The sequence below is a fragment of the Lithobates pipiens genome, unplaced genomic scaffold, assembly GCF_037356315.1.
Source record: "Lithobates pipiens isolate NorthernLeopardFrog02 unplaced genomic scaffold, aLitPip1_a1.2 Scaffold_16, whole genome shotgun sequence".
Classification (NCBI taxonomy): domain Eukaryota; kingdom Metazoa; phylum Chordata; class Amphibia; order Anura; family Ranidae; genus Lithobates; species Lithobates pipiens.
The window spans coordinates 417,625,740-417,914,097 of record NW_027507748.1 but is presented as its reverse complement, the minus strand read 5'-3'; the positions used below and the strand labels follow the sequence as shown (position 1 = coordinate 417,914,097).

General features: G+C 41.4%; 1 protein-coding gene across 1 annotated transcript; it reads left to right on the top strand.

The window, feature by feature from the left end:
- The first annotated feature begins 64,495 nt into the window (after positions 1–64,495).
- LOC143984399 (zona pellucida-like domain-containing protein 1) lies at positions 64,496–262,879 on the top strand. The gene is made up of 11 exons (XM_077484603.1): positions 64,496–64,585; positions 119,734–119,847; positions 156,973–157,193; positions 164,000–164,181; positions 168,742–168,814; positions 176,825–176,922; positions 189,270–189,350; positions 192,852–193,023; positions 200,522–200,630; positions 259,393–259,422; positions 261,954–262,879. Exons 2-11 carry the CDS (start codon positions 119,742–119,744, stop codon positions 262,127–262,129), a joined length of 1,248 nt encoding a protein of 415 aa, XP_077340729.1. The 5' UTR covers positions 64,496–64,585; positions 119,734–119,741; the 3' UTR covers positions 262,130–262,879.
- Positions 262,880–288,358: the final 25,479 nt, after the last annotated feature.

Below are 288,358 nucleotides of genomic sequence, written 5' to 3'. Positions count from 1 at the left end.
TAAAATGTACTCCTGCTCATTCACAAAAAAAAAAAAAATGAAACAGTAAACAATGACAACACACGTTTTATAAAAAAAAGAACACAAATGCCTCACAATGTGCATGCCTTGTCAATCACTTCATTCAGCAATTCGCTCTCACCACTCACTTGCCACAGAATGACAGCTCCTGATCCCCACCAATAAAAGTAAACAAAGGAGCGGGGTTTCCTGAGTGATGTCATTGACCAACTATAGCCATACTTGGTCAGTTATGTCAATGATATTCCTCCCCACTTTTGTTTACAATTTCAGGGATTCCCAGGCCAGTAAATTAATAGGGTCAGGTAACATTACTGGTTGTTCTGGTTGCCACAGACACGGTGGTTGCCAGCACCTGCTGCTTCCTTAACAACCATTGAGAGAGGAAATTGTCAGATATAATAGCAGTAGAAATACGGTTGCTACACATAAGCAAAAAAGTGTCAATGACAGGTCTGAACCTATCACTTGACTACCACTTGAATTTCGTCTCTGCCACAACAATATAAGCAAAGAGGGTTTTTGAGTTACATTATTGACCACATATAGACATGACCATATCTGGTTAATGACTTCATGGGAATCCCAGTGATTTTTTTCTTAGGATCAAATGTTAGGGAATATTTTACACCCAGTGTATTGAAACAAGGAAACTATTACACACATGTTACAAACATTATGCATATTATTCTTTACGGTTACACAAATGTGGAGACATTCTCAAAGCTATTTTTATTTTTTTTCATAAATAGACTCATTAGGCTCTGTGAGGAACACTTTGCAAACTTTGCCCAGTTTGCTTTTATAATGAGCATCTAAAAGTGAGACTTGAATAGAAAAAGTTTTCTGTTTTATTATATGCTTTACATTCTGTAGGAAAACAACTTGCCATATTTTCCAAAATGAGTAAGGGATTACAATTGCATTATTGTCTGTCCGCAGCTTGAATACTTAACTGTAATGATTGTGACTGTTGGTACTTCTGCTAAATGGAGGATCAGTCTTATTCTTATAAGTTTCTGAAAGGAGATTGAATCAATTATCTAGCACAGCAGTGACTGTCCTTTCAGAATCTTGAACACACAAATGTTTTTATGGCAGGAAACAGTGTTTTGGACCATATTTCAGCTTATGTAAAGGATTGTTGACTGGAAATTGCAAGAGGAGAAGGAATAATACACTGCCAGTGGAGTTGATGCTAACTACTGTAGATTTACAGCATGAGCCTCTGTGTTTGACTTGTCTTTTTCTATCACCTATTCCACACACTTTTTTTTACAGCTGTTAAATACTTCTTAAAAAAAAAGATTGAAATGTTGAGTGTAAACCTCCATAGGATCCCCATGAGGCTGCAGAGCTCTGTAGGCATGTGTCTAGCTGAAGCAGAACTCTTGATAGAAGTAACAAGTTCCCTATGGTTTGATAAAAGGAAGCTCATGTCTGCCCTGAAATATGTAGCAACACCCCCTCCACTTCCTGCCATCATCACCCAGCCGAGAGAGGTGCTGTTGCTACTTCTGGAAGCTGCTGTTGCCTCTGTTACAGCTTGAAGCCTGACTCACAGTGGCACCCTTCAGAACATCATCCCAGTAAAAAAAAGAACCTAACTGATAATGGGGAAAGCATAGTCTGGAATTAGTTGTACTAATGTTTTTCTAAATAAATGTGTACTATTAGTTCATGTGTTGTTCTCTCCTTTCACTTCCCTCTGTTCTGTCTCAAGGACATATAGCTAACCTTCTTGCCCCAATAACTTCAGATACCATATTTCCTTGATCTCAGTTTTATTAGAATAAGCCAGACGAAACTCCAAATAACAGAAATAAACTTCAATAAGTACAATATTGCATACAATACAGCATACATTGCAGAAACAATGATATACAATATAGGATCAGATAGTAAAAACACTTTTTTAAGTTCTCTAAGAGGAGATGGCGATGGATTAAGAAAGACTTTTTTCCTACCTGCAATGTCTTGTAGAAATGGTGACATGGTCACTTCCTGTGAAAATTCTACCCAGAATTCCCTGCTTATTAACAACCTCCTTAACTACACATAGTAACTCTAAATAAACAGAACAACTGCAGCAATATCTAAAAGGAACACTAGATGGAGCCTGCACACCACTTATGATTGTCTTAAGTAAATGACACCCTTTACATGTAAATTTAACAACACAGGTTCAAATAATCAACATAACATCTGATGGACAGAACACCCTCTCCCCCATCAACACTGTCCTGCAGCAGCTGCCTCTCATCCTGAGCTTCCCTGCTGTGTGAGGTTTGGAGCAGCTCTGATGGCTGACCTAAACCAAACAGAGGCAGGGAGAGCACTTCCTATGGAGGCACTAAGGATCATGGGAAATGTAGTCTTAACCACTTCAGCCCTGGAGAATTTGGCTTCTCAACGACCAGAGCACTTTTTACAATTTGCAATGCGCTGATTTAACTGGTAATTGCGCGGTCGTGCAATTTTTATTTTTTGCAACATAAATGGAAAAAATAAATGATAAACTCAAATTTAGTCATACATTTACACCAAAATGTATTCATCCACATGTCTTTGGTAAAAAAAAATGTCAATAAGCATATATTTATTGGTTTGCACAAAAGTTATAGCGCCTACAAACTAGGGTACATTTTCTGGAATTTACGAATCTTTTAGTTTATGACTACCTATCTCATTTCTTGAGGTGCTAAAATGGCAGGGCAGCACCCCCCCCCCCCCCAAATGACCTCATTTTGGAAAGTAGACACCCAGAGGAAATTGCTGAGAGGCATGTTGAGTCCATTGAATTTTTTTTTGTTTTGTCACAAGTGATTGCAAAATGAAAAAAAAAAAAAGAATTACACAAAGTTGTCACTAAATGATATATTTCTCACACATGCCATGGTTATATGTGAAATTACAGCCCAAAATACATTCTGTTGCTTCTCCTGAGTATTGGGATACCACATGTGTAAGCCCCTGTACACACGGTCTGAGATTTCCACAACCAAATCCGTCGGATTTTGCCCGTCGGATTTTGTCCGAAACTGTTGCATACACACGGTCGGATAAAGTTGGCGAAAAAATCTGATCTTTCAGAACGTGATGACGTAATTTTGTTACGATGGGACTACATTCAGGCTAGTAGCCAATAGCTTTGATGTAGGAATTTGATCTGAGCATGCGTGGAACTTGGTCCAATCAAAATTCTCTACACATGATGTATGAGTATGTCCGATCGGCCCAGTTGGTCGGGAAATATTTCCAACATGTTGGAAAATTGGGTCCGACGGATATTCGGATGGAATCAGTCCGATGCATACCACACACAGTCAGATTATCCGACGACACGGTCCAATAGGACACATTCCAACGGATTCTCCGACCGTGTGTACAAGGGCTAAGACTTTTTGGGAGCCTAGCCACATACAGGACCCAAAAACTAAGCACCGTCTTCAGGCTTTCTAAGGGCGTCATTTTTGATTTCACTCCTCACTACCTATCACAGTTTCAAAGGTCATAAAATGCCAAGATAGCACAACCCCCCCCCCCCCCCCCCCCAAATGACCCCATTTTGGAAAGTAGACAACCCAAGCTATTTGCTGATAGGCATGTTGAGTCCATGGAATATTTTACAAGTTGTGGGGAAAAAAAAACACTAAATGATATATTGCTCAAACATGCCACGGGCATATGTGGAATGACATCCCAAAATACATTATGCTCCTGATAGGCATGTTGAGTCCATGGAATATTTTATATTTTGTCATAAGTTTCGTGAAATTTACAATTTTTTTTAACACAACATTGTCACTAAATGATAAAACATGGCATGGTTATATGTGGAATTACACCCCAAAATACATTCTGCTGCTTCTCCTGAGTATGGCGATACCACATGTGTGGAATTTTTTGGCAGTCTAACTGTGTACATGACCCCGAAAACCAATCCCCACCTTCAAGCTTTCTAAGGGCGTACATTTTTGATTTCACTCCTCAGTGCCCATCACAGTTTCGGAGGCCATGAAATGCCCAGATAGCACACCCCCCCCCCCAAATGACCCCATTTTTAAAAATGTTTACATTTTGGAATGTAAATATCCCCTATGATAGCATTAGGTAGTGACAGGTACACTTTTTTGAAAAAATGGGGTCTATTAGTCCCTAGATCTCTCCTCTGCCCTCAAAGCATCTGACCACACCAAGAACGGTGTGATAAAATTCTTTGTCAATTTCTCAATGACACTGTATATATCTGTATAAGTCATGAAATGCTTGTAGCTTCCGGTTTCTTAGGCCATAGAGATGATTGGAGCCATTCTGATCTCTGATCAGCTCTATGGTCTGCTGGCGGAACCACCACCGGCTGCATTCTTGGGTTGTCTGTTGGGACAGGAGGGCACGAGAAAACCATGGAAGACGGTGGGGAGGGGGGTGTTCCCTCCCACTGCTTATAAAAGCAGTCTAGAGGCTAATTAGCTGATAGGATTGCTTTCACGTGAAATCTTACCGCTGACAGAAAAGAATGATACTAAGATGATACCTAAACCAGCAGGCACCATTCACTCAAAGTCCAGTAACATACCAGTATGTTGCTGGTCCTTGTTGGGCATACATTGTAATGTTCTTTTTTTCATACAGCCTGTGGGCTGAACAAAAAAAGAGATTGAGATTGACCCACTTCTAATGATGGGCATACACAAATCACCTCCAATAGCACTGGAGTCATGGTGTTACGTATCGTGGGAGCAAACACTGTTGCTGTCAAGATAAATAAACCTGTGTTGCCGCTGAATGGCGTACCTGCTAAGCAAATCATGGTTAACAATAAAACAAAGTAACATTACAGTATAACAGTAAGACTTAGCATACCTGCAGAGCAAATACAATACAATAAAACAGTAAAAATAAAACATTGCAATCTGTGCCTAAAAAAACATATGCGGAAACATGAGGGCATTCCACCCCTAATGTTAGGAGCAAATCGCTCCTCCACCCCTGCCCCCATGTTTCAGCATATATGCTCTTTTTTTTAACCGTGGTGGTGAATCACCTCCGACAGTGCTGGAGTCACGGCTTTATGTATTGTATATATATATATATATATATATATATATATATATATATATATATATATATATATATATATATAATGGCGTACCTGCTAAGCAAATGATGGTTAACAATAAAACAAACATTACTTTCTACAGACACAACATTTTCTTTGGGGGTTTCTTTGGGTAGGTGTACCACAGAGGACATGTGAAAAATGCCTCTCATGCAGCCGGCTTATTGCATTTGGATTTGGAAGTTGGGCCAAAGCACCGTCTGGAAACAGAAGGGCTCTGATGATCTCTTCCTGGAATTTAAGGAAGGATCCAGTTTGTCCTGAAGCTTTGTATAGCACAAAAGCATTCAGAAAAGTCAATTGAAATAAATAAACAGACACTTTTTCGTACCAGCGTCTGGCCTTACGGCAATTAGGTACGGCGCCAACAACCGGTCATTGAGGTCCACCCCTCCCATGTTAAGGTTATATTCGTGGTCGTAGGAATTTGGACCATCGTGTCTACGTGTAGGGAGGACAGAATGAAAACATTCTTATTATTCCTCTATTTCACAGCAAGCAAATTATTACATCTCAAGAAGACTCTCTCCCCTAGCCTAAGATGGAATCTACAAGCTGCTGGGGAAAGCCCTGGTGATTAGATTGTACGGTGCCATGTGCGCCAATTTTATGATCAAACAAGTGACTAAAAAATGGCACGCTAGTGTAATAATTGTACTCCTTTCCGAATAAGGGTGACACCAAGTCCCACACGATCTTACCAACAGCACTCCCTATGTAGTCAGGGCAGTTTTCCGGCTCTATGTAGCTATCTCTTCCCTCGTAAACCATAAAACTATATGTATAGCCTGTCACAGAACGTATACATCTTGACCCCATATCTGGCACGCTTGCTGAGAAGATACTGTTTGAATGACAAGCCGCCAGAAAACTTAATCAGAGACTCATCAATGCAGACAACTTCATGGGGAGTAAACAAGGCTGCAAAATGTGGGTTGAAGTGATTTATGAGGGGCCACATTTTGTAGAGCCGATCAAATCCAGGGTCATTATCATTGAAATGCATGAACCACAAGATCTGTAGGTCAGGCGTGACACTGTGAACGCTGCAGTTATGTGTGTTGTGTTTTTTAAGTAACAGTGATCGATTGGGTGGGCTGGGCTGGGCGGTGGGGCTAAACGCAGGTGCTAGCAGGTATTTGGGCTGATCCCGCTAACACTGCATTTTTAGGAACCCTAAACTGCTGGGGACACTAGTATAGATCTGATCAAATATTGATCTGTTCAGACACTATATATTTTTTTTTTTAAACTGATACTTCTTTATTAAAAATTTTTCCAATACAAAATAACAATAATTTTCACAATTCGCAAAAATCTTCATTTCATACATAGATAATACAATGGCGAAGCTGCGCCCAACCCACACGTTGCCACAGGCTCGCCATACACTTTTTCCCCCCAGCCTCCCAACCAACCCACCCTCCCCTCTTCGAGCACACACTGTTAGTACCAGCCACACCAATCATGGTCGGCTGGTTGGGTGGTGATGGACGCCAATCGATGCAGAGGGAAAGAAAAGAAAAAACGAGGGGCGGGTAAAGAGGCCCCCCCATCCCCCCCCCGAGGACACCCCATAAGGAGGTCCACCTGGGGGGGGAGAGAAACCCCTCACCACTAGCCGACCAGGCAGATGCTAGGACCCCCCCTCAGTAGCCTCACCCAGGGGGTAGCCCATATCGATCAGCCACGGGTTCCATAATACCCCAATTTTTTTTAAGTTGTTTTGTTTTATAAACATTGCTCTCTTACACCAAATTGTAGAGTTGATTGCATTAACCCATTGTTCGAGTACAAGGGGATTTTTGGCTTGCCAATTTATTGCTATCAGCCGTCTAGCCTGGTACAAACACCTCAGAACAGACAACTTAGTTGGAGGAGAAATTCTGTCCTCCTCCAAGATAACCAATAAGCAAATCCTGGCCTCTGGTTTCAGGGTGGTCTTAAATTTTTTTATTTATTAGATTGCAGCGTCCCGCCACGGAGAGAGGGAGGCCACACCAACTATTGAGTTTCTGCTTCAATTTCGTCAATAATGGTGCTAGATTCTCATTAACATACTGATTTACTTCCCCAGAGAGCCAGATGCCCAAGTAATTCAACCTGGGCACCACCTCTAGGCCTGTAATCATTGGCAGCATCAATTGATCCCCAGGTCTAGTCAGTGGCAGGAGAGCTGATTTACTCCAGTTAATTACCAGACCAGATTGTTGACCAAACTCCCCCATCATCTGCACAACCCTGTTCAAAGTAGAATTCATGTCCCCAATAAAAAACAGGACATCATCCGTGAATAGGGCAATTTTATCTTCCCCTACTCTGCGTCGGAATCCCTGGATGTCCGGGCATGATCTTTCCAGGACAGCCAGGGGCTCCATAGCTAATACAAACAAGAGGGGAGACAACGGGCACCCCTGCCTTGTTCCCCTCTCCAGCTGGAATGCTTCAGATAATTCAGTTCCCATCTTGATTTTTGCCCTGGGCTTATTATAAAGTAATTTTATCCATTGGGTAAATAGAGGGCCGAAGCCAAACCTCTCCAACACACCCCACAAGTAGCCCCATTCCAGGCTATCAAAAGCCTTAGTAGCGTCTAGGGCTAGAATAGCTCCCGGCCCATCATTATCCCTGGGTGTTTGAATATTAAGAAAAACTCTTCTGATATTGGTACTGGTTGCCCTACCCGGGATAAAGCCCGACTGGTCTGGGTGTATTAGTTTATGGATATATTTATTTAAACGGGTTGCTAGGGCCTTGGCTAGTATTTTAATGTCAGAACACAGCAAGGATATTGGCTGATATGATGAGACTTCCTGTTGATCCTTCCCCTCCTTGAGTGTTAAGATGATGTTGGCCTCCAGCATCGAGGCGGGAAGTTCACCCACCTTCAGTGCATGGTTCAATGTCTCCAAGAGTTCCGGCAGTAGCACTTCACCATAGCGCTTGTAGATTTCTGATGGCAACCCGTCTGGACCTGGGGATTTATAGTTGGGCATTTCAGCCACTGCATTTTTTAGCTCCTCCAGCGTAAGTGGTAGATCGAGGCTCAATTTGTCCTGTTCTAGTAGTGTTGGGATTGCTGATTGATGTAAAAAGTCAGTAGCAAGGCTACCCTGACCCCGCGTAGCTGATTTATATAAGTTGTTATAGTAATCATGGAGTACCCTCATGATCGCGGGGGGACTAGAAACAAGATCGCCATTTGGCGTCTTAATCACCTGAATTACTATAGGAGAACTATTCGTTTGGATCAAAAGGAAGAGGGCTCGACCCACCCTCTCCCCTTCGCCAAAATAGTGCTGATGTTGAAATATACGCCTGTTCTCTGCCTTTTTTTAAAGTGCCATTTTGTAGACTTGTTGGGTATCCAGCCATGCCTTCTGCCTTTCGGGCGATGGAGCTTCTATATATGCGCTCTCCGCCAGAGTAACATCATTTCTTGTTGCCAGCTCCTGTTCTTTGGCTTTCCTCTTAATTATTGCGATTTCCTGTATTAATGTGCCTCTAATATAGGCTTTTAGGGAGTCCCAGACTATTCCGGGTGGAGCTGTGCCCTTATTAATTTGGAGAAATTCCCTAATCTTATCCAGAGAAGGGCTTGGGCTGCCCATTAGCTCCAGCCAGCCAGGGTTTATCCTCCACTCCCCTGGGCCAGTTCTAGCTCCCGTAGTCACTATAATGGACAAGGGGGAATGATCTGAGATCCCCCTTGCCCCGTATTCTCTATCCTGTACCACCTCTGCTGCCTCTTTATTCCCGAAAACCATATCAATTCTTAAAAAAGTATAGTAGGTACTAGAGAAACAAGAATACTGCCTCTCCTGAGGATGTCGCATTCGCCATAGATCGCTCAGTCCTATTTCAGATAAAAATCCCTGCAGTCGCCCTGTTCTAACCCCATCAGGTTTAGGAAATCTATCCAGGCTCCTATCTAATGTTTCGTTAAAATCGCCTAATACTATCCACGGGACTCCTGGTTTGTCCAAGCAGAACGCCAGCAGTTTATACATAACCTCCAACTTAAAGGGAGGGGGTATATATATATATATGTTGGCAAAGATATAGTGTTGCCCGCCAATCAGACCATATAGGAAAACAAATCTCCCCTCCTCGTCGATAGAGGACTCCTTACATAGGAAATCTGTACCCCTTCTAACTAAAACACTCACTCCCCTTGAGTATGATGTGTGGAAGGAGTGATAGTATGCCTGGAATTTCCGGTTATTTAGCTGTGGAGCTGTGCTAGGGGTTAAGTGCGTCTCTTGCAGAAAGAGTAAGCCGGGGCCTCCCCTCTCTGTTTCCAACATAACCGCAGCTCTCTTCTTTAGGTCCCCCAAACCCCTCACATTCCACGAGATAATACTCACTCTACTCATTGGTAATTGCTAAATCGGCTGGGGATAGGGGGAGGGGGGGAAGGAGACCCGTCCTCCCTCGATGGGCCCCCCACCCCACCTCCCCCGCACTCCCCCACGACCACCATTCCTCCCATACCCACAGTGTGTGCTCGAAGTTCCCCCCATCCCCCCTGCCCACCCGCCCACCCCTGCCCTTTTGAGCATCCCCTAGGGGTCTCTATTGTGGCCCACATACTCCAAAACTCATCCAAGAGATGCCCAAGCTCTCTACTCCCCCACCCCCCATTAACCCAACCTCCCAAGGTCTAGGAGCAGTATCTAAGTGTCATGACCTATTGTGACTTCAATTAATCCCCCCTCAATCGCAAGGAGGGGAGAGTAAAAAACAAGAAAAAAGTAATTTAAAAAAAAAGGGGGGGAGGGGGGGGGGGGGGGGGAGACAAAAAGAGGAAAGGGAGAAAAAAAAAAAAAAAAGAGGGCCGAAGGCCAAGAGATGAGGGACCCCTATCAATCTGGATCCCTCAATCCTACCCTTGACAGTCATATCTTTAAGTCATGCAGTATAATCTCTTGTTACACCTATCTATCCTAGCTGTTTGACCGCCACCTACCTAACCTATCTATTTAACCCCCTCCTTGCTCATATATTGGGACCTAAACGAAAAGAAAGAAAACATTTTTTTTTTAATAAAACATATATTCCATTATTGTGCCCTACTATAATCCCCATCTCCCCCTATCCAGTAGTAAGTACTCGTAGATAGCGTAACATACATTATCAATTGATTTGCGACTATTTATAAATTCAAAAAATAAAAATAAAATAATATATGTCATTATTGTGCCATGCTATAATCCCCATCTCCCCCTCACCCTATCTCGTGGTACCGTATATACTTGAGTATAGGTCGATCCGAATATAAGCCGAGGCCCCTAATTTACCACAAAAAAACTGGGAAAACGTATTGACTCGTGTATAAGCCGAGGGTGAGACATGCAGCAGCTACTGTTACAGCTTAAAAGAGTGGAAAAGAGGGTCAACAATGCCCATCTGCAGCTGCATACCTCCCTGTGTCCATCCCTGTGTCCATCCCTGTGTCCATCCCTGTGTCCATCCCTGTGTACCTCCCTGTGTACCTCCCTGTGTCCATCCCTGTGTCCATCCCTGTGTCCATCCCTGTGTCCATTGCAGCCTACCTGTGCCAATCTGCAGCCTCTTTTTCCTTCTGCAGCCTCTGTGTGCCATTTTGCACCGATCTGCATGTATAAAAAACATACGGCGGCCATGCCAGGTTTCAAAAGCCGCACCTCTCCTCCTCGTCTGTGACAGACGGCGGCCATTCCACTGTTCAAAAGCCGCGCCTCTCTGTCTGTGATAGGCGGAACACTCAATTTCCCAGCAATCAGTGTTCCGCCTATCACGGACATCTTCTCATCCTCGTCCGTAGTATGAGGATGAGCGGATGTCCGTGATAGGCGGAACACTGACTGCTGGGAAATTGAGTGTTCCACCTATCACAGACAGGGAGGCGCGGCTTTTGAATAGTGGAATGGCCGCCGTCTGTCTGCACGACACGCAGATCAGGTAGGCAGATGGCGGTAACTCGAGTATAAGCCGAGGGGGGCACTTTCAGCCTAAAAAAAGGGGCTGAAAATCTCGGCTTATACTCGAGTATATACGGTAAGTGCTCGTATGTAACATAGTATACATTATCGGTCTAGTTGCAATTGTTTGTGAATTCAAATATACTGAAAAGTATATGAAAAAAAAAAATGAAAAAAAGGGAAGGGGTAAGGGCCAGGAGGTGAGGGACCCCTATCAATCAGAATCACTCAATCCCACCCTTAACAGTCATATGTTTAAGTCATGCAATAAAATCTCTTGTTACACCTACCTAACCTAGCTGTTTAACCATCTCCTACCTAACCTATCTATTTAACCCCCTCCTCACTCATATATTGCAACCTAAGAAAAGGTAGAAAAGAAAAAATAAAGCATATATGCCATTATTGTGCCCTACTATAATCCCCATCTCCCCCTGTCCCGTAGTAAGTACTCGTGAATAGCGTAACATACATTATCAATTAGCTTACGACTATTTATAAATTCAAAAAGGAGGTATATATGTCATTATTGTGCCATGCTATAATCCCCATCTCCCCCTCTCCCTATCTCATGGTAAATGCACGTATATAACATAGTGTACATTATCAATCAAGTTACAATTATTTGTGAATTCAAATTTGCTAAAAAATGTAAAAAAAAAAAGAAAAAAAAGAAGAACAACCCCCCCCACAGCCCCCCCCCCCCCCCAAGCGCCAACTCTAGGGAAAAAACACTGTTAAATAGTTTCACAAAGTCCCTTTCTGCTCCTCCAACCAATTTGCGGCCTCCATTGGAGAATTAAAAAACAGGGTTGAGCCCTGGGCAGACACTCGCAGTCGAGCGGGATACAGCAGAGCATAAGTTATCTTATATTTTTGCAAAGAACGTTTAATAGGGGTAAACTCGGCTCTCTGTTTCTGCAGGTTCAAAGAAAAATCCGGGTAGAATGATACTCTAGTCCCTTTATAGAAAATGTCTCCTAGTTTGCGGATTCTTCGCATCAAAATCATTCGATCATTATAGTTAACAAATTTCAATATTAGTGGCCTGCAGCGATCTTCTACTAGCCGGGATCTGGAGGGAACTCTATGGGCCCTTTCAATAGAGAAAAGTGGTGAAAAAGGAGTATCTTCCAATAACTCCTTAAACCAGTTCTCCAGGAAGATGATAGGGTTGGGGCCCTCACTACCCTCTGGCAGGCCAATTAAATGCACGTTATTCCTGCGATTTCTGTTGTCCATATTGTCTAATTTCGATGCCTGTATAATAATCTGTTTCTCAAGTCCTATTATTTTTTGTTGTAAAGGAAAGAGCTCGTCCTCCACTGTGCTTAGTCTTTCTTCGAGTACAGTCGTTCTACAGACAGTATTGCTCAGCAGTTGACTCATGGAGTGTAATTCGTTTTTAATATTGCTGAGTTGGTTGTCAAGACCTAAAATGGAGTTCTTGCATTCGTTAACTGCCTGCAGTATCTCTCGCAACGTGGGTTCGCCGGACCCCATCACAGGGAGTATCGGCGGATCCACAACACTATGGGGGATCTTGCTCTCAGCAGGAGGTAAGTTGTTCGTACTGCTTCCTGAGGCTGGAGTGGCAGGATTTGAAACCAAGTGGCTAATACTTCTCCTATCGCCGGTCGATCCCTGCGATTTTGTTTGCCCTGCTGGATGGTGGTGGCCTTTCCTGCCGGGGGAGGTCGCATGGGCAAATCGCTCAAGTTTTGCTGCTGCAGAGGCTTGATTTAATTTTTCCTTGGCTGCTCTAGTTTTGTGGTTCCCCTCCCCATGTGGTACGTCCTCTATAGCTCTTTTGCTAAGCATAGTAATGTCAGTGTAATATCGACAGAATCGCCGGTTCAAAAGGCTAATAGTATATGATATATAGCAATAGACCAGAGCATGCAGCAGCAATAACTACTTCAGTATATTCAAAGCGGCAACCTGGACGATATAGTAAAACAGCTTTAACTTAAAACTCCTATAGACCGGCCCCTGGGGGGGGGGGTAGAAAAGAAGAGGGCATTCACCAAAACAGGGGGTACAGAGTCATTGTCCTATACTTAATCTTTAGCAATGTTCTTAGTCCCCCACCTCCACCTCCTCCCCCTGGGTTACCGTACGCCTGGGCTGATGCTTCAGGTTATGCTATTGTCCCGGTGTTTCACTGGTCCCGTCCAGGGCTGTCATGGGTTTGAGCTAGGTTCACCTCTCGCGCCGTATCATACTGCAGGGGCTTGCATAGACATTGTCACTTGCCTGGCATTAGCAGCGACAGCCCCGCACGTCGGAAGATCCTCGTCAGCTCGGGCTGGCGTCCAGCCCTCCTCCGATCCATTCTCGGGCTGCCTTCGGATACCCGATTGAAGTCTCGCGATGATCCGAGACGACAGCGGGAACTCACTCGAGTACTCTCGGCTGTCTTCGGAAGCACAGGCTGTGTATGCCGCGACCTCCCCAGGGTCTATGGAACTCGACAAGGAGCCAAGGCGGCAGCGTCAGGCAGCAGGAAGGCTGGCCGCTCAAGTGGTATGCATTACTCAATCAAGGGAGGCGGAGGGAGGCACGGGGAGAGAGCTCAAACATCCTCATCCCGCTCTCACTCACATTCGCACACCATCATTCCAGCCACACCCCCAGAGCACAGCCAACTTAATTAAGAGATGCTGATTAGGTACATCATCTGTGAGAATCCGTTCAGACACTATATTACTAGGGGAGGCGTACCCTAATGCTGATTTTTGTCACTAATGACATTAGTAAAGCGATCAAAAAAAAAAAATCTGATTGCTGTACAGTTGGTGAAAGGGTTAACTGGGGGGGTGAATTATGTGCCTACATGACCTGGTGTCAGTGTAGTTTTGTGCAACTCACTTTTAGATGTTATCTCTCCTCGGTCTGGAACGGAAAAGACAGACACAAGGAGAAATGACATCGCTTCCCCTGTCAGCGTTTACAGTTACAAAATAAGGGAAGGATCTCATTCACCAGGACCGATCACCAGGTCTAGGCCAGATTTCATTGGCCTGGGCCTGGAGATTGATCAGTTCTGGATCGAATCTGATTATTGCGGCCGCCGAGGGGATACGCGCACGCGTCCCCTCGTCGGTCGGATGCCCGACATAGCATAACGGCGATTCACCTGTCCGTGCCATTCTCCATGTACAACTGCAGTGGCTGGTCAGGAACAGGTTAAAGGGGCACCATACAATACAAGAAAATGGAGGCTAATGACTATAGGACTGTAATGCCCAAAATACCATGCATTCAGAGGAGGAGTGTCAGGTCACCTTGAGGTGAGGTGACAGGTGCACACCGTAGGGATCCGGAGTGCACCGCAAGGTTGTGGACCCTACGGCTGACTGCTGCAGACGGGGGGCAGATCCCACTGGGGATAGAGCGTGAGATTCCCTGGGGCGCGGAGTCTAAGAGCCAGCAGGTGTTCACCAGAGCCTCCAGTGGTGAGGATGGACTTGGCTGCAACTGCCTCCAGGTCGCGACCCCCAGGGTCCCCCAGCTCACACCCACAGTAGGCAACAGGAGGATAGGGATGAGGGACAAAGCCAAGGTCGGGGCCACAAGCAGACAAGAATAGTCGGGTACACGCCAAAAGGTCAGGATCACAGGCAAACAAGGATAGTCAAGACACGCCAAGGTCGGTAACGGAAAACAGTAGCAGAGCACACGGCAGGAAAGCGGAAGCTAACACACAAAGATTACACAATGGTTGATCAGCACTGAGGCCTGCGGTGCACAGGTTAATATAGGGTTCCCTGATAGGGCCTGGGGTGGAGCAATGCTTAGAGGAGAGGTTATAAAAACCAACAGGTGGAAGTAGCTGGCTTCTTAGTCTGAAGACATGGGGGAAGGTAAGCAAACACAGGAAGATCACTGCATAACCATGACAGTACCCTCCCTCTTACGAGGCCTCCCCCACCCCCGCCTGGGTCCAGGCTTAAAGGGAAACTCCAGATGGAACCTCCTAAACAGACAGGGAGCAAAGACCTCAGATGCAGTGATCCAAGACCTCTCCTCAGGACCCAACGCTTTCCAAAGTACGAGGTATTGAAGAATGCCTTTACAGAGTCGGGAATCCAAAACTTGACTAACCTCGTATTTTAGATTATCCTCAGAAACCAAAGCAGAGGTAGGGAGAGGACGAGAGGACTTGAGGACTAAAGGCTTTTTAGGAATGGGTAAGGGCATGAGAAGATCAGGAGTCTGAGCAGGGACCCCCACACCCTTAAAGTTGAGTTGGGTATCCATAACAGGACCACCAGACTGGGCAGAGGTCAGTGGATCCCTGAGGTCAGGTTGGTTAGAGGGTGACATGTCGCAAGAGTCAAGCTGGATAGCTGAAACACAAACAGAACCCTGAGAAAAAGATCGAAAACCCCTCCTGGCCGAATGAGGTATTCTATCCAAAGGATGGATTGAGCCTCTTAAATGGGTTTGAACGGACATAGTAGTAGTAGGGTGAGGCTGGGTCACAGAAGGTCCTGAACAAGAAGCAGGAAGCTCATTGGGCATGGGCTGGACTGGCATAAGTGGTGTGAAGGCCGACTGAATAGTATTTTCAGATGTAGCGACCATCTCAATCGCATCACAAGGCATAGCGACTCTGGAACTTGCAGACAAGTTAGCCTGGCTGTGCGTCCAAGGGAGATTAGGGACAGGCAGAGGTAAATGGTTATGCGAACTGGAGCTAATGATCGACTCAGGTTCATAGGTGGGCTCCTCATCCAGAGCACCACATGACCCAGAGAGTGCACCAGTCCGACTATTGCAGGACGCGTCCCAGAGATCGCCATATACAGTAGGAAAAGCAAAAGATACTGGGATGGTGGTAACGGGAAGTCCCTCCTTTGGGGTACCCTTGAGTAGGCAGGAAGAGGAACAGGAGGAACCCCAAGCCAGGATCTGTCCAGCAGACCAGTCAACGTGTGGAGAATGGAGCCGTAACCAAGGAAGACCTAATATGATAGGAGATGAAGCCTTAGGTAAGACAAGGAAGGATATCCACTCCTGGTGGAGTGTCCCTACTGACATCTTAACAGGAATAGTCTGGAAGCGGATAGGACCCCCTGGGAGAACCGTGCCATCAATCGCCAAGACCACCAATGGTGTTGTAAGGGGCAAAAGGGTAAGTCTCATGGAGGATGCAGTTTCCCAATCCATGAAATTGGCAGCGGCTCCGGAATCCAGATGTGCTGAGACCGAACGAGAGGAAGCACCAACATGAAGCAACACAGAAAGGAGAAGACGAGAAGGTGAAGGTGATATTTCAGGGTCTAATACTCCACCTTCCAGATGTATTAGCCCTGAGCGTTTTTCCGGACGAAGAGAACAAGTGTCACGGAAATGACCTTTGGCCCCACAATAGAGGCATAGGCCCAGAGTTCTGCACCTAGCGCGTTCTTCGGGAGATAACTTAGTCCAGCCCAACTGCATAGGTTCCTCGGTAGGCAGGGGGTGCTCCTCGGATCGAGGAGAAGGGACTAAGGACTCAGGCTGCCTAAAGAACGGTGAGAGCTGGAGTCTTTTTTCCAGAGCCCTCTCCTGAAAGCGAATATCGATCTGGTTAGACAAGGTGATGACACTGTCCAGATCAGCAGGAAGGGATCTTCCTGCTAATTCATCCTTCACTCTATCAGAGAGGCCATGTAAAAAGGTTGCAACTAGGGCCTCATTATTCCAGTTCAATTCAGCTGAGAGGATACGGAACTGAAGAGCATACTGTCCCACAGAAGCGGACTCTTGACGGAGACGTAAAAGAGCGCTAGCTGCTGGGGAGACACGACCCGGTTCCTCGAAGATATTCCGAAAAAGTTTCAAGAAATCAGACAGGCTAGAAACCACTGGATCATTCAGTTCCCACAGAGGGGCGGCCCAAGCTAACGCCTCGCCGGACAGGAGGGATATGATATATGCGACTTTTGCCCGATCTGACAGGAAGTTTTGGGGCTGAAGTTCAAAATGAATAGTGCACTGGCTAAGGAACCCCCTGCAAGCCTTGGAGTCCCCAGAGAAACGGACCGGAGCTGGTAATAGTAATGAATGTGTGGCTGCGACTGATGCGATAGGTGCAGTAGCAGATAGCGGTTGAGGTTGTTGAACCGGGGGTCCTAATGAGGCCTGAACCTGCTCAAAACGGGACGCCAAATCCTGAAGGAATTGCATCACCTGGGTCTGATGCGATTCTTGGGTCTCATGTCGCCGAACTAAGCTCTGCAATGAATCATCTGCAGGAAGCGGCACGTCAGCCGGGTCCATGGCTGATCAAACTGTCAGGTCACCTTGAGGCGAGGTGACAGGTGCACACCGTAGGGATCCGGAGTGCACCGCAAGGTTGTGGACCCTACGGCTGACTGCTGCAGACGGGGGGCAGATCCCACTGGGGATAGAGCGTGAGATTCCCTGGGGCGCGGAGTCTAAGAGCCAGCAGGTGTTCACCAGAGCCTCCAGTGGTGAGGATGGACTTGGCTGCAACTGCCTCCAGGTCGCGACCCCCAGGGTCCCCCAGCTCACACCCACAGTAGGCAACAGGAGGATAGGGATGAGGGACAAAGCCAAGGTCGGGGCCACAAGCAGACAAGAATAGTCGGGTACACGCCAAAAGGTCAGGATCACAGGCAAACAAGGATAGTCAAGACATGCCAAGGTCGGTAATGGAAAACAGTAGCAGAGCACACGGCAGGAAAGCGGAAGCTAACACACAAAGTTTACACAATGGTTGATCAGCACTGAGGCCTGCAGTGCACAGGTTAATATAGGGTTCCCTGATAGGGCCTGGGGTGGAGCCATGCTTAGAGGAGAGGTTATAAAAACCAACAGGTGGAAGTAGCTGGCTTCTTAGTCTGAAGACATGGGGGAAGGTAAGCAAACACAGGAAGATCACTGCATAACCATGACAAGGAGATTTTCAGCTTTTCCCACGCAAATTGAGAGAGATCGAGTAAATCCAGAGCCAGGAGAGAGAGAGAGAGGATCTGCTGTGTGTCTGGTGTTTATACACACTCATACCAGAGTGCTAAGAGGCTGAGCCACCATGATTTTCTTCTGTTCAGGGATTTGTATAAGTGCAGACCCATTGCTGGGGTGTCTGTGCCACACTAGGGACCAAAGGACTAAGGCGCTGAGAGTCCTCCTACTGTGCCAGAACCCAAGGCTGCATTGTAAGTACCTACAACAGAGCTGAGAGACTGAGTTACAGGGACATTACTTCAGAGGATTGCAGACCACCAAGTGATCTGGATCAAATTTCTTTGTACCAGGAAGGGTGAGCTGATCATTTGTGTTATCGCAACATTGACATAGTTAAGGCAATAGAGACTGCTTGTTGTTTAAGAGCCCACTAGCCATCTACAGCATACTCTTAGAGGGACAGCTATATATGCACCACCTACAGAAGGGCACCAATGACAGCCAGTCAACTCTGACAATTAGGTAGTTTATAGCCACCTCAAGGGGTACTCCTTTGTCAGGAATGCACACTCCCACCCACTATTGGGGCTGTTTATGTGGTGTGAACATGAGGACTAGAGATTGGCCAAACACCCCCCAGTTCAGTTTGCACTAGAACTCTTGAGCATCACAACAGCTCCGACCGGAACAGAGAACCGCATTGAAGTCTATGGGACCCAAACTTAAAAAATCCCCCTTTTGAAGATTTAGATGAAAGTTATTGGCCATAAAAAATGTACGGGGACCTGCCTAGGGGGACATGTAATAATGCAAATATAGTCTCTTAGTCTGCCTGTAAAGTGGCTCATCTGTACTGTGTATAGAATCTGCTGCAGGAAAACTAACATGTATAAAGAAAAAAAATTACATTTAAACTGATTTTTGTGAACAATGACTTGGGGAGCCAGTCTGTATGATAAGGCCAAAATTTAGTGCACTCAGAAAAAGATTAGAGATTTTTGTGGATAAATTCTTTGGCAGAATTTTGATGGAAATAACAAATTTGAAAAATAATTGAAATTTTGCCACTGTCAAACAATTGCGGAAAAATAGTTTCTTGGGTGTTGGTGGTTCCTTTCTCCCACCCTAACCTTCAAAGCAAGAATTTGCCTTGCTGTAAAAAAATGTAATTTGATGCACCTGTCAAACAGGCATGGAAAAATTGTTCCTTGGGTGTTAATTGTACCCATAAAACCTATACCAAAAAATGACTTAAAGATAAAATCAACACCCACAAGGCTAGGCAGTCTAGACAGTCTTGCAGGGATTTGAGATCCCAATAACACTTAATCAGCAACAGCAGCATCAGGGGCTTGATAGATAATGCTAATCCAGGACCGATTCATTTTGACAAATGTCAGCCAGTCAATGGAGTCTGTGGACAGACACGCCATTTCATCTGTCCCAAAACCTCTGGCAGCACTGAATGCCCATTCGGAAATTACACTGGATGCAGGGCAGCCCAGCAGCTCAATTGCATACTGAGCAAATTATGGCCAGTGGTCTATTCTTGTGGCCCAGAAACCCAGTGGATCATCTACTGGAAAGCTCTCTGTCTGTTTTCGCTCCTAGACAATCTTATATATGCAGATGCGGCCAATGGGATGTTGAAGCTGACAGACCTGGGCGCTGAGGACTAAAATAATTTTGAAATGCATCACTGAGGTGGCCCCCCACCGCTCCTCCTTTCACCAACAGAAGCATCAAAACTAGCTTTTAGATGAGACTGTAATCTACCATAGTATGGAAAAATGTTGTGTTGTTGTGGACGTTACTGAGAAGTCATGAGATATAACGGGAGTAGACATGAAATGTGAGGAGGAGAATAATTTTGTACCTTGTGTGTAACTTTCAGGTGCTTGTGCCAATGGGCTGAGTGGTGGGAGGTTAAATGTCTTGTCAAGTATTGGGTACCCAAATAGCTGGTGTTTTCGCTATGCTTTGCCTGATCTGCTTAAGGCAGAGATAACAAATTGCAACAGTGCGATGAGCTGCACATGTGCTAAAAAAGGCCCACACAGCTGAGCTGTGGAAAGTAGGCCAGGAGATAACAGATCCACAATCTAATGGAATAGGATTTCTGCTCTCTACCCTTCTTCTCTACCCTTTTCGTTTGGATTGTGCCTCCCTCTCACTTTCCTCCTCTGCTCTATCCAGCACCCAAGTCGCATCAGTGACCTCATCATCATCATCCCCTCCATCCTCATCATCACTGGAGCCCACTTGGCAATACATTGTGGCTGGGGGAACATGACTGCTAATTTGTTATTTATCAGTGTTCTCCCCTTTCTGTTGGTTCATGTTACTCCCTTCCTTAACCTCAGAACCAACATCAGAATCAAGTAATGTCTGTGTATCCTCAAGATGTAAGTGGCTCACACTGTGTTTAAATAATTCAGCTGACTCCTCCATAGATGATGCTGGAGCTATGGCAGGAGTAGCTGTGGATAAGGAGGCTGAATAAGCCACTCTGGTGGCTGTGGTGGACTGCACACTAGTGTCAGCTCGGGTCATAGAGGATGAGGAGGATGAAGACGGTTTAGTAAGCCAGTTCACCACCTCCTCTGCTTGCTGTTGCTGGATAGCACGGGGAACATCACTAAACAGAGACAAATGTGCCCTGCCTGAGGACAGACCACGTCCACCTTTGTCTGTGGATGCAGATGTGCTGGCCCCCTCATAGTGGCATGGGAACATCTGCCTGTCCTTGTTGGCCTCCCAGACATGATGGGGGGTTTCATTATTCAAATTTATTAGAAACTGGGAAATGTGTGATTGCATGCACTTTTGTGAATGAAAAGTGGTATTGGATGCGCTTTAAATTGAGGGCTGATGCTGACAGAAATGTAAAAACTATAAAAAAAAGGGGGAACACCAGGATCACAGTCATAAAAACTGCGGATGCCAACTTAAAAAAGGGGAGCAGGCAAGGGACAAAAAACAACCCAAAAAAAAGTGGTATACATCACTGTATACCAAATGTTATGTAATGCCATGTTAAACACTGCACTACACTAACACACTACACTTACACAACTCTATACTCACACACTATACTAACACTACACTTATGCCGCGTACACACGGTCGGATTTTCCGACAGAATATGTTTGATGTTTGAGCATTTTGTCAGAAATTCCGACCGTGTGTAGGCTCCATTGGACATTTTCCATCGGAATTTCCGACACACAAAATTTGAGATGTGGACTTCCCATTTTCCGACCAAAAAATCTGTTGTTGGAAATTTCGATTGTGTGTATACAATTCAGATGCACAAAGTTCCATGCATGCTCGGAATCAAGCAGAAGAGCCGCACTGGTTATTGAACTTCAATTTACTCGGCTTGTCGTACGTCACTGGGTTCTTGACGTTCGGAATTTCCGACAACATTGTGTGACCATGTGTATGTAAGACAAGTTTGAGCCAATCCCATGGATTTTGTTGTCAGAATGCATGTCCCCCTTGGATCTACAGCGACTTTACATCCAAGTGCACTTTCAGTGCAAAGTGGATTTTCCTTTAGTAAATAACCCCCATTGCCTTTTATTCTTCTTTCCCTCTACTGAGATATTGATGTTGGACTATGTAACTATGTAACTATGTAACTATGTTATGCTGTATCATTCTCCTCTGGCCAGCAGGAGGAGAGATAAAGCCAAGCAAGCTCATTAAGTTATATGCAGAATTCTGAGCATCCTGGGAGTTGTAGTTTGAGACAGCAGCCATACAGATCCAAATAGACACTGTGGAGAGTTGATTTTTATTAAACTCTCTAGGAACATTCTTCCTCTTGGCACTGAGGGAGTTCCAGAGGGAGCACCTCTGTCTGGATATTCCTCTGCTAGCGAGAGGCCATGCCAGAAGAGATCCATGCTTGAAAAAGGCTATTTTCCCATTGCTGATACTGCTAGCAGGCACCGAGCCACTGATAGAAGGACACCAATTGTACCTAAATCATACTGCACCCATACTGCGTTCTATACCAACACTATTCCAAACCTAGACTGCACCTATACCACCCCATACCACATTAAACTGAACCTTTACTACATTTGAACCACATCTACCTGTGACAGGGCTATACTGTACCTATACTGCATGCAGGTTAACTGGGGCCATCGTTAAGTGTACCAATGCGCTTAAAGGGCTCCAACGATAGTTGGCAATAGAACATCTCAATAAACTGCTCCTCCTGTAATAATTATTCTGCAAGCCCTCTTTGTTCTCCTGCTCCCTCTGCTACCATCCTCTATTTCTTTTGGATGGCACTTACCCAGTCAGTCTAGGGCTAGAATCGCCATCCATGAATGTGCTTTGGCAGTATAGTTCCAACACTCGGTAGAGTGCTTATTGATGTATTCAAGGTTGCTTTACTAGTCTTTATGCTAATCTGGATGCCAAATGTCATTGTATGCCTATTCCCTACGGTTAATCACTTTATATCCTAAATTGTGTTATTACCATTGTTAATTCATTTTATGATTGCCTGGTTACCAATCATATTCAGTGACAATGCCTTTACTACATGGTTTGTTGCCTGTTTTCTTTGATATGGGACTTCTACTGGGTACCAAGTATTACTTTCAGTCAATTCCTGTGATATTGTATGTTTGTACACTGAACCTGGTGTGTCAGAGGGGCTGAAATTCTTGAGAAAAAACAGAGGACCCATCCTATCCAGCAGCTCCTACAAGGGTAGTGCAACACCAGCATCTGATAATTTAGGCATCCAGCAGACACATCTGGTAGGGCGAAGTCCAACGGCATGTCAGATTATAAACTACTAGAGTGGGGCTAAAGTACAGAGTAGATAGGCTGTCTCTGAGTTCCAGATCCATACCATGGTTTTTGCTGGTTCAAAGCTGCAATCCAGGCTGGTTGGACCATGGTTAGAGAATCTTCCCATCGCTGCTGATCTTGTCTTCAGGTCTCTGCAAAAAAGATTGATGCCGCATCATGATCACCCTCATCAGTACTCCTGTTGGACCGTTTGCTGATAATACCTGTTTGTATTTTGGATGTAGGTACTATAAATCTTTTCTTATATAAAGCACCTCTTTGGTGCTCTTGGTCCCTCTCTAATGTTGAGTATCCCCACAGCAAACAGCTTGCTATGGGGGCACCCGAGCCGAGCCACAGCTCCCTGTGTTCATTCAGACACGGAGCCGCGGCCCGGCCCCGCTCCCTTTCTAAGTAACTTCTGAGACTAGATACATGCTACACTCAATAAATGGTCTTTTCCCTGAGCAGTATACCCATACAAGTCTATTTTCTCTGTCATGGAAAAGACATTTCTGTGGCTTAGATTTATCACTACATCCACCTGGTGCCTTTTCCACTTAAAAAAAGCCACATTTTACCCATTTCCTACTATGAGTGTTAAACAATGTTTCTCTTTAGAAGTTCAACAGATCTATTCAGCTATAACCCCATGTTGTTCTTTCTTCACTGCTGCGTCCCAGAACACAAATCTCTCTGCACTCTCCCCCCTCCCTTTTGAATCTGTTAATCCCGTCTACAATTGCTGGGATTACCTTTTACATGTCCCTTTATAGTGCAATTGAAGTTACAGGAGTTCACACAATTGTTTTTTGTTGAAATATATACATTATTTTTATTAGGAAGTCTGTTTAACACAATAAACCTAACATTTCCTAACCTCAAATATTGCACAAGCATATTGGTCAGTACCACTGATTGAAAGCACTCTCTTAGGTCACTTACTCCCCAGGGAGAACTAAAAACCCTCTTTGTTCATTTCCGCCCCATCATAGAGGAACACTCAAAAAACTCTAATGCCGCGTACACACGAGCGGACTTTTCAACATCAAAAGTCCGACAGACTGATTCCGTCAGACTATTCGATCGTGTGTGGGCTGCAAAGGACTTTTGATTCGCAAAAGTCTGACGGACTTTAGAAATGGAACATGCTTCAAATTTTTCTGACGGAACTCCGCCGGACCCAGTCCCTTCGAAAAATTTGCTCGTGTGTATGCTATTCCGACGGACTAAAACCGACGCTAGGGCAGCTATTGGCTACTGGCTATGAACTTCCTTATTCGAGTCCAGTCGTACGTCATCACGTTCGAATCCGTCGGAGTTTGGTGTGATTGTGTGTGGCCAAGTCCGCTCAGTCGAAAAGTCCATCAGAACTCTGTCGGAACTCCGGCAGAACTCCGGCAGGACTCCTTCGGAAGTCTGTCGGACATAAGTCCTCTCGTGTGTACGGGGCTTTAGTTATCTCATTATTTCAGAAATGTATTGTTCATGTTTTCGTCATAAAGTTTAGACCAAAATTCTTAAACTGTAATACATTTCACTATGACTTTTACATATATTTATAATATACTTATATATACTGTACAGTATCAAAAGTTTAAAGGTCAAAAGTATAAAGTGCTTAAGATATAGTTTCTTTACAGAGTTTTGTCCACCAATATTTTTTGTTTGAAATGTAGCATTCAGTGAATCTCTAGCACACAAAATTACAGCAAATAATTTGATCTTTTTTAAACTCTTTTTTTGCAAACAAAATGCTAATTGCTGACTTTTCATTTGTAAGTAAAATTGTAAAGTTTTGTGCAGGTCAGTACAGCTGCTTTTTAGTTTCTTTTGAACTGTTAGAACACTGTGCACAGCAGATGTATTGTTAAGTGCATATAATTGCCTGTAGCCATTGTGTATTTAAAATGTACAATGTTCAATATTTATCATTTGAAAGCTTGAGCATGTCCTTAAGAGGAAAAGTAACTCTATGATTTCTTTAGCTGACAGATACTTTTTTTGATGCACTCTAATTGCAGGATTTTAAAATAATTTTAAATATCCTATATCTGAATATAATGAAAGCTTTAAATGTAATATTTAAAAAGTAAACCTGTCAGAATTTCTTGAAATTGCTGAAGACTGATTAATTAATTATGGACATTTGACTGCCAGAAGATGCTGGCACAACATCATGTGTGATGCAGTAATATCCTCGGCCCTGGAACTTTGATTATGTACTAAAATCAGGGATCCTCTTTGAGTATGTACTAAATGGGAGCCTCTAGAGTTATATGGGATCCTAGACTGTATTTGTAAGCAGCCATCCAGACAAGATCCCTACACACAATACTGTATTGCTATTGTTAAGAAAATACCAATCTACTCCAGGTACAGTGGTGTGAAAAAGTGTTTGCCCCTTCCTCATTTCCTGTTCCTTTGCATGTTTGTCACACCTAAGTGTTTCGGAACATCAAACCAATTTAAACAATAGTCAAGGACAACAAAAGTAAACACAATATGCAATTTGTAAATGAAGGTGTTTATTATTAAAGGTGAAAAAAAATCCAAACCATTATGGCCCTGTGTGAAAAAGTGATTGCCCCCTAAACCTAATAACTGGTTGGGCCACCCTTAGCAGCAACAACTGCAACCAAGCGTTTGCGATAACGTGCAATGAGGCTTTTACAGCGTCCTGGAGGAATTTTGGCCCACTCATCTTTGCAGAATTGTTCTAATTCAGTTACATTAGAGGGTTTTCGAGCATGAACGGCCTTTTTAAGGTCATACCACAACATCTCAATAGGATTCAGGTCAGGACTTTGGCTAGGCCACTCCAAAGTCTTCATTTTGTTTTTCTTCAGCCATTCGGTGGTGGACTTGCTGGTGTGTTTAGGATCATTGTCCTGCTGCAGAACCCAAGTTCGTTTCAGCTTGAGTACACGAACAGATGGTCGGACATTCTCCTTCAGGATCTCTTGGTAGACAGCAGAATTCATAGTTCCTTTTATCACGGCAAGTCTTCCAGGTCCTGAAGCAGCAAAACAGCCCCAGACCATCACACTACCACCACCATATTTTACTGTTGGTATAATGTTCTTTTTATGAAATGCAGTGTTCCTTCTACGCCAGATATACTTGGACACACACCTTCCAAAGAGTTCCACTTTTGTCTCATCGGTCCACAGAATGTTGTCCCAAAAGTCTTGGGGATCATCAAGATGTGTTGTGGAGAAATTGAGATGAGCTTTGATGTTCTTTTTGCTCAGCAGTGGTTTTCTCCTTGGAACTCTGCCATGCAGGCCATTTTTGCCCAGTCTTTTCCTGATGGTGGAGGCATGAACGCTGACCTTAACTGAGGCAAGTGAGGCCTGCAGTTCCTTGGACGTTGTTGTGGGGTCTTTTGTGACCTCTTGGATGAGTCGTCGCTGCACTCTTGGGGTAATTTTGGGCGGCCGGCCACTCCTGGGAAGGTTCACCACTGTTCCATGTCTTCGCCATTTGTGGATAATGGCTCTCACTGTGGTTCGCTGGATTCCCAAAGCTTTGGAAATGGCTTTATAACCCTTTCCAGACTGATAGATCTCAATTACTTTCTTTCTCAATTGTTCCTGAATTTCTTTGGGTCTCGGCATGATGTGTAGCTTTTAAGGATCTTCTGGTGGACCTTACTGTGTCAAGCAGCTCCTATTTAAGTGATGCCTTGATTGTGAACAGGTGTGGCAATAATCAGGCCTGGGTGTGGCTAGAGAAATTGAACTCAGGTGTGGACAACCACAGTTATAGTATGTTTTAACAAGGGGGGCAATCACTTTTTCACACAGGGCCCTGATGGTTTGGATTTTTTTTCACCTTTAATAATAAACACCTTCATTTACAAATTGCATTTTGTGTTTACTTGTGTTGTCCTTGACTATTGTTTAAATTGGTTTGATGTTCCGAAACACTTAAGTGTGACAAACATGCAAAGAAACAGGAAATGAGGAAGGGGGCAAACACTTTTTCACACCACTGTATATACTTTTCAAGGATTTTAGCAAACTTTTTTTTTTTTTGCAAATCAGTACCCTTTTCTGATCTGAAGTTATAGATCTCACCCTTGCCAGAACTTTGATCAAACTGACTTGGGAGTCTTTGTCTATATTACAACCACCAAATCGGTCTCAATCAGTTGCATTTCCCAACCCTTTTCTTTATTTTTACATTTAAAAAATATCCTGCTCATTGGACCAGATCCAGATAACACGTGCAACTGTGTAGCAACATATTACTTCTCTTATTCGAATAGTGATCTACTGTTTGCAATCAGCAAGCAGTAGATCGCCATAGCAGAAATCTATTGCTGCAGGAAGACGTGGGACAGAGCTGAAACTGGTCTGTCCTGATCATGCTTCTCGATGTAAACAAAATTCAGAAAAATAGTAGTCACAGATAACTGCTGCAAGGGCTCATATGAAGTACTTTGTGACAAGGCTGGAAGCCCAGGAGCTGAGGGTTTCAGCTCCTGGGCTTAACACTTTGTCTCAACTTTCTATGACACCTAGGGGTTTCAGTGAAAATGCCACTGGGACTTGCAAAAATCACTGAGACCAGCTGCCATTTTAAAACTGTAATGGGTGTCCCTGAAATGAATAACTGCTATCCTTGCACTGATTTAAAATGGCACTAGGGACTCAAGTTGGTAATGTAATAAAAGCAATTTTTTTGTAAAAAAATATATATAAATACACCCATATTGAAAAAAAAGAAATATGTGCATTCATTGAATTTTGCATTGGAGCTTGTAAAGCGTTCCAACTGCAGGCAGTGCACTATGGGTGCAATGCACATGTTCCTGCATATTTTTCCTCCAGTCCCAGGGCTGTATGGAGGTAAAATTAGGAAGCTGAAGGAAGTAATCAAAGGACTAGAAGTTTAGGGATGAGCCTTTGATATCTAGGAGTCTTTCTGCGGCTGACATTCTGAAGTTTATTAAATTCATTATTACAGCCCACAGTAGTCTTACTTTGCCCATAAATAACGCATACACCTATACGTGTTGTATATGAGGGGAAATATTATACTGAGAAAATGTTAATAAATATCCTCTTCTTAAAAGACAGCAGCTGACATTTTATGTGACTGCTAGCACTCAATCACATGATCATTATATCAGCTCTGAGATTAAAAAACTGAGGCTTCATTGGTTAAAAAAATAAATATTTGAGCCTTTAGAAGAAAACTGTCATCTTCAGACTACTGTATATATCTGCTGTGCTGTATACTTTATTTAATAGTGTATCTATAAGATACAATTACATTAAAAATAATGGTTATTTCATGTACAAAACATAAAACTTTTTTGCATTTTATTTTAATCTGTCGGTATATAGGTAAAAAAAGAGGGTATTTAAAAAAAACAAAAAAAACAGTGCACCAGATTAAACCCCAAATACACACAGGTTACATATACCGTGAATGTTATGGCGAAAGCAATAATTCTAGTACTAGATCTCCTCTGTAATGCTAAACATCTAACCTGTAAACATTTTTAAAGCGTCATCTATAGATATTTTTAAGTACCGAAGCTTGGGGCCATTCCACAAGTGAGCGCAATTTTACAGTGTGGCATGTTAGGTATCTATTTACTTGGCGTAACATCATCTTTCACATTGTACAAATAAATCTCACTAACTTTAGTTTTTTTTTTTTATTCATGAATAAGGTTTCTTTTTTTTTTAAACACGTTTGAAAAATTGTTGTGCAAATACTGTCATAATGTGACATAAAAAGTTTAAGTTTTAATGACCGCCATTTTATTCCCTAGGGCACCTGCTAAAACAATATTTATAATGTTTGGGGGTTCTGAGCATTTTTCTAGCAAAAAAAAATATGATTTTTACATGTAGGAGAGAAGTGTCAGAATTGGCCTGGGTGGCAAGGGGTAATTATCATAAGTAAATAATACACAAATAATTATTATATATTATTTTAAGGTAATTTAATTTAATTTAACTCAATGGACAAATTACTGAAGTTTGAAGTTATACTATATGTGCCAGCTGGCCAGCTTGCTTTTTGGGGGGGCGCAAACAAACTGAAAAATTCTGAAAAAAAAAAACCCATCAATTGCAGCCTCACTGTGCCCATCAAATACAGTCACTGTGCCCATCAAACGCAGCCACTGTGACATCAAACTCAGCTACTGTACCCATCAAATGCAGCCACTGTGCCATCAAACGCAGCTACTGTGCCATTAAAAGCAGCCACTGTGTTATCAAAAGCAGCCACTGTGCCCTCACATGGTGCTCCTGTGCCCATCCATTGCAGCCACTGTGCTCATCAAATGCTGCCACTGTGCCATCAAATGCCACCACTGTGCCCTATAAAATGCTGCTACTTTGCCCCCTAAAATGCAGCCACTATGCCCCATCAAATGCTGCCACTGTGCCCATCAAATTCTGTCAGATAATCAGGTGATGGGTAACAGACCCGCGCTTACTGATTGGCAGAGAGGCGGTTCAGTGTTAGAAAAGTGAATATTTATTCGCTTTTCTAACATACCTGGTTGGACTCCAAGGTGCAATGTTTTGCGCTCCGAGTTCATCTTTGTTGAAGCCTATTAGAGCCTATGGCTCTGATCAGGTGCTTCAAAAATACACCCCGCCGGCATCTGAAAAGGGGCCGGGAGCCTAAATAGGGGGTTTGCGGTAGCGGCCATGGATAGATTCATGCAATGGAGAGAAGGGGTGGTGCCAGTGCACCCTTAATCGCCCCCCCCACCACTGCCAGCTTGTATTTAAGCTGGCTGCTCTGTATGTAGCTTCTGACAGGCTGTGCAAGGAGCCCCATATTTCTGGAACCATAGATAATAGGAGCCCCAAATTGTGAGCAGTGTGGGGTAGGACTTCAGCTACATACTCCCACAATCAAAGTTCAGTCTTTTTTTTCTTGTTATTTATTTTTTTATGATCATGGCATGGCTCTGCCTCACCTGTCTCCCCTGACTACACGTCCCTGCCTGATGCACTGCATGTGCAGCTCAATTTACATTCCAAGGATTGCTGTGAGCTGGCAGGTAGGTGTAGTTTATCCTGTTTGCTCAAAACTTTAGTTCTGCTTTAAGTTAAAGTGTTTTTTTACCCTAAAAAAAATGGATCCTGTTTCCTTATGTAGCGGATGACATTTTGGACAAAGTGTAATTTATGTGTAAATTTTGTTTTTGCCTCAGAACAGTAGTGGGGTTCTGAGGGTTAATTGTGTAGGTTAACTTTGACATCAGTTTGGCTGGGCTGTGTTAGAAGTTCTGCATAGTCACGTGTAAAGCGAAGTGCACATGACAAGCCAGAACCAGGCCTGGTTGGACGTTTTGGGTATCAGCTTCCTCGGAACTAATCAGTGGGTGTGCCGGGCCCCGCTGAGGAGTCTTGGGAGGGGTACTTAAGATGTTGAAGTCATGTGTTCAGTAGGAGTTTGTGAGGCCCGAGTGGTCTGTTCTTGTTTCCTGAACCGGGGTAGCCTCGCGAGGGGTCCCAGTCATGGGGTGTTCGACATCCCACAATATGATTCTGTTGGTTACCCCCAAAAGACCCGTCTGGTCTGGGGTAGGGATCCATCTGTTCTGTTACCCCCAAAAGAACCAGCTGGTCCGAGGCGCAGTAACTGAGGGAGGATTCAAGGTGTCCAGGTGTGCTCTCGGCTTGGAGGGGCACCACAGCTCGTGAAAGTGACCGGGGGAGGACTCCTCGGAGGAGGGCCAACAAACTGGCATCCTGAGAAGGGCCTGGTTACTGAGTTGGGAAGGACATTGACAAATCCACACATTTTCCAGTACTATCAAGAAGACAGAGAATATTCCAGGTACTGAGGAAAAAGGTTCCTGTTCACTTTCTGTTACAACTTGTTCCAGGTCAGAGATTTTACAAGTTCTGAATCAAAGTGCTGACTGCCATAATCTCTGCCTAGAGATTTGTTTAGCCTTGAAGCGCCCAGCTGAGAGTGGCTACTCTCTGGGTGGTGTTAGAGACTTTATTATGTCTGCAGTTCAAGGTGCCATGAGTTCTTCACCCTTACCCTCTGTTCCCATACGAGAATGTGTTGTTGGATGTTACTCCTGCAAAATAAAACCTTTCAAAAGGACTTTATTGGTGTCAGCGTCCAAGTTGTTGGGTATCAACCCTGGGAACCCCTAGACGTGCAAAAGAACCAGCCAAGCGGAGGTAACCGGTAAGCCCAATAAATTAAGGCCACCCTACAAAAGGGTTATGGCCTCTACACTTAAAGAATCTTATACAGCACAATGCTTGTGCTGTGTAATTTGGCCCCCTGTATAAACTAAAATACCTGGCTGATCCTGCCTGGTTCTGCTCTCCCCCCTGTAAACTGACCACAGTTTATCATGGCTGCTGACCTTGGTCAGTATAGGTGCCTGTGTCATTTGCAGCTCTCCTCTGTTCTCTCTCCCCCGTCCTCTCCCCTCTCCACCTGTCGGCTCCATCCACTCCTCAGCTCTCCCCTCCTGATGCAATCATAACTCTATTATCATCATGCCATCCCATCTGTAAAATAAAAGTATGTATCCCAGTGTCTTTGCTATATAAAAAAATATTCTGAGTTCTACCTTATATGAGAGCATCTCCCGACACTCACATGACCACTCGGCTGTCTCTCCTCTTTCCTCCTCTCCTCCCGGGCTGATGTCAGTGGGATTTCTCTACCCCTCCCACTATAACTGTCAGCCGGTGAGAGGAGAGAGCAGAGGAGTCACGTCAGCGCTAGGAGATGTTCTGATATAAGGGAGAAGTCAGCATCTTTTTTATATAGCAAAGACTCTGGGATACATAATGTTATTTAACAGAGGGGATGGCATGATCATAATACTGTATAGTGGCTTAGCAACCGCTTTAACTGACACACGCCACTAAATGTGTCCTGCGAATCTAGGCATCTATGACCTTAGTTTATGAAAGTGTTAAGAAATTATTCAAGTTATTTTAGCATCATGTTTTCAATGACTCTCATTTTAACACTTTTAATATTTGTTTAAAAATTGAACAAAAAAATAGCTTTTGGCAACAGGAAAGAAATATCCATTGGATCAAGTTCCTCCATATCTGTTAAAAATGTCAAAGATTGTATATGCATGAAAAGCAAAATAATCAATTCTCTCTGTAGGTCACAAAATACATCTGATTATTATTTCATTATAGTAAAATGAGTCTCTCTGTTGCCAGTCTGAGTATTCATTCATTATATTCAAGATGCAAATATCTATACCGGTACCTCTTGAAAGTGCATTGCCTTGGAAAACTAGCTATAATATAATGAATGTTTGCCTTTATTTATATATGTGCATCACATCATTTATTTTCTCTTTATAAAGTCTATATGTTTTAACCTTATATTTTATTGGCATGGAAGTCTATACTATAAAGCAAACCTATGTTTTGCCCACACAGGGTAAGCAAAAGGTATGCCTTAAACCCTCCTCCCCAACAGCTCATAGTCTTTTCTTTGCTCCCTGGCTTCTCCATTTAGCCATCAGAAGGGGGTTGGAAGCCCTGGGTCAGCTACTATTTGCTTTATCTGTAACTTTCACCAGGACTGTTTCTTTTGACAATATGGCAGTATGAAGAAAAAGACACAGGTCAGATGCTCCTCTATATTCAGAGGTACCATTTTCTTCTATTCAGATGGCTGAGTGGAGCATCTACTGGTGGATTTGGCAGCAAAGAATATTTGGTGCTTTATCCTATAAGGGAAAAGTGTTCTTTCTTGATCATACATCACGGGACACAGGAGCTTCATTACATAGTGGGTTATATAGGCACCTCTGGTGATTGGACACTGGTTGACCCCAATTAAGGAGAATTCCTCCCCTATATAACCCCTCCCATCTGGGAGGCACCTCAGTTTTTTTGCCAGTGTCTATGGTGATGGTCACGTAAAAACGTTAGCTCTATGCAGGTCCCTGCGAGGGCCAAAGGGCTACAACAAACCGGATCCATACCTCGGGCCGATATTTGACTCCCAAGATGGTATGGTACCCGGGCCTCGTCAGCCGAAGAAGCGAGGTTTTGCCTGTAAGTCCTCTCCATTGGAAGACTGGGCTCTGGGAGAACCAGACTTGGTGTACTGTTTATACAGAGCGCACAAAAGTTTCTGGCAGAGCTTTCTACATGGCCCAGGTGGGAGGTTCTTCCGAGAAGGAGCCCCAAATAAACCTGAAGGTTGGCTAACAATACCCGCCGTGATGGGTGAAGGCTGGAATTTGTCTGGTTCAGCAATTCCTGCGGCGAGGACAGGTAAAGGAAGTCATCCTGTATATTTAAATATATGAATAGATTTCTTCATTGTGAGTAGTTGTATGTCTTACCTGGTTTCCACCACTAGAGGGAGTAAGAGCAGCCTGATGCATACTTACATGCCTTTCAATACACACGCTCAGTGAAGCCTGGTTCTCCAGCTGACTCACGTCTCCATTACAGTCCCTGCCACATCAAGGTAAACAGAGGTCCCACGTAGTTTGGGGGTCCCACGCAGCCCTGTTTGGGGTTCTCCTTCCCCCCCTGGATCCCGCAGTCCTCGTGCACGTGCGCGGGCGTGTGCACGTGCACCGGGCGCTTTCCCGGCCTAATGGAGGAGGGGGGAGTGTGGTTGTGAGCCATGCACGTTAGTGTGCACAGCGCTGTAATGCACATTCGCCAGGCGGCAGTTTGTAAAAAGTCCAGAGCGTCAGGGGGCTGTAAGTGGAGACACAGGAGCTGTGGGCAGTAAGCATCCATGGAATTGGATCCAGGCAAACCTAGACACCTACTCAGCATCAGGTTGTGCAGTTTAAGCATATATATTATTGTGAGACTTTAAGCACAACAGTGATTGCACTTGTACTAGTACCTCTGCTTTATAGCTTAGGACTATGTCTCCTCGTATGAGGGTTTCAGGGGGAGGTAGCAAAGGCACTGGTAAATCACCGCCTAGGTCCAGGGGTTCTAAAAGAGTGCCTGTAAGTTACCATCCCCCCCTGCAAGACTGGAGCCAGCCTCTCAAGACGAGTCAGTGCACCTGTCAGGTTTGCAGCCTCTCCTAATGTGTCAGCCCCAGTTTATGTCACTGAGATACTCCCTTAGGGCTACATTGGAGGGTTTTGAAGAGAAAATAATGAGTTTTTATTTCTGCTTCCCTGAAATATAGCAAGAAAAGGGGTAGATCCCCTCCCTCTGCTGAAATTCCTCTCTCAGATGATTTTTCTGAAAATGAGGAGAGATCCCTATCTTAGGATGGGGATCATGAGCAGTCGGATGAATCAGAGGAAGAGGCGATAGTCCCCTCCTCCCAGGCACTCAGAAAACAGGTGCAGTATTATACTGAATTGGTGCGTACCACATTCAGAATGCCTGCTGCTGAAGTCGCTACATCCTCTGTTTCTTCCCTGGGAGTCAGGAAAGCCCCACAGACTGCCTATTCCTTTCCAATCCATCCCTTAATGGATGAATTGTTGTATAAGGATTGGGGACATCCCAATAAACTGTTTGCTCCTCCTAAAAAGGTTTTCTTTGCATTATCCTCTGGAGGAAAGTTTCACCAAGAAGTGGGGGGTCCCATCTGTTGATGCGGCTGTTTCTTGCGTGAATGAAACCTGACTTGTCCTTTGGATATTGTGCAGGTATTTAAAGGATCCAACTGATAAGAAGCTGGAAACCTTATTAAAAAGCCTCCTTTTCCATGACTGGCGCTGTGGTGCAACCTACAGTCGCAGCCGTGGGGTTGTGTCAGTTCCTCAAGGAACAGGTTAAGCAGATGCTTGGGATCCTTCCCAGTGAGGAAGTAGAAAATTATGCAGAACTGCCTCATATTCTGTGCTTTATGTTTGATGCGATTTTGGATTCTGTCCAACAAGCATCACGTTTGTCCCTCATGTTGGTACACATGCGAAGGGCCCTATGGCTAAAGAATTAGGCAGCTGAATTGTCATGCAAGAAGCATTTGATTGGGTTCCCGTTTAAAGGGGAAGGTTTGTTTGGAGAAAAATTGGATAAATTCGTCCAAAATATTTCAGGGGGTAAAATCTACTCTCCTTCCAATCAAAAAGAGCCAACGTCCGTCATTCAGGCATGCTCTCTCTCCCGAAGCATCAAGGTCTAAGCAGTGGCGACGGCCTTCTCAGCCCTCCTCTACTAGAAAGGCCCAAGGCAGAGCCCAGGGGCAGGAAAAGACTTGGGGGCGAAAGCCTGCCAAGCAAAGCCCAAGATCTTCCTTGTGAAGGGGTGCCCCCGCTCGGCAGAGTGGGGGGAAGGCTCCTGCAGTTTGCAGGAGCCTGACGGAAAGAGATCCAGGACAAGTGGGTAATCCCTTCGATATCTCTGGGCTACAGGCTAGAGTTTCAGGAGATTCCACCTTCTCGTTTCCTAAGGTCAAGGATCCCCAGGGGTCCAGTAAAGCAAAAACCGCTATTTCTGGCCTTAGATCAGTTACTATCCCAGGGTGTGATAGTAGAAGTGAACCCAAAAGATCAGGGTTCGGGGTTTTACTCAAATCTCTTCACCGTTCCAAAACCAAATGGAAGTGTCAGACCTATCCTGGATCTGAAGGATCTGAACCGGTTTTTACACATCCGGTCCTTCCGAATGCAGTCAATCCGCACTGTGGTCTCCTCCCTGCAAGGGGGAGAATTCATGGCATCAATAGATATCAAGGATGCATATCTCCATGTGCCAATTTTTCCCGCACACCAAAAATTTCTAAGGTTCGCGGTAGAGCGGCGCCATTTTCAATTTGTGGCCTTGCCGTTCGGGCTTGCTACAGCCCCTCGAGTCTTCACGAAGATTCTGGACCCTCTCTTAGCAATCTTAAGAGCTCAGGGCATAGCCGTCATGGCTTATCTAGACGACTTGCTTCTCATGGAGAAAACTGCAGCGTTCCTAAGTCACAGCGTCACCAAAACGCTAGAACACCTAGAACGCCTAGGTTGGATCATAAACCTAGAAAAGTCGTCCCTACAACCGACTACAAGGTTGGAATACCTAGGTATGATCATCGACACCGCTCAGGGCAGGGTGTTTCTTCCAAGGCTAAAGCCTTGGCCATTGGGGATCTGGTGCGCCTGATTCTGGGCAGAAGATCTTCCTCCATTCGGTTGTGCATGAGACTGTTAGGGAAGATGGTCGCCTCTTTCGAGGCCGTCCCATTCGCCCAGTTCCACTCAAGGCCTCTGCAAGGATGCATCCTTGCGGCTTGGAACAGGAAGCCCCAATCTCTGGATCTTCCTATGCTTCTATCCCCAGGGACACGCAAGAGTCTTGTCTGGTGGTTACAAACCAAGAATTTGCTGAAGGGCAAAACTTTTCTTCCTCTCCCATGGAAGATTATCTCAACAGATGCCAGCCTGACAGGCTGGGGAGCTGTATTGGAGGAGACATGCTCACAGGGGAAATGGTCTGCGACCGAGAGTCTACTGCCCATAAATATCTTGGAGATCCGGGCAGTTTACATGGCACTCATAGAGTGGTCTTACAGACTGCGAGGTTTCCCAGTTCGGGTTCAGTCCGACAATGCCACCACAGTGGCTTATATCAATCACCAGGGCGGTACCAGAAGTCTGGTGGCCCAAAAAGAGGTGAATCGCATACTTGTCTGGGCAGAAAAGCGTGTTCCGTGTCTTTCTGCAGTCTTCATCCCAGGAGTGGAGAATTGGCAGGCGGATTTTCTCAGCTGCCAGCAGTTGTGCCCAGAAGAATGGGCTCTGCACCCCGACGTGTTTCAGAACATATGTCACAAGTGGGGTACTCCAGATGTAGATCTGTTTGCATCCAGGTTCAACAGGAAGCTGGACAAGTTTGTATCAAGGACAAGAGATGCACTTGCTCAGGGGTCAGATGCTCTGACAGTTCCCTGGGATCAGTACAACCTGATCTATGCCTTCCCCCCGAGCCCGCTTCTGTCGCGGTTCCTGGGAAGAGTCAAGAGGGAGACGAAGTCTGTCCTTTTGGTGGCCTCGGCTTGGCCCAGGCGACCATGGTACGCAGAAATCATGAAGTTGGCAGTAGGCAGGCCATGGACCCTCCCTCTCCGGCCAGATCTGCTCTCACAGGGTCCAATCTACCATCCTGCTTTACGCAGTCTGAATTTGACGGTTTGGCTGCTGAGACCCACATTCTGAGAGACCGTGGCCTTTCGAGGGCCAGTCCTTTCTACTCTGGTCAATGCCAGAAAGCCGGCCTCCAGGCTTATTTATTACAAGATCTGGAGGACATATGTTTCCTGGTGTGAGCTCAGGAAATGGCATCCTAGAAAGTATGTCATTAACAGAATCTTGGCCTTTCTCCAGTCAGGCCTAGAAATGAATTTGGCCATAAGCACTATCAAAGTGCATATTTCGGCCCTGTCAGTATTTTTTCAAAAGCCGCTTGCATCACATTCCCTAGTACGGGCTTTTATCCAGGGGGCTATGCGGACAAAACCGCCAGTTAAACCTCCGGTATGCCCATGGGATCTGAATTTGGTTCTCTCGGCCTTACAGGGGCAACCATTTGAACCTTTGCATCTGGCTTCTTTAGTTCTCCTGACTAAAAAGCTGGTCTTCTTAGTAGCCATATCTACGGCTAGAAGAGTATCAGAGTTGGCAGCTCTTTCCAGTAAGGAGCCGTATTTAATTATCCATAAGGACCGGGTGGTCATACGTCCCAACAGGTCCTTTCTACCTAAGGTGGTTTCGGGTTTCCATTTGAATCAGGATGTAATCCTACCATCCTTTTTTCCGGACCCTCAGTCCACAGAAGAAGAATCTTTACACACTTTGGATGTGGTTAGAGCAATCAGTATTTATCTTCAAGCAACTTCTCAGATAAGGAAAACTAATTGTTTATTTATTCTGCCGGAAGGCCCTAGAAAGGGCCAGGCGGCGTCAAAATCCACTCTCTCAAGGTGGATCAGACAAGTTATTTCTCAGGCCTATGGTTTAAAGGGGAAGATTCCTCCTTTTCGGGTGAAAGCGCACTCTACTAGGGCTGTTAGTGCTTCTTGGGCAGTGCATCACCAGGCCTCCCTGGCTCAGATCTGTAAGGCTGCGACTTGGTCATCAGTCCACACATTCACCAGATTCTATCAGGTGGATGTCAGAGGGCAAGAGGATATCGCCTTCGGGCGCAGTGTACTGCAGGCTGCAGTTTAGGTCCTCCGGTCCCTGGCGGTCTATATTTATGATCTGTGTCTCCCTCCCCTCAATCTGAGCATTGCTATGGGACATCCCACTATGTAATGAAGCTCCTGTGTCCCGTGATGTATGATCAAGAAAATGGGATTTTTATATACAGCTTACCTGTAAAATCCTTTTCTTGAGAGTACATCACGGGACACAGGGCTCCCGCCCCTCTTGGGTTTTTACGTGGTTTCTTATTGCTTTGCTACAAAACTGAGGTGCCTCCCAGATGGGAGGGGTTATATAGGGGAGGAATTCTCCTTAATTGGGGTCAACCAGTGTCCAATCACCAGAGGTGCCTATATAACCCACTATGTAATGAAGCTCCTGTGTCCCGTGATGTACTCTCAAGAAAAGGATTTTACAGGTAAGCTGTATATAAAAATCCAATTTTTGGTGTTATAAAGACCTGGACAAGGAAAAACCAATCCAGTTCAACATCCTCTAAATGGAGAATTTTATGTTGTATTTAACATTCGCTAAGTATCTATGTGCAAAATAAAGTAGCTGTTGTATGAGGGTGTGCTATATGAAGCAGTTCTTGGTACCAACCAACAAAAACCCTTAGTTCATTTTCAAAGCTGCATGGTGGCAATGGAAGCTAAATGGTGCTACTGATATCAAAACAAGTGTTCCTATGCCACACTTTTCATATATTTCAGCCATTTAATGTGCTACTAGTTCTTTCAGGGTACTGGAGTAGAAGGGGTGAACGGGAGTTTAAACTGTTGAGATTCCTTATAAATGACCCAAGATATCCACATATTTTGGAGTTTTACTGGGACATGTAACCTTAATACTTTCCATGTGCATGATTTCATTCAGGAAGTCTACCCAATTTGCTATTGAGGGGTTTATGTTAAATTCCAGTGTCTGGATATTGTGTGTCTGGTTGTGAAAATAAAGAACTTAAGAACTATATTTTTAGACTCAAAAGTGGTTCTAGAAATATGTAATTTTGGGGTGTTGATTATATTGTATAGATAGGCAGAGTTGTAGACGTTGATAATTGTGTTCTGGAAGATATTAAGTCTGCATTCCCACCAGATATATGAATGTGATCCTGTGGATTGGTAACACTGCCAACACAGATTAGAATGTTTTATGAAAGATACAATTTATAGTAAAGGGGTAAAGTACAATCTAAAGTGTTTAACCACTTCATCCCCAGAAGATTTTACACCCTTCCTGACCAGAGCACTTTTTGCGATTCTACACTGTGTCGCTTTAACTGAGAATTGCTCGGTCATGTGACGTTGTACCCAACCAAAAATTACATTTTTTTCCCCACAAATAGAGCTTTCTTTTGGTGGTATTTGATTGCCTCTGCGGGTTTTATTTTTATAAACAAAAAAGAGACAATTTTGAAAAAAAATTCAATATTTTTTACTTTTTGCTATAATAAATATCACCCAAAATATATAAAAAAAACAACTTTTTTCCTCAGTTTAGGCTGATATGTATTCTTCTACATTTTCTGGTAAAAAAAAAAAAAAATGAGCAATAACCGTATATTGATTGGTTTGTGCAAAAGTTATAGTGTCTACAAAATATGGGATAGTTTTTGCCATTTTTATTTATTTATTTATTTATTTTTTATTAGTAATAGCGGCAATCTGCAATTTTTTTCTGGACTGCGACATTATGGCCAACCCATCGGACATTTTGACACTATTTTGTGGCCATTGTCATTTATACAGCGATCGATGCTATAAAAATGCATTGATTACTGTGTCACTGGCAGTGAAGGGGTTAACCACTATGAGGCAGTGACGGGGTTAACCACTAGGGCGCAGTAAAGGCGTTAAGTGTGTCCTAGGGAGTGATTCTAACTGTTAGGGGGCTGGGCTTTAACACACAGGACAGTGATCACTGCTCTCGATGACAGAGAGCTGTGATCGCTGTCCTGTCACTAGGTAGAACAGGGAAATGCTTTGTTTACAAAAGCATCTCCCCGTTCTTCCTCTCCTTAACATGATCATGGGCACCCAGCAGACATCAAGTCCATGAGACCCGCAGTCATGGAGACTACGGTGGGTACGGGCCCAAGCTGCTGGCCGCGTGCCCACGGCAATGCTTCTTAAAGGGGACGTACCTGTATGCCCTTTTGCCTACCAGTGCCATTCTGCCGACGTACATCGGCGTGCGCTGGTCGGCAAGTGGTTAAAAAATACATTCTTGAATTTAAATTTCTCAGGGGTAACAGTGTCATGCAAGTCCGCTTCCATATTTGTGTGTATGTTAGTAAGTAGGTAGTCAAGCAGAGTGAGTGCAATGAGGAGATGTTGGGATATATGCATAAGACAGAAGACCGGGCCACCGCCTGTAAAAGAGCTATAAGAAGGCGCGGTGGCCCGGCAGAAGAACCGAAGAGGGGGACAAGACCCCCGAAGTCGGAAGAAGAGGCCACGGCGAGGAAGAAAGCCGGGCTCCTCCGCTAGCAAAAGAGCTAGAAGAAGATAGCGGAGGAGTCCAGCGAGAAGACCCCCGAAGACGGAAGACCCCCGGAGCTGTGCAATAAACTATTTTATCTTGTGTGTTGTGTTTTTTTTTGTACTTTATTTTACAGGTGAATGGGTAGGGGTACATTGTACCCCATACTCATTCACATAGGGTGGGGGGCCGGTATCTGGGGGCCCCCTTATTAAAGGGGGATCCAGGATTCCGAAAACCCCCCGCCCGCAGACCCCGACAACCAACGGCCAGGGTTGTCGGGAAGAGGCCCTTGTCCTCATCAACATGGGGACAAGGTGCTATGGGGTGGGGGGGCCGCGCAGCCCCCCCTTCCCCAAGGCACCCCCCATGTTGAGGGCACGTGGCCTGGTACGGCTCAGGAGGGGGGGGCGCTTGCTCGTCCCCCCCTTTCCTGGCCGGCCGGGTAGCGTGCTCGGACAAGGGTCTGTTGGGAACTTGGGGGGACCCCCACGCCGATTTTTTTCGGCGTTGGGGTTCCCCTTTAACTCCATACCAGGTGGCGGGGCCAGCGACGTCTCCTTCGCGGGCCCCGCCTACCTGGAGACGCGCTCGAAATGAACAGACTTTCCTCCACGTGTGTGGGCAAGTCCGTTCATTTCAAAAGTAGGGCGGATAGTAGTGATGGCCGAACAGTTCGCCCGGCGGTCGTTTCACAGCGAATTTCGGCTGTTCGCGGTCCGCCCGTTCGGCGGACTATTGGCGCCGTTCGCCCGGCGGACTTCCGCGTTTACTGTGTAAAAGAACTTTGACCTATGATGACACATCCATCATGGGGTACAGGACAGCCAATTGAGACATTACAGCACATGGACACTTGGACATTCCCCCTAACTTATAAATACACCCGATCCGGCGGCCATTTTACATTCTTTCTTCTGTCACTATAGGGAGAGGTTGCTGTGTGGAGCAGGGAGAGATTACAGTGACCCAAATCGCTAGCTATTTGGTACACAAAAGTTCTTTTCAGGACTGGTATAGGTGTTAGGTGTAGTTCAGGATAGGCAGTGCTGTGCTAGTGATTGTTGCAGCAGCCTGAGTTTCTTTTGTCAGTTTAGAGAAAGGGACAGGACGGTGTGTGCTGCAGGGACAGCCAGTTTAGTCATTAGCTGTTACTATCAGGTCCACAAAAGTGCTGTTTCAATTATTGTTCCAGTAGCCTCTGTTTTGTCAGTTTATATAGGGAGAGGCAGGAAGCAGTGTGTGAGGCAGTGAGGGTCAGTTTAATCAGTAGCTGTTACTATTAGTTCCACAAAGGTTCTTTTCAGGACTGGTATCAGTGGTATGGTGATAGGCTTGTACACGTATAATATTCTTTCTTCCAAATATAGAAAGAATATTATACTTGACTGCTGCCCTTCTGCTGCAGTCTGCTAATCATTCACAACCCACTTGTTCCACAAAGCTCCTTATAAGGACTGGTAACTTGGTCTGTCTAGGGTGCTACAGTACATAGGGTTGAGTGAGGTACAGTCTGCCATTCTATAAGGACTGGTATCGGTATAGGGACCGACGTACAGTCTGCTTATCACACACACACAACCTACTTGGTCCAGAAAGGTCCTTATAAGGACTGGTAAGGTATAGGGTACTACAGTACATAGGGTTGAGTGAGGTACAGTCTGCCATTCTATAAGGGCTGGTATCGGTCCACAATACATAGGGTTGAGGTGCACTACTGCTGACCGCTGCCCTATACTGCAGCAGTCCTTCATCGGTATAGGGACTGACGTACAGTCTGCTAATCACTCACACACAACATACTTGGTCCACAAAGGTCCTTATAAGGACTGGTAAGGTATAGGGTACTACAGTACATAGGGTTGAGCGAGGTACAGTCTGCCATTCTATAAGGTCTGGTATCGGTCCACAATACATAGGGTTGATGTGCACTACTGCTGACTGCTGCCCTATACTGCAGCAGTCCTTCATCAGTATAAGGACTGAGAGTTTTGTCACAGGGTCATTTAAAAAATGACAGGCAGAGTAAGAGGCAGGCCCTTCCGCAGGGGTGGTAGGGGTAGGGCAAGAGCAACAGGCTTGAGCCAAAGTGGGAAGTTGCAGAAGGTGTATTCAATTACTTTAAAGGATGCACCAGACTTGGTTGAGTGGCTCGCTCAGCCTTACTCTTCTGCACCCTCCTCATCCTCTCGATCTGCACCCTCTTCTTCACTCTCTGCTATGTGCACCCCCAAAGACACTACCACCAAAAACACCACCCCCACCACCACATACCTTCCGCTTGAGTCACAGGAATTATTTTCCGATCCATATCAAGACATTTCTGATGCGCAGCCACTCTTGGTATTGGATCAGGAAGAGGAGGCAGCAACAACCGCTACTCAGCAGTCTGACGACAGGACCCAGATCGGCCCAAGGAGGAGGTTGGTCCCCGGTGTTGCTGCCTACTCCGAGATCTCTACTTATAACGGTGGGGAAGGTGACGTTGATGATGACGTGTCTAGTGATGTCATGTGGGTGCCCACAAGAGAGGAAGAGGAGGGGAGTTCAGAGGGAGATATGGACCAGCAGATAGGGAGGAGAAGCAGGAATAACTTACATTGCACAGGAGGGACAAAGCAGACTGCAAATGTATCAGGAGCGAGTCATCGACCATGTACGGTCACATCTGGCGCTCCCAGGACACCGGCACATGGCTCCGCAGTGTGGGCTTTTTTTAACGTGTCCGCTGCTGACAATAGCATTGCCATCTGCAATCTTTGCAGTCAACACATTAGTCGCGGTAAGCCCAACACGCACCTAGGGACAACCACCTTAAGAAGGCACATGAGCAGCCATCACCGAGCCGAGTGGGAGCAACGGAACACACAAAGCCACACTGCAGGCTCTCACCGTCCCGCCTCGTCTTCTACTTCTCCTTCTCCTCTCTCCTCACAATTGTCCTCCACTCCACCTTCCATCACGCCAAGCTCACGTTTTTCTGCAAAAAGGCAGGCTTCCGTGGGCCTAATGTTCGAGCGTAAAAAAATGATGACGCCGGATAACCCTCTTGCCCAACGATTGACGGCTGGCTTGTCAGAACTCATAGCCCACCAACTACTGCCATATAAACTAGTGAACTCGGAGGCCTTTCGCAAATTTGTGGCCATTGGAACACCACAATGGAAGGTCCCAGGAAGGAAGTATTTCTCAGAGAAGGGCATCCCAGAGCTATATGGCCATGTTCAGCGGCAAGTGAATGTATCTCTGGCACACAGTGTCGGTGCCAAGATACATCTGACCACAGACACGTGGTCTAGCAAACACGGGCAGGGAAGGTATATCACTTTTACTGCCCACTGGGTGAACCTTCTGATGGCCGTCAAGCATGTAACACGTGGCACCCATGTAGATTTGGTTTTACCGCCACGGATTGCATGCAGGGCTGACTCTTCTTCTCCTCCTCCTCCTACTCCATCCTCCTCCCTCTCCTCCTCGGCTGACTCCTCCTTTTCCGCTGCTAGCGTCTCTTTCGCTGCGCCGCCCAAGCTCCCCAGAACCTATTCGACATGCCAGGTGAGACGTTGCCATGCCGTGCTGCGTCTGTTGTGCCTGGAAGCCAAGAGCCACACTGACCTGGCACTCCTTTCAGCTTTGCGTTCACAGGCAGATCAGTGGCTAACACCCCTCAATTTGACAGTTGGTAAAGTGGTGTGTGACAACGGTGCCAATCTGCATTGAAACAGGGCAAAATCACGCACGTGCCATGCATGGCACACGTCTTAAACTTGGTCGTGCAGCGATTCCTTGTCAAATACCCTGGGGTCCAGGACATCTTGCGGCAGGCAAGGAAAATCTCGGCCCATTTCAGAAGATCTTACACGGCCATGGCTCGCCTTGCTGACATTCAGCGGCGACACAATCTGCCGGTCAGACGTCTTATTTGCGATTGCCCGACGCGATGGAACTCAAGCTTCTATATGCTTGATAGGCTGCAGAAACGTGCAGTTAACGTCTACCTGTATTTCTACTGGGGCTGCTTATTATGAGGGGCTCCCTCCATCCCTGTGCTGTGCTGACAGCCTCCTGGGGCTGTACCTCTGCTGTGCATATTATAAGGGGCTCCCACCATCCCTGTGCTGTACTGACTTCCTCCTGGGGCTGTACCTCTGCTGTGCATATTTTGAGGTGCTCCCACCATCCCTGTGCTATGCTCATTATGAGGGGCTCCCACCATCCCTGTGCTGTGCTGACTTACTCCTATGGCTGCTTATTATGAGGGGCTCCCACCATCCCTGTGCTATGCTGACATCCTCCTGAGGCTGCTTATTATGAGGGGCTCCCACCATCCCTGTGCTATGCTGACATCCTCCTGGGGCTGCTTATTATGAGGGGCTCCCACCATCCCTGTGCTATGCTCATTATGAGGGGCTCCCACCATCCCTGTGCTATGCTCATTATGGGGGGCTCCCACCATCCCTGTGCTATGCTGACTTCCTCCTGGGGCTGCTTATGGTGCTGGTGTCAGTGCTTTATGTCACGCTGCTGATGTCAGTGCTCTCTATCACGGTGCTGCTGTCAGTGCTGTATATCACGGTGCTGGTGTGAGTGCTTTATGTCACGCTGCTGATGTCAGTGCTCTCTATCACGGTGATGTTGTCAGATCGCTCTATCAGGGTGCAGGTGTCATTGCTGTATGTCACGCTGCTGATGTCAGTGTTCTCTATCACGGTGCTGCTGTCAGATGACTCTATCACGGTGCAGGTGTCATTGCTGTATGTCACGCTGCTGGTGATCATCTCCTGCACCCTCTTCTTTGCCTGCCCTGGTCCCTGACCTTCCCTCTCCTCCATTGCCTTCATGCGCTCCACAGTCCTGAATTGTCATAACAATTTCCCATATAAAAAAAGAATGCTTGTAGTTGTCGATCCCAGATTCACCTCATACATGTCATTGGACATGTGGTGGGACTATGTTTGCACAGCTATTAATTATTTTGTGGCTGCAAATTTGACCTGTAGGTTTGCGAAGTTCGCCTCCCATTGAAGTCAATGGGGCCTTCCGCGAACGTTCCGGTTTGCGAACTATCGCCCGCGTTCCCGGTCCGCGTTCGCGAAACGTCCCGTCTGAAGTTTGTCCATCACTAGCGGATAGTACGGCGGACTTAGTACGCCGTATTAGTCCGCTGAAAAAGTGCCGTGTGTGGGCAAGTAGCCCGTTCGGAAAGTCCGACGGACAGTCTGGCGGGAAGTCCGCCAGATTAAGTCTGTCGGATAGTCGGCTACGTGTGTACGCGGCATATCAGTGTTTTGTACCAATAAATATCTTCTTACATGTAAACCTAATTACTCAGTTGCTGCTATGTGTTTCATTTGAGGTCCCATCCTCTCTGCCCTTTTTTTTTGTACCATATTGACAGGGATGGTAGCATGTGGCCTTACCAGGCCACGGCTTCAGGTAAAGTCCCAAATTCCCCTTCCTCCTTTCCCTTCTAATATATAAAACAGACATATACTGTAAATTTCAGCAGGATATCCATTTAATTACATTAGTTCTAAAAAAAAAAAACATAGTGTTTGAGTCATCCATGGTGTTAGATCCATTTGGCTTTGGGATAACAGAGGAAGGTAATTTAACTAATTAAAAATCAAACATGTAGCGCTGTCAAAAACATAACTTTTATGAGTAAAGTGCAAAAATCCATCTATTATATTGCAATAAAGATGAAATATGAAAATGAAAAAAAGGGAAGGAAAGAACTTAATAGTCCATATGTCCCCATTCAACATCCATGAATTGAACTTGAAAAGTGTGCTGATCCAGTATTCAGACTGTGAAGACACCCGGTGCTCCCCACAAAATAGATAGGGTAAATATATCTGCTTGCCAGATGTTAAGACCCGCCAGGGTCTATATGCGCATTAGTGAGCTTTTCACCCCTCACTATGGGTTCAACCGCATCAGCTACCCAGCCTGCTTAATTGGATTCCACAGGTGTTTACCCCAAAGTTATCACCAGTCACGGAAACTTCAGAGTTTGGCCACACATTGATCATATGGAGGAAGATAAACTCATTGCGTAACATTCTTTAAAAGCACACGGGAGTTTATTAAAAGTTGTACTTACAGCAAAAATTATAAAATTAGGCTCAAAATGGAAACATTTATTGGTCCAGCACCCTCCATGAGTGCTCAGACATCACCACTGTTCCGTGCCTAGCCTGACATACATTTTGTCCAATTGAACTTCTTCTGTGAGCTTACTGCCTCACAGAAGAAGTCCCATTAGATGAAAAATACGTCAGGCTAGGCACAGAGCAGCCGTGATGTCTGAGCAGAAACTTCCCCTCTCACAGAACGGTAATCTGCCTTTTTTAACATAGGCAGACTGCTGTTCTGCCTCTCTCGGGAGTGCGGCAAAAACATCTCGTCCTCTGGACCCACCATTTGGCTCCTGCTGTGATTGGACATGCACGCCCCAGACCCAGAAATGAAAATTAAGTACAGGTACGTGATTTCGTGCTGAAGAGCCACGCTGCTGCAGTACATGTACGTGGGGCAGTCCGGAAGCTGCATTATTGTATAATCAGAGGAGAGGTTGGCAGGTGTAGCTGTCAAAATGGCAATCTGACAGTGTTTATAAACAACTGTGCTCCAGACCCCATTATAGAAAGATACAAAGTTACATATTTTTGCTTTAGTATCTTTCTGTTCATTCATCTGCAGATCAAAGGGAAGAATTTTCAGATCTGCAAATGATGTCAGTTACAGCAACCTGATAAGTAAAAAATATGTTTTTTTGTGATAAAATATTCCCATGTTTAACCCCTGTAACACTGTGAGGCTCTGTGTCTATGGAATTAGATTATAAATGGACACAGAGTCTTCATATCGGCGGACTTGCATAGATTTGAAATGGAGAAAACTGCTCTGGCAGCTTTCTCCGGATTTTGCTATTTCCAGATTGGGCTCTGTAGTTTGTATATTCCTAAAAGTCTATGGTGGGAAGGTATCTCCAACCCTGTGTCTGGGTCTTGTGGACAGCCAATATAATGATGGGCTGGTGAGAGCAGTAGGTGGATGAAGGTGGAGTGTGAGTAGCTTGCTGCTGCTGCCTCTGTCAGGAAGACTGCCTTGTGGGATACTGAAGCCCATGTAAGAGGGATTCTGTGCTCAGGAACTGGGAAAGGCTGGCCAGCTTTGAGAGTTGGGGAGACTAAGGAAGCCAGTGAGTCCAGGGGGCTGGAAGGAATCAAGTCTGTTGGGAGCAAGCAGAGGAGCTGCTGACAAAAGAGTCAGGTGGCTCGATATGTTTCTGTTATTTATGATTGCTAAATTAAGTTTAAACCCCTGCGTGGGATTCCTGGCTGTAATTTTGCTTTTCTATTTAATAAATGTTTGCTACCAGGCCCTTAACTAAAACGCCTGTCTGACGTGGACTCACTGCACAAAACTCATCTATCACTAGACCTAAACACCCCCAATATTGCACCCCTTATTAACCCGTAGTTTACTTTAATCAGCCATAACTAAGTTCTAATGAACGGAATTTCTGACAGAAAAAGTCAGACGGGAGCTTTTCAACGTATATTCCGACCATGTGTATGCCCCATCGGACTTTTTACATCGAAAATTCTGACGGACCTAGAAAGAGAACATGTTCTATATTTTTTCGACGCAACCAATTCCTATCGGGAAAACCACTAATCTGTATGCTGTTCCAACATACCAAAAATAACACATGCTCTGAAGCAAGTATGAGACGGAAGCGCTTGGTGTGGTAAAACTAGCGTTCGTAATGGAGATAGCACATTCCTCACGCAGCAAATTCTGTGATCTTTTAATGCAGCAGTTCTTTTGTTCTTTATAATGCTAGAATAATGAAGTTGTTTTGCTGCTGATATTTACACAGAGTTCTCACAAACTTATTTCTTGATTATTTCTCGTGATCTCATGAATAATCTTTAAATTTTTAAAATCTCAATCTTTATAATAATGCTAAGAATTATTTTGTATAGTCTTTTTTTTTTTATTTCATCAAGATCTCCTTTTTTTTTGGATTATTGAAAAAATATTTTCTTATGATCTACATATATAATTTTATTTTTTGTGTGTCAAGTTACCACAATAACATTATAATCTTGTATTTTTTATTAACCTCAAGGAGGTTGATGTCCCTTGTTAATTTTACATTGTCTTTTTGAAATGTACCTGCCTACTCACAAACAAACTGTCCTTTTTGTAGAAAAACACATAGGCAAGTATTAATCACTGTTGTGCTCACAATATACATATATGCTTAAACTGCACAACCGGATGCTGAGTATTGCCTGGATCCGATCCCTTAGGATGCTTACTGCCCAGAGCTCTGTGTCCATCTGCATTACAGAGCTCTGGCACTCTGGGCTTTAAATTCACCGATTGGCGCCTGCGTAGTGGAGCGCCATACATACCGCACGTGCACGGCCCCGCAACCACACCCCCCCTCTGTTTTGCTTAAAATTGTGCAACAAGCTGTTGAGGGTGACGAATGAGGGTAAGGAAGAGGACCACTTTATGAGCTCCACGGGACCCCCAGACTACATAGGAACCCTTATATTAGCCATTTGTGGCAGAGCCTGCAGCGGAGAATGTGAGCCATCCGGGGACTGCCTTCACTGAGCGTTTATCCTGGAAAGGCATGTAAGTATACACCAGGTTGCTCTTTACTCCCTCTAGTGGTGGAAACCAGGTAATACATGCAACTACTCTTATGAAGAAATCCAAATCCAAGAAATCCAAAATATATAATTTACATAGGATTAACTTCTCTTACCTTTCCCCGCCGCACGAACAGCTGAAAACAGACAGTTTCAAATCTTCGCACATCACGGTGTGTAGTGTTGTGCCAACCTTCAGGATTTTTTGGGTTCCTTCTCAGAGGAACCTCTTACCTGGACCTGTAAAAGACTCTGCCAGAACTTTCGTGCCACTATTTTTCTCCCGCCAGGAGAAAAGTCCGCTCATTTTGAGCACGGCTTCAGGTAGCCAGGACCAGCGAAGGAGGCGTCGCTGGCCCCGTCACCTGGTATGGATTTAAAGGGGAATCCCTACACCGAAAAAACGGTGTGGGGGTCCCCCTCCAGGTCCATATCAGACCCTTATCCGAGCATACTACCCGGCCGGCCAGGCCCCCCTCCTGAGCCTTACCAGGCCGTGTGCCCTCAACATGAGGGGGTGCTTTGGGGAAGGAGGGCCGCGCGACCCCCACCCCAAAGCACCTTGTCCCCATGTTGATGAGGACAAGGGCCTCTTCCCGACAACCCTGGCCGTTGGTTGTTGGGGTCTGCGGGCGGGGGGGGGCTTATCGGAATCTGTGAGCCCCCTTTAATAAGGGGGCCCCGGATCCCGGCCCCCCACCTTATGTGAATGAGTATGGGGCACAATGTACCCCTACCCATTCACCTGTGAATTAAAAAAAAAAAAACACAACACACAAGGGTTAAAATAGTTTATTGCACAGCTCCAGGGGTCTTCTTCCGTCTTTGGGGTATTCTCGCCGGACTCTTGCGCTATCTTCTGCTAGCTATTTTACTAGCGGAGGAACCCGGCTTTCTTCTTTTCCGCCGCCCTCTTCTTCCGACTTCGGCGGTCTTGTCCCCCTCTTCAGTTCTTCTTGCCGGGCCACTGCACCTTCTTCTAGCTCTTTTACAAGCGGGGGCCCGGTCTTCTGTCGCCGCTGTCTTCTGGCCTTCTGTTCTTCTTTTCTTCTGTTCTTCTGTTCTCTTCTTCTCTTCTTCTCTTCTTGAGCTGTTGCCTTGTCGCTGTCTCTGGCCACAATGACAGGCACGCAGCGTGCGGCGACTTATATAGGGACATCGCCGGATGATGTCCCCGCCCATTATGATGTCACAGTCCCAGCATCCTCTAATACAGCACATGGAGAACAGAGGGTGTGCTATCAACAGAAACAAAGTCCGAGGGCCTGCCACAGAGGTAAAATTCCTGGAAATTATGTGGACTGGGCCACAGAGGAAAATTCCATAAACAGTTGTGTAAACTATCCACTACCAGTTGTGTAAACTATCACTATCACCCCCTACAACCAAAAAGGAGGCAGCATCATGGATTGGGACCCATGAGACAAGGAGTACAATTCCAGCTGGATGCGGTGGAGCAGGATGGTACAATATCTTGGAGTCTGAGGCAGCCAAATGAAAAGAAAGGACAGAGAGCAACACCCATTGGATTTGGTCCAAGCAACTGATAGGGGCACAGAAGAAATATACGCCCCTAGGGAAATACTTCTTTCGGGCCTACACAGCATAGAATAACTGTGATCTTTTATTGGGAAGATTAAGGCCCTTATAATTTTTTAAGAAAAATTTAGACATTATGGATGAATAAAAATAAATGACCATAGCTGGTCAAGGTTTATGACATGGCTGGTGGGGTGGAAAGGTGGATGGAGGGGAAATGGATGATGAAGATCTACAGGGGGAGGGGGATAGGTGAAAAGTATAAAAAAAGGAAGCGTAGGTGAGAGAAATAAATAGATTTGTCAGGACAGGATAAAAGTAGTCCTTTTATGGTCACTGATTGGGATCTATTAGTAATATAAAAAGTCTGCTGCGCTAATAAAATCTTAAATACATGAATACAAAAGAGTAGTCCTCCAAGCAGCTAACACAAAAATTGATGAACAACAAAACAAAAAAAATGGAAGAAAAGGTGTAGCGCTTAAAGATTTTGTCCTTAAGGTGATGATTCCTCAAAGAGAGCTCAAGATATGTCACACATGGGAAAAAAACACTTGATCAGGAAGAGGGAGAGCCAACACCCGAACACACTTCCTCTTACCCTCCTCTGTGGACCATTATTACAGGGCTTAAATCAGCTAGGGATATAATGGTATCTTTGATCGCTTGTTTGAACCACCAACAAGATGGCCGCCTTGTCCCGGCATACATGAGCTCCACGTCTGGTCACAAACTCCTCCCTACACATTTAGTCATGAACTGATGACGTGGTGTGCTGTAATCAAAGATAATGATAATTATCTAAGATAATGTGGTTGCTTAAGTGTGCACACCCTCTTATAATTGGGAATGTAGCCGTATCCAGAATTAAGCAATCACATTCAAACATATTCATGACTACTGCCACCACTGAGGAAAAAGTGTAAGGACCCATGACATCAGTGAACTTCCCAGATGTACGATCTGAGGTATTTATACAGTTTACAGTGGTTATACAAAGTCTACACAACCCTGTTAAAAATGTCAGGTTTCTGTGATGTAAAAAAATGAGACAGAGATAAATCGTTTGAGAACTTTTTCCACCTTTAATGTGACCTATAAACTGTGAAACTTAATTGGACAACAAACTGAAATCTTTTAGGGGCGGGGGAGAAAAATTTAAAACTAAGATAATGTGGTTGCTTAAGTGTGCACATCCTCTTATAACTGGGAATGTAGCCGTATCCAGAAAGCAATCACATTCAAACGCATGTTAAATAGTAGTCAATACACACCTGCCATCATTTAAAGTGCCTCTGATTAACCCCAAATAAAGTTCAGCTGTTTTAGTAGGTCTTTCCTGACATTTTCTTAGTCACATTCTACAGCAAAAGCCATGGTCTTCAGAGAGCTTCCAAAGCATCAGGGATCCCATTGTTAAAAAGTATCAGTCAGGAGAATACAAAAGAGTTAGATATACCATGGAACACAGTGAAGACAATGATCATCAAGTGGAGAAAATATGGCACAAAGTGACATTACTAAGAACTGGACATACCTCCAAAATTGATGAATATACGAGAAGAAAACTGGCCAGGGAGGCTGCCAAGAAGCCTACAGCAACATTAAAGGAGCTGCAGGAATATCTGCCAAGTACTGGCTGTGTGGTACATGTGACAACAATCTCCCGTATTCTTCATATGTCTGGCTATGAGGTAGAGTGGCAAGACGGAAGCCTTTTCTTCTGAAGAAAAACATCCAAGCCTGGTTAAATTTTGCAAAAACACATCTGAAGTCTCCCAAAAGCATGTGTTATGGTCTGATTAAACCAAGGTTGTAGTTTTTGGCCATAATTTCAAAAGATGTGTTTAGCGTAAAAACACTGCACATCACCAAAAGAACACCATACCCACCGTGAAGCATGGTGGTGGTAGCATCATGCTTTGGGGCTGTTTTTCTTTAGCTGGAACAGGGGCCTTAGTCAAGGTAGAGGGAATTATGAACAGTTCCAAATACCATTCAATATTGGCACAAAGCATTGAGGCTTCTGCTAGAAAGCTGAACATGAAGAGGAACTCCATCTTTCAGAATGACAATGACCCAAAGCATACATCCAAATCAACAAAGGCATGGCTTCACCAGAAGAAGATTAAAATTTTGGAATGGCTCAGCCAGAGCCCAGACTTAAATCCGATTGCAAATCTGTGGGATAATCTGAAGAGGGCTTTGCATAGGAGATGCCCTTACAATCTGACAGATTTGGAATGTTTTTGCAAAGAAGAATGGGCAAATGTTGAAAGTCAAGATGTGCCATGCTGATAGACTCATACCCAAAAAGAGTGCTGTAATAAAATCAAAAGGTTCTTCAACAAATTATTAGTGTAGCACCCTGCTCCTGATGAGCAGACGCTATTGTTTTTTTTCAAATTGAATTATCTGAAGCTGTAGTTTGGCTCAGAATAATTTCTCTAAAAGTTCTGGTTTCTGTACCAGTCCAGTTGGGTTGCACTGATTCCCACCTAATCGTAGGTGTCACTGTCACCGTCAGTGAGTGTGGAACAGCAGCAGGCTGGATGCATTGAATATCGCCTCTTGCTCGGAAATGGTTCAGTGGGTGTGGTTTCTCTGCTGTGCATTCTGGGAGAGGGTATTTAAGGTACCGACGCCAATTTTCTGGGTTCATTTTTCCGGGGTCTGTGATCCCAACCCCAGGGCCCTCCTGGCCTGGGGTCTGTGTCGCATGGTCTTGTGACTCGGGGCCTGCTGGCCCGAGGCTACACAGCTGAGAGTGTAGGCCCAGGAATGTCTTGGGGCCTGCTGATCCAGGGGTGGTCCTGTGCTGTCTCGCCTGAGGGGAGAAGCCAAGGAAAGCTGAAGGATCCAGGGGAGGACTTTTTCAGGGGAGGACCGAGCACAATGCTGGTGTCTCTGGAGGAGTCTGGCAACTCAATTTGAGGACGCATCCCGGATCAATATCCTTACAGTATCACTGGGTCGGCTGAAAGAACCTGGTACTGTATGGTAGTTCTTCCTAAAAACTCTCAAGAATCTCTAAGTTCGTTTAACAAGTCTGTGGCAGAGACTTTGTTGCACATCTACTTTCAAGAACCACTAAGTTTAATTACCAAGTCTGTGGCAGAAACTTTGTTTGGCATATCATCGGCTGCTAGGTCAAGTGAGAGGGACCTATCCGGTGACTACTGGATCCAGTCTGTGGAGCTGTTTGTCCTTTGGATCTGACTGATACCCCTAACCCGCAATTACTAGGTGCCTGAACTCCCCTTATCCTCTAACCCTCTATTGAAGGACTGTGTCTTCTGTCTTTCTTTGGTATTACCCCTAAATAAATCTTCAAAAAGGACAATGTGTGTGATATATCTTCATTTGGCCTACTTTCCACGGGACCCCCCTAGGATGAAGAGGCGAGCAGAAGAAGTAACGGTAAGCCCAAATAAAACCAGCAGCTCCTTCGGGGGTTAATGCTACATTAGTTTAGCCCATAGCCAACCAGCGCACAATGATGTACATCGGCACAATGGCACAGCTGGGCAAATGGGTGTACAGGTACGTCCCCTTTAAATCGCGGCATAGTGGGCATGCGCCGTCATGTACTCCGTGAGCGTGCCTGTGTGTCCCGTGGACTGGATGTCCGCCGGGGGCCCGTGATCATGTCACAGAGCGGCAGAACAATGCATTTTCCTGTTCTGCCTTGCAACATGACAGAGATCTACTGCTTCCTGTCATTGGGAGCAGTGATCTTTGTCATGTTCTAGTGAGACAATCCCCCCTACAGTTAGAATCACTCCCTAGGACACACTTAATCCCTTGATCGCCCCCTAGTGTTTAACACCTTCCCTGCCAGTGTCATTTACACAGTAATCAGTGCATTTTTATAGCACTGATTGCTGTATAAATGACATAGTCCCAAATGTGGCAGTCCTGATAAAAATCGCAGATCGCTGCCATTACTAATAAAAACATAATAATAAAATGCCACAAATCTATCCCCTATTTTGTAGACTCTATAACTTTTGTGCAAACTAATTAATATATGCTTATTGCGATTATTTTTTACCAAAAATACGTAGAAGAATACATATCGGCATAAACCGAGAAATACATTTTGGGGGGGGGGGTATATATTATAGCAAAAAGAAAAAAATATTTATTTTCTTTCAAAATATTCGCTCTTTTTTGTTTATAGCACAAAAAATAAAAACTGCAGAGGTGATAAAATACCACCAAAAGAAAGCTCTTTTTATGGGGAAAAAATGGACATCAATTTTGTTTAGGTGCCGCTTCGTGTGACCGTGCAATTGTCAGTTAAAGCGACGCAGTCCCCAATAGTGATTCCATTAAAGACCTTTAGGATAGTAAACTCAATATTCCGAGAGCTAATATGGAAAGGCCGACCCCCTAGGATTAAATTAGAACATCTCCAATGCCGAAGGTGGAAGGTGGCCTAGTGCTGCCGAACCCCTGGCTATACTATTTGGCATCTCAATTGCAACATTTGACAGGCACCATGGTCCAGAGGAAGACCACACTAATAGAATCCCCAGTGCTTCTGAGGTCATTATGCTGCGCACGGTGGGTGGGAGATCTATTCCAATTGCCCTTGAGGCTCTAGCCTTCAGTAAACCCCACCAAAAAAGTTTCCCCAGATATAATTATCTACAGAAAATATGCAACAAAGCCAAATATTTGCAGGGAGCAACGGGAATTAGTGAATATAGCTCTATATGGGCTAATGAGTCTTATCCTGAATTAGCTAAGCTACAGCACAAGGAGAGATGGCACAGGAGGGGCGTGTTTTATCTCACACAGATAATCAGTAATGGTAAACTATTACCCTTTGATACCCTGAGAGCAAGATATCAACTGCCGGCACATATGTACTTTTACTATATGCAACTTAGGCATGCCTTTTTAGCCCAATCAAAGGTTTCTGAGTGGCAGGTAGAGGGACTGCCTCTTGTCTCCCAGCTTAAAGCAGCCGAAAATTCTAAAGGATTCATCTCCCAGAGCTACACCACACTTCTAATCAGATTCTTGTTGAAACACCCCCTGACTGTCAAAAGGAAATGGGAATTAGATGTAGGGCCCCTGGAGGACGAGCAGTGGGAAGAAGTGTTGCAGTCAGTGGCCGTATGCTCGCTGAATGTGACGCAAAGACATACACAACTGTACAACATACTGAGAATTTACTATACACCCCACAGGCTACACTCTATGGGACTTACACAGACACCCGTGTGTACCAGATGCGAAAGGGACCATGGAGACTTAATACACATGATGTGGCATTGTCCCAAACTCCATGTTTACTAGAGAGGGGGGACTGGCACCCTGAGCACAGTATTTCGAGTGTCAGTCCCTTGGGACCCTCAATGCTGCATTTTGAACTTGCTGGATGAACTGGAGTGGGAATCCCATACTAGAGAGGCCCTGACTAGGGAGCTCTTTGCAGCCCGCAAGTTGATAATGCTCCACTAGAAATCAGACTCACCTCCAATGGTCCGGGAGTGGACCACCACTATAGGAAATACGCTGAGAATGGAAAAAATGATATATCAGCATATAGGTTGTCCTGATAAATTTGAAAAATTATGGGGGCCGTGGCTGGACACTCCGGGTCTTGCCCCGGATGATCTAGTCATGGACCGACTGCTCGGATCTGGGGTGGGATGAATACTAGTGACCCAAAAAAGAACCGTGCTGTCCTAAGAATTAATCTTAGGGTGTGTGCCTCCCATATGGGAAACTATACATGTGAGAAAAAAATTAAAAAATGAAAATAGTGCAGTGTCACCCAGTAAAATAACTCAAAAAGCAAAAATTGCAGCTATACCTAATAAATATGGGAAAAAAAATCTATGTGCTGGAATTATATTAATGCATATGCATCAACAGCAGTATCACATAATAAATATGTTATAGATAGCGCAAAATGCAACAATTACAACCATATCATGATACGTGTATAGAAAGTAATCTCTGTGCTGAAATAATGTAAATGCATATACATCAACAGAAACTGTGATAAAAGGTACAATCTAAAATACCCTCAATCTAAATAAGTCCATTATTAAATAATTGGAGTAAGTCCATGAAAACTATAAAAACACCACGTGTCAAATGTAATATTAGAAAACTTGACTCTCTGTGTCCTGTTCACAGTCACAAAGTATATTGCAGTGCACCACCACCAGAAGTGAGGATTGGCTCCTTACCAGACGTCCTTAAATTGCACGCTTCAAGAGATCAAGCCAGACTATGTACATTCCTCACTCTTCCATAGGCTCCGCCCACATCCAAGATCACAATTCAGACAGGCGCCAATATGTTTATATTAAATGGTCCACCATAAGAAGAGAGAGAAAGCGCTCCAAATAGTGTAAAAACGTTTATTAAAAATCAAAGATAAAATAGGAAATACACTTACAAAGGTACTGTAAGGTTAGGCATGTCACAGTGGGAAGCGTCGGCCGAACGCGGTTCTCCACGAAAATGTCCTTTCTCCAGCTGGTATATTCAGAGGCAATAGATAGCGTGTCACACCGCCCGACGCATTTCGTGAAATGTCACGTCGTCTCGGGGCACGGGTGACACGCCATTATGCCTCGTTTATATAGTACACTATGGCCTAAGCCTCCTCCTCCATGGAGAGCCCAGGCCTCACTTCCGATCCCGCGGCGGAAGTGACGCACGTGCGTCACGACTCGCCGGCTAATCACTACACCTGCAAGTCCTATTGGCCTATGGTCGCTGGTTCACCGCCCCTCGGAAGCGGTAACCAAGCCTAGCTTCTGATAACACATCGGAAGCGATGTCCCCACGATCATAAGGGCGGAAGTGACGCACATAGGTATCCTCGCCCACACAGCCAATCAAGCTACGTCAGAGCGGCCAACCAATCCGCAGTGGCGCAATGATATCAATAGAGTAGGAACCAAGCCTCACATTCGATTCCCACTAACTATAGGGAAGACAGAGAACAAAAAAGGGCCAGGCCTCACTCTCGGAACTAGCCCGGTCCACCCACTGTCCTCACATCGATCCCACGGGTACCTCCCCTAATTGTCTATTCCTCCCAGTGGACACAACTCCGGTCTAAAAAGAGGAAGAAACGACATCCCATCCAAAAAAACAAAGACTCGGTGTATGTCAGTGAGCACAGCATAACACCACTAGGGAGGAGGCTTATACCAACAACCTATCCAAAAAAAACATTGCTCATGATATTTTAGAACAAGTTATAAGACACACATTTGTGACCTTGCAATAACTATAACATATTTGTATACACAAACTATTTTTACAGAAGTTTTTTTGAAGCAACGTCACTAAAAATAATAAATAAAATGGAATATTAAAAATCAAATGGATACAAAAATCGATTAAACTAAGATTACAGGTATATATATGGTTATGGATAAAGATCCCTAGAATGCAAAATACCTAGTTCAGTTGTTAGTTGTAGCCTTATTCGGAATCAGTCACTTCCGCCCTTATGATCGTGGGGACATCGCTATTTTCATTTTTTAATTTTTTTCTCACATGTATAGTTTCCCATATGGGAGGCACACACCCTAAGATTAATTCTTAGGACAGCACGGTTCTTTTTTGGGTCACGTTTATATGCATATAACTTTTGGTATATAGCAGAACTACAGCAGTATTGGATGTGTAAATTTCTATAATTCAATTTGTAGCGCGATTTTTTTCTTTTATTTACTATTGGGATGAATACTACACTACAACTATATTTCTATCTGCACGGTTGTGGTCTAATGTTTTGGTTTGTGTACGGATTAACAACGATATCAGGTTGTAGATGGGAGTGGTTGGGGGGATTCAAACGCTCTTAAGCACTTTATGTCCTCGGGCCACTTTGCACTGTATTACATTGTTATGTATTTGTTTTTGGATATTTGGACTATATGCGTGAACTATTCAATAAAGTGCTTTCTGGATAAAAAAAAATAAAGCGACACAGTGCCGTACCACAAAAAGTGCTCTGGTCAGGAAGGGGGTAAATCCTTCCGGGGCTGAAGTGATTAAAGGTGTGCTCTTATGCAACCATATTATTTTAGTTTTTTATTTTTACTTCCCTCCACCTAAAATATTTCAGTTTGTTGTTCAACTCAGTTGTACAGTTTATAGGTCACATTAAACGTGGAAAAAGTTCTGAACAGATTTATCTTTGTCTCATTTTTTTACAACACATAAACCTGACATTTTAACAGAGGTGTGTAGACTTTTTACATCCATTGTATGTATGGACCCATTATTATTAAATATGAGCAAGGAGGTTTCAAGAAGCAGAAGGTTGGTGGCTACGCTAAAGGTGGAGTTGGGCTTTAAACTGTTTCTGCTTGGCAGAAGCTGAAAAAGAACCCTAATGAAATTACTAAAACAAAGTCACATATCAGGCGTGTGTGGCAATTTAAACCCAAATATCTTTTAATGAGACCTATCTTCCAGACTATGTATTTCAAAAACTATTTTCCCATAAGAATATGCTCATTTAAGGTATTTTAAGTCTGTTATTTACTTTAAGTCTTCCTTGTGTAGAAATCAAAAACTCTTTAGACTGCTGTTAGGTGCTGCAATCTTGGATGTTATGTCAGTGGCCCCAGCAGACTCAAAGATGTTACTTATTTCTCTTTGCTCCTTCCCTGGCAGGTATATAAAAAATTATGTATGGTGGTGAGGGGAATGAAAAGGGAGCTGCACAGCCAGTAATTAGACACTACCAGAAGAGGAGAGGACTATGACAAGTGACTTTCCTGGAGTAATCACATTTTCTAGCAAGTTCAAGACACATTGCAGGCTATATATTGAGGCTGTACTACATCATGAAAGCCCATCTGTATAGTGCAGTTCTAACTTTATTTTATCATATCCTCCATATTAGACCATATATAGCAATTAATACATTGAGGACATTGCTGGTTGTGGCATATTGGACATCCTTAGCTATCATTGTGCTGATTTGGGTTTCTGGTGTGTCCTTGTGTCTTTAACCTCCCTGGCGGTATGATTATTTCAGATTTTAGGTGTTGAGCAGTACCATTATTTTGCATGGAAATTTGGCATTTTATATTGTAGGCCTGTAATTCTTAGAAATAACGCACCTAAATGTGTCCAAACAAGAGTCTAGTAGACATCCCGGGTATGATAAAGTTTGAAACACAAAATCATAAATTATAATATAATAAATAACTATAAATAATAACAAATAATAATATAATAAAAATTATTTAATAATGTAATCAAATCAAAAACACTGAAATTTGCTCAGTTGCAGAATTGTCACTGTCATTACTTTTAGTGTTTGATGATGAATTTCCCAGTGAATCACTATCGCTCAATTCTGCAAGTGATTCTAATTTATTATCACTGTTTTCTAGCTGGTCTAAAACCACTTTTGACGTAAACGCACATTTTTTGGTTGCTATGGACAATCTCCAATATCCTGGCAGAAAGAATAGTATAATATAAAACTGCATGCAGGACACTGGACAAACAACTAGGAACAAAACAAATGTGTAATTATTTGATACAGTACTGTAATCTGTAAAAGTAAAGTATACTGTATCTATACTGTGTTTTTTACTTTTTGAATTTGGCACCGAACTCCGTCCCCATGTGTTGCAAAACTCACAGGGAACGGAGCTCGGCACTGTGACAGATTGAGCAAGACATGGCGGCTCACAGATCACAGCGGGGAGACATTGCAGGATCCAGAGGACAAGGTAAGTAACCTCTACATGGATCCTGCAATGTGATCCCTGGCTTGGGGGTTACCACTTTTGGTACTGAAATCACACCCAGAGCCAGACTCGGGTATACTGCCAGGGAGGTTAAGGAGGAATAAACTGTCTCAAGGCATGCATGCAATCAATTTATCTATTGTTTTATATGCTTGAACATGGAGGTTCTCATAAACAAAAAAATAGGACTACACTTTACAGAGGGGCCTTGATGAGGCAGTGTGGCTTCCATTCATATTCGCAAATGTTGTGCAAAAAAACTCAGTTTTCAATGCAAAATGTTATATTTTTTTGCTGGCTAGCTGGTAAGTGTGCTGGGAAAAATGTTGTTGTTTGTCCTTACACTGTCCTGTACACCTTACTCTTAAATATAGTTATAAAAAAAAATTCTGAAAATAGGCAGTTAAAATACTTGATTTTTCTGTGATTTTTCTTCCAATTTTTTTTTTACGTTTGTGGCATTGTCTGTTTATGTGAATTTTTATGTGAATTTTTTTGTGTGTTTCAGACCAGTATGTGCTGCTGGTGAGGAGGAAAGTTAAGTGAACATATTTCTTTGTCATGCATGTGAAATACATTTACATTAGCCTCTAAGAGTGCTTAAACAATTTTCAAATATATTTGTTAAAAGTATTTAGCCTTTTGGGTAATTTAACATGCAACTGATGGATTCTGTTCCTTGAATGCAGTTCTTTTATGTACCAGTTATACATTTCCAGTATATACTAAGAGATACTCATAATGTAGAGTAAACATTTTGCTTTCTTTGATATATTTTCATTTATTTCCATTACCTGTTTGTATAATTTACAATGTGGCTGGATGGAATTTGGCAGATAGAGTTTAGTGGAGCCATAAAAAATGGTTTCAGTAATTGTAGCTACAAAACAATAAGCAAATTGTCTTCATCAGCTGCTCACTTTACTTACTGTACATTTGACAGCAATTAATGTTTTCATCCGAATAATTACTGTTTCACTCAGCCTGTCCTCTATGGCCGATGAACAGAAGATTACACAAATGGTACAATCTTTCTGCGCCATAACACAAACCTTCACAAAACACAAGTGGAAAATTAGTATGGAAACTTTTTCTTCAGAGGCACGAGAGACAGTTTATCATAAGTTTTTAAAATGGAATCTTTCGACCAGCAAAAGACTTACATACTTGTACTTGATAATATTTTTCTAAAAGAAAAGTGCTTACTCTTTGTTCTTTGGTATTATATTACCTGCCATATACTAATTCTGTCTTCTGCTAGTGCTAGCATATTAAAGGGAATGTCAAACTTAGTGGTGCAAAAAAAAATCTTGCACTTAATTGGCAGGCATTACACCCTAAATTACAGGTCTGTTATGCAGATTGTTTTCAATAGCCTGATTAAAAATAATGCAATGGAAACGCATTCATGAATGCACTATTATTGATAGCCATTTTGGAGTTGATTGCAGCCTTCTAAGGTAGCCAATTGTACAGTACTGATAAAATGTTGAATGGTAAGTTCAAGATTGCTCTCTGAAGAATGGATTTTAAAATAACAAACTAAATGTTATTGAAAAGCAGGACATTGTCTTCTTTATTTTTAAATGCCCCCTTTCCACAAAAAATATCCTTGATTTGATCATGTCAGGCACTAAAGGATCAGTTTGCTGTGTCATGCATACAATATTTTCATTACAACGTGTCATTTTCCCATCTCATCATTTACTAACTTCACCTAATGGTTATCACACATGGATTATTTGAATTTACCACATGCACATCTTACTATTGATTTTGCGTGTGATAATTGGTATGTAAAATTATGTGACAAAATTGATAGTTCATTTAAATACAGCTAGCTTCTTGCTGGCATTAAATATGTGTTTCAATGAGGTGTTTTTTAAGAAGCGCAGAGATTGGTGGTATATTTGGTGGAGTAGAAATAGTATTTTGAGATAAGAATTTCACTCGAGACAGGATTAGCTATCTAGGGCACAGTCACGCATCAAGCTCATACTGCTTGCACTCTGTGGCTCCATGACTTTATGGCTAATCCTGTTTAGTCCTCCCACACTATGGATGGGGGGCTTATGACTTATTGGAATCTGGAAGTCCCGTTTAAAATAAGGGGCACCCAGCTATCCAGCCCATAACCTATGTGAATAAATAAGGGGTACATAGGACCCCTACTCATTCACAGAAAATTGTAAACCATAAATAAACACACACATTTTGACAAGTGAGTGAATAGCATAGTGTGGGCATCCCTGGGCAGTTTGTAAACCCAGATGAAGGAGAGAATCCTTGTTTGGAGAAGGTGAAGGTAATAGGGGAACTTGGATGAGCAGCATGCAAAAATAGCATAGGGCCCTATGCAAGACTGTCATCTTAACAGCCGAGATTTGGCCTATCCAAGAGAGAGAAGGGAACTTCCATGACTTCATAAGGGAAGTAAAATTGTGTAGTAGGGGGTAGTAGTTGATGGCAAATATTAAATTGTAGGTGGGGGTGAGCTGAATCCCAAGGTATTCTAGAGTCCAGTTCAACCAGCGAAAGGGGAAGTTAACTTGAATTTGGGAGACTGTCTCATAGGAAGTTAAACATGCAATGCTGTAGACGTAGTCTGGTTAATACAAAGGCCTGGAAAGTGTGGCATATTACAAGAGGGTCCATTTAAGATTGGGGAGTTTAATGATGGGGATGGGGATGGTGAGGAATAGGAGGGTGTTGTCTGCCAATAAGTTGATTTTATAATGCAGCCTAGCAATTGCAATTCTGGAAATGTCAGGGCTGTGCCTGATGGCACTAGCTAAGGGCTGAATGGCTAGAAAAAAAGAGGATGGGCAACAGAACACAGCTCTGCCTGGTTCCTTGACTTATGTGAAGTCCAAAGCAGATATTTTTTATGCCAACATTCTGAACTGATTTTAGAGTGTTTAAGTGGTTAGCATCAACCTAGATTCTTTCTGTGGCTGTGTTTGTTTCCTTTGAGTCCTCCTTCCACAATTGAAAAACATTCTGGAAGGTTAGCTGGGTTTCATTCAAATTGCCAGATTTTTCCTACTGTGTATGCATGTATACAGTATGAATGTGTGCACTATAAAGGGACATAAGATTACATGTTAAGTTAAATTTAAAAAATATACAGTAAGCTTTCACGTCATATTTATTGTTTCACTGTCTGCTGCATTATGCTAATATTTATATATTTATTTAGTGATTTGCAGAATGTTTGGTTCTATATAAATAAGGAGTAATAACAACACAATAAGTACAAAACATAATATTTATTATTTTAAAAATCCAACCAAACTTACCAATTTAATATTGCTCGCAATAATAATTAAGGAAAATAGCAACTTGACTCATAATTGATTATTTAGATGGTTTGCAGTAAGTGCAGTCTAAACCTACTCTGCATGGCGCCACACATCTTCAAGTTTCTTGTCTGTGCTAATGAATGTAATAATGTTCAAACAGCAGTGAAAAAGAAAAAAACACAAGACACTCAAACATAAGGGCAGATTCAGTGAAGTAGCTCCCATTACCATTTGATCTTTACAATTTTGCTCATCTGCTGTTTTTATTCCTGGTAATAATTATCATTCCGATGACACAAATCTTTATGATGACAATCCATATCAAGGTTTCATCTCTGCTCACATTGTCACTGCTTTCAATTTTTTCTCTCTACAGGCCTAGCCCAGCAAAGAAAAGGCTAGACATTTCTCACAATAAACAATGGAATACTGAAAACTTTTCAGGTTAGCATGCACTGCTTGTCTCACAGATAGCATGTAATACAAAACAAAGTTTACCCTCAAAAAGCTGATGACAGAATAATTTCAGTAGACTGATCTTTGCACACTGAATCTCTGCAGACACTTTCAAAGCTGAAAAGCTCCCACAACTCTTCATAATAAAAGACATGAGAAAGACCACTCAAATTTCAGGATAGTATAGACATTTTTTTAAGGCAATGTGAGATCAGTTCAATTTTCCCATCTAAAAGTGCATATATTTCAATAAGTGGTCTTTCGTAATAAATGAACGTCTCTTTTCACTCTTAGAGGGCTGGAATATGCTCTGAAAAAAATGGTAAGTAAAGTAGTAAAGGGAAGGCACTTGGTCACATGCAGCAGTGCAGAACACATGGAGGACAGTTGACTGGTCGACAAAGGGGAATTTGGGTGAGTTCCCATTTCCTTATCTAGATATCAGTGATAGGGCATTTATTATTTTAAAATCAATATTAGCTGGAAATTACAGTATTGTTCTCATTATACAATAGAATAACTTATTTTGAGCTGTATTTTAAAATGTCATTTTTAATTCCTCAATAAAAAAAGAGTTAGTTATGTTTTAGACTAATGAATACACTGCCATATTATTTATTCAACCTGGCATTTTACCCAAGATGCAGTGTTCTACTCCAATTTTTCCAGGTTATTTGTTAAAGACTGAATTTCATAATACGGAAAAATGCAGGGTGGATTTTCTAAAGCAAGATATTGTTTTTAAACTTAGTTCAGTGAACTTGTATTTACATTACATGTGCAATCATATGAAGAAAAAACATACTTCATGTGATTGCATGTTTGAGCAAGCACGGGTTCAATAGGTTAAGGGAAAAAAACAATCAATTACTAAATAATGATTTTTCTGTAGTTACGAGGCATAACACTGGCAATAATAATTATATATATATATTTTTAGAGTCTTTTAAAACGTAAAAAGAAAAACTCACTGAGAACATCCCTCTTCGAAATAATTTCAGATAAAGTACAGTCTATGTGGCAGATTTGATATATATATATATAGATAGATAGATAGATAGAGAGAGAGAGAGAGAGAGAGAGAGAGAGAGAGAGAGAGAGAAGGTTTTTCTTTAAAGATATAAGGCTTTATTTGGCCTATGCTTAGTTGATTGACCAGACTAATTGATTTATCATGTTGCCTGTAGTCAATAACAACATATAAATAGTTTTATAATTATTAAGTTTCATATGCATTATTTAAGTTTCTTTCATACATCACCATAAATGTTCATTGTTTAAAAGAGAAGAGAATGTCAACTTGGCAAAGTGAAGATTTGGTCATTTACTCATGTGCAAAGCAACTTAAAAAAATGTTGCTTTTGGAATTTTGCTTTGACGTGATTGGATGAATGACATTTACACAGATTTACCTTATTCATTAAGCTACACAAGTATTTATTTTTAAATTAAAAAATCTCTACTCCTTTGGTAAATCAAACTTATGTTTAGATCAGTGGTCTTAGAGGGAGCAGTTCTGCATATATGGTTTGGTGGGCCAGACTAAATCAATAAAGATATCTCAAACGTAAGGAAGTGATTGGATCATTCAAAAAGAAAAGAAAAAATGTTTAATGACATTTTCAAAAACATGTAACATATTTAAAAAAATTATAATTGTCAGCGTATGTAGCTGACCTGGTGGGAGCACGTTTGCAGCACAGTTCACATCCTGTACTCTAATCACAGTGAAGAACGCTGCAACTTCTTGTCAACCCCAACTGAATTTAAATGACTTCTATTTTATATATGAAACTATTCTATGAAATTTGAAGTTAGATGATTGACACAGTGCAAAAATTCTTTAAACTTTTTATATTAATGCTGCTATTACTGAATAATCGACCAAGGAAACATATTTCTATTTGCATATAAAAGTGCTATACTTATCAACGTCCTTTGAGGATACGGCAAACTCTTTAGCAGTATCTCATTATAAGGCCTCTTGCACACTACAGCTTGAAAAAGCTCAGTACAGCATTTTTTTTACTGAGCTAAGATACAGGCCTTTCATTTTAATGTGCCTATGCACACAGGTGCATAAACAAGCACTGTGCATTCTTCAGTAAAAAAAAAAAATAGAAAAATCTGCATTATTGGTCAGTAATTTATGCCTCATGTGCACAAATACGCACCCATTTACATACTGTGCAGAACAGGAATGCGAGAATAAATTGCGCAAATGCATACGAGTGAAAATGCATGAAAATACACGCAAAAACATACAAAAAAAAAATCGGAAAAAGTGGATGCTCAAACAGGAGTATCGTGTGCAAGAGGCCTAACACTTACAAATGTGCATTTAATGTTCCAAAATCTTAACACAATTGATGTATTTTAGATATTATTAAGCTACTGAACCCTTAAATTGTGCAAGGCTCACTACACCAGTTGGTACTTATTCTGCCATGAACTTTATGCATTAAAAGTGTAGCAATCTGAACATTTTTTGTTGGCCATGGCAACCAATCAGTACCCAAACAGTAATTTCTGAAGTACAGAGTTGAAATGAAACAATTTTTCTAACTTGCTGCTTTGGTCACACTTTTCCTGTATAAACCTTTTTGGTTTTACTAGAAAGAAGTCTATTGTGAATAAAAAGATATTGCACCATAAATGACTCCTTTTACCTTCAATTTGAATAAAGTTTTAAATATGAAAATATTATTAAAAAAAGAACCTATAAGTCAAACAGCTGTTTATTGTTACAGAATCTCTGTCTGTGGCTGGGTTACACTATGTGTGGCATGGAGCACAACAGGTGGTCCGGTGCATCCCCGTTCACCATTACAGGTCCAAATTAGGTCCAATTTTTTTGCTTAGAAAGATGCACAGGAACCCTGTGCAATGCTCTCCATGGCCGCCCTGGAGATGGGAAAACCTGCATCCAATTCGTATAAGTGTGAACCCAGCCTTAAGTCTCGCACACACTATAAGAAAATCTGGCAAATATTTTTGTCACAAGAATTTTCGTGTGATTTTCGTATAGTGTGTACACACATGTGGGAATGTTCATTTTTTTCATTTAATCAGTGGGTTGAATGGAAAAAATAATTCATGTGTGGCCAGCCTAACAATACCCTGTAGTAAAGTTCTCTACAAACCATATGATTCTGCCTCCTAGTGTTTCTTCCAAAAAAAGATAAGCCTGGCACCTCTTTATATTATCCAAGTAGGAAGCAACTACAAAGCAAAGAGAGACCGCACGCCAGATGTTCACATATCATTGGACAAGTACTGATAACCTGGGCTTGATTGACCCTGAACACAGGGATGATCAGCCTCAGGTAATCACTTTATGTCTGATTATATACAAATGGCTGGTTGCAAATGGATGTTGGCTTTTTATTGCTGTGTATGAGGTTTTCCACATGCAGTTGTGTGCAGAAACCCCTCTGTATCTCATGCAGAAATTCGGCCTCCGAGCGCATATGTGAATGAGGCCTAACATGCATGCTTAGGCAAACAGATGTTTGATGCCCAGATAATGCACATCCTGCTTCTAATATTTGGGAGTAGCTCTAGAATTGTTGCAAGTGGAAAGACTGTTTGACATTCTAAAAGTTTAAATTCTATAGTAAGAAAAGAGTATGGGGGTCATTTACTAAAGGCAAATCCACTTTACACTACAAGTAAAAACTGCAAGTGCAAAGTGCACTTGAAATTGCACTGAAAGTGCAATTGGAAGTGCAGTCACTGTAGATCCGAGGGGGACATGCAAGGAAAAGAAAAAACAGCATTTTAGCTTGCACATGATTTGATAATAAAATCAGCAGAGCTTCCTCTCATTTCAGATCTACAGTACCTCTTGGATTTACAGCGACTGCACTTCCAAGTGCACTGTGCACTTGTAGTTTGCACTTGTAGCGCAAAGTGGATTTGCCTTTCGTAAATAGCCCCCTATGTGTTTAGAAAATTTGTACAAATGTAACTTATTTAAATTTGTGAGACCATAAAAGATACCAGGGTTGATTTACTAAAAATGTTTAGGATGTCTACCTAGCAAAGTTGATTCTCACTTTATAAGGGAATTTTAATGAACCTAAGTGAGTCTGGGAAAGCTCCATTGACTTTAACCGCTTCAGCCCCGGAAGATTTTACCCCCTTCCTGACCAGAGCAATTTTTGCGATTCGCCACTGTGTCGCTTTAACTGACAATTGCGCAACCGTTCGATGTTATACCAAAATAAAATTGACATCCTTTTTTCCCACAAATAGAGATTTCTTTTGGTGGTATTTGATCATCTCTGTGTTTTTTATTTTTTGCGCTATAAAAAAAGAGCGACAATTTAAATTTTGCTACAAGAAATATCACCAAAAAATATATAAAAAACAATTTTTTTCCTCAGTTTAGGCCGATAATTATTCTTCTACATATTTTTGGTAAAAAATAATCACATGAAGCGTATATTAATTGGTTTGCACAAAAGTTATAGAGTCTACAATATAGGGGATAGATTTGTGGCATTTTTATTATTATGTTTTTATTAGTAATGGCAGCGATCTGTGATTTTTATCAGGACTGCGACATTATGGCAGACACATCGGACACTTTTGACACCGTTTTGGGAGCACTGTCATTTATACAGCGATCAGTGCTATAAAAATGCACGGATTACTGTGTAAATGACACTGGCAGTGAAGGGGTTAAACTCTGGGGGGTGATCAAGGGGTTAAGTGTGTCCTAGGGGGTTATTCTAACTGTAGGGGGGGCTACCACTGACATGACAGCGATCACTGCTCTCGTTTATATCTCCTCGTTCTGCCTCTCCGTGACTCGATCGCAGGACACCGTCAGGCATCGAGTCCACGGGACCTGCGGGCACGGTCCCACTGTACACGGTGGGCGTTCAGGTGCCCACTAGTCCTGCCATTTAAAGGGGACGTACAGGTATGCCCATTTGCCCACAGCTGCCATTGTGCTGACGTATACCAGCATGCAGCGGTCGGCAAGTGGTTAATAATACAAACAATTTTCAGCCAAAAATACTTTTTTTTCCCTTGCATTTGAGTGGGTATTCTTTGCAATGTAAACTTTAACTTTATTAACTAAAGTAAAACATCCCTTCTAAGTGAAAATCCTTTTTGCAAGGTGAACATGCTGTACTGCTTTATTAAATCAACCCCATCTTGTAAAAATGATGGGCAAAGTTTCCTTGTTTTAAATGTTATCACTGATCTTATCGGCTTTTGTTCCTTAGTGATTTATTTAGTGTTGACTTTCCCAGAAGGGAGATACAACATTCATTTAACAGACCAATAATGTTTACGAATCATGTCACTGTATTTAGCAATCGTTTACCTTCACTGTCAACTTGGTAAGGCAGATACATTCAACACCTTTTTGTTGCTGTCTTCTTTTAATTACCTGCAAAGAAAAGTCAAATGATGTTGGGCAGTGGCTGATTCTATTAGATGGCTAGAAGGGATTAATTACATTTTTATTAGTTTTAGGTAGATGAAAAGCACATTACACCTAGTAAATTAGAACAATTCCCTTTAATTAAATGTTCTTTTTAATTAGCATATGGATGGACCACACATGCCTTGAAATTAGTTGGGAGGAGGTCATTCAGTCTGTAGTCCAGTCTGTCTGTTTTCATAATTACCTTTTTAACAAAGGAAAATTGACAGACTGGGATGAATAAATTAGAATTTGGCATGTCTGCAATTTCTTTTCTATGGAACTATTCTAATACCCTGCTGAAAGGAAAAAAAATAAATTGACTTTGTTTTGTTTTCTATTTAATTGCAATTGCATTGTGGAACACAGAAAATATTTGGCAGTAGATTCGAACCCTGTGTAAGGACATCAATGTAAACTTTTCACAGCTTTTGTTTAAAAATGAACTTTATCCTTGTTATTATGAAGATACTTTTCAAATTGCTCTAACCACACTTTGGCTGTTGCTCCAGCTCAATGATAATAGTAAATAATACATTTGCATTTATATAGCACCTTTTATCCAAATGGATTCCCATGATTTCTTGTAATGATATACTTCAGAACAATATTTTATGTGCAGTCAGTGTGTTCAGCAGAAAGCTCCGTAAACTGATTAACATAGGGTGCATGGTAAGATGTAAAGGAGCAGAACAGCAAAAATTACTTTTCCTTAAATGACGACAGGTGAAGTAGCATGTTGTAACAATCAGTGGCATATCAATATTTCAAACAATCAAGGTTTTACATTTGCATTCAGGAGGGCTGTGCAGTAGATCAAACTCTCTGTTTCAATATAACTTTTCTCTGAGAAAAAAATGTCATTACGGTGATTGAGATGTCCAGGCTGCTGCCCCATAAATGGAGACTTGAATGCAAAATAGAACAATTCATCAGGCGAAATGTACTTTAACAGAAGGTTCTTAAGGTCTCCCTGTATAATATGAACGTTTTCACAAGTATTTCAGGCATATATTAGTCATAGTGAATATGTTCCACAGACATCTCCCTTGTACAGTAAATTTCCTTCCAGACTACTTTGAGACAATGACTTTGACACGGCGCCATAAAAGCCACCTGGTGTATTACTATAACTTATAAAGAAAGATGTCATACTCTATGGCCCAGAGCCCCAAAGAGAATGTTATCTTGACTGAAAGGCAGTCCGGTGAGTCTCTGCTACAAATGATGAAGCTGAAGGCAAATCAGAATGGAGCTCAGCTGACTACTAAGTCTAGCACAGCCGTATACAAGAATATTATTACTTTTGCTTTTCAGTTTCCCACAGATATTTGGATTCAGGCTGTATAGGAGATAAAGAAGATAATTATTAGCAAACAAAAATTATTACAGAATACATTGGATATTTTACATCAAATGCATCAATAAAGGATCTATTAAATGTTTCATATTTTTAAGAAAATGAGCATGTAATGCATTATCGGGGATGAATGAATCTGCTTGTGTTTGATTCATCCGGGGTTCATGGAATCATACTTGAAATCCATGTAACCCGAACCTAACAGTCAATTTCAATGAGGAATCATGAATAAGTTCTGCTCCTTTTCAAGGCTAATAGGTCAGATATTGTCAAAAGGGGCATGGATAGCTGGGCACTGTCAACAGGGGTATTTAAGATAGCAAAAAAAAAAAACTTACAGAAAAAAACTATACATGAGGGTCCTTTAAGTGAGACTTCCAGGGTGACCTGGAAAAAAAAAACAGCAACCATGTCACATGCTGCAATCCTAACTCTATAATTTTGAGAGTCCCCTGAGTTGGAACACATATATAATAATAATAGATAGATTAAGGGCAGGTAGGCCTGGAGAAAGCCTACCCCTTCTCAAAGGTATAGGGGGCGCTGTACACTCAGCAATGGCACAATGGCAGCAAAGGTATCCAGTGCATCCCCTCACCAATTGCCAACAATACAAACAAATAGCAATCTCCCCAACCTATACTGTAACTGGCCTTTGCAGCAAGGAGCACATGGAAGGGTGATGCATGTCAAAAACCAACAAACAAACATTCCCAACCTCAGCCAGCCTGCAGCAAACATTATAACCAAGGGGTTTAGGTTGCACACATTTGATAATATATATCCGTAAGCTTCAGCAGCCATGTCACGGCAGCCCAAAAAATGAACCTATAGCTTTCAAATTCTACAAACTGGCTAAAAACAATTTAATAGTATAATTTAAGAGCTTCTCTTTCACAGTACCATGATGCATTGTAATGTAAAGCCTTAGTTTAGTCAAACATAAAAAAAAAAAATACAAAGGGACAGTACTTGTATCGCTGAGATGTTTCCCTTATGTTGCTGGCTGCTGTTTGAGTTGAAATCTGAAGTCCTCCAATCCCCCATAACCACATAGTAATCTTCCAGGGAGGGAGTAAATAGAATTGAGAGACCTGTCACAGGCACTCATCAAGGGTGCCAACTATGCCCTTCCTTTTTTCCCTTTTCTATTCATAGAATCTGTACTATAGCTTCCATGAATGAAAAGTGTCAGACCTTTCATTCATCCACCCATTTCATATTAACATAAACACACACGCAGGTTGAACTGGATAGACTTGTGTTCTTTTTGAACCTCACCAACTATGTATCTATAAGACACAGGTATACTGTGGCAGGTCAGCCCTCCTGCACAAAATCACATGCCTGTACGTGATTTCATGCACGGAGTCTGAGGCGGCACACTGCCAGCAACCCGCTCCAGCTGTGATTGGACACAGTGGGAGACAATGAGCTGGTCCAATGGTCACGACATCTGCTGAGACCTGCTGATCATTCTGAGGAGAAGCAGAACAGCTGTCTGCCTATGTAAACAAGGTAGATCGCCATTCTGCCAGAGGGGTAAATGGAGATCTTGTGTTTCTGCTAAGCAGAAACACAGATCTCTGTTTTCTCCCAGTCAAAGCACTCCCCCACATTTAGAAAGCACTCCCCAGGGACACACCACCATTACTAGTAAAAAAATATAAATAAATAAAAATTCCACAAAAATATCCCTTAGTTTGTAGATGATACAACTTTTGCAACCAATCAATATACGCTTATTGGGATTTTTTTTACATAAATATTTAGAAGAATTCATATTGACCTAAATTGATTAAGAAGTTAGATTTTTTTTTTAATTTTTTATTGGGTATGTTTTATATCAGGAAGTAAAAAATATTGTTTTTTTTTCAAAAAATTTTCAACATTTTTTGTCTATAGCGCAAAAAATAAAAAACACATATAGCGCAATATATGGCGCAAAAAATAAAAACCACAGAGGTGATAAAATGCCACCAAAGGAAGACTCTATTTATGGTAGAAAAAAGGACATCAGTGTTATTTGGGTACAGCGTCGCACAACCAAGCAATTGTCAGTTAAAATAATGCAGTGCTGTATCGCAAAAAACGGCCTGGTCATTAAGGAGATAAAATCTTTCCAGAGCTGAAGTGGTTAAAGGGATTTTTGGGTGTACAGATCTGTGCACACAGGCAGGGAACATAAAAAAAAAATTGGAAATATTATGGAGTGACAGCATACCGCTTGTTTTTCACAAGCTCCTACATATAAATAACCTGGTCCCATGCTCTCCCAAATTAAACTGTAAGATTCAGTGCACCTTGGCCAGGCATGTTTAATTGTTGCAAGTCTTTTAAGTGGACCTTCCATGAAAATGGAATGTGTGCTTCATTAATATTAATATATTGTTTAAAGTCTCCCACATACCAAAGTCAAATTGCTTGAAAATATACTGTAGTTTAGACATAAAACCGCTTATGATCTCACTGTGCTTCACCGCTGCCTCCTAAGATAGCTGGGAACTCCAAATCCCACAAGAACAACCTCCTCTGCAACATGATAGCATTAATTCCCGCACATTTTAAAAACGCAACCATCTACGGAGGAAACAATGAGACATAATTATATTGCCCACGCTTCCTGGAAGCATCAGATGCCAGGGAAAATATATTTTTTTCTTTTAGCAACAGCTTTATTTTTAAAACACCTTTGCAGTCATTTTTACTTAAATAAGGGCTTTTATTAGAAAGGAACATACATTTTTTGGAAAGGTCAACTTAAAAAAAACCTTAAAAAAGGGTCGCTGCCTGTTATAATTGTAGTGCACATGAGAAAGAATGTAAAGAATTGTAGCACAATTAAGATGTATCAAAAAATATTAAAGGTAAAAACCCTTCCCACTCCTCACCCCCAAATTCTCCAAGACACATAGCATTTGGCTACCTACATGCCACTCAGGTAGGGTTACCATCCACTTTAAAGACTTACCACTGCCTACAAGCTCTACACTCTCTATGCACTTTATCAAAAACACTCCCTAAGTTCTTCTATGACAGCTATATCACATTGTCATTATGGCTGCTGTTATTATTATTCATTTTTTTTTTGCATGTATCCTATTGTTCTCTTTTGTCTATTAAAGAACTATAATAGTTGTTTGTTTACACCTATCTGCTTTGTCGATACTACAATTGCCTTTACTAATGTACATTTATAGTGTAATGTACCGTGTATATATATATATATATATGTATATATATATATAAATTTCTAAAATCATGATGTTTATTGTAAATAGTACATCTTATAATCTATTGAATAGAGTCTACTGTATATTATTCACAATATTTTGATATGTCAATTTACAAAAGCTATTTATGCTTAAAAAGAAATATACAAAAGAAATATGCACACACTGTGTATAAAAAGCAAAATGAATATGACATGGAACACTATAATCTTGATATGAAAATCCGTGTTTACTAGTATAGCTAGGTTGAAGGAGGTCAAAGGGTTTTAAGATCATAAGTATAAGTGTAAAATGGCTAATTCTGTAGTTTCTCTTTTTCCTTTTATTTTATTTTCTCTTTTTTTTTTTGCAAAACAAATATTGAACAAAATTAGTACTACTATATTTAATATAATCAGCAACTTTAATTAATTATTTGGGGTAATGACATTCAAATTCCAAGGTGTTTACAAGTGTTTTTAATATACTTAACGAGAAGTTTTAAGAACACTCTACGATCATTAGTTTAACCTAGCATGTCATCTGCAACTAATTCGTTACTGCACTAATTGTTATTCTGTTTACAGAACTGAAAAGTTACTTTTTTATTCACTCAGCCTAATTTAACTGCTTTTAATTAAAATAGATATATTTAATTTTGCAATTAATTAGATGGAATGAACATGGAGCAACAGACTTTAAACTTTTTTTTTATGAGCGTTTATCCCCCCCTGATATTTTAGTGGGTGCTCAGGTTTAATGAAATTATCACAATTTATATAGATATTTTGTGCTATCTTGAATCACTACCATCTACTGTACATGCATAGTACTCACAATGCCACATTCAGTTTATTTGTCAAAGTGTTACTAATATGTTTTGCTTAAAGTAATTGGTCCAGCTAAGCAAAATGTAAGTATGCATATATCAACGTTTATGGTCACTAGGGCAATAGGAATTTGCAGTAATCATCCAGGTCCTGTTGGGGTTTTGTGTTAGCAGCTTGCTCTCTACACAGAGAATGCATACAGAACATAGGGGTTTTTTTTCTCTGACATCACTGCCATTCCTAGAATGCTTTGTAGTTTTTTTTTTTTTACTTAAAGAGGAAGTAAAGGTAATTTTTTTTTTTTTTTAAAAGCACACCCTGTAAGGCAAAGAGGAAGAGGAAGTAAAGGTAATTTTTTTTTTTTAAAAGCACACCCTGTAAGGCAAAGGCATAATGAGCTAGTATGCATAGCATACTAACTCATTATGAATAACTTACCTGAGAACGAAGCCCCCGAAGTGGTCCTCCATCTTCCTCTTTGCCACTGCCATGGATCCCGGAGCCACTTCTGGATCTCGCAGCTCTGGCGCTGTGATTCGCCGGAGCCGCGATGACGTCACTCCCTCGTCACTCCCTCGCATGCGCACAGGAGCCGACACCCTGCGGCACCACGATCTGCGGCCTGCCCCAGTGCACCTGCTCGCCGCTGTCTACGGCGCATGCCCCGTAGACAGCGGTGGCTGTCTTCGGGTAAATATCTCCTAAACCACATATGTTTAGGAGATATTTCTTGGACCCACAGGTAAGCCTTAATCTAGGCTTACCTGTAGGTCAAAGTTGGTTGTAAGGGTTTACAACCACTTTAATGAAAGGTGTTCTCTGATTAAATGAGGTGGATAGTAGGGGCAGTGATGCCACATTCTCCACCTCATCCAATTAGATAATGTCTTGTATCATTTGAAAAAATACAAGGCATTTTATGAATTGTGACAGTGCATAGCAAGTAACCCTTTGTGGTCCATGTGCAGACAGGAAAGCTGTTTGTACACAACCACAGCAGGACCCTCAGGGTCAAGGTTATCACCGAAGTATCGCCAACTACTACATTGATTTTCAGCTTCCCCAGCAGTCTATAAGATAGGTATACTTACAGTGTGCCAAGCTGTGTCAAAGCAAGTATGCAATACAATTCCTGGAGTTCAGTTTTAAACTTTTTTGGGTTGTTTCACACGTAGTTCAGTAACTGGCTATTTTTCTGCACTGGAAGAATGCCAGTCACTGTTGGGGCACAAAGTTTTTTGCACATAGTTGCTTAATCACAGAGTGGTATTTTGACATTCACTACTTTCACTACTTGAAGCTATAATGCTCCTCCTATCATCCTGCAAGCAATTTAGGCTTAGTAAGTCAATTTTTTGGTTGTAAATTTAGATATGAAATATGAACAAACCATATCCTTCTATAATGTACACTTGTCTCAATTAAAAGCACCAAGTGTCATTTTTTGTCTGCTGCCTTGTTCCTCTGCTATCAGTATGAGTCACTTCTGGCAAGATTTTCTAACACCAAGAAAAGAAAGGTGACAGGGGAGGGAGCGCCAGCTGATTGACAACCTCAGCTCTGTCCCTGTGTGCTGTATGAAGGGAGGTGTGTCTCTTCCCTCCAATCAGCTCTCAGACCTCTCCTCACTGAGCTCTGCAGAGTGTCATTTCAGCACGCGGCCCCCATTTTATCAGACAGTTCAGATAAGCTTTTAGTTTGAAAGCACATAGAGAAGAGAAAACAGCAGACAAACAGGTACAACTTACTGTGTGTATCAGGATTTGTTTCATCTCTGTGTATCAACTAAAGACAGTGACTTTTCTGGGTATATTTAACCACTTTAGCTCTGGAAGAATTTACCCCCTTCCTGACCAAAGCACTTTTTGCGATTCGGCACTGCGTCGCTTTAACTGACAATTGCGCAACCGTTCGATGTTATACCAAAATAAAATTGACATCCTTTTTTCCCACAAATAGAGATTTCTTTTGGTGGTATTTGATCATCTCTGCGTTTTTTATTTTTTGCGCTATAAAAAAAAAGAGCGACAATTTAAATTTTGCTATAAGAAATATCACCAAAAAATATATAAAAAAACTATTTTTTTCCTCAGTTTAGGCTGATAATTATTCTTCTACATATTTTTGGTAAAAAGTAATCACAAGAAGCGTATATTAATTGGTTTGCACAAAAGTTATAGAGTCTGGCTCTCAAACAAAATTGATGTCCTTTTTTTCTCACAAATAGAGCTTTCTTTTGGTGGTATTTGATCACCCCTGCGGTTTTTATTTTTTGCACTATAAATAAAAAAATAGCAACAATTTTGAAGAAAAACAAATTTTTTACTTTTTGCTATCATAAATAGCCCCCAAAAATATATATAAAAAAACATTTTTTTCCTCAGTTTAGGCCAATACGTATTTTTGGTAAAAAAAAAAAAATCACTTATTGATTGGTTTGCACAAAAGTTAAAGTGTTTACAGAATAGGGGATAGTTTTATGGCATTTTTATTATATATTTTTTTTTATGAAGGCGATCAGCGATTTTTATCATCACTGCTACATTATGGCGGACACATCGGACATTTTTGACACATTTTTGTGACCATTGTCATTTATATATAATCAGTGCTATACAAATGCACTGATTCCTGTGTAAATGACACTGGCAGTGGAGGGGTTAACCACTAGGTGGCAGTGTAGGGGTTAAGTGTGTCCTAGGGGCATGTTGCTAACTGTGGGGGGGGGGGCATGGCTGTGTTTTACACATCACTGATCTCTGCTGCAATCACAGGGATCAGAGATCAGTGACACTGTTGCTAGGCAGGATGGGGAGATGCTTGTTTACTTTAGCATCTAGGTATCTCTAAACTGTTGAGCTGTAAGGGCTTTTAAAGCATTGTCCATTTTGGGTACCAAAGTTTGTCACCATTTCACACAATAAGATCTTTTTTAATGAATCCTGTAATGTGAAGTTATAGTGAATAAAAAAGAAACGACATGAATTATCCTATGTTATATGTGTGGTAACCATGGCACCATAGTCAAAAAAAATGTGTAAACGTGAAGGGACAGGAAGTGAGCTATTTACCCAAAGACGATTAAAATAAAGGGAAAAAAAAAAACCTAAAAAAAAACTATGCAGTCACTAAATAAAAGGACTAGTAAGCTGTAAGATTTTATTAGGTTTAGGTTTAGATACACTTTAAGTTAACCCAACACATACCTACAACTATAAACATAAGTGGACATCACCAGAACCCCCCTCTGACTAATCTCAGCTTCAGGGGAAACAGTGTTTAGCCAATGTGGATATTTACAGATGATCAGAATTGTATTTTCCTAAAATAAGCTGTCATCAGAGATGGATGATTAATTATGCTCCCTTTGAAGGCCTCCAGAGGTGGGTGGAGCTTATCAATGTTATCATGCCTATGACGTCATTATGGATTTCTATTATTTGGTAACATTCAGTGATTGAGACCAGTCTAATGCATTGTAAGTGAGATATTATTTATTTCCAATAAATGCATGACAGTTTTACTATGAAGTTTCTTTTGTGTTTATATATATCACTTTAAGTATCCGGAGGAAGATATCTATTTGAAAGGTTTTATTGCCCCTCGAGTCCTTGGAGGAAGATCTCCTTGGGAAGTGTTTATATGTGGAACAGACTTCTTAATCACTAGCTGACCAGCTGCCACCATTCTAGTGAGGCAGGTTGGCTCTTCTGTGCAAATCACCGTAGCTGTACATTGACCCTTTAAACACCTTTAGCAGGCACATGTGCCCCGCCAGGGGCCCGATGCGCATGGCCGGTGCACACGATGTCTGGCGGCCACGTGTGAGAGCCACACACACATCCCCATTCTGTCAGGAGAGGAGAGACAGATCGTCTGTTCCTACTAGTTAGGGACAGCGATCTGGCTCCTCCTCTAGTCAGCCACATCCCCCACAGTTAGAAACATGAAGGAACACATTTAACCCCTTGATCGCCCCCTAGTGTTAACCCCTTCTCTGCCAGTGACATTTACAAGATAATCAGTGCATTTTTATAACACTGTATAAGTGTCAATGGTCCCAAAAATTTGTCAAAAGTGTCCGATCTGTCTACCGCAATGTCGCAGTCCCGCAAAAAATCACAGATCGCAACCATTACTAGTAAAAAAAAAAATGTATTAAAAAAAAGAGAAAAAAAAATAATATATATATATATATATATATATATATATATATATATATATAATATATATAATTTTTGTGCAAAGAAATCTATATAGGCTTATTTTGCGATTTTTTTTTTTTTACCAAAAATATGTAGAAGAATATATATATATATACCCTCATGTTGTAAAGTGCTGCTCAAACTGTTGGCGCTATATAAATCCTGAATAATAATAATAATAATAATATCAGCTTAAACTGAGGAAGAAATTTGTTTTTTTATATTTTTTGGGGATATATTTATTATAGCAAAAAGTAAAAAATATTGCTTTTTTTCAAAATTTTAGCTTTTTTATTTATGGCGCAAAAAACAAACAAACGCAGAGGTGATCAAGTACAACCAAAAGAAAGGTTTATTTTTGGGAAAATTTTGTGTGGGTACATCGTGGCACAACCGTGCTATTGTCAGTAAAAGCGACACAGTGCTGTATCACAAAAAATTCCCTGATCAATAAGGGGGCAAATCCTTCTGGGGCTGAAGTGGTTAACGTGATATTAGACCTCCTATCACAGTGGTGAGGTCCATGATAGAGGGTGAGGGCACATCCATCAGTGCACTGTGGTGTTATATGTGGAATCTCTGGAAGGAATTTTGTTTGGTGTATGGTAAAGATTGTGTGATACATCTAATGCCCCGTACACACGAGAGGACTTATGTCCGACAGACCTCCAAAGGAGTTCCGCCGGAGTTCCGACGGAGTTCTGGCGGAGTTCTGGCGGACTTTTCGACCGAACGGACTTGGACACACACCATCACACCAAACTCCGACGGAGTCGAACGTGATGACGTACGACTGGATTCGAATAAGGAAGTTCATAGCCAGTAGCCAATAGCTGCCCTAGCGTCGGTTTTAGTCCGTCGGAGTAGCATACACACGAGCGGATTTTTCGAAGGGGACCGGGTCCGGCGGAGTTCCGTCGGGAAAATTTGAAGCATGCTTCATTTCTAAAGTCCGTCAGACTTTGGCGAATCAAAAGTCCGTTGCAGCCCACACACGATCGAATAGTCTGACGGACTCAGTCCGTCGGAGTTTGGATGTTGAAAAGTCCGCTCGTGTGTACGGGGCATTAGTTTGATTTCACATGGACTGTCTTTGTAAACTTGTTCACATTTTGTTTTTGAGATTGATACAAATGCACTGATGCACTTCACGTGATCTGTTTTTGTAATTTTGGTATCACACAGTTTTTTAGTAATCTATCTATCTATACATACAGTATATATATATATATATATATATATATATATATATATATATATATATATATATATATATATACATATATATAGTAAACTTTGGGGATAATAGCTCCGTGGGACCAAGTGCATAAACCGTTCAAAGGTGAAACCAAAAGACTTTTATTTATAATTAAATAAAAAATAAGGCTTTCTTCAGCACACAGATCAAAACGGAAATTAAAGTCCGCTTATCTTCAGCACAAAAAAACAAGAATTAAAGAAAACACCTACAGTTCTGTAGCCGGGTCTTCGCCCCAAAGTTTTCAGAGTCCTTATAGAAATCTTTTGTAGCCTCCAAAACAGCAAGACGACAGCAACACAGCTCATCAGACAGGTGTTAATCTCCTACTCCTCTTCACCACCACCTCTTCACTACTTCCTGTCTTATGAGCTGCTTTCTTGGAGGCCTTTAACCCCCTGTGTGCAGAATCCCTGTGGTCAGGGAGGGAGGCTCTTTCCCACCCAAATGTTACTTCAGAGCCCCCCAAATTCCAGGTATATATATATATAAAATACACTGCCTGCACGCCACTGCTACCCTGCCTGCCTAATCTAGCTCAATCGATTCTGGTCCACACATTATACACGGTGGCTATGTAAGCAGCCTTATATAGTGTGGGGCATGGACTTAGTCCCCCTGAGCCATGATTGGCCAAAGGCACCCTACCTGTGCCCAATTATAGCTCTCTCAGCAGAGAGCACTGTGATTGGCCAAAGCATGCAGGTCAGTTGCATGCTTTGGCCAATCATCATACAGCAATGCACTGCGATCTGGCAGTGCGTTATGAGCTGCCAAGAGAAAGTTAAAGGGGCCTCTGACTGCACCAGAGCATGACGAGTAAGTGGGCACTCCACCACAGTTGTAGCTATAACACAATTTTAAAAAACAGGACCGCTTCAGCTGAACATAACCTCAGTATCTTGATTTGTGAGAATGTTAGTCCATTTTGACAGGCAAAGTTTTGTCACATTCTGGTTGATTTTTCTGTTCCTGTCCTATGCATTCCATTTGGCTATTGAGGCAGTATCCGGACGTGTAGGAGCTTTGCCTATTGGAATGACCAAAGCAGGAGGTTCTGAATATTGGGCAGAGGTAAGTAACCTCTGGGTCCCTAATGGATAGTCCATGCTTTAGGAAAGGGCAGGATCCAATGACGAATTTCCAGTGTGACAGCACTACTACCGGTACAAAGAAACACATTATTAGATTGACCCCAATAAAGAAGTGTACTACTTCTTTTTTGAGACACTTACATCACAGCAGGTGGTATTCTTAGCTCATAAGCCCTAAGAATGATCCTCAATGGATCCTGCTGGTGGTCACCAAAGGTATAAGGAACTTATGCTGTCTTTTAGCGCAGGCTTCCTTTATGGAGGAGTCCACTGTATGTTCTGCTGTTAGTGAACTGGTAAGCAGTACATTTTTGTCAGCTAACAATATGGCAAATTAAATATTAAGAATAATTGATCCACTCTGTCAAATTACAGGGCAGAGCAGATTTCCATTATTCACTTATTTTTAATGACAAATACCAGAGTGACTTTGGTATAATGGTCATGATGACTAGTGAGAACTTTTTTACACAGAAAAACGTTTTCACAATAGTATCCATTGAGAGAATAGTACATAGTTATATTGTTCAATTAGTCTGCAAACTACATCATAAAGGCCCAGATGCATTTGTTACAATTATCTAGTTACCCAGCAAACTGTCTATGAAAAAACACATTTGTTCATTATTCCTATTCAGTGTTTTTATTTTCCCTTCACAGCTGTGACTGGGAGGCATAGAAGCATAGAAGCATAGAAATTCTGTTTTCATTTCCTTTATTGATTGCATTCATCCATACAGGTTAACATGTTCATTATTACAACACTCAAAAATATTTTGAAAGACAGCTTAAAACATATTAGGCTATTTTTTGTTGTTGTATTATTTAGAATATGCATTATAGTTATTAAGCATTGTTCAATATAACATTTATCATAGAATTCAAATAACTACAAATCTTGCACATGAGTGCTGTAATGGACTGTATTTGTTTACTATAATCATTTTTTCCATGTTTAGCATTGGAAATAGTTATCTGTACTTGTCTATATGCAGATCATTAAAATTAAGTTACAATATAACAAAATAATATGAAAAAGGCATGTGCCATTACATGGAAAAGTATATATGTTACACTGCACATATGTTCTAACTTAATTTACCACTTCAGCTCTGACAATTGTGTATTGTTTATGGACCAGAACAATGTTTACACTTCTGCTATGAACTTATTTATTGGGCAATAACCTTGCTATTACTTAACATAATAAAGTAACATCTTCCTAAAAGGTATTCACATTTCTCATTCTATAACATATCCCAAAAATACCATAACCTGGGTTCCAAGGACTACTCCATAGAATCTACTGTATGGTTTCCATAATGTATACTGCATTGATGATGGCTAAAAGGTATGGACCAGCTATATACAGTTTGAAATAAATGTCTCTATAATATTATAATTATTTGCATGGCTTCCATCTACTGTCTTGGCATTAGACATACTATAATTTTTGGAATATGTGATGGAATGAGACAGGTGAATACCTTCTGTTCAAAGAAGGCTTTACTGTGCTGCATACTGATTAGAATGAGGGTTTGTTAATTGCATTCGTTACTTTTTCACTTCCTTTCATGATCTGTATGGCTACACTGTCTCATTAAGATAAGAAAGTATTATTTAGTGCAAACAAGGTTTTTTTTTGTGATTCTCTTCTCTTGAGAATGTTATCTTATTTTCTGTGTAGTCTATGGACAAAAATTGTAAAACAAATCTAAAAAAACTTTTTTGTCCCTAATATGATTGATTTGAGTGTTGGTCAAAAAATTGTGCTACTGTAGAAAAAGTATACATTTTATTTTATAATGTGTCCCATTTACAATGACACTAAAATTACAGTTCTGGTACAAGTATGACAAAGTTGCTGACAAATGAATTAAATGTTTTGGGTTTTTTTTTTGCAAAAAAATATAAACAAAAGGAATAAAAATAAAACAAGATATTAACAATTTAAAAAAAGTAGAAATAATAAATAACTGTAAAATATTAGCTAAGGGGAGAGAGGAGGAAAGAATTGAGAAGGATTACCTAAAGGTTAAAAAGAGACTAAATAGAAACCATTTTTCCAAATACTTTTTTTTTCACTTTTCAGGTTGCTTTAACTGATATTATATGCAGATCATAGGTCCCTCCTTTGCTCTTCATAAAAATGTATAAAAACGAATTAAAAGTAATGCAACTTTGTATTTCTAAATTATGATTCTGAACAGAGTATCCAAACACTTTTTAAAACCATTGCAAGGCAGGCAAACCATTACAATGCAAAATAAATGGATTACAGCATGCATAGTACATATCAATGGCCATATACTAAAGTAAGCTGATATTGGCTAAAAGGATTAATTCATTAATTTTGGCTTCTTTGCTGGGAATATTTTTTTAGCTGAAAGTTAAATACCAGGTGAGATCAAAAAATATACCCTTACCCCCTGCACTGTAAGGAATAAATGCTCATTATGTCCAGGATAAGGAAAAAAACTTACCCTAGTCTGTTCTCCGGCAGGGTTCATCTAGCCATGCAACTTTTTCAGCCCAGCCTCCTCTCTAAGACACTCACAGCCATGGTTGCACACTTTCCTTCTCCACATGCAATACAGGGTTAATAGCCCTGCATTATATGTGACCTCATTGAAGGACTGCCCTTTAGGGTGAAGAAGAGGACAGTGCTGGAGCTCACTGAAATGGAGAATAGAGTAGGTAATATAGTATCTTCCTCTTCCTCCTGAAAATAGCAAGCATTCAACCCTAGCAGTGCAGGGAAATCCCACTACAAGGGTATTTTTTTATTTTTTTAGCCTGGTCGTTCAGCTTTGTAAACAATGTTATTATACTTCTCCTTAGTTTAAAAATGCAATAAAAGTACAGTCAGATAAAAGTGAAATAATGTTTTTCCAGAAATTATATAAATTAACCAAAGCTTGCCCATGCTTGGTCACAGGAATATCTATGGTTACCAGAATGCAATATTTGCTTGACAACGTCTCAGGAAAGTCACAGCTCTTGCATTTGCTTATTCTGCTCTGGGTGTAGCAGTAGCACTAAAATGTTTAGAGCACTTATACTACTTACATTTTTAGTAATATTCAACCAATAAATAACTCATAATTCATAATCAGTGAATAAAAACTTTCCTCTTAGACCTAAATATTGTTCTTTGAGGACAGATAGTTCTTTCTGCCGATACCAAACTTTAAAAGAGAAACTTTTTTATCTTTTCTAAAGAAGAAAATAGTGACATTTATGAAAAAGCTATTTTCTGTTGATTTAAACTGAAAAAATGTAAAACATAAGGCACAGTTTGTTTGGAGTTAATCCACCCAGGACTTTTGTTCGCTCTTTTAAATGTATTTTCCAATGGGATGCACTGGCTAATACCCTTATATTTAATATGCACTTAAAGCAAATCCATCTCTCCTCCGTGTTTTTAGTTCCTAAGATTTTATCCCAATTAATATCTTCTAGCAACGTTTGTAGTTTAGGGAAGTTGGCTCTTTTGAAATTCAATGTCTTTTTGGGTTAACTCGAGAAGGGTGCTACCAATCTCAGAAGGGGGTCTGACAGGCAGACAACAAATAGAGCCAGTCACAACCAATTTGAGTAGCTATCATTAGAAAAGAATACTATGTTTTACACAAACTGACAAAATGAGCCCATAAATAAAATGCATAATAGGAGGAAAAAAAAAGACTGGGACTGGATTCAGTGGGAGTTACACCACTACAATATGGATGGGGCAAGGTACACATTGCAACTAAATTGAAGTTGAATATGCAGGAGCTGTGATACGATGTTGCTTCCAATGCAGAGAGATTAGAGTACATATACACTTGCCACTTAGAGATGAGGTGTGTTTTATTATTATCGTGGAACCACTCAATGTCCAGATTTTCCTTATATAGAAGAATGTTCAACTCCCTCTTAATGTCCGGTATATTTGGGATAGCAGGAGATGTTCATTTCTTCAATAAGGCTCTGCATGCCACCATCAAACAGATTCGGATCAACTATAGATAATGAGCTCCCCCCCTCTTGATTACTGAAGAGAGAGGTGTTGGGATTTCATATCAAAATAGCAAAATCAAGGGTTCTTTGAGGATACAAGATCGTGTTGTCCCCTGAATAAACTTGGTCCCAAAAAACTGAGACTGGTGGACATAGCCATAAATGATGTGTGAGGGTAGGATTAGATAGGCCACATATAGGGAAGGAGTAACTTGCAGGTTGAGTTTACCAGTGAGAAATGGGATGTAGGCCCTATGGTAAGTCTGGGTTGGATCTCTTGCCATATGTCATTATTGATTAAACAGAAGACCCTGTTGTATCTGCACAGCAAGATGGGAGATTTATAACAAATTTATATCTGTAGTTGAGAAATTTCAACAAGATTAGGTGTGCTAAGGAGTGATTACTTATGTGTATGTGCCGATGTGCCCATACCACAGTGCACATTGTTGATATCCCTAGGGCCTCCAGAATAGAGAGGTGCAAAGGTAGATAAGGTAGGTACCTTTGTAGGACTCAGGGAGACCAATGACCTGTAAATTATTATGCACAATCTATTTTCTATGTCCTTCAATTCCTGCATGAGACGTTGTTTTTTTTCATGGTTGTGCACAATGGTCTGTAACTGGTATAATTCATGCTCCAATGTTGAGAACCCCATCTCATTCGCCTTGTGGATTGTTCCCCCAGCTCTTTCCTTAGCTGATCAATGCTCTATTGTACTACACTCTCCACTACTGCAGTGATAATAGGAGAGAGGAGAAAAGCCACTGCCTGTGTTATCCTCTCATAGTCCTACAGGCAGGCTGAAGGCAATGGAGGCGGATGAGCAGTGCCTTGGCTCAGCTCTGTGTCAGCGATGCCTGTCATATTGGGAGCTGCGGCTGCCTCAGAGACATCTGGCTGCTGAGAAATATGCTGAGAGAGGGATCCGTTTTTTTCCAGAAACCGCTCAATGACAGTGTTGCTGTCATACATCTTGGGAGCTGCTGGCACATTTTAAATGCCGGTTTCTATGTTTTCATCGGGGAGCCACGAGGAAGAGCAGCTACTCATACACTGCCGCAACTGGAAACAATTTATTTTTTTGCTTTTTACACACATGTTTAAAAATAATTTAGGCCTGAAGATTGCGTATATTCCCTAAAAATTTTATGTTTTCTGAAACTGTTTTCTGACACTCTAAAGAATAAAATAATGGAAGTACCAATTTCTTATGTTACATGATATTAGCACAATGTCACAGATCAGCTGCAGAGCTGATCTGTGTCTCACCTTTACTGCAGTGGGTCGGCTGGCATCTGTTGTCCACTGTCAGGTGTTCAGCTCTGTGCACTCTGCAGCTATGGGTGTCGCCGCCCTTCACCTGTTGCCTAATATATGTTTCCTTCCTGCTACTTCCTGTCCAGCCCCTCATGTGCTTCTCTATTTAAATCCCTTCCTAACTAGCTACCATTGTTTGGGCAATGTTTGTTTCTGTAGCTCCCCTGTGTAACCTGTTTTACCTGACTTCTCGTGAACTGATCTTTTGTGTACCGACCCGGCTTGTTCTGATTACGTTGTCTGCAACCCGCCCTGACCTTGGCTCACTATCTGGCTTTCCTTGCTTCATCCATCAATCCTTATCTACAGTGTCTTCTGGTACTTCCCTAACAAGCAGGGTGAACCTGGGGGTCGTGATCTGGGTTCAGCACGCAGCTAAGTCCAAACCCTCGTGAGGGTCCCTGGCGGAACACCGGCTGGCTCTTAGATTCCACGCCCTGGGGGATCCCGTGTCACCTGCTCGCCTGTGAGTTTGCTGTAAGTAGTACCGTGACAGTTTGCTCAAGCCATGAGCGTCTCTGAGAATCCACCATTGACCGAGGATCAAATGCAACATCTAGTTCAGAGACTTAACTCCCAGCAAGCTAATCAAGAGCAAATAATGCTGATTCTCCAGGATCTTGTCTCTCGTCTGGATCGTCTGCAACTCGCTGCAACTTCAGCTCCTCCCGTTCCAGCTCCTGCTTCAGTTAATCCGGTCTTACCTGCTGCACCTGGCAATCCCTGTCTGCATCTGCCGTCGCCACCTCGGTTCTCCGGTGATCCTAAGGCTTGTCGGGGCTTCATTAATCAGTCTTCCATCCACTTCGAACTTTCCAGCCACCATTTTCCAACTGATTGCACCAAAGTCGCATATATCATCTCTCTCCTCTCCGATGATGCTTTAGCTTGGGCCTCTCCACTATGGGAATCACACGCTCCTATCACCTCTGACCTCCAGCTCTTTTTGGATGCATTTCGGAAAACATTTGACACCTGCCTTTACACAAACATGAACTTTAATGGCATCCCAGTCTTAGTCCGTAGGGTTCAATATTGCGTTGGCCCACCTAGCTTCAACTCTTCTGGAAAGTCTGTCCACAAGGTTTAGGAGTCTGTCTATGGGAATGTTTGACCATTCTTCCAGAAGCGCATTTGCGAGGTCAGGCACTGATGTTGAACGAGAAGGCCTGGCTTGCAGTCTCCACTCTGATTCATCCCAAAGGTGTTCTATCGTGTTGAGGTCAGGACTTTGTACAAACCAGTCATGTTCCTCCACTTCAAACTCACTCATCCATGTCTTTATGGACCCTGCGCAGTCATGTTGGAAGAGGAAGGGGCCATCCCCAAACTGTTCCCACAAAGTTGGGAACATAAAATTGTATAAAATGTCTTGGTATGCTGATGCCTTAAGAGCTCCCTTCACTGGAACTAAGGGCCAAGCCCAACCCCTGAAAAACAGACCCACACCATACTCTCCCCTCCACCAAATGATTTGGGCCAGTGCACAAAGCAAGGTCCATAAAGACATGGATGAGTGGGTTTGAGGTGGAGGAACTTGTCTGGCCTGCACCTCAACCTGACCTTTGGGAGGAATTAGAGCAGAGTCTGTGAGCCAGGCCTTCTCGTCCACGTCAGTGCTTGACCTCGCAAATGCGCTTCTGGAAGAATGGTCAACCATTGCCATAGACACACTCCTAAACTTTGTGGACAGCCTTCCCAGAAGAGTTGAAGCTGTTATAGCTCCAAAGGGTGGGCCAGGAGATCTCTCGTACACCAGGAACTGACAGGCAGGGAGGGAGGAGAGACTCTTACACAGCAGGAAGACTAAGCTTGTAAACAAACTAACCATAGTATCATGGATCAGCAGCCATAATTGCCGTGGTCAGTTCACATAGGGGACACAGGAACGGGCAGGATCAAGCAGGTATTTTACAGCATAGATAATGACAAATTAGGATTTTTCTTTTTTTTTTTAGGGTTTCAACCTCTTTAAGGTCCTTTATTTAAAAAACAAAACAGAAGAAAAAAACAAAAAGTCCTACAATGTACATCAATCGCCAACAGTTATTGTTGATACACGACACCTGCCAAAAGAAAAAAACCAACAGACTGGCGGACATGACATCTCTCAGGGCCCCTCTGCTAAAAGTCAACAAAGAGGCATGGTCTCCAGGGTGATGTACAGCAATTGATCAAGTATGCCCCAGCCATCCATCCTTTGTTTACATGGCTTTGGATTACAGGAGAGAGGGGTTTGGACTGAACTTTAAATTAGTAGAAATGTATTATTCCTTATACCCTTTGCTGCTTCTCACTTTACTCTTAAGGATGAGCTCGAAGTTCAGGTCAAACGTACGTTCGACCAGAACATCAAGTTTTCACCCATTCGCGGAATATTATGGGGCGTTCGTGGGGAACTTCAGCTGTAAATAGCACAAGCAAAAAAAAACATTAGAAACAAACTCCCTACTGACTGGCAACTCCAACAACAGTTCCATTCAGTTTTATAAATGTAACAATTAACACAGCCTTCTTCTCGAAGTTACTACAGGGGGAATTGGGAGAAGTAGTTCTCCTCTTCTGTTGCTTCAAAGAAGGGGGAAACCAAGGGGAGTGGGTGTGAAGGAAACTCAAGGTTGTACATGAGGTAGCTCCATTAACATAGGACAGGTATTATATATATTCATTCAGACTATGAAGAAGATCTGTGTACCTGGTGAATCCAAGAGGGAAAGCACCGCAAAGGTGAACTCAAGAAATTGGGAGCATCAACTCAGGAGAAGGGAAGCCCAGAAACATTGAGGAAAATAGCTCCAGATCACTACAACCCCCATAATTAACTGGACCATGCCAACAGTAGGTCTCTCTGAAACTGAACTGTTCTGTGTACATGTTGCGATTGAACACAAAAGATACATTGTACAAAACCAATCAAAGTGACTCTATACCACATGATTGCTGTAATCTATCACTGTGCACTAAAGTAATGTAAGCACTCTATGCCAACCAGCTCTCTGTTTCCTCTCAAACACCGATCAGCACTCAGTGTAGAATGGGAGACTTGATGACCATAGCCATTGTTGGGAGCATGTGACACAGTGTCAGATCACATCTTTACCAGCCTATGAATAATGTGTGATCGCAGTACATATCAGCCTTCTATCAGTGCCTATTTGTTTACAGGCATTATAAATCATGATCTGCCAGTGCCTGATACAGCCAGCATCAGCTGACAAAGAAATAAATCTTTAAAACACTCACCTAGGGGAGCCTGCTTTCCAAAATGTTATCATTGTGTGGGTGTTTCTACGGTCCTGTCACTTCAGAAGTCAGGAAATCATATGCGTAATTTGCTGAAAACTGAAATGACCTAGTAATGAAAAGGGCTAAATATACAAGTGCTGAGATGGTTAAATAATAATTTATGATAAAAAACAACTGTAGCTATTGTTTACACTATACTTATAGTTTTAATAATTTCAACCTTTCATTTTATTATAGACAGCTTTTGCAGTTAATTATATCATCATCAATTGGTTCAATTACAAAGAAAACAAATAATTATGTGCTTTTTTATTCATATGTATTAAAAAAAAAAAAGCATTTGAATGACTAATGCTTTGCCGCAGTACTGAAGTGTAAAGGAATTTAGAAAACAATGTCTGTGACAGAGGATGAAGCGTGTCTGTAAAAAACATGGAGATGATCTCTTGGAAAGTTTAAAGTTTGCGTTGCTGTCATGTCAAATTAAAAATTGCAAGGAAATGTTTGGGTACTTGGCTGTGGCCCCATGTATGGTATTTGTTCCAAAACATCATCTTCCTTATCACAAATTGATGGATGGATACATTTTAATTAACTATAAAGCTAACATTTAGCTAAAAACAAAATAATATTAACAATGTGTACAGCTTTGTTATCACTCCAACACAAAAGCACTTTGTAACGATGCTGAGAAACACTTAATACATTTCCTGGAAGTATTTTCTATATTAGGGTTTTTGATACTGCAGATGTATTTTCCCTTCAATAAATTCCCTATTGTGATTTCTTAACCCATTCCCTCCTGAGTAGGGATGAGCCAAACACCCCACGGTTCGGTTCGCACCAGAACTTTCGAACGGACCCCAAATTCGTACGAACGTTAGAACCCCATTGAAGTCTATGGGACTCGAACGTTCGAAATGAAAAGTGCTAATTTTAACGGCTAATATGCAAGATACTGTCCTAAAAAGGGTTTGGGGACCTGGCTCCTGCCCCAGGGGACATGGGTCAATGCCTAAAATGTTTTTAAAAATGTCAGTTTTGGCGGGAGCACTTATTTTAATGACGATTAAAGTGAAAAAAAAGTGAAATATTCCTTTAAATATGGTGCCTGGGGGGTGTCTGTAGTATGCCTGTGAAGTGCCACGTGTTTCCCGTGTTTAGAACAGTCCCTGCACAAAATGACATTAAACGGAAATAACACCATTTAAAACTGCTTGCGGTTTTAATGTTATGTCTGGTTCCTGCAATATGGTTGAAAATCATTGAGAAAAATGGCATGGGTAGCCCTCCCTGCCCATTACCAGCCCCTTTAGGTCTTGTGCACATATTAAGGGGAACCCCGTACCCATATTAAAAAAAGGAAATGCGTGTGGCCCCCAGGCCCTATATACTCAGAACAGCAGTATACAGGCGGTGCAAACAAGACAGGGACTGTGTAGGTTTGTTGTGTTAAGTTGAATCTGTTTGTAATTTTCAACTGGTACATTTTTAAAGTGTAGCTCCAGTCAAAAAAACTATTTTTAAGCTTTTTGGAAAACATAGGGAAGGGTTATCACCCCTGTATAATTAGTTTTGTCGTCCATCTTTTTTCATCTCACTTGCTGTTGTCTCCTTCCGTTTGCAAGTAGGAGATGTTTGTAAATTGGATGTTTGAAAGTAGGGGCCTGCCCTATATGCTCTGCAGAAATGGCGGAACAAGGTGTTGGTTTTGCCACAACATTGTAAGCCCTGAAAGTGACTCTTGGTGGGCGCTGGAGCGCCCTGCTGTGAACGATTATATCAAGAATTGTAATTACATGCCATTGTTGAACAGTGGTAGAAAAATTGACCTTTGGTGGTTGTGGTACTGGTGCCACAACACTATAAGTCCTCACCGTTACTCTGGGTGGGCACAGGAAGGGGCCCTCCTATGAAATATTATATCAAGAATTGTAATTACATGTCCCTGTTAAACAGGGGCAGAAAAATTTGGCCTTAGGCACTGCTGCTGGTGCCACCACACTGCAACCTCTTCCATATACTCTAGTTTTATTGCAGGAATTAGCCCTGCTGCAAAGCATTGCATCAAAAATTGTACTTAAACGCCCCTGTTAAACAGGGGCAGAAAAATTGGGCCTTAGGCACTGGTGCTGGTGCCACCACACTGCAACCTCTTCCATATACTCTAGTTTTATTGCAGGAATTAGCCCTGCTGCAAAGCATTGCATCAAAAATTGTATTTAAACGCCCCTGTTAAACAGGGGCAGAAAAATTGGGCCTTAGGCACTGGTGCTGGTGCCACCACACTGCAACCTCTGCCATATACTCTAGTTTTATTGCAGGAATTAGCCCTGCTGCAAAGCATTGCATCAAAAATTGTAATTAAACGCCCCTGTTAAACAGGGGCAGAAAAATTGGGCCTTAGGCACTGGTGCTGGTGCCACCACACTGCAACCTCTGCCATATACTCTAGTTTTATTGCAGGAATTAGCCCTGCTGCAAAGCATTGCATCAAAAATTGTAATTAAACGCCCCTGTTAAACAGGGGCAGAAAAATTGGGCCTTAAGCACTGGTGCTGGTGCCACCACACTGCAACCTCTGCCATATACTCTAGTTTTATTGCAGGAATTAGCCCTGCTGCAAAGCATTGCATCAAAAATTGTAATTAAACGCCCCTGTTAAACAGGGGCAGAAAAATTGGGCCTTAGGCACTGGTGCTGGTGCCACCACACTGCAACCTCTGCCATATACTCTAGTTTTATTGCAGGAATTAGCCCTGCTGCAAAGCATTGCATCAAAAATTGTACTTAAATGCCCCTGTTAAACAGGGGCAGAAAAATTGGGCCTTAGGCACTGGTGCTGGTGCCACCACACTGCAACCTCTGCCATATACTCTAGTTTTATTGCAGGAATTAGCCCTGCTGCAAAGCATTGCATCAAAAATTGTAATTAAACGCCCCTGTTAAACAGGGGCAGAAAAATTGGGCCTTAGGCACTGGTGCTGGTGCCACCACACTGCAACCTCTGCCATATACTCTAGTTTTATTGCAGGAATTAGCCCTGCTGCAAAGCATTGCATCAAAAATTGTACTTAAACGCCCCTGTTAAACAGGGGCAGAAAAATTGGGCTGATGGCATCAACCAGAACCAGAAATGTTCTTCCAACATATCAGCGGAGGAGGAAGAGGATAGACAATCAACATAACAGGACAGTCACTCAGCATCAGCATAGGCAGTCTTGAAGGGATGTGATATTTCAAAAAAAATTATTCTGTTACATCAGCTTCAGGTGCTTGGTAGCTGTGGGTGATCCAAGACTGATTCATCTTGATGAAAGTCAGTCGATCAACTGATTTGGTGGACAGGCGCACCCTGTGATCGGTAACAAAGCCACCAGCAGCACTGAAGGTGCGTTCCGAAAGAACGCTGGATGCAGGACAGGCCAGTAGCTCAATTGCATACTGTGCAAGCTCTGGCCAGTGATCCATCCTCAAGACCCAGTAAGCCAGAGGATTTTCGGTGGGAAAGGTGTCCAAGTCTGACCTTGCCCCTAGGTATTCCTGCACCATGTAAATCAGACGCTGGCGATGAGTGCTGGAACCGATCATACCTTGGGGCTGCGGACTAAAAAATTGTCTGAAAGCATCAGTCAGATGGCCACCTTCTCCACCGCTCCTTCTGACCGATGCCTCAGCAACACGTTGTCCAGGACCAGGAGTTTGTAACCTCCCAGTCTCTGGGAACGCGTTGCACAGACCTTTCTGCAAGGCCTCCCAGAGATGTCTCATCCTCTGCTCCCTCTGTGATGGCAAGATAAGGTCGGCAACCTTACCCTTGTACCGTGGATCAAGGAGAGTGGCCAGCCAGTAATGGTCCCTCTCCTTGATCCGAAGAATACGAGGATCCTTCCGCAGGCTTTGCAGGATCAGGGAGGCCATGCAGCGTAGGTTAGCTGAGGCATTCGGTCCGGAGTCCTCTGGGTCACTAAGTACAACATGATCCGCAGCTACCTCCTACCAGCCACGTACAAGTCCACGTGTTTCTTGGGACTGTAAATCATCCCTACAAGACTGCTGCTGCTGATGCTGATACTGAGTGCCAGCCTCCACCTCCATGCTGACACAATCATCCTCCTCCTCCTCTTCCTCCTCCTCATCCTCTTCCTGTGTGATGGGTGGCACAGCAGGAACACTGTCTGGATAAAGGGGGCCTTGAGAGGCAAGGAAGTGCTCCTCTTCCTGGCTCTGTTCTGCCTCAAGTGCCCTGTCCATTATTCCACGCAGCGTATGCTCCAAGAGGTGGACAAGAGGTACAGTGTCACTGATGCATGCACTGTCACTGCTCACCATCCTTGTGGCCTCCTCAAACGGTGACAGGACAGTGCATGCATCCCTGATCATGCCCCACTGGCGTGGTGAGAAAAAACCAAGCTCCCCTGACCCTATCCTGGTGCCGTAGTCGCACATGTACTCATTGATGGCCCTCTGCTGCGTGTGCATCCGCTGCAGCATGGCCAATGTTGAGTTCCATCTGGTGGGCATGTCACATATAAGGTGGTTTTTGGGCAGGTTCAACTCCTTTTGGAGCTCAGCCAGCCGAGCACAGGCATTAAATGATCGGCGGAAATGCACACAGACTTTCCTGGCCTGCTTCAGGACTACCTGTAAGCCGGGGTACCTGCCCAAGAACCGCTGCACCACCAGGTTAAGGACGTGAGCTACACAGGGCACATGGGTCAGTTGTCCCTGTCGGAGGGCGGAGAGGAGGTTGGTGCCATTGTCACAAACCACCATTCCTGGCTTAAGCTGGCGTGGCGTCAACCACCTCTCGGCCTGCCCCTGCAGAGCTGACAAAACATCCGCCCCAGTGTGGCTCCTGTCCCCCAAACAAACCAGCGCAAGCACGGCATGGCATCGTTTTGCCTGCGTGAAAGACAGGTAACGTCCCTGTCCATGCCTGCTGGACCATGAGTCAGCGGTAATATGCACCTTACCGCTGACCGCCCTGTCCAGCGAGGCAAGGACATTGCCTTCCACATGCCGGTAGAGAGCCGGAATCGCCTTCTGTGAGAAAAAGTGGCGTTTGATGACCTGCCACTGAGGAACCGCACATTGTACAAACTCACGGAAGGGGGCCGAGTCTACCAACTGAAAAGGCAGCAGTTGAAGTGCTAGCAATTTAGCCAAGCTAGCATTCAACCGCTGGGCATGTGGATGGCTAGGAGTGAACTTCTTCCGCCGGTCCTGCAGCTGGGGCAGGGACATTTGCCTGCTATAATCGGACGTGGGTGTACCGCTAGCAGAGTTCCCGGAAGCACTTGGCTGCGACACACCTAATTCTACACCTTCATTCCTCTCAGAGCAGGTTTCAGAGAGAACTGAAGGTCTAGTGGGGTTGGAGATGCCAGCTGATGAGGAGCAAGGAGAGGTCCGCTTTGTTCTTTGGTGTGGGTCTTTGAGGTACGCTTGCCAACGAGCTGCATGGCAGGTCAACATATGTCTGGTCAAGCATGTGGTGCCCAAGCGGCTGATGTTTTGGCCACGTGAGATACGCTTGAGACATATGTTTCAAATAGCAGCGGTGCGATCTGATGCACTCGTCTCAAAAAAGGCCCACACCAAAGAACTTTTAGAATAACGCGCAGAGGCAGCGCTCTGCACAGGCGGAGCTCTGCGGTGTGATTCAGTCGGTGTGCTGCCCCTAAGCTGGCCCCCGGAGGGCATCCTGCCTCGTTGGACATGTGCCTCCTCCTCCTCCTCCTCCCTCCTTCCAGGCACCCACGTGGAGTCAGTGCCCTCATCATCCCCTCCCTCTTCATCGCTGTAGCAAACCTGGCAGTATGCTGCAGCTTGTGGAACATGACTGCCAGATTGCTGTCCTTCTTGAGCATCCCCTCTCTCTGCGCTCACGCTACTGCCTTCCTCTAGCTGAGTGTCATCATCAGAGCCCACAAAACACTGGGCATCCTCCTGGAACATGTACCCAACACTGTGCTCAAAGAGTTCAGAAGACTCCTCAGGAGGACATGGTGGGTCTAGGGAAGGAGTCACTGATGATGACATTGAGAGGAGGGAAGACGATGCGTTGGCAGCTGCTTTGCTAGTACCCTGAGACTGGGTGAGAGAGGATGAGGAGGATGAAGAGGGCTTGGTCATCCACTCTACCAAGTCATTGGCATGTTGCGGTTCAACATGTCCAGCTGCCGAAAAGAAGGACAAGCGTGTCCCATGGCCACGTGCTGATGACAATGCACCGCGTCCACGACCAGCACTGTTGTCTCTAGACACAGAGCCTGCTTGCCCTCTTTTATCGGCTCGCGCCTGTCTGCCTCTCCTTGCTGGCCTTCCAGACATGGTAATGGCCTGAAGGGAGTTGGGTAAAAAAGCAGTTGGGTAGTGTATATTGTGCTAGAGGCACACAACACCCACTAACTCCTGCAGATGCCTTTATTATAGAACACCAGAGATAAAGGGGTATATACAGATGTATACTGTGCTGTGCTGGAGGCACACACAACTTCCAATAACTCCTGCAGATGGCAAGTGGGCTCAAATAGAGAACAGCTATGTAGGTGGATATAGCGGTATGTACTGGGTACAGAGCACGCAGACAGCACGCACTATCTCCTAACACTACTGGGTACAGAGCACGCAGACAGCACGCACTATCTCCTAACACTACTGACTGCAAGCTCTATTATAAAAGATAGATCACTAGCTATATAGGTGAGGTGAATATAGCGGTGTATACTGCGGTCAGGGCACGCAGACAATAACCAGAGAACACCAGAGATAAAGGGGTATATACAGATGTATACTGTGCTGTGCTGGAGGCACACACAACTTCCAATAACTCCTGCAGATGGCAAGTGGGCTCAAATAGAGAACAGCTATGTAGGTGGATATAGCGGTATAAAACAAATGTATGAAAGTGGTGTTGCGCTCCTTAAATAAATATAGCAGTAAATATGTGAAGTACACAATGTACAAAATTAAAAGTGAATATTCCTACAAACTATACACGCATGATTTAGCATGAAAAGGGTGCATTCAATAAAGTGCATACAAGTGCTCGGGTAGGTACATAATATATAAAACTTCACATATTTACTGCTATATTTATTTAAGGAGCGCAACACCACTTTCATACATTTGTTTTTTACTCACTCAGGGGAGGGTTTGAACCCCTGTCGGTGCTTTGCTGCAACCATAATCTTTTTTGTTTGTGTATTTTCCTTTTTTTCTATAATTACTGTGGCGCGAGGGTAACCTTTCTTTGGATATAGCGGTATGTACTGGGTACAGAGCACGCAGACAGCACGCACATCTCCTAACACTACTGACTGCAAGCTTTATTATAAAAGATAGATCACTAGCTATATAGGTGAGGTGAATATAGCGGTGTATACTGCGGTCAGGGCACGCAGACAATAACCACTGCACAACAGCAACATCGAAAAACGTCCGAAAACGATCGGTGTGTACTGTGTTGAAGGTACACAGAACACCCACTGCTTCAGACGCCAACACACTACACAAGGCCGCCGCACTGGCGGCCTTATATAGTGTGGGGCGTGCACTACACAGCCTGAGCTATGATTGGCCACAGGCATCCTGCCTGTGGCCAATCATGGCTCTCCTCGCTGCTGGCGCTGCGATTGGCCAAGCATGCGTGGTCACAGTGCATGCTTGGCCAATCATGAGCCAGCAATGCACTGCGCCATCGCAGTGCATTGTGGGCCGTGAGCGCCACACGAATTTGGCGCGAACGGACCAAAATGTTCGGACTTCGCCGAACGGACGAACAACCAATGTTCGAGTCGAACGTACGTTCGACTCGAACACGAAGCTCATCCCTACTCCTGAGTATACTCACTTACACGGAACTGGGTCTTAATCCTCTGGAGCTACATATAAATACCTGTATTTCTGTTGGAAGTACGCTGCACAGTATGCTCACAGCACAGAGACTGTGCTCACAATGATCTCATACTAACAATTGGGAACTAGGGGGCTTGGATTGGCTATAACAGTGATCAGCCCATCCCTGTGTTCTTTCTCCTCTTGATTGGAGAAAAAGATACCGTATTGATCGGGGTATAACACTCACCGGCGTATAACATGCACCCCAAGTTTAGGAGGGCATTTTAAGGAAAAAAGTTTTAGGAGGGAAGTTTAAGGGAAAAAAAACTTACATTTAAATGCCCGTCAATGCAGCCTTATCAGTGTGCATCTGCAGCCTTGTCCATCATTGCAGAATGATCAGTGCCATTTGCAGCTTGCCCACCGCTGTTTGCAGCCTTGCAAAGTGTCATTTGCAGCTTGCCCTTGTCATTTCCAGCTCGCTCAGTGCCGTTTGCAGCCTTGCCCATGTTTAAATATCCCGCCGCCGAGACAGACCGAGCGTGCGCCGGCGAAAAAGACAGAGCGGCGCGGAAAAAGACAGAGCCGTCTGCTCAGCTCCGCTCGTAGTCCCACCTCCCTGCTGTTTCTGGAGCGAGCGCTGCCGAAAAAGACCGAGCCGACTCTACTGTGTATTCGGCTTGGCTCGGCTCGCAGTCCCGCCCAGTATGGGGATCCGCGTATAACACGCACCCATGACTTTCCCCCGATTTTAAGGGGGAAAAAGTGCGTGTTATACGTCGATAAATACGGTATATTGTATAATTTTCTTCGTGATATTGTTTGTAAAAAAGAATAGAAAATGTAGCTAGATCAGGGTTTGATCTAGGGCACAGTTGGGGTTTGGGTCAAAGTACATGGTCAGAGTAAAAAAATCAGGTTTAAAGGTTGGGGTCAAAGGTCAGGATCAGTGTATTTTATGTGGGATTAAAAAAAAAAAAACATTTTTACATTCAGTATCAGTGCCAGTTTGTGTCATTATGTTTTAGGTAAGATAAAAAAGCAAAATGCACATTATTGATTCTTGGCCCTACTATAGGTACAAACAACAAAACAATATGCATATTTGGTATTACTGCAATCATCAGGAGCAGGGACATGATTTTTGGGTTATTCTTTAGTGGTAGGTTATGGTAATAGTGAGACATATACAGCTAATTTAGTTTTTTATTATATTTTGACAGTTTTGTGCCAGTTTTTGGTTGATAATTTATAATAATATATATATATATATATATATATATATATATTTACCACCAAAAAAATTAATAAAAGCCCAATTTTTCCTGAAAAAAACAAGGTATAACTCACCTGGATATACTAATTAGTTATGATAATTTGTACAGTTTTACTAGTGCATGTCAAAGTTGCAAAACTGTGTTCAGGCAATAACATTTGTTTTACCCTTTATCATGAAGGGGTTAAAATTGACCTACCATTAAAATGAACAGAATTACATAAGTTGATAGGACACACATCGGCGGCATTACCAAATCCTATTATTATTGGGAATAAAAAAAAAAAAGCCATGAATAAACATCATTGCTCCTAAGCAGCCTACAGAAGGCTGGACATAACAAGATCTTTGGGGGCATACATAAAGAAGATATATGGTCTAAGCAGTATATCCCTGTTTTGGGACTCCAAGTCAGTTAAAATGAATGGCGTTTGAATAAAAAAAAAAAGAAGAAAACACCAGGATATAACCTGTCAAAGTCATGTAATGGCTCCAATCACATTCTGCTTTAAGCGGAGAAAACTCCAAAGGATATTGTAGCCTAAAAGTAATATTAACCACTTGCTTACTGGGCACTTAAACCCCCCTCAGTCCCAGACCAATTTTCAGCTTTCAGCGCTGATGCACTTTGAATGACAATTGCGCGGGCATACAACACTGTACCCAAATGAAATTTTTATCATTTTTTTCCCACAAATAGAGCTTTATTTTGGTGGTATTTAATTACAGCTCGGAGTTTTATTTTTTGCTAAGCAAACAAAAAAAGATGCAAAAAAAAAATCATGTTTAATAGTTTGTTATAAAATTTTGCAAAACGGGTCATTTTTCTCCTTCATTGAAGTGCGCTGATGAGGCGGCACTGATAGGCTGCACTGGTGGGCATTGATGGGCTGCATTGGTGGGCACTGATAGGCTGCATTGGTGGGCACTGATAGGCTGCACTGGTGGGCACTGATAGGCATAGTTAAGGCGGCACTAATAGGCACAGATAAGGCGGCACCGATGGGCACAGATAAGGCGGCACTGATGGGCACAGATAAGGTGGCACGGATGGGTGGCACAGATGGGTGGCACGGATGGGTGGCACGGGTGGGCACTGATAGGTACCACTGATAGATGGGACTGATGGGCACTGATAGGTGGCACTGATAGGTGGCTCTGATAGGTGGCACTGCTGGGCACTGATGGGCGGCACTGCTGGGCACTGGTAGATGACACTGATGGGCACGGATATGTGGCACTGGGGTGCAGCACCTTTGTTGAGGCAGATTGTGGGCACTGCTGGGTGGCACTGTGGGCACTGCTGGGTTTCACTGCTGGGTGGCACTGTGGGCACTGCTGGGTGGAACTGTGGGCACTGCTGGGTGGCACTATGGGCACTGCTGGGTGGCACTGACGGGGGGCACTTCCTTTTTTTTAATGTGGCACTGGCAGGGGGCAGGTGGGCACTGGCAGGGGGCAGGTGGGCACTAGCAGGGCTGGCCATGATCGGGACTGATGTCCCGATCACGGCCGCCGGTGATCGGCTTTTTTTTCTCCTGGCGCTGACAGCGCGAGGAGGAATAATAGCCGATTACCGGCTCCGTTATATCACATGATCAGCTGTCATTGGCTGACAGCTGATCACGTGATAAGGGGTCGGGATCGACCCCTTGCACGGATCGGTGATCAGGCGAGTCTCATAGACCCGCCGATCACAGAGCGCGCCGCGCGCGCCCCTCAGGGGCGCAGGCCGCTCGTGCACGGGACGACGTCAATAGACGTAGTCCCAGAAAAGGAGATCCGCGCTGTAGCCGTCATTTGACTATAGCACGGATCTCAAGTGGTTAAAGGTTCGGCTTTAAAAAGAAAACAAAAAACAAACATACTTACCTTTGAGGCTTAAGAACCACTTTAACTTAAGTAGAGCACTTGAATTACCAATCTTTAATACATTATCTAAAAATACAAATATTAAAGCTACTGAATAAAGAATGAGGATAGAAAAAAGCAAGCTTATTTAAAATAAAACCATGACTGTTCTCAGACAATAATATATTCACAGGTGCTCAATTTTATGTAGAATATATACAATGTACACTATATATACAGTGTGTGCTACTTTTGATATGCTCGACGTTTGTAGCCCCAAGTGGTGCCTGCTTGGCATTTTCAGGGATTTAGCTATCCCCACAGTGGCCAAAGGAAACAATAGCTTTGCAGTCACTTCACAGTGTACCTCTACATATTGGTATGTGGAAGAGATTAATCAACCAAAATGTACCATTATATAAACTAACATATGTATTATGTATTATGTGATATTTTCTTAAATATAGGCTATGAATGTGCAATGTTTTAAATAATAAAGTGGTACGTCTTTGGTTGAAGTACTTTGTTCCAGTTCAGGTGAACACAGCGACACTGCATATTTAGCTTAAAGGCGGTTATACAGGTTTGTTCTGTTTAGTTCTGGGATAATGGCACAATCCTTTTTTAAATTCACTTGTGCAAGGCATGTCTTTTGTTTCCTTACTTTATATGGTTGGATCTATACCGTGTTATCTCTTGCTCCTGAATTGTCTCCAAGACAGCAACACTATATTGTGAATGTATGTCAAATTTTGTGCACATTTTCAATAAAACAAGTTCAAAAAGATTTTTTGAAAGGATTTAAAAGAAAATGTATTACCACAAAATCACCACAAAAAAAAGTTACCACTTAGAAAGCAGATGTGGCTCAGAATGGAAAAGAGAGCATATTAGTGTGATGGCATTCTTTTCTTAGTCTTACTGAAAGAGGTTTAAGGGGAATTAAACTGGTTGAAAAGTGGTTGTAAAGCCTTAAGGTTTATTACATGTATTATCATGTATTACTTGCTGATGTCACAGGTGGCGATGGACTATGATTAAGGAATTCTAGGGTCACATTTAATAAACCATAGGGTTTTCTGGCTCCATATTCATTTGTATTGTTTGGGATTTAATTCTCTGCACTGACCCCTTGTTGCTGTTGAGCTTACTACATCTTGCTCCTGATAGAGATATCTATACAGTGGCGGTTACAATGCTGTGGAGCTGCTACATTTAACTCATGTCATGGTTTTGGGCCATCATTGTCCATTGCCCCCTTTAGGAACTTTTAGAATATTTTAGAACCCCTCTTGGCTGTGGTACTTTTTTATTTTATTTTTTCCAAAATATTTTTATTGAGTTTATCAATTTACAAGTTACAACACTGAAACAACGGTAACAGAAGGAAAAAAACTAAATAATAAGTAGGAGTATGCAGACTCCATTCTCCTTAAATCTCCTGTGATATTGTTATTGTACGCATACTTTAACAATAAGGATATCAAGGGTATACACTTTCTGAGCTTTGCCAAAAATAATTCAGTCTTAATTTGTTAGTTAGTGGGACTTATGTATTTTATAGAATTGTTCCCATAGTGACCATCTCTTTGTGAATACTGTTAGGGAGTTTTCTTGATAAGCAATAGATTTCTCGTATGAGTATGAGTCATCAATCAGATTAAGTACTTCCCTTATAGTGGGAGAGACGTTTGATTTCCACTTATGTGCAATGGCAAGTCGGGCTGAAAAGATGATGTACATTACCAGCGTGCGGCATGAGGGAGGATATAGATCCATATTTAAACTTAAAAGCACTTGTTCAGGTTTGAGTGGGTTTAAAATACCTGTTGCCTTCGCTATTAGCCTTGCTATGGCCCCCCAAAAACTGCATAGGGATATGCAATACCAGAGCATATGTGCTAAGTTACCCACCTGCCCACACTCTCTCCAACACATGTTTGAATTGTTACCCCTATATTTTGCCAATGTGTAAGGTGTTCTGTACCATCTCAAAGTGATGGCGGAGAGAATGTGGCCCATAAATCCAAATTTCGAAAGGACCCCTGAAAGATAACCCCAGTGTATCCTATCAAAGGCTTTCTCGGCATCCAATGACAGGAGAATACCCTCCTTGTAGCGTCTGTGGCCTGCCTACCCATGACAAACCCCACTTGATCAGGCTGAACCAATGACGGGAGCAATCATGCTATCCTACATGCCAAAAGTTTGGCGTAAACCTTCATATACACATTTAAAAGTGAAATGGGTCTGAAGTTTTGTGCTTTGTCCAGCTCTTTCCTTGGTTTGGGCAATGTGATTATGGTAGCTTGTAACTTTTCGGATGGAAATGAGGCAGAGGAGGCAACAGCGTGGAATACTCTTTGCATTATTGGGGAAAGGATGTCTGTAAAGCTCCGATAGTACTCTGAGGAGTACCCATCAGGTCCGGGCGCTTTGTTAGCAGGCAGGCCAGCTATTATTTTTTGAACTTCTAAGATTGAAAATGGGGCATTCAGCATATCTAAGTCTGCTTGTTGCAATGTGGGTAGCTTAAGCTCGTGAAGGAACTTCTCTATCAATTCAGGTGTCGGTTGGGGAATAGTTTGGTCTACATACAGGTTATAGAGGTTACTATAGTATGTACTCAAAGCATCAGCTATCTCTTTAGGGTTAGTAAGTTTGATTCCTGTTTCTGGGTGAAGTATGTGTTGGATTCTTTGTTTAAATGTTCTATCTTTAATTTGGTTGGCTAAGAGCTTCCCTGCCTTATTGCCATGTGTGTAAAAATTTGCTTTAAGTTTATGGATGTTGCGTGAATGTTGGGCTAGCAGCAAGGCGTGAAGCTCATTTCGCGCCTTCACCAGTTTGTTGCTTGTAAATACTGAGGGCGATATTTTGTTCTGAGTTTCTAGCTCCGCAATCTCTTTTAAGATGTTGTCCATGCACTGACTCCTCATCCTCCTCAACCCCACACTTTTCTTAATTAATAGGCCTCTAATAAATGCCTTATGGGCATTCCAAAATGTAAACGGGTTAACATCTTTAGTGTCATTTTTTCAAAGAACTCTTTCAAAGAATTGGTAATGTCCTTTACTATAGGCGGGTCGTTGAATAACTGTGGGTCATTTTTCCACCTATTTGCACAAGTAGAGCATGCCTGGTCCCCCACGGTGATAGATACAGGGGCATGGTCCGTCCATGTTATACATCCAATCTCTGACTTAGAGATTCGTTGTAATAAGAATTTGTCCACCAAGAACACATCTATCCTTGAATATGATAAATGCACTTGAGAAAAATATGAGAAGTCTCTTTCTGTGGAATGTTGACATCTCCACACATCGTAAAGGCCAGCTGTTTGTGTAAAGTGGGATACATTTGGTCTGCAAGGTGCTCTGGACATGGTGTTGGAGATATCCATTTGAAGGTCAGAGACTGCATTTAGATCGCCACACAGGATCATATGACCCATTTTTAATTTCTGCACCTTTTTCCTAAGTTTATTTAGAAAACGCACTTGTTTAGTGTTAGGGAAATAAATGTTAACTACGATGCATACTACGTTGTTGATCTCACATAGTAGAATTATATATCTTCCATCTCTATCACAATGATGCGCTATGTGCTTAAATGAGACAGTGTGTTTAATAAGGATAGCCACTCCCCATTTTTTTGTCGATGCATTGGAAAAAAAAGTATTGGGGAATTGGCTGTGGGTTAGGTTAGGGTGGTTGCCTTCCTTAAAATCTTGTAAACAGAGGACATCGCATTTCTAGGATTGTGCTTCTTTCCACAGCATATGCCTCTTTTGGGGGCTGTTTAGGCTGTTAACATTCAAAGATGAGACATTAAAAGACATATTTTAGAGTCAAACTTTTTTTTGTGTGAGTATAGGTGGGGTGTGTCTCCTGAGAGAACTGGAGTTATCTTACCCTTATGAAGCCCTGTGGACACTGAAAGGCTGTTGTTGGTGTTCTGAGAGTTCCGATTCCTGAAGTAATGAAGCTTGGAGTACTGTTGCTCGGAAGTAGGTCTCATAGGTTATTACGTACAAGTATTCAATCTTTGGTACTACTAAGGAGAGAAAGAAGTTAACAAGTTGCAGACTTACAACCAAAGAGTAACGTGAACAATACGCTTTCAGTGCGCTTTTATATTATAAAAACTTTGCGATTCTTTCAGAATCTGAGCATGTAATTAACAGCTGAGTTTGGGGGATGTAAAGACAGTTGGACGCCGGGTGGATCATCCAGATCTTAATAAATTGAACAATAATAGTTTGGCACGGTATGTTTAATCAACTTGTCATCGGGTACTTGGTGAAGCGGGAGATCCCTGCTGTCTCCTGGGTTCTGCTGGGTCTTGTATGATAATTCTAAATTTTTCCAGTAGACGTAAGCCATCCTCTAGGGTATTTATGAGAAATTCTTGATCCTCTTTAGTGATCACTAAGGTGGCAGGGTGGTTCCACCGGTAAGGGATGTTGTGGTTCCTGAGGGGTTTTGTTATTGTCATTAGGTTACGTCTTCTCCGCATAGTGTGGGCAGAGAGGTCAGCGTAAAATGTCAGCCCTTGCATGCAATCTGGGAGATTATCCGCTCATCTAGTAGCATACATCAGTTTTTCCTTAACCCTATCGTAATGGATCCTAGCTATAGTGTCTCTAGGAAGTTTAGCCGGATTGTGTTGCGGCTTTGGGAGCCTGTGCATACGGTCTATGACCAGCACCTCCAGGGGTAAGTCTGGTAGGGTTTCTTTCAGGATGTTAGTGAAATAAGCCATCAAGTCATGGGGTTTGGCCGTTTCTGGGATACATCTTATTTCGATGTTGTTCCTTCTGGAACGGTCCTCTAGGTCAGCGACCTTTGCCTTAAGCCATGTTATGTTGTCGTCATGGTCATTATGTGAGTCAAACATGCTGTTGACGGTATCAGTAAATACCCCCATTTTACTCTCAATATATGTGACTCTGTCGCTGACCTCACTCAACTCTGATTTACACTGTTTCATTAGTTGCAGCATGTCTGTGTGGATAGCACTCCTAAGGGACACCAGCATGTCTTTTAGGGTGGAGTCCATAACAGGCTGATTGTTTTTTGGGAATGCAGCTATGGTGTCCTGAAACTCCAATGTGTCATCTAGTGTTGTGCCTGATTCCCGTTCACCATTATCTATAGATTCTTGTGTCAGCCTTAGTTTAGTTTTGACTGGGCTATTTGTGATGGAGGAGGACTGGGATGCAGTGTGCAGCGGTTTGAGCTTACTCTTATGCCTGTTGTCTGTGTCCCAATCCTCTGCTGCGCTGTCTGCCAGTGTTCCGGCGCCATCTTGACCCTGAAAGCAGACCGAGTGGGGATAGAAGTTGATCATCTTACCGGGTTGCTTCCCTTTCCTCCTCCTTCGTGGCATGATCGGATGTTGTTCAGGTGTTTAGGCAGTGTTTTTCGCCATCCGTTAGTGCCCTGTGTCGCTGTGCGAGCGTCTGGATGGTCCGTGTGGCAAGGAGCTGGGATCTCACACGGCCATACTCCTCGTGCACTGGTCTCACCCCCCCGGATGTGGTACTTTTTTTAAACGAATCCCCTGTGTATATACCGGCCAGGGAGGCTTTGTTTCCTGTACTCCTCAGTGTGCTGGCTCCCTCCTGGGTTTTGGATACCCTGCTCTCTTAAATACTCCTGAAGAAGTGGAGAGAACCACAGAACAGGTTGAGAAGAACCAGTTAAACTCTATGTTCTAGATTGTATTGCCTAGTCTATCATACTAATCAGTATTGACCCAGTTATGAGACAGCTTTTAGTGCTTTTCTTTTTGGCACAATATCATTTGATGTGTTTTATTGGATTGATGTATTAATGTAATCTTTTTTTAAAATCATAGTGTATGTTGTAGTTGTAGTGTCTATGGCAGTACCATAAAAGTCTGCATGGCCAGAATTTTAACTAGTTAATGGCAAGAACTCGTATACCTTGTCGGTATAATTTACTTAGAAGTAGGACATATAAAAATAGATATCAACTTTTTGTCTTTTTTTTAACATGTGCAACAACATTTTGTAGTCTATTTATTAAAAACTCTCTTGCCGATAGCTCAGCATTAATGCAATAGCCACAAATAATAAAGAAAACAGTCTTATGTTAGTTTATTTTAACCTATAGTGTTAGACTCTCTCCATTGGTAGAATGCTCTTTAACCACTTCGGTCCCTGAAGGATTTGCCCCCTTAATGACCAGGACATTTTTTGCAATACCGCACTGCGTCGCTTTAACTGACAATTGTGTGGCCGTGCAATGCTGTACCCAAACAAAATTGATGTCCTTTTTTACAACACAAATAGAGCTTTCTTTTGGCGGTATTTGATCATTTCTGCAGTTTTTATTTTTTTCACTATAAACGACAATTTTGGAAAGAAAAAATTTTTTTTTACTTTCTGCTATAATACATATCCAAAAAATAAATAAATAAAAAACTAATTTATTCATTAGTTTAGGTCAATATATATTCTTCTACATATTTTTGGTAAACAAAATTGAAATAAGTGTACAGTATATTGATTAGTTTGCGCAAAAGTTATCATGTCTACAAACTATGGGATAGAATTAGGGACTGGTAATGGCAGCAATCTGTGATTTTTAGCTGGACTGCAAGATTGCAGCAGACAAATCTGACCCCAAATTGCACTTTTTGGGGACCAATGACATTATTATATTGATCAGTGCTATAAACATGCACTGATCAATGTAAAATTGACACTGGCAGGGAAGGGGTTCACACTGGGGGGCGATCAAGGGGTTAAGTGTGTTCCCTCAGCGTGTTCTAACTGTAGAGGCCATGGGCTACCAGGAACATTACAGAGGTCACTGCTCCCGATCACTGGGAACAGAAGATCTCTGTCATGTCACTAGGCAGAATGGGGAAATGCCTTGTTTGCATACATAGTTCCCCGTTCTGCCTGTGTACAAGGCGATCACGATCTGCCAGTGCCCACTATCCTTGTACGGACTGTCATGCAAGTAATTCAGTTCACGCAGGAGAGCCAACCTACCGCAGTATATCTGCGTGAGCAGGTCGGTAAGTGGATAAAAAGGATCTTTATCTTGTTTGATAAAAATTAAGAGTCAGCTGCTACAAATACTGTAGCTGCTGAATTAATAAAAGGACACTTACCTGTCCAGGGTTTCAGTGCTGTCCTCACCTAGGCTGGTTCTTTGCCAGTCTTCTGGTCCCCATCACTGGCATGTTAACTGTGGGAAACCAGCTGTGACTCCTAGCAGCTTCACAGCCGACTCCCCATTGTGCATGCGTGAGCTGTGGTGTGCTTTGTAAATGATCTTGCTGCCTTCTGGGACATATGATGTGTCCCAGAAGGTTGTGGGCAGGGTGAGGGGAAGGGAATTTCTGGTGGAATTGCCTAGGTGATCCCACTGGAAGTAGGAGCACATACTTGTCAACACCATACTTGTCACCACCCCCTCCAAAAAAAAACACATTCCAAATGAAGAAGAGGAGGGGCATAGAACAAAACTTGCCCTTTAGAGTAAAGTGCCTGTCAGGAAAGGTTCCACCCGCGGATGATACTGTCTGAGATTTCACGTGCAGTACTGTGGTCCTCCAGCAGGTGTCTCCTGGCAGTCTGGAACTGCCTGGGGAGCCTTCCCCTGTTAAGAGTATTATATGATCCTTGGGCCGCAGTACTGGCGTCCACCAGCGGGTGGTTGCTGACAGTGTGGGGCCAACATTATATCATTCAATTAGGCATCACCTGAGTAATTGCAGGAGGTGTGTATAAGTACCCAGCAGACACACTGATGCCTTGCCTTGGTATCTTCCTTGCGCCCTGAACCTGAACTTGTTCCTGTCTGTTTCCTAAACCCTAGACCCTGGGCCTTGTTCCTGATCCGTCCCTCATGTGACCCAACCATCCTCTCCTTGTCCTGTTTGTCTTCCTTCCCCAGCTGCTGACCCCCGTTGTTGACCCTGGCCTAGCCCTGTTAATGATTCTGGTATTCCCCTTCACTTGTATATATTTGTCTGTTACTATTTGTGGGTTTCTGTTGGTGGTTGTTTGGTTGCACATTATAGTAAATTGGAGGCGGTTGTATTTATTCACTTATCTTAATAAATTATACATTTTGACCTTATCTGCATTTTTTCCTCTGTTGCTGTCCACACAGCTCTGGTCACACCAGATATGTGACAGTTCCACTTTAGCTCCTTTGTTCGAATGTTTATGTTTTTTTTACACACGATCGGAATTCCCATCGGAAAAAGCTCTGATGGTTTTCCAGATGGAATTCCGCTCAAGCTGTCTTGCCTACACACGGTCCCACCAAATTCCGATTGTTTAGAACTCAGTGATGTACAACGCGTACGACGGGACTAGAAAAAGTAAGTTCAATAGCCAGTAGCCAATGGCTTCCATCTCGTAGTTGAATCTGAGCATGCGTGATTTTTGGTGTGTCAGAATTGCATACACATGATTGGAATTTCCGAAAGTTTTTCCGTCAGGAAAACTGAGAACATGTTATCAATTTTTGGCTGGGCGAAATTCGGACAGCTAAATTCCGATGGAGCCTACACACGGTCATATTTTCCGTTGAAAAGCTCTCATCTGTCTTTTCCTGGCCGGAATTCCGATTGTGTGTACGCGGCATTAGGATTGAATTCAGTACTCAGTGCTCACTACTTCAGTACTCATTATGTGAAAGGCAACAAATAGAAACTGAAATTTCGCACATATCACAACCATTACAGGTATTTGTAACTTTTGATTTGTCTCTAGACATTGGCAAAGCAATTTTTTTTCTATAAATGGACTTTTTTTTTGAGTTTGGATACACTCTAACTTTATAAATAGCATGGCATCTTGCAATACAAAATATAACATTTATAGCTGTTATATTGATATTTGTCACAGGCTTCACCATCTTTTACATGTGGCTATATCACCAGAAACATGTAATGCTTGGCTATTCACTAGAAGGCTACCTTCTGGTCTTTGGCTGGTTTTGATGACAATTCAGATCAATACATCTGTAACTGTATGTGTAACAGTCTCTTTACGGTGTCTGGGAATCTTACATTACATGTTCCACAGAGACAGTTTCCACTAATGAAACCAAGTCCTGGAACAACATTCTAATAGGATGATATTGATTTGGAATCACACATGCTGGGAATTTCAATAGAATATAGCTATCTTGTTTACTTTTGTAATGTTTGTGATGAAAATGTAAGTGAAGACTTAATTTACTCAGACAAGGTGAAGAATTATACTGTAGCATACGCATGCAATCCAAAGTCTTATTCAGCACATCCAAAGATCTAGTTGTTCTTAAAGATGAAGATATACTTTCATTTTAATTTTCCTTCTTTTCTAATTTCATTTAGTCTCCATTTTTCTTCGTCCAGTAACATATTTAATTGGAAAATGTTCCAGCCGTCAATGCTGAATAATCTTTTCAAGACTCCTGAAAGAAAATCACTTTTAAATTCTCTCAGTGCTATTTCATTCATTTATTTTCATTGGTGAATCATTGATATTGTTCTACTATAGTTTGCCCATTTTGAGATTTGTACATAGAAAATATGACATATTAAGACTTTCCATCTTAAGTACTGCTGACTGAACGTGGAAGTAGTGTGCATGAGAATTGAATCAAGTGTTATTGTCATTAGGTTACGTCTTCTCCGCATAGTGTGGGCAGAGAGGTCAGCGTAAAATGTCAGCCCTTGCATGCAATCTGGGAGATTATCCGCTCATCTAGTAGCATACATCAGTTTTTCCTTAACCCTATCGTAATGGATCCTAGCTATAGTGTCTCTAGAAAGTTTAGCCGGATTGTGTTGCGGCTTTGGGAGCCTGTGCATACGGTCTATGACCAGCACCTCCAGGGGTAAGTCTGGTAGGGTTTCTTTCAGGATGTTAGTGAAATAAGCCATCAAGTCATGGGGTTTGGCCGTTTCTGGGATACATCTTATTTCGATGTTGTTCCTTCTGGAACGGTCCTCTAGGTCAGCGACCTTTGCCTTAAGCCATGTTATGTTGTCGTCATGGTCATTATGTGAGTCAAACATGCTGTTGACGGTATCAGTAAATACCCCCATTTTACTCTCAATATATGTGACTCTGTCGCTGACCTCACTCAACTCTGATTTACACTGTTTCATTAGTTGCAGCATGTCTGTGTGGATAGCACTCCTAAGGGACACCAGCATGTCTTTTAGGGTGGAGTCCATAACAGGCTGATTGTTTTTTGGGAATGCAGCTATGGTGTCCTGAAACTCCAATGTGTCATCTAGTGTTGTGCCTGATTCCCGTTCACCATTATCTATAGATTCTTGTGTCAGCCTTAGTTTAGTTTTGACTGGGCTATTTGTGATGGAGGAGGACTGGGATGCAGTGTGCAGCGGTTTGAGCTTACTCTTATGCCTGTTGTCTGTGTCCCAATCCTCTGCTGCGCTGTCTGCCAGTGTTCCGGCGCCATCTTGACCCTGAAAGCAGACCGAGTGGGGATAGAAGTTGATCATCTTACCGGGTTGCTTCCCTTTCCTCCTCCTTCGTGGCATGATCGGATGTTGTTCAGGTGTTTAGGCAGTGTTTTTCGCCATCCGTTAGTGCCCTGTGTCGCTGTGCGAGCGTCTGGATGGTCCGTGTGGCAAGGAGCTGGGATCTCACACGGCCATACTCCTCGTGCACTGGTCTCACCCCCCCGGATGTGGTACTTTTTTTAAACGAATCCCCTGTGTATATACCGGCCAGGGAGGCTTTGTTTCCTGTACTCCTCAGTGTGCTGGCTCCCTCCTGGGTTTTGGATACCCTGCTCTCTTAAATACTCCTGAAGAAGTGGAGAGAACCACAGAACAGGTTGAGAAGAACCAGTTAAACTCTATGTTCTAGATTGTATTGCCTAGTCTATCATACTAATCAGTATTGACCCAGTTATGAGACAGCTTTTAGTGCTTTTCTTTTTGGCACAATATCATTTGATGTGTTTTATTGGATTGATGTATTAATGTAATCTTTTTTTTAAATCATAGTGTATGTTGTAGTTGTAGTGTCTATGGCAGTACCATAAAAGTCTGCATGGCCAGAATTTTAACTAGTTAATGGCAAGAACTCGTATACCTTGTCGGTATAATTTACTTAGAAGTAGGACATATAAAAATAGATATCAACTTTTTGTCTTTTTTTTAACATGTGCAACAACATTTTGTAGTCTATTTATTAAAAACTCTCTTGCCGATAGCTCAGCATTAATGCAATAGCCACAAATAATAAAGAAAACAGTCTTATGTTAGTTTATTTTAACCTATAGTGTTAGACTCTCTCCATTGGTAGAATGCTCTTTAACCACTTTGGTCCCTGAAGGATTTGCCCCCTTAATGACCAGGACATTTTTTGCAATACCGCACTGCGTCGCTTTAACTGACAATTGTGTGGCCGTGCAATGCTGTACCCAAACAAAATTGATGTCCTTTTTTACAACACAAATAGAGCTTTCTTTTGGCGGTATTTGATCATTTCTGCAGTTTTTATTTTTTTCACTATAAACGACAATTTTGGAAAGAAAAATTTTTTTTTTACTTTCTGCTATAATACATATCCAAAAAATAAATAAATAAAAAACTAATTTATTCATTAGTTTAGGTCAATATATATTCTTCTACATATTTTTGGTAAACAAAATTGAAATAAGTGTACAGTATATTGATTAGTTTGCGCAAAAGTTATCATGTCTACAAACTATGGGATAGAATTAGGGACTGGTAATGGCAGCAATCTGTGATTTTTAGCTGGACTGCAAGATTGCAGCAGACAAATCTGACCCCAAATTGCACTTTTTGGGGACCAATGACATTATTATATTGATCAGTGCTATAAACATGCACTGATCAATGTAAAATTGACACTGGCAGGGAAGGGGTTCACACTGGGGGGCGATCAAGGGGTTAAGTGTGTTCCCTCAGCGTGTTCTAACTGTAGAGGCCATGGGCTACCAGGAACATTACAGAGGTCACTGCTCCCGATCACTGGGAACAGAAGATCTCTGTCATGTCACTAGGCAGAATGGGGAAATGCCTTGTTTGCATACATAGTTCCCCGTTCTGCCTGTGTACAAGGCGATCACGATCTGCCAGTGCCCACTATCCTTGTACGGACTGTCATGCAAGTAATTCAGTTCACGCAGGAGAGCCAACCTACCGCAGTATATCTGCGTGAGCAGGTCGGTAAGTGGATAAAAAGGATCTTTATCTTGTTTGATAAAAATTAAGAGTCAGCTGCTACAAATACTGTAGCTGCTGAATTAATAAAAGGACACTTACCTGTCCAGGGTTTCAGTGCTGTCCTCACCTAGGCTGGTTCTTTGCCAGTCTTCTGGTCCCCATCACTGGCATGTTAACTGTGGGAAACCAGCTGTGACTCCTAGCAGCTTCACAGCCGACTCCCCATTGTGCATGCGTGAGCTGTGGTGTGCTTTGTAAATGATCTTGCTGCCTTCTGGGACATATGATGTGTCCCAGAAGGTTGTGGGCAGGGTGAGGGGAAGGGAATTTCTGGTGGAATTGCCTAGGTGATCCCACTGGAAGTAGGAGCACATACTTGTCAACACCATACTTGTCACCACCCCCTCCAAAAAAAAACACATTCCAAATGAAGAAGAGGAGGGGCATAGAACAAAACTTGCCCTTTAGAGTAAAGTGCCTGTCAGGAAAGGTTCCACCCGCGGATGATACTGTCTGAGATTTCACGTGCAGTACTGTGGTCCTCCAGAAGGTGTCTCCTGGCAGTCTGGAACTGCCTGGGGAGCCTTCCCCTGTTAAGAGTATTATATGATCCTTGGGCCGCAGTACTGGCGTCCACCAGCGGGTGGTTGCTGACAGTGTGGGGCCAACATTATATCATTCAATTAGGCATCACCTGAGTAATTGCAGGAGGTGTGTATAAGTACCCAGCAGACACACTGATGCCTTGCCTTGGTATCTTCCTTGCGCCCTGAACCTGAACTTGTTCCTGTCTGTTTCCTAAACCCTAGACCCTGGGCCTTGTTCCTGATCCGTCCCTCATGTGACCCAACCATCCTCTCCTTGTCCTGTTTGTCTTCCTTCCCCAGCTGCTGACCCCCGTTGTTGACCCTGGCCTAGCCCTGTTAATGATTCTGGTATTCCCCTTCACTTGTATATATTTGTCTGTTACTATTTGTGGGTTTCTGTTGGTGGTTGTTTGGTTGCACATTATAGTAAATTGGAGGCGGTTGTATTTATTCACTTATCTTAATAAATTATACATTTTGACCTTATCTGCATTTTTTCCTCTGTTGCTGTCCACACAGCTCTGGTCACACCAGATATGTGACAGTTCCACTTTAGCTCCTTTGTTCGAATGTTTATGTTTTTTTTACACACGATCGGAATTCCCATCGGAAAAAGCTCTGATGGTTTTCCAGATGGAATTCCGCTCAAGCTGTCTTGCCTACACACGGTCCCACCAAATTCCGATTGTTTAGAACTCAGTGATGTACAACGCGTACGACGGGACTAGAAAAAGTAAGTTCAATAGCCAGTAGCCAATGGCTTCCATCTCGTAGTTGAATCTGAGCATGCGTGATTTTTGGTGTGTCAGAATTGCATACACATGATTGGAATTTCCGAAAGTTTTTCCGTCAGGAAAACTGAGAACATGTTATCAATTTTTGGCTGGGCGAAATTCGGACAGCTAAATTCCGATGGAGCCTACACACGGTCATATTTTCCGTTGAAAAGCTCTCATCTGTCTTTTCCTGGCCGGAATTCCGATTGTGTGTACGCGGCATTAGGATTGAATTCAGTACTCAGTGCTCACTACTTCAGTACTCATTATGTGAAAGGCAACAAATAGAAACTGAAATTTCGCACATATCACAACCATTACAGGTATTTGTAACTTTTGATTTGTCTCTAGACATTGGCAAAGCAATTTTTTTTCTATAAATGGACTTTTTTTTTGAGTTTGGATACACTCTAACTTTATAAATAGCATGGCATCTTGCAATACAAAATATAACATTTATAGCTGTTATATTGATATTTGTCACAGGCTTCACCATCTTTTACATGTGGCTATATCACCAGAAACATGTAATGCTTGGCTATTCACTAGAAGGCTACCTTCTGGTCTTTGGCTGGTTTTGATGACAATTCAGATCAATACATCTGTAACTGTATGTGTAACAGTCTCTTTACGGTGTCTGGGAATCTTACATTACATGTTCCACAGAGACAGTTTCCACTAATGAAACCAAGTCCTGGAACAACATTCTAATAGGATGATATTGATTTGGAATCACACATGCTGGGAATTTCAATAGAATATAGCTATCTTGTTTACTTTTGTAATGTTTGTGATGAAAATGTAAGTGAAGACTTCATTTACTCAGACAAGGTGAAGAATTATACTGTAGCATACGCATGCAATCCAAAGTCTTATTCAGCACATCCAAAGATCTAGTTGTTCTTAAAGATGAAGATATACTTTCATTTTAATTTTCCTTCTTTTCTAATTTCATTTAGTCTCCATTTTTCTTCGTCCAGTAACATATTTAATTGGAAAATGTTCCAGCCGTCAATGCTGAATAATCTTTTCAAGACTCCTGAAAGAAAATCACTTTTAAATTCTCTCAGTGCTATTTCATTCATTTATTTTCATTGGTGAATCATTGATATTGTTCTACTATAGTTTGCCCATTTTGAGATTTGTACATAGAAAATATGACATATTAAGACTTTCCATCTTAAGTACTGCTGACTGAACGTGGAAGTAGTGTGCATGAGAATTGAATCAAGTGTGATATGGGTAATTTGAGGTTCATTTATAAGAATGCGTTTATGATGTGTTCTATCCATTGGTGCTTCTTTATTCTGTATGGATATCATTTACTGTATGTTGGTGTGTGGTTTAGCAAATGCCTTTTCCCACACATATGACACACTCATAGTAATGCATATGTTTTTACAAATGTAGTTAAATATCTTGAGTGTTTACGTATGCCAGGTTAGCTAGTTCATAGGTAATATATGACGGTTTTTTATATATTTTCTTTTTAACACATTATGTTTTAGGATTGAAACAAAAACATATATTTTTACTTCTTTCAGCAAATAAAGAAATAAGTAAATAAAGTTGGATGGAAAATCTGGCAATACCAGCACTTCAGAATAATGTTTATCCCTTTCATGACTAAACCTATTTTTGACATTTGGTGTTTACAAGTTAAAATCCCTATTTTTTGCTAGAAAATTACTTAGAACCCCCAAACATTATATATAGATATACATATATACATATATATATATATATATATATATATATATATATATATATATATATATATATTTATTTATTTATTTATTTTGGAGAGAATCTAGAGAATAAAATGGCGATTGTTGCAATATTTTGTGTCACACGGTATTGGTGCAGTGGCAATTTTTTTGAAAAGGGACACTTTCATGAATTAAAAAAAAAAAAAACAGTATAGTTATCCCAATTTTTTTGTATAATGAGAAAGATGATGTTATGCAGAGTAAATAGATGCCAAACATGTCACACTTTGTATATGAACAACGTTTACATATGTGGGAGCTCGCGGTGATGGGGCGGTTTGAATTTTTTTATTATTATTTATTTTATTTGTTTTTATATTATTAAACGGTGTTTTTAAACAAAAAAAATTGATCACTTTTCTTGCTGTCACAAGGAATGTAAACATCCCTTGCGACAGTAATAGGTGGTGACAGGTACTTTTTATGGAGGGATCGGGGATCTAAAAGACCCCAAATCTCTCCTTTACACTTCAAAGTATTCAGATCACCAAAAACGGTGTATCTGAATACTGTATATTTTTTTAAAATCCGGCACCATTGGCAGCCAAGTAAACAGGAAGGATCAAGGAGACTGGAACAAAGTCCTTTCCGGCTTCATTCCAGTCTGTCACTAGCCATCCGGAAGAGTCGGATCATCGATCAGCCCTCTCATTCCACCGGGAGACCCGGGAAGAGTGACGGGAAGGGGGGACGTCCCCCCCGCTCCTCCGGGATAACAACCAAACGGCATCAGTTGTTATCCTTGGAAAGCCAATCACCAGCTCTAAACAATGGTACCAGGATGATTCTTGCAGCTGCGGGCATCATCCCGGTATAACCCCCGAAAGCCGAGTACACATATCTGCATATGCTTGGTGGGAATGGGTTTTACAATGTAATACTGACATATAATCACACACATAGGTTGGACTTGATGGACTTTTTCAACCTCACCTACTATGTACAGTATGTCTAATTGTGGTTTCTTCAGTTTTTGAAATAGCACCTGAAGATTATATTATCATAATTACCTTACTCGTTTTGTGGTTCATCTATAAATACAATGTAAGGGACTGTCCATAGTGGAAATGCAAATCAGGAGACCTGCCAGGTTTGTACATCTGCCCAGTTAAAGATTAAGGTCAAGGGGGCCCAGGCAGAGGGGATTTTTTGGCTCTGCTGCATTAGTTACTCATACCTCCCTAATGTTTTCAGGTGTACATACAATAATGACTTTGCTCCTTCACTTTGATCCAAAATCTTCCACCTCTGTTTATATTAAGTTGCATAGCTTTCAGCACATTCAATCATTTTGGCAAAGTAGAAATCAGTCAGGAGCTTAAATGAATCAAATGAAGGGTCTTCGTTTTATGATATCTATTTATTTGGATTACTTTGGTCACATTGAATAATTTATTGAATGGTCCAACCTATCAATAAGCTAGGGGCTCCTAACAGTCGCATATAGTCTGTAATATCCATAGTAAGAGCACCCTGAATGCGTAGAATAACCTGTTATCCCCTTCAGCATCTGGGGTCTAAAAAAGGATTACCTTTTCAGAATAACAGCCATTGCTGTCAGGTTCTTTTGCACCACTGGTGCCCGGGAGGTGATATGAATTGTTTATGACATTTTATGACATTTGTCATAAACATAAAAATGTTAAACTTAACTAGATGCTGACCGCCGGCTGTCAAATGACGGCCAGGCGGCACACCTATTGTGTCGGGAGGCCGTCATATGACGGCCTCCCATTTAAACAGGGAATGCGCGTGATCGTGTGCGCGCATCCCTGTTTCTTCGGTGGCGGAGTGGCACGGCATTGGTTATGGCTGTTTACCACGTGATCGGCCGTGATGAAGTCACGGCCGATCACAGATGGTCACACCACGACTGTGGTGTTGAAAATGCGTTTTAATTTTTTTCCACATATTCCAAACACTTCTGGAAAAAAATTAACCACTCAAAAGACTCATTATGCCTCACAGATTATACGTTGGGGTGTTTGCTTTCCAAAATGGGGTCATTTTATGGGAAATTCCATTGTCCTGGTACTCCAGGGCCTTCAAAAGTGTAATAGGTGGTTGAGAAATGAGATGTGTCATTTTTGCTCGTAGAACGTCTGAAGGTACTACATCAATGTTGATGCTCTGTATGTGGCCAGGCTGTGTAAAAGTCTCACACATGTGGTATCGCCGTACTCGGGAAGAGTAGCAGAATGTATTTTGGGGTGTAATTTGTTGTATGCATATGCTGTGTGTGAGAAATAACCTGATAATATGATAATTTTGTAAAAAAATAAATAATAATAAAAAAAATCTTCATATTGCAAAGAAATGTGGGAAGAAATGACAACTTAAAAAAACTCACCATGCTACTAACTTAATACCTTGGAATGTCTACTTTGTAAAACGGGGTCATTTGGGGGGTATTTGTACTTTCCTGACTTGTTAGTGTCTCAAGAAATGAGATACACCTGATGTACTGAAGGCCTGATCAGAAGTGATCAATTTTCAGTGATTGGCACCATAGTTTGTAGACTCTATAACTTTCACAAAGACCAAATAATATATACTAATGTGGGTTATTTTTACCAAAGATATGTAGCAGTATAAATTTTGGCCAAAATTTATGAAGAAAAATTACAAATTAGCAAAAATTTATGACAGAAACAAAGAAAAAGGATATTTTTTCACAAAATGTATGTTTTATTTTATTTATAGCACAAAAAATAAAAAACCCACTAGTGATTAAATACCACCAAGAGAAAGCTCTATTTGTGTGAAAAAAGGACACAAGTTTCATATGGATACAGTGTTGGATGACTGAGTAATTGTCATTCAAACTGTGAGAGCGCTGAAAGCTGAAATTTGGTCTGGTCAGGAAGGGGGTGTAACTGCACTGTATTGAGGTGGTTAAAAGACTATCAAACATATATACAAGAGAATTAACATACAGTTGCAATACATGTAGTGACAATGCTACTGAATGTTTAATGCATCTTTTTATTTGTAGACCAGTTTTCATCTTCAAATATATTATTAAATGCATTATTAAAATATATTTTCTTTTTTTAAATATAGCGATGTTTAGAAACAAAATGAATTTTACCATGTGCACAGTGTTTAACACAGCTCTTGGTAATCTATTTTATTGGTAATTGCATTAGAAAGTAGTAGTGTTGTAAACACAGATCAATAGAGAAACAGCTTATTGTTACTGTAATAAATTAAAGTAACCAACCATTAAATAATGATGTAGTCTGATCATTTTTGTGCTGATTATATTTTGATAGGCTTGGCCATGGAATCAATATGGTTGTTACTGCTGTTGTCAGCTTACATGATGTCAGTGGATGCACAGTTTAATGGATACAACTGCGATGCCACTCAACATAGCAGATTTCCAGGTAAGAGATGTTTGGAGGATTTGAACTCAGGAAATGTTAGTTTAAAACCAGACAACTTGTAAAGCTAAATTCATTAACTCTATTTCCCTTGCCAAAAAATAACCCACAACATTCTACAGTCCAAAGATTTTGAATTACATTCCTATTGTTATAAATAAAAGGGAAAAATATCAAATAATTATTTAGTACATTTAAAAAAAGATCTGAATAAATTGTCCCCATGCTCCCCAAATAATTACCAATTCAAAAGAACTATAATACTGATCACTGTATTTTTTACATTAAATACTTTATTTTGCACTTACTTTGAAAAGGAATAGTCTCTACTCTTTCGGTAAATCAATTCCATTTTTTTAAACTAAAGTTTTGCCAGATAACAAAAACATTGGCTAGTTGGCTAATATTTTATTTCATTTTGCTATTTTTTTTAAAACGTTCAGTTAATTTTACATAGATTGTCATTGATTTTTTACAAAAAATGCATTGTTTTTTTAAAACTGGAACAATAGTGAATGTTCAATTGCATAATATTATGACACTTACTTGCATAATGTACACCGAAATACCTTCATTATAAGCATCAATGCAGAAACCATATTAGTAATAAACTCCAGCTGTGAAACATTACTGATCTAGACTGCAGATAAGAAAAAAAACAAAAAAACTTTAGTATCCCTTCACAGTTTTAAAACCTTTTTTTTTTTCATTTGGATAGGGAGGGTTATAATCCCTGTCAGATTTATTTTAACCCCCTGTCTCCCATTGCAAAGATTTCCCCTCACTTCCTGTCCCATAGCCAAACAGGAAGCGAGAGGAAATTCCTGAAAATTAAGAAAATGCCTTGGGGACCCCCAGGTCTTTGGAACTAGTGTCCCCAATGGAAGATTCCCCCTCAATTACTTTTCTGGGGACAACCCTATATTTGTGATTTTCATTCAATAATAATAGTAAACAGGACAAATAGAGACAGTGAATCTCCTTACCAGGGGGCACAGACAGTAATAAAAACTAGAAAGTATTCTAATCCCTCTTCCCTCTATCCAAAACTAAACAAAATATTTTGCCTTTGGTTGTACTTTAAGGTTTTTTTTGTTGGAAATGTCAAGCTGAAACAGATTCTCATCTAAACATGTGGTGTTATTGTTAAAAACAATATACTTATTCATGAAAAGTGAATCTTTGTATAACAATATTACTATGGAATGTAATATAAAGTTTTCATCTGAAACTGTTTTACTGAATTTGGAATTCAACACATAGCTAAAGTTCAAAAAGTGTACATGCTTAACCTTTCCTGTGTTCTTTAGATTCCAAGGGATTAAAATCATGATAAATCGCCCTCATTGAGTAAAGAATTGCAGTGGTTGATAACCTGCTATTTGGAAATGAAACAAAGGGAATTGGAGAATTGTATAAAGTTATTTTAAACTTGGCTAGACTGGTAAAATACTGATATAGACTATAATTCTGTGTCCTCTAATCTATATGATAACCCATTTCAGTTTCCATTCTGAATGCTAGTATAAAATCTTCAGCTCCCTGACATTAGTAGGACACAGTAACTCATATTTATTATAATATTTAAAGATTGTAGGTATGAATTCATTTTATTTTTGCTATTTTATAAATTGTATATATAATATTGACTTCATATTGCACTCTGTTTAAAATTATTAAAAAAAAAAACAGAAAAAAAACACAATGTATATAAAAGCAGAGTACAAGTAGAATGGAATAAATCTTTGTGAGGAATAATGAAAAAGTGGCGGCCTGAACAAGGAAATATAGGAGTAAAAAGTGTGTGGGAGATGAATGAATGTAGCAAAGTAGGAAAAAAAGGTCAATGGAAAGAAAGTAACCAATCCCCAACCTGTATGTGTGGCCACCACCAGGCTAGTGGTGGAAGGTCAATGTTGTTAACTTGGAAGTCACGTCTTTTGGATGTAAACAAGCAAGCCAAAATTTCAATAACTTTAGAAATGTGTCCAAAAGCATTCCCTTGGGCTTTTTGTTTATATTCCATTGATTTTAAACTTTTAGGAAGCATAGGGTTTCCAAGCAATCCCTTAATAATATCTGTAATAAAAGCCAGTTTTGTTTGCAGAGGTCCAAGACCTGTCCATTTATAAGGGATCTTCATGGGTCCCTTTAAAGACTGTGAATTGATAATAATTAAATTGACATACTCTTCCTAATAGTTGTTGTTCCCTGGGGTAAGTGCAAAACACCTTATTTCTTACACTCCCAATGCGAACTGGAGGATTTAAGACAAATTCAGTAAGATAGTGACAAAATAAGGTTTCAATTATTGGAGGGGGCACATTTAGCTATCCTTGCATTATTAATACCAACCACCTTGTAGACGTTCTCTAGGACAAGCACAAAATAAGACCTTTTGGCTGTGTAGGTTGAAATGTTAGTCCAATCCGCTACTAAATGTTGGTTCAGTCCTCCTCTATTAATGTATTTTTTAGGTATTCCCATTTCATCTTGCATTGATTATAATTTATGAATGAAAAAAAAATGAAGAAATAGGATATAAACCCTGTATAATGGCCATCATTATTGCACCTTTACTCAATATCTCTCACAGTTAGGAAGATGAATCTGGCCTTAATAAGCAACAAAATGTTTTAGCTGTAGATAGCAAACAAATTCAGAGCTTGGTGCTTGGTTAGATTCCTGAAATGATTCAACTGAGATTCAGTAGGGTATTAATATTTTGGGTGAATGACCATTATCTGGTCTAATTTTGCTTTCAGTGTTTCCTTTTTAGGTGTTTTGTAGTTGCCGTACTTCTCAGTATACAAAATTGCAGAAGACAGATTAAATAATTTGAATAACATTTGAATTAAAGTGGACACTACATTTTTCATCTGCTCCCCATTTACTACAACATGAAAGATGAAAAGTGTTATGCCTTGTACACACGGTTGGAAATTCAGACGGAAAAGGTTCGACCGGATTATATTGTCAGGAAATCCGATTGTGTATGGGCTCTATTGGACTTTTTCTGTCGGAAATTCCGATGGAAAAAATATTGAGAGCAGGATCTAAAATTTTCCGACAAAAAATTCAATCAGACTTTTTCTGATCGTTTGTTTAGAATTCCGATGGACAAAGTGCCCCGCATGCTCGGATCAAATTACGAGACCAAAGTTATTGGCAACACCAGTTTCGGACAAAATCGGTTGGAAAAAAAACGTATTTTGTGGTCGGAATTTCTGACCATGTGTACAGGGCATAAGAATGAAAAATGCAACGTGTTGCACTTTTAAAAGGAAAAATGTAACTCTAAGATATGCATGAAAAGATTAATTATAGAATTCTACAGTTATATTGCAGTTCCAGTACATGAAAAAACACCCATTCCTTCAATTACATGCTGAAGAGATGCTTTTAATCTGTATGTGGTGTTACGAAACAGTATGATTCTCACTGACAGCATCAGCAGCCCTGTATTCTGGCATCACATATTTACATATTTTATATGTATAATTGATTTATATAGCCATCCATATAGTACAGTGGCTGAAAAGCAAATATTGTAGGAGATAGAGGTGAAACAGTTTTAGGGTGTGTTGTTTGCGAAAGAGCATTCGAAAATATTGTATAGTCGCTGTAAATTATGTAAGCAGTTTTTCTAGGTTGCAATTGAAGAGGGAGAGAGGCAGACTTTATCCTGAAATACAATTTAGAGTGACTCCATAGACAGCATTGAAGAAGTTGGAGTAGACCATACTTTAAAAATGACACACAGCATGCAGTTTTCATTTAAAAAGCACATTAAAGTGTATACATTTCACAGAAGAAAAGAAGGAATATTGTGCAAACTCCATACACAGTTTTGCAGCAGTTGAATTAAGCTGCATTTTAAAAATGACACACAGCTTGAAGGTTTTCATCCCAAAAATTTACATTAAACCATTTATATTTCACAAAATAAAAAAAATAATTTTGTACAGAATCAATTGACACAGGCCACATTTTGAAGATGATATACAGCATGCAGTTTATCAGTTCGAAATTCCACATTAAAGTGTATATATTTCACAGAAAAAATAAAGGAACATTGTACAGACTCCATAAATAGCAGCTAAACACTTTGTGGTAGGCCACATTATCGGGACACACCACTAAATTTTAAACACCACAGATTTTCCAGAGGGCTTCTATGTATTCAAATACTATTGTATTATACGGGTCATCTGTGATAACTGCTGTACTGGTCAACTTTCTGGTCTTAGATGGAAAAAAATCAGCTCACCCCTATCCAACCTAACTGACTTCTCTGGAGTTCAGAGTCTGCAAATCAAGATGCTGATTTCCTAGCTAGAATGCAATGCATTAAGCATATTCTGTGTGGAGGAAAACTAAAGATAAACTTTACCAAACTCCACCAATGCCAAACACAGAATAAGGAAGGCAGAACTGTCATTTAATTGCAATTTAAATGCAATTAGGTTACATACAGCATACAGATGAACCCAGTTAAAGTTTCCCTGATCACCGCCACACCACTCACAGTGTTTCCATAAGGACTTGTTCACTAGTATGATGCCATCTGAAGAGCTATCCATGTTCAGATCATTCTTCAAAGACTTTTTATCACCTCCTCATCACCTGCTTTAACTCCTTTGACCCCACACAAGCAACCACATTTACTTGAATGGGTCATGATTGGAGAGATTAGAGGGGATATAATTCCTGCCACTGCAAAGCATTGCATTCACGACCTCTAGCAACTAGCACTGGGAACAGTGCTTAAGGGGTGGTAAACTGTGAGGTATTACAGCCCCCAACTTGACATGTGAATGAGCCCTAATAGCCGGTCACAATTCTCCAATCACCACCACAACAGCCACAGTGCCACCAGATACATGTAGCTAGAATCAGTGACCCTGATTAACACCACAATAGACCAATACTGCAAGCAACAGGTTTTCTGATGACTGCCTTACCAGTCCCAGTGTCACCAGACCTGTGTGTTCCTTATAACCACCACACCAATAGAGTGTTGCTTTGGCTTACCGCCTGCATTAACACTGGGCTCTTTATTGACCACATTTCTGCCTGTTGCCTGGACCGATCCTTTGCCTGTTTGCTAACCATGTCTCTGCCTGCACCTGAACTGCCCCATCTGCACATCCTGCTGACAATGTTCCTGTGAGCCTCTAGTCCCAGCCATCCCCTATGGATACATTCTCTCCTGGAACCACAGGAACTTTGTTTTTTCTTTTTTTAGGCTCCGATGCTTCCTGCCGAGCGTTAATAACATTTCTGGGAGCATCCACATACAAGTAGGCTAGGCTTGCTTAGCTCATAGAAGCAGGGACTTCTATAGGTGATGCTACACTAGGTGTATTCCCTATCCACTCATATAGAGGTGATCAGTACATTGGTTTTGATACAATTGGTTAATTTGTATGATACACAAGACACAAATGTCCAATACATAGTTAGTCTAAACATTGAAAACGTCTCACACATGTGGTATCGCCATACTCAGAAGGAGTAGCAGAACGTGTTTTGGGTTATAATTCTAAGTATGCATATGCTGTGTGTGGGTAATATCTTATTAAATTGACAACTTTGTGTAAAAAAAATAATTTTCATTCCATGTTTTCCAAAAACTTGTGGAAAAATACTTTGGGGTGTTTGCTTTCCAAAATGTGGTCATTCTGTGGGTGTTTCCACTGTTCTGGTACCCCAGGGCCTTAAGAAATGTGATAGGGTCAAGAAATTACAATAGATGCGTAATTTATGCCCCTAGAAAGCCCGAGGGCACTCCTTGGATTTTGGCCCCCTCTTTGTGGCTAGGCATGATAAAGTCTCATACTTGTGGTATCCCTATACTCAGGAGGAGTAGAAGAATGTGTTTGGGGTGTAATTCTAAGTATGCTTATACTGTGTATTAGAAATATCTTATTAACTGACAACTTTGTGTTTTATTTCCTGTATTTTCCAAAAACTTGTGGCAAAAAAAATGTCATTTTCAAAAGACACATTGTGTCTCTTAGGAAATACCTTGGAGCATTTGCTTTCCAAAATAGGGTGATATTGTGGGTATTTTCACTGTCCTGGTGCTTCAGAGCCTCCAAAAATATGATAGGTAGTCAGGAAATTATGCATAATTTATGTGTAATTTAATCCTTGAAAGCCCAAAGGTGCTCCTTGGATTTTGGACTCCTCTATGCATGTAGGTTGTGAAAAGGTCTCATACACTTGGTATACCTAAACTCAGGAGGCCATAGCAGAATGTGTTTTTCAGTGTAATTATAAATATGCCTACCATGTGTGTGAGATATAATTTGTTAAAATGAAAACTTTGTGAAAGAAATTTATTTAATTTTTTTTCCAAAGATTTTGACAAAAGTGACAACTTCAAAAAAGTACTGTAGTACTGCAGTCAGTACATCAGGACTGATCAATTTTCAAATATATATATATATATATATATATATATACATATATATATATATATATATATATATATATATAGTTTGTAGGCTCTGTAACTTCCACATAGACTAAATAATATACACTGGGTTATTCAGAAATGTAGCAGAATACATTTAGGCCTATATTTATGAAAAAAGATAATTTATTTCCATAGTGTTATTGCAGAGACTAAAACAAGTGTGATGTGTTTTGTTTTTTTAAATTGTCGGTACTTTTTCATTTATATAGCAAAAATAAAAAATCCAGTGGTGATTAAATAACTCCAAAGGAAAACTCTATCTGTCTCAAAAAATGTTAAGCATTTAATTTGGGTACAGTGTTGAATGAGTAATTGCCATTCAAAGTGTGAGAACACTGAAAGCTGAAAATTGCCCTGGGCAAGAAGGGGGTAAGAGTCTGATATTGAGGTGGTTAAAGACTTTGTTGTAGGTTGCTTTGCAGGAGGGACACCAGTCAGCTTTTAATCCAAAAATCAACATTAGAGCATATTTATTACTACATAAACACTATTGAAGCACTTTTTTAGGCTGCACAGGAAAGACATCAGTCACTAAACCCACATCATAAAAAAATATCAATAAATGTTGTATTAGGTGCTGTTCATACTCATGTAGTCACTATGAGATCTGTTTTCTGTATTCTGCAAAAAACCTGGTTGATCCTGCTGCTCTCTATCTCCACCTTCTGTTCATGTCCTCAATTCAGCTAGGGATTTTGCAGCTGTGGTGGCAGCTGTGCACATGCTCAGTTTTCAGGGAGTTTATATGCTTAGCTTTTCCTCCCTATTGCATCTGAACAGCCTATGTGACTATAGATTCACACTCCCTTCCTTCACCTCCATGCCCACTAACCAGCTAAACACAATAAGGTGAGATATTACATGTTGATCAATGGGGGCTTTGCCTCCCTCTTATTCTAAGACACAGGCTGAAGGGTTGTGTCTGCCATAAATCCACCCACACAACGTTATTGCCAAAAAATAATAAATATTAGACTTAAGATATATATTTATATGACAATTTAAAATAGTTTATTGATATTAATTATTTATTTTTCTCTGTATTCCAAAGGCTGTTTTTTTATTTTGAACATGTGACCAGCAGCGGAGGACTAGAAGTTCCCCCTGCTTATGTTTCCCAGAAAAACAGGCTGCATGTAAAATAGGGACCTTAGACTGTAAGCTCCTTAGGCCTCATACAAACACTGGACGTTATAAAAAATGGCAGTAGCTTTGCAGTGAGTTTTTCAATGTTTTCAGCATTTTTCTTAGCATTTTTTAGCATTGTTTAGCTTTTTCTAGCGTTAACGTTGTTAAGCGTTTTTTTTTCAATGGTGTCAAAAACTTAAAAAAATGCTGGTGAGCTGCATTTTTGAGCATTTATCTGTTTTGTTTTTTTCTGCAGTTTTCTGCATTTTTTGACATTAGAACGTTTTTACAGCTGAAACTCTCCAGCCAAAAACAGTTAATAACAGCCTATGTGTGCATGGACACAAAGGAAAACATGCTGGGGAGTTTATTGACTGTAGAAAAATGTCTGAAGCCAAAAACAGCTGCTGTAAAATGTCCAAAAATGTCCAGTGTGCATGAGGCCTTAAGGTCAACATGTGAAGTTCTGCATAAATTGTCTGCACTGTACAAATACTCTAAATAAATAGTGAGTTTGTGCACAGTCATTTAGAGTTTATACTAGCTTGCATTTTGAGGCAAAAGTCAACATTATAGTGTATTTATGGTGTATTTCACTTTAAAGCCACCAAAATATTATAGTGGCAGTGAGAAAAGGAAGAAACAAGAAACACCAGTCAGCCTTTATTCCAAAAATCAACAATAGAGTGTTTTTGTTTCACAGAGAAAAGCAAGCAAACTATTGTACTGACTCCATGCACAGTATGCAAGCATTATTGTTAGTCAACAGCAAGAGACGAGGTGGATTTTAATCAAGTAATCAACATTTTAATATAAAGAAAATGAGCCTATTCCCTCATCCATTCAGTATGGATGGGGGTAATCCTTCTCACTGAGCTATTGCATTATAACAGCAGGGAAACTTCCCCACCATCAGAACACAATGATCAGTGTTCCTGGCTATATAGTAGCTAACAGCACTGATCATTTGGTAAAAACCTAGTAGGGTAGTTGTGCACAAGTCAAATGATTAACAAATAAATGAGCTATTATTTGACCCTGACTGCCAATTTTGGGGCATATGAAGTAACTATGAGAAAAGTGGGAAAACACTGGGTGGAGATGAATGCAACTCCTCTAGAACTAGGTCTTGACATCCTAATGCACATTTACAGAACCAACACAAGAAGTCACCACAATCTAAGTGTAGAGATTTATTAAACTGGTTAAAAAGAATAGAAAATGCACTCACAAATAAAAGGAAGATTGAGGCATGTCATGGAAACACCCATAAAGACCTTCAAGCTATCATCATGGGACTGAATAGCTCGGCAGGCAAGTGGCTGGCTATGGCAGAGTTCGGCAGAGAAGTTGCTGGTGGAATGTCAGCTGTCAGGCTTTGAGCTAGAACATAGGCAGCGGCGGATTCCGGATGCAGAAAGATGGCTGCAGCTCCAATCAATCCGTGGTAGGCTGGGTGATGATGTCTGGATGTAGATGGCTACACATTTCAGAGCAAAGGGGCTGCCCCTTTGTCAAAACATGGGGAAAGGTTTTTATGGGAAGTAAGTCTATATATACTATATTGAATGGTGTGTGTGTGTGTGTGTGTGTGTGTGGGGGGGGGAGCTAGGAGGCTGGTGCTGGTAACTATTAATTTACCAGGATGGGATGCATGAGGCTGGTATTATTAACTCTTAGGGGACCCAAAAAACTGCTGCCAACCAGCATATAAAAATAAAAGGAAGAACAAAGGATCAGAAAACAATAGATAAAAAACATTTTTATATAACTATACATACATGTATTAATTACCAGTGTATAAAAAAGTAACCTTTATGCTTGTACAAATAGTTTTCTGTTAGTCCAGGAAAAATCAATTTTCTAGCTTTGCTTGAATAGGCTCCAGATTTTCTCTCCTTGTCCACATACATTCACATGTCATGCTTGTGTTTATGATTGTGATAAAAATGCTATAAAAGTTACCTTTTGTGGTTACCAATGATATTTCTCTTTTTGGCTTTTTACATCCTCTCTGGAACTGCTGTACAGTAATTCCATATTTGACATTTGTAAGATATGTAAGGTGCACTTGTAAATGTATAGTCTTGTCACAACTCAAGGTTGCAACCGGAAAATTTCCATTTTCACGTACTATGGCAGAAGATTGTTTATACATATACTTTTTTTTTTCACATGCACCCTTTTTCTCAGTTTCCATGGAAAGATAAGAGCAGATACAAATTTAATTCAGGCAGCAGACCTTTCTCACATATTTGAGGTATATGAAAGTTCCAAAATCCTAAAATTGAGATATATGCATTTTAGGAAAAAAAATATTGTTCCAACGTAAAGCCAAAACATTGTTTTTGTATTTTAAAATAAAGTATGGAAGTGTTAAAGCCCTAGACAAGCCTTTAATGTTGACACATATCTTTGCATTTATGTGACTTATTTCACATATATGCTTTTATGTATGGGATTTATTGCTTATTTATAATTTACAGTATGTTATGGTGCCCCACGTGTTTGTTTGTTTATGTATGGTATATTTGTATCAAGATATTGTATAGGCAGCTTCCCAGTAGAAACAAACTTTTTGACCCAAAAAATGCTTATTCAAAAATAACACAAAATAAATATACAGATATATAGATCGGCATCAAAATATTCTAAGAATTATATATGGTGCTATAGTTTTAGAACTAATGACTGGTTTAGTTGATATTCTAAGTTAATAGACTGTTTCTGTTTCAGATTTTAACCATTTTGTAAGATACTGCCATTGTGCATTTTAAAACCATTCTCAGTCCAATTAATGTTGATGCCCTTTTGCCTATCATGTGATGGGGCTTATATTTGCACCATTATTACTTTACCCTGAACTTTCTTTTTTTGCTATATGAAGTACATAGCAATACAGGTACCTGCCTGTTTTGTTGAATTACAGGTAGGTGAGGGCAACACGCTCAGAAACAAACCACTTATCTTTAAAAAGTAGGAGTTTTAAATTAAGTGTGTTCTAACACTCCACGAAGGCCTTCGTGATAATTGTCCACAAGATACAAACTCTTTTAAATGTTTTTAAAAATTAGATTCATATAGTAAACACTTTTTGAATTGTATATTGATAAATTCCCAATTATTCAGTATACCTTAGTGGGTTTTGGTTTATCTTAATCAATCTTCACATCCCTGGTAGAAATTAAAGAAAAAGTTTGCAAAATATTAACAGAGGAAAAGGTATTTTGATAGTAGCTGAAAATCATAAAGTGGTTGTAAAGCTTATATTTGTTTTCTAAAATAATAAACTTTGTATACTTACCTGCTCTAGAGCGGCCCCAAACTTCCTTTTCTGGGATTCCCCGCTACCGCGGTCTGCTCCTCCTCTTCTCTGTGTGCACCTATAGGAATCTGGTTCATGTGCTTCATCTGCTTCACTCTTGAGCCAGGCTGGGTGCTTCCCTAGGCACACACAGCATGGCTTGGCCCTGCTCCCTCCTCACAGGATTTGACTGACAACAGCAAGAGCTAATGGCTCCTGCTGCTTTAGGAGATAGGACTCATGTAGGTAAGTATAAGGGGGAGTGAGGGGGCTATAGAACAACTGGAACATTTCTTACAATTATCTCCAGTTGTTTTGTCACTATTTTTGGGGAAAAAATAAAGAAACTAAATAAAATATGTTTTAAATATTTTTAAAATTTAATTTTTAAACATTTTTTTATGTGTTTTTTCTTTTTAAAACATTCTTCATTTCTTTATTTTTTCACTATTGTTTTTAAAGTACTTTCATCAAAGTAGTTCAATGTCACCATCATTTCTAACCTGTAGCACTTTGAGATCTATTGATGAAAAGGCATTATAAATAAAATGTATTATTATTTGTACAACTCTGGGAAAATCACGGGGTTGGCGATCAGGGTTTATTTTTCCTTTTACACTTTGATTGCTGTTACAGTGATGAACACTGGCTGTTCCTAGCTCTCTGCTCAACCCCCCGAGCTCACTGGAGTGCTGGGCTGTAGAGGGGGTGAGATCGGTCAGCTCAGGATCTTTGAGGAAATGGTGTAACATCCATATTGGTATGCTGCTTAGTAAATTTGTGATGCATGAAGATATTTAGGGGATGAGCTGGAGAGCAGATACATCTGAGTGTAGTCAGTGTAGCAATGTATTCCAAGCCGTGGGAGGTTCTCAGCTTGCCCAGGGAAGAGGTGTATAGAGAGAATAGGAGAGGCCCAAGGAGAGCGTAGTTGTAACCCCAACCAAAAGGTAAAGGGTAGCAGAGGAGATAGAGGTAGGTGACACTGAAGGTGCTCTGAGATAGGTAGAATGAGAACCAAGAAACAGAGTCATGGTGGCTAAGTGAGTGGAGTTTATTAAGGAGGAGTAGGTGGTAAAAAGTGTCAAAGATAGCAGAAAGGTCAAAGAATATGAGTATGGGTCAACAGCCTTAGGTTTTAGCAGTTACTAGGTCATTAGAGACAGGTTTGATTTTTTTTAGTAGAGCAGTTTCATTGTAATGTTTCGGATAGAAGCCGGACTGTAGAGCAGGGGTGCCCAACCTTTTGAAGAGCGAGAGCCACTTAAGCAAATTGGTAACTGGTCATGGGCCACAATGAGCGGAGTGGGAGGATGACAGGTTTGTGTCCCCGGACACAGCCCACTCTACTCTATGGGCCCTCTGATCCAAACCAATTCGCCCAGATGGAAGAGGCAGATCCCTTTCTATTTTTTTAGGTAGGCGAGTGTAAACAGACACAAGTCCGTTTACATATGCTGCTCCATAGAGGCGAATAGTAAGTCCAATTGGGTCAGACCAATCATGTGAAAGGGGCCTAAGGCTGCTTTCACACTGATGCGCTGCGATTTGCCCAAACCGCGGGTGCAGCGCAGTGAACCTGTGAATTTTCTGCAGGTTAGCTGCACTATGCCGTAAACTTCTATTATATCCTGCAGGTGTGGCACACTTTCTGAAGGCACAACAAACCCGCAGGTAATAACAGGAGGCTATGGCTCAATGCAGGTAACCCGCAGCTGCACTGCACCTATGGATCTGTTTGAAAGCAGCCCAGTAACCACTGAAAAACAAATATATCCATATATACTGTGAATTTAGTAGTAAACTTACCTTTAATAACTGCCTTCCATTCTGGTATCACTGGCTGTTGCTGTCCTAGGAAGAATGCATTTGGTATCACTCCTCCTGTGCCAGGAGCGGGCATTATACAGGGAGCATTGGCTTATGTGACTCTGCTCCGCAGCCACTTGCTTCCGCTACCAGCGGCTTCATTCACAAAACTGCTGCTCTGGGATGGCGGGTTGGCAACCCGTGATCTGGGCTTGCCAACCTACCATTTTAGAACAGGAGGTTGGGGGCCACATCAGAGGGTTCCGCGGGCCACATGTGGCCCCCGGACCACTGGTTGGGCACCCCTGCTGTAGAGGGTCGAGAAGTTGTTACTGGTGAGGTAGCAGATCATCTGGTTGTGGGCAAGGCTTTCAAGAAGCTTGGAGGCAAACAGGAGCAGAGAGATGGTTTTAAGTTCAGTTGGGTGGGGTCCAGTGAGTGTTTTTTTAACAAGGGAGTAACCAGTGCATGTTTTAAAGGGGGCAGGGTGGCACTTTCTTTTTTTTGTTCAGGTCGTTATTTTATTTTTATAAAAACTGCAGTTGTGTTTTTATTAACCCTTTGAGCACTTTTTGGTGAATTAAAAGGGGTACTATGTCACATAGGAGGGCTGGGATCTTTAGGCACCCTTGTTAAAAGGGGCTTCCAGATTCCAATAAGCCCCCACCCGCAGACACCCACAACCACTGGGCCAGGGTTGTGGGGAAGAGGCCCTTGTCCCCATAAACATGAGTGAGTCATCAGTTGTGAAGGATGCAGCGGTCGGCTTCTTGGCCCACTCCCAGCTATCCTTCACACAGAATTTGAATCGGTCGATCATTTTTGACCGATCCGAATTTGAATCATTCTGAATATTTGGAATTTGTTAAAAAAATTAATAAAAAAAATCAGAAAGAAATGTCTTACTATTGTAATTTGAAGATTTTGATACATCTGAATAACCAAAAATCTGTCTGAATTTAGATTCGGACTGAAAGGAATTGCACATGTCTAGTCTAAGGGTATTTCTCGTGTACCCCAAGGTTCAATGTTGGAACCCCATACTTTTTAATCTATCTATAAAGGATATAGAGTTTGGGATTAAAAATAACATTTAAGTGTTTGCAGATGCCACTAAGCTATGCAGTGAAGTTATAGCTAACATAAAGTTCCGTCTTAAAGGATGATACCATCCAGAAAAGGGTACCTATATACATACCTGGTGGCATTGCCCAATTGTACAATCATTTGGAAAAAGATCTTTCTGATAATTACAACATTTTTTGATCGTCCAATTTTTCCAGACCCAATTATAGCTCTCCTTAATTTAAAACCAGCCTCTCTGAATCAGAAACAATTCAAATTAGTTCTTACACTCCTGATAGCCGCAAAGCAGACTATAGCCAATGCGTGGAAAACAGATGTGGTGAATATTGCAGAAACCAAACGTAGAATGAATCAATCTTTCATCCATGCTAAAATGGACGCTATAGATAAAAACCAGATGACAAAGTTTGATGATATATGGAAACCCTGGATTAAATATTATACGTCAGATAATATTGACAACCGAGTTTTATTGTTATGGTGATTAAGATTTTTTATAGAATTACAACATTAGCTGATATATAAAACCTCCTCCGGAGAATTATTCCCTCCCCTTCCCCTCCTATATACCTTTTATGTTCTTCCCTTACTATATAATACTTACTATAAACATACTTTAGAAGTTATGGTCAAAACTTTAAAATCATATATTTTCTTTTAGACATATTTATATTTTCTTGGGATTAAAATGTTTAAAACTCAGCTATAAGAATGTTTTCAAATTCTAAAATATATTAGGCCATTTATTGTTATTCCCACGAGAATATCTTGAAATTCTTCTTTGCTTTGCTTTGCTTTGTATCATCCGTACTTCAATATGTCTACTTTTTATTTCTGGTATTGCATAATTTGTCTTATATGTAATTTATTTTAACATAAAATAAAAAATTTTGAACGAGAAAAGATGATACCAATTGTTCTTGCTTAATAGTAGACCACAAGGCCTTTGCTTAATTGTAGCAGGGACAAGATGTCTCCAACTTTCAAGTCAAAATCAATGTAACCGACCAGCCACCATAATACTGCGGCAGGTTGGCACGGCTGCACGAATTTCCGTAGGTGTACATGGGCTGCTTTAAGAGCCCATCTGGAGAGTTGGGAATCTGAATTAAATCAAACCATATCAGAGCAAATTAAAAGTAAGTTATTGATAATATACATGCCACTTCAATAGATACAAGGATAAAAGAAATTAACTAAAAACTGTTAACTAAATGGTATTATGTCCCAGCAAAACTTCATAAGATCAATCCAGAGGTATCATTGTTGTGTTGGAGGGAGTGTGGGCTCAAGGGAACACATGGCCATATATGGTAGCACTGCTCCTTGATCTAACCATTTTGGAAAGAAATATTGAAAGTAATTAAGAAGATTAGTAATGCTGAAATCAGGCAAGATCCCTGGCAGTGTTTGTTCAATGCTACAGGTGAGACTAGAAAAAAATATAGAGTAGCTATGGTCCCGTTTTTGTTGAATGTAGCAAAAGTCCTAATTCTGTAATTTTGTTTGATGCTTATCTCTGGTGCCCAGGTGGGAATGACAGCAAAAGGGTTGCCTGTGTTCTGTAAAAAAAACTGCCCAATTGTACCTATATGAGTGTGGCTCCAGGCAATCAGCTGATTCCTCTCCTCTCTTCTCTCTCGGCTTACAGCTGCAGTGGGCGGGGCCAAGCCCTCCTGCTGATGTCAGCGGGGGAGGAGGGGGAGAAAGGAGAGAGACAGTGCGATAATCAGCTGAGCGCTGGGAGCTGCACTCATTTAGGTACAATCAGGCATTTTTTTTACAGAACACAGGCATGATTATTATAATGGTACAGAGAGGATGGGAGTATTTAATAGCTGATATAAGAGCAGCAGGAACGGAAAGGGGGTGGGCATTGGTAGGAGCAGAGATAGGCACAGAGAGGAGGGGGGAGAAGGATGCGGAAGACAGATAGCAGGCTTCGGCTGATGGAATCACACAAACGGACCACAGTGTCAGGGCTCAGCAGCCATGATTATCGTCGTGGTCAGTTTACAGAGGGAAGGGTATAGCCAGGCAGGATTAGCCACTAGTCAGGTATTTCAAGTGATACAGGAGTCCAAATGACACAGCACAAGCACTTTGCTGTATAACATGCTTTAAGGGAACAGGATCTTTATTTTATTTTTTGGGGTTAACAAACTCTTTACCTTATCTTTCCTTTCCAGATTCCTGCATTGTGCCTTGATGGTTCTTCTGAGGTTGCTTTAGAAAAAAAAGAGGAGGGTTAGCCTCTAACATCACTTTTAAACCCCCTGATTGAAATGTGAGGGAGATCCGAGCACCAGGATGGTTTAGCTTGCCATTGTTTTGTGTTTTATTCTTTCACATAATGCTTGATAATGATTGATGAGTATTATCACACATAAAGGCATCAAAAAAGCAAAAAGATACATACCCCCAAAAGGAAATCTGATTTTTTTAAGCAGTGCTGTAATAAAAAATCAGGGGGCAGTTTTGTCAAAATTCTGGTGACTTATTAAATGCGCAATTTTATAGAAAAATCAAGTTTGCTAAAATGTACTTGTCTTTCCTAGGCCTGATTTCTTTCTCCTTTACAATAGTACAAATAGATCAGAAGATATTTACATTTAGCCATATACATATATTATACAGTATACAGTATCTCACAAAAGTGAGTACACCCCTCACATTTTTTAACATATTTTAGTATACCTTTTCATTTGACAACACTGAAGAAATTACACATTGATTGCTACAATGTAAAGTAGTGCGTGTACAGCTTGTAAAACAGTGTAAATTCACAGTCCCCTCAAAATATCTCAACATACAGCCATTAATGTCTAAACTGCTGCTAACAAAAATGAGTACACCCCTAAGTGAAAATGTCCAAATTGGACCCAAAGTGTCAATATTTTGTGTGGCCACCATTATTTTCCAGCACTGCCTTAACCCCCTTGTTCATGGAGTCCACAGGAGCTTCACAGGTTGCCACTGGAGTCCTCTTCCACTCCTCCATGATGACATTATGGAGCTGGTAGATGTTAGAGACCTTGCACTCCTCCACCTTCCATTTGAGGTTGTCCCACAGATGCTCAATAGGGTTTAGGTCTGGAGACATGCTTGGTAAGTCCATCACCTTTACCCTCAGCTTCTTTAGTAAGGCAGTGATCGTCTTGGATATGTGTTTGGGGTCATTATCATGTTGGGATACTGCTCTGTGGCCCAGTCTCTGAAGAGGGGAGATCATGCTCTGCTTCAGTATGTCACAGTACATGTTGTTATTCATGGTTTTCTTAACCTCCCTGGCGGTATGATTAGTTATGATTTTAGGTGCTGAAAGCGGTACAATTATTTTGCATGGAAATTTGGCGTTTTATATTGTAGACGTGCAATTCTTAGGAATAACGCTCTTAAATCTGTTCAAACCAGAGTCTAGCATCCCGGGTATGATAAAAATGTATAATATAATAAATAATAATAATAAATAATAATAAAAATTATTCAATAATATAATCAAATCCAAAAACACTGAAATTTGCTCATTTGCAGAATTGTCGCTGTCATTAGATTTAGTGTTTGATGACGGATCTCCCCACAAATCGCTATCGCTCAATTCTGCAAGTGATTCTAATTTATTATCACTGTTTTCTAGTTGTAAAATCACTTTTGACATAAAGGGACAGTTTTTGGTTGCTATGGACAATCTCCAAATTCCAGGCAGAAAAAAAACTGTATTTATAATATAAAACTACATGCAGGTCACTGGACAGACCACTAGGGACAAAGGGGGTGTGTATTTTTTTATACAGTACTGTAATCTGTAAGATTACAGTTCTGTATGTGTATTGTGTGTTTTTACTTTTTTGAATTTGGTGCCGATCTCCGCTCCCAAGCGTCATAACGTTGCAGGGAACGGAGCTCGGCGGCACTCGGGCACTGTGTGAATCGAGCGGAGGACGGCTCTCACACACAGCGGGGGGACATCGCTGGATCCAGGGGACAAGGTAAGTAAGTCTCCCTGTATCCTCCCTGTATCCAGCGATGTGATCCCGAGTCTGGCTCGGGATTACAGCTCGTGGTACTGAAATCCCAGCCCGAGCCAGACTCGGGATCACCGCTAGGGAGGTTAATGAACTGAACCTCCCCAATGCCAGCAGCACTCATGCAGGCCCAGGCCATAACACTCCCAACCCACAAAGCTTGACTGTAGACAAGACACACTTGTCTTTGTACTCCTCACCTGGTTGACACTATCTAAACCACATAAGTTTATCTTGGTCTCATCAGACCACAGGACATGGTTCCAGTAATCCATGTCCGTAGTTTGCTTGTCTTCAGCAAACGGTTTGCAGGCTTTCTTGTTCATCATCTTTAGAAGAGGCTTCCTTCTGGGACGACAGACATGCAGACCAATTTGATGCAGTGTGCTGCATATGGTCTGAGCACTGACAGACTTAACCCCCACCCCTTCAACCTCTATAGCAGGGGTGCCCAACCTTTTGAAGAGCAAGGGCCACTTGAGCAACTTGGTAACCAGTTGCGGGCCACAATGAGCAGAGCAGGCGGATGACAGGTCCATGCAGAGTGGACACGGACACAGCCCACTCTACTCTACGGGTCCTCCAATCTGCCCTAACGGAAGGGGATTGATTCCCTCTGTTTTTTTGTTTTTGTTTAGCGAATCAGATTGGTGGTAGGCAGGTGTAAAAGGACACAAATCTGTTTATATCTGCCATTTCATAGAGGTGAATGGAGGGTTCGATTGAGTTGGACCGATTGTGTGAAAGGGGCCTTTTACACGAATGCAGCGCAGTGCACCTGTGTCTTTCCTGCGGGTTAGCTACACTTTGCCATAGACTTCTATTATATCCTGCAGGTGTGGTACACTTTCTGAAAGGTAATAACAGAAGTCTATGGCTCAGTGCAGGTAACCTGAAGGTGCACTGCATCTGCGGATCAGTTTGAAAGCAGCCCAATAACCACTGCGCAGATATGCCCATATATACACTGCAAACTGACCTTTATTAAAGATCTTGCATTCAGGTATTGCCTGCTGTTGCAATCCCCGGCAGAGTGCATTTGGTATCACTCCGCCTGTGGCAAAAGTCAGTGCTATATAGGAAGTATCAGCTTATACAGCTCTGCTCCACAGCTGCTTGCTTCATTAACAACACGGATGCTCTTGGATGGCGGGTCTGCAACCCATGATCTGGGCTTGCCAATCTGCCATCCCACAGAAGGAGGTTGTGGGCCACATCAGAGGGCTCAGCGGGCCACATGTGGCCCCTGGGCCACTGGTTGGGCACCCCTGCTCTATAGCAATGCTGGAAGCACTCATATGTCTATTTCCCAAAGAAAACCTCTGGATATGATGCTGAGCATGTGCACTCAACCTCTTGGTCAATCATGGCGTGACCTGTTCTGAGTGGAACCTGTCCTTTTAAATGGCTGTATGGTCTTGACCACCATTCTGCAGCTCAATTTCAGAGTCTTGGCAATCTCCTTATAGCCCAGGCCATCTTTATGTAGAGCAACAATTCTTTTTTTCAGATCCTTAGAGAGTTATTTGCCATGAGGTGTCATGTTGAACTTCCAGTGACCAGTATGAGAGAGTGAGAGCGATAACACCATCTACTCCCCGTTCACACCTGAGACCTTGTAAGACTAACGAGTCACATGACACCGGGGGAGGGAAAATGGCTAATTGGACCCAATTTTGACATTTTCACTTAGGAGTGTACTCACTTTTGTTGCCAGTGGTTTAGACATTAATGGCTATGTGTTAAGTTATTGTGAGGGGACAGCAAATTTAAACTATTACACAAGCTGTACACTCACTACTTTACATTGTAGCAAAGTGTAATTTTTTCAGTGTTGTCACACAATAAAATATTTACAAAAATATGAGGGGTATGCTCACTTTTGTGAGATACTGTACATACTGTATATTAGACAGTGAGGATTATACTTTAGCATGGTGCTTGCACTTATGGTTAGTGGTAACAAGGTGACTTAACTGGGATTCTAAGTATAAATCAGGATATGTCTGAAATCTTCCCTGTTGTAGTACTTCTCTCTAAAAGATAAATCACTTTTTAAAACCCAGTGGGGGATACATTTAATTAGAGACCTTCCCATGTGAAGCTGGCATGCACTCAGAAATAATATTTCTTTTGAGACATGGCATGGACTTAGATGATTCGACCTATTCGACCTATTCATACACAAGGGCAATTGAAGTCTTTGCTTAGAATTACAAATAAAATATCTTTATTCCAAGCGATAAAAATTGAATTTGATTTCAAATAGCTATGTACACAGTAGTTGCTAACTTTGCATTTAGATGCCTTTGCACAACCATCCGAATTGCAACAATCCCTCTACATACTTAAATAGGATAGACATAAAAGGTTAGTGTGCAATTTCATTTTGTTTCAATTATTTATATTTTTAAAGTAGGAGGTATTATTAGGACATTCCGATTTAGCAAGTCTCCACATCAGCTAAATTTGTTAATAATATATAATATTATATATATAATATGATATTATAATATTTTATAGTGATTTTACATGGGTTAATGGCAGACAGACACAACTAAATAAAAGTTTTTGTGATATAATCTTTAATGATAGCATTAAAGTGAAGCTTAAATGGTTTAGAAGTTTTTTTTATTTTTTAAACATTTAGCTTGTAAACATTTATGAATTGTTATTTTAACCACTTGCTTACTGGGCACTTAAACACCCTTCCTGCCCAGACCAATTTTCAGCTTTCGGTGCTCTCACACTTTGAATGACAATTACTCAGTCATGCAACACTGTACCCAAATTAATTTTTTGTCCTTTTTTCCCCACAAATAGAGCTTTCTTTTGGTGGTATTTGATCACCTCTGGGGTTTTTATTTTTTGCGCTATAAATGAAAAAAGACCGAAAGTTTTGAAAAAAAACGCATATTTCTTTGTTTCTGTGACAGAATTATGCAAATTATAAATTTTTCTTCATACATTTTGGCCACAATTTATACTGCTACATATCTTTGGTAAAAATAACCCAAATTAGTGGATATTATTTGGTCTTTGTGAAAGTTAGAGAGTCTACAAGCTGTGGTGCGAATCGCACAAAATTGATCACATCTGATGTACTGGTGGCCTATCTCGCTTCTTGTGACCCGAACAAGTCAGGAAAGTACAAATACCCCCCAAATGACCCCTTTTTGGAAAGTAGACATTCCAAGGTATTTAGTAAGAGGCATGGTGAGCTTTTTGATGTTGTCATTTTTTTCCCACAATTCTTTGCAAAATTAAGATTTTTCATTTTTTTTATTTTTTTCCACAAAATTGTCATTGTAATAGGTTATTTCTCTCACATGGCATGTGTATACCACAAATGACACCCCCAAAAAAATTCTGCTTCTTCTCCTGAGTATTACAATACCACATGTGTGGGACTTTTTCACAGCCTGGCCACATAGAGAGGCCCAACATGCAGGGAGCACCATCACGTGTTCTGGAGCATAAATTACACATCTAACTTGTTGACTACTTATTACACTTTTGAAGGCTCTGGAGTACCAGGACAATGACACGTGACACTGATGACAGATGGCACTGATATGTGGCAATGATGACACTTATACGTGGCACTGATGACACGTGGCACTGATGACAGATGGCACTAATATGTGGCACGGATGACAGATGGCACTTATACGTGGCACTGATGACATGTGGCACTTATACGTGGCACTGATGACACGTGGCACTAATACATGGCACTGAAGACACGTGGCACTAATACGTGGCACTAATACGTGCCACCGATGACAGATGGCACTAATACGTGGCAACGATGACGCATGGCACTGATGACAGATGGCACTGATAAGTGGCATTGATGACATGTGACACTGACAACAGATGGCACGTGACACTGACAGGTGGCACTGATGACAAATGGCACTGATACGTGGCACTGATGATAAATGGCACTGATACGTGGCACTCATGACAGATGGCACTAATATGTGGCACTGATGACAGATGGCACTATGTGGCACTGATGACACGTGGCACTGATGACAGATGGCACTTATACGTGGCACTGATAACAGATGGCACTGGGGACAAATGGCACTGACAACAGGTGGCACTGGGGACAGATAGCACTAACGGGTGGCACTGGGGGCAGGTTGCACTGGGGTGGATGGCACTGGGGTGGACGGTACTGGGGTGGATGGCACTGGGGCGGATGGCACTGGGGCAGGATGGCACTGGGGTGAATGGCACTGGGGCAGGATAGCACTGGGGCAGGATAGCACTGGGGGAGGATGGCACTGGGGGAGGATGGCACTGGGGAGGATGGCACTTTTTTTAACTTTTTTTTTTTTTTTTACACTTACAGCCGCTGCAGCCGTTCATCTCTCCCCTCTCACACTCTGTCTGTGTGAGGAGGGAGAGCAGCGCTGAGAGACGATCTCATATGTTTATATATGAGATCATCTCCCATTGGACACGCCGATCGCGCTGTAAACGGTCGCTGTGATTGGCCGTTTACAGCGATCTGTGTTTGCCTGTCTCTGGGGGACACGGCAAGCACAGAACTTCCCCGATGCACGCCCGCAGCGACGCACATTGCAGAAGTAAACATTAGGATGTCCAGGGACGGCCTCCCGGACGAAAGCGCCTGCTCTACAGCCGTCATTCGGCTATAGGGCGGGCACGAAGAGGTTAAACACTCTTTTCTATTGCTATACATATTTTAATTTGTTTTTCGTAGTTTTACAAATCAATATGTAATACAATTATCAGAACAAAATGGGTTAATTAAATAAAAATCACAGCTACTTCTTTTAAGGCTGTGGTTTAGCTGACTGGAATTTAGGATTGAGCTATCTAATAAGGGATCCGTCAAAGTGATGAATTATTGATGAATTAAGTGATGAATTATTGCTTTGACTAATTCACTTGTGTGTGTGCAAATTTGGGTTTAAATTACTAGAGTTGATTCTAAAAAAAGTAGAGGGAATTCTCACTTTGTATAGTGTAGTTTTACTATGTAAAACTTAGTAAATATGATGTAACAGTAGACAGAAAATATGATATGAAACAGTTTTGACTTTGAATGCCTAAGAGAAAAAAGAAAACAGGACTTTGTGTGTATATGATTGGTTTATTGAAGTGAACACAGTGAAATCACCACACTGAGTTACGGTATGTATACAGCAAGCTTTATCTTAAAAAAGCACACAGGCAGCCTTGCTCAAAATGAGAATACAAAATATTAATCTGCATTATTTCATGTATATACACTGAGCAAAATTATAAAGCCAACACTTTTGTGTTTGCCCCTATTAATCATGAGCTAAACTCAAAGATCTATGATTTTTTCCATGTACACAAAAGACCTTTGTTGTTGTAACCAACTTGAGTGAGAAAATTGCTCAGATTCAATGGTGTATAGCACTTTGCAGAGGTGTTCTCTTCATGGATGAATCCGGTTTTCAGTATACAGGGCAGGTGGCAGACAGCGTGTATGGCGTTGTGTGGGTGAGTGGTTTGGTGATGTCATCATTGTGGATCGAGTGGCTCATGGTGGCGATAGGGTTATGCTATGGACAATGAACACAGGTGCATTTTATTGATGCCATTTTGAATACACAGAGATTCCGTGATGAGATCCTGAGGCACATTGTTGTGCCATTCATCCACCACCATCGCCTCATGTTGCAGCATGGTAATGCACGGCCCCATGTTGCAAGGATCTGTCCACAATTCCTGGAAGATGAAAACATCCCAGTTCTTGCATGGCCAGCATGCACATGTCACCCATTGAGCATGTTTGGGATGCTCTGGATCGGCATATGTGACATCGTGTTCCCGTTCCTGCCAATATCCAGAAACTTTGTACAGCCATTTAAGAGAAACGGACCAACATTCCACAGGCCACAATAAACAAGCTAATCAACTCTATGCAGAGGAGATGTGCTGTACTGTGTGAGGCAAATGGGGATCACACCACAACTGACTTTTCGGACCCCCTGACCCCCCCAATACAGTAAAACTGTAAACAGTAAAATCGTGGCCAGTCTAAGGCACCAGGGCTGTCTTTAAGGCAGGGCAAAAGGGGTGGCTGCCCTGGGCCCTATCATTGTTGTGGGGCCCAAAGCAGCTGCCTCATAGTTGCCAACTATCCCAGTTTAAATTATCTTGTCCTTTGAAGTTTTAGTCATGTGCTGTGTCCCAATATCTCAGTGTGAAGTGCTGGTACTAATGCTGCCCAGGTCTGCCTTATTGTTGTGTACAGATGACTCACCTGCAGACCCTGTGTTTACATGTAAATAACCAGCATTCATATGTAAATATCGGTGGCATTCATAAGTAAATAGCTGAAGCCGGTGGTATTGATATGTAAATAAAGGCAGCATTCATCTAGATCATGCCCCCCTGCAGTGAGGAGATGATGTGCTGTAACCTCTAGCAACCAATCAGTGAGCAGTAATACTGTACAGTAATCTCTAGCAATTAACAAGCAGAAATCATTTTATGTAACCTCTAGCAGTTAATCAGTGAGCTGTAATGTGTGCTGTAACCTCTAGCAACCAGTCAGTAAGCTGTAATGATATGCTGTAACCGCTGGCAACCAATCGCAATTGCTGCCTGATCTGATATAGCAAACTGGTTTTAAGTCTAGCTGCTATTTATTGTATGTCTCAGAGCTCAGAGCAGATGGAGAGTGAAATTGCATGGGGGGGGGGGGGGGGGGCAAAATATTTTTTGACCAGGGTCCAATCAATATTAAAGACGGCCCTGTAAGGCACACCTATACAATAATCATGCTGTCTAATCAGCATCTTGATGTGCCACACCTGTAAAGGAGAAGTGCTCACTAACACAGATTTAGACTGAATTGTGAACAATATTTGAGAGAAATAGGCCTTTTGTGTACTGAGAAAAAGTTATAGATCTTTGGTGTTCAGCTCATGATAAATAAGGGCAAACACAAAAGTGTTGCGTTTGTAATTTTGCTCAGTGTACTTGTTAAAATGCTTGATTTAGGATTTTAACATTCTGATGAACCATTTTATTAACAGCATGAAGCTTGATATCTTAAAGGAAGTTGATAAGCAATACTAAAACTGTTAATGATAAAATATCCTAAACATGTGTATATGTATGATTATTGAAGAAATCGGATAATAAATCAAATATGAACCTAAAAAAAAAAGTACGCAAACATTGCTGAAATAGGTGCTTGCCTTGTGACAGAAAAGAATATGACAGATCCTTGCACTGCAGATACATACTGCTGAGTGTGGTTCACAGGAATAAAAATACTCATGTAGAAACCTTATCACCAGGGTAACTCAATTTTCTTTATCAGGAATGAGACATTTTAGAAGTAAAGGTTGTGCAGGAAGCATATGCTTTCTGTTGATATATAGATATTACCTAATTAACTGAAGGCCACAAATAAAAATAAATCACACAGAAAAAAATATATTATTTATAAAAGCAACTTTTTAAGGTTATGATTTAAAAAAAAAAAAAAATAAGAAAGTGATACTCTATACCAGTGATGCCGAACCTTTTTGAGCCCGAGTGCCCAAACTGCAACACAAAACCAACGTATTCATTTCAAAGTGCCAACATATACAGAATTTGATGAGCGTGTGCTGCTGTGATGTCTGGGGATGAACATGGGACACATCAGAAACCGTTGTGCATTCACTATGTAGTCATAGTGTTTTGTACAAGAAGATCTAAGACTAGAACACATTTTGACAAAAGTTAAATTTTTTGGAAGTTGTGCTAGCAGTGTGCAATCAAATTCCAGGATCACTATTCTACTAACTATATATTAATATTCAATACAGTCAAGTTGCATGGCAGGTGCACTTTAACCACTTCCCGACCAGCGCACGACGATGTACGTCGACAGAATGGCACGGGCAGGCATATTGGCGTACAGGTACGTCCAATATTCAATGCCGCCCTGCCATCGGGAGCGCGCCGCCGGCGGCGCGCTCCCGTGCTGGTCGGGACCCCCGTGAGTCCGGTCGCGGGACCCGCGGACTCGATCGCCGCGGGCATCCCCGCGGACTCGATTGCCGCGGGCATCCCCGCGATCGTCTCACGGAGCGGCCGAATGGAGAAAATGCTGTGTAAACAGCATTTTTCCATTCTGCCTAGCAACTAGTGACGCTGATCTCTGCTCCATGTGATTGGAGCAGAGATCAGTGTTCACTAAATGAAAGCCCAACCCCCCCACAGTTAGTAACACACCCCTAGGAACACTTAACCCCTACACTGCCACCCACTGGTTAACCCCTTCACTGCCAGTGTCATTTACACAGGAATCACTGCATTTATATAGCAGTGATTACTGTATAAATGACAATGGTCCCAAAAATGTGTCAAAAATGTCTGATGGGTCCCCCACAATGTTGCAGTCACAATAAAAATCGCTGATCGCCGCCATTACTAGTAAAAAAATAAATAATAAAAAATTATTAATAAAAATGCTATAAAACTATCCCTATTTTGTAAACGCTATAACTTTTGCGCAAACCAATCAATAATCGCTTATTGCGATTTTTTTACCAAAAATATGTAGAAGAATACGTATCGGCCTAACCTGAGGGAAAATTTTTTTTTTTTAAATATTTTTGGGGGATATTTATTATAACAAAAAGTAAAAAATAATGCGTTTTTTTTTCAAAATTGTCGCTCTATTTTTGTTTATAGCGCAAAAAATAAAAACCGCAGGGGTGATCAAATACCACCAAAAGAAAGCTCTATTTGTGGGAAAAAAAGGACGTCAATTTTGTTTGGGAGCCACGTCGCACGACCGCGCAATTGTCAGTTAAAGCGACGCAGTGCCGAATCGTAAAAAGTGGTCTGGTCTTTGACCAGCAAAATGGTCCGGTCTGCAAGTGGTTAAATGACTAGTTGTTCAGTAGAAGCACCGACTGGATGATAAAGAAATCCTGTTACAGGGGTGACATGCAACCAGCAACTCTCCAGCTGCAGCAGAACTTCCAGTCCCCCCATGCCCTGCTGGCACACATTATGCACTGTTTAGTTGCCAAGGTATGTTGAGATCTGTAGTTCTACTCCAGCTGAAGACGTACTGGTTGCTCTGCATTGCTGTAGCAGAAGACTACTTCAAAAATCTCTCATTCCTGACTATGTTCACAGTCCTATATGTCCAGGAAACATCCTTCAGAATGGAAACACTCAAGGACAACTGTAGCAATAATGCTTTACCAATGCAGTTCACTCCACAATGCTGTGCAGTTCATTGCATGTCAAATGCAAACTCCCAGCAGCTCTACACTTCTTCCCTGTCATGTGACTTGTGTTATGAAATACAGGGGAATGGCAGGGACAAAAACGATATGTATTTACATCTCACTGTACTGCAGTGGTCTTTGCTAAATCTAGCAGGCTTTCCCAGCCAGATAAACCTGAATAGCCAACACAAAGTATCATCAAAGCTCATATCCTACAGAAAATGCTTCCAACAGCTTTGATAGAGAGTAACACAGACAGCATGTACACAACATTATTCTGATCATACCCTTCCTTATTTTGTGGCAATCTTGGGAACAAGAAAAAAAAAAAGAAAGGTCCCCAAGAAATAGATTCTATTTGAAGAGGCACAGAAACAATGTACACAGCTAAAGACATTTATTCCCCACTCAGCATGTGCACTTACTTTTAACAACGATTGCCACAGCACTCCAATAATAAACCCATCAGCCAACTCAGTACCCGGGCTCAAGAACGGCCTGTGATTGGGCATCTTCCCCACCATATGTTCTGCCTGCCATCCAACCCAGAGCGACTCTTCATCCAGTCCATGCCCATCCTAGACACAGCCCCCCATTGGCTCAATCCCCACCACATGTTCCACCTGCCATCCAACCCAGAGCAACCCTTCATCTCATCCACGCCCATCCTAGACACATCACCCCTGCCCCAGAGACTTGTGGGAAATTTAGTTCTATGGGGAGGGGAGCTGTGCATGAAATACACCTCCGTACAGGATTTTCTCACGTGCCCACAGAGAGGGCTTGGCGTGCCGGCTGTGGCACGCGTGCCATAGGTTCGCCATCACTGCTCTATACAAATGTGAGAAAGCTGCACTCAAAAAATATGTAGACTCATATGGTAACCATCCTTAGTGTGAATCAATAAATGAGTATCTTCTACAAAAGCAGTAGATGAAAAGAAATAAAGTAAAACAGATTATTTTAATGTCAATCATAAAAAAATAGAAAATAAAAAATTTGTGCTATCTAATGAAGAATGTCAGTGAAAATCAGTTTTCAATAACAAAATAACATGTTACAAATTTTCACAAAACATGTGCTCTATAAGCAAGAAATGTCACACATAGTGCATCATTAGTGAACTTCCAAAACTGTGACTAAACAAATTAAGGGGGTTGTATGGGTTAGTTTTATGTTTTTTTAAATAACAAATATGTTATACTTACCTCTACTGTGCAGTTCATTTTGCACAGAGTGGCCACGATCCTCCTGTTCTGGGGTCCCTTGACAGCTGTCTCAGCTCCTCCAGCAATAGCTAACCCCCCTCTGGGAAGCTCTATCCCAAGGGGGTTAGCTTGCGGGCTAGCTCCTTGTCATACACGCTGCGTCCATAGACACAGAGTGTATGACTCGATCCCGCCCCCCCCCCCCCCGGAAGCTTCGTCATTGGATGTGGTTGACAACAGCATGAGCCAATGGCTGCTCTGCTATCAATCTATCCTATCTAACCAATCAACAGCCAGACTCCGTGGAGAAGAGGCACAGAGGGATGTACATAGCAGGTAAACCGGCTCAGGTAAGTAAACAGGGGGCCGTCATTGCCAGGTGTTTTTTCACCTTAATGCATAGGATGCATTAAGGTGAAAAAACATGAACCTTTACAACCCCTTTAAGCCCACACTTTGAGTGAAAAGACCCTAATCATATTGCAAACAACAATCTGGGGTGTATTTACTTAAACTAGAGAGTGCAAAATCTGGTGCAGCTGTGCTTGGTAGCCAATCAGTTTCTAACTTCAGCTTGTTCAATTAAGCTTTAACAAAAAAAAAACCTGGAAGCTGATTGTTTTCCATGCAGAGCTGCACCAGATTTTGCACTCTCCAGTTTTAGTAAATCAACTGTCCCATTCAGTGCGCCACTGCCCTAATCACCTTTCCAGATGAATAGGACCTCCAATAGTTGAGGTCCTCAGTGTTTGTGGTAATAATAATTCCACTGGATGCAGCTTCCTGCTTAGGTGGTTGTCTAATGGGAACCCACAGCAGTCTTTGCAAACAAGTACTAACGAGTAAAAGCCTGTAAACAATTGTCCGTCTTACCCAGTGGGAGTGATGATGCATTTTGTCATAGGGCACATCTTCAGCATTCAATAACTGTTGCTCTAATAAAGTGGCAGTTTTAAATGGTATCACACCAGGTCTGCTTCCTCTTTATGTCTGTGGCCATTCTTGTTTGCTGAAACTGCTTTGGGTTTCCATGAGACAACCAACCAAGCAGGGAGCCGCATTCAGTGGAATTATCATTAGCACAAATTGCTGGAACACTAGGATTGTTGTTCGCAGTGTTATCACAAACTTTTCTTTAAAAATACAGACTTATTTTTATTCACAGTTTTGGAAGTTCACTCTAATGATGCACAATGGGTGACATTTCTTGCTTATAGAGCATATGTTAATGAATCATGGTACGCATTTTTTTTGTTATTGAAAACTGTTTTTCATTGACACTTTCCTTTGGATAGCACAAAAGTTTTCTTTAGAGTTTTCTATAATTGAAAATAAAATTATCTGTTTCAATTTACTTCTTTGCAGCTACTGCTTTTGTAGAAGTTACGTATTTATTGATTTACTGTAAGGACAGCCACAATACAAGCTAAGGATTAGAAGATCCTAACAAATGTTTGTTGGAAATGTATAAATTATCTAAAAAAAGTGGGGGCTTAAAAAATAGGTTTGGAGTTTACAGTAATATATATATATATATATATATATATATTACAGTATCTGAAAATTGTGCGTATACCCCTCACATTTTTGTAAATACTTTACTTTATCTTTTCATGTGACAACACTGAAGAAATTACACTTTGCTACAATATAAAGTAGTGAGTGTACAGCTTGTATAACAATGTAAATTTGCTGCCGACCTCAAAATAACTCAACACACAGCCATTAATGTCTAAACTGCTGGCAACAAAAGTGAGTACACCCCTTAGTGAAAAAGTCCAAATTGGGCCCAAAGTGTCAATATTTTGTGTGGCCACCATTATTTTCCAGCACTGCCTTAACCCTTTTGGGCATGAAGTTCACCAGAGCTTCACAGGTTGCCACTGGAGTCCTCTTCCACTCCTCCATGATGACATCATGGAGCTGGTGGATGTTAGAGATCTTGCAATCATCCACCTTCCATTTAATGATGCCCCACAGATGCTCAATAGGGTTTAAGTCTGGAGACATCCTTGGCCAGTCCGTCACCTTTACCCTCAGCTTCTTTAGCAAGGCAGTGGTTGTCTAGCAGGTGTGTTTAGGGTCATTATCAAGTTGGAATACTGCCCTGTGGCCCAGTCTCCAAAGGAAGGGGATCATGCTCTGTGCTCTTCACCTGGTTGCTGCCACACCCGCTTGACACCATCTGAACCAAATAAAGTTTATCTTGGTCTCATCAGACCACATGCCATGGTTCCAGTAATCAATGTCCTTAGTCTGCTTGTCTTCAGCAAACTGTTTGCAAGCTTTCTTGTGCATAGCCTTTAGAAGAAGCTTCCTTCTGGGTCCACAGCCATGCAGACCAATTTGATACAGTCTGTAGCGTATGGTCTAAGCACTGACAGGCTGACCCCCCCCCCCCCCCCTATGTAGTAATGCTGGCAGCACTCATACATCTATTTCCCAAAGACAACCTCTGGATATGACACTGAGCACTGAGCATGTGCACTCAACTTCTTTGGTTAACCATGGAAGGCCTGTTCTGAGTGGAACCTGTCCTGATAAACTGCTATATGGTCTAGGCCACCATGCTGCAGCTCAGTTTCAGGGTCTTGGCAATCTTTTTATAGCCTATGCCATTTTTATGTAGAGCAACAAATATTTTTTTTAGATCCTCAGAGAGTTCTTTGCCATGAGATGCCATATTGAACTTCCAGTGACCAGTATGATAGAGTGAGAGCAATAACACCCAATTTAACACACATGCTCCCCATTCACACTTAAGACCTTGTAACACTAACAAGTCACATGACACCGGGGAGGGAAAATGGCTAATTTACCCCAATTTGGACATTTTTCACCTAGGGGTGTACTCACTTTTGTTGTTAGCGGTTTAGACATTAATGGCTGTGAGTTATTTTGAGGGGACAGCAAATTCATACTGTTATACAAGCTGTACACTCACTAATTTACATTGTAGAAAAGTGTAATTTCTTCAGTGTTATCACATGAAAAGGTAATTAACCGCTTCCCGCCCGCCCTATAGCCGAATGACGGCCTTAGGGCGGGCGGCTTCCCTCGCCTGGCCGTCCCTGGACGGCCTGGTGTTTACTTCCGCAATGCGCGCCACCGCGGGCGCGCATCGCGGAAGTTCTGTGTTTGCCGTGTCCCCCGGGGACAGGCAAACACAGATCGCTGTAAACGGCCAATCACAGCGGCCGTTTACAGCGTGATCGGCGTGTCCAATGGGAGATGATCTCATATGTAAACATATGAGATCATCTCTCAGCGCCGCTCTCCCTCCTCACACAGACAGCGTGTGAGAGGGGAGAGAAGAACGGCTGCAGCGGCCGTCAGTGTACAAAAGAAAAAAAAAAAAAAAAGTAAAAAAAAAAGTTTAAAAAAAAGTGCCATCCTCCCCCAGAGCCATCCTCCCCCAGTGCCACCCCCCCCCAGTACCATGCCCCCCCCAGTGCCATCCTGCCCCAGTGCCATCATGCCCCAGTGCCATCCGCCCCAGTGCCATCTCCCCCAGTGCCATCCTGCCCCAGTGCCATCCTGCCCCAGTGCCATCCGCCCCAGTGCCATCCACCCCAGTGCCATCCACCCCAGTGCAATCCACCCCACCCCAGTGCCACCTGCCCGCAGTGCTATCTGTCCCCAGTGCCACCTGTTGTCAGTGCCATTTGTCCCCAGTGGCATCTGTCATCAGTGCCACGTATAAGTGGCATCTGTCATCAGTGCCACGTGTTATTAGTGCCACATAGTGCCATCTGTCATCAGTGCCACGTATTAGTGCCATCTGTCATCAGTGCCACGTATCAGTGCCATTTGTCATCAGTGCCACCTGTCAGTGTCACGTGCCATCTGTTGTCAGTGTCACGTGTCATCAATGCCACTTATCAGTGCCATCTGTCATCAGTGTCACGCGTCATTGGTGCCACGTATTAGTGCCATCTGTCACCGGTGGCACGTATTAGTGCCACGTATTAGTGCCACATGTCATCAGTGCCACGTATTAGTGCCACGTGTCATCAGTGCCACATATTAGTGCCACGTGTCATCAGTGCCACGTATTAGTGCCACGTGTCATCAGTGCCACGTATTAGTGCCACGTGTCATCAGTGCCACATATTAGTGTCATCTGTCATCAGTGCCACGTGTCATCAGTGCCACGTATAAGTGTCATCATTGCCACGTATCAGTGCCATCTGTCATCAGTGTCACGTGTCATTGTCCTGGTGCTTCAAAAGTGTAATAAATAGTCAACAAGTTAGATGTGTAATTTATGCTTCTAGAACACGTGATGGCGCTCCCTGCATGTTGGGCCTCTCTATGTGGCCAGGCTGTGAAAAAGTCCCACACATGTGGTATTGTAATACTCAGGAGGAGTAGCAGAATTTTTTGGGGGTGTCATTTGTGGTATACACATGCCACGTGAGAGAAATAACCTATTACAATGACAATTTTGTGGAGAAAAATAAAGAAAATGAAAAATCTTCATTTTGCAAAGAATTGTGGGAAAAAAATGACAACATCAAAAAGCTCATCATGCCTCTTACTAAATACCTTGGAATGTCTAATTTCCAAAAAGGGGTCATTTGGGGGGTATTTGTACTTTCCTGACTTGTTCGGGTCACAAGAAGCGAGATAGGCCACCAGTACATCAGATGTGATCAATTTTGTGCGATTCGCACCACAGCTTGTAGACTCTCTAACTTTCACAAAGACCAAATAATATCCACTAATTTGGGTTATTTTTACCAAAGATATGTAGCAGTATAAATTGTGGCCACAATTTATGAAGAAAAATTTATAATTTGCATAATTCTGTCACAGAAACAAAGAAATATGCGTTTTTTTTCAAAATTTTCGGTCTTTTTTCATTTATAGCGCAAAAAATAAAAACCCCAGAGGTGATCAAATACCACCAAAAGAAAGCTCTATTTGTGGGAAAAAAGGACACAAAATTCATTTGGGTACAGTGTTGCATGACTGAGTAATTGTCATTCAAAGTGTGAGAGCACCGAAAGCTGAAAATTGGTCTGGGCAGGAAGGGTGTTTAAGTGCCCAGTAAGCAAGTGGTTAATAATAAAATATTCACAAAAATGTGAGGCATGTACTCACTTTTGTGAGATATTGTATATATATATATATATATATATATATATATATATATATATTCTTTTCACAGCTCCATGCCAAGCCTGGCACACTATGCCCTCATATAGTCATGCCTTACATCACTACATTATGGAGTCATGATATATGTGTGAAATTGATTGGCAAAAGCAGACTTGCCAACCACTCCCTAACAAATCCTTAGTTTGTTACAGAGCCTATTTTTATACCACTGATCACTGTATTGATGTTACTAGTTTCCAAAAAAATGTCAAAAGCGTTAGCTAGGTGTCCAATTTGTCTGCCGCAATATCGCAGTCCCTCTATAAGTGGCTGATTGCTGCCATTACTAGTAAAAAAAAATATTCCATAACTATATTCCATAGTTTGTAGATGTTATAACTTTTGCTCAAACCAATCAATATATGCTTATTGGAATTTTTTCTACCAAAGATACAAAGGTGATCAAATACCACCAAAACAAAGCTCTATTTGTGGGGGAAAAAGGACATCAATTTTATTTGGGTGCAGTGTTGCACGACCGTGCAATTGTCAGTTAAAGCAACGCAGTGCCATATTGCAAAAAAGGCCTGGTCATGAAGGGGGGTAAATCATCTAGAGCTGAAGTGGTTAAAGAATCTGTGATGGCAGTAGCTAAATCTTGCCAGGCTAATATTTTCAATGGAAACTGCTTTTCTTTTTTTTGTGTTTAAAAAAGTTATAATATAAATATAACATTTTGGGAGTATTACTGCACATCAGCATGCATTAATTTAGATAACAAATAAAAGGAGCAAGCAATAGATTGTCAATTTTACCTATTTGCTTATCTATACTATTGAGTATGGAGCAATAATAGTAGAAATTCTGAATGAACCCTCTTCACACTGCTATATAGCCTTTTTGGCAAACTATGCAATTAAAAAAATTGGATTTTTAGTTCACACATATTGTAAATACGGGTAAATAGCAATAGTGTGAAGAGGGTTCATTCAGAATTGCTAGTGTTAACATGTGGTCATGCCCCTTTAGCACCTGATGAATTATACTGAAGGGCCTTAAGTGCCCTTTCACACGGACGGAAGACCGGGCCACCGCCAGTAAAAGAGCTGGAAGAAGGAGCGGAGACCGGGCAAGAAGAACCGGAGAGGGGGACAAGACCCCCGAATTCGGAAGAAGAGGCGGCGACAGAAGACCGCTAGTAAAAGAGCTAAAGGAAGAAAGCAGAGGCCCGGCAAGAAGAACTGAAGAGGGGGACAAGACCCCAGAAGAGGGGGACAAGACCCCCGAAGTCGGAAAAAGACCTCCGGGCGGCAACGAAGAAGAAAGCCGGGCTCCTCCGCTAGTAAAAAAGCTAGCAAAAGAGCAGAAGATAGCAGAGGAGTCCGGCGAGAAGACCCCCAAGACGGAAGAAGACCACCGGAGCTGTACAATTAATGATTTCAAAAACGTGTTTTTTTTACACTTTTTTTCACAGGTGAATGGGTAGGGGTACATGGTACCCCAATACTCATTCACATAGGGTGGGGGGAGGTATCTGGGGGCCCCCTTATTAAAGGGGGCTCCCGGATTCCAATAAGCCCCCCGCCCGCAGACCCCGACAGCAAACTTTCCTCTGTGTGTGGGCAAGTTCGTTCATTTTCAAAAGTACAGCGGACTCCCGTCATAGTCCGGCGGACCTAGTCCACCAGTAAAGTACAGTTGTGTGTAGGCAGGTCCACTCGTTCAGAAAGTCTGGCGGACCTCCGCTTCAAAGTCCGGCGGTTTGTCCACTGGGCTAAGTCCGCCAGACAGTCTGATCGTGTGTACGCGGCATAAGTGTTACTCGCCACCTGTTGCCCCACCCAACCCCTACCCTGCCCTGCCCCTAACTCTGCCCCTAAACACGCCCTCATAAATGATCTCATGAAATGGCACTGTTAAATGTTTTATGTAGAATTAAGTTGCAAAAATAAATATTAACAGCAACAACTTTAACAATATTACCATAAAGCATATCATTACCCATTAGTGCAACCTCATCAGTGCCCATCAGTGCAGCCTCATTAGTGTCCATCAGTACAGCCTAATTAGTGCCCATCAGTGCAGCCTTTCAGTGCCCAACAGTGCAGTCCTATCAGTGCCCATCACTGCAGTCTCATCAGTGTAGCATATCAGTGTTGCCTTATCAATGCAGCCTCATCAGTGCCCATTAGTGCAGCTTATCAGTGTCTATCAGGGCCGCCTCATCAGTGGCCATCAGTGTGGCCTCATAAATGCAGCCTCATCAGTGGCTATCAGTGCAGACTCATCAGGGGCCACCAGTGCAGCCAATCAGTGCCCATCAATGCATCCTATCAGTGCCCACCAGTGCAGCATATTAGTGCCCATTAGTGCAGCATATCAGTGCTGCTTTAGCAGTGCAGCCCCATCAGTAGTATAGAGGGGGTGATTTATTAAAACTGGAGAGTGCAAAATCTTCTAGGTTTTTGTCAAAGCTTAACTGAACAAGCTGAAGTTAGAAGCTGATTGGCTACCGTGCCCAACTGGACCAGATTTTGCCCTCTCTAGTTTCAGTAAATCAACCCCTCTATGCTACGGACTGGAAGAAAGAGTAAACAGTCACGTTTGTGCTCCCTGACAAGCCAGTAAATCAATGTAGACCATGATAGTAGAAGTATGCTTCAACCATAAGAACTGATTGAAGTGCCTCATTTAATGAGAAGTAACAATAAAGGTGTTACTAAATAGAGAGTGAGTATAATATCAGAGTAAGTAGATGGTTTAAGATTCATTGTATGTGTAAATGCTTGTGTTTGGCTAGATTCACTAGCGAGCATTTTAGGCTATTCAGCTTTCCTTTACACCCTTTTATATTGTTGATTTAGTCAAAATATCCCTTTTTACACCTTACTTTGTGTAAACCCCTATACTTCTTTGAAGTAAGCAGTGCAACCAAAGGCAAATATGTAATGAAAGCAAAATAACATACACAAGTACTGACACAAAACTACCAGAATCACTTCAAGATGTAACATAATATATATGCATATTAATGCAGAGTTTCACCCATTTAAAAGTCAGCAGCTACAAAAAGTGTAGCTGCTGACTTTTAATAAACAGACACTTACCTGTCCCACGGTCCAGCAATGCTGGCGCACAAAGCCATGCTGTGAATGGTCAGGCAACCTTCTGGGACCTGTGAGGTGTCACAGAAGGTTGCAGGGAGGGAGGGAGGGAGCAGAGGTGATCTTTATTCCAGTGCCCCCGCGCCAGGGGAGGAAGTGGGAGCTGGGTGCCTCTAAAAATAGGGCACCGGTTCCCCCGAAAAAAATGGCATGCCAAATGTGACATGTCAGGGGGTCGCCATCACTTAAAGTGGAAGTTTCATTTTTGGGTGGAGCTCTACTTTAAAGCTAAACTCCAGGATTTGTTTAAAAGATTTGTATGGGTGAGGGGAGAAGAGTGGCTATACAACACAATCCCCACACTGTATGAGAGCAGTTTTAACATATATTTTCATAAATTCCCTTTTACCAAGTTCGTGTAGATCTGAACAATTGTTCTTTTCAGTCTGTTTAATCTTAAGGCAGCCATGCTTGATATGTACATTTACAAGTACAGTATATTTCTTTAAAATTCAGTTATATAAGTTATTAGTTATAGCTTAATTTCATATTACTGCAACAAATTTCAGTTTACAATGTTAGAGAATTCCACAACAACCAGTTTATGTTTTTTTCATTTTCAGCTGAAAGAGATATCAGTGTCTACTGTGGAGTGCAGACAATTACAATGAAGATAAACTTTTGCACGGTTCTCTTTTCTGGTTATTCAGAAAGTGACTTATCACTTAATGGAAAGCATGGAGATGCTCACTGCAGAGGATTTATAAACAATAACACATTTCCTGCAGTGGTGATTTTTACCATTACCCTGAGCACTTTGGAATCCTGTGCAAATAACCTAGTGGTAAGTAAAACTATACCCAGTATGAAAATGTTATTCTGTATTGGCTGCACTATAATGTTGCCTCAAATATAACTCCACTGTGATAGCATTTTACTTTAAGTATTTTTTTTAAATAATAACAAACGTCTTATACTTACCTGCTTTGAGCAATGGTTTTGCAGAGAGTGGCCCTGAACCTTCTCTTCTGGGGTCCTCTGCCGGTGCTCTCGGCTCTTCCTATTCTCCAAGGGGAGGCAAGCAACTTGTTATGGGGGCACTCATGCAGGCTTGATACTAAGTCCATATACACACTATGGGCAGCTTATACCACCCCCCCCCCCCCCCCATTTTGTCTTTATAGGCTTTGACTGACAGAATATGTTAACATTTTAATGTGAATAGCCTTTGTAAAAGGTTACACTTGTAAAGCTGTGTCAATCTCACAACTGAATGAATACAAAATGCAAATTCATTGGCAGGTAATGCAACTCCCATATCAGTATTTCATGTGTGTTTTTAGATATTAGCCTGGAGTTTAGTATTAATTCCCAATTAATTATATACAGAATTGTAATCAGTCCTCAAACCTTTCATTCTTTGAGCCTGTTAAAATACTTCTACTCAAAACCTCAACGCCTAACAGTCACAATGTTGCTACATATTTTTAACTATATAAAGAAGGTAAGAATAACTACCTGCATCAAAGATAACTTTGCTGACTAAGGATATGGTCAGATGAAATGTTTAGAAGTGGCTTACTTATGGTATCTGACCCTAATTGGAAAGCTCCTTAGCCACTTGAAATTGTTGTTGCTAAGTTACTAGAACTATATATATGATTATGTCCCAACTCATATGGATGATGCAGAACAATAAATATTTAAGCAACGAATGCATTTCCATACCTTAGAGTTTGCTTTTCCTGTATTGAGCATATAAAAAAATGAAGTGCTACTGAAATGCCTACCTGAACATTGTAAATGCTACCTATAGTCATTTATGCTGGTAAAATTTAAATGAACACAAAATAAAACTGCTAACAGTAGCAACCAATAATGTTTCACTTCTTTTTTCATTAAGCATTACATTTTTGAATTTTACGCAGACTCCTAATTATTCGACTAGCCTTAAGAAAAAGTAGGGTTGTCTATGACAGCCATATAATTGTGTATGAGATAATCAGGATCAAGAACAAACCAGTATAATATCCCAATATTTAAAATTAGGATAATAATAATCCCAAGAGGATGGTCAAAGACCATAGGAGTTGGAGAAAACTCTAATTGAACAATCTTAAAGCAAGGACACTGACAAACAAAAGGGATAATGTTAGCGCTCAGTTCCCTCAGCCTAAAACATTGCTGCTGTAAGATGGTAATGAAAGGAATATTTACAATCACACTCAATAGTACCAGCTGTGAGGTAGATTTCAGTGCTTCTTCATTACTCACTACAAGAATCTTCAGAGAATCTTCAGAGACTGGGCCACATCAAAGGTTGAGCCATGGCTCCCGACCTAGAGAACCCTCTGTGCCTAACTTATGCCATATACAGAGGTCAGAAAAAGCACCAAAATTCAGAGCCCAGGCTAACCCCACAATTTTCCAGTCCAGCAGCGTCAAGGTACAAACTCCTATTGCTAAAGATAGGAAGAGCTGGACAACTGCTGCGCAAAGTTTAGCTCATGAAGAATTTTTTTAAGTCTTGATGTAAGTCACCAATATAAAATGATTTATAGTGTACTGAGTATCTTGAATGAAGAAAAAAAATAAGAATAACAAAACTCACAAATATATAGTTGGAGGTTTTCACAGTGGAGCTGCAGAAAAAAAAGGCATGACACTTGTAAGAAGAGGGGACCAGTTTAAAAGGTTTTTCTTTGCCAATGTCTCAACTTCCTGAAGGGAACAGTATACTCCATATGTCTAAGAATTTACTACATTGCTGTGTTCCCCAATTGTTGATAAAGAATTAGTTATGACAGTTGTCACTTTTTTCCTATTATCTTTTCTCTGGTCAATGAGCCACTTTAGACACTAAGATTTGTTTGTTAGCAAATTATTTAGCCAATAAAAACATTTTTTTCTAAATGGAGACAATAATTGCAGTGAGTTCAAAAGAACTCCACACAAAGAAAATGTAATTATTTATAATGTTTTTTTCAAGTAAACATGGTAGAAAAAGAAAAAAATAGGTAATGTCCTGTTTCTCAGTGTCACCGTCTGCCTGATAAAACATTTATTGTTGTTTCTACTTATGACTAACAATAAAGTTAGATTTGGTGTGCTAATGATACATAATCTATTGTTCAAAACTGATAGTGACGTCTCTCCAATTACTACAGCAACCCCATTGCTTCAACTAGGCCACTAGTAATGTTTGCTGTGCAGCTGAGACTTCTATTTTTCCTATTTTTCTGTCAGGAACAACAAATTAGCCATTATACAATGCTGCTTGATCCAAACTACTTTGTTGGTCAATGTTATAATGGTAACAAGGGTGCTTTAACAGCCCCACCAAGAAGAAATACATAAAAATGTGTATAAAACTGAAATATGTTTATTGGCTTTTTTTTTTTTTTACTTGAGTTCTCCTACATTTCTGTAATTAGTAGTGGGAAATGATAAATATCAAAATCAACATGAAAGGATCTTACTGTGTTTTTACTGTGTTTTTATTTGCATGCTCATTCCCTTCATCATTTCTGTTCTTTCAGCCCTTTTATTAATATTTTCAAAATTATTAAAATTTACAAATATTTGTAAGTCCATGTGATTTTATTTCTTGATCCAACATCTCCAGTTCTTTCTTTGAAATTATTAAAAGTTTATCAATTTAGTTAAAATCAATCACACATTTTCTGTTTAAGGTTTGATATTATGTTTTTTGGAGAAAAAAAATAACACATTTAGAATATTCAGTATTGATGGAGTCTTAATAGTGTAATTTGCTTAAAAAAAGTTACTTAGCTGCTGAAACAAATGTATAACATAAAAGTAAAGCAGCAGTGTTATTAAGTAATAGCAGACTTCTGCAGCATTTATTTACTATGTGTTATGAACACTTTTTAAGTCCCGTACTACAAAGAGTAAAACACATAAGAAATTCCATAACTGCTAAAGCTGCACCATTATATAATAAACTGTTACTAAGTTGCACTGTGCTTCCAATACAAAATAGTCAGGTCTATATGATACTTATTTATTGTCTTGAACTGCTTTAAAGACACAGAAAAAGGATGTGGATTAAAGAAACTATTGGGCTTATTCAACAAGGCAGAGCAACAATGATGTGTAAACTGCAGTGACCCATTTATTCAGATTTGTTTATTATAGTCAAATCAATTAAGACTTCATTTCTGTTTTTGATGGGCTACTGAAATTTGCACATACATTTTTATCTTTGCAATGCCTTACTGAATAAACCTGTTTGTGTTGTGATCAAGAAAAAATAAACATGTGGATTTAAAAATATTTGTTTTATTTTTTAGGGTTTCTTTTTGTTTTGCGTGGCTCTTTTTTATTAAAAAGAGGCTGTGGACTGAAAAGAAGGGAAAGGGTAAGTAAATATGTATTACAGTTTGCTATTCTGGGTACCCTGACCCTTCTTTGTTAAACAATAGCAATGAAGTAGAGAAGTCATTTTTCTTCTAAAAAGTTTTCTATAGACAGGAGATAATAGTTATTCTGTCCGGCTGATCTCATGGAGAAAGCCAGATACATGCAGCCAAACACTTTTGGCGAGAAGCATGTCAACATGTTAGATAATCTGTCAAACTGTTTGTTTGTCCAAAAAGACAAGCTGTGGTAGCATGCACTCTCCTTTCCCCCATTCTCTCCATTTCAATATACAGTGGTGTGAAAAAGTGTTTGCCCCCTTCCTCATTTCCTGTTCCTTTGCATGTTTGTCACACTTAAGTGTTTCGGAACATCAAACCAATTTAAACAATAGTCAAGGACAACACAAGTAAACACAAAATGCAATTTGTAAATGAAGGTGTTTATTATTAAAGGTGAAAAAAAATCCAAACCATCATGGCCCTGTGTGAAAAAGTGATTGCCCCCAAACCTAATAACTGGTTGGGCCACCCTTAGCAGCAACAACTGCAACCAAGCGTTTGCGATAACGTGCAATGAGGAATTTTGGCCCACTCATCTTTGCAGAATTGTCCTAATTCAGTTACATTAGAGGGTTTTCGAGCATGAACGGCCTTTTTAAGGTCATACCACAACATCTAAATAGGATTCAGGTCAGGACTTTGGCTAGGCCACTCCAAAGTCTTAATTTTGTTTTTCTTCAGCCATTCGGTGGTGGACTTGCTGGTGTGTTTAGGATCATTGTCCTGCTGCAGAACCCAAGTTCGTTTCAGCTTGAGTACACGAACAGATGGTCGGACATTCTCCTTCAGGATCTCTTGGTAGACAGCAGAATTCATAGTTCCTTTTATCACGGCAAGTCTTCCAGGTCCTGAAGCAGCAAAACAGCCCCAGACCATCACACTACCACCACCATATTTTACTATTGGTATAATGTTCTTTTTATGAAATGCAGTGTTCCTTCTACGCCAGATATACTTGGACACACACCTTCCAAAGAGTTCCACTTTTGTCTCATCGGTCCACAGAATGTTGTCCCAAAAGTCTTGGGGATCATCAAGATGTGTTGTGGAGAAATTGAGACGAACTTTGATGTTCTTTTTGCTCAGCAGTGGTTTTCTCCTTGGAACTCTGCCATGCAGGCCATTTTTGCCCAGTCTTTTCCTGATGGTGGAGGCATGAACGCTGACCTTAACTGAGGCAAGTGAGGCCTGCAGTTCCTTGGACGTTGTTGTGGGGTCTTTTGTGACCTCTTGGATGAGTCGTCGCTGCGCTCTTGGGGTAATTTTGGGCGGCCGGCCACTCCTGGGAAGGTTCACCACTGTTCCATGTCTTCGCCATTTGTGGATAATGGCTCTCACTGTGGTTCGCTGGATTCCCAAAGCTTTGGAAATGGCTTTATAACCCTTTCCAGACTGATAGATCTCAATTACTTTCTTTCTCAATTGTTCCTGAATTTCTTTGGGTCTCGGCATGATGTGTAGCTTTTAAGGATCTTCTGGTGGACCTTACTGTGTCAAGCAGCTCCTATTTAAGTGATGCCTTGATTGTGAACAGGTGTGGCAATAATCAGGCCTGGGTGTGGCTAGAGAAATTGAACTCAGGTGTGGACAACCACAGTTATAGTATGTTTTAACAAGGGGGGCAATCACTTTTTCACACAGTGCCATGATGGTTTGGATTTTTTTTCACCTTTAATAATAAACACCTTCATTTACAAATTGCATTTTGTGTTTACTTGTGTTGTCCTTGACTATTGTTTAAATTGGTTTGATGTTCCGAAACACTTAAGTGTGACAAACATGCAAAGGAACAGGAAATGAGGAAGGGGGCAAACACTTTTTCACACCACTGTATATGAATGCTCATCCTAACCCAGCTTTTTTGAGCCAGTTAATGAAGATGTTTGAGGTTGGTTATGCCTACACATCGCTCCAGTCTCTGAATTATCCACATGCTTTCACTATTTGAATCCATTCATTATTTAACCTCCCTGGCGGTATGATTATTTCTGATTTTAGGTGCTGAAAGCGGTACAATTATTTTGCATGGACATTTGCCGTTTTATATTGTAGACCTGCAATTCTTAGGAATAACTTATCCCGGGTATGACAGTAGTTTGAAACACAAAATCATAAATTATAATATAATAAATAACTATAAATAATTATAACAAATAATAATAATAAAAAATATTCAATAATGTAATCAAATCAAAAACACTGAAATTTGCTCAGATGCAGAATTGTCACTGTCATTAGATTTAGTGTTTGATGACGAATTTCCCCAGAAATCGCTATCGCTCAATTCTGCAAGTGATTCTAATTTATTATCGCTGTTTTCTAGCTGGTCTATAACCACTTTTGACATAAAGGGACACTTTTTGGTTGCTATGGACAATCTCCAAATTCCAGGCAGAAAAACTGTATTTATAATATAAAACTACATGCAGGGCACTGAACAGACCACTAGGGACAAAGGGGGGGGGTGTAATTTTTTTGTACAGTACTGTAATCTGTAAGATTACAGTGTACTGTATGTGTATTGTGTGTTTTTACTTTTTTGAATTTCTCCGCCCCCCCGCGTCACAACGTCGCAGGGAACGGAGCTCAGCAGCACTGTGTGAATTGAGCAGAGGATGGCTCACACACACAGCGGGGAGGACATTGCAGGATCCAGGGGACAAGGTAAGTAACTCTCCCTGTATCCTGCAATGCGATCCCGAGTTTGACTCGGGGTTACCGCTTATGGTACTGAAATTCCACCTCAAGCCAGACTCGGGAATACCGCCAGGGGGGTTAAAGTGATCCTATACACCATTTTCCAAATTCATTAAATACTTAAATTAAATATTTATTAGTGCTACTTTTGATTACCAACTTCCAAATGCTGTGGCCTACTCTAGACCAGTTCTTCTGTGAGCTACCTGGTCAGCTGGGCTGCTTTTGTTTCTCAACAAGCTTTTGTATCACAAACAAGCTTTTGTTTCTCAACAAGCTGTTAAATGGTGGAGGCCCATTTTGAGGTAGGCTTCATAGGCTTTGGATTGGACTGGCAAGATGTCTGCCATGTGTTTCATTATCGTATTTATTATTTAATTCATTATATTTCTTTGTTATATAATCCCAAATAAATAAAACAAGGAATTATAATTTCACTATAGTCTATTATATACTTGGGTCTCCTATACAGATTGCATTCTTTATTTATTTTGTGGTGAATGTTTAACAGGTGTCAACTCTACCTGGAGTCAATGCATACGGGGATGCTTCAATGGTACAAATAGGAAATATTTCTGGATATATAGATACCCCAGACCCTCCTACCATTATAAGTTATCTGCCTGGACTTTTATACAAATTTAGCTGCAGTTATCCCCTGGAGTATCTGGTAAACAACACTCAGCTGGCTTCGTAAGTATACACTACAATTATTTTTAAACATATAAAGTGGAAAGGGAACAATCAGCAGGAACACCATATAGATATATTTCCAAATAATTTCTCCTTTAGAACCATGAGTCAAACTCTATTGAGCCACCCTTCTAATCATCTGTTCTGTGGATCACAAACAAACATGCTTATTTAATAATCAAATGTGCTAACTGTAGTAATCTATAGCAGTCAATCAGAATTCATCCCTGACTGGTCTGGGTACAGTAGACAGATAAGTAAATCCGAATGGTGATATGAGACACTGTGCTTCGGACATCATATTTGTTCATATGCACCATTTTAAATAAACCCCTCAAAATGTAAGCATGTATAAAAATATGAAATGAGAAAAAAAGTTATCAAGTACATTTGCATAAATATTTTATACTTACATTCCCTTTCAAATACATACTTACTTTTGCCAACTGTAAGCATTTCGGGTTTTGCTGACTTACAAAGTAACTTAAAACTTTGTATGACACAAAGGAAATCATATTAGCATGTGTGGTAATGTAACTAATTAGAAAGTGTTTATTCTCATGATTACAATAATAATATAAACAAACTTTACAAGTTGTTATTTTCTATCCTATTCGTGTTTAAGATCTCATTGTTTATCCAGCTTGTGCTGCATGTCATGATCTTTTTTCTATTTGAATAATGCAAAGTTTTTTGTTTTGTTTTTGCTGATTGTCTAGTTGTAAAGTCACCCAGTTCTCTACTCCTATTGCAACCAGCATTCCCATTCATTCTAAACATCTATAATTGGTAGTTGGCATAGATTTATCAATTTTGGATATTCAGGCATTATCAAATTTGCCCGAACTCTCCAAAGTTCATTGTAACTCACTTTGCATTTTCCCCCGTGTTTATTAAGACTGCAGACAGTTCTTACCAATGACAACTGCAACGATAGAGCAGTGTGAAAATAGCAGGTTTGCTAAAATTGCTGCAAAATGTAATACTCAATTTCAGCAACAAATCCATGTTTATTTTTAGCATGTGCTGCTTATTGAGTTAAAAGGGTAATGCTACAAGCAAGAGCAATAAAGAAAGCAGCTTTGTCTTCAATACATAATTTTGTTGCCTGTTACTAAGATAAATATTAATTCATATTTAATATGGATATATGTAAAATTATAGCTATTATCAATTCAGCATTACCTCTACTATTATTAACCACTTCAGCCCCGAACCATTTGGCTGGCCAAAGACCAGAGCATTTTTTGCGATTCAGCACTGAGTCGCTTTAACTCACAATTGTGTGGTCGGGCTCCCAAACAAAATTGACATCCTTTTTTCCCCACAAATAGAGCTTTCTTTTGGTGGTATTTGATCACCTCTGCGGTTTTAATTTTTTCCACTATAAACAAAAAAAAAACGACAATTTTGAAAAAAATGCAATGTTTTTTACTTTTTGCTATAATAAATATCTCCAAAAAATATATAAATTTTTTTTTCCCTCAGTTTAGGCCGATACTTATTCTTCTACATATTTTTGGTAAAAAAAAAATCTTAATAAGCATTTATTGATTGGTTTGCGCAAAAGTTATAGCGCCTACAAAATATGGGATAGTTTTATGGCATTTTTATTAATATATTTTTTTACTAGTAATTGCGATGATCATCGATTTTTATCATGACTGCAACATTATGGCGGACAGATCGGACACTTTTGGCGCTATTTTGGGATCATTCATACAGCGATCAATGCATTGATTACTGTGTAAATGGAACTGGCAGTGAAGGGGTTAACCAGAGGGGGCGCTGAAGGGGTTAATTGTGTCCTAGGGATGTGTTCTAACTGTAGGGGGGATGGGCTACATGTGTCATGATGCTGATCACCACTCCCAATCACAGGGAGCTGTGATTAGTGTCCTTTTACTAGGAAGAAAGGGGAAATGCTTGTTTACATCAGCATTTCAACATTCTTCCTCTCCATGAGACGATCGCGAGTATACCTGCAGACATCGAGTCCGCGGGACCCGCAATCACACTCACGGAGCACGCAGTGGGCGTGCACACGACGCAAGCGGCGCTCGCTCGCCCATAATGTCGCATCTTAAAGGACAACATACAGATACCTTAAAGAGGAAGTAAACCCTGATGAGTTTACTTCCTCTTTTTTTCCCTGCAAAGGTAAAGCATAATGGACTACTATGCATCGCATAGTAGCCCATTATGTGTCACTTACCTGACACAGGAGCCAGCGAAGTCGCCGCTGTCCCCTGTAGTCCGCCGCATCCATCTTGCTGGTGACGTCTCGCAGCTGCGCCGCTGTCATTCGGCGAAGCCGCGATGACGTCACTCCCGCGCATGCGCACGGGAGTCGACAAATGCGGCAGCTCCATTTTTGGAACTGCCGCGCTCAGTGCGCCTGTGTGCCGCTGTCTACGGCGCATGCGCCGTAGACAGCGGTGCCCGTTTTCGGGCAAATATCTCCTAAACCATATAGGTTTAGGAGATATTGCTTGGACCTACAGGTAAGCCTTAATCTAGGCTTACCTGTAGGTCAAAGTGGTTTGTAAGGGTTTACAACCACTTTAATATGCCTGTCCGTGCCATTCTGCTGACCTATATTGGCAAATGGATAAATTGTTATCATGTTAAATTGAGTTTCAGGGGATATCCATATGGCATTTCCCTTTTTTTACAATGTTGTTTAAAAATACTCTTATGCCTGTACAAATGACTGGTTTTCCTGTCGGAATAAGCTTTGAAGGTTTTTCCGAAGGAGTTCCGATGTAATTCCACTGAAACTGTCCTGCGTACACATGATCACACCAAAGTCCGATCGTCAAGAACACGGTGACGTACAGCACGTAGGACAGGACTAGAAAAAGGAAGTTCAATAGCCAGTAGCCAATAGCTTCCGTTTCATACTTGCTTCAGAGCATGCGTCGTTTCTGGTCTGTCGGAACAGCATACAGACGAGCGGAATTGGTTCCGTCAGAAATATTTAGAACATGTTCTATTTCTAGATATGTCAGAATTTTTGGGAAAAAAAAGTCATATGAGGCATACACACGATCGGACTATACGAGGAAAAGCTTCCATCTGACTTTTTTTGTTGGACATTCAGCCCGTGTGTACGTGGCATAACAGAGTTTGTATTTAAAGTTAAATTCTAGGCAGAAGGCACACACAGTTCATTAATTCATTCATACAATCTTTAAATACATTTTTTACATACAAGCAGTGTAAGTACCTGAATTTGACCTGTTATCAGCCACTTGCCATCCCTACATAGCAGATTGTGTGTGTGAGAGGGAGAAGCAGTAAAAGGAGCCAATTAGTTTATGTATCTACAAGAAGAATGCCAATAGGAAGAGAACACAGAGTGATAGAGAAATGAACTGATAACTGTGCTGCTTCTCATTTCACTATCCAGTTACAAGCTGTGGTGGGAGGGTCCATGAGTGAGTTCAATGGTGCTGGGGCCATCAAACAAGGGCATCAGAAAAAGAGTACTGCAGGGAAAATCACTGGATTGAAGATGTGTATTGCAGCAAAAGCTGGTTTTATTTTTTCTTTAATGGGTTATTTATTTTTTAGGTAGTGTTTAATACAATGTAATGTTAAAAGTTGAAAGGGTAGAGGGGATGGAAAAGTCAATTTCAGCTAATTATGGTTTGCTAAGGGTTAATAATAGATTCATTAGGAACACTTTTTATAAAAAAAATGGATACTGCTTTTATTCTGTGGGGTTGCTTATGTTCAGATCAAAGGATATTCTTTTGATCTGCACATAAAACCACTAATCCAAATACTATTACTACAACAAATTTATAAATAAAGCTGGCAAACACTGTTTGCCAACCTTGTTTACACAGGGTCATCTATTAGTGCTCCTGCAGCAAAAACCAAGACCCCGTTGTCACGCTGACATACCTTCCTAATGATTGCACCAGGAATAGTGGCCATGGGGAGTTGGTTGGCATACAAGAAGATATAGGTAATGGATGAAGTTTTTAGGACATACCTCATACCCAAGGTGGTTAAGGGCTTGTTAATACTGCATTTTGGGGATATTTTACAGGCCCTCCATTGGCATTTTGACTAAATGTTATTAATGTTTTACTCTACCACCATTTTTCACAGCACTGTACACAATTGCATGTAATATTTACTAATCAATAATTCATATTTAATTTAGACTTTTAACATTTCTGAGGCGAAAAGAATCAAATACATATTTCTGCCAAATAACAATTCAATGGGAGAGTAGAACCCCTATTATAATAAGCAGAACAAGTATACAGACCTAGGATTTCGATTGCAGAGATCTCACCAATGGTATTTCCAGGTGAAATAAGAAACTGTCGGTTAGATTAACTTCCCAACATTTATTAAAACATATATTGGATGGACTGACACTTTCAGCTTTGTCATACTGTTATTTGCATTACCACTTATTTACAATATATATCACATGTGTTTCCTGTATACATAGAAAAACACCAGGTGCATAGTTATAATTATAATGTGTCTTTATTTATGGACTTTTGCTGTAATACATTTTCTAATTTACCATTGCAGATCTTCAGCTGCTATTTCTGTGAGAGATGGAAATGGTACATTTATCAGTACATTGAATTTACTCCTTTATAATGTAAGTAAAAATAATACAACTGTCCTGTGCACTAAATTTTTATTTTATTTATAAGGAAATGTATCCCTTTTAGCTTTCAGTGTTGGAAGATCAATGTTGCTAGTTTTCAGTGGGAGTTAACTGGAACTCCAATGCTAACCTTCCCTTAAAGTGCAACTTTAGTCAGACAATTAAGTCCTAATTTTTTTCTCTGAAAGTCAGCTCTCAATCTCTGTCACAATAAATGCAAAACTAAACAAGAGAGTCTCTCTCCTCTAACTGAATTTCTAGCGTACAATAAAAAAAGACAACGCAGTAGCAAGAATGAGACCTCGTGGAAAATATTACTGACAGACAAAATTGGATGCAGAGACCTTCCCAATACAATATAATATAAAAAAAAATAAGACATTAGACAATGATTTAACCCACTAGCATCCCTAACCTGATATATCTATTCTGGATGGATGCCTCCCTTAACTGAGAATACTTACTGTATGTGAAAATACTTTAAGAACATTGGTTCTTTTTATTAGATTATTTCGTTTTATAATTCAAACCTTTTTAAGAACGCTTTTTGTCAAAAAGCTATTGAAATGAAACCCCTCCCACCCAGTAAAATGACGGCCTAGGGGAGCCTTGCTATCGGACATCATATGATGTCCTCCCAGGATTGCACCTCATGCGCAACCCACGAATTGCGCTCCAGCACAATCTTTTACCTGCTGAATCCTCCGGACACAACCGATGACAAATCACTGTACTGGCTCACTGCTGGTACCATGTGATCGATGTGGCCAATTACAGCAGATCACATGACAATTGTACACAATAAAAGGCTTTGATTTATGCCTTTCATTGTTTACTATTGGGATGAGCCCTGTGATTGGTCACAGTGATCACATGGTACAGACATAGCCAGTCACAGCCCATATGTACCACATGATTAGATGTGGCCAATCACAGCTATTAACAATACTAAAGCTAATAACAATAGTAAATACTTAATGAATAGTTTTCCTACAGAAAATATGGTTGCTTATAACTAAAAATGTTATAAGCAATAAAAAAAAATCTAATTGCCTCCCCAGAGTAGTATAGTGATACTATGGTAACAATGAATTGCTCTGGCCACTGTATCAAAAAAAAAAAAAAATGTAATGAAAAGGAAAAAAATATAAAAAAAAAGAAAAAAAGATTACTTTTTTTCATACTGTCACCAGTCAGTGTCCATGATCAATGCCAAACCATTATATTATGACACTGTGCTGTACTGGTGACAGTATGTAAAACATTTTTTTAAAACAATTGTGAAAAAAAAAAGTTTCATTATTCAAAAAATTGTGGAAAAAAAATTACGTCAAAACTTGCCATGCCCCTTACTAAATACCTTAGAGTTTCAAAAATGGTTCATTTGGAATATATTTGTACCGTCCTGGCATTTTCGGGGCTCAAGAAATGAGTAATTCATGACTGATCGATTTTCAGATATACTGTATACACCATAGTTTGTGGACTTTCCTACAGACTAAATAATATACACTGATTTGGGTTATTGTCACCTAAGAAATGTAGCAGTATACACTTTGGCCTAAATTTAGGAAGATTATTTATTTGCCAAGTGTTATAGCAGAAACAAAGAATAACAATTCTTTGAATAATTTCATATAAAGAATAAATGAAGAATAATTTATTTTCAAAATTTTCAGTCTTTTTTCTCTTATTTAGCAAAAAAAAAAAAACAGTAGGGACAAAATACCATCAAAGAGAAAGCTCTATTTGTGTGATAAAAATACTAAAAATGTTATATGGTTTCATGCTTGGCATGACAGCGCAATTATCATTCAAAGCCTGACAGCGCTGAAATCTGAAAAAGTGTCCAGTATTGAATTGGTTAATAGAGTTGAGCGTACACCTGGATGTTCGGGTTCGACGGGTTCGGCCAAACTTCGGAAAAAAGTTTGAGTTCGGGACCCGAACTTGACCCCGAACCTGAACCCCATTGAAGTAAATGGAGACCCAAACTTTTGAGGACTAAAATGGCTCTAAAAAAGTGATGGAAAGGGCTAGAGGGCTGCAAATGGCAAGAAAATGTTGTTAAGAGCATGGCAAGTGCTCTGCAAACAAATGTGGATAGGGAAATAACTTAAAATAACATTAAAAAAATGTAAAAAAATATATGCTGGAGGCTCCCTTCTCAGAAGAAGAAGTACATGAAGTGATTAGGAACCTCAGAAACTCAAAGGCACGATGTCACACATATGGTGGGAATGCCCCAGAATATGCCCTTTCTGGAAAAAAAATATTAAATTTAATGGATAAGCTAGTGGGAAAATAAAATACTTTGAAATTTACAAAATTAAAAATTATAATCTTGATCTAGGAGGACGAAGTCCATATGGAGTAGGAGGTTTAGAGGTGGCGGTGGATGTGGCGGTGTAGGTGGAAGCGGCGGTGTAGGAGGATGAAGTAGCCAACACTGGTTCAAAAATACAACAATGGCTGGGTAAGGCCTGTGATGTGTCAAATTCTGTCCCCTGTTGGATAGTGTCCGCCCTGTACTGTGCTTGCTCAGTATGTAGGACAAGGGAATTTCGAAAATCTCCGAAGATGAGCGGCGCTGCGCGGTGAGTCCAGGTTCAAGCCACACCATCTGAGGTTCAAGCCGAGTGAAGCGAGGCCGTGCCCGAAGCGTGGCGAGTGAAGCGCGGCAAGCGAAGAGAACCCGTGAGGGGCCCTGATACTATGTGCTACCATATGTTCACTTGGATGGTGGGGCTTGAACCTGCACTCACTGCGCAGGCGCCGTTCATCTTCCGAGATTTTCAGAATTTCCTTGTCCTCCGGCCGGACACTATCCGATGGCCAGACAGTTTTTGTCAGAACACCAGTATACATGTCTATTCTGCACATGGTACGGATCCATGCCTGGTTCATTTTAATGAACGTGAGCTTGTTCACATTGGCTCTGGACAGGCGGCTGTCCAAGGTATAAAGGGCAAGCTCAGGCCATGTGCCCAATTTGGAGACCCAGAAGTTGAAGGGGGTAGACCCGTCATTCAGTACGTGTAAGCGTGTGCACACATACTGCTCCACCATGTTGGTGAAATGCTGCCTCCTGCTAAGACGTTCCATCTCAGCTGGTGGTGCTGGTTCTTGTGGCGTGCTGGCAAAGCTTTTCCACAATTCGGCCATGCTAACCCTGCCTTCTGAGGTGCTGGCGGTGCCCCGGCTGCGTTGGCAACCTCTTCCTCCTCCTCTGCCTTCGCCTTGTGCTTCCACCGTACCCCCGCTGTCAGGTGGGAATGCCACCAGCAACGCATCTACCAGCGCGTGCTTGTACTCACGCATCTTACGATCACGCTCCAGTGAGGGAATTAAGGACGGTACGTTGTCCTTGTAACGGGGATCCAGCAGGGTGGCTACCCAGTAATCAGCACCAGTTAGAATGTGGGCAAATCGGTGGTCGTTGCAGAGACAATGCAGCATGTAATCACTCATGTGTGCCAGGCTGCCCAAAGGCAACAAAAAGCTGTCCTCTGTGGGAGGTGTATGGTCTGTGTCCTCTATATCCCCCCAGCCACACACCAGTGATGGCCATGAGCTGGTCTGGATGCCACTCTGCTGTGAACATGGTTCCTCCTCCTCCATATCCTCCTCCTCATCCTCCACCTCGTCATCCTCCAGAACTGTGCCCTTGTTCCTCACACGTGCATGCTGCAGCTCAAACTCTACTATCGCCTGTTGCTGCAGTCTGGCCAGCATGTGCAAGGTGGAGTTTCACCTTGTGGGCATGTCACATATGAGGCGCTGAGCGGGAAGGCCGAAGTTACGCTGCAGCGCTGCAGGCGAGCAGCAGCAGGGAGAGAACGCCGAAAGTGCACACAGACGGCCCGAACTTTCTGCAGCAGCTCTGGCATATCGGGGTAATTTTTAAGGAACCTCTGGACCACCAAGTTCAGAACATGCACCAGGCAAGGGATGTGCGTCAAACCAGCTAGGCCCAGAGCTGATATGAGATTTCGCCCATTATCGCACACCACCAGGCCAGGCTTGAGGCTCACTGCCACCAACCACTTATCAGTCTGTTGTTCCATGTCCCTCCACTCCTGCACGGTGTGGGGTGTTCCCCCAAACATGAACGTTTTAAAACTGCCTGCTGTCGTTTACTCCTGGCTGTGCTGAAGTTGGTGGTGAAGGTGTTACGCTGACCGGATGAGGAGACTGTAGAGGATGAGGAAGCAGAGTAGGAGGAGTTAGCAACAGGAGGCAAACTGAAGCACCCTGCAATCCTAGGTGGTGGAAGGACATGTGCCAAACTGCTATCCGCCTCAGGCCCAGCCGCCACTACATTTACCCAGTGTGCTGTTAGGGAGATATAACGTCCCTGACCATGCTTACTGGTCCACGCATCCGTAGTTAGGTGGACTTTGCCACAGATGGTGTTGCGCAGTGCACACCTGATTTTGTCCCGCACTTGGTTGTGCAGGGAAGAGATGACTCGCCTGGAAAAGTAGTGGCAGCTGGGCACGACGTACTGTGGGACAGCCAATGCCATCAGGCTTTTAAAACTCTGCGTCTCCACCAGACGGAATGACAGCATTTCAAAGGCGAGGAATTTTGAAATGCTGGCATTCAGGGCCAGGGATCATGAGTGGCTAGGGGGGTACATCCTCTTCTGCTCCAGTGTTTGGGAGATAGAGAGCTGAACGTTTCCATGAGACATTGTGGAGATGGTTGGTGACCCAGGTGGTAGTGTTGCTGGCAGATCCATTGTTTGCGGGTTGGCAGGTGGATGAAGAGGCCGAGACTGAAGCAGAAGAGGAAGCAGGAGGAGCCAGAGACCTTTCTTTGTTTTTGAGGTGTCTATTCCACTGCAGCTCGTGCTTTGCACTTAGATGCCTGGTCATGCAGGTTGTGCTCAGGTTGAGAACGTTTATGCCTCGCTTCAGGCTCTGATTGCACAGCGTGCAAACCACTCTTGCCTTGTCATCAGCACATTGTCTGAAGAACTGCCATGCTAGGGAACTCCTTGGAACTGGCTTTGGTGTGCTCGGTCCCTTGCTGTGTTGGGCAGTAGCAGGCGTACTGTCTAGGGGACAGACGCTCCGCTTTTGCATCCTGCTCCCTCTTCTGCTGTGCTGGTGGCTCTATGCGACCACCGCCTCTTCCTCCGAACTACACTGGTCACCTGCATGACGTTGATTCCATGTGGGGTCCAGGACCTCATTGTCCTCCACATCATCTTTCACCAAGTCTTCACCCCTGCCCTCCTTGTCGGTCTGCACAATTGCGAAAGCAGCAGCAGTTGGCACTTGTGTTTCGTCATCAACCGAGACGTGCTGCGATGGTCCTCCCATGTACTCATCATGAAACAGAAGTGGTTGGGCATCGGTGCACACAATCTCTTCCACTTCTGTGGCAGGGCTAGGTGTATGGCCCTGGGAAACCCTGCTAACAGAGTCATCAAAAAGCAGAAGAGACTGCTGCATGATTTGGGGCTCAGACTGCTTGGCTGATTTTCAAGGGGGTGATGTGAAAGACTGATGGACATTGGCTGCCGGTGGCAACTCTGATGTTTCATCAGGAGACTGGGTGAGAGACAATGTCAAGGAACCGGAGGCACTGTCAGCAACCCAATCTACTATCTCCTGTACTTGTCCTGGCCTCAACATTCGTACAGCCGCATTGGGCGCGACCAAATACTACTACAGGCTCTGTCGCCTACTCGCACCTGAGGAAGGTGTTTCACTTGTGCGTGTAGCTGGCACAGATCGACCACGTCCTCTCCCTGCAAAAGGAGCTCCACCAGCAGCACCACAACCGGAGCCATGTCTCTTCTTTGACGTTCTCCTCATATTTTCCAAATTTAGGATCTAGCCCTAAATGGGTGTTTTTGCAATAGCAGAATACACCCAGAGTATGTAAACGGTGTATCTCAGAGCTACAGAAATGCCGAAAATGCTATTCAAAAAAATGTTTTTGCCCTAAAAAATTTTTTTGAGCAGCACAATAGAAGAAAAATATATAAATTGTGTAACTCACGCCTCCACATATGCAGAAAACACTGCAAAGTTTTTTTTGCACTAAATGGGTGTTTTTGCATTAGCAGAATACACCCAGAGTATGTAAACGGTGTATCTCAGGGCTACAGAAATGCCGAAAATGCTATTCAAATAAAATGTTTTTGCCATAATTTTTTTTTTATTTGAATAGCACAATAGAAGAAAACTATATAAATTGTGTAACTCACACCTCCACATATGCAGAAAACACTGCAAAATATTTCTTTTTGCCCTAAATGGGTGTTTTTGGAAGAGCGGAATACACCCAGAGTATGTGCAGGGTGTATCTCACAGTAACATATGCAGTGCTGGTGCACTGAGCTTGCAGATAAAAGTTATATTTTTTCTGGCACTGGGCTCATGGCAGTGTAAAAATACTGTACAATGCAACCCAATCAGGTAAATCTATGTAGATCCCTTACAGCAGCAGCAGCCAGGAACCTTTCCCTACACTGTCTAAAGCAGAGTGACGTGCTGTGCTGTGTGCCTCTAGCTTAAATAGAGGCTGGGTCACATGCTGCACTGGCCAATCACAGCCATGCCATTAGCAGGGCTGTGATGGCTTGTAAGTGCACACCAGTTAAACGAATGTTGATTGGCTGCTGCAGGGCTTTGTAAAATGTGCCATTACATTGCCGAACACCGGACTCGAACCCGAACATACAGTCAATTGTTCGGGTTCGGGACCCAAAAATCCAGAAGTCTGGTACGAACCTGAAATTTACAGTTCGGGTTCGCTCAACCCTATTGGTTAAAGCAAAAAAGCCTATATAGCTATAATCTCATTTTGTTTTTGGTTAGAAATTGATATTTACTTACTTATGAACAGTAATTATGTAAATTAGAAAATGTATTTTAAACTTTCTAATCAATGTTCAATGAAAACAGTGTGTTTGGAAGAGTGTGATTTTATGGTTAACGCAACAGGCTGAAAATGCAAGCTTTTTTTTCCTGCTTGTCTTAAAAGCTCACAATTGTAATCACTTAAATAGAATGTTCACTTAGAAATGCACATGTTCACTCTTTAAACTGAGTGTTCACTTAACTTAGTGAAAAAGGTAAAGATATTTTCCATTTAAATACTCTTTGCCTAGTGTGCAAGGGAAAAACAATGCATTTTTGTTAGTATTCAACTGGCTGTTTGAAGCTAATACAGTTTTACCTCTGAGCTAAGTGAACATTACCTATGCAAAGTTAAACATTCTCTATTCCTTTAATAAAGTGGTGTTAAACCCAACAGAACAAGCTCTCTTTGAGTTGTAACAGATATAGGGTTGAGACAAACAATATACCACTGACAGGGGTTCTTTAACCTTTATGCTAAAAGGAAAACAAAACCTGCTGTAGCTGCTTATAAAGTATTAGCTATAGTTTGGCTTCAATTTATTAGTGTTTCTAAATCTGCTAATACATTTAACACTACCCTCTCCCCATAGACTGACAATGCTGCTGTCCAAAAGGTCCCCCCTGTGCTCATTCATCCAGAGTTTGGGCACTCTAATACAGAAGGTGTGTTACTGGCCAGATTGCCAGGTGAAAACAGAAGGAAAAAAGTCTAAAAAAGAAAACACATGCAGACATCACATCTAATAATTTGGGTTTAGTAACACTTCGGGGTTGATGATTCCATGCAAGGAAAAAAAACAAAAAAAAACAGCATTTTTGCTTGCACATGATTGGATGATGGAAGTCAGCAGACAGAGAGTCCGTCCATTTACTAATCTCTGGAGCAACTACACTTTCAAAAGTACACAGTCTGCATGTTCATTAGTAAATTAACCTCTTTACTTCAACCACAAATGTTTATATATAGTATATTTTATATGTTCTTATTTTCACTCCCCCTCTCAAATCATAAATCTTGTTCTATTTTTTCTGGTATCGTAATAAAGCTATGCATTTAATTCACCAAACTAAATGGATAGTTCTATGCAGCAATTCATTGCATGACTTCTTACTCTTACAGGATTCAACCTACAGCCAGCAGTTGCTGATACCAAGCGCTGGATTGCCATTGAAAACAAAAATATATGCAGCAGTGAGAGCAACCAACCTTGATGGACGGTATTTTGAAACAGAATATTACTGTCCTTGCTTATGTTTCATGCTCTGATTTTGTATTGTAATAGTTTATTTATTTTAAACAATAATTTTGCAGTATTTTTTTTAACTTTCCATAGATAAAGAATGTGTAAAGATATTTGAAAATGAAACAATGACATGCCTCAAAAAAATACACTCTGAAATGAAAAATGAAGGTCTTTAACTTTGTCTGACAGAGCCATTTTATTAAAACAAACCACAAAATATCTGCGATCATTAAAGGTTTATTAAATAAATGGCTTATATAAGCAGCTAGCAAAAAGGTTTCCTAAGAAAACCATAACATAAATAACAATAAAATTGCAGCACTTATTCTGGTAGAAACAGAATCCACCAGGTGAATAGTGCCGTATATAAAATTAATCCAATTTTTGGATATAAATGTAGTCCATAATATCATGAATCATAATATTTAATCAAAAATCCAGTGATGATCATCCAAACAATTGGTGTTACAATGAAAAACCACCACAGATGAGAAAGACACACACTGACCCTTATGCTGCATACACACGATCTGAATTTTGGTCGGAAAAAGCTCTGATGGTTTTTCTGATGGAATTCCGACAGAATTCCAACGGAATTCCGCTCAAGCTGTCTTGCATACACACGGTCACACAAAAGTTCTCTGAACTTTCGACCATCAAGAACGTGGTGATGTACAACACTATGTCAAGCCGAGAAAACGAAGTTCAATGCTTGCGAGCATGCGTCAAATTGTTTCCGAGCATGCGTAGGAATTTTACATGTCAGAATTTGTTCTGACGATCTGAATTTTCGATCAGAACTTTTTCCGACTGAAAAATTGAGAACATGCTCGCAATATTTTGCTGGCCGAAATTCCGCCAGTAAAAGTCCGATGGAGCATACACACGATCGCACTTTCCGACCAAAAGCTCTCATCTGACTTTTGCTGGCGGATTTTCCGATCGTGTGTATGGGGTCTACCTGAGGAAAGTAGTCAAAAAAGCATTATTTACAATAATGGGTAACAAGCCATCAAGCTCCTCAGATTCCTTAATAACTGTAACCATCAGGCTATGTCTCCTTCCAAGATGTTATATTGAGTCTCTCTGGTCTGTGTATCACCTTAGGGCTTAAAGCCATTTTATTGTTTTCTGCATATTTTTGCGTATTCTAAAAAACTCACCTACATTTTAAAACATGATTTTTTTTAAAGTAGAGGGTCTACAAGATAAAAACATGGTAGTTACAGTTTTTTATTTTATTTATATAACATAATATTAATGCAACTGCTTGCAAATCTATATTATCAGTAAAAAATACATTCAAATTAATTTTAGTTTAAACAAACACAGTAAAATCTCTATATACTGTATTTATCATGCAGTTGTCATTTATATACCTGTGTGCATTTGTACTTTATGTGCAGGCAGCCCAGGGAGCTTTACATTTTATTTATATATAAAATTTTTTTAACATGTTTCATTCTTTTACACTTAACTAACTCTTCTTCTGCATTTCACCATACCAGATTAATGCTGCGTGCACACGACCTGACTTTTTAGACGAACTAGGTCCGACGGTCTTCCCGACGGACTTTTGGCGGAGGTCCGACAGACTTTCTGAACGAAACGGACTTGGCCACACACGACTGGACTAAGTCCATTTGAAAGTCAGTTCATTTGGAACATGATGACGTAAACCAGACTAAACAAGGAAGTTCAATAGCCAGTAGCCAATAGCGGCCCTTGCGTCATATTTGGTCCATCGGACTGGCACACAGACGGACGGTTTTTACTGATTTTTAGTCCATTGGACTTGAGTCTGTCGGATAGATTTGAAACATGTTTTATTTCTAGGTCCGTCAGACTTTTGCGAAAAAAAAGTCAGCTGGAGCCCACACACAATCAAATTGTACGATGGATTCCGGTCCGCCGGACCAATTCTGCCGGAAAGTCCAATCGTGTGTACGCGGCATGAGAATAGATTGTGCTCAGTTCATTGTTTTTCCAGCTGAATTAGCTGGGATCCGACAGCTCTGATCCCAGAACCAGATGTTTCTTGTCTCCACTCTACTTTCCCTCCTGAAAACAGCGATGGCTATCCTGAGCTCACAGTTACCACAAGGGGACTTGAGACATATATTATTATTATTACTATACAGGATTTATATAGTGCCGGAAGTTTGCGCAAAGCTTTACAACATTAGGGCAGACAGTACAATTACAATACAATTCAACACAGGGGGGGAATCAGAGATCCCTGCTTGTTAGAGCTTACAATCTAGGCGGGGGTGTAAAGTTTGTGAGCTATAGAAATGATCAGATGGTGTTATAGCTGTCTATATTACTTCTTTATGAAAGCCCAAAGCTGACTCTGTAAAACATAAACAAGTGTGCGGCTGCTGCTGAAGCTGTGAGTTTGTTTGCATTTTAATGCTGAAAAACAAAAGGAAAGACAAGAGCATGAAACCCCATAGTTTAGTATATTAAGCAGAAAGTATTAAATACATGGATACATTCCACTCACAAAAAATGGCATGTGCTAGGCATAGCAGTCTTGGTCGCCTGAAAACCAGGTGTGATGAAGTGTGAACTGGGACCCCTGCCTTGGCCACTGGCAAGGTTATGAGAGTGCACTTGGGAGGGCAAGGGTGTGAGAGTACACATGTGATGGAATAAAGCTGCTGTCACTGAAGGAACATTGTCACCGATGCACAACCATGGAAGTGGAGGCTGCCCAATGTTCACATGCAGAGTAAGATACAGGGATGCATTTTCAAGCTTCAAGCTTCTTCCTTAGTCCTCAGGGTCCAAGGCAAGGGTCCAGGTTCACACTTCATCACTCCCAGCTTCCAAGCGACCAAGACTGTTATGCCTAGAACATCCCATTTGTTTTTGTGAGTGCAAGTTTATCCAGTTAATACATGCTTTCTGCTTAATATGCAAACTATGGGGCTTTGTGCTCATCTTTCCTTTTTTTTTCCAGTGATTTAAGAGAGCATACACTCTGGTCCAAGAAAAGCACCCCTATAGTTAGATCATGGCAGATTAGATTTTTGGGCTACCCACGTTATTTTCTTTCATGCTAGTGCTTGATTCTCACTTAATCATTCGAATAACATCAGGATCATATGTAGCATATGCCTATTATTGTTTTCCTTTATCATTATTATTATTATTTTTTATTATTATTGAACTTTTTGAAGAATTAGGGAGCAGGAGTTGAGTGTTGTGTTTTTTTTTTCTTTGGGTACTCCATAGCCCAATTAATATAGTTATAGTGAATTTTAATACTACCATACCATAATACTTACGGTGGTGGAAGTAAAAGGTTTAAAACTTGTTTACAAAACCATAACCTTTATAACTCTCACTGTTTAGCTGTACATTATATTAAATGTATTGTACACTTTCAGATATTTTATTGTTTTAACCAGGTATTAGTGTAGTTATATTCCCTGTATTGATTGTTTGCCTTTACTTGTAATGATGGGCTCACGTGTTGTAGTGGCAGTTTGCAAAGTCATGGCTGGTCGATTCTGTTGATGTCAATGCAGGGATGCAGCTAGCCTGTTCCTGTGCAGGAAGGGGACAAGAAAACTTTATGTTCTGAATCACACAGTGCCCAATGCATGTCTCACCAGCCCCTCTATGTTTCATCACAAATGTGGGAGTGCTAATGTGATGAAACACATTTCCTGGGTACTTGAGTGAGCTCTCTGTATATCTGTGAATGCTTTGCCTGCTTGTGTTTGTGTCAGATCTAATAACTGTGTACACAGGAATTGTCAGGTCCTACACTACAGGCAAAAATCATATATTAACCCATGCTGTATGCCTCATGTTTCAACACAAACAGAAACTAACCCAGGAATATGATGATTTATTCTACTACAGGCTGTGTAAATGGGACAAATGAAACCACATGATCAATGCACATCTTATGCAAGCGAAAAACACAATGTGCATTTAGGAATGTTTACAAAACCTTTACTGTTAACATGTATCTCTGGGCAAAAAAAACATTTTTGATAGTTTTGGATAGAGTGGGGAAGAATTATACCCTGTGTCAAGTTTTTTTTTTTTTGTCTGTGTCCCTACTGAAGAGATAAAACCCCAGTGTACTGGTGACCATTGTCATCTAGTAAGTGAGTGAGGAAAGTGCTCAATCTCCGTAGAACACACAGTAATGGCAACACAAATTACCCCAAAGGTACATAAACAGCAAAAATAAACTGACACAGGTTTTACCCTTCACTACTTTACTCAAAAATAAAATGCATTTTAGCTATACATGCAGTTTAAATCTATTTACTATTTGTCAACAGAGTGTAGGTGGTTATAAACAGAACATTGACCAAACTGATTTTGACCAATGTGAGTGACATTCTTATGTTTGCGGAGGGAAAGTAATTGTATGACCTGTTGAGAAACCTTACATAATTGCTATTTCTTCCCCTCAATTTTTTTTTAATTTTATATAAATTAAAAACAAGATTAAGGTGGTTCTAGAAGCAGAAGGTTTTTTTTTAATCCTAATGCATTCTATGCATTAAGATAAAAAACCTTCTGTGTGCAGCAGCCCCCTCATCCTTCCTTATACCTACCCAAGCTCCATCTCACTCCAGCAATAATTGTACGGGAGCCTTAGCTGTCTGGGACTGTCCCTCCTGATTGGCTGAGACACAGCAGTGGACACAATTTGCTTCTTCTGCTGTCAATCAAAGTCCGTGAGCCAATGAGGAGAGAGAGTGATCAGGGTTGAACGGTGGCTCCGTGTCTGAATGAACACACAGAGCACTGGCTCCGCTTGAGTGCCCCCATAGCAAGCTGCTTGCTGTGGGGGCACTCGGCAGGAGGGAAGGGCCAGCGGGGGACCCAAGAAGAGAATGATCTAGGTTTCTCAGTGTAAAACCACTGCACAGAGCAGGTAAATATAACAAATAATGTTAATATCAATTTAAAAACATGTTTATATAACACAAATATTCTGTATCAAAATATGATATTATTATGCTCCATTAATGCAACGTACACCTATATGTAAGAATTCCAACCTAATTCCAATTGTGCTCATGTTTTTATAGAAAAAAATATGTGTTATACACATGTTTGTTTTTAATAGGGATGAGTATGTGTTGTTAGGTTTGGTACATGGGTCATTTGTCAAACCCATCATAACTTTAATCAGATCCCCATTTAAGTCTATAGGGGGGAATCTTAAAAATAAATTCTGCCCATTTTAGAGCTAATGGACAAGGGACAGTAGGATTCCCACAGACATGTTTTGTTTCATTCGATTTTTACATGTTTCAATATTTCTGGTGTACAGTTGGGTGCACCAAAGGTTACGCCTTTTTTCCCCATTGTCATATCTGTCATTACATTTAGACCCCTTTCACACTGGGGTGGTGCGGGCATTAGAGCTAAAGCACCGCTAGTTTTAGCAGCGCTTATGTGCTGTTATAGCGGCGCTTTTAAGCCATTAGCGGGTGCTTTTAACCCCCGCTAGCGGGTGAATAAAGGGTTAGTAGCTCCTATGTTGCGGGGCTGCTTATTCATTTCAATGGCTAGGGGTGGTGGAGGGGCGATGTATACACCACTCCCACACTGCCCCAAAGATGCTGCTTGCAGGACTTTTTTCCTGTCCTGCAAGCACACCGCTCCAGTGTGAAAGCATTCAGGCTTTCACATGGGGGGCTTGAGAGGCACTTTTCAGGCTCTTTACAGGCGATATTTTTAGTGCTAAAATGCCTGAAAAATGCCCCAGTTTAAAAGGGGTCTTAAGGAATCCACTTTAGTAAATTTAAGGCCTAAAGTAAGAGGCAGAAATTCTACACACTAATGCCCCGTACACACGATCGGAATATCCGGCGGACTTTGCAGCGGAGGTCCACTGGACTTTCCAAATGAGCAGACCTGCCCACACACGACCACACACAAACTGTATTTTACGGTGGACCAGGTCCGGCGGACAATCCACCAGTCTTTTTGCAGAGGTCTGCCAGACTTTCCAAATGAACGTGACTTCGGGTACAATGGGACTAGAGAAGGAAGTCAATGTCGCCGCTTTCATCGGCTAGATTGACACCTTGCGAGCCCCATCACCTGGTATGGGTTTTAAGGGTAACCCCTACACTGCAAAACGGTGTGGGGGTCCCCCCAAAGTCCATACCAGACCCTTATTTGAGCACGCAGCACGGCCGGTAAGAAAAGGGGGTGGGGATGAGTGGGGACCCCTTCTGAACCATACTAAGCCATGTGCCCTCGACATGGGGATGGGTGTTTTGAGGAAAGGGGGCCCTGCAGCCCCACGCCCACCCAAAGCACCTTGTCCTCATGTTGATGAGGACAAGGGCCTCTTCCCGACAACACTGGCCGTTGATTGTCAGGGTCTGTGGGCGGGGGGCTTAACTGAATCCAGGAGCCCCCTTTAATAAGGGGCCCCCAGATCCCAGCCCCCCACCCTATGTGAATGAGTATGGGGTACATGGTACCCCTACCCATTCACCTGGGGGGAAAAAGTGTCAAAAAAAATCACAAAACACAGGTTTTTAAAGTAGTTTATTAGGCAGCTCTGGGGGTCTTCTTCCGACTTTAGGGGTCTTCTCCGCTATCTTCAGCTCTTTTGCTGCTCTTTTGCTAGCGGAGGAGCCCGGCTTTCTCCTTCGTCGCTGTCCGGGGGTCTTCTTCCGACTTCGAGGGTCTTCTTCTGACTTTTCTGCACTTTCCGGCCTCTCCCGCTCTCCAGTTCTTCTGCCGGGCTCCTCCGCTATCTTCTTTCAGCTCTTTTACTAGCATTGACCCAGTCTTCTCCTCACTGCCGTCTTCTTCTTCTTCCTTATTCTCTTCTTCCGATGTTGACACAACGCTCTCTCCCACTTTAATGCTGGGGACATGTTGCATGGTGACTTATATAGGCATAAGGGACTGGGTCACTGGGTGATGTTACATGGTGATCCTGACACTTATGATGTCACAGTCCCAGCATCCCCCCTTCCCCAAAGCACCCACCCCCCATGTTGAGGGCACGTGGCCTGGTATGATTCAGGGATGACGCTCGCTCCTCCCCACCCCCTTTCCTGACCGGCCGGGATGCGTGCTCAGATAAGGGTCTGGTATGGACTTTGGGGGGGTTACCCTTAAAACCCATACAGGCGACGGGGCTCGCAAGGTGTCAATCTCGCCGATAAAAGCGGTGACATTGACTTCCTTCTCTAATCCCGTCGTACCTGAAGTCACGTTCAAAATGAATGGACTTTAGTCCGTGTGTGGGCAAGTCCGTTCATTTGGAAAGTCTGGTGAACTAGCACATAGACAAGTGGATTGTCCACCGGAAAGCCGAGTCCAACAGACAATTTTGAGTCAAGTCCGCTGGACTTTTGGGAAGAAAATGTTTTTTTTATTTTTAAAATCAGCATTTAGCATGTAGAGATTTATTTCAATGTATCGTTCTAATTTTTTTCTTAGTTTATTGGAAGGCTATTTCTGCCCAGGTGAATCAATCACAGGCAGGGATGGCAATTAAACTTAGAAGCTACCAAAAAAAAAGTCCTAGGCCTAAACAATACCTTGTCCCTATAGAAAAATAATACTGGGTTCCTTGCAAGACAAAACTACCAGCTCAGACACTGGTCTCACAGAGGTGAGACCTACAAGGAATCCCTACTTGTAGGTGAGAGTAAAGTTAAGAATATCTGTAATGTTAAAAAAAATGCTATTTCTGAAGAGCAGATGAAACAGATTAGGGATTTTTTTAATTAAGGAGCAAGATGCCAAACTGTATCTTAAACAAAATAGGGCAGAAACAGTCTTTCGTACTGCTGAGAGAGCAAAAAACTCAGGTCCAGACCTACTCAGTGTACCACCTGCCATTAGTATTTTTTATTTAATGCAATTTATTTTGAACGCTATTTTAAGATAAGCAATTTTTAAAATAATTTTACTTTTTTATTATTAAAATAGTTTTGGTTATTTGTTTAATAATTAAGGCAATCACTGCCCTGGTTAGGCAAACATGCCAAGTAGGCACAGCAAGGGTGTAAATAAAATGCTTACAAGTGATCATAATAATCAACTAATGGGTGTCAAGTCTTGACCACTGGCACTTGAGGTACTAGTCTGCAAAGCTGCATGTGCTATATCAGAGAGGGCCTTCAACACAGCAGAGTGACTGAAGCTGCATTTTCATAACCCAGGATGAGGTTGTGCAGTGTTTTGGGTACACAACATTTTTACATTTTTATTGGGGGGTTCAAAGGATGCAGTGTGGTGCATAGAATGTAGATTTTGAAGAGACTGTCATCAAGAATCTTCTGATCTCTAAATACTAAAAATTATACATAAAATTACAAATTAGATATAAAATGACAGTGTACTGTTTTCAGTAAAAATATTGAACAATAGTTCTTATTGTGAAGACTAGTTCCACAATATATTAGAACTTTTACAAGGCAATTTAGAATGAGAATTCTGGTAGGTTTATCATTAGGAGATAAAAATTAGAGTATATTATTTCACAGACTCAATGCACACTGTGCGTTGTGTGAAACCTTATCATGCTGCAGTTTAAAAGGAAGGCACATGGCAAGTTTTATCTAATAAATTATAATTAGAGTGTATTAAAGCCATGTCGGATTTTCCTCGGAAAAATGTTAGATAGCAGGTTTTAAAATTTCCGCGGACAAATGTCCGTTGTCAGATTTTCCGAGCGTGTGTACACAAGTCCACTGGACAAAAGTCGTGCTTGGAAGACCCGACGAGCCAGAAGCGGCTGGTCTTGTAAACTAGCGTTCGTAATGGAGAATTAACATTCGTGATGTGCCAAATTATGAAATCTCGAAATGCAGCGCACATTCTCTTCTTCTTTAATGGGATAACAATGAAGCTGCTTTGCTGGAGATACTGATGTAGTTATTGCAAACAAATGTTCAATGTTTTTTTTTTCTAGTGATATCAAGTATAATATATATACTTTTTTTATTTTTTTTTTGGGGAAGTTACCACAACACCATTATCCCGTAGTTTTTAAGTTCAAAGATACAACTATGTTGGTGTCCCTTGTCAATTTTACATTGTATTTTTTTAAATGTAACTGCCTATTCCCAAAAAAGTCATTTGAAGTAAAACACATAGCCAATTATTATTCTCCACAATTTTTTTATTGTGCATTAAAAAAAAGAAAACAAATAAAATTAGACATGCTATCTGCCAATAGAACTTAACTAAAAAGTGCATTCTATCCATCCAAAAATATAGAAAATATACCAAATCAAATCATTATTCAACCAAAAAAATAATATCAAAGCAATAACTCCAAGGCCAATAATAAATAACATGCTATCTCCTCTGATTCTGCAACATGTCTGGTTGACGAACAGCAGTTCAGAAACAAACTGAAAAGCACAAAATAAAAAGCGCAAAATGAAAAACGTAAATCAACACTCACCAAACTTCAACTAACTCGAAATTAGCAGAAGGAGCCCAAAGGGTAGCGCTAAAGAGCTGAAAAACCATGTAGTACATCACTACAGTTGTTATTGTAGGCCAACAGTTGTGTGCCGTGTGTATGCAAGACAGCCTGAACATAACCTGTTTACATGTTCAGGGAATAGCTGAATCTGTGGGGCTCTTGGTGGGATGTTTGCCCACTGAGCACCCCACAATGCACTATGCAGTGCATTCGAGGGCCCTAGTTGGATGAAGCCTTGCACTTGACTGTTGATGAGGTGCAAGGCTTTACCAATTAGGGCACAGAGAACTGTCAGAGCCCTGATTGGATAAAGTGATGATGACTTTGTCCAATCAGGGCTCAGTGCTCATAGTCTCACCTCACACTGTAAAAAGGTTCCTTCCCACTGGAAGCTTTTTCAGTATGTTGTTGGAGTAGAGATAGATAGAGCTGGCCTCAGTTTGCTACTAGTGAGTTAGTATGTTTACTTATTGTGACTGAGTGTAGAGTGTTAGTGTAGTGTTAGTATAGTATGTCATTATAGTGTAGTGTGAGTATAATGTGAGTATAGTGTAGTATCAGTGTAGTGTGTTAGTGTAGTGCAGTATTTAACACAGCATTACCTAACATTTAGTTCTGTATACAGTGCCATATACAGCTTTTTTTTTTTTTTTGGTTACTGCATGGTTTCTTTTGTTTTTTCTTGTCCCTTGCCACCTTTTTATTTTAATTGTCAGCTGCAGTTTTTTGTGACTGCAACACTGGTGTTCCCCTTTTTTTTTATAGTTTTTACATTTCTGTCAGCATCAGTCCTCAATTTAAAGTGCACCAAACACCAATTTCATTCAATAAAGTGCATCCAATCACACATTTTCCAGTTTCCCAGGTCATATTTTGAACAGGACCCACACCAGACAGCTATTAATAAAGCAAAAACATTTAAATGTATTTTTTTCTGCAAGAAAATCTTCAAAATATTTTAGTGACTACATGCACAGTGTTTAAACACACAAACTAACTCTAAATATAGAACTTTTCAGCAACACTATATTGTATGGCAGAAACTAGATCTCCTTGTACTAATACTGTGTGATCTATCTATTTTACTCTGACTGTAGGTATAAGAATTTTCAGAGGCAATGTATAGGATGGCAGAAACTATTCCTCCCTGCAGACACTATGGGGTTGATTTACGAAAGGTAAATCCACTTTGCACTACAAGTGCACAAGTGCACTTGGAAGTGCAGTCGCTGTAGATCTGAGGGGAAGAAGTGAAATGAGTGGAAGCTCTGCTGATTTTATCATCCAATCATGTACAAGCAAAAATTCTGTTTTTTATTTTCCTTGCATGTCCCCCTCAGATCTGCAGCAATTACATTTCCAAGTGCACTTGTAGTGCAAAGTGGATTTGCCTTTCGTAAATAAACCCCTATGATCAGTCTCTACTCTGCCACAAGATTGTGCAACACACAGTGTGCTTGATGTAGGAAAGGCAAATAGGCTGTTCACTTTGCACGATAATTTTCATTAGATCTAATGAATGAGGTGAAGCTCTCTTGACTTCTATCATGTGCGAGCAAATATACAGATGTTTTTCTTCCATGTAAAGGGAATTTTACCACATTCACTAAGCTAAGGGGAATATTTCTTGCAAAGTGAACAGCCTATTTGCTTTTAGGTCAGAAAGTGCTATGTTGGTAATTGGCTGCTGTAGATGCGAACAGCTACATTCGTTTTCCATTTTCTCCAACCTCAAATGAACCCAGAGCTTATTCCATAGGAATTTGACAGTGGTCTGCCTTTTTATCAACTATTCCTATAAAAATATAAAAAAGCAAAAATAAAAATACCTGACATGTCAGGACTTGTTCTCACTTGACGGTTACCTATGCACTTTCTGTATAGACTACTTCTTCAACATAAGAGAACTGATGAGTGTCTAGTTTTCAAGGAACAAAGACCACAAAACACACAGTGTGTTACAGTAGAAGTATCTAAAATATTTTTTAACCTGGTAAAATCCATATCTATTTTCACACTTTGGCTATTGGCTTATTGGTTTTAAAGGTAATTTGTTATTACTTATGATACAGAAATAAGGCATTTTTGGGGAATAAACAAGGCTTTTGTCGATATTGCATTTATAGGTTTTATTTAACTTTATAGACATGTACAATTTGCAAGGACCGGTCCTGCTGAAAATGGACTGTACTGGCACCCACATAAGACAAAATCCAATTCATAAAAGATCAATCTTTATTTACAACACTTTAAAAAATAACGAACAATGCATTAGTGAGGCATTACAATTGGATTCTGTCTCATGTGGGTACCAGTAAAGTCCTTTATCAGCAAAACTGGTTCTTGCAAATTGTATATGTACTAGAACATTTGGATGTGGCATGGGTAGAGGTCTCCTTTCTCTTTTTTTTACTTTATAGACAGGTATTTTAAAAGTGAAAACCAATAAAATATGAAAATGCATTATTTAAAAATGGTTTGATTAAGGCTTATGCTACAAATAATGAACATATTGAAATAAAATAAAATACAAAAAAAAGTTTCATATAAAACATCTTTAAAAATTGTCAAATCAATATCTAAGGAGACCAGGGAGTGGGATGTAATAATTAGAGCTAGTTAAAAACAAAGGGTTAATAGAAGGGAAAGACTTTTAATAAGTAATAAACTTTTTTCTATTTTCATTTTCCAGTTTTCCATACATCATGGAGTCCCAGGGAGGAGCTCTATTATGTATGAGGGGCATCCTCTGTCCTTTACTGCATGATTCGTTTTCAAATTTTAAGTAAACCGCATATAAAATGTTTACTAGGAAAGTTAATCATAATTTTTATTGGGTTAAACTGACCAAGTGACTATTATTGATATAGGTGGAATGTTTTAATGGACTACTGTTACACCACCCCATCTGGAAATCCAACTGATGACATCAGATATGATCTGTTCCTCAGGTAATATGTCTGTAATAAAGATTTTGAAAGTACACAAAGTACATCATGCTTGAGGAAGAAGTTGTACATTGTAGAGTTTTTGTTTAAGTCTTAACTGTAATTATAATATTATTTGTATATGTACTTTGACACTTTCAGGCAAAAGAATGGTATATACATTGATACATATCCTCATTATGTTACATAAATAGGCTTACTTAATAGGAAAATAACCCAGAGCAGCGCATTTAAAAAACATATTTTTTCTGTCTAGTAAAGACTATTCTATAGAACATCGAGAAACTTGATTATATAAACATCAATGTACAAAGCTGGCAAAAGTATTTGCAAGGTTTTTATTGATTCAAAACTATGGTAAGTTTTGAGCCCCAAGGTGAAAATTGTATATGGAAATATAAATGTAAAAAGAAAATACTGAATCCAGAGAATTCAGAGTATCAGATGAACTGAATACAATGAACTAACAACTAAGATCATTTAGATTTTTTTAATGGTTCATTGATTTTATTATTTATGTCATTCCAGCTTTTACGGTACAACAAAGAGCAATGAAAATGGGCCCACTGCAAGTGATCAGATTTCAGTTTAGATAAATCAGTAAGGAGGCAATTTCTGATTGGTTGCTATGGGGTACATCATTTCCTCTCTATGCTATCTTTATTGAGTAAAATAAAGAAGGTCTTCTTACCATTTATTTGTAAGCCTACCAAACACAGAAGAGAACTATTAACACAAAAAGGTTATTCCTCATGTTTGACCAACGAGAAGAGGCAGTTAAATCATTCCATTATATCCCAATCCAACTATGCATTCAGACCTGCTGGTTTACACTAGAGATACAACCTAATATTACAGAGCCATACAGCTTTCGGGGTTCTTTACAATTTTCATTGCAGTGTGTTGAAACCATAGCTTCTATGATATAGGAAACTTAAGCAAAAGAAAAAGTCCCCATTTACAATTGCAAATGGGTTCATTAGCAATTAGCCCCAGAGGGGGTTCCTGACAATTAGTTGTAGGCAGAAACCCAAAACAATGGGAGGCAGACAGCTCCCACAAGTATTCTTGGCCACTCTTGTGTAATCATCCAAGCAGAAATTTCCTGTGAATTATCGGCACTGAACGCAGACTCTCTGTATTAGGAATTTATAATTTGCAGGCAATCGCTGCCATAGAAATTGCATGCTAGTGGTCACAAATAGTTGTAGGAACTGTCAGCCTCTTATTACTTTCCACAGGGCTTCCCATCTGCAGCTATTTGCTGGGAACTACTGCTGGGTCTCCTTCATATAACTGCTAATGGATCCATTTAAAACTATGAATGGGGCCTAAAATGATGGGCTAAGCCGCTAAGGTAATGTGGACTTAACCCCGCTGAACCAATATAAAGCACATTAGAATATTTTTAAAACAGAAAGCATGTCTCACTTCACAATGTCTTACTTCGACACAAATAAATAAGGAGTATACTGTTCATTTTAAGATAAGAGCCAGAAGAAAGAAAATTATTTATTAATGCCCTTACACTATCTGTGCATGGCTGCTAAATAAATAGATAAGGTAAATCTTTGTATGTTTAAACAGATGGTGCAGTGATTGCATTTTTATTTCTAAAATGTTATATCTATAATTATATCTAAATTTCAAATATTTCTAAATGTATTTTTAAATTGTTACCAAAGGATGCACATATATTGCAGTGGGTTTAAAATGGAGCTCCAGACCCCCTCCCCAAAAATATTGAATGTCAGCAGTTACAAATAATGTAGCTGCTGATTTTTAATATTAGGACACTTACCTGTCCAGGGATCCCACAATGTCGGCAAACCAGTTGATTTTCCAATTGCCACTTGGGTGCTGCCGTTGCCGTTCATGGTAAGGTCAACTGGCAGCTCAGCCTCATGGCTTCATGGCCGGTTCCCTACTGTGCATGCATAAAGCCTACTGTGCTTTCTAACTGGCCCAGTGGCAGAGGAACAAGGAGGGGTGCTGAACTTCCAGGGGACCTCACAGCATCTCGTTGCATACCTGCCCCCCCCCCCCCCAAAAGGTGCCAAACGTGGCACCGGAGGAGGGCTGGAAGTAAACAAGCAGAACTGCCACTTTTGAGTGGAACTCCGCTGTAAGAACTAAGGCAGTTTTCTATCACTGATACAAATCCAGAGGAATGAAAGCTTTTGAGATTAGGTATCAAAGCACCACAGTAATTGTAAAGTGATTTTAAGTTTTTGGTTCAGTTACTTCAATACTTACAAAAATTGTCTGTTAGTCTCAGGAGCTTTGAGTGTGATTTGATGATTTGGTGATATTTTGCTGCTTACTATTCCTTTGCTTGGGGACTCTGTCTTGAGGCAGCAAAGCTATGCCTTTACCAAGATGGTTGTCACCGGACAAAGACATGGTGCAGAACAAGGTGTGGTAAGTCAGTAGTGAACAAAAGCTTAGCTGCAGGAGGACAGCTGGCAATACCAGTGACAAGTACTTTTCCCTCTGCCTGCCTTTTTTGGACATTTTTCAATTTACTGCTGCTCATGCAGACATTGATAGCTACTAAGTCTCCTAGTCCAGCAATTAACATGGCATAGATTTACACAGGAAAGCATTATTTTGAGTCCATCCAAGTTCCTGAATTTAACTGATTGCCTGATTAAGTAGGGGTGTTTCTGGCCCCTGAAACACATTCGCTGTGTGGTTGCTTTTAGTGTGTGCTTATGCTGGTTCTCAAAAGGTATATAGTATACTAAAAGACTAAAAGTATTATTTATGTGTTGAAAGAATGTGTTAAGAATGGAAAAAGTAGCATATATAAGCACACTTACCATGCATAAATATAAGAGGTGTGTGCATACATTTGTAAACATTTGGAAATTGTGGCTGGTCACAAGAGCTCTTATTACATTAGATCACAGAAATGTCACTTACCTATTTTTTTTTTTTTTTTTAAGGTCGTCAATTTTTCAAATTATACATGATTAAATTCAAGGTGTACTTGGTAAAGTAGCCACTGGGGTTGATTTGCTAAAGGAAAATAGACTGTGCAATTTGCATACACTATTTGCCTTTGCTCTTTGCAAGTGCAGTTACATTCATTTTCCTGAGAGCTTAGTGAATGTGGTGAAGCTCTGCTGATTTCCATAATCCAATGATGTGCAAGCAAAATTGAATTATTTTATTTAATTTGCACCTGAGTGAAGCATCACCAGATTCACTAAGAGCTGGAGAAAATGAGTGCCACTGAAGTTGAAAAGTGTACACTCTATTTGCCTTTAGTAAAGTAATCCCACTAAATGTGCTTTTCTTCATTAATTTGTTGGAAGGTTGTATATAACTAGTTAAAAACTGTCACAAGCTAGTTAACCCTTCTCTATTAACTAAAAATCTCATAAAAATTCATGTATCAGGCAGTATTTAAAATGAGTTTGTTATACAACTATTTTAATCTTTGAATTAGTTATATAATTTTACATTTTTTGATTATATTTAAATTTTTTTACTACAAAGCTGTGATAAAGACCCACAGACAACAATATTTGAAAATGGTAAAAGCCAGATGGGAAGATTTTCTTTTGAAGTGTTCCGATTTGTCAAGCACAAGAACCAGAAAATGTCCACAGTTTTCTTGCATTGTGTCACAAAGCTCTGCCGATCAGACGACTGCCCTTTTCTCACACCTGTAAGTTATCAAATATAGTTTTTACTATGAAAAAAATGTACATTGCTGTAAGCTATGATACTTTGCTAACTGCCTAGAGGATGATTTGCCAAAGCATATACAGCTTGTATCACTTTTGAAAGCTTGTGCTTAATTTAAACCCCTTTGCGCATAAGGGTAAAACAAATGTCAATGCCTAAACACAAATTTGCAACTTTGTGTTAGTAAAATAGCACATATCACCACAGCTACTTTGTGCATCCAGGTGGATTATACATTGTTTTTTTAAGGACAAATTTTCAGCTGGTAGTAAAGGGTAATGGATATCTCCTGATCTTTTATTTATCAAAGGAAAAATGGCCCAAATAGTAAAAAAAAATTGTAGCTTTATAATTCTTGTTATTACCATAACCTACCATCAAAGAAACACCCACTATCAATCTACTGCTCTGCGCGATCACAGAGAAACCACATATGTGTATATGTCAGTATGGGCTGTACCTGTAGTACAGAGACAACAGTGCACATTCTTCTTTTTCTTTTATCTTATCTAAGACACGCTAACTCTTAACTGACACTAATACTAATTTAAAGAATGCTTTTTTATAAAAAAAAACCTGCCCAAAATATACCGACTAATACCTTTGACCCCGGCCTTTACCTTTGACCCTTACTTGATCCAAACACTAACTTTGGCACTGACCTAGATCAAACTTTGATCTATGTATTTTTCTTTATATTTTATTTATTTATTATTATTTTTATTATTATTATTTTTTATACACAGTTTTTTTTCTCTCTCAAAAGAGAGAGAGAGAGAGAGAGAGAGAGAGAGATAGAGAGAGAGAGAGAGATGCAATGGGGTTGATTTACTAAAGGCAAATAGACTATGCACTTTGCATAGCGCAGTTGCGCTCTGCAAGTGCAGTTGCTCCAGAGCTTAGTAAATGAGGTAAAGCTTCACTTTGTAAAGAATAAGCAACTATGTGCAAGGAAAACAAAAAAAACAGCATTTTTGCGTGCACATGATTGGATGATGTAAGTCAGCAGAGCAGCAAGTCAGCAGAGAGTGCAAAAGTCTATTTGCCTTTAGTAAAACAACCCCAATGTATCTTTCCTCTATATTTACAGAGAGAGAAGCACAAAGGTGATCTTCACAGTGACTGATCACTGTGATAGCAAATCAGAGGCAACCACAGCGATCAAGTGACTCAGAACCAGGAGTTCTGGGTTCTAAACTTTAACACGAGGGTCCCCGGTGAGACCCTGGTCTCTGTGCTGGGAGAGCATTGTGCAGTGCGATCCCAGCACAAAGACAGATAAGCATATATGCGACCCCATGGAAAAAAAAGTTGAGCCGCATATATATGTAATGTCGGCGCAAAGGGGTTAAAACACCCAGGATCCTTTTTCAGATCTGTCATGAATGGCTTTCCATCTGTTATTGGCCCACAGGAATCTCATGGTACCTGGCTACCTGTACCATGTGATTAGCTGTAGCCAATCACAGATCAAAAATATAAGTGAGCTGTTCATGACTGCTAAAACTATTGCTTATTCAGGGATCATCACTGTATAAGCAATAACAATGTAAAAATAATCTCTGATCACCCCTCCAAAGTAGTACAGTGTCTGTTTTTACAAGATATAAAAAATATAATGTATAATATATATATATATATATATATATATATATATATATATATATATATATATTATATATTATATATATATATATATATATATATATATATATATATATATATATATATATATACCATAGTTTATAGACGCTATAACTTTCACACAAACCAATTGATATATACTTTTTTTTTAACCAAAGACATGTGGCCGAATACATTTTGGCCTAAATTTATAAAGAAAATTCTATAAAAAAACTTTATATACTAAAAAAAAAAAACCCATGGTGATCAAATACCACCTGAAGAAAGCTCTATTTATGTAAAAAAAAAAAATGTTATAAATTGTATTTGCATACAGTGTTACATGACAGCACAGTTGCCAGGTAAAGTAGCACAGTGCTGAATAGCAAAAAAATCCTTAGTCACAAAGGGAATAAAAGCTTCCTGAGGTTAAGTTTTTAATCTAGCTTAATAAATTCATCTTCTGCTAAATGCACATAGGCACAGAATGTAGACACACATCAAACATTTGTTTCTGTTACTTCTGTTACTCAGAAAAGGTCCTCCAGAATTTCCCTGGTTTTATTTTGCCGCTAAATGTAATATTCTAGTATTGTTCTACTTGTAGCACTCCCCTAGATAGGCTTCTAGAAAAGCAAAAAATAAATGCTGTTTTATTTTGGTTCCCCTGTAATCAGTGGAGCAGTTTGTGATTGCTTTGGGTTGTTTTAGGCTTCACTGGTTGCAAATTTGACTTATTTTCTCTACTAGAGAATTTTAGTATGTAGTGGGTTGGAAGAAGTAAATCAACAGTCTGAATATTCATGTTGTCTCAGCCAATCCCTGGTGGGGGGGGGGGGTGCCCCATATGTGGCTACATAAATATCATGGGGTATGAGGCAGCCCTGTTCTTGTCCAGGAGCAGATGTTTTCAAGCTGAAGGGTTGCTGCCCTGCTGGGCCACCCAGCTGGGTTCTACCTGCACTCATCAAGGTCCCAACTATGCTAGAGCTAGGGGACCTGTCTTGCTTAAGCATCTGGAACTGATTAGGTGATTTCATTCAGGATCCAGTCTGGACAGTTCACGGGAGAAATGTCTGGCTGACATTGGATGGAGGCATCCAAGTATCCTGGGGAATTGTGAGTACAGACCTGAGTGTAGTGAACTTATTGACTGTTCGCTGCTACCATCCCTTGTTCACCAGTGCCAGACCTTGCTTGAATTAAGACATTTCCTAGGGTGTCTCAGTGTTGCTCATTCTCCCAGCTGCTACTAAAGTGACTGAACTAAGATGGGCCTTTTCAGGGGTGAGCACTACATATTTATTGTGCTTGATAGTTGGACAGAAAACACAGGTGACATGTTTGGTGGATCCAATTGTGTCCTTTATCAAAACAATAAAGTTTGATGGCACCTAATGTTCACCATGGCATATTACATTAAGGACTTTCATTCTTTTGACTTCCAGGCTCAGCCCTGCTCCCTAACAGGTACTTGAAGCACATCTTCATGCTCCTAACAACAGCTTGGATTCTACTATCTTGTAATTGATTGCCTCCCTTTGTTACATCCTACATTTTGTTTCTGACATACCCCGTTACCATATAATGTTCATTACTTTTTAAAATGATCTTGCTCCTATATTTTGTTGCACATGAAAATATATGAACCTAACCTGTGCCATTTACTCACACAAGTTACATAAACATTTAAGCCCAAATAGTTTGTTACCTCATGCCTCATTACCTCTATTAAATAGCTTTTAAGTTTTTATTGATATTCTCATGAAGCTGTGTGCTAAATTGGACTATTTCTTTGCCTCCTTACCTTCTGCTGCCCTTGGAAAGCACATCTCAAAAATTAAAATGCACATATTGGGTTCTAACTAGCTTATTTCAACCATGGCTATTAGAGAACAGCTGAGGGTGCAGCATAAAACAACATTCTATTTATGTCTCCTAGGCCAGTCTCTCTTAATGGAGGTTAAGGTATATACAGTCCAGGGGCTAAGGTAGGCAATAGCAAACGGAAAAAAGGTTTTCTAACCCATCCACTCCGTTGTTTTGGTTCCTGATCATCCAATAAAGACCATATCAAAAGATGGTCTTCACTTATCTATGGACATCTTAATTCTTCCATTGGTCTTTACACACTAAAGCATAGTATTGATATCACTCCTCATTAGTAGCTAAAAAATTCACAATTTAATCTAAAGACGTCTTATTTTCCTTATTTTCTGTATTTATATATACCAACATGCAGTCTTTATTAAATAGATTGAACCATCCCCATCAATCCTTGTGTTTCACAGAAACCTTCAAACTTAAGTGTCATCCCAGTGTATACTTTAAACATACACACCAGTGGCAATTTGAGATTATGCCAATGAACCTACAAGTATGTTTATGTATTGTGGGAGAAACCAGAGAATCTTGAAGAAATATCTTCAAAAAAGGGATTAAAATCTAGGCTCTTTTAAAACCTACTACTGTGTGTTTGTGTGTGTGTGTGTGTGTGTGTGTATATATATATATATATATATATATATATATATATATATTTCATAATTTTTTACTGTAAACCAGTGGAGTTATTGCAAAACACCCATAAAATCTCATTTGTATCTAGGTTGTATTTTTTTTTTGCTCACAATATATGTTAGTGTAATCATCGTTTCTGAATACAATATGTGATACACACCTTATTTTTAAGCCATTTTAAAGATTATGACTTTTTTGGAATGAGGTTTCCAGATTAGTATACACAATAATAGGGCCACTCAGTTTCAATTAGACATATTCCATCATGTACTAGCTATGCCTTTAGATTATCTTCAAAACCAGGTACAGCAGCTCATAAACCACATCCTTATTAAAGCAAATTGTCTATTAGGTATGCTCTGGAAAATCCTTCACCCCGCTATAACTCTGTTATATGAATTTGCAATAACTGACAGCTTGAACACCACAGCTCGGATAAATAATAAATTGAATTTTTTTTTCAGTAATGACAGGATACATTGGAACATTCTATACCCCAATGACTGATGGTTTATATTATAATGGAAATGGATAATGCTAAAAGATTGGTTTACCTGTTAACAGTTATTAGGTTGTGCTGTTTATATTTTCTGTTTCCACTTTTATTTTCACCATTTTAATTCCTTGCAGACTTATTAGCTTGCTATTCTTTTGACTACGCCAAGTTATATTGAAATGAAACACAATTTAATGTGATAAACATAAACTTTATGCATGTAAGATTTGGGAAAAAAAGAGTAAAAATGTAAAATGATGCCAGTTTGTAGAATGCAACAAAAAATTATTTAAAACATGATATTGCTCAGAGAAAGAAAGTAGGAGATTAGTGGTGGCAACCAATTGTCAAGTGCAGGTCATAAGCTGAAACATTTGTGCTAAGGTTATTTATGTTTTTCAAGGACTAAAGCATTTTCTAATAGGCCTGTTTTGCAATAAATGGACAAACAATGTGGTGTTTAAGCAGTAACTGTTTTTCAAACAATCCTCTCACCATAAAAAAGATCCAGCTTTCATTAATGCTTGAATAGTTAATATGGCTTTGCTTAGTAGGCCAGGTGTAGTAAAGGTAAGCTTCTGCAGAAACTATAGTAATGAAGCTGAGAAAAAAAGAGATGAAATAGAAAACCTGGGAAGCAAGCAAATTAATATATATAACTATAACCCTCAAAGCAAGGAATGTTATATTGCCTTGGTTTTCAGATTGGTCCACATATCTGCCAATTTGTCTTGTACAATACAGATGTCCAGTTTAGCATGAATCCAGTTGATGGAGGCTTGAAAGACATACAGTATGGATTATCTCCTGGATACATTCAACATGGTATCACTAATTATAATAGGGGGGGGGGGGGGTAGAGTGGTTTGTTATATTGGTAAGGAGTATCCATATTTTTGATAATAAATGTTTCTGATGTTTTGGGTGCGCGTATGTTCTCCTTGTTCTTTAAGGTATATCAATAATGTTAGCGATTATTTGGTTTAAAAATGGGGATGTGGCAAATGCAATTTTATTTATTGTTTGGGCAAATGCATATATAATTACAATACATTTTATCTATATCTGCTTCCTCCCATTTCTGCCCCTGGTGTCTTTTTTTTTTAATTTTTAATCATTTTTAACCACCTTTGATTCACTGGGAATATAGTGTACAAGCCCAAGAAACTAACTAATCTATGATCCATGAGTATATTCTACCAGATTGCAGTCAGTTGTGAAGTTGAAACTGGTTTTGAATTGAATGCTCCTTTGGATGAGCGAAATACACAATTCAACTGAAGTTTTTTGGCCATGTTTGATCGGGGTAATTTAAACTCCACCCTTTTGGGTAATTAAAACCAGCAGTTTATGTCTTTGATTCTTTTGTGATTTCCACAAAAGCAAATCAAATATTTTATCACCCGTCTTTAACACCCCTTCCCGTCCGTAGGATGTCCTGGACTTTGAGTAGAGATATCTGAATGATGCTTGCAGCTGCAGGCACCATTCAGATATTTTTTTTTCTCAGTAGGCGATTCCCTGCAAAGTAAAAGTTATCATAGTAGCGGTTTACAGGAGGCGACGCCCCTGCCCTCACCACCCACCAGTGCTTCTCCTGGCTCGCCCGTGAGATCGAGGAGCTGGAGAATGAATCCATCGGCAGTGGTGGTTTACCATAGAGCTGACTGTGGACCAGAAAGTCCTCAGCCATCTCTATGACCCTCAGAGGCTGGAAGTGACATCATGATGTCACTTCCGGTGCCAGCAAATGTAAGCACTGCCGTTTTTTGCTGGGAAATGTTTTTTTTTTATCTCAGACTTTCCAGCATAGAGGATAGATCTGGGGACTTATGGACCTATGATCTCTCCATAAAGGGGACCTGTCATGCCCGTTTCCTATTACAAGGTATGTTTGCATTCCTTATAATAGGTATAAAGTGATAAAAAAAATCAAAGGGAAAGTGTAAAAAATAAAAAATAAAATAAACAATCCTTTTTCTTTTAAAGTGCCCCGTCCCCCCGTGCTCGCACACAGAAGCGAACCCATATGCCCCTGTCCCCTTGTACCCGTATATGTAAATGACGTTCAAACCACACATGTGAGGTATCACCGCAAACATTAGAGTGAGAGCAATAATTATAGCACAAGGCCTACTCTGTAACTCTAAACTGGTAACCTGTAAAAAAATTAAAATGCAGCCTATGGAGATTTTTAATTACTGAAGTTTGGTGCCATTATACAAGCGTGTGCAATTTTAAAGCGTGATGTTTTAGGTATCTATTTACTCAGAGTAACATCATCTTTAACATTTTACAAAAAAATTGGGCTAACTTTAATGTTCTTTTTTAATTCATGAAAGTTATTTTTTTCCTAAAAATTTGTGTTTGAAATATTGCTGCACAAATGCCTTGTGACATAAAAAATTGCAACTACTGCCATTTTATTCCTTAGGGTCTCTGCTAAAAAAAATTATTAAATAACTTTGTATCTGTACACTGGCAGGTATACCATTTAGTACAGGTAAAACATTTGTTTTTCACATTAGGATTAAGTTTGAACCCACCATAAAACTATTTTCATTCATTTATTTTTTCTTATATTTATCATTAAAACATAAAAAAAGTAATCTCCCTTTATTACATTACCTCTTAATATATATATATATATATATATATATATATATATATATATATATATATTTATTTATTTATTTTCAAACGTAGGTTACTTTATTATATTCATAGTCATATTGATTGCTATTTCGAAACAGCAAGACAAAAAACCCTTCTGTAAAAATACTGCAATTTTAAGAAGAAAATGTGATGTTAATGGTGTATGCTATTTAACCCCCCACAGAGCTGCCATAACAGAGAAAGAAGAGATGTACATACGAAGACTACATTAACACCCCAGGGTCTCTCCGGAAATGCTGTTGTATCTGCTGGGCCAATCATCACAACAAGTGGTAATACATTTTGTCATTCCTTCAAATTAAAATATTTTCATTCAACCAGTAAGTCTATCTATCTATCTATCTATCTATCTATCTATCTATCTATCTATCTATCTATCTATCTATCTATTTTTTCTTTCCTTCCAATCAAGTTCAGATTTGGGAAAAAAATTAAGGTGGAGACAGACTGCTGTATATTTTAATATCTGATCAGCTTTCGGGAAAAATTTAATCAAATGCAAAATAAACATTTTTTACTGTATATGAGGTCAATATATATCTGGTCATGTATCCAATAACAACAAAAATTACAATACAGGCACCGTGAAGTGCATGTATTTATCAGGCATGGCAAATACGAAAGGTAGGAAATCTAATTACATGGTTTTTACACTTTTGTTACACTGGGTTTCTATTATGCGATAATACAGTATTGTTCCATAGGCTTTCTGCTTATTCACTCTTCTAGCTACCTATTTACCGTTAGAAATATGTCCTCACTACCTGACCTAAAGACAGGCACTGACCACAAACCATTGCAAAAACCTGCAAACATTTTTGACTAGAGTTACAGTTTAATAAAAAAATAATAAGAATAAAATTTGGATCAGATCTTAAGGAGTCACTTTTTTTAACAGAGCTCTTTGTGTGTCCATGGGTCCCAGACACCCATGCTCTCTTTATAGTGCTTTTAAGCTATACAAGTCTATTACAGTGATAGTAAAACTTTTAAATTAAAATAACAAACATAGAACAGTTTCTGAAAAACTAAGATATGCAGACCCAACATGGCGCTGTACTCAAAAACAGCAATATCTCATAAATGACAGTTGCCAAAGGTGAAATTAATTAAAAAACTTAGAATACATTTAGATTAGTCCCAAATTATGAAAGTCTACATAAATGTGTATGAAAAGATCCTCTATTAGTATCCACAGATCATCCACAAGATATTTTCCACTGTGCAGTGCTTGTGATTGCCACTTCTAAAGTGCAATTTATCTCACCAGAAATCCTCACATGAAAGATAATCTTCTCAAAATGATTTGTTAATATGGTCAGCTCCCAACATTCCATCAATTTTCCTGCTCCAAGTACTAATACCTCTTTAACCACCTCAATATAGGGCACTTACACCCCCTTCCTGCCCAGGCCATTTTTCAGCTTTCGGTGCTGTCACACTTTGAATGACAATAGCACGGCCATGCTACACTGTAACCATGTGAAACTTTTATAATTTTCTTCACACAAATAGAGCTTTCTTTTGGTGGTATTTAATCACTCGTGTTTTTTTTTTCCTAAAAAAAAAAGTAAAAAAATTTAGAAAAAACATTTTCTTAGTTTCTGTCAGTAAATTTTGTAAATAAGTAATTTTTCTCCTTCACTGATGGGCGCTGATGAGGCAGCACTGATGGGCACTGATAGGCTGCACTGATGGACACTGATGAGATGGCACTTATAAGCATTGATGAGGCAGCACTTATGGGCACTGATGAGGAGGCACGAATATGCCACACTTATGGGCACTGATAGGTGGCACTGATATGTGGCACTGATGAGCACTGATAGGCAGCACTGATGGGCGGTACTTGTGGGCACTGGGAACAGATAGACAGCACTGGTGGGCACAGATAGGTGTCATCGATAGGCGACACTGATGGGTGGCACTGATGGGCATTAATGGGTGGCATTGATGGGCAACAGCGATGGGCACTGATGGGCAGCACTGATAGCCAACACTGACTGCCATCACTGATGGCCACTGATTGCTGGCACTTGTGGGCACTGATTGCTGGCACAGATTGGTGCCAATTGTGGGCATTGTTTGGCACTGATTGCTGGCAGTGGCATTTCTGGCACTGGTGGGCATGTAATTGTAATCAGGGCACACATGGTCAGTGCCCTGATTACATCCCTAGATGTTCTCTGTGAGGAGATGCCACTGATTGGCTCTTTACACTCTGTCAGTGGGAGGCGAGGAGAGCTGATTACCGGCATCTCTGTCTTTACATGTGGCTGACTATGATTGGACACAGCCGGTCACATGGTTAAAGAGCCGCGGCCATGGCTCATTACACAGATCAGGGTTGCACCGTGTCCTAGCAACCACGATCGCCGTGCTTCATGTCCCAGGGGCAGGTGGGAACGGTCATTCTGAGAGGCCATCATATGACATCCACCCAGAATGAAAGCCGCACCGCCCAGCCATTATTTGATGGTGGGTGGGCGACAAGTGGTTAAACACACTCTACTAGACATGTGTAATTCGTTGCATTCTGAATTAATATTCGGACACATTTTTTGTTATTAGGAGATTGGTATATATATTCGAATACTCGAATTACAATATAAACAAATGTTACCGAATGCTCCGAATAACGTAATGAAATTTGTCCGAATTTTGGAAATTAGGACTGAAATTCAAATTTTACATTGTACTCCAGTCGAATTCTCACTAAACATATTGCTGAAATCAAAGACTGTGTGTACTGTTAGAGTACAATTTCGAAATAATGCTGTTTTTGTTAAGCCAAAGGTGATTTAAAGAGTCGTTGTAATCATTAGAAAAATATTTTCTTTTGTTTGTTCACTTTGCTGCATTGGAATCGAAAACAATCTAAAATTTTCCCTTCAACCAATTCGAAAATGTATCGATTTGATTGATTCAAATTAAAAAGAGAAGAAAAATTTAAAATTATGAATACAAATTCCCAATACAAATTCTGAAAATTAATTCTGCAAATGAATTGAACGAATCAACCACATTTAACTAAATGAAATAACTATATTAACAAATCAAAACTAAGCTAAACACATTTTTTTCATCATTCACATGTCTACTCTACACCCAGCAACCATCCATAAGAAAATCTAGCAGGAAAAGAGTTGCAGGAACTGATCCCTATAATATTGACCCCACTCATAAATCAAAGTCAAATTGTGCTTTTGCTTCTTCTTGGGCTATAATAGTCACAGAACCCCAAACAGATGTCCAGGGATCTGTGTATATTATAGCCCAAGAAGGGGCAAAAGCGCATTTGACCTTGATTTATGATTGGGGTCAATATTATAGTCTTGCAACTCTTTTCCTGCTTGATTTCCTTAGGGGCGGTTGCCAGGAGAAGGGTGTTTAAAGAGCTATTACTAGCTCGATGGAGTGTTGGAGTTTACCATATTAACAAAGTGTTTTGTGTCAATCATTTTTGATGTGAGGCGTTGATTTCTGGTGAGTGAGATAAATTACACTTTGTGAGTGGCAATCATGAGCACTGCACATTGAAAGACATCTTGTGGATGATATGTGGACACTAATGGTGGAACTTTAAATACACAGTAATGTGGTGTACTTTCATTATTTGGGACTAATCTTAATTTCTTCTGTTATTTGCTTTAATTCAATTTTGGCAACTGTCATTTGTATAGATTAAGTACATTTATGCAATGTAGCAATTTCTGAGTGTAGAACTACATTCTGTCACTATATATACATTTTTCAGACACTGTTTTAAGTTTGTTTATATATTTTTAAAGGGGAGTAACACTATTATTGGGATTTTTAGTTACACATTTCATTTTAATAATATCTTCTTTTTTTTTCACGTGGATAATTTATTTTTTGGCTTATTGGGTGCAGTGTAATTGATTATAAAAAACAAACATGTTATACTTACCTGCTCTGCGCAATGGTTTTGCTCAGAGTTGCCCCGCTCCTCCTCTTCTCAGGTCCCCTACCGACGCTCCTGTATCCTTCTCCCCACTTGCTATAGGGGTACACATGCATGCTTGGCCCTGAGCCCTGCTCTGTGTGTCCATAAGACCCCCACTCCATTGTTACTGGATGTGATTGACAGCAGCGGGAGCCAATGGCTGATCTATCTGAGCCAATGAGGAGGGAGAGACCAGAGAGACCCTTGGCCCTTGTGCACATTGCTGGATTGACATCAGGTTCAAGTATGTATTGACGGGGGACTTTAGGGGGAGTTGCATGTAGAACGTTTTTTTTTACCTTACTGCTAGGATGCAGTAAGGTAAAAAAAACAATTCTGCCTTTACAGCCACTGTAGGTTTATCTGTCTTCTGGTACAGAACTTTCTGGCTTAGAATGTGCAAAATACATGGACAAATCACCTACTCTTTCTCTCTACCCAGCATATGCACAGGCAGTTTCCCACACCAGGACAGCAGCACTATGGTGATCAAGGAAAATGCATTTGCTGCTCAGGTCCTTCTCAGAGGCTAGACCCTGGGGTTCTTCCCAGATACTCCCACCCCCTCTTGCCATGCCTAATTAAGAATAGTATTAGTGATGGTTGGATCTAATGTGCCATCATCCTTAATGAATATAGACATTTGCTCTAAAAAGTATCTAGGCAGTAGTATCTATTGTAGACAGCACACAATTGCCATGGTGATACTGTATTTAATTAAAGCTCAGCAAATACAGAACAATATTTATTTATAGATTTGGTTAGAGATGTAAAACAAATGTTCTGTCACTGAAATAAATGACATTTCTAGAAAGTTGTTATTTTCAGTATTGACTATAGAGTCATTATTGAATTTGGAAATCTTTATAGTTAAACAAAATGCACAACAAGTCTGATCTGGGATATTTTCTACAAGCAAGCAAAGCAGAACGTTTGTGAGGTCGGCATGCTTATCTGTAACAAAACTGCAATGGTTGCAAACTATGGAAAATCCTGTTGTCCTCATGAAGCACATTTTAAATTTTTACATAAAGGCATTGCACACTTTCAATTTTTTTTGTTGTATTAATGAAGTATTAGTGTGATATATTCCCTATGTTGTTTGTTTACCTTACTTTGTAATGATGGGCTCACATGTTGCGGTTGCTGTTTTTAGTGTCATGGCTGATGCATTCCCCTATGTCCATGTATTCATCTAGGTTTGCTCAATTCACCAAAGGGACAGGTAACTTCTTCTTCTAGGTCATGCAGCATACAGTCATAGTTTTACTATTTCCTCTGTATTTAATCCCACATCTGGGTGTGCTAACGTGATGAAAATACATCTCTTCCCTTAATTTTTGCCTGCTTGCACCTGTTTAAGATCTAATTACTAGTTTTCACCTGAAAACAGACTAAACTGAAAGACCCAGGATTGTGGGATATATAGTTTCTTTACAGGAAGTTCTTAGAGGTCATGCATTCATCTATGCAGTGCCATATTGCATGTTTGAAAACAAAAACCTGCTAACACAGGCATGAAAAGATTTACTCTACTATGGGCTGTGCCTACAGGGCAAAAAAAGACACCATAAAACTACATGATCAATGCAACATACATAGGTGAAAAGCGCAATGTGCAGGTAGGAAGGTTTATTAAGTCTTTAATCCCTCTGATATGTCAGTAATTATTGCAAAGTTGTTGTGAACATCTACCTCAGACTTTATTGTGTAATCACCATGTTCTGAAAACTCAGAGGTTTGAAAAATGTATTTTTTTGTATTGTGAAATAAAATATTAGGAAATCATTTGCAAGTTTATACTGTTATGTTTTGCAGAAAGCAGTAAATCTACATCAAACCTTTACTTTTGCCTATAGTTGAGATATGTACTGCGTGTTAAGGCTTGTTGTTTACAATGCATCAAACAGAAACAATGAAAGCAATAAAGACTGGTAATAGACAATAATTCACCCATATAAAGTTTTATAAAGAAGATGTTAAGTAGTTTAGCTGACTAAATGTCAGTGTATAAAAAGCCCTTAAATGCAAGAAAAAAAGAAGTATTCCAATTAAATATCAAGTAAGTCTGTGTAAAATACAGCTATGGAAAGTATTAGTTTAAAGTTTATGTAAAGCCCAGGTGAATTACATTTACTTTACTAAAACATCATGTATATTTGAGAAACAAAAGATAAAATGCTAAATTATCTCCATAAAAGCAAATATGGCTGATACATTGTACAGAACAAACACTATCACAAGAAACATGGAAATTTAGGGATGCCTTTTCTGACGATGGCGACTTACAATCAAAAAAGTCAGGAACCCCCAAAGGGAAAGGGGGTCACAACAACTCACAAAGAAGAAAGGCAAGAGGCAAGAGGCAAGAAATGCCATCTGTGTAGCCCAATTGCTTTTTCTCATGTTTCAAACATTTGGAACTTTTCTGATCGAGTTATATAACAAGAAGTATTGAAAGTCCTATCTCATGGACTAAATTTTGCACCAACCACTGACTTTGACTTTTTTTTCCATTTTAGTCAATGTTACCATTTTGCTTGTCACATTACTTTAGAAACACATTTTTTGACCACCGATTCATAATAATTTTTATCCTATCCTTTGCTTTCCACTGTTTGCTTCCACTTTCAGAGCTTGATTTTCAAAATGTGTGTAGTTTTCAAGATGATATGTAGCAGAACTGCATGATTAATAATTAAAAAATTGTGATCTTGATTCAGCCCCCCTTGCGATCTTAATACTGCATTTCCACGATTCATGTAACAAGTGCAGAGTAGTTCTCTGCTCAGAGCTGTCAAAAAAAAAAAAAAAAAAAGCAGGCAAAGTTTATCACAACATTGCTCAGTGCTGAGAGATAAGAATAAACATAGGGGATCATTTACTATAGCGCTGGGAAGTACTGGGCACTATTGCATATAGTGAAAAATTATTTAAACCGCACGCCAAAATACCTCATTTGTGATACAATCAAGTGGTATTAATAATTACCTTAGTGCTAATATAAACCATTAAGCAAAAAGATGGTGTCAGCTGCTGACCATCGTGCTAGACAAACCTTCTAAATAAATGTGAAAAAAATTGTGTAATGATGGGCGCTGACAATTGAACACTAATAATACCTAGCCGTTGGAACTATGGCTAAGTATGAGTGCAAAAAATGTTTTTTTTAAAGCAAAATACGTTATGAAAAAATTGACCTATAATCACCAAAGAAAAAGGTCAAATGCGCTTTTTGCAAGTGTTACTTGCTATCTCAACCAAGCATTGTCCCATGCAGAGATTATGCACCTCCTTTTCACCGGTATATGCCAGCCGGGGTATTTATGCAAATAAATCAGGCAGCAACATAGTGTAATCCCATTTTAATAAAACATATGATAAAAACAAGATGCCAAATGGATGTGCCTGGTTACGCAAGTCTATCTTTCTTCTTCCGGCCTCTCTGGCTGTCAGCGCTGGAACGCACGCTGTAGCAGAATGCAGATACAGAGCGATTTCTCCATTATTGTACGCACTCGTTAGCCCCAGTGTCGGGTGCTGGCACCATCAAAAGTAAGCGGCCATTTGGCATCTTGTTTTTATCATATGTTTTATTAAAATGGGATTACACTATGTTGCTGCCTGATTTCTTTGCATAAATACCCCGGCTGGCATATACTGGTGGAGAGGAGGTGCATAAACTCTGCATGGGACAATGCTTGGTTGAGATAGCAAGTAACACTTGCAGAAAGCGCATTTGACCTTTTTCTAACCATTAAGGTCAACACCTGCTGGTAAGGAGACATCCATACTTTGAGCACATTTGGGTGTGTGTTACAGTTGGTGAAGGTGGTTTCATCTGCACAGTGGAAGTCATTTCTGTGCACGATCCCAAACAGCTCAGATTGGAATCTGCACAGAGGACATTTATACAATATCTCTTTTCAGGATTGCACAGTTTTTATGTACCTTATTGCTATTTTTCAGACTTTATTTATGATTGGACTTTTATGTTTAATAGCACTATTTTCACGCTGTTTTTTTTGTGTAGATACGTTTGGTGATTATAGGTCAATTAGGTTAATTTTTTCATATCGCATTTTGTTTTAAAAAATTTTTTTTTGCACGCATACTTAGCCATAGTTTCAACAGCTAAGTATTATTAGTGTTCAATCATCAGCGCCCCTCATTACACAATTTTTTTCACAACTATTGCATATAATAGCGCATATAATAGCGCCCATTTTAGGCAATTAAAAACAGGCGTATGTGCGATTGAAAAAGAGTGCTATTAGCAGTGAACATATGTTAGTAAATTCTAAATCAGCGCTAATTAACAATTCCGTGGAAATACAAGTGCCAACTTCTACTATGTTGTTATACAGCATTGCACTGTAACCATGATCCATGTATGTGAAAAGAAACATTTTTATATGAGATGTGCTCTACCTTGTGTACATCTATTGATATATATTGCAATTAATATTCCAATATTTTTGTTTTGCTAATGAATGCCGTTATGAATGATTAGTAAAGAGTAAAGTCTGCTATTCTGTAAACTTGCATGCATTGAACATTTAGGTTACCTATATGTTGTATATTGGTTTTTTTTCTTTTTTATTCAGGTGAATATAAAGTGGTAATTATTTATGTTCATTCTTTAATTATAGTACACTATTATGGAGGGCTCAGCATACTTATCACAATGGCCTGGTGGTCTGCTCAGATGTCTCCACAGTGCTCAAGGCATGAGTTCAATCTACCAGCTATGTTATTTTTCAGTGCACAAGCAAATTAAAATAAACAAACAAAAAACTGCCCGTTAACTAGTGTGCGATGTTTGAAATTCCACACCATAATATTATTGAATAATTACATACCATTTCATGCATTTGAAGAGTTAATATAATAGAATCAGCCAAACTAAGGTGCAATGGCTAATTGCCATTTGCCTATATTCAGCATATGCTGCTTTGGCTAATGGGGATTCTCCCTTTTCCACCAATGCAATCTTTTAGGATCACACTGTGGGATTTGAACCCATGAGTCTTTCAATGTCTGAATTTTGGAAAGTATAAGTGCTGACCACTAGCCTATTGGGTTGAGCACAATTACACATACAGAATACTTTTACTAGTGTTTGATGTTTTTAATAATATACAATAATGCTTAGCAAATGAGCCATTAATATAATGGAACAAGCATGCTCTTGCTGATGTGGCATTGGCTAGTCTTTAAAAAATTTGAAAAAAAAAGACATTGGGTCCCTCCCTCAGTCTATACCAAGTCCTCTGGGTCTGGTATGGATATTAAGGGGAACCCTGCACCCATTTTTTTTAAATGGCATGCCCCCCCAAATCCATACCAGGCCCTTATCTGAGCATGCAGGCTGCAGGAAAAGGGGGGTTCAGGCATGTGGCAGCCACATGCCCTCAAAATGGGAGAGCATTTTGGGGTCCCCCCAAAATATCTTGTCCCGATGTTGTAGGAAAAAGGGCCTCTTCCCTACAACCCTTGTCTGGTGGTTGTGGGGGTCTGTGGGCAGGGGACTTATCAGAATCTGGAAGCCCTCTTTAAGAAGGGGACCAGCAGATTCTGCCCACCCTATGTGAATGTGTATCAGGTACATTGCACCCCTACTCATTCGCCAAAAAAGTGTCAAAAAAGTAAAAATGACAGGAGACAGTTTGGGACAAGTCCTTTATGTAAAAATAAAGAAATAAATAAAATGTCCCGCAATGTAACTCCATCTTCGATCACAGTTCTCACAACCCAAGAACAAACAAAACGTCAAAATTCTGCCGCAATGGGAGGCGCCCCCACGCCTCCAGCCTTTTTGTGATGACAGCTGTTATACAGCTGAGGACAGGGCCACCCAGTGACATCAATGGGTGACCCTGCCCCTTTGATGTCACATGAAGTCAGAAGGGGTTGGGGTCGTATATAAGAGCTGTCAGCGCAAAAAGGAAGAGCTGTCAGCACAAAGAGGCTGCACTCAGCGGGACACCTCCCATCGAGGCAGAGTTTTTCAATTTTTTATCTCGGGTTGTCAGGTCATTGGCGCTTTGATCAAAGATAGAGTTTAAAGTGGAAGTAAACTCCCCTATCATTTTCAGCCAAGGAAGCTGCCATCTTTGCCTCTGTTTAATCTTCAACTGCTATGGTGCTGCACATGTGATTCATTATGACACCAGCCATTGGATGGTTTGATAGTTTGGCTGAGAGCACAGCCAATGTGCAGTTAGCATTCCCGGCATGCCTTTTTTTTTTAACTGTTTAAATCGATGGGTTTACTCCCACTTTAATTGCGGGACTTTTTTATGCCTTTATTTTTAAATAAAGCAACTGTCCAAAAACTGGGATCTCTGGACTTTTGTTAATAAAGGAATTGTTCAAAAATGTTAAAGCAGCGTTCCCCCCGAAAATGGAACTTCCACTTTTCGTAATCCTCCCCCCTCTGGTGCCACATTTGCCACCTTTCAGGGGGGAGAAGATAGCTGTATAATCCAGGTATTTGCTCCCACTTACGAGCATTGATAGCCACAGCATCAGCGGATATCTATACTATATCCAGCGCCTCCTCCTCCGTTCCCCCCGCTGTCTTCTGGGAGATAAACAGGTCCCAGAAGACAGCAGGGACCAGTGGAATTGTGCATCATGACTCGTGCATGCGCAGTAGTGAACCAGGCTGTGAAGCCACAAGGCTTCACTTCCTGATTCCCTTACCGAAGATGGCGGTGCCTCCACCCAAGAGCCGTGGGACAGATTGGCTTTGGGTGGCGACATCGCGGGCACCCTTGACAGTGTCCATATTTTAAAAGTCAGCCGCTGCTGTATTTGTAGCTGCTGACTTAAAAAAAATTAAAATTGGAGGAACTCCACTTTAACTGTCATTCTTACTTTTGTCACACTTTTATGGGTGAATATGTAGGGGTACAATATACCCAATACCCATTCACATGGGGGGCTTGGATCTGGCAGCCTCATTGATGAGCCCCCCACCCGTGGACCCCGACAACCAGGGTTATCAGGAAGAGGCCCTTGTCCCCCAAAGCACCCTCCGCATGTTGAGGCCCTTGCCCCCCAAAGCACCCTCCGCATGTTGAGGGCATGTGACCTGGTATGGTTCAGGGGGCACTCACTCATCCCCCCCCATCCTGACCTCTAGGCTGCATGCTCAGATAAGGGTTTGGTATGGATTTTGAGGGGCCCAAGTCAATCTTTTTTACATTTTGGTGTGGGGTTCCCCTTAAAGTCCATACCAGACCCAAAGGGCCTGGCATGTACTGGAGGACCCCACAACATTTTTTTCCTTGATTTTTGGAATTCCACACCATAATATTATTGAATACGTACATGTCATTGCATGCATTTGAAGAGTTAAAATATGGAATAAACCAAATTGATGTGCATTGGCTAATTATGCTGCTGAGTACAATACACATTTTCAGGAGGTGAGATTGTCAGTGGGATTTGAGCTCATGGCTTGAACCTTTGAAGGCCTTCCTAGCCTTCCCAGAAGCTGTTCTAGCTCCAAAGGGTGGGCCAAATCTATTTTTAACCCTACAGACTAAGACTCGACATGTGTGTGTAAAGACAGGCATCCCAATACTTTTGACTAGATAGTAAATTTGGCAAGATTTATAATGGTGGTGGAACCCTCCTACACATAAATACTACATTCAGGCATCAGTTTAGGTACTAGGAGATGAGACAACTTCTCTACATGAAGCAGCGTGTTTGGGATTCAAACATGATCAAGATGCTCAAGGATGCTAAGCACAAGTTCTAACCTCTAAGGCACAGAGCCGCCACATGTGAAAACCTCCTACACATAAATACACATAAATACTGCATTTCTTTGGACATACAGGTGATGCAATTACATTACTCAAGAGTTATTCTTCTTGATTTACTCTGGGATATTTGCTGGTTCTTTGTGAGTGAGTGTAGAATAGTGATATTACCCTCACATTTTTGGGAATTACATTTTCATTTCTGATGTTGGTACACATATCACATTTTTTGGGCTCAAATTATGATTATTTGGAAATAATAGAAATCACAAAAAATTGTGACTCATTTTAAATTTACAGTAATGGTATTGTTTGTGGATTGTAAAGACACCTGTGTCAGTGTGGGTAAAGATTGTTCTGAGAGTAACAAGTGAAAGTGACAGAGAAAAATATATTTTATCAAAACATTCCACATTCTAGCATTCTTAAAAACAGAATCGTTTCAGTAGAAGCAACAATGTTGCAAATTAAAATTTATTTCAAAGAAAGATACATTTCATCTCAATATTAAAAGGATTTATTTGGGAAAGTTAAAATTGTACTATTAGAATCAATGGCTTTTCACTTCCAAAAAAATGCTCTTTAACACAGCGCTCATTCTGGTATTTACTATATCGCCTTGTAAGAAAGACACTGGAGCTAAAATGAGAGCTATTTGCAGGTGTGAGCATGCTTAGTTGGGTTGGCATCTAGTTGTACATAAACAGGGAATTCATCTCTTCTCAGACTTTTAAAGATATTTCAGTGTAGAAATCAATTTTTCTCACAGTTTAAAAGCAGATTATGTTTAAATAATATACCACATATTTCAGTACCATTTAGGCAATTATATAATGTTCTAAACAATATTTCCATGTGCAATTTCCAGGTTTTAGCAGAGTAAGGATTTGGGTGCTATTTGTTTCAGGGAACTATAGTAAGTTATTGAATACTGTTTTAGTGCTAATTACTGCAATTAGTGCTAATTCGCTGTAATTAGCGCTATTTAGTGCCGCGTAGTAAATGACCCCCATTGTATCATTTGGTTCTTTTAGATCAAAGGGATGACTCTTCAGTCTGTAAATGAGGTCAGTTTAACCACTTAAAGACTAAGCTTTTCTCTGACACGCATTGCTTATAAGTTAAAATCAGTATTTTTTTGCTAGAACCCCCAAACATTATATATATATATATATATATATATATATATATATATATATATATATATATATATATAATTTTAACAGAGACCCTAGAGAATAAAATGGCAGTTGTTGCAGTATTTTATGAGGGGTAGATCTGAAAATGAGGGGCTCTACTAATTTTCTTTTCAATATTTGTATTGGTTTTACAATATACAACAATACGTGTTACGTACAATTTCAGTTAAGGCATTTCAGGTGAGAGTAGAGTACCAAAACGGGTATATAACAGTAGTGATGGACAAACTTCAGATGGGATGTTTTGCGAATGCGTACCGCGAACGTGGCCAAAAGTTTGTGAACCGCAAAGTTTGCAGCGGACCCCATTGACTTTAATGGCAGGCGAACCTTAAAAACCTACAGGTCATATTTTCAGCCACAAAATATTTACTAGCTGTGCACACATAGTCCCACCACATGGACACTGGCATAACAAAAGTATTAAGTGAATCTGGGATCAACAACGACAAGCATTCTTTTTTTATCTGTGAAATTTTGACAATTCAGGAGCGCATGAAGGCCATGGAGGAGAGGCAAGGTCAGAGCAGGCTATGAAGGGGGAGCAGGAGATGATCAGTGCTAGAGTCAGGGCAGCACAGTCCTGTGCCAATGTCCCAGTGTGCCAACCTGTGCTTGAGCCCCTCCCTCTGCCCAGCCCTTACCCCAACCTATGCAGGGCTCCACTGCGTTGGTCCGGAGGTGCCAGTCCTGTGCTGATCCTCAGTCATGGTTCTGGCACTGCCTGCTGATTGGCTTCTCCGCTGCTATCTCCCTCACTGTCTGAAACCAGCACCGTGATAGAGACTGAGCACTGAAACCAACACCGTGATAGAGAGCACTGACACCAGCACCGAGATAGAGAGCACTGACACCAGCACCGTGATAGAGAGCACTGACACCAGCACCGTGATAGAGAGCACTGACACCAGCACCGAGATAGAGAGCACTGACACCAGCACCGAGATAGAGAGCACTGACACCAGCACCGAGATAGAGAGCACTGACACCCCACCATCACCGTGATAGAGAGCACTGACACCAGCACCATGATAGAGAGCACTGACACCAGCACCGAGATAGAGAGCACTGACACCACACCAGCACTGGGATAGAGAGCACTGAGACCACACCAGCACTAAGATAGAGAGCACTGACACCACACCAGCACCGTGATAGAGAGCACTGACACCAGCACCATGATAGAGAGCACTGAGACCACACCAGCACCGTGATAGAGACCCCTGACACCACACTAGCACCGTGATAGAGAGCACTGACACCAGCACCGTGATAGAGAGCACTAACACCACACCAGCACTGCGATAGAGAGAGAGCACTGACACCAGCAGCGAGATAGACAGCACTGACACCACATCAGCACCATGATAGAGAGCACTGAGACCACACCAGCACCGAAATAGAGAGCACTGACACCACACCAGCACCGAGATAGAGAGAGAGCACTGACACCAGCACCGAGATAGAGAGCACTGACAGCAGCACTGATACCAGCAACTCGCTGCGGGACCCAAAAATATGGCACCGCTCAACCTCTTCAAACAGGAGGGTACAGGCATATAGTACGGTGTGCTTTTTTTGTACAAGGAAGTGAGCCAAAGGTAGAAAAAAGGTCCGTGTGCTCGATTAAATAAATCGTTTATAGAGTTATGCATATACATGGTCTACTGGTCACATGTGTTGAATTCCTCCGAGATCCATGCCTCATTCATTTTTATAAATGTGAGATAGTCAACACTGTCATGAGCTAGGCAAGTGCGCTTATCGGTCACGATCCCCCTTGCTGCGCTGAATGTCCTTTCGGACAGGACACTGGATGAGGAGCAAGCCAACAGTTCCATTGCAAATTGTGCAAGCTCTGGCCAGAGGTCAAGCCTGCCCACCCAGTAGTCCAGGGGTTCATCACTCCTCAGAGCCTCTACATTGGCCGTTAACCCGATGTAGTCGGACACCTGTTGGTCTAGGCATTCCCTGATGCTGGATCCGGATGAGACCTGTCGATGGGTCAGCTGAAAGAATGACCTCATATCAGAAGTCACCAACACATCTTCAAACTACCCTCTTCTTGCAGGCGCTGTTGGATTGATACCTGCAGCTCTTTCTCTGGGAGTGGGAATTCCTCCTCTGCCAGCGCACGCAAAAGATGTCCTAGACCCCAGGGTATTGGACAACGAATTGCTGCACGACCAAGTTTAAGACGTGTGCCATGCATGGCATGTGTGTAATTTTGCCCTGTTTCAATGCACTAAGCAGATTGGCACCGTTGTCACACACCACTTTACCAACTGTCAAATTGAGCAGTGTTAGCCACTGATCTGCCTGTGAACGCAAAGCTGAAAGGAGTGCAGGGCCAGTGTGGCTCTTAGCTTCCAGGCACAACAGACGCAGCACAGCATGGCAACGTCACCTGGCATGTCGAATAGGTTCTGAGGAGCTTGGGTGGCGTAGCGGAAGAGACGCTAGAAGCGGAAAAGGAGGAGTCAGCCCAGGAGGAGAGGGAGGAGGATGGAGTAGGAGGAGAAGAAGAAGAGGCAGGCCTGCATGCAATCCATGGCAGTAAAACCAAATCTACACGGGTGCCATGGGTTACATGCTTGATGGCCGTCAGAAGGTTCACCCAGTGGGCAGTAAAAGTTATATACCTTCCCTGCCCATGTTTGCTAGACCACGTGTCTGTGGTCAGATGTATCTTGGCACCGACACTGTGTGCCAGAGATACATTCACTTGCCGCTGAACATGGCCATATAGCTCTGGGATGCCCTTCTGTGAGAAATACTTCCTTCCTGGGACCTTCCATTGTGGTGTTCCAATGGCCACAAATTTTCGAAAGGCCTCCGAGTCCACCAGTTTATATGGCAGTAGTTGGCAGGCTATCAGTTCTGACAAGCCAGCCGTCAACCGTTGGGCAAGAGGGTTATCCGGCGTCATCATTTTTTTACACTTGAACATTTGGCCCACGGAAGCCTGCCTTTTTGCAGAAAAACGAGAGGATGGCATGATGGAAGGTGGAGTGGAGGACAATTGTGAGGAGAGAGGAGAAGTAGAAGACGAGTCTGGACAGTGAGAGCCTGGAGTGTGGTTTTGTGGGTTCGTTGCTCCCACTGGGCTCGGTGATGGCAGCTCATGTGCATTTTTAAGGCGGTCGTCCCTAGGTGAGTGTTAGGCTTACCGCGACTTATGCATTGACTGCAAAGATTGCAGATGGTAACACTATTGTCAGCAGCGGGCACGTTAAAAAAAGCCCACACTGTGGAGCAATGTGCTGGCGTCCTGGGAGCACCAGATGTGACCGTACATGGTTGATACCTCTTCTCCTCCCTATCTGCTGCTCCATATCTCCCTCTGAACTCCCATCCTCTTCCTCTCTTGTGGGCACCCACGTGACATCACTAGACATGTTATCATCTACGTGACCTTCACCACCGCTATAATTAGAGATCTCAGAGTAGGCAGCAACAGCGGGGACCAACCTCCTCCTTGGGCTGATCTGGGTACTGTCGTCAGACTGCTGAGTGGCGGTTGTTGCTACCTCCTCTTCCTTATCCAATGCCAAGAATGGCTGCGCATCGGAATTGTCTTGTAATGGATCGGAAAATAATTCCTGTGAAAAGCGGAAGGTATATGGTGGTGGTGGGGTTGGTGGTAGTGTCTTTGGGGGTGCACACAGCAGAGAGTGAAGAGGGTGCAGATTGAGAGGATGAGGAGGGTGTAGAAGAGTAAGGCTGAGTGAGCCACTCAACCAAGTCTGGTGAGTCCTTTGACGTAATCGCACGCACCTTCTGCAATTTGCCACTTTGGCTCAAGTCTGTTGCTCTATATGTGCAAGTATTTTATACGTGTATTACACCCCTATATACTGCACACCAAATAGTACACCTATACCAGTCCTTAAAAGGACCTTTGTGGACCTAGTAGCTAGTGACTGCAGAATCGTCAGCAGTCAAATATAATAGGCTTTCTATATTTGAAAGAAAGTATATTATACGTGTACAAACCTATATACTTTACACCTATACCAGTCCTTAAAAGGACCTTTGTGGACCTAATAGTAACAGCTAATGATTAAACTGACTGATCCTGCTCCACACAGCGTCCTGTCCCTACACTGACAAAAGACAGCTGCAGAATCGGTCAGCAGTGCACTCAGCAATCAGCAGCACAGCAGTCAGCAGCAGTGCACCAGAACCCTATATACTGTACACCTATACCAGTCCTTAAAAGGACTTTTGTGGACCTAATAGCTGGTGATTTGTGTCACTACAGTCTGTCCCTGCTCCACACAGCAACCTCTCCCTACACTGACAAAAGACAGAATGTAAAATGGCCACCAGATCAGGTCTATTTATAAGGTAGGGGGAATGTCCAATTGTCCATGTGCTGAAATGTCTCAATTGGCTGTCCTGTACCCCATGATGGATGTGTCATCATGGGTCAAATTTCTTTCACAATGTAAACGCATATGTTCACTGCACGAACAGCGCCAGAAGTCCGCCGGTTTGGCGAATTGCGAACATGCAAAATTTGCCACGAACCGACCGTCAGGCGAACCGCAAAGCCATCCCTATATAACAGCAATAATCATTTGTAGCTGACCACTAGTTAAGTCAGGTTTACATCCACCCAGCTCAGGGGAGGGTAGGACCTGGGGTTAATACGAGATCAGGGAGACATGCTCACGCAATCATATTGTCCGAGTGCTGTGAGAAGTTGACCCTGTTCAAACGACCAAAAGTGTAACAGGTGATAAACTAGAAGATTGATTGCTCATAATGGGCCGTCTATCCACCACAAGGGGAACTCACTGTGGAGAAGACGGTTCAGGACAACCACTCCTGACAGTTAACATGGCTGGTCAAAAGGGAGCAGTATGTCTATCCTGATCTGCCAGTGATGTTATATTGTAGGGGATATGTTGAGTAATGTGGTCATAGAAACCAAACATTCAAGTCATTATGGTATAGTTTATCTGACTCTGAGTACCTTACGTTATGGCCTGAAACATTGTAGTTTAAGAAGCTGATTGAGTGTCATTGTCCAAAATCCACAAGGACATCGAGTGGGAGAGGGTTGGGGCTAATATCACTGGCCTGAGGCGAGGGAGAGCCCAAAATAGGTAGTCTATAGTGTAATGTGGTGTTTCTTGTCTCTCCATCAATAGCCAGTCTGGTTTATGGCCCCTTGAATAGGCTATAGAGATCTGAGCTATTTGCGCCGATTGGTAATACCACCAGATATTTGGGCTAGACTGCCCTGGGGTTTGAGTCTAAAAATTGTTTGTTTGGAGCATCGTCTGCCCTTGGATCCCCAAATTAATTTCAGGATGGAGGATTGGAACCGAAGGAGTTGCGCTTTCCTAATCAGAAGAGATAGAGGAGACTGGAAGGGTCATTTTAATAGAGTTCACCCGACCCAGCCAGGATAGATAATGCTTGGACCATGCGGACATGTCGGCTTCAAGTTTTTTGAACAGAGTGGGGTAGTTGTTAGCGAATAACATGTCAAATTTGGGGGTTATGTTGATACTTAAATAGGGAGTTGAGCTCCAGGCGAAAGGGAAGTGTGCCTGCAGATGTTAAGTAGGTCCGGCGAGATTGAGATGTTAAGAGCTGTGGATTTGAATACGTTGACACGGAGACCTGAGGCTACCCCAAACTGCTCAATAATGTTAGGAGTGGAGATAAGGGGAGATGTAACAAAGAGGAGTGGGTCGTCTGCAAATAGGGCACATTTATGTTCTTGAGGGCCACATGTGACTCCTTTAATATCTGGGTGGTTACATATGGTGATTACTATGGATTCTATGGCGATGGCAAAAATCAGGGGCGACAATGGGCAACCCTGTCTGGTGCCTTTCTCTATAAGCTCTGCTGATTTTATCATCCAATCATGTGCAAGTTAACATGCTGTTTTATATTTTCCTTGCATATCCCCCTCGGATTTACAGCAACTGCACTTCTAAGTGCACTTGTAGTGCAAAGTGGATTTTCCTTTCAAAAAAACTAGGAGAAACAGAAGTCTCCAAAAGAGGTCGCCACAGAACACTGACGTAAATGCTAATTTTTATTTTAATTATAATTAATATCCAACTACTTTTATTAATACAGCACCAAAGGAGGGGGGTTTATATACACAGACTCATTAAAAAAAATATGACAACGTTGTCACGTCGATTAAAAACAAACGGATGGGGCTGCGGCTGAATTTATCACATACACACCACCATTGTCATCTATAAATTCCTAATACTAGCTCATTAGACTGGTAACATCCATATGGGCAGTTCAATAGGTTTGGTTAATCAATCCAAGATAAAACACCTGGCATACTGGGTGGGTGACTAGTTGGCTGAGTGTATGTCACCTTAAATTAGTCACTACTGATGGTATGTTATCTTAATATATAGCACTGATCAGTGGTAAGACACAGCGGACAGTTAATTTCTCTTAGTTGTTTAAATAAAGTGCATATAGATGTTTAGCGTTATCATTATTATAAGCAGTCCATTACTGGGGGAGTACTAGTTGTGGGGAGTGTGTTATTTAGAAGGGAAAAACTATTTCTTATAGTTGATACTATCACCACCTTCACTGGATCACATATCCATCCCTCGAGCGCATTCCTTTACCCCAGATCGTCTCCAGACATAAGCGACTGCTTCCAGCACGCTTCAATCCTTCATATATCTGCTTACAAGTAGTAGCAAGTTCCTTTGAAGAAGGGTGTTATACAGCCATTTCCCTACAGACTTATGTGTCAGTATGCCATCCTCTAATGAGAGTGCAAGCCATCCATCAGCAAGGCTGCATACAGACACTCCAGGTCAAACAGCGCGCGGTTCCGCCGTTGCGTGCTGACATCATTCTCACACGTTTCACCGACCAATTACCATTGGTTTCTTCAGAGCAAGGAGGGGTCATTGGGAGCTGATATAAATAGGCCGTCAGTAATGTAATTACTATTTTTGCTCACTAGATGTCACCCTAACCTCCATTCACGGCAAACATTCAGCGAGATTTAATGATGCAACATGAAATGATTGTGGCAAAGATATTTTGTAAATGGAAACCCCAGAATGCAACAACAGACAAATACATGAGCAGAGATAATTTTAGTATTGAGTAACAATCTTCAGTGTTGTAAACATGAAGATACATTTTAAGCATCAAATTGGATGTGATAGCAGTACTGAGGATTGCCTTGAGAATCAAAGCAAGATCAGTTCTAACGATTCCCACAAAAGGGAAAATATGATCAGCATATTAAAAATGGGAAGGTCCTGTTGCGCACCACCTCGCTAGGAGAACTAGGTATAAACTATAGAAAGCTGCTCACATATAAAAGTGTTCTCTACACTCAAAATAAAAATACTGGGGGTGTTTTATGTGGCGCTAACTAAAATATTACTAAATGTGTTCTTACCAAGATAATATGTAAACATAAAATAAAAATTATATAAATATAAATTCATACAGTGCATACAAATGTGCAAAAAAGGTAGCAAATACTGATGCAAGGCAATAAAGTGCATAGTATCAATATGACATAAATAATAAAGTGCATCAAAAATGACAATATAATAAAAATAAATCCATCAAAAAGTCCATGCAACAGTGCAAATAGTGCAAAATCACATAACATATTTTTCCAAAAAACTCGTTAAAACTCCAAAAAGTTTAAAATAAATATCCGGTGCAAAGTGAAAAAAATGTGTAAACAGTTCACTCAAAAAAATGTGCAATCCGTTCAGCCAATGATGGTAATCATGCAATGTGAGCAATAAGTGCAATATACACCATTCCTTCAACCTTCAGTGCTTTACGTGCACCCCTTGTTTCCCCCAGCCTCTCACCTCTAATCAAGGTCCCTAAGGACCGGATCGAGCTTGAGGGGTGGTTGGTAAGCAATCTTCCACCACTTATAAATATAACCTCCGGGACATCAGTTAGCTCCTCCAATATCCATAATCCGGTTAGTATATAAGAGAGTAAGGGGGCCTCCAATGAGTAGTAAAGTAAATACACTTTATTAAATAAAAATATCCACACTTACATTACAGTAAAGGAATTCACAAATGTTAACAGCGGTGCTTCCGGTCTCGGCCACGGCCGGAAGTAAAGAACGACACCTCAACTCCTCCCTGACGCGTTGCGTCACATACCACGTGACTTTCTCATTTTTGATGCACTTTATTATTTATGTCATATTGATACTTTATGCACTTTATTGCCTTGCATCAGTATTTGCTACCTTTTTGCACATTTGTATGCACTGTATGATCAGCATATTCATTTGTCTAAAAAGGGCTGCACACTGCATTCCATGTTTAACTGTGGGGTGGTTTATTATATTTTTTATCTTTTAGATTAGGAGAGCAGTAATTTTTTCCCTTTTTTTCATTCCATGTTTAACCCCTGCGGTGCCAAGGAGTCACAATAGTATGTCCACATTTTTCCTTATGAAGGAGTATAGTATCAAAGTCCCCCCATCTTTGGGGCAAATTAAGGACATAGATTCCCTTTACTGTCAGGCCTTTAGGATTCCCATTATGGTATTTCGCAAAATGTAGGGGAATCGGACAATCATCGTCTTTTTCCTGATGTTACTGATGTGTTCGCCAATCATTACATGGAGTTGACGATTTGTCTTACCAATATAAATGTTGTCACAAGGACATGTTAATATATATAACAAGTGTGGTAGAGCAGTTAATAAATTATTTGATCCTATAATCCCTGCCTCCGCGTGGATTGGCGAACACATCAGTTTGAGGAACATACCTGCAGATTGTGCAGGGGCTGCAAGCATACATTCCCGGAGGGGCTTTTATTTTTGTTAGCCAGTTTTCATTAGTCCTTTTGGTATATCCTGAATGTACCAGGGAATCACCTAGGTTACGTACTCATCTCGCAGTGAGGAGAGGTCTGAGGCCCACTATATCAGCCAGTAGTGGTGCAGATCTCAGAATATGCCAGTTTTTGTCCAAAATCCCCTGTACTTCCACCCACTGGGAGCCAAACCTGCTGATAATCCTAGGAAAATTTTGCCCTGTATCCGGTATTTTTTTAGACTTAATCAGGAGATCCATACGATCCTTATTTAGTGCCCTTCTTTTTGCTTTTTTGCTTTTTTTCAAAGTGTGATGTGAATATCCTCTCTGTCTAAATCGCTGATAAAGATCATATGCTTCTTTTTGAAACTGCTCCTCCCCGGAACAGTTTCTTCTAATTCGCAGAAACTGTCCTTTGGGTATACCGTTGATAAGGGATTTATGGTGACTCTTGGCAAGGAGGAGGGTATTTGTGGCTGTTTCTTTACGAAATGTACTGGTTATAATTTCCCCCATATGCCTACTTAGCTGCAAATCCAAGAATGAAAGTGTCTCAGTATGGTGTGTAAATGTTAGACAAATATTCCTTTCATAATCGATTGGGACATAAATTCTTCTAAGTCTGTAAGGAAAAGGCTTTATAGCACCCTTCTTCAAAGGAACTTGCTACTACTTGTAAGCAGATATATGAAGGATTGAAGAGTGCGGGAAGCAGTCGCTTATGTCTGGAGGCGATCTAGGGTAGATAAATGCGCTCAAGGGATAGATATGTGATCCAGCGAAGGTGGTGAGAGTATCAACTCTAAGAAATTGTTTTTCTCTTCTAAATAACACACTCCCCATGTCTAGTACTCCCCCAGTAATGGACTGCTTATAATTTAATGATATCGCTAAACATCTATATGCACTTTATTTAAACAACAAAAGAGAAATAAACTGTCCTCTGTGTCTTACCACTGATCAGTGCTATACATTAAGATACCATACCATCAGTAGTGACTAATTTAAGGTGACACTCAGCCAGCTAGTCACCCACCCAGTACGCCAGGTGTATTATCTTGAATTGATTAACTGAACCTATTGCACTGCCCATATGGATATTACCAGTCTTCTGAGCTAGTATTAGGAATTTATAGATGGCAATAGTGTCGTGTATGTGATGAGTGCAGCCGGGGCCCCGTCCATTTGTTTTTAATCGATGTGACAACGTTGTCATTTTTTTAAATGAGTATGTGTATATAAACCCCCCTCCTTTGGTTCTGTATTAATTAAAGTAGTTGGATATTTGTTATAATTAAAATAAAAATTTGCATTTACGTCAGTGTTCTGTGGCAACCTCTTTGGAGACTTCTGTTTCTCCTAGTTTTTTCTTTATGCTTTTTGGGTCACCCGGACCACATTCTATAATTTTTATGTTTAGGTTGATCCAGGCAATCCTTGTTATTTCTATGGATTTTCCTTTCGTAAATAACCCTCTAAATGTCAGTGTACTGTATAAAAAGTCCTTAAATGCAAGAAAAAAATGAAAAGTGTTCCAATTAAGCATAATTTAAGTTAGTCTGTGTGGTGTTAGGATTCATGCGATAATGCATGAAAAAATATAAACTCATAAAATACAACTATGGAAAGTACTTTAAAGTTTATGTGAATTACATTTATTTTGCTAAAGCATCATGTATATTTGAGAAACAAAAGGAGTCTGAGCTAGCCAGAACTATATATTTGTCAGAATCCCTTATAACTTATCAACCCAATTTTTTTTTCTCTATTACTCCAATGGGACTTTTGAGGCACACTTGTATAACAGCGTAATATGTAAAAAAGAAATCATAATTTATTAATAAAATGCTAAAATATCCCCATAAAAGCAATTATGGCTGATACATTGTACATGATCACAGCAAACACTATTATGTTACTGCAATACCCAAGTACAACCCAGTGAAGGCTTCCATATAAATATACCACTGTATTCATTCAGAAAAATGTGCCCTCCAACATGTTTCAATTTCTTTTTGCAAATATTCCTGTGGGGGGGGGGGGGGGGGGGGGTTTGTTGGGTATGGCAATCTATGACAGAAGTTATAGCACATTATCACATCTGTATGTGTTATATTTTTGAATTACATTTACATATGGAATGTATCAACCAAAGTTTAAAAGGTTCAGGTGTCTCACTAAAGTCCACCAAAGCTGGAGCCCCATGGCTTACCTGCACAATAGTTAATAATAATTGATAACTGAAATTTGCATTTATCTGGCCCTACGCATAGTGCCATGCTAGCAGCTGTCAGCTATTTAGGAGATCCATTGTGTGCTTAGGCAGTGTTTCCTGTGACCTGTTCTAACTTGGTGGGCTTTAGTGAAGATGCTCGCTGGCAGGATCACGTGGCCAGACAGAAGCAAATTAAAAATAGATAAGTACACAGGTACTATTTTTTTATAAAGGATAGGCAGGATAGGGGGAGGAGGGGGAAGGGAACAAATTCTCAATATATACCATTTTGAATTGTTAGCATGCAGTTCGCCTTCCTCTGGAACAATCAGGAGGATCAACCGTAGGTTAGCATACCCCTACCTCTTGCCTCCATTCCATTTTTCACGCTATCCTGGGACGACTACTCCAGATCACAGCCAGACTTCTTTTCTGAGCGGGGACCTTCACCTCAAGTAAAGGTAGCCGGAACAGCCAGCAACCAAATACAACAACTCCTTCCGCATCCATATAGGCATCCCCTGATCAATTTGTGCGCTAATAGCCTCAAGCACGGCGGCTCATAGACAGCATGTGACGTCAGCTGGGGGGCTCTCGGGTACTCCCCAGCTGACGTCACACGCTGTCTACGAGCCAGTCTGTGTCTCTGTGCTTCCCCTAGTGTGCTGTGGAGGAGGATTGATCCAGTAACAGCACCAGCGAAAGGGAACAGTGATTTGACTATCAAACGGAGGACAATAATAATTATGGATGTAAGTGAGACTTTTATTGATTGTATAAAATAAATGCACTTTTTACTGATTTGGCGCTCTTCTATATATTCTTTTATTGGTATCCTATTCATGAGATGACTTCACTCTAAAGAAGCAGCTGCCTCAGGTGATTGTGCACATACATCCCCTATCCTCTAAGGACAGCAAGCAACCTTTCTGGATTTTCAGCAAATTCCAAGTACTGTTTTCTCAGATAACTTTAAAAAAAAAAAACATCTTGCTTTGATAAAAACTGTTTTGAATTTATTTTAATGAACAATACAGACTGAACTGAAAAGGACACACCAGTATCTTTTAAAGCGCTAGTATCTTGTATTGTTTTTTATCATATGCTCCTCAGGATCAATACCCTGATCAGGATCATCATCTTTAGGCCCATAGTACCATCAACAGCATCCACAAACCATGTGCCACTTCAAATACTCAGCTGAAGTTCTGCACAGACTAAGGAACATCAACACCACATCTCCATCTTCCATACAAAAAATACTTCAAAGAGAACAACTATTAAAAACCTGACGACAAACAACTCCCAACCACAGGAAGACATCTACTCAACCACTACAATTAGATTGCGCCTTGATTAACGCCAGGTCTGCAGTCAAACATATACTGGAAGTACATGACTTCATCATCGAAAACAATGTAGACTGCCTCTTCATCACCAAAAGCTGGTTAACCTCTGACTGCAACACCATCCTCACCGAATTGGTGCCGGAAAACTACAGGATCCTAACCGAACACTGGATAGGGAAAAAAGGAGGAGGCCTAGCAGTGATCTTTAAAGGTCACCTAGATCTCACTAAACCATCATCTCAGAACCCAGTGCCTTTTATGGAAACCCTGACGTTACATCTTTAACCAACACCCCATGACACCACTCATATTCTACTGTGCTACAGACCACCGGGACCTAAGTTCAATCTTCTTTCACCCCTCACGGAATCCTCCGCAATGCACATCCTAAAATTCAAAAATTTCCTGGCACTCTGAGATTTCAACCTTTGGGCAAACGAGCCCAAAGACCCCATCGCGACTGCCTGCATCAATCAACTAGAAGAACTGGGTCTCCAGCAACTGATAAAGACTCCCACGCATGGGTCAGGACACACCCTGGACCTAATTTTCAAACAAAACATTGACGTCAACATACTCAACAACATAACACTGCCATGGACGGATCACCACGCCATCAAATTCAAACTCGCTACCAACATCACCAACGAAAAACGGAATCCTGTAACAACAACGCACTGGACCAGATCGCATAAAAAAACTGTACTCCAAATCCTTCAAATCCACTTTGCCCAACAAGATAACTACAATAACCTTAAACCACTCTACGGAGGAAACGCTCAACTCCCTGAACAGGGCATTGCTGCAATCATCAGACTTGGTAGCACCAAAACGCAGGACTCTCATCAGGAAAAAAAACTCTGGATGGTTTAATAGCTCCCTCGCCGTACTAAAGCAAGAACACAGAAGAGCGGAAAGAACATGGAGAAGAAATCCCACCGAGGAAAACCACTTTAACTACAAAAGGACCACTTCTCATATACAATCTCAACGCCCACAAACCAACCACGGGAACTGTTTAAACTAGTCAATCAATCAATGAATCCGGTGTGCCTAGAACCCCCAGAAAGTGAATCGCAGGATTACTGTGACAAACTGTCGGATTTTTTCATCGATAAAGTCAAAACCATCAGGGAAAAAATTTGTCAGAAGAAAACATCCGACCTCAGCCAGCAAATACATAAAGAGGATGTCTGCACCAACATACCGCAACCGCCAAAATTTTCACTATCCCCAACTACCGTAGACACCACAAAAAACATCATTATTAAACTGCGTGGCAGTACCTCACCTATTGACATCATCCCCACAAAACTACTGAAAGAATGCTCCGACATTGTGGCTCCAACCATAACCCACCTCATAAACCGATCATTCCACAAAGGGATTTTTCCCAGCATCCTCAAAGAAGGCATCGTCAAACCTCTACTCAAGAAACCAAACCTGGACCCTCAGGATCCAAACAACCGTAGGCCAATTACAAGCCTCAACACTATTTTTAAGATCATGGAGAAAGCTGTAGTACATCAGTTACAACTCCACCTGGATACTCACAAACTCTTGGACCCGCTGCAATCAGGCTTCCGCCCGGGTCATGGAACAGAAACAGCACTCCTTAAGATTTGAGATGACGCCCTCAAAGCAGCAGATGACGGAGAGCCGTGTCTCCTCGTACTACTAGACCTAAGTGCAGCGTTTGATACAGTAGATCACAATACTCTACTTGTCTGCCTCACAGAAGTAGCCGGAGTCCAAGACATAGAGCTCCAATGGTTCGCGTCCTTCCTAGGAAATCGGTCACAGACAGTGAAACTAGGAAAATTCCCCTCCGAAACTCGGGCAGTCACCTGCGGAGTCCCTCAAGGCTCTCCTTTGTCACCCGTTCTCTTCAACATTTACATTCGCCCACTCCTTCAAATCACCAGATGCTCAGATCTCTGCTTCCACTCTTACGCTGACGACACGCAACTTTATTTCAGGATCAGTGGAAAAAAAGATCACCAACAACAACTTGAAATCTGCTTCCAATCAATAGAGGACTGGATGATCACTAACTCCCTCCAGCTGAACAAATCAAAGACAGAGCTTCTTATCTTACACCCAAAACATAAGCCTGCAACCAAAACCTACTGGTCTCCCCCAACCGTCTTTGGGCAGACTATCTCCCCAAAGACCAAAGCCAAGAGTCTCGGGGTTATTTTAGATGCACAAATGTCAATGGATGCGCAAATAGGAGCAGTAGTCAGTGGATCTCACCATCTGCTGCGCATGCTTCGCAAACTCATCCCTTTTATCCCAAAGAATGACAAAGCAGTGGTAGTTGGAACAATCATTAATTCACGACTGGACTACGCAAACTCGCTTTACATAGGATTACCACAATATCAACTTGCATGATTACAACTGATCCAAAACACGGCGGCAAGGCTTATAACAGGAAAAAAAAAACTGTGAATCCATCTCTCCTTCGCTGAGGAGCTTACATTGGCTAACCATAAAAAATCGGATCACGTTCAAGACCCTTTGCCTCACCCACAAATGCGTGTATAGAGAAGCTCCGCAATACCTAATGGAGAAAATAAATCATTACACACCAAACCGCAATCTTCGATCAGCCAACAAAAACCTCCTCCTCATGCCCAAAGCCCGATATAAATCCAAGGGGGATCGGAGATTCGCTGTCCAAAGGCCTCGGCTATGGAATGCTCTACCAATCAACATCCGCCTGGAAGAAAATCACCTGGTCTTTAGGAAAAAAATCAAGACCTTCCTCTTTTAGCAGATGATCAAAGCTTGCCACAGTGCCTAGCGGCGATTCAGTTCGCATTGTGCGCTATACAAGTATTTCATTCATTCATTCAGTACATTACAGGGTGTTCAGTGGAGCAGACACCTGCCGAATGCCCTGCAAATTCAGGTGTTCACCAAATGGGCAAGGAGGCAATGTTCGGGCCGAGCTGTTTGCCCAACTCTACTAGATATCCCTCCCATCCTATATAGTGATGACAACTATAGGGTGGTATTAGGTCGTGGTGTTAGGTACATGGCCAGGAAGGCATGCACCATAGGTAACATAGTGTCCCTCAGTTTGTACGTATCCGCTCCACCAATACACACGTGGCTAAACCCCACTGGAGCTGCAAGATATTCGTGTTTTTGCCATCTGGGTGATCCCCATACTGTCACTTCATGCTCCAATGGCTTTTCTTTAACTATTGCACACTTGGTCAACTGCCACACTAAGTTTGTTATATATGTGGTCACGTGTACTGAGTGCAATATTCAATACATGGGCAGGATAACCAAAAGATTGAGTGATATAATGAGGGATTCCCTTTATTCATACTCATTTTTATTTTTTAATTTGTTTTTATTTAGGATTAAAATAAAGTTTCAACTTTTGTGATTCGATTTTTGCATTTTAGGATTAACATTAAATTACTTATATTTGTTTTTTGCTACACCTCTCAGGGTGCTGGCTACCACATCTTCTGTGATCCATGTGTGTGTGCATCTCGCACACATGAATTCTTACGACTAGTCTCATACAGACCTGACATCCATTTTCCCATTAAGTGGCAGCCGATGATGCATATAACCACCCCCTTCTGGCATTTCCTTCCCCATGATTAAGCTCTGAGGGGCGGAGCAAAACACATTGGGGATGTGCAGCTTGTGGGACATACCTTTTGCCAAACGGAATTTTAGGAATAGTTATAATTAGGCTTTTCATCCACTTTAACCACTTAAGGACCGCCGTATTGCCAATGTACGTCATTACAATGGCACAGGCAGGCACAAGCACGTACATGTACGTGCCTGCCTTCCAGCGGGTGGGAGGTCCGATCGGACCCCCTCCCGCTGGATACGGCGGTCTGGTTCGCTTCAGGAGCGATCCGTGATGAGGGGATGGCCGTTGGTTTCTGGCCATCCCCTCTCGATCGCTCCTGGCCAATGAGAAGCTTCCTCCCACTGTGTATTGTATACACAGGAAGGAGGAAGTGATGTCATTCTCCTCGGGGCGGTCTTTTTGACCGGACTACGAGGGGAAGACAGAAAGTAAGTGTGCACCAACACTACACTGACATGTAGGTACACACATGCACACCGACCCCTCCCGACCCCCCCCCCCCCCGATCGCCCCCTGATCCCCCCCGCCCCCCCTCCCCTCCCAGTCACTAATTGCAGTGATCATTTATTTACTGATCACTGCATTCAGTGTCAGTTGTAAAAGTAAAAACTGTCAGGGCAGTTAGTGTTAGGTCCAGGGTAGCCCCCTATCCCCCCCCAATAAAGGTTTAACCCCCTGATTGCCCCTAGAGTTAACCCTTTCACCCCCTTTTGCCAGTGTCACTAAGCGATCATTTTTCTGATCGCTGCATTAGTGTCGCTAGTGTCGCTAGGTAGCTAGTTATTTTTTTAGGTTCACCGCCATGTTTTTATAGCGCTAGGTACCCCGATATACTACCCAATAATGGTTTTAACCCCCTGATTGCCCCTAGTTAACCCTTTCACCCCCTTTTGCCAGTTTCACTAAGTGATCATTTTTCTGATCGCTGCATTAGTGTCGCTAGTGTCGCTAGGTAGCTAGTTTTTTTTTTTAGGTTCACCGCCAGGTTTTTATAGCGCTAGGTACCCCAATATACTACCCAATAATGGTTTTAACCCCCTGATTGCCCCTAGTTAACCCTTTCACCCCCTTTTGCCAGTGTCACTAAGCGATCGTTTTTCTGATCGCTGCATTAGTGCCACTAGTGTCGCTAGGTAGCTAGTTATTTTTTTAGGTTCACCACCAGGTTTTTATAGTGCTAGGTACCCCCATATACTACCCAATAATGGTTTTAACCCCCTGATTGCCCCTAGTTAACCCTTTCACCAGCGATCACAGTATAAGTGTCACTGGTGACGCTGGTTAGCCAGTTAGTTATTTAGGTTCCCCGTCAGGTTTTTATATAGCGCCAGGGACCCCCATATACTACCTAATAAAAATTTGAACCCCCTGATTGCCCCTAGTTAACCCTTTCACCAGTGATCACCGTATAAGTGTTACAGGTGACTCTGGTTAGTTTGCTTTTTATAGCATCAGGGCACCCACCATTTATTACCCAATAAAGGTTTAACCCCCTGATCACCCGGCGGGTGATATCAATTAGGTTTTAGGGTCAGGGTCTGCGTCGCCCCAGGCAGCGCTAGGTTAGTGCCAGTACCGCTAACACCCACACGCAAAGCATAAACCTCCCGTAGTGGTATAGAATCTGAACAGATCAATATCTGATCTGATCAGATCTATACTAGCATCCCCAGCAGTTTAGGGTTCCAAAAACACGCATTGTTAGCGGGATCAGCCCAGATACCTGCTGGCACCTGCGTTTTGCCCCTCTGCCCAGCCCACCCAAGTGCAGTATCAATCGATCACTGTCACTTACAAAACACTAAACACATAACTGCAGCGATCTCAGAGTCAGGCCTGATCCCTGCGATCGCTAACGGGTTTTTTTGGTAGCATTTTATATTTAAATCATGAAGGCAGTGCTTGGTTTTCGGGGTCCCGTACGTGGCTAGGCTCCCAAAAAGTCCCCCACATGTGGTATCCCCGTACTCGGGAGAAGCAGCAGAATTTATTTTGGGGTGTAATTTGACTTATGCCCATAGCATGTGTGAGCAATATATCATTTAGTGACAACTTTGTGCAAAAAAAAAAATTGTAAAATTCCTGCAACTTGTGGCAAAATATAAAATATTTTATGGACTCAACATGCCTCTCAGTAAATAGCTTGGGGTGTCTACTTTCCAAAATGGGATCATTTGGGGGGGAGTTTGTGTTATTTTGGCATTTTATGGCCTTCGAAACTGTGATAGGTAGTGAGGAGTGAAATCAAACATTTGCACCCTTAGAAACCCTGAAGGCAGTGATTGAATTTCGGGGTGCCGTACGCGGCTAGACTCCCAAAAAGTCCCACATATGTGGTATCCTCGTACTCAGGAGAAGCAGCAGAATATATGTTGGGGTGCAATTCCACATATAACTATGGCATGTGTGAGCAATATATCATTTAGTGACAACGTTTTGTAAACTTTTTTTTTTTTGTGTCATTATTCAATCACTTGGGACAAAAAAAAATATTCAATGGCCTCTCCACAACTTCCTTGGGGTGTCTATTTCCAAAATGGGGTCATTTGGGGGGGAGTTTGTACTGCCCTGCCATTTTAGCACCTCAAGAAATGAGAGTCAGTTGTAAATTAAAAGCTGTGTAAATTCCAGAAAATGTACTCTAGTTTGTAGACGCTATAACTTTTGTGCAAACCAATAAATATACGCTTATTGACATTTTTTTTACTAAAGACATGTGGCTGAATAAATTTTGCCCTAAATGTATGACTAAAATTGAGTTTATTCGATTTTTCTTATAACAAAAAGTAGAAAATATAATTTTTTCTCAAAATTTTCGGTCTTTTTCCATTTATATCGCAAAAAATTAAAATCGCAGAAGCAATCAAATACCATCAAAAGAAAGCTCTATTTGTGGGAAGAAAAGGACGCACATTTCGTTTGGGTACAACATTGTATGACCGCGCAATTACCAGTTAAAGCAGTGCAGTGAGAAATTGTAAAAAGACCTCTGGTCCTTAGGCTGTTAATTGGTCCGGGGCTGAAGTGGTTAAATTAAAAGTGACTTTTGAAGCTACAGGTTAAATATTGTATGACAGTTTATTGATTTAGATCAACATTAAGAAACAGAACCACAGTCTGCAAAAGCCTGCAGGGCTTATTAAGATACTGACAGGAAATTCTATCAATAAATTGCTTTTGCAACTGAGAAACAGTACCTTTATATTATCTTACGGTAATGCAAATGTTCCTGCTTGGATAATAATACGATTATATAACAAATACAGATTGTGCTGTTTTTTTTTTTTTTATCTGAGGCACTATGCACTGCTTGCTTTAACTGCCATTATCTGTCAGCTCTGACTCAGGCTGTGATGATAAAGTAGACATGTTCTTCTTTTTTTCAGTTATGAGTGAATCAAAAAGAACAATATTTGCTTGTTCAGACAAATATTACATTTTTGAAATGTAGCTTTACACTTTTGATATAGAATGTGGACAAGGCTGGCCTAAAGTATATTGGGCATAACACCCACCTAATATGTGTTATTTGTTCCCTTTTAATTGGAATATCTTTATATATAAGTATACTGTGTATGTATATATATATATATATATATATATATATATATATATGTGTGTGTGTGTGTGTGTGTGTGTGTATATATATATATATACACACAGTGCCTTGAAAAAGTATTTATACCCCCTCAAATTTCTCCCCTCTTTGTCATGTTACAACAGGGGTGTCCAAACTTTTTTCAAAGAGGGCCAGATTTGATGAAGTGAACATGCATGAGGGCCGACCATTGAACCATTAAAATTCTGTCTGCGTGTTCGTTCAAGCCCTAATACACTGCCCAGCAAGAATTATCTTGCCTATGCTCTTTAGGGGTATGTACCCCACACATTGGAAAATGTGGGGTTCTTTTGGTGCAGTTCAATAATAAAAAAAAAAGATTGGGGACTTCTTTCCCTGCATTTTTGTGAGTAGGGAAGTCCATTGCAATGAATGGGCTTCCCTACACACAGCATGCAGCCACACAGATGTGAACCAAGGGCTTGTTCACATGTCAGGTTGGAGGGGCAGTAAAACTACATGGTTAAGCTGTTTTTAGCACCCCCAACTTCTCCCCCTTTAGCTGCAGAGGGAACAGCTGGGGGTGTACACATGATATGGCTGCAGCTGGAGGTATACCCAGGGTGAATGGGCCTGCACTGCAACTACCCCGCATTGCACAGTTGCAGTATAGTGATGCTGCATTTACAGGCTTAAAACAGGTGGTGAGGAGGCAACATAATGCCTCTTTACCGCCTTGCAAATGCCTCTGAAAAGCGATCTGTGCATGGATTGCTTTGCAGAGGAGCGGCAGTCCTGGCTGCTATCACACACAAGCCCTACAAAAGCAGTTCTGATAGTACAGGAATGGGGGGGGGGGGGGGGGGTCTGGATTAAAAGTAACATACATACAGACAGACACACAGACAGACACATCTAAAAAGGTAAATGTATTTCATTGGGATTTTATGTGATATACCAGCACAAAGTGTCACATAATTGTGAAGTAAAGGAAAATGATAAATGGCTTTCCATTTGTTTTTTCAAATAATTACATGAAAAGTGTGGGGCATGGATTTGTATTCAGAGTCAATACTTTGTAGAACCACCTTTAATTGCAATTATAGCTGCAAGTATTTTTGGGTATGTCTCTACCAGCTTTGCCCATCTAGGGAGTGAAATTTGTGCCCATTTTTCTTTGCAAAATAGCTCAAGCTTTGTCAGATTGCATGTGAACACAATTTTCAAGTCTTGGCAAAGATTCTCAATTGGATTTAGGTCTGGACTATGACTGGTCCATTCTAACACATATGCTTTGATCTAAACCATTCAATTGTAGCGCTAGCTGTATGTTTAGTGTTGTTGTCCTGCTGGAAGGTAAGCCTTGGCCCCAGTCTCAAGTTATTTGCAGACTCTTAACAGGTTTTCTTGTAAAATTGCCCTGTATTTGGCTCCATCCATCTTCCCATCAACTCTGACCAGCTTTCCTGTCCCTGCTGAAGAAAAGCAACCCTACAACATGATGCTGCCACCACCATGTTTCTTGGTGGGGATGGTTTGTTCAGGGTGATGTGCAGTATTAGTTTTCTGCCACAGGCCAAAAAGTAAGATTTTGGTCTCAACTAACCAGAGCTCCTTCTTCCACATATTTGCTATGTCCCCACATGGCTTTTCACAAACTGCAAATTGACTTCTTATGGCTTTCTTCTTGCCATTCTTCCATAAAGGCCAGATTTGTGGAGTCCATGACTAATAGTTGTCCTGTGGACAGGGTCTCTCACCTGAGCTGTGGATCTCTGAGTTACCATGGGCCTCTTGGCTGCTTCACTGATTAATGCTCCCCTTGGACGGCCTGTCAGTTTAGGTGGATGGTCATGTCTTGGTAGATTTGCAGTTGTGCCATACTCTTTCCATTTTTGGATAATGGATTGAACAGTGCTCCGTGAGATGTTCAAAGGTTTTTTTTTTTTTTAAACCTAACCCTGCTTTAGCCTAGGTTCACATTGGTATGATTTGGCATGCAAATTGACATGTCAAATTGCGTGCCAAATCAGTGGCTTTTGCCGGCAATGGCACCATCCAAATCAGTGCAGCACTGTCTTTGTGACGCCGCACTGATTCCCAAAAGTAGTTCCATGTCAAATTGCATGCTAAATCGGCAGCTTTTGCTGGAAATGGCACCATCCAAATCGGTACAGCGCCGTCTACTTTTGGCAACTTTGGGAGTCGATTTGTATAAACATCTGTGCAGGAACCCACACAGATGTCTGTCAAATCACCCCCGAAGTCGGACTGCATTGCCGGGCTGAAATCGTTTTAGTTCAGCTGAACATGCACGATTTCTAACCCGCAGCGATCTGAACCTAGGGTTACATTTCTCCACAGCTTTATCCCTGACCTGTCTCATGTGTTCCTTGACCTTCATGGTGCTGTTTGTTCACTAAGATTCTCTAACAAACCTCAGAGGGCTTCACAGAACAGTTGTATTTATACTGAGATTAAATTACACACAGGTGGACTCTATTTACTGATTAAGTGACTTCTGAAGGCAATTGGTTCCAATAGACTTTAGTTAGGGGTATCAGAGTAAAGGGGGCTAAATACAAATGCACGCCGCACTTTTCAGATATTTATTTGTAAAAAAAAATTGAAAACCATTTATAAGTTTTCTTCCACTTCACAATTATGTGGTACTTTGTGTTGGTCTATCACATAAACTCCCAATAAAATACATTTACATTTTTGGTTATACCATGATATATTATATATACAGTGGTGTGAAAAAGTGTTTGCCCCCTTCCTCATTTCCTGTTCCTTTGCATGTTTGTCACACTTAAGTGTTTCGGAACATCAAACCAATTTAAACAATAGTCAAGGACAACACAAGTAAACACAAAATGCAATTTGTAAATGAAGGTGTTTATTATTAAAGGTGAAAAAAAATCCAAACCATCATGGCCCTGTGTGAAAAAGTGATTGCCCCCCTTGTTAAAACATACTATAACTGTGGTTGTCCACACCTGAGTTCAATTTCTCTAGCCACACCCAGGCCTAATTATTGCCACACCTGTTCACAATCAAGGCATCACTTAAATAGGAGCTGCTTGACACAGTAAGGTCCACCAGAAGATCCTTAAAAGCTACACATCATGCCGAGACCCAAAGAAATTCAGGAACAATTGAGAAAGAAAGTAATTGAGATCTATCAGTCTGGAAAGGGTTATAAAGCCATTTCCAAAGCTTTGGGAATCCAGCGAACCACAGTGAGAGCCATTATCCACAAATGGCGAAGACATGGAACAGTGGTGAACCTTCCCAGGAGTGGCCGGCCGCCCAAAATTACCCCAAGAGCGCAGCGACGACTCATCCAAGAGGTCACAAAAGACCCCACAACAACGTCCAAGGAACTGCAGGCCTCACTTGCCTCAGTTAAGGTCAGCGTTCATGCCTCCACCATCAGGAAAAGACTGGGCAAAATGGCCTGCATGGCAGAGTTCCAAGGAGAAAACCACTGCTGAGCAAAAAGAACATCAAAGCTCGTCTCAATTTCTCCACAACACATCTTGATGATCCCCAAGACTTTTGGGACAACATTCTGTGGACCGATGAGACAAAAGTGGAACTCTTTGGAAGGTGTGTGTCCAAGTATATCTGGCGTAGAAGAAACACTGCATTTCATAAAAAGAACATTATACCAACAGTAAAATATGGTGGTGGTAGTGTGATGGTCTGGGGCTGTTTTGCTGCTTCAGGACCTGGAAGACTTGCCGTGATAAAAGGAACTATGAATTCTGCTGTCTACCAAGAGATCCTGAAGGAGAATGTCCAACCATCTGTTCGTGTACTCAAGCTGAAACGAACTTGGGTTCTGCAGCAGGACAATGATCCTAAACACACCAGCAAGTCCACCACCGAATGGCTGAAGAAAAACAAAATGAAGACTTTGGAGTGGCCTAGCCAAAGTCCTGACCTGAATCCTATTGAGATGTTGTGGTATGACCTTAAAAAGGCCGTTCATGCTCGAAAACCCTCTAATGTAACTGAATTAGGACAATTCTGCAAAGATGAGTGGGCCAAAATTCCTCCAGGACGCTGTAAAAGCCTCATTGCACGTTATCGCAAATGCTTGGTTGCAGTTGTTGCTGCTAAGGGTGGCCCAACCAGTTATTAGGTTTAGGGGGCAATCACTTTTTCACACAGGGCCATGATGGTTTGGATTTTTTTTCACCTTTAATAATAAACACCTTCATTTACAAATTGCATTTTGTGTTTACTTGTGTTGTCCTTGACTATTGTTTAAATTGGTTTGATGTTCCCGAAACACTTAAGTGTGACAAACATGCAAAGGAACAGGAAATGAGGAAGGGGGCAAACACTTTTTCACACCACAGTATATCATCTCTCTGCCGGATTCCGGATGACCGGTGACGTCACGGACATCGACGTCACTGGACTCCTCCAATTCCCCAAGTGCCTCCGTCTGCTAACGAAGGGAAGGGCGGAGGAGTCTGGTGACGTTGAAGTTCTGATTAAACGTAACACGTACGGGGGAGGAGCTACGCATGACGTCACCTGCTGCCGCCCTACAAAACTAACACGATTGTCGGCTTTATATGCTGTGTTTTTATCATCTTTATGTGAGTAGTTTGTGTTTGAACACAAAAATTCAATCTTATACTTATGCGGTGAGCACTTCTTTTCTTTCTACACATGACCTGGAGTCCTTGCTGAGATCTAAGGAGACGTGAGAAAAGTTTATGGTCTGTGTTAACCCTTTTGATACCTGCTTGCATGACCACCTGTTTGCACAGGGGTCCATGCCATAAGGTGAGAGTGATTCGTTAGAACGGAGGTGGAGGGATTGTCACGCTACTGTGGGAAAAAAATGACTTACGTTAGTGCTACAGTTTGAATTTAAAACGTATTTGTGTGAACTGTGAAATTAAGTCATGGATTGTGGAAACTAACTAGTGTCGGGTGATTGTCTATAGTGTATACCACATTTAACACTGACTAATGCAGAGTTGCAATGCAAGGAGATCAGCCAAAAGTAGTTGGATCTGTATGTGCATTATAATTAATCAAAATTAGTCAATTAATCGATAAAAAAAAAAAAAATTAATCGAACACAAAAATTTTAATCAGTAACAGCCCTAATATATATATATATATATATATATATATATATATATATATATATATATAGATCCTGCCTATATTTTACTTGATCTTTTCTGAATTAAAAACTGAAGATTTATCCTTCTGTGCAATGATAGGACAGGAAGCTGAGGAGTTAAAGTGGTTCTACCTTAATGCCTTATAGCCCTATCTCAATCCTGCAATGTGTATGAGAGAAAGGGCTCTCGCAGATCTCTCTCTCTTCTTTGGCTCATACAGCAGTGGGAGCCATTGGCTCATTCTTCTGTCAATCATAGCCAGTGAGCCAAAGAGGAAAGAGTGAGGGGTGGGACCAAGCCTTGCTCTGTGTGTGAAAAGACAATGTCTATTCACATGAGCGCAGCTTGGGAGTGGGCCTGCTCAAGTGCCCCCATAGCAAAATTCTTGTGGTGAGGAGCCAGGACCGCAGCGGGGGGACCCGAAAAAAGAGGATTGGGGATGCTCTGTGCAATGGGTAAGTATAACATGTTTGTTATTTTTTTAAAAACAAAAGAAAAACAAGTCTTTAGTACTACTTTAAAGTTTGCCATAATAATGCATTCCTGTACTGGGCTGGCAGATCACATTATTAGTTGTAAACTAAATTTGAACATTGTCTGACCTAAAAAAAAGTTAAAGATCTCAAGGCATGAGTGCGACATTGTATGTTAATGCACTTTCTTTCAGTGCATCATAAGTTTGTCCCTCTACTCTCTTTGAAATTGTTTGAAATAGCTTACAGACCTATCTATAAACTTGCTCCAAAGAAACAGCTAGAAGGGTAATATTTTTTTTATTTTTATTTTCTAGGTATGCTGTGTGAATGGGAGCACATAACAAACATATAGTGGGGTATTTAAAATGTGACTGCAAAAGTGGAACAACACTTTAAGGTGGCATTGCATTTGATAGATGTGATGGATAAAGTACCACCAGCAGACTGATAAATTGGTTAGAACACAAATGTATTTGTACAATAATGTCAACTGCACAGATTATGTTCTTATAGTAAAATTGACTGTTTATGAATTCATGTTTCCACTGACCTATGCAATCATATGGGAAAGAAGAGTTCAACATTTTTCACTCTCACAGCATATCCCCCTTGCATGAAAGTACTGTCTGGCTGTATGCAGTACACATAGACAGGCATACTGATCAGTTAAAACCATTCATATTTGTGTACTGCTTGTTTCAGGAAGAGCACTTGTGGCAGGTGTTTTGATAACAAACATATAACTTCCATACTGACTATTTGCTGTTTTCAGATATCCATAAAAATCATTTGGTAGTAGATTTTGTCTATGAGCAATGTTACACATGACCTCAGCAGATCTGTATTTGAGAGTAAAAAAATACATTTTTAAGACTAATTTTTTGTATTAATGGAACATGTTTATCATGTGTTAGTGAAAAGATAAGACTGATATAGGGATGAGGTTTGAATTTGCATTGTGGTAGGTTTTTGAGTAGTAAGACATGTCTGCACAACATGGTTTAATCAACAGCTACAAATGTTCTTGCCCTGCAAACTGCCCTTGAAAAGTGAGCTGAATTATTCAAGTACACCATCAGTAACTTAGTTCATGAAAATGCTAAGGATATCATTTATCAGATGTTAAGAAGGAAGAGAGCATCAGTAGCAACATCTGTGACCCCAAGGGATTAAGATGGAAGTCTAACAAGGGGTTCGAGAAGTGAAACTTACAGTACAAGACATCAAGCAAGGAAAAAGGTCAACATTGTGTCGTGCAGAGTAGATCCAAATGTATTCTTCATAGTTTCCTAAACCGGCCCCTCTATCTTTGGAAACATTCTTATTCACGGAGGTATCTATTCACCTTGTCCCGCCAATGCCCATGCCCATCATCTTTTTTCACCCAGAAGAGCATCCCTACCCTCCACCAGCATGTTGAAGTTAACGTTTGCTTGTGCTGAAGTATGTGGACATGTGGTCCAGCAAGCATGGACATCTGCTACATCTCTTTCATGGCTCACTCCATACATTTTCTGGCAGCTGGGCAGAATGCAGGACAAGAAATGTCACTTCAGAAGATGCCACCCTTCCTCCTCTTGTGTGCTCAGTCACATTGGCTTCATCTGGTGAATCGTCACAACTACCAGTCAGGGGGGACCCCAGGGCCTATGAAAAGACTAAGGCAAAACACTGACATGCTGATTTGCAGCTGGTATGCTTGGGGGACAGAAGTCCCTCTGAGACAGAGTTTCTTTCAGATTTTCAGGGGCACTCTGAAAGGTGTCTGAGAGGTCCCAGATCCATCTGCCAGGAAAGATTGTTTGTGAGAGCGCTCTCAGCCTGCTGTCCACAGGGAAAGTTCACACACATGCCTTTCTTCGTATACATTCTTAACCTCTGGTGCAGTGTTTCCTAGTTAGGTATCTTGACTTTCATTATGTCTTCTAGTGGACCAGAAGAGCTTGTGCCCCCTTTAGGTAGTCATACCAAGCTAGTACACACCTGGCTGAAATTCAGCAGCAACACAGTTTGCCTTCCAACCACCTGATATGTCCATATGCTGAAACTTGACCCTGGCCCTGCTGCAGCAACTGCACTTACAGTAGTTGACTGTAGATGAGTATTTGTATGAATACAAGTTAAAAACCGGCTCTGGAGATCTGAGTTTTTTTCACCATGTCTGTTGCTTCCTATTTAGGATGCATATGCAGTACCATGTTGTCACATTTAGGCTGGGTTCACACTGCTGCGGGGGGAGATCCGGATGTGATTCGCACCGCTAATCACATCCGATCTCCGTAGCGATGCGAGTTCAGCCATACAGATAGTATGGCTGAATTCGCATCGCTCCCGCAGCAAACTCGCACGGGACCCTTTTTTTGGTCCGCAACAGAATCGGATCGCATGGGGGTTCACACCATGCGATCTGATTCCTGTGCGAGTCGGCAGATCGCACTGCGATATGCGGACGGATCTGGGGGTGTCATTAACATATCATTGACACTCCCAGCCGTCCGCATAGGGCAGTGTGAACTGCCGGCGGGAGTAATGCGATGTGGGAAAACGCCGCGGATTCGTGGCGTTCCCGCATCGCAGCGGTGTGAACCCGGCCTTAAAGAGACAACCAGAATGGTGAGACATGGTGAGACAGGAATCAGCATCACAATCCCTCTCATGTTCTTGCTATTGTGTGGTGTAATAACTGGGCAGGATGAGAAAAAAGAGGGTTTCCTACTGTCTTGGGGCCCACTGGTCTCTGTGAGGCGCTGCCAGTCTCAGACGATGCATGAGGAGAAGGAAGAAGAGGGTTAGGCTGAGGAGGAGGACATGAGTCAAGCTTTCAGGGGTAAGTTTCACTCCTCCCAAACACCTGCAGCTGTACATGGGGTGAGATGTTTGAGGACACAATCGCCCCCAATGAGACTGAGGATTTGGGTTACTCTGCCATCAGAAATTTGTGGCAGATGGGCTCATTCCTGCTGCAGTTCCTGTGCAAGGACTTCAAGATTCAAGACATCAAGAAGACAGACCATTACTGGTTTATCACTAGTGTTGGGTGAACAGTTCGATCCGAGCATGAGTTGGGGCCAAACATTGGCTGTTCACCCCATTCAGGGAACAGCCGAATTTGCAGGATGTTCGGTTGGTGTTTGCCCTTCCAAGCGCCCTGCAATGCACTGCGTGCTGCATAGTGCATTCTGCACCCTGATTGGGCAAAGCTTTGCCCAGTCAGGGTGCCGTAAAAGCTATTTGTTAAGAAGCGGGGCTGGGAAGCCAGCCACAGCATTCTTTAACAACCGATGAGTCATAATTTGTCAATGGGTTTCCCCACTGACAGCTGAATAAAAGAAACATTTGCTGGTATAAATAGTAAAAAACAAAATGGTGTGGGGGTCCCCCCAAATCCATACCAGACCCTTATCTGAGTATAAAGCCTGGCAGACCCTTAAAGACCCCCACCCATTCACTAAAAAAAGTGTCAAAAATAATAAAAACACAGACAGTTTTTGACAATTCCTTTATTAAAAAATAATAAAAACAGTGTCCCCTAATGTAAATCCATTGTCAATCACAACGACCACCACACAACTGACGTCTCAACAGGTGGCCCCGTCCTTACCTATGTAAGAACTGGCAAATGGCAAGCCAGCCATTTGGCAGTTTACCTTCACAACGGGCAGAGCAATTTTTTTTTTCCGGTTGGTGGTGTGTGGGCATTATGATTGACGATGGATTTACATCGGGGAACGCAGTTTTTTTTTTCACATAAAGGGATAGTCAAAAACTACCCCCAGATCCAGGGCTTGGATCTGGGGGCCCCCATGTTAAAGGGGGCTTTTAGATTCTGATAAGCACCCGCCAGCAAACCCCCACAACCACAGCCCAGGGTTGTGGGGAAGAGACCCTTATCCCCATCAACATGGGGACAAGGTGTTTTGGGGTGGGGCAGAGCCCCCATTGCCCCATAGCACCTCACCATGTTGAAGACATGTGGTTTGGTATGGTCGGGGGGGGGCGCTTGTTCGTCCCCCCTTTCCTGACCTGCTAAAGTGCATGCTAGGATAAGAGTCTGGTATGGATGCCGTTTTTTTCTTTCTTTTTTTTTAAAGAGCCAAGTACCGGTAATTGCAACCGAGAGTCAATTTAAATGTGATTTTACTAGTTTTTTTTCTTTAGAAATGTCATTTTTGCTGCAGCATGTTCTATACATGAAAGAGTTAATATATAATTAGCACAACCCTATTATAGTGAATAGACTGTTAATATAATTAATTAATATCTGCAGTTACAGCTGATACAAAACAAGTGCTTTCACTACACTTAGCTTGGTTTTTATGTTCCATACATGCTACAGATGAGCCATTTTACAGGCAAACTAAGGGGACCCTCCAGGCACTATATTTTAAGTTATTTTTCAATTTTATTGTTGCACTTTAAGCATTATTAAAATCACTGCTTCTGAAAAAACTTTGTTTTGTATAATTTTTTTTGTATTGATACATGTCCCCTGGGCAGTACCTGGGCCTCCATACCCCTTTTATGACCAATTATTTGCATATAAGTCTTCAAAATGGGCACTTTTGTTTTTTCATGTTTGGCTCCCATAGATTTCTTTGGAGATTTCTATGGAGTCCCCTGTTCGGGACAGGGGATGCTTGGCCCATCTCTATTTATCACCATATTGGATCACTGGAACACTGCTGCTGTCCTGCTACCATTACCATCTCATGGCACTGCTGCTGGTGTGCCATCTGTTGCTATCTCCTACCACTGATACAGGCCTGCCAGCAATACCATCATATGCAGCCTGTACAGCTTTAGTCTGGAAATTTGGCACTATCAAAGTGCAACAACTATTTTTATGCAGCTGCCAAGTTTGAGCATATTTTTATGCAGGGTCATTCCTGCATTGTGCCTCAATGTTTGAGTGTATTATGCTGCTACTGCCACGGTGTCACACAAAAGGGGTTATTTACGAAATCCACTTTGCACTGCAAGTGCACTTGGAAGTGCAGTTGCTCTAAATCTAATGGATAGATCTGAAATGAGTGGAAGCTCTGCTGATTTTATCATCCAATCATGTGCAAGCTAAAATGCTGTTTTTTATTTTCCTTGCATATCCCCCTCGGATCTTCAGTGACTTTACTTCCAAGTGCACTTGCAGGATTTGCCTTTTAGTAAATAACCCCCATAATGTTTTAACAGCTTCACCTTGGTTGTAAAATATATAGTGTCTGTTTGAGGCTAAATCATGTTTTATGTTTCCTTTTCTAGCCTATGCCAGTGTTCTATCATCAAAAATGTTTGTGACTATGACCCTAGAGTGTTATTTTTATTATTATTAAATCCTGTCTGGTCTCTCCACAATAAATTGCTGGCTGGCAAAAGTTACTGGATGATTTCTTAATTTTTCATTAAATATGACATTTTCAAGAAAAGCTTGCATAATGTGCTGCATGTCTGTGCATTCATTTCTTATTGTACATCACGGGACACAGAGCCATTATAGGCTACCTTCAGGTGATGGACACTGGCACACCCTAAGACAAAATGTGTCCTCCCTATATAACCACTCCCACTACTGGGAGTACCTCAGTTTTTTCACCAGTGTCTAATGTGTTGGTCAGGAGTAAAGGTGTGCTGTGCTGAGTTCCACTGGAGCAATCCTTGCTGGGGCTAGCCATGCTGACCGGATCCATCCAAAGTGTCTTTGTTGGCCAAATTGAACGGTAGCTGAGCCTCGTATCCAAAGAAATTAGGTTTTTCCTCTAAATGCTTCTCTTTTTAGAGAGCTGGACCCCGGGATCCAGTACTTTTTAGTAGTAAGGCCATAAACTTTTACTGGTGAAGGTGCTGTTACAGGTCCAGGATAGTGGGTTTTCTCATGGATCCCCAGCTCCTGAAGGTTTAACAGAGCCCACTGTGAAGGGGAAAGATTGGGTCTGTTGGTTTACCACAGAAAACCCTGTGGCGGAAAAGGTAAGTGGAGTTTTCTAAGAATTTAATTTTTTTTTTTTATGAATGTCTCCTTTAAGATCAGTAAATGTTGTCATACATATGTGTCACCACTGGGGGCTGTATTGAGCACTCACTGCCTCATGCTAAGAGAACATGCTGTGTCAGGGAGCTGAGATGCTGCTTCCTCCAGGCAGACAGCAGGACCTCTGATAAGCTTGAGAGGGGGTTCTTCTCCCCACTTATCGCCCCCCTGTGCTGGCAGTCTCCCCCTCTTCATGGGGGAAGAAGCACTTCATGTTTTTTGAAAGCAAAAAAAAAGAAAACTAGCATGATCAGCTTGCCACTCAGCGGCTTACAGACCCCCCCCGCGCCATTCTGCTCCTTCCCGTAGGTCCCAGAGGACCTGTAGCCTGACGGTCGCACAGGAAAAGGTTTTCTTTTAAAAGGAAAGAGGGAATAGCTGTAGGCAATGTGGGGGGCGGGGCTTAGCGGCATTGGTGTCCTCAGATGCCCAACCCGAGGAGGCAAGGTTTTAAAAGCACCTTTTGTGTTGCTGCAGGCTGTGGAGCGACACAAGAGCAAAAGGTGGCATTAAGAGGTTTGGTGACACAGGCATTTCCTTTGGCACATTTTTACTGCTGCATCAGGCTGGGCATTAATAGCAGCAACTGTGTTGGACTATAGCTCAAGCAGTGTATTCATTCCTTCTGGTAGTACCTCTGCTTTGTGCATTGGGCTATGAGCGGAAGGGGGACAAGGAACACCTCAAAGGGTTCTAGAGGGTCTGTTGTTTCACGACAACCTAGATCCATATCTGAAAGTGATGTGGCCGGTCAGAGTGAGCCATTGGGGGGGGGGGGGGCTGGTGTTGCAGCAGCTCTTGACATGTCAGCCCCTATATATATCACTGAGGAGATGTTTTTCTTCTACCATTTCAAGTTTGAAACAAAAGATTGATGCTTTAATTGCTTCCCAGAGTGGGCCTAAGCGTAGCAGATCCCTGTCCATTGCTCAGGACCCTCATGCTGAGGAACAAGGGGCGGGAGATAATGAAATTCTCTCAAAAGATCAGGAAGAGGCTGATGACTCCTCTTCCGAAGATCCTAATATGGAAGGATCGGCTTCACAGGAGAGACTGTTGGTACACTCCATCACTAAATTGGTCTGCTCGACTTTTTTACTGCCTGTAACGCAGTCAGTGGATGAGCCCACCTCTGGTTTGGGATCACTAAAGACTCCCCAATCTGTGGATGCCTTTTCTATCCACTCTTGGCTAAGGAAGCTTATGTATTCTGAGTGGGAGCACCCAGATAAACAGTTTTTTCCTTCTAAAAAGTTTTCTATACTTTATCCTGTGGAGGAAGAATTCTTTAAGAAATGGGGAATTCCAGCAATTGATGCTGCTATATCCTCTGTGAACAAGAACTTGACTTGTCCTGTAGAGAATGCTCAAATGTTGAAGGATCCAACAGATAAGAAGTTGGAATTTTTATTTAAAAACAAGAGAAAACAAATTTCTCTTGCAGGTTCAGTTGTTCAGCCGGCATTGGCAGCGATTGGAGTATTGCAGTCCTTAAAGGACCAGTTTGTAGAGGTACTCAAAATTATTCCTGATCAGCAGGCCCAGCAGTTGGCCAGTATATCAGAAGCATTGTGTTTCACAGTAGACGCTATGAAAGATTCTATTCTCCAAACCTCACAGCTTATGCGTAGAATCCTATGGTTTAAAAATTGGTTAACCGAAGTGCCATGTAAAAAGCTCTTGGCCCATTTCCAATTTCATGGTGAATGGTTATTTGAACACAATCTGGATAAGTATATCCAAAGAATATTTTTAATCGGAAAAGTTCTCTTTTTTTACCAGTTAAGAAGAAGTTTAATGCCGCGTACACACGAGAGGACTTATGTCCGGCAGACTTCCAAAGGAGTTCCGCCGGAGTTCCGCCGGAGTTCCGACGGAGTTCTGGCGGACTTTTCGACCGAACGGACTTGGACACACACCATCACACCAAACTCCGACGGAGTCGAACGTGATGACGTACGACTGGATTCGAATAAGGAAGTTCATAGCCAGTAGCCAATAGCTGCCCTAGCGTCGGTTTTAGTCCGTCGGAGTAGCATACACACGAGCGGATTTTTCGAAGGGGACCGGGTCCGGCGGAGTTCCGTCGGGAAAATTTGAAGCATGTTCCATATTCTAAAGTCCGTCAGACTTTGGTGAATCAAAAGTCCGTTGCAGCCCACACACGATCGGATAGTCTGACGGACTCGGTCTGACGGACTTTGGATGTTGAAAAGTCCGCTCGTGTGTACGGGGCTTAAGTGTTTTTCCTTTAAACGTGCATCTTCTGCAGTGCCAGGGGCATCAGCCACCAGGCAATCTCCACAGCCTCCACTGTCAGGTTCAAGAGGAAAACCTCAGGGGCAGTCCCAGGGCCAAAAGAGAACCTGGGTCAGGAAACCCATGAAGCAAAATACTAAAGCCTCCTTATGAAGGGGCGCGCCCGCTTGCTCGAGTGCGGGGAAGGCTCTACACTTTTCAAAGAACAATGTCAAGTTTGAAAAGTCGTACAGCCCAAAAAGAGGTGAATCATGTTCTATCTTGGGCAGAAACATCCCTTGCCTATTGGCGATTTTCCTTCCAGGGATAGAAAATTGGCAGGCGGACTACTTGAATCGCCAACAATTGTTTTTGGGAGAGAATGGTCCCTTCACCCGGACATCTTTCTGTCGATATGTCAAATATGGGGTGTACCGGACGTGGATCAGTTTGCATCCAGAATCAACAACAAGGTTGACAACTTTGTGCCAAGGACAAGGGATTTGCTGGCATGCGGAACAGACGTCTTGGTCTTTCCATGGGATCAGTTTTCGCTGATCTATGCATTCCCTCCTGTTCTTCTAATTCTGTGCCTTCTTTGCAGGATCAAGCAGGAAGGGAAGGGGGTGATTCTGGTGGCCCCAGTGTGGCCCAGGAGATCTTGGTTTGCCGAGAAGATAGCGGTAGGGGACCCTTGGACCCTGTCTCTGTGGCCAGACCTTCTCTCGCAAGGTCCGATGTTCCATCCTACCTTACAAATGCTAAATTTAATGGTTTGGTTATTGAGACCCATATTCTAAAGGACATTGGGCTGTCACCTTCAGTAGTTTCTAATTTGGTTAATGCTAGGAAGCCGGCCTCCAGAGTCATATACTATAGAGTCTGGAAGGCATATGTCTCCTGGTGTGAATCGAGGGGTTGGCACCCCAGAAAATATGTCATAGGTAGGATCCTTGAATTCCTACAGATAGGATTAGAAATTAAGCTGGCCTTAAGTACTATCAAGGGCCAGGTGTCAGCCTTATCGGTATTTTTTCAACAGCCTCTTGCTTCTCACTCTCTGGTTCATAACTTTATCCAGAGGGTAATACGGATTAATCCTCCAGTCAGGACACCCCTGAACTCTTGGGATTTGAATTTAGTCATGTTGGCTTTACAGAAACAGCCTTTTTAGCCTATACGGGATATTCCCTTGGTCCTCTTGACAAGGAAAATAGTTTTGGTTGCCATATCCTCTGCCAGAAGAGTATCGGAGTTGACAGCTCTTTCTTATAAAGAGCCATATTTTATTATTCATAAGATTAACCACTTCCCGACCGCCGCACGACGATGTACGTCGACAACATGGCACGGGCAGGCATATGGGCGTACATGTACGTCCCTGCCTTCCCGCGGGTCGGGGGCCCGATCGGGCCCCCGCCCGGTGCCTGCGGCGGTCGGTATCCGTGCAGGAGCGATCGGTGATGAGGAGGCGGCCATTCATTCATGGCCACCCCCTCGCGGTCGCTCCTGACGAATGGGAGTGAAGCATTGCATCACTTCCTCTCCTGTAATGTAAACACAGGAGAGGAAGTGATGTGATCTCTCCTCCGTGTCGGTATTTTTCGTTCCGGCACCGAGGAGAGAGCATCGGTGAGTTGCACAAGCACTACACTACACAGTAGAACATGCCAGGCACACTCACACCCCCCCTTTACCCCCCGATCACCCCCCCAATTACCCCTGCCCCCCCAGTCACAGTGACACCAATGCATTTTTTTTTTTTTGCATTGGTGTCATTTGTGACTGTAATAACTGTTAGGGCAGTTAGGGTTAGCCCCCTTTAGTTCTAATGTACCCCCCTAACCCCCCCAATAAAGGTTTAACCCCGTGATCACCCCCCGTCGCCAGTGTCACTAAGGCTGGGTTCACATTGCAGCGGTTTATGAGAACGGATGTGATTCGCACCGCACTGCAGTGCAAATCACATCCGATCTCTGCGATTCGAGTTCAGCCATACCCGCCGCAAATTCGCACGGGACCCTTTTTTTGGTCCGCAGCAGAATCGGATCGCATAGGTGTTCACACCATGCGATCCGAGTTTGCAGATCGCACTGCGATATGCGAACTGATCTGGGGGTGTCATTAACATTTCACTGACACTCCTAGCAGTTCGCATAGGGCAGTGTGAACTGCCGCCGGGAGGCATGCGATGCGGGAACCCGCATGCATTAATGCATTAAGGTGAAAAAACATTTACCTTTACAACCCCTTTAAATGTAAAAAGTGTGAATACTGGAATTAGACCTGGTAATGGTATAAGCATCTTTCTGTCCTCTTTACAGCAGAGGTCAGAGTGGGAGAAGGTGAAGTAGTACAGAGAGTCAGTTAGTAGTGTTCATATGTTACTAGTTTAGGCCACCATAAATTGCTTGATTTTCTTTCCTTCCACCATGAGTGGATGAAAAGGAAATGACTTGATTGCCTCCCACACCACTAATATATTCTGCCAGTGGGGGGTGCAGGGAGCTTTCCCTGCCGGCAGAATACAATGGTTACTGCTAGCGGCTATAGCCCCTGTCAGTAATAATATGTGAAAAAAATCAGATGGTCTGGGAAAAATTGCTACATCAGGTACAATTAGCCTGCCCATACATGGATCAAAATTTGTCTGGTCACTTCACTGCTGAACCAGCCAATTTTGATCCACATATGTCTGGCTTTAGAGAAGAGATTAGACTGACAGAAGGATGAACTCCTCAGTCTGCTGCTTCACCTTCCATTGTCCAGAGTCAGATTGGGGGAGATACAAAACCTGGAAGTATTGATAAAAAAAAAAAAAATATGTAAGTGTTACTTAACTGCGGCAAAGAAAAATTCAGGTCTTCAGTCCTGTCAGACAGGTCTGTGAGTTGTGGCAGAGGTGTGAATCTATCAGAACTGAATACATGGAAACACAAATCCTTTGGAAGATAAAACAGCTCCCATTATTTTTACAGATATTTATATAGTGCCAAAAATGAATGCTGTGCTTACATATATTGGACATTCACATCAGTCCCTGCTCTCAAGGTTTTACAGTCTAAGGTCCCTACCCCACAAGCATACATACACATAACCAAATGTCAGCATATTTGGAATGTGGGAGGAAACATATTCAAACACAGGGAGTGCATGCAAACTCCATGCAGGCAGTGTTGTGGTTGGGTTTTGGACCATTACTGAAAGGCAAGAGTGCAAACTACCAAGACTCTATGCTGTTTGCAATTCCATATGTATATTTAACTGTTTACCTAGCATTCTACTTTAAAAAGACTCTGTTACACAGCAACATTTCTATAAATGATGTGTTTCAGACTAGTTCCAGGGCAGTAACTAACTGGATAGGTTTCGCTTCACCTCTCTTATTTTTGGGGTCTTTTGTTTGATGAAAGAATTACCTTTAAATTTATGCACAATAATAGAAGAGCAAACACCTTTTCCACACCAAGGCAGAAGTACTTTGGAAAGCATCCCTCAGATCCATCAGTATCTCTCAGTCGATAAGACTGTAAGCCACTAATCAATAATCCAGCAACCAAGTACTTATGAAATGAAGTGCTCTTATCATTTCTCCAGAAGATGAATTCTTAACAGATATTTCATCTGAAGTGGAAAACACTTTATAGGAGACCTGGAAAGATAACAGGCAAGGCACTTTTAATTAAAGACTACAACCGGTGCATTTTAATGTCAGTAGGTGTGTTTACAGCCTGTCCTGCTGTTTCAGTGTAGTATTTATTTTTTAGGATGATTAGATTGTATAAAAACTAAAGTGACAAAAAATTGTATACAGAACTGGCAGAAAAAATGCACAGTCCATTGCAATTGATGTTGCTGCTCCAAAGCTAAATGATTCAACAAATATCATAAGGCCATTTGGACTGGAGAGATAGGAACCTTATAACTACTGGATTTAGATGAGCCAAAAACCTGACTATTATACATTTTAAAACATGCCCATACAGAAAACAGAAATAAACAGTTTAGAAATCAAAATATCTTGGCAATATTTTTTGGTAAATATCTACTAGAAAAAAAAGTTAATTTGTCAACTAATCCCAATAAATAATCATCAGCAAATAAAAATAAAATAAGAATTGTCAATACAGAATTTATCAACATGCACCAGGATGTCTCTGAAGTTTGCTCCATTGTTATTTTTCTAAATTGTTAGAGCAAAGCTGCAGGAAAGATGAAGCAGACTTGGGCATAATAGGCCTTGTTAAATGATAAGGGAATTATCTCACCTGATATTAAAAGTGAGAAAACAGGACCTGTGGAGTAAAGCTAACTATAAATATATAGTATAGGCTGAATGCTGAAAAAAGTCAGGCTGAACAGATTCCTCCATCTGCCCACATTCACACTGGAGGTTGGTTTAAATTCGTGTGAGTTCAGCCGATCTTGCACAATTTCGAACCCGCATTTTATTGCAAGTTCGGGGGTGATTTGAAAGACATCTGTGTGGGTTTATGCACAGATGTCTATTGAAAGCTCCCCTGAAGTCGCCAAAAGTAGTGTAGAAACTACTTTTGGGAATCAGTTGAGCACCGCAAAGTCGTCATTTCACGGATATAGAGGGTGCCGTTGCCAGCAATAGGCCCCAATTTGGAATGTGATATTTCCTGCCAAATCGCATGCCAAATCAGCCTGATGTGAACGAGGGCTAAAAGCTGCACAGTTTGGATTGACAAGTCTCCCTCTGTGCCTATTGTATTTTGACAGCCATCCCTGTCAGCTGTCAAAATACCCAACATGTGGTTGCATCTGATCAGATGCACCTGCTTTTTGGCCAACAATTTTCAACCCTGAGCCTTTGTATTTTCAACTGAATGTCCGGCAGGAGCCAAACTCAGGAACTGAATAATATTTGTACAGTGTATAGCTAGCTTAGGTGAAGAAAAGATACTCTGGCATGTAAATGATTCAACTTTTTTTTTCCATTTTTTTTTGTTAAGGGGAATGAGAAAGAAATCTTCAAAAGAGCTCAAAATGAAAACAAAACCAGCTATGATAGTTAAAAATGGGGATACTTTACGAAAATATATAGAGTAGGGTTTTTCAAGACAGGAAAATATGTATTATTAATATCATTTTGTGAGGTACGTAAGCACAGCTATATTTATGTAAACATTGTAGTGAGTTTAAGGAAATGTATGCAATTTTGTTCATATTTATTTTGAGGACTAGGAAAAAAATCTACTGCTCTGTGTAGCTCCAAACACACAATGTTCAGTTAGAGAAGTTAATGCTATTTTTTTCTCTTTAGAAAAAAAAAAAAAAAGAGCTAAAAAAATTACACTTAAATAAAATGGAAACAAAATCTTTCAAGTCTGCTGTTAACAGTAGATTATTATCAAATGGTTGGCCTGAGATAAGTTACTGCACAATAGACTGATTTATTTTGTCCTGTTTTATATTACTATATTATATGACTACATATGCATGTTTTATGTTAAATATTACCATTATTATTGTTATAGTATATGCAATATATATCTATCTATAGCTATCTATATTTCTATCTAGCTATCTATCTATATAGTATATTGATATATACTATATATTTGGGGGTTCACGTGAGGTATACTTTTTATGAACATTTTATAGATTCTATTTTGAGCTTTCTAATCATTTTTGAATTTATGCATCTTCCTCTTCTTGTTTACTGATGTATTACTCTCAGTGCCATCTTTAATATTGATTGGACCCTGGGCAAAAATGTTCTTAGGGCCCCCCTCCCCCCATGCAATTTCACTCTCCACCTTCTCTGAGACATACAATAAATAGCAGTTAGACTTAAAATCTGTTTACTGTATCAGATCAGGCAGCGATTGGTTACCAGAGGTTACAGCATATCACTACTGCTTACTGACTGGTTGCTAGAGGTTACAGCACTCCTTAAGGCTCACTGATTAGTTGCTAGAGGTTACAGCACATTTCTGCTTGTTGATTGGCTGCTAGAGATTGCTGTACAGTAATACTGCTCACTGGTTGCTATAGGTTACAGCACATCTTCTCCTCACTGCAGGGGGGCATGATATACCTATGAATGCTGCCTCTATTTACATATCAATGCAGTTGGCCTCAGCTATTTACATATGCATGTAATTGCTATTTACATATGAATGCCAGCATTTACATGTAAACACAGGTCTGCAGGTGAGTCATCTGTACACAACAATAGGGCAGTGCTGGGCAGCATTAGTAGCAGCACAGGACTAAAACTTCAAGGGACAAGGGAATGTAAACTGGGATAGTTGGCAAGTATGAGGCAGCTGCTTTGGGCCCCACAACAATGACAGGGCCCTGGGCAGCTGCCCCTTTTGCCCTGGCTTAAAGACGGCCCTGATTACTCTAAATTTATTTAAAATCTTGGAGCAGGCTGAATATTTCTGTCCCTGTCTTTCCTATACAATGTTACAAAAGAGTTGGAATAAGAAGTATGGGAATAAGTAAAACAATATAGAGGGAGACTCTCATAGTATATTGGACATAATATAGCCATCCGTCCAGGAAAATACACCATACAGGTTGAGAAATAATTTTGAAACAGCACAGCACATGGTCTTGTCATCGGTTTGCTGTCTCAGAACAGACAGTGCCCATCTTCCAATTTATTTAGTTCCAGTGAGGACAGATTAATCATTATTACAATGTTCCATTTGTGAAAAGGGCATGCAATTGGTACAAAGCATTGCTCCCTAAAGCCACAAAATACTGACCTTTATGAAGTTTCAGCTGCTGTACATGATATGACTAAGAACTATACTTGCAAAAAAGCATATAAATGTGAAAAGCTCAGATACAAATCACATTTAATATTGTATTCAACTGAAACTATGGGGAGTCATTATTGATCTATCTATTAGTGTAACTTAGGTAAATTGTTTCATTCCAATTGCCACTTAATATGCAGTAAGTTATGCCATGGCTGTTATTTCAAATTTGCTATACAGTACACTATTTCTCAAAGTACGTGCTATGTACCATTGGGGGTACACTTCCTTTCTCTGATTGGTACATGGCATTATTTGGCATCTAAAAGGAGAACTATGTTAGAATATACTCGCACTATATTAAGCATATACTGGAAAATGAGTATTTCTTAAAGTGAACATGTGTCTTGCCTAAGCAGGGCAAAGTAACAGGTTCACTTAAAGTGTATCTTACCTCGACATTTCATATTCCTGAATATGTATCTGTTGTATCATTTTAAAAAGTTCCCTGTTCTCTTTGTATTTCTTGTTTGTGTGAAATACCTGACAGTCCCCCTTCTTTACAGGTTTTAAAATGACCATTCTAAGTAAAGCAGTTATATCTTTCCCAGTGTGGTCAGTTTTCTGGCTGTGCTGGGAGAACAGCCTTCCTGTCCTACAATGGTCAGACTTGTATATTTTTAATTACAGGGGTGTAACTTCAACAATCAACAGATAAATATACTCCAAACACCTGGTGTTAGCACTTCAAACATCCTCACCTGTGCCCAATGCAGCGTGACCAGTGCCCAATGTGGCCTGCCTGTGCTCAATGCAGCGTGACCTGCCTGTGCCCAATTCAGCCTTACCTGTGCCCAATGTGGCCTCACCTGTGCCCAATGTGGCCTTCCTGTGCCCAATACAGCCTCACCTGTGCCCAGTGCAACCTTACCTGTGCCCAATGTGGCCTGCTTGTGCCCAATACAGCCTCACCGGTGCCCAATACTGCCTCGCCTGTGCCCAATACTGCCTCACCTGTGCCTAATGTGGCCTCACCTGTGCCAAATGCAGCCTCACCTGTGCCCAATGCAGCTTCACCTGTGCCAAATTCAGCCTGCATGTGCCCAATACAGCCACAATTCTGCCCAATGTGGCCTGCCTATGCCCAATACAGCCTCACCTGCACCCAATACTGCCTCACCTGTGCCCAATGCTGCCTCACCTGTGCCCAATGTGGCCTCACCTGTGCCCAATGCAGCCTCACCTGTGCCCAATGCAGCCTGCCTGTGCCCAATACAGCCTCACCTGTACCCAATGTGGCCTGCCTGTGCCTAATACTGCCTCACCTGTGCCCAATGCGGTCTCACCTGTGCTCAATACAGCCTGCCTGTGCCCAATACAGCCTCACCTGTGCCCAACGCAGCCTGCCTGTGCCCAATACAGCCTCACCTGTGCCCAGTACTGTCTTACCTGTGCCCAATGCAGCATGACCCATGCACAATGCAACCTCACCTGTGCAGAGGAAGAGGCAAGCCAGTGGTGGAACTACCGGGGAGGATGAGGAATGAATACTGCAGCCCTCAAATGGCTGGCTGCAAGCGTGGAGCTGCATTGGAGTGGGGGGGGGGGGGGGCAAGCTGATTCCCGCACGGTCCCCTGGCCAGGGGAAGTGAGAAGAGGAAGAGGCAAGCTGTCCATACGAGCAGTGAGCTGTAATAGCTTTCATTTGAATTTCCTGTGTTCCCGGGGCTCACCGTCACATAGTCCCACCTCTTCGCCTTTGATGACGTCACATGTCCCGCATTGGACGGGTGCTCTGTCTATCAAAGGCGTGAGGCCAAGAGGTGGAGCTATGTGACGGTGAGCCCCGGGAACACAGGAAATTCTAAAGAAAGCTATTACAGCTCTCTGCTTGTACAGACAGCTTGCCTCTTCCTCTCCTCACTTCCCCTGGCTGGGGGACCATGCTGGCGGGGCTCAACCCCCCGCAGTATGCATTTCTCATCCTCCCCATGGGCCCCTCTCGGCTGCGGGCCCCATAGAGCCCACGTGGGTTGCTATGGCGGTAGTTCCGCCACTGTTTATATACATACACAGTGTATACAAATGTTTTGTCTTGCTTTTCTATTCTAACCTGAATGGGTTGCTTTACACAGTGAACATTCACCTAAGCTTTAACTTCTAACACACCTTCCCTGCTGCTACTAGTTTTCCCCTGCCCTTTGCTCCCCTCCCACGTCATTAGAAAACAAAAAGCCCCTTTTTAGGTCATTAGCTTACACAAGACTGAGGACTCTATCTGCCATGGGAAGAAATCATGGAATATAATAGATTGAGTCACAAGCTCTCAATGCCCATTTTTCCAGAACTAAGATACACAAAATTAAAAAAGCCTTGTTTATCCAGAAAGATAATGCTCCTAATTGTTGGAGATGTGGTGAACAAACCAGGAATGTATTTCATATATGTGGAGCAGTAAAAATTGACACAACTTTTGAAATTTAGTTTCTACTTTTTTAACATCTCTTATGGCACATTTACTTCTTCTAACCTTATCGTACGCCTGCTATGGGGCTATTAGGTCTGAATTTAGACATCTATCTCTATCATATTCATTATGGAATCGTTGTGGCACATATTCTTATTGCAGCAAGATTAACCCCAGTGAGTCATTGGAAATCTAATACTACAGCTGACTTATCTAAGGTTATCAAAAGATTAAACTTAAGGTCAATTTGAGTTAATGTTTGCTAAGAATTATAACATTAACCATCCTGGCGGTATGAAAAGTGTCTCAAAGCGGTACAATTGTTTTGCATAGAAATTTGGAATTTTACATGGTAGGCCTGTAATTCTTAGCAATAACTCACTTAAATCTGTCCAAACACGAGTCTAGTAGACCCCCCGGATATGATAAAGTTTGAAACACAAAATCATAAGTTATAATATAATAAATAACTATAAATATTTAAAAAAAAAATATATAATAATAATAAAAAAATTAATTTCCTCACGAATCACTATCGCTCAATTCTGCAAATGTTCCAATTTACTATCACTGTTTTCTAGCTGGTCTAAAACCACTTTTGACATAAAGGCACACTTTTTGGTTGCCATGGACAATCTCAAGTTCCCAAGCAGAAAGAACAGTATATATAATATAAAACTGCATGCAGGGCACTGGACAAAGCACTAGGGACAAAATGGATGTGAAATGATTTCATACAATCTGTAAGATTACTGTGTACTGTATGTGTTATGAATTTTCGATTTTTTTGAATTTGCCACCAGGCTCCGGCCCCGTGCGTCGGAGCCTGGCACACAGAGGCATTGGGTGGAGGACAGAGCCTGCAGATGGGGGGGGGGGCATCACAAGATCCTGGGGACAAGGTAAGTACACTGCACCAGAATCCTGCAATGCAATCCCGACTGTGGCTCAGGGGTTACCGCTAATGGCTTCGAAATATAACCCTGAGCCACACTTGAGATTACCGCCAGGGAGGTTAAAACATTTATGAAAATCTAGCAAACATGGCTTGCACATCCTAAAGCTTCTAAATATTTTAGAACGGCAAGGATGGGGAATTCCCTTCCACAGGCGGTGGTCTCAGCTGTGGGCATCAATAGTTTCCAAAAACTATTAGATAAGCACCTGAGCGACTGCAACATACAGGGATATACAATGTAATACTGACATATAATCACACACATAGGTTGGACTTGATGGACTTGTGTCTTTTTTCAACCTCACCTACTATCTAACATACATCTTGTGTAGCTTCTAATTTCCTCTGTCTATATTTGTTGATTAACTTAGTGAATTTATATGTATATAACCTGTTTACAGTCTGACTCCAAATGGGGTAACAGGTATTACTTTTAGTAATGTAGCAGAGTCCTGGGACCCCAGAGGTCTAATGGTGACCTCAAGAGTTAGCAAGAGCTGACATCCTTCCTTATAAAGTGGGTTACCAGGCATGGTGGGTGTAATGCAAGATGAAATGATGGGCGCCTGTCACTTTTTGAATGTGAACAAGTGATCTATTGTCTCTTAACAAGAACTGTGGGAGAGCGGGTTAGGGCCAGGACACCCCTAGGTAGATGCAATGCTAATTGGCAGACTCTGAGACACTATAGGAAGACAGCTATACAGAGAACAGCCTCCAGCTGAATGCCACATCTGTATAGGTAGGACCGCTGTCTTCTATGGCACTGAACTTGTAACAGTCACTAAATGCAGTTGTAATTAACTCTTGGTAACACAGAACAGTCCATTTCTTATCTCATAGTATCCCACTGTAGGTCTTTAATCACTGAGCTCCCAGTCACTAGACTTCCAGATCCTAGTCATCACTGGATCTTCTAAGCTCTTCCACAGGTATCCCGCTGTATACTCCTCAAGCGTCTTCCCCGCTAACCCACTGGGTCCCTGGCTTGGCACTCGCTGAAACTTTCCCACATCTTCACTGTCCCCAGCTGGTGAGAAGACTGCTCTGGTACTTGCTCAAGCTTACTCATTGTAGTCTCCGGTAATAAGGTGGATGGTCCCTTAGTACCAACTGCTTCACCTTTACCTCTGACCACAACTGGTTCCCCATCCAGCGAAATCTTCACAACTTGGTTGGACTCCAATCCTGGAGTCCCAACCCTATGCTACTTTTCCTGCTCCAGGATAGGCCTCAGGAAGCCTTGCAGCCAGGTGTCCCTGGGATAGGCCTTAGGCATCCAGCCTAGCAGCCCAGGACAACATATCACACGTCCACCCAGACAACCGTCCAGGTGGCACAGAACCCCGATCACCTGACACCACCCAAATAAATAGGCTTTCCCAGCAGGCCAATGGACTAAAGAAACCCCTGCCTATTGGCTGAGACATCCCATCCAGTCATAATCTTTCCTTGCTACACCCTTGTTAATCTAATGTCACCAGCCACAATGCCACCTAGTGACAGAAGAGAAAAGTTCAACAATTCCAGAATTAGGGGGAAGTCAGTAGATCTCCTAACAATTAGCCAGGACAATTACTACCTGACAAACTAAATTTGTAAGCAACCCTGCCTAAACACCCGGGTGCTACATCAATGATACCTAAACTGTAAAAATCTAACAATGTTTCAGAGGTTTGGATACTTGACTGTTATTCACTACTGTCTATTGATATTCTGGTAATGTTGTTTCTTTGGGTTATAAACCTAATAAAAATGTATTAAATAAAAAGAAAAAAAATGCTGTTTAGACATGCATGATAAACTTGCATGATAAATCTTTATCATACTATGAGTGTATACAGCTTAGCAAGGAAAATAGTGGGTGCAAAGTTAGTTAAACTTTTTGCTTTGCCTTGCATGTGCAAATTACTGGTTTACTGAACTCCAGGTATGACCTTAATTGCATGCTTGTATTGGTTCAGGCTGGATGAATGTAAGTGCACATATCTCATACCTGAATGATTACTGTGGAAGCTAGCAATGTCTGTAGTATGCAGAGTTACAATAGTGATCTCCACAATCTTCTGGGTCCTGTGCTGAGGGGCCGCCCCACTGCACACTGACCACAGGGGGTTGCTCTATCGGCACTGCCACCATTATTTTTTTTTTTCATTTTCAGTAAATTGTGACATCACCCCCCTCCTCTCTACCTTGTCCAATCAGCTATCACTGTGGTAACATTGACTACTATAGTTATTTCCAGCTTCCCCAGTGCCCCATCTGTTATGGGATGTACATGCTTACATTGGTTCAAGTTTGACCAATATAAGTATTTAAGTAGGATCATACCTGGAGTTCAGTTTTAAGCCAAAGACTGAAAAATATGCACGGTGCCTCATTCTCCAATTTTGATTTTATGTATTGTGAATGTTTAAACAGCTAACTGCAAGTATTATTTGTTTATTACAGATGAAACTCCAACAAACAACTCCCAGCTTGGTAAGTCAACGTAGCATTGCTGTAGTGAAAAGTAAAGAAAACTGTACCATGTTCTTCAGTGCAGACAAATGTACTGTGTTTGCGACCTGCATTTGGGGCGTTGTTAAGTTAACACTGATACTCACTGCAATGTGTTTTGAATGCTGTATGGGAAACGTGGGTTTCCCGTACCGCATTCTGATGTGAATTTTTTATAATTACCTGGAGTGCTGCTTTAAAGGGCATTCCTCTAAAATAGCCATTTTCAAACATGTAAAGAGTTTTAGGTGCTGCAGCTTTAGTAGTGGTAGTACATGGTAGTGGTTTTCTTGGGCATCAGTACTTTATTGCATAACATTAACCCCCATAGTTTATGTAATTATTCAGGATCATCATAACCATCATTTTAGGATTAACTAGGGTAAATGTTAAGTTATAAAAAAAATAAGACTCAGATATTAAAGAGTTAAGTTCAAAGCCTTACCTTCAGTCTAGCACAGTTGTACAGACTTCCCATGTACTGAAATTGCTTACACTGATTTCAGTGCACAATGTAAGCTTCTTCCAGTGCTCATTAGAAGCTACAACAAGTCAGGAAAAACTGTATGAATGTAGAGCAAATACTCAGGACAAAGCACCTTATTCCAGCTGGATTCCTGGTCCTTGGCTCTGATGGAGACGATACACATGGGGTGGAGCCATGCCTGCCTTCACCCCACACGTATCGTCACTAATCATCTGACTTCATCAGGGATGGGTCAATCCCTGAGTTAAATGATGCCAGAGCTAAGAACCAGAAGTGTGACGGGGGGTAAGATGATTTTTCCCAAACATCTGCTCTACATTAATATGGGTTTTATTGTTTTATTATGTGAATGCAATTTTAATAAATTTTATGGTAATCTTTAACTACCTCATTTTGGTGGTTCCTAAGTGGCTCTGAGTTAACTTTATAGAGACACACAGCAGTGCAGTGTAGTGTTAAAGGAATATTGGGGTTGATTTACAAAAAGCTGTGCATGGTAGCCAATCAACTTCTAACTTCAGCTTGTTCAATTAAGCTTTGACAAAAAAACTGGAAACTGATTTGTTTCTGTGCACCAGATTTTGCACTCTCCAGCTTTAGTAAATCAAAACCAGTGACCCTGAAACATGGAGTGGGCAAGTGAAGTGCCTGTCATTAACAAGGAGCATTCCAAACTATCTGCAGAGAGGGGGAAGCACATTGAGACCTATATTTTACATATAGGTTAAAAGATTAAAGTCAGGGCACATTTTTACTTACTGTGAGGGGATGTACACAATTTGAAGAGTGCATGCAGCACTGAGATTCTGGGATCACTGTCTTTCAAGATTGCACTTGGATTTGTTATTATGGTGTACAAGCATGTGAAGATTATATTGGAAGTGGATGAAGACAATATAATATATATGTAATTGTTTGGGCACTTATGTATTATAATTTTATTTAATGGTGTAAAAAGTGTTGCTTGTGGGTAAGAATAATACATTGAGACACTGTGGTGAATTAAATATATAAGGTTATTTAATATGCTCAGCAGCGCGACATGGTATAATTACCTGTTTATTGAGTTTGGCGGGGAACACATACACCTAGGTGACTGCAGCAGCTGAAGAAGGGGATTGTCAGAATAATTAAAAATTTTATTTTTATGCAGTGGCAGTGCATGAGTGGTTTCTTGATTTACTTGATGTGCATGCTCAGATAAGGGTCTGGTATGGATTTTGAGGGGGGGGGCTTAAAAATAAAATTGGCTTGGGGTTCCCCTCAAAATCCATAACAGAACCCTACGACAAAATTGAAAAACAAAAAATGGCATGATGTCCCCCTTAAAATCCACCCAAAGGGACCTGGTATGGATTGGGGAGGGGGACCCCATGCTTTTTTTTCTGATTGTATTTGTGTTCAAAACTGATGAGATGTGCTCAGATTCATGTGTGTTCCTATAGAAGCCAATGAGCCTGGAATTCACATCTGAATCAGAAAACGCACAGGACTCTTTCACAGTATTCACACTGCTGCTGCACCACATATATGTGAACTGGCTCCTTATATGTGAACCGGCTCCATAGAAAGCTGATTTGGTTCACATGTCATGCGAATCTGAGTTAACGTTCCCTTCAAGGAATAAGTATTGAGGTTCCTGACAGCAAAACCTAATGCACTGTATATTCTGCTACATTTATAAAAGATTCATAAATTTAAAAATTACAACATATAAGTTAATGATGCCCAACTAACAATCCTGCAATTGCATGCCTCCCTGCTTTATGGAGAAATGTATTTCCAATTAATTTGTTTCCTCTTCCTGCGCTCGCTCACTTTGTAGGTGCATTGGGAAATAAGGGTAAATTGTATAGTTCAATGCTTGGCATTGAAGCTTATACCAATAAATTAGGAGTGTTACTATAACAGGCCACCAACAGGAAACTACAACCACTGCCAGAAACATGATGGTCATGACAGCAGGTATAGTCAGCATTGTTCATGTATTCTTATGATGTACTCTATTTACTTGTATATTTTGCAGCTCAACCGCAAAACCCTTCGTTCCAAATGAACTCGGTGACCAGTGCCCTCATCTCAGGAGTAGTAATTCTTGGTGTCACCAGCTTTGGTTTTTTCATTATTTCTCTTGTCCTCTTGAACAGAAGGAAGAACAACAGCTTGGTTTTATGTGGCGTACGAAACCCAGCTTTTAACTAATGAAAAAAATTGCACTCTTTTTTTTATATAAATTTAAAATCTTTGTGTACTGAAAATGTACAGTGTATGGATGTTTCATTAACATGTTACGATATCAAGCTAATGCTTTTTTTTTTTTTAAGTTTCTATACTTAGTATGTACACTGCATTAATGAATGCAGGGACTGAGAAGCAAACATAATTTAAGTAACAGTTGTGATTTATCATTTAATGTTGAAAGTGTTTTGCCTGAGCTTTTTATCTGTCTACACTACAGCCTGCCTAAACTAAGGAATGTTTGATTAACAGCAACATGACGTATACCTTTATATATCAGACATTCCTTGGTATTTATAAACACTATTTATTATATGTCTGTGCGATGTTAATTACAGGAACACTTTTATCTGTTAAAGGGTTATCATAATCATTTTAATTAAAATGTCAGGCATTTCGTTTTTTAGCAAGCCTGCTTTGAAGTTTTAGAAACATAGACATTATAAACTGTAGTGGATGTATTAACTCTGGATATATAGTTTGCCTCTGTTCTTGCAAATGTACATTATACTCCCAAACCTTTTTGAGCCAGATTCACAAAATGTTCATATCTTAAAGCCCTTTCACCAAGGACACCCCTTTGTTAGACATTTTTTACTATCTAAATGCAGACCATAACTTTTATTGGGTCTGCACATACATGCACATACACTGAGCAAAAGTTTAAACGCAACACTTTTGTGTTTGCCCCTATTTATCATGAGCTGAACTAAGATCTACAACTTTTTCTATGTACACAAAAGGCCTATTTCTCACAAATATTGTTCTCAAATCTTTCTAAATCTCTGTTAGTGCCAGTTCACACTAGTGCAATGCCAGACATCGCATGTAATTTGCAGCGCCACTGCTGTTCACATTACATGCGGTGTCTGTGTCTATGCGGTGTGATGTTAGCCATATAGATAGTATGGCTAATATAGCATCGCATTCGGTGCAAACACAAACAGGACCCTTTTTTCTGTTCGGACCAGAATCAGAAACAGCAGTTTGCATATGGCGATGTGGCAATCCGCAGCTGATTCGCAGGGTTCTCGCATTGCACTAGTGTGAACCAGCACTTAGTGAGCATTTCTCCTTTGCTGAGATAATCCATCAACCTCACAGGTGTGGCATATCAAGATGTCGGGATGACAGGACAGGATGATTATTGCACAGGTGTGCCTTAGACTGGCCACAATAAAAGACCACTCTAAAATGTGCAGTTTTACTGGGGGTCCGGGGGGTCTGAAAAACAGTCAGTATCTGGTTTCATTTGCCTTAGGCAGTGCAGCACATCTCCTATGCATAGAGTTGATCAGGTTGTTGATTGTGGTCTGTGGAATGTTGGTCTATTCCTCTTCAATGGCTGTGTGAAGTTGCTGGATATTGTCAGGAACTAGAACACGCTGTCGTATACGCCGATCCATAGCATCACAAACATGCTTAATGGGTGACATGTCCGGTGAGTATGCTGGCCATGCAAGAACTGGGATGTTTTCAGCTTCGGGGAATTGTGTACAGATCCTTGCAACATGGGGCACTACTGCATTATCATGCTGCAACATGAAGTGATAGTCGTGGATGAATGGCACAACAATGAGCCTCAGGATCTCGTCACGGTATCTCTTTGCATTCAAACTGGCATCAATAAAATGCACCTGTGTTTTTTGTCCATAGCCTATGCTTGCCCATACCATAACCCTACCGCCACCATGGGCCAATTGATCCATAACGTTGACATCAGCAAACCTCTCCCGCACACAACGCCATACACGCTGTCTGCCATCTGCTCTTTACAGTGAAAACCATGAAGAGAACACCTCTCCAAAGTGGCAGATGCCCTTGCCCACCCAAGTCGGTTACGAGGACGAACTGCAGTCAGGTTGAGACCCCGATGCGGATGATGAGCATGCAGATGAGCTTCCTTGAGATGGTTTCTGACAGTTTGTGCAGAAATTCTTTGATTATGCAAATTGATTGTTGCAGCAGCTGCCCGGGTGGCTGGTCTCAGATGATCTTGGAGGTGAAGATGCTGGATGTTGGGTTCCTGGGCTGATGTGCTTACATGTGGTCTGCGGGTGTGAGGTTGGTTGGATGCACTGCCATATTCTCTGAAACGCCTTTAGAGATGGATTATGGTAGAGAAATGAGCATTCAATACAAGGGCAACAGCTCTGGTGGGCATTCCTGCAGTCAGCATTCCACTTGCACGCTCCCTCAAAACTTGAGACATCCGTGGCATTGTGCTGTGTGATAAAACTGCACATTTTAGAGTTGCCTTTTGGTGTGGCCAGCCTAAGGCACACCTGTGTAATAATCATGCTGTCTAATCAGCATCTGGCTATACCACACCTGTGAGGTGGATGGATTATCTCGGCAAAAAAGTGCTCACTAACACAGATTTAGACAGATTTGTGAACAATATTTGAGAGAAATAGGTATTTTGTGTACTGAGAAAAAGTCATAGATCTTTGAGTTCAGCTCATGATAAATAGGGGCAAACACAAAATTGTTGCATTTATAATTTTGCTCAGTGTAAATATCAGTAAATTATTGTTGTGTTTGGATTAGTAAAAAAACAAAATACTATTACTCATAGTTATTTTGCATATATGTAAATACGTGCAAATACTTGCAGTAATCATACCTCCCCTGTGTTATTGTGGAATAACATTTTTTTATGCAGGTAAACATGTACACTCAATGGACCATATGCACATTTTTTGGGCAAGAACTTTCTGCCGGGGAGATCCAGTATTCATAAATCAGTATTGTGTGCAAGGACTGGCTTAAAAAAAAAAAGCTTACAGTTTAAATAGCTAAATACCCTCCAGGTGCATGAGACCAAACCTATAGTTCTCTAATTAGCAGGGAGCATGATCTTTGCTGATTGCTCAGCTATAGATCTGACTCAGCAGGGGGCATGTGTTACCTCTGCAGAAAGACCACTGCTTCCACAGAAAAAGCAAGAATTCTTCTCTACAGCGTATTAGCAGGAGACAGGCTGTTCTACTCAGGCTGTGGCTGCTTTCTGAAGAAATATGAAACTGTATGAATTTGCACTCCTTGTGTTTTTCATGACTTGGAATGTATTTATCTGTGTTAACCTGAAAGTTATAATTGGAGTTTAAAGTAGATGGCTCCATTTTGCAAGAAAATATATATAATGTTTCCATATTAAGCATTTTGATAGTACCAGAAGTAAACTGAAAGTATATAGGAACTACCATTAAATATTTATATGTTGCATAGTGTGCAGAACAATACCAAGCTCAAGATACAAAATAATTAAAATTTCTAAAAGGGAACAAAGTGACCCCTGCTCCTCACACTCTATTGATTGGTAGGGATGAGCCAAACATCTCCCGGTTAAGATAGCACCAGAACTTGCCAACAGGCAAAAAAATTTGTGGGAACATCTGAACACCGATAAAGTCTATGTGACACGAACATGAAAAATCAAATATGCTAATTTTAAAGGCTTATATGCATGGTATTGCCATAAAAAGTGTTTGGGGACCCTGGTCCTGCCCCAGGGGACATGTATCAATGCAAAAAAAGTTTTAAAGATTGCAGTTTTTTTCAGGAGCAGTGATTTTATTAATGCTTAAAGTGAAACAATAAAAATGAAATATTCCTTTAAATATTGTGCCTGGGGGTGTCCTTAATATGCATGTAAAGTAGTGCATCTTTCCCATGTTTAGAACAGCACTACAGCAAAATTACATTTCTAAAGGAAAAATTTTAATTTAAAACTGCTCATGGCTGTAATGAATTGTTGGATCCTGGCAATATAGATAAAACTCATTGAAAAAAATGGCATAGGTTTCCCATCTCCAGTCCATTACCAGACCCTTTGTGTCTGGTATGAATATTAAGGGGAACTCCGCACCAAAATGAAAAAAAAATCAAAAGTCTATATCAGATCCTTATCCGAACACGCAACCTCGCAGGCTGCAGGAAAAGGGGGGAACGAGAGAGCACCCCCATTCTGAACTGTACCAGGCCACATGCCCTCAACATGGTGATGGTGTTTTAGGGTCCCCAGGTGGGGGCTTATTGGAATGTGGAAGCCCCCTTTAACAAGGAGACCCCTAGATCCTGGCCCCCCCTCTGAATGGGTATCAGGTAGATTGTACCCCTACACATTCACCAAAATTCATTCACCACTATGAGGCGTTCCGCGGGTGTGAAAAAATGCCCCATAATGTTCGATATTTGATAAACGGGCGAGCACCCGATGTTCGAGTTGAACTTACATTCGACATGAACATCAGGCTCATCCCTATTGGTTGGCTTACTTGTCAGCTTCTTGCATAAAATAGATGCAAAGAGTGATCAGGGGGCTGGCTATCTATAAACAGATGTTTAGTACAAATGACAATAAGACATCTGCTTGTTATATCTTCAGTTGCTATTGGAATAGCTCACACAATGTAATTTAAATGACATACTGAACAGTAAAAGCTTAAAGAGCAACTCCACTTGTGTTGAGGAAAAAACATTCCTCTCTGGGTTATATATGTACATTGCAAGCATTTTAACAAACTTTGTTAAAGATCCCTACCTTTTTTATTCTAAAGAAATAGTTGTTTGTTTGTGTCCAGAGTGAATCTGTATGGGAGTAGTTTTTTAACTATCAATCAGCTGCTGCACCTGCAGGGCTCTAATAAGGAAATTGGCCGGGTATGCATCCCTTTAAATGTGATTTTCCATTGATAGTCTGGGATCTCACCAGAAATTACATTTTTTGCTGCAAGGGATGGCAAAAATCTGATTTGTATGTTAGTGTAGACTTCTGGGAAAATCAGTAAGCTAATCTCTCAAACAGGAAATAAAATTTTCAGAGGGCATTCTGCACACCATCTGTGTACAGAATGCCTCCAGGTAGCCATATTGCATTGCATTTTTCAGAAAATTACAGAGCTACTGATTGAAAAAGAAAAGCTAATTTTTAATAACATTCAATTACAATATGACTTGAGTTGCAATTGTATACGCTATATTATTTTTTTTTATTTGAAAATTTTTTTCTCATTAAGGTGAAGTTAACCTTTAATTAAATTGTCTGCAAAGAAGAGACCAATTGGCATATGGGCACCTATAGATTTTCTGAGAGGTTGGATACAATCTCTGCGCAACAACAAGTACCTTTCTTGCTTATAAACCATTCTTTTTACTCTCTAACTGGTAGTTGAATCTATTACGTACACAATCATATGCATGGAAGTCAGCACAATTTTACCTATTTCATTAGGATATATATATGATGCTTCTCTTTCCAAAGTGATTTTTTCCTTAACCACTTGACGCCCGCCCTATAACAAAATGACGGTGGCAAAGTGGTTTCATAATCCTGATCGGACATCATATGACGTGATCAGGATTATGAGCCGCTGCGCGCCCCCGGGGGCGCGCATTGCGGCAATCGTTGTTGTGGGGTGTCAGTTTGACACCCTGCAACTACGATCTCGGTAAAGAGTCTCCGACTGAGACTCTTTACCACGTGATCAGCCGTGTCCAATCACGGCTGATCACAGTGTAAATAGGAAGAGCCAGTGATCGGCTTTTCCTCACTCGCGTCTGTCAGACGCGAGTAGAGGAGAGCCGATCAGGTGCTCCTCTGACAGGGGGGTCTGTGCTGATCAATTATCAGCACAGCCCCCCCCCCCCGAGGATGCCCACACTGGACCATCAGGGATGCCACCAGACCACCAGGGATGCCCAGCACCAGGTATGCCACCCTAGACCACCAGGGATTCCAGTCAGTGCCACAATGGATGCCAATCAGTGCCCATAATGGATGCCAATCAGTGCCCACACTGGGCATCACTGATTGGCATGCATTATTGTTTGGCACTGATTGGCATCCATTAGTACAGTATATTATAATACAATGTCGCCTATCAGTTCCCATCTGTGCCGCCTATCAGTGCCCATCCATGCCACCTATTAGTGCCCATCCATGCCCATCTGTGCTGCCTACCCATGCCCACCTATGCCGCCCAAACCCATGCCCACCTGTGCTGCCTATCCATGCCCATCCATGCCGCCCATCCATGCCAATCCGTGCCAGTTATCAGTGCCAATTTGTGCCACCTATCAGTGCCAATCCGTGTCGCCCATCAGTGCCACCCATCAGTGTGGCCTATCAGTGTCCATCAGTGCCGCCTATCAGTGCCACATATCAGTGTCCATCAATGCCACCTCATCAGTACCACTTCATTGGTGCCACCTCATCGGTGCCCATCAGTGCCGCCTTATTATTGCCCATCAGTGTAACCCCATCAGTGCCCATCAGTGAAGGAGAAAACTTACTTATTTACAAAGTTTAAAACTGAAACAAAAAAAACATTTTTTTTTCAACATTTTCGGTATTTTTTTATTTGTTTAGCAAAAAATAAAAACCGCAGAGGTGATCAAATACCACCAAAAGAAAGCTCTATTTGTGGGAAAAAATGATAAAAATTTCTTTGGGTACAGTGTAGCATGACCGCGCAATTGTCATTCAAAGTGCGACAGCGCTGAAAGCTTAAAATTGGTCTGGGCAGGAAGGTGTTTAAGTGCCCGGTATTGAAGTGGTTAAAGTGGTTGTAAAGGAAGACTTTTTTTTTAATCCTAATGCATTCTGTGTGCAGCAGCCTCCTTCAGCACCCCCCCCCCCCAATACTTACCTGAGCACCCTCTAGGTCCAGCAATGTTTCAGACTTGTCTCAGCTGCTGATGAATCCCTGCAACAGTGCGTCACCATTGGCTTCCACTGCTGTTAATCAAAGTCAGTCAGCAAATGAGGAGAGAAAGGGGGTGGGGCCAGGCCATGGCTCCGTGTCTGAATGGACACACAAAGCTGCGGCTCAGCTCGGGTGCCCCCACAGCAAGCTGCTTGCTGTGGGGGCACTCAACAGGAGGGAGGTGCCAGGAGCACAGAAGAGGAACCCGAGAAAAGTAGGATCTGTGCAAAACCACTGCACAGGGCAGGTAAGTATGACATGTTTATTAGTGAATGAGATTAAGTTGTGCTGAATAATAATTCAATCATATGCAAAATAAGGATATATTTTGGGAAAAGACTGATTGGGCCATGCATATAGTGAAGTTTTGTCCAGCTAGAACCTGATGAACTGGCCAAAACCTGAGCAGTGTATGACCAGCTGGAGGAGCAATGGAGCCAACACCATTTTCAATCTAAAGCCTAACTTCAACAAACAGCAGTTAGAGCAGCATTTTTTCTGTTGCCATCAAGGTTTTACATACATGAATAATGGCTGACCATTGTAAACACCTCTGTCAGTGTTATATGCTTTGTCTCAACCCTCTAGCTGACACTTTTACTGGACAGCTTGGACCAGTAAAGGAAGTTGAAAAACAACATTTTTGTTTTTCATGTTTTTATGTTTTTATGGTTGGTGCCAACGTGAAAATAATGAAGTAAAAAGTTTAAATAAGAAAGCTAATGAAACTCTCACATTTAAATTGGTTGTAAACCCTTACATATACCCACTGAAGAAAAAAAGCCTCAAGTGATATACAGAAATGAAACAAATCTCCCCTATCTACATATGTTTTATCCCTTTACCAGCAGCCCTCTCTCCTCTACAGCCTCCTAAGGCACAATTTATACAACATTCTGAGCTTCAGAAGGCATGTGTGTGTCTCATAGGGAAACTTGTACTGGCTGTCAATGCCCTTCTGCCTGCTGGAGAAGGGTCAGGGCCATCCCCCGGGATTCTGTAGTGATGCGAAGTGACTCAGTCAGAAGTGTCTCATGCAAATAGCAGATGGAAGAGATACAAGAAAGGAAGCACACCTAGGTGCTTTGGATTGAGGCCACTAAACACTATGGAGCAATACGCATTTTCCTTTTTCATTTCAGAGCTTTATAACTATTTCAGGATTGGCATGCTGCAATATAATAGCATCTTGCTTTTGAGTTTAGATATGATTTAGGATATGTGAAAATTCACTTTGCAAAATGGAAATTCACTTTGGAAGTGAACAAGCTCTACTCATTTAGTACATCAGGGTCAATGTGGATTATTACCAATAAAAAAGATATGAGGAGATAAATCTAATGATAAAAAATGTCAAATTGCACCAACTTTTCGAATTCCTATAAAAAGTATTCTTTGGAGAACTACTAACTGCTTTTATATAAATGCTTCATTTTGTTCTTGAAAAGTATACTTCTGAGAAGTATAAAAATACAGTAGCGTGAATAACCAAAGTTTACTTATAGCAGCAATTTGTAGCAATCTTTTGTGTTCATGCATTGCCTGTAAATTCTTAAACTGAATACATCCTTTTTATATAAAAATGGCGTAAAAGTAGTGATATTTGTTATTTCAGAATAACTAGCATTATAATAATAGTCTTTTAAAATCAGTTTCATTTAACTGACAATTACCAGTTAACTTGCATGTTTAGAACCAAAGAGGGCTATTTACAATATAACAAATGCTGTCCCATAAATGTATCAATACAGTGTCAGCAGCTATACTTTTTAGATTGTTATTAATGTCAATATGTTTTTTAATAAACAAGCTGTGATGTCATTACCTATTATTTTAGTATGTGTCTCGTACTATAGTATGTAGCACAATACACAGAAATGTTATACTAAACCATTCATTCAAGGTTTTAAATTACTGTGTTGTATATTATATTTTTTTTTTCTACTTTATTTTGTTTTCACATTTTGGCTCTAGAGTTTTTATCTCCTAGAAACATGAAAGTAAAACCCTTTTATCCAATATGTGTTTGCGTTTTTTTTTCTTGATTTCCTGCTTTGTGTGATACATGCCACTCTTTTAAAGCGACTATTTCTGAAGAGAATTGGTGGCTGTTATTGCTAAAATCCTGGAATGTCAAGTTGTGTTGCACTTATGTTCTTATGTTATGTTCACCCACTTAAGTGCCTTGAGTCACTTACCTGTATTATGCATCTTCCCGTGTTGATCCATGCTTTGTAATATTTTGTTCTTTCTTTGAATGAATAAACATTTTGTAGAAGAGTCACTGACCTGTAACAATTAAGCAATCCAGAGACATCGGAGTAAAATTATGAGCCCTTATCTGTATACTTGCTCTAAGTTAGTAAATCCATGTGAGGGTCAAAAGGACAGTTAGGCAAATAGAATTATTTAAGCGAGCACCAGGCATTGACATCCATCATTTTCACTTAGGAAAGATTTCATCAATTTAGCGCTCTTGAATAGATGGTATAATAGCTGTTGTTATTTTCCAGGATGTAAAGTTAAAGTAACTGAACCCCCTGAAAATTGATAACTTTTTTTTTAATGAAAACAATTTAGCAAACTGGTACATTTTAACTATTAATTTAAAGATTAACTATTTTAACTATTGCAGTTTCCTCCCATACATTTTCATTCTTGCCTTGTATATCTCTATATTTTAACTTTTTAAAGCTTTTTTTAAGCTTTTTTTGCACTAAGAATTTCAATGTATGATGTGGTACCTTTAAAGTCCCATTAGCTTGGTTTTTGTTAGTGATTTATGATATTTGAGTGTCTGTTTTGAAAGGACATGGTACCAGTAAAACCGTATAACATAAGTAATAGAGAATGCATGGCACAGTCTCCTTCCCATCTTTTTTGCTTTACCGCATAGTGCACCCTCATTTTTCAGTGTGTTGATCTCTGGGTATAGATCCTGCACTGTGCTGCATTCAATAAGCCATTCTAGTTTTACATTTTGGATTCAATTATGTAACCTGGATAGTGAAGCAAAGAGTGCAAGTGAGAGTAGTATCATGAAGCATGACAAGACCTAACCTGAAGTCAGTCATCATTGGAACTTACTGGTAAGAAAAAGTTGTGGACAACATTTTCCCAATTGGGTTGCTAATAATAATTCAAAACTCAAATGGGTAATTTAAAAATCTCCACAGTAAAATATTTATTTGATGTCTGTAAAGGGAAATATTTATTTTATAAGCACTTAATGATTTCTTACTGTAGGCAAAACCTAGAAAAATACATTTTCATAAGGTGAACATGCATAGCAATATTACTGTGTCTAATTAATGTAAAGGTAATTTTGACAGAAATACAGTATTATTTAATGTTTTTGTGCTGACATATATGAAAAGAAATGAACTATAACTATACAAATATCTGAGCATATTTCAACCATCCTTAAGTACAAATATAATCCAGTAAAAGTATGGGCTTAAAATTTAAACAGGAAATACAGCTTACCATCTCAACACTTTATTTTGCATCCAGTCATTACTGTGAATGAATGAATAAATGAATGACTTGTATAGCACTACAACTGCAAACTGAATTGCCTCAAGGAGCTTGATCCATCCTGTGTTGTCCTACTTCTTAGAAGAGGTGGGTCTTGAGTTTTTTTCTGAAGGGCAGATGTTTTTTATCCAAGTGGATGCTAGTGGGTAGAGCATTCCATAGCCGTGGTCTTTGGACTGCGAATCTTCGTTCTCCCTTTGATTTGTAGCGGGACTTGGGGATGAGGAGGAGGTTTTGGTTAGTTGATCAGAGGCTGCGATTGGGTGTGTAGTGTTTTTTTTTCTCGGATAGGTATGGAGGAGCGTTTTCCTTGTGTGCATTTGTGGATGAGGCAGAGGGTCTTTAAAGTGATCTTATCCTTTACGGTTAGCCAATGTAGGGTCCTCATGGATGGGGAGATGGATTTCCATTTTTTCCTGTGACTAGTCTTGCTGCCATGTTTTAGACTACTTGTAGGTGTGTAATCTGGTATTTAGGTAGTCCTATGTAGAGGGAGTTTGCGTAGTCGAGTCGGGAATTGATGATTGTTCCAACTACTACTGCTTTCTCTTCTTCTGGAATGAAGGGGATGAGTCTATGTAGCAGATGGAGAAGATGGTGAGATCAGCTGACTACTGATCCTATTTGTGCATCCATTGACATCTCTGAATCAAAGATGACTCAGAGACTTTTGGCTTTGGTGCTTGGGGAGATGGTCTGTCCAAGGATGGTGGGTGGTGTCCATGGGGTCTTAGTTTTTGTATTTTGGTTTGCGTCGAGGAGAAGAAGCTCTGTTTTGGATCCATTGAGTTTGAGGGAGCTCGTGGTCATCCAGTCATCTATCAATGTGAGGCATTTTTCTGTAATACACTAGTGCACTCTATTCCATATTGAGAGTGATTAGTGATGACCGAAGAGCCTATTTTTTTTTTTATTTTGCTTGTGATGCAGGAGTGGAGAGTAGTTATCAATGTACACCCACTGAAAAATCCTTGCTGTCACTCATACCAAGGATGCACTATTTAACAATGTTTAAGTACAAAAAAGTCGGGGCGTGGCTTGGTGCCTGAGGAAGATGGACGCTTGATCTTCATCTCCCGTTCCCAGAGGTCCAGCAACAGCCGTTACGACACCCTTTCTGACCAACACCATGGGGAGCACACAGCAAAACAATCCCCCGGTAAGCTCCCGTCCACCCCGGAGCCAAGAAACACCGCTCAGCCAAAACATACCCGAAATATTTCGGGCTCGATCCAGAGGCGCAGCGCCGGACCCACAGGCCGCAATCCACGAGGCTCCTCCAGCCAGCAGACCCGCGCACAGATCGCGAAGCCGCAGCCCTCAAGCCTCTGCCATGGATCCTCTGACACCTCCTGCCCTGAATATTGCGGATTTGCGGGCGGTTGCAGCGGACATCAAAAGCACATTATCCGCAGCCATATCTGAGCTCCGAGAGGACTTCCGCGCCATGACCATGCGAATGGAGGAAGTTGAAGAAGTGCAGGCCCGCCATGATACAGCGCTCTGCCAAGTTCAACAAATCTCGGAGTCACATTCGATTCACCTCAGAGAGGTAAACCGCCATTTAGAAGATCTCGACAACCGCGGACGCCGCCGTAACCTACGGGTGAGAGGATTACCTGAAACCATTGAACCGCAGCAATTGACCCAAACAGTGTCGATGATCTTTAATGACTTACTAGAGAGAGCACCGGACACAGTGATCACTTTCGAACGTATTCACAGGGCCCTTCGCCCCAGAGGGAGAGAGGCAGAACCACCGAGAGATGTCATATGTTGCCTCACAGATTTTATCGAAAAGGAAGAAATAATGAGGAAAGCGAGAAGCAGGGGAAGGATATTACACCGTGGGACGGAAATAAAAATCTTCCAAGACCTGTCATCTATAACCCTCCAAAGGAGAAGGGAATTAAAGCCTCTACTAGATGTCCTCCGAACAAGGGCTATCACCTACCGATGGAAATACCCATTCTGCCTATCGGCCACAGCTAATGGCCACACAGTAAATCTCCGAGTGCCGGAAGATCTGGATCACTTCTGTACAGCCCTCAACCTGCCTCCAGTTGATGTGCCAGATTGGTACAGTGACTTTCGCTTGCCCACGATGCATAGAGCTGAATCTATGGATGGTATAGCTGAAGCAGGAAATTTCCACATTGGCCGCCGTCGCAGATCACACCCGCCGCCTTCATCCCCGCGCCCATCGGGTAACCTGAGGAATCACAGCCCCACGGCGTCTCCGGACTACAGGAGGCTAAGAAGATCCTAATTCGTCGTCGCATACTTCCCCATAAAGTGCCAGATTGAACTGTCCACATTCCAGTGTGCATCCTGTCGCTCATCAATTGATCTGATGTCACCAACAACCTATATTCTCCCCTCCGAATCCATCCTCGATCGAACAGAATCAGCGTGTGTTAAGTGCAAACCTATCTCCACAGTGTCTCTCTCTATACCTCGAGACACCGGACTTTGTATCGCAATACCCACAATACCCCAATGCAGCTGGTGAGTACATTCGCCCCTCTTACCGCGAGCAACTCAGTCCCCTTCTCCAGGGAGACATGCTATATTCCCGGCTCCCCGTAGAACTAAATATATTTGATCTGTTGCTCTTACCTTCTGATGCACGCTGATCCGAACCACAGATCTCGGGGAGCCATGCAACTAACGATCGTAGGTTGCTCGGGACATTATTGGCCGTCTCACCGCCATGATTTCCATTACACACCGCAGTACTACAAGCTGTACGCAAGCCTCGGTGTCTTTAAACTCGAACTAATAACTATGTAGATGCTACATGCTGGGCAACCGGTCTCTTCCCCCATAACCTATAGTCTCTTGAGTGTTTCATGTGTGTTCTCACACCCGTTCGGGCTTTCACTATATGGCCCCAATTACACTTAAATACCCGAAGTTAAGATCACCGTTCCTACATGATAGAAAGCAAGCTCTCCCACTGAGAGTTGAGCTCTGACCCACCGATATCCTATGTCTGCAAAGAGACCGGTTGCCCTCACTTTTCCACGTTTTATGTTTTCTGTTTTATGTTCTATGATATGTTTTACACACTTTGTACTCCTGAGTAAGTTACACTTTGATGGGCTAACTCTTGAAGCACATAATGGAGGAACTAGCGATATAAGTAATGAAGGATTCCATGGTACGGAACGCTGACATGGATGCACTAGTTATGTCACGTTTTCTGCCACCTAGTTTAGACATAGCTAAGAATGTTCATACTGTGATACCCCGCCTTGCTCACATCCCCCTGTTTGTAGCAATTCCTGAGTTTGCTCGAATGGAGCACACTCACTAACGTTAGGATGAAAGTGCCATCCCCTTCCCATGCTTGCGCTTATCAGCTCATATACCATAGCCCCTTACTGTTCTGGTATCCCTTCAGCTCCACCAACAGGGTTCGGAGCGACACCCGCCATTGCCTCAACCCCCAGGGTTTCTAACCCAGCCATGGACATATACAGCTGTAGGCCTCCATCCCCTCTTTCTCTTCTAAACTGAGTCAGCGCCCCTTCCCTCTTCTCACACCTCGCTCGCAATGACATCCCATTCTTCCCTCCCCGTTACATGCTCTAATTTGAACGGACAGTCGCACTCAATGACACCCTGACCTCAAGGGACCTAGAACTCCACCTAGTTTCGACCTCTACACCTATCACCCTCACTCACAGGGTTCTTTTTTGTTCTCTTGTCTAAGAGAAGAAAGAGATCTACCTGATCCCTCACTGGACCAATATCAGTCGGGCGTGACTTGCTAAGTCACACCGACCCCAGTAGTTGTAAAACCGACCAGGCCGTGTATACCCCCAATTACACGGTTGGAACTCCTTAGGCACCAGCTGATCTATCAACCCATCCCCTCCTTCCTCCTCCATCCCTGCCTCATACCCCACCTTTACCCACCCCTCCTGACTTTTCATCTGTCCTCCGTTGTTCTCCGAAAATACGGTTCCCTATTAGGTAGCGAACCTGACCACTTACAATGGCCTCACCTTGTTCTACCTCCGCCCACCCGACACTAAAAATTGTCTCCCTAAACATTAAAGGCCTAAATATCCCGGAAAAATGAAAGCGGACACTATCCCACATGAAAAGCATGAAAGCTGATGTAATATTCTTACAAGAGACGCACTTCAGCTCCCAGAATACACCAAGACTCTCCAGCGATTACTACCCGCATAGCTACCACGCAACAACGCTGACCTCCAAGACTAAACGTGTATCAATTCTATTATCCAAACATGTCCCCATCCAAATTACAGACAAATTGACTGACAACCAAGGCAGATACATCTTTCTCAAAGGTACATGGTGCGGCAAGCCTATAACTCTTGCTAATGTATATAGCCCCAACAAAGCACAAGTGCCCTTCTTCCGAGAGGTTTCCACTCAATTACTCGCATTCCAATCAGGCATGCTACTACTAGGCGGGGACTTCAATGTCCCATTAAACCCTCTTACAGACACCTCGGCAGGTACCTCCCATCTTCCATACAGAGCCCTACGTCAAATAAAACTGACCCTCCAAAAGCTCTCTCTACATGACACGTGGCGCATCCTGCACCCTAAAGAGAAGGACTTTACCTTTTTCTCAACTCCTCACAACCGATACTCCCGTCTTGACTACCTTTTTCTAACCCAACCAGATCTCGCATACTTGACAACTGCGACTATAGAACCGATGACTTTATCCGACCACCATCCTAGCACGGTAACGTTGACACTCCCCGAACTGCAGATACGTACTCGAATATGGCGCTTAGACTCCACTCTCCTTACTGACACGAAACATGCGACGGAAATCAGGACCTGTTTGACCGACTACTTTGCAGAAAATGACACCCCAGAGACGTCCGCTATGACCCAATGGGCTGCCCACAAATGTGTAATTAGAGGGAAACTAATTTCGCTATCCGCAAAGATAAACAAGGAAAAAAAGTTTCACCTCCACCAATTATTCCAGAGACTTAAAACTTTAGAAACGGCTCATAAACATACCTTGGCCGCTCAAACTCTCCAAGAGCTACAGGAAACTAGATTGTCAATACAAGCAGAACTAGGCAAAACCATCAGGAAAAACTTTATGCTCTCCCAAAAGCAATTCTATGAGTTCGGAAATAAAAGCAGTCGCCTCATGGCAAGAGCCCTTCACTCTAAACAAACGAGATACACAGTTCACTGCCTAAGATCCCCCACGGGTGACACTTATACGAAAAACTCAGAGATTGCTCGGGAATTTGAAAGATTTTATACTAAATTATATAACATTGATGAGACACATGATCCTCCTTGCCCTAACCAGACCAGACTCCGTAACATGGAAGCATTCCTCCACAAATACTGCCCTAAAATCCAGACGACAGAACTCCTACAGGACTTAGACGGCCCTATCTCACAGCAGGAGTGGGATACGGCACTCAAACAAACAAAACCCAGCAAAAGCCCAGGTCCGGATGGACTATCATCAGTATACTACAAATCCTTCTCCGATATTCTTCAGAACCCATTCAGGAAAGCTTTCAATTCCCTGACTACCTCCAATGCCCCTGACACCGAAATGCTTGCAGCCCACATTGTTGTCATTCCTAAAGAAGATAAAGATCACACACAAGCCGCTAACTATAGACCCATATCCCTCTTAAATGTGGACATTAAAATCTTTGCAAAAGTATTAGCCAACAGACTTCTCCCCCTTTTACCAGCAATCATTACAAATGATCAAGTTGGGTTTGTCTCTGGCCGCGAAGCCAGAGACAACACCATTAAAGCTATTAATATACACCACCTCACCTCAAGATCCAAACAAAAGGGTTTTTTCCTATCCCTAGACGCGGAGAAGGCATTCGACAGGGTAGCTTGGGATTACATGCAAGCTGTTCTACAAACCATTGGCCTCGGTCCTAGACTAACGACTTTCATCCAAGCTCTTTACCAAAATCCAACTGCCAAGGTCAGAGTCAACAACACCCTGTCGAATGCCTTCCCCATACGTAATGGTACAAGACAGGGGTGCCCCTTATCTCCTATTCTCTTTGTACTTACACTAGAACTCTTTTTGAACAGTCTACGTTAGAACCCTGACATAAAAGGGATCCAAACTACCACCAAAGAATACAAACTTGCCGCTTTCGCGGATGACATTTTACTGTTCCTAACGCACCCGCACACGACAATCCCGGTCCTCTTGAACGAATTTCGAAATTTTAACCCACTTTCCAATCTAAAAATAAACTTCACCAAGTCCTATGCCCTCAACATCTCCCTCCCCCCGGCCGATGTAGCCCTTTGTAAAAACAACTTCCCCTTTCAATGGCAAGACGACCACATCACGTACCTAGGTATAAAACTTACGACTAACCTGCAGGATCTTTATGCACGGAACTACCTAACCCTGATACAGAAAATCACTTCCGACCTCAAACGATGGGACAAACCTACTTTTTCCTGGTTCGGCATAGCCGCTATACTGAAAATGAATGTATTGCCGAGAATCCTTTATCTCCTCCAAACGATACCGATACATCTCCCCCAAGCCCTCTTCCGATCTTATAGAAGTTTATGTTCCAACTTTCTATGGGGCTCCCGCAGACCCAGGATCAACTTTGCTCACTTATCCCGGCCCAAACACCTAGGCGGGATAGGACTCCCGGACCTCCCCAACTACTATTCGGCAATACATCTGACCAGAATCATAGATTGGAATGTCCACGCGAATAACAAAGATTGGGTACTTCTAGAATCCTTGTTCACGACACTACCACTTGGATCTCTGCCATGGATCCCATCCTCCCCCTCTCAAAAAGAAATCAAATCGCACCCACTCCTGCTACCAACATTGCATTGTTTTCGCAAATTATGCACGCAATCCTCTCTATCGACTATCCCAGGGCCACTAACACCACTGCGAATGAACCCCGACTTTCCTCCGGGGATGCACCATACATTTCTTCAAAATCACTGGTCACAACCACAAATCCTGTTACAACACTTTTACAAAAAGGGTCGCCCACAGACGCCTGCCCAATTAGCTGACACTATGCAGAAACCGCCTATCCCTGCCTGGACATTCCAACAGATCTCCCATTACCTACACTCGACAAAGAAAATAACAGACTGCTCCCGACATCTGACACCCCTATCCCATCTAGTCTCCCAAACGCACGCGCTCTTGTTCCAAGATTACAACCCCAATGCCTCCAAATTCTGCACTATATGGGAGAGAGACCTAGACCTCACACTCACAGAGGAAGATTGGAAGAACATCTTTTTCAATATACATAAAGGCTCCATAAATGTATCCACCCAGGAGAATGGATACAAGGTGCTGTCGCACTGGTATCGAACACCGGATAGATTACACAAATGGAACCCCTCTACCCCAGAAAACTGTTGGCGCTGCCAGCAGAGTAGAGGCACGATGCTCCACATCTGGTGGTCTTGCCCCTTACTCCAACCTTTCTGGAAATCTATACACGAATTGATCAAAGACATAACAACCTATGAATTGCCTTATGACCCAGCTCAATTTCTATTACACCATACCACTTTGTCGCAAGCTTCCTATCGTAAAACCATAATAGTCCATATGATCAATGCAGCCAAACAATGCATACCAATACACTGGAAATCCCAGACAATCCCCTCTATTAAAGACTGGCTCCACAGGATGCACAGAATATCAGAAATGGAAGAATTAATCCACATATCCAGAGATACCCCTGACAAATATAACACCAAATGGGCCTGCTGGAAATACTTTATAACTACACCCAAATTTGAAAGACTGCAAAAACATACAGGGTAATTCTTGAAACCACTAGTTAACCTTTGTCAATTAAGTAGGGCCGCACCACAAACGCCCATTTGAATGTGATCCCCTTCATTATCATACGATTTTGGGACTTCTCGCTGTTCCATGCTTCAATCAATTTTTAAGTAGTCCATCACTTCGGTTCGTATATACTAAGGAGTTACATCCTTACCACGGAGAACAACGGTGGACAGATCCCCAGCTCCTCCCTTCCCCATTCCCATTTTCCCTCTGTCTCCACCCCCCCTCCCCACCCCCCCAGCCCTCTCCCGGCCAAGGGTACTATGTCATGTTCCACACCCTACTTACGGACAATCCCCCTCCCCCTATTTCACCACTAGACGGGTCCTGCCTCATGAGCCCTGCTTACTGGGAGCCAGGACCAATTGATCCGCTCCCGAACCTGTTCGAATATTCCCCACCGGCAGGACCGTGATATACAAACACAGATGTTGCCTCACAGTGTTATACTTCTACTGTTACTGTCACACTACTATATATTGTCTTACGCATTACTGCGCACGCTTTATGTCTATGTGCCATGTCAGCTGTAACAGTTGATTATCTTATGTTTCTTGTTATTATTCTTTATACTCAATAAAATTTGTTTGGAAAAAAAAAAAAAAGTCAAGCCTGCCTTGGAAGCTTGACTCTGAGTAATAATACAGGATGATTGAATTTGAACAGATACAGGAAGCAGAGAGAGAGAGAGAGAGAGAGAGAGGGGAAGATAGAGAAAAGAGACATCGGAAGGTTAATTCCCATTAGAGGAGCATTTTAGAATGCTGGCCACAGTCTATTCTGCTGGTTTCAGATTAAGGTAAGCTAAAGCTGGCCATAGATGGATCAAATCTTAATGAATTCTACAGGGCTCATCCAAGATTCGATCCGTGTATGGGTCGGCTGGTTGTACTGAAGTTGATCCATCAATGCTGACTGTGTTGATGGGGGAATCAATCGATTTTCTTTCTTGCAACCTGTGGCTTGCCTAAGTGAACACTCTGACACCAACTGGAATTAGTAATTGCATAAATATCCCACTTTATTGTTATGTGAATAGAGCAGGCCACAACTTGGCCATGAATGGTGTGGTTGATGATTCATTAACCGCTTCAATACAGGGAAAGTTCCCCCCTTCCTACCCAGGACAATTGTTAGCCTCATAGCACTGTCATACTTTGAATGACAATTGCGTGGTCATGGAACACTGTATGCAAACTAAATTGTTAGAATTTTCTTCCCACAAATTGAGCTTTCTTTTGGTGGTATTGGATCACTACTGAGGTTTTTATTTTTTGCTAAACAAACTAAAAAAGACTGTAATTTTTGAAAAAAAATTTTTTTCTTAATTTCTGTTATACAATTTTGTTTTCTCCTTCACTGATGGACACTGATGACACGGCACTGATGGGCACTGATGGGCACTGATGAGTTGGCACTGATAAGGTGGTACTGATGGGCACTGATGAGGAGGCACTAATATGTAGAATTTATGGGCACTGATAGGCAGCACTGATATGCAGCACTGATGGCCACTGATAGGGGGCATTGATGGGTACTGATGGGCACTAATAGGCGGAACTGATGGGCACTGACAGGTGGCATTGATAGGCACTAATAGATGGCACTGATGGGCAGCACTGATGATGATCGCGGCTTATCCTGCTGGACATCATAAACACAAGTCCATCCAGTTCAATCAATAAAAGGGAAAAAAATACAATGCTATATACACAATCCTTTACCCACAGTTGATCCAGAGAATGGAGAAAACCAAAGCATGGTCATTACCTATAAGCACTAGTATCCAGTTATATTACGTGCATTTAGGAAAGAATCCAGACCTTTTTTAAAACAATCTACTGAGCTGGATAGAACCAGCTCTTGAGGGAGTCTATTCCACTTTTCTCACCTCTTACTGTGAAGAAACCTTTCCATATGTAGAAGTTATGATATACAGTAACAGAACACCCAGATCCTTCTCCACCATAGATTCCCCCAATTGTACCCCCCCCTAGTATGTATGATGCATTCATATTCTGAATCCCCAAGTTCATAACCTTACATTTATCAACATCAAACCTCATTTGCCACATAGTTTGGTGTCATCTGCAAAGACTGAAATGGTACTTTTAATCTCAGACCCTATATCATTTATAAATATATTAACCTCTTCCTGCCCACACTATAGCCAAAATATGGCTACAGCATGGACCTAAATTACCAGGAGGGCATCCATGTCCGTCCTCCTGTCCATCCTCCCGTGTATGAGCTGCCTGCGTGCCCTCCTAGGCATGCACATGGTGTGCTCCGTGATCAGTGAGTCTACAAGACACGCGGCTGATCATAGATCTGAGTAAGGGGCATATCCCGACCCCTTACTATGTGATCAGAGCCAGTAATTGGCAATTGTTTTCCTCATGCTGACAGCGTGAGAAGAAAAAAAGCCGTTCACTGGCATCTGTCAAAGGGACATAGGTCCCAATCACTGAGAGCCACTGCCACCTGACAGTGCCCTTCTTTGCCACATATCGATTCCCACCAGTGCCACCTATCAGTGTCAATCAGTGCTGCCAATCAGTGCCTATCAGTGTCCCCTACCAGTGCCTATCGGTGCCACTTATCAGTGCTATCTATCAGTGCCACCTATTTATGCCCTTCAGTGCCACCCATCGGTGCCCATCAGTGCTACCCTTCAGTGCCACCAATCAATGTGACCTATCAGTGCCCACCAGTGCCGCCTCATCAGTGCCTCCTTATCAGTGCCTATCAGTGAAGCCTATCAGTGCCCATCAGTGCAGCCCCATCAGCGAGCATCAATGAAGGAGAAAATTTACCTGTTTGCAAAATTTTATGACAAACTGTAAAAACTGTTTTTATTTTTTTTCTAAATTTTTGGTCTTTTTTGTTTGTTTAGCAAAATAAAAACCCCATTAGTGAATAAATACCACCAAAAAAAGCTCTATTTGTGTGAACAAAATAAAAAAGATGTCATATGGGTACAGTGTAGCATGACTGTGCAATCATTCAAAGTGTGACAGTGCTGCAAGCTGCAAATTGGCCTGGGCAGGAAGGGGGTTTAAGTGCTCAATAGGTAAGTGATACACAAGTATCTAATCTTGGGTTACACCACTAACATGCCTAGACCATTTAGAGTAAGAATCATTAAATACATCATTAAATACTACTCTCTGAATTCTGTCTTTTCGACTTTACAAACTGATATCTCCAAGGCTGTAGACTTTACCTTACACATTAGCCATGCGAGGAGGAACTATGTCAAATGCTTTTGCAAAATCTAAGTATACCACATCCACAGCCACCCCTCTGTCCAAGAATTTACTTACCTCCTCATCAAAAGAAATCAGATTTGTTTGACAACTTCTGTCAGAAAATGAATGCTGTATGTTGCTTAAAATATTTTTTTACAGGAAGAACTCATTTATGTGGTCTTTTATTGAACTCCCCAGTATTTTCCCAACTGTAGAAAATAAATGAACTGGTCTATAATTATTTGGTAAAGACTTTGATCCATTTTAAATATAGGCAGATTATTGACCTTACGCCAATCCAGTGGTACTATTCCAGTCATTAAAGAGTCCCAAAAAATGAGAAACAATGGCTTTGAAATGACACAGCTCAATTCTTTTATGATCCGTGGGTGGATGCCATCTGATCCAGATGCTTTATTCACCTTTATTATGTCTTAATATTCAATATTCAGACCATATCAATTTTGAGCCATTGTGGATCATTTGGGGTTTTGTCAATACCATCCTCATTATGGATATGAGCTCCCCCATGCTTCTTTGTATACACAAAACTGAAGAAGGTATTTAATACATTTGCCTTTTACTTTGTTCCTAGTCACCCACTCTAGATTATTTTGTAAAGGGTCTACATGCTCAAGCCTGACCTTTTTACTATTAATATATTTGAAGATTTTTGGTGGTTTGTCCTACTATTTTTCACAATTAGTCGTTTGTTTTGAATTTGTGTGACGTTCATTTCCTTTTCACATATTCTATTATTTTCTTTGTAACATTTAAGTGATGATAGTGTTCCTTCATTTTTATATTTTTTAAAAGCTCTTTTCTTATTATATATAGCTTTTTTTAGCCTTTTAAATGTATTGCCCTTGGGAATATATTTTTCAGTGTGTTCATGTACAGTCTTTTTAAAACATTCCCATTTCTCTTCTGTGTTCATTGATGTCAATATTTCATCACAGTCTTGGAGAACAGCCATCATCCTTGGAAAATGTGCTTGTTTTTTATATTTCCAGTATGTGCTTGTTGTTTATAGCTAACAATAAATGAAATCATGTATATCTGTAATCACTCTCTACCCAGTTGACCTCTGTACTGGGACTGAAAGTGAGGGAAAATTCAAAGATGTGATTTGTCACCAGAATATAAATAGAAGGACAATCTTTCAATGGGATATTTGTCCAGTAACAAGTGTCTAGAAGGGAACTTCCCTCACTCTGGAGAGTTTTTCTTTCATTTGTGACGTGTCTACAGGACAAAAAGTGCAGAGATATATCCTCAGAGGGAGACAGATGGCAAGATAGAGTTTTAGACACTTTAAAAGCTAACTTTATTATTGTACATTTATCCTTTAACTATCCCCCCTTTCTACCCCCAAGCACCCTTGAATAGTCTTATTCTCACCTGTACACACTACTGCTAGGTCCATGCTATGTGACCTGCTGAAAGTGACTGCAATAAAATCTCCCAGCCAGGCAGAGGAAAAATCTATTGTATTCCTGTAGAGAGGCTGTCTACTATGCATCCAAATGATTCCTAAACATGTGTGGTTCGTTTTGTTCCGAATTAATATTCAGACACATTTTTCGTTATTCAGAGATTCAGACTGAAATTCAAATCAAATTTTATATTGAACTCCAGTCGAATTCTAACTACACATAATGCTGAAATCAAAGACTGTGTGTGTTAATAGAGTACCATTTCAAAATAATGCTGTTTTTGTTAAGTCAAAAGTGATTTAAAGTGTCGTAATCATTTGATGAAGATTTTTCTTTTGTTTGTTCATTTTGCTGCATTCAAATCTAAAAGAATGTAATATTATTGTTTCAACCGATTCAAAAATGTATCAGTTTGAACATCTTGAACAAATCTGTAAATGCAAAGCAAATTTGAAAACGACAAATACAAATTCCGAATACGAATTCTGAATAGGAATTGAACAAATCAACTGAATTGAACTAAACAAAATAAGTAGATTAATGAATCAACGTGAAACGAAACACATTTCTTCATCATGCACATGTCTAATGATTCCTATCTCATAGGAATGCATTTTATTTTTTACCCACATGAGTTCCCAGATGGTGATCTTGCAGGAACAAAGACAAGTATAAGATTTTGAGGTGAGGTAGGGAGGAGAGGGAGATGGCCAGGCCCATGGGGAGAAAGTAGGTCAGTTAAATGATAACCATAAAACAGTACAGTACAGCTACCATAACACGTCTTTTTGGATTAATGGGTTGTGCTGTGGGAGTAGAACAGACATTAGGATTAGATTGTAGAAGGGGAGAGATGTGGCAATATGTGGAATAGAGAGAGAAAAGAGAGAGAGAGAGAGAGAGAGAAAGTAAGAGAGAAACAGAGAGACAGAGAGAAAGAGAACAGGGAAACTGGATTTTAGGAGAGAAGTTTTAAGACCAGATTGTTAAAGGGGAGATGTGGACAGTGACACTTTATTTTGGCAGGCAGGGCAGCAAGACTAGATTGTGGAGGAAGGGATAGTCAGCAATTGCAAAGACCAGACTATGGAACAGGAGAGAGTTGATGCAGCAAAAATTAGGAGTAGAGGAGGAGAAAAAAAAGGCAGCAAGAGAAGATATCATTTATAATGACCTACTGGTGCCACAGCACAACACAGGCACAACACAGGGAACACAGGCACTTTTAAGTACACAATGGGGTTTATTTACTAAAGCTGGAAGTGCAAAATCAGGCCCACTTCTGCATAGAAACCAACGAGCTTCCAGGTTTCAATGGTATTTAGATCTGGACTCATTGCTGGCCACTTTAGAACTCTCCAGCGCTTTGTTGCCATCCATTTCTGGGTGCTTTTTGATGTATGTTTGGGGTCATTGTCCAAGATCTTGGAATCAAACCCAGATTTCTGACACTGATTTCATGATTCCTTGCAGACATTCAAGGCACTCAGTGCCAGAGGCAGCAAAACAGCCCCAAAACATCATTGAACCTCGACCATATTTCACTGTAGGTACTGTGTTCTTTTCTTTGTAGGCCTCATTCCATTTTTTGGTAAACAGTAGAATGATGTGCTTTACCAAAAATCTCTATCTTGGTCTCATCTGTCCACAAAATGTTTTCCCAGAAGGATTTTGGCTTACTCAAGTACATTTTGGCAAACTGTAGTCTTGCTTTGCTAAGTCTCTGTCAGCAGTGGGGTCCTCCTGGGTCTCCTGCCATAGCGTTTAATTTCATTTAAATGTCGATGGATAGTTTACACTGACACTGATGCTAGAATTTCTTTGGAACTTGTTTGGGGCTGCTTATCCACCATCCGGATTATCATGCGTTGCAACCTTTCATCAATTTTTCTCTTCCGTCCACACCCAGAGAGATTAGCTACAGTGCCATGGGTTGCAAACTTCTTGATTATGTTGCGCACTGTGGACAAAGACAAATCTAGATCTCTGGAGATGGGCTTGTAACCTTTAGATTGTTGATATTTTTCCACAATTTTGGTTCTCAAGTCCTCAGACAGTTCTCTTCTCCTCTTTCTGTTGCCCATGCTTAGTGTGACACACACAGACACACAATGCAAAGACTAAGTGAACTTCTCTCCTTTTTATCTGCTTTCAGGTGTGATTTTTATATTGCCCACACCTGCTACTTGCTCCAGATGAGTTTTAAGGATCATCACATGCTTGAAACAATCTTATTTATCCACAATTTTGAAAGGGTGCCAAGAATTTTAACCAGCCCATTTTTGGAATTGTGTGACATTATGTCCAATTTCCTTTTTTTACTTATTTTTTTGTTTTGTTCCAATACACACAAAGGGAATAAACATATGTATAGCAAAACATGTGTTACTGCAATACTTTTCTGTGAGAAATACTTGATTTTCTGGAAAAAAATTGTGGGGTTTCAACAATTTCGGCCATGACTGTGTATATCTAGATCTATATATATATATATATATATATATATACAGTGCTCAACATAAATGAGTACACCCTTTTTGAAAAGTAGGATTTTAATCAATATCTCAATGAACACAAAAACAATTTCCAAAATGTTCACAAAAGTTGTATAGATAGAAATATATATAACTTAGATTACAAAAATTTTACTAAAATTAGTTGATGTAAAAATGAATACACTCCACAACAACAACTACTACATCTAGTATTTTGTATGACCTCCATGATTTGTAAGGAAGGAACACAGTCTTCTAGGAATCGAATGAACAAATTGGTGACACATTGCAACATCTATCTTTTTCCATTCTTCCATTATTTAAGAATTACCTCTTTTAGAGCCTGGATGTTGGATAGAGAGTGATACTCAACTTGCCTCTTCAGAATTCCCCATAGGTGTCTGATTGCGTTCAGATCAGGAGACATACTTGGCCATTGAATGACTTTCGCCCTGTTCATCTTCAGAAATGCAACAGTGGCCTTAGATTTGTGTTTTGGATCATTGTCATGTTGGAAAAGTGCAAGATGACAAGGGCACAGAGTGATGGTAGCATCTTCTTTTTCAATATAGAGCAGTACATCTATGAATTCATCATACTATCAATGAAGTGCAGCTCCCTGACACCAGCAGCACTCATGCAGTCCCACAGAAGGACACTGCCACCTCCATGTTCCTCTGCAGGCACAATGCATTTTACTTTGTACTCCTCACTTTTTCAACACCATACAGTTTTGAAGCCATAAGTTCCAAAAACATTTATCTTGGTCTCATCACTCCAGAGTGCAGAGTTCCAGTATTGTTCTTTTTTTTTTTTTTTTAGGGCATGGGCCCTGGCAAATTCTAGGCAAACTTTTTGTGACTGGGTTTGGGAGAGGCTTCTTTCATGACAACACCCAAGCATAATATTTCT

What these genes read in the sequence shown, in the direction of transcription:
- LOC143984399 (XM_077484603.1), top strand. Translation starts at nt 119,742, where the DNA reads ATGGAATCAATATGGTTGTTACTGCTGTTGTCAGCTTACATGATGTCA. An exon ending in TCAACATAGCAGATTTCCAG is followed by an intron (nt 119,848 to 156,972) that starts GTAAGAGATGTT and finishes TTTCATTTTCAG; the next exon opens with CTGAAAGAGATATCAGTGTC. An exon ending in AACAAACAACTCCCAGCTTG is followed by an intron (nt 259,423 to 261,953) that starts GTAAGTCAACGT and finishes TATATTTTGCAG; the next exon opens with CTCAACCGCAAAACCCTTCG.